Source organism: Rhinolophus sinicus, chromosome 3, assembly GCF_057876585.1.
Source record: "Rhinolophus sinicus isolate RSI-liver-muscle chromosome 3, RSI-T2T, whole genome shotgun sequence".
Lineage (NCBI taxonomy): Eukaryota > Metazoa > Chordata > Mammalia > Chiroptera > Rhinolophidae > Rhinolophus > Rhinolophus sinicus.
This window is the reverse complement of record NC_142503.1, coordinates 27,764,478-28,052,835: the sequence shown is the minus strand read 5'-3', so window position 1 is coordinate 28,052,835 and position 288,358 is coordinate 27,764,478. Positions and strand designations below refer to the sequence as shown.

Sequence of the window (288,358 nt, the reverse complement as noted above, 5' to 3'; positions counted from 1 at the left end):
CAGATAAAGTTCAATACTGTCATACCTTTTTATGCTTTTTTAAAAATTCAGTTGTTAGTTGGTTTAAATGTAAGAGCTATTTTATTTTACATACTGCCACATTATTTTTATTTCAAATTGAAGTAAATTGAAATAGTAAGAAGTATTGCAAGTAGTACAAATAGCAAATTTAGAAACACTGTGATGGAAATGCTTTCAAATTTATAGTTAAAAACAACTCAACAGGAAAAAGAAGCAAGGTCTTTTAAAACATATATTTGAATTCTACAATGTTTGTTTTTTGCACATGTCTAAAACCAAAATACTGGAGTAACAAAACCAACACTTTTGTTTGTTGTTGTCAACTAGGACTACGGAATCCTTGGATCTGTTTCTTGCACAATAGTACTTTCGTTATTTTTTATTATGGAAATTTTCAAACATACAGAAAGTCAACACAATAGTATAATGAATACTCATGTACACAACCCAACTTCAATGATTTGTCACTGTTCTACCATTCTTATTTCATCTATTCCTCCGGAGTAATTTTGCTCAAGTATTTTAAAGTAAAACCCAAACAAAAATTCTTCAGTATGGATATTCAACTGACAATGATTTCTTTTTAAACAAAGACACAAAATCATTATCAGAACCTTTAAAATTCAACAATTCCTTGATATTTTATGGTGTTCAGTCTGTGTAATTTTCCTCTACTCTCTCAAATAGAGATTTGCTGGCTTATTCAAGTCAGGATCCAAATGAGGCCCATACATTGTATTTGGTTGTGATATCTCTTTAATTCTCTTTTAATCTCTAACATTTCACCTTCCTCTTTTTATGCCATACATTTGTTGAATAATCTGAGTCTTCTTCTGCACAGAATTTCCACATTCTAAACTTGACTAATAGCATCCTTTGTTTTTTTTTTTTTTTAATGACTTAGAATCTTTATTAGATTCATATTCAAGTTTTTCAGCAGGAATACTTATCCATTTTTTTGTTCAAAATAAATCTTATTAGGATTGTCAATATATTAAATACATTTCTTTAGACGGATTAAAGTTCCTGAAGCACAGGTGCACCTATTGGTACCTCCCCTATCTGGTCTCTCTATTTTTCACCATTCAAAATGATCCCTAAGGAACAATGCTGAAATTCTAGGTCTCTCTCCATACAATTCATATGAAAACCCATGGGACTAGATGATCTTTAAAGTAACTTCCTTAACTTGACACGAAGGGGTCTAAACAGAGATAGATACTCAAAGCCATTAGAAATGGTTTCCACACTCACTTCTAGAGTGCTGCCTTGGGGTAAAAGCAAACTTTCTTCCTCCAGATAATCTTCAAGCCTCATCCCCATTTCAATTATTGACATGTAAATCATTAGTAATTCACTATTTCCCATGAACAATTTTACTCTTCTCAAATGTAGGCTCTCTTAGGTTTACTCTTTAACCTTGGATCCAAAAATCACTTCTAAATTCCAGATATTATCAGGTTTTGAATAAATGTACATCTCAATGAAAGTAAAGCAATACTTCTGGTTGTGGTGAGAGCATATTAGGAGGTCTCCAGGACAGACCTTCTCCTTGAAGTAAGTTGCAGAAGGCAAGAATCAGAAGGAAGGAGGAATGCAAACACAAATTATAAGTCCTTTATAGTTTAGCCAAAGGTTGGCCATGTCTGTTTCAACTTAATTTGTCCAGAACATCAAACAAGCACTCTATCCTTTTTCTGGGATTCGCAAATTACATCTGAGAAAAAATGGGAACAGATATAATATTTTAATTTATCACCTGTTCAGGTCTCTTCCCTTAGCATAGCACTTTATCTTCTGAATGGTTTTTATTCCGTTTCTGTGTTTGTGTATCAATTTGGATGATACTGGCATGACTTTTCATACTAGCAGGGTCATTATCAGTTCCTGGTTATGTTTGTTTGTTTTTTGTATTTTATCCATTTCCCACAGAAAGACTATCACATCTAAATCATTCATTAGTTTTGGTAGCAAACTAAATCTTTGCTTTTTATGTAATTTCTCTGAGTTGCAGATTCTGACCGACTTTATTCATTAAGATAAATAGAGCATGGTAGGGGATGCTTTTTGCTAATACCTAATAAAGCTAAATTTTATTTGTGCAAAATGAACTCAGGGCCAGGGTGGATCTTACGGTTAGAATCATTATTATTTGTCCTGAGTTTTAAACAGGGAACATTGCTGTTTAACTTAGCAGGAAACAGAACAAAGAGCTAGTCAACATCACCCTGATTTTGAACATTTAATGGTTTATACATCTTGTTTGTTGAACTGAACTGGTTCACTTAACTCTGATGGCTATTTTCAAGGTTAAATTTATTTTAAACTTTTAGTCACAGAAATGCAGGAAGTAAATGCTAACGGAATAGTGGGCTCTGAATATAAACATGGTGAAAAATGAAGTGTTTTACTTACTACACAAGGGGACCATATTGTTAAATCCAATCTGAAGATTACCTGACTTACTGATTGAGCAACAAGTATGGAGAATCTTTGCCTCTATTTGACCAAATCTACATAAGCAATAGATTTCAATGTGATAGCCACCAATAATCTTACTGTAGTGAACTAGCTTGTTTAACAATCAATTCAATGAAAATCAGCATTCCAATTATAATGTTAAAATACCCAACTTTTTCAGAATTATTTCTACCCATTGGGAGAGTGGAAATGGCAGCATTCAAACATAAGAAACAAATTTACTTTGTTTTGGAGAGGGCATTTTAGTATAATATTTTTTAAAAGCGAAGGTATTCTTATCTTTAAAGTGAAAATTAAATGTATAAGCGAGGTTTTAAAGGGAGTTGAGGTCTTATGCTATACCCTAATATTGAAATATTTTGTGTGAATATATTATAATTCATATTTTTAATAAAATGTTATTGAGATATAATATACATGTCATACAATACATCCATTTAAAGTGTATAATTCATTGTATTTCAATATATACATAGGGTTGAACACCACAATGTAAACTGCACATTTTGTGCTCCTCCCAAAAGAAACCCCGTACTCATTCGCAATAACTCACCCTACCCCTTTCACTCTATAGATTTGCCTATTCTGGATAATTCTTATAAATTAAATCACATAACTTGTGGTCTTTTCTGACTGACTTCTTTCACTTAGCATAATGTTTTCAAGGTCCATTCCTATTGTAGCATGAATCAATACTTCACCCCTTTTTATTGCTAAATAATATTCCATAGTAAAGATCTGATACATTCTGCTTATTCATTTATCAGTTGATGGGAATTTGGGATTTTTAAACATTTTGCCAGCAAGAATAAAGCTGCTATGAACAGCTATGAAAAGCGGTGTACGTGTTTTTGCTTTATTTTGTTTACCAGACTTATTGAGGTATACCTGGCAGATAAAAACAAAGTATCTTGAAAGTGTACAATGTGATGATTTGATATACATATACTTGTGAAATGATGACCACAATCAAGCTAATTAACACTTCCATCACCTTCCATAGTTACCAATTTATGTGTGGTGAGAACATTTAAGATCTACTTTCCTAGCAAATTCCAAGTATACAAGACAGTATTATTAAGTATAGTCACCTGTACATCAGACCCCCAGAACCTACTCATCTTCTAAGGGGAAGTTTGTTTAGTGACACGGCTAAACTCTTTCTGTGAAGTCTGTTTTCTCTATTGCGTGAAGCCTCTGCTGTCCCTACTCAGATATTTTCCCCTTGTTTTATCTTTTATCTTGAGTATTCAGGGGTCATCTGTAGCTCAGAGGTTGTGTTCAAGCCCCCTTAGCCCATTAGAATTCTAACCTTTCACCATTGGACATCTTGCAGCATGGAGGCTGCTGTCTCAGCTCAGGGAGCTCACCTTGTTTACTAATGTTCAGCAGGGACCAGGAGGGCAGCTGAGCCCTGTCTGCTTGCTCCTGAGAGAGAACTACACACAGCTTTCCAAACTGCCAGAAATGAGTGTGAATTGAGTTTTGAACCTGGCTTCTTTGGACTTGTCTCTGCTCAGAGCAGCTAATTACTCAGCCAGTGTTTGGTCAGAGCTTGAGTTTATGCCCCTTTTGCCAGTGGGGTTTCTCCTTTGTTAACATGTGTGGTCTCTGTGATGATATACTGAATTAACTTAGATAAAAATAATAGTGTAATGCAAAAGAGGTGTTGCTTCTTACAAGAATATCTATGGGGGTTATCGGCAACCATCAATTCTAATAAAATTCAGAGAAAAATGGCTGTGACTTGTTAGTTCAGAAAGGTCCTAATTATAGGGGTCAATGCTTCGTAGTTGGCAGTCTTATGTTATGTATCATCACTTCTTTCACAGCCATTGTCCTGTCAGTCATCTTTGAACGATTTTGATGGCGGTGCAAGTGTTGTGGTATCAAAGCAAGCATAAGGTGTCCTGTCTCACTCTTAAATTAGCTCACTTGTTTTTTCTTTGAAAAATTCTTTTCAAAACCCCCACCCCATAACCTGTCCTTCTTACTTCATAGAAAAAAATGGATCACTTTGTCAAGAAAAGGTACGAAGTTAGTAAAATCTATCCAATTTTGAATTTCCAAATTTACAAGTCATTTCTTCATAAAGAAAATTAAATTATGTTTACTTTAGAGATATTACAGGTTGCAATCTGGAAAGAAAGGCAACTTAGGATAGTCTGAACTTTACCAGTAGGGTTTACATCCCATTTATGCCAGCGGCAGGCTATGTAACGTTGGGTAAATTCCTTAGCCTTTCTGTACCTCAGTTTTCCCATATACAGTCATGTGCCACTTGACAATGGGGGTATGTTCTGAAAAATGCATCATGAAGCCATTCCATCATTGTGCAAACATTATAGAGTGCACTTACACAAACCTAGTAGGTGGTATAGCCTACTACACACATAGGTTACATGGTATAGCCTGTTGCTCCTAGGCTACAAGCACGTACAATGTTGCTACACAAAATAACACTAGACTAAACCAAGCACAAGAGAAAATAATACAATCAAGAGATGTGGTAAACATTAGCTGCATGAGGTTGCTGCCAGTGTAGCATGGCAAACTGTTTAATAGCAATTTTTTTTAAGTAGAAAGAGTACACTCTACATTACATTCCTGTGATTTATTTTATAACACACACCCGCACAAACACACACCCTTACTACCAACAAAAATGACAACAATTACAATAACAAACAAAAATGATAAACCAGAAAACTTCTTAGCTCAGATTTCCCTTAAACTACTGACCCATTTTTCTTTCCCTTCACAACTGAGCTGGATGTTACTGGATCCACTTTACCTGCCAGTGCACTCTTCCCATAGATTTGATAAGTTTGGCCTTATACCAGCTCACAGCGGCCTCCTTCAGAGAAGAACTGCCCTCAGGCAAACAGGAGCCACATCATTTTCTTACTTCTTGAGCAATTTTCATTCCACTGGAATTTTGATTCTACCCACTGACACCCCCACCCCCACTTCTTTAAAACTACTGGTTCCAAAGTCATCCATCACCTCCTCGTTTTAATTTCCCATATTTATCTCATCAAATCAGTGAGCAGCATTTGACTCTGCAAACCTCTCCTCTCCTTTATTTACCCCTGTATTCCCTGAAATCGTACTCTTCTGGTTTTCCTCCGACTTGTAGCTAGCTTCAATACTGTTTGCAAACTCATGTCTCTTGCCAGGATTCATTCTTGCTGTTCCTCAGAGTTTTGTGCTAGGTGCTCTTGTCTCAGCCTGTGCATTCCACCTGGGCAAGCTCATCCACATCCAGGCTTCAGTTACCAACTAATTGCTGACAGCTCCCAAATTTATACCTCTATTCCAGACTCCTCTCCTAAATTCCAGATCCATACACAAAATTTTGTCAGCATCACCATATGTCCCAGAGTTAACCCCAACTCAGCATGTCCATAACTGGTCTGACATCCTGCCCCTAAGCCTAATTCTCCTCCTGTGTTATTCCTATCTCTTGTCACCCCTCATCCAAATCAATGATTGCTGTCGATTCAATCTCTTTAATAACTCTCCATCCCATCCACTTCTATCTTTTCTTCTACTCCCTTAACTCAGGTTATCAACATCTTCAACAGGAAGAACTACTATGATCTCTGAACAGAATTTATTTTTGTCTCAGGTCTTGAAATCTTTTATCCCCAATTTATTTTCTTCACAACATTAAGAACAATCTTTATAAAGTGCAAAGCTAGTTATACCATGCTCCTCTTAAAAACTTTTATGGCTCCACAATGCCCTCTCAGAATAAAATTGATACAAAGCATTCAAGATCCTTTATATTGCCTCAGATTACCTATTTAGAATAATTGTTTATCATATAATCTCCAACATCCATCTCACCTTTCCTCCCACCATGTTCCCCTCATCACTTATTATAATTCCCTGAATATGAAATATTCATTTTCATCTGTATAATTTTGAATTGCCAAATTATATGGTTTTTTGGCTCACAACACTTTCATCAGTGGGCTAGTTTCTACTTATATTTTAGGTTATAAATTAGCTGTCACTTTCTTTAAGAAGCTTATCCTGACATATTCTTCAACTCTGTCCCCTACTCCAAATATAACAGTTTAGATATTCTCATTACCTGGGATTCTATCAAAGTCCTTATGCTGTTTTATAATTTTCAGTTTACTTCTCTGTCTTCCCCCATTAATCTATATAGCCTTTGGAGAATGTGATCTGCTCACATATCGTATTGTCTTGTAGAACAATGACTTACACAAAGTTTTTGCTTAATTCATATTTGAGAATGAATAAATGAATCTACCATCCCAGCACATAATAAACTCTCAATAAATAGTTACTTCCCTCCAAATAAAGAATAATCTGTGTGCACATTTCTGGATGTATTGCTTAGACCAGGGGTGAATGGATAAGTTTTGGAACAGAGAATTTAATAGAAACCAGCAATGTATGTCCTTAACCTTCTTCCCATTGTTGAGATGACGGAACTGAAATTTATAATGGAAACCTCAATGATGTCCTTCCTTGAACCCAGTATATTAACACAGTGACCTCTGCTATCACCCCATGGCACCGGTAAAGCATTTATTTTTAGCAATACAAAACAAAATAAAAACAGTAGACTCCTGGCCTTAATCTTCCATAAAATCATTTTTAAAAATCTGAATTAAGTCACAACCCCCAATTATTTTTATATAGTTACAATATTAAATGATTTATGTTATTTCTTTTTACTTTTCAACTGGCTGTACGAACACTGCAATGTCAGTCTTTCATGAACTATCTCTTGGGGAATTTTACTGTTTATTAGAAGTATATTCCATTTTAAGCCAAACCAAGATTTATACAAAGCCAAAATAACTAAACTAGAGATTGTGTATTTACTTTAGAAAGGATTTATCAGCATTTATAATTGAACAGTATTCTCCCTTTCTTATTCTGAATATTACTTGATTAATATTAAGTTTGATTTATATGCAACTTTTCAGATATTTATCTACTACATATAATAACAATTATTCATAGGCTTTCAAATTTTTCTTGACAACCATCAAACAGGCTTTACATTTTCAAATTTATGTGGACGCTGATCTCTAAGTTAACTGACAGCAACAAAGCTGGTAATGTGACTGCTCTTAAAAGGTATCTACTTGGAACAAGATCTGATTCTGACTGCGTCAAGTTCTCTCAACCTCTGAAGCAAGGGGAATTTTGTGCCTTATTTAAGATGGAATGACTTATCACAGCTTCGTATCCTACTCTCAGGATCGAATATTGCTAAGGAAATCAGTGAATAAAATGTTAACATTATAAAATAGGGGAAAAGTTTGACGGAGGAGAGTTTGTTTAAAAGTGCCTTTCAAATTCTTAGCTCAGCTTGGAAAATAGCTTCTTTATAAGCTCTGAAGCTTTTCAGTTTTACTTACAGATTGATTTATATCCTTTAATTTCATTGCCAAGGTCTGGTATATACTTCGGTGCTGTGTGATTTGTAATGTGAAAGTGCACATTAAATCAAAGAAGAGATGTGAAATCTGAAAAAAACGAACAGAAGTTTATTTAAAGTCATGAAATACTGGAAGACTAGTACTACCATTTTTAAAGTTCTTTACATTTAAGAGTTCACATTCCATCTTTTAACCAGAAAATAATTAACTAGAGTCTCCAGTAATTAAAGTTCTTTCCCATATTTGACTTAAAGAGAAAATGACTGATCAGAAGAAATTGAGTCTTAGTTAAAATAATGTTTTAGTTTTTGTCCTTAATTCAATTGCCATTTATCCCATTATCTCATATCTCCCCCCACCACATGATTATCTGATTAACCAATAAGAATAATCCTGAAACCCTATAAGATATTTAGATCAGCAAAGAAAAACTACTTTAAAAATTATTTTCTTTACTGAGACTATAAAGTGAAGCAACGTATTTTAGAAGAATTTATAATAAATGTTAAGCACCGAGTCTTATCACACTTACTTTTACAGGTGTAGATCCTATTTACAACATTAATCAGCAAGGCTATTTATAGTTTCTATCTTCAAAATAAATCCTGAGTCTGACTACTTCTCACAATCTCCATTATCTCCACCCAAAACCAGGGCTGAGCCAGCAAGGATGCACATGTACAACTGTGCTGACCCACTCCTGACCAGCCATTAGACAGCCTCTTAGACGTTGCTCTGAGCCCTCCTCTGAACCCTCCTCTGAAACCTCCATGACTGCTTTGGTTATAGAAACTAAAGGGTTAACAACGGGCACAGCAGGGATCCTACCAAATCTTGATCCTTTCACCAGTTGGTACCAGTAACATATGGAACCCAGATGGATGCAGTGCTATCTCTGACCCGCTGCTGTCTGTTCTACAGGAAGGCAAGGTGGTATTTGTTACTACTATGAATGTACATCACATCACATTGCTTTCCTCTTTATATTCTTCAGCTGTTTCCCATTACACTTAGAATAAAATCCATACTCCTACGTGGCCTTCCTCAGCGCGTTGAATAATCTGGATCCTGCCTTCCTCTCTAAACTCATTTTCTGCCGTGCTTCTCCTTCATTGTGGCCCAGCACCAAGGGTCTTCTCGCTTTTCTCATTTCAAAAGCTCTTACACTTGCTGTTCCCTTTGACGGGGAAGTCCAGATCTTCAGTTTTCAATTCCTTCAGGTATTTTCTCATGTGTAACCTCCTCAGAAAGGCTGACGTGATGGCCACCCTACGTCAAACAGCAGCTACCACCTCCACCACAGCCGGGGCTCATCCTCACTCACCATCTTTTTCATCACCCGACTTTATTTGCTTCACAACCCTCAGTTTGGTTATGTATTTTGTCGTCTTGTTGCTTATTTTCTGTTTTTCCTACTGAAAGGTAATCTTCTTGACAGAATTGTTCATGGCTTGTTCATGACTTGATCTGTTCCCAATGTCTAGCGCAATAATTGTCTTACAATTTCCTTCCCTTGTACCTGTCCCTTCTTTCCCTTTGCCAGAAATGCCCTTCCTCCCAATGCTACCTGTCCAAACGAGCTTATCCATTAAGGACAAGCTCAAATGCCACCTCCTTAGGACCTTCTTTGATTATCCCATAGCATGTAATTTGTCCTTCTCAAAGCATCGCTACCAAGATTCCTCTATTTTCTCTTAAGTTTTTAACTGCTATATTTTTGTTATTTGTGAATTACCTTCTCTTCTCAGTGAATCACAAACACTTTGAAAGTGAATTTTTTGAGATACGAGCCTTCATTCAGTCATCAGTGAGTTCTCATCTAGAATGAACTTGCCTTTCTATTTATTAGCTGACTTCTTCTTTAGGATAAACCTTAGTTTTAGGTCGTGGGACAAAGAGAGTCTTCATAAATTTGCAGTTCATGGTGAGTTAACTTTGGCTGATGGGGAAGGGAGCTGTGACAATTCCCCTCAGGACACATTGCTGCTTGCTTAAGAAAACTTAAATATAGTTTATAAACTTGAAGGAAAATAAGGTAGAACAACTCCCTGAAGAGATTCTTTCCAGATGTTTTTTAAAGTAAAGTTAAATCCTTATAATCACTCAATGTTCACTGGTTTCCTTGCTCAAGAGTTCATCCAACTACACAAGTCATATTTCTTTTCTAATAAAAACACTTTTAAGCCAATGAAAGTATTTACTGGCACTGGTTCATCTCTATGAAAAGTGAACATTTTAATATTTTTTAAAGCAGAATATGATCTAACTGCAAACCTAATTATTTGTAGTTCTTATAAATCCTATCCTTTATCATCAAATAAGTATTTATGGAACTATACATTTTAGTGCCAAAGAGTTCCTTAGAGTACAGATAACAATAGCTAACATGTAGCAGCACGTGACAGGTACAGTTTTAAGTACTTTCTATGCAATAATTCATTTAATCCTGACAATAAGCCTCTGAAGTAGGTACTATTAATATCATCATCCTTATTTTAGAGATGGAGAAACTGAGACACAGAGAGGTTAAGTAACTTGCCCAACATCACAAAGCTAGTAAATGGCAGAGCTGGAGTTTGATCCCACCCAAGTCTTGTTTGGATGTGCATGGCAGACAGCCACTTGTTTTAACTCTCTTCTCCCTCACCTTTCGTTAGAATTGAGATTTGAAGTACAGTATTTGGCTTCTCAGTTTCCCTTACACATAGAAGTGGAAATGTGACCCTTCTCTGGCCAAAAAGAGTAGACAGGAGTTGTTGGGAAAGGTTTCCTTTCCCTGAATTAAAAGGAAAACTTTATAAAGAAAAATGTTTGGCTCTTTGCCCTGTATACAGTATTGATTTCGTATCCCAGTTAATCTCTGATTATTACTTATTTTTGAATGGGAGCTATTCTTGTTTGGTTAGTTAATATGTGAAAAATAGTGTTAGGAAGAAAGGGAGAGTGAGACAGGATAGCAGGCAGCTTAAATTCAGGTATATTGCTTCAAAGTATTCTCCTTTATTGTATGGTCCTGCCCTGGGCCGTCTCACCACTCTGTTCTCAGCAGTCAATGTGGTATAAACATATACACACACTCTACTTCAGGATGAGCAGGAGGTTCGTGGCTTACTGTGGAGACTCATGTTATAGAATTTTGTTTTTCTTTCTTTGGAAGAGGACGGCAGTAGCAGTGATTTAACTTATTTCGCTTCAATTGACCATTGTCAGGTAGATTGCGATCACCGTTTTTTCCTCTTTGTGAACCTATTGGCATCCTGCTTCCTTTAAAGTTGAGTTATTTGCATAGTTTCTCTGTCCTGTCATTTGTGTTACTCTGCAATATGGAAATTGTCCCAAGGTCTCTCATATAACTCATGTACAGCCTCAGACTTTGGCATTCCAAACAGGGGACTTGGGGTTATGCTCTTTAGAAACAAATAACACATTTTCTCCATGAATATGCTAAAAGATCTAAAAAGAAATTATCTGCAATCAGTGTCCTCTTTCCTTTGGTTTTGGCACATGCTTCAACTGTTTGGACTGTCGTCGAAAAACCATCCAGCCTAAGAGGAAGCTTGTAAGAGTTTATTTGAGCCAAACTGATGACAATTGCTGGGAAGCAAAGTCTCAACGGATGGAAAAAATGCTCCGGAAAATGACAGTTTTGCAACTTATTTTATACATTAGAATCAAAGGAAGAGGATTATATAAAATCCACTGGTTATAGAGTAAGGGAGTGGGAGAAAGCAAAGCGGGGGAAATCTCTGGGATTGGAATAAAAAGTAAAACGCAGAGACACACACTTCTTTTACATTGGTGGGTACAGGATAGTTAATAGCATTTTACAGCACATAGAGATGGTATTTGGGGAACAAGATAACAGTGAGGGAGTCTGTAGTTTCCTGTTCTGGTGTGGTGGGTTGTGCCCCCTGTGGGGTCAGGAAAGGGATCACTGACATTCCAAGAGCATGTTATCTTAGATGCAAAAAAAGACAATGGACAGGCTCCTGTAAGATAAAGATTGACCTTTGTCAAGGAAACTACAGGCCAATGACATTTCTACCTGCCACAACTGGCTTTCAGTTAGGAATTTTTATGTTCAGACATGTTATGTGGTTCATTTCAGTCTCCTGAGCTTGTCAGGACTAAGGAGTTATTTTAGTTGCTGGTTTCACTGAACCATTGAAAATCTTTTGCCCCCAATTTGTCCTTCTTTATGTAAGTTTGCTACATTTAAGGGATAAAAGGTGTTTAAAACACCCCCTCCCCAATTCTTAGAAGAATTTGTTCTCTTAAGGTTTCAAAGTCATATATGTACTCAGGGCCGTGAAGTGTATCATTATGTTTTGATTGATTCTTTTTCTGGTTTATTTTGGCTAGTTCCTAGGAAGTCCCAACATGTACTATCATAGTAAATTTCTTTCTTACCAGCCAGAGATGCTTAGAACACGTGACACCCGTGATACCATAAACAAAAACACGAACTAGGGCACTGGAATTGCCTCACAGTTCTCAGATAAAAGTTGGCTTGTATTTGACTCTAAAATTCTGAGACTTTGATTGTGCAAGGGGTTTATCAAGGAAGGCTAGCAGAAACACCTGTGGATTTAAGCCAGGGTTTCTCAACTTCAGCACTGTTGATTTTGGGACCAAATAATGCTTTGATGTGGGGAACAGCCTGTGTATTGTAGGGAATCTAGCAGTATGACTGGCCTTCTCACACTCAGATGAGGAGACTCGGTTAAGAAAGAAGTGGAACTGTAATGCAGTCAGAATAGAGGTCTCGTTGGATCCTGTGGGGTGTTCTGTAGCTGGAATGGCTCTGCAGAATTGCTCCAGTTGAGGCCTTTGTAAATCTGCTTCAATGAATAATTGGATATAGGCTGCTACCAGGAAGGGGATGTAACTTTGGGCAAGGCGTGTCACTTCAGCAAGCCTGAGAGGGACTCAGCAATGGGCTGTCAGCAACCAATAGCTCCAGCACATGAGGAAATGAGTGCCTCGTATCCAAAGGGGAACATGGTGACACACTATAGCATCCTCTGCAATGGTCAGCCAGGATTCCTAAGCCTTGTTAAATACTTTCAAACATAAAAGAGCTGGTAAGATGTTGATCTGGGATTTGACCCTCATAATAAAGTAAGGGTTCAATAAAATAATGTATGTAAAGTTTCTGGCATATGCGATGTGCTAATTAAATTGTAACCAGAATTATTCTGTTCACATATGTAATTTCCTAGGCATAATTAAAATAAAGCAAAGTCAAACAGGTTTATACCATATTTTTCAGGTTACCTAGCCACTTTCTTTGGTTGCTTAGTAATAAAGGACAAAGGGACAAAGCTACCAGTGTTACCAAATACCTAATTTACATTATTAGAATTTTAGCCCTAAGAAGTCTTTTAATAGTAGACATTGTCCTAACATGAAAAGGACAATAAACACTTTATATCTGACCTTGCACTCATATTAAAATATATTCCCAGATATAAAAGCTACACTTCTCTTTTGCAGTGATAATTTACATTTGGTAGATTACATTTGGTTTTCATTGAGTAAGAGTTTTGCTTATTATTTAATAAACTTAGACTTTGATTTGCCATGATGAAACAACAAATGCAACAGAATAACATGTTATCTTAATTATCTTAATTATCTCAGCTTAGTGGGTAAAGAACAGAAGCAAACTTCATGTGTTAACTAGTATTTAACAAATGAAATGACAAATACGAAAAAAAATGTTTTCAGAGTATTTCAAATAGAGCTGAGTAGAATTCAATAAAGAGAATTAAGTAATGAGAGGACACAGAGTAGCATAAGCAAGCTCTGCTCAAAGGGATTAATAGATTACTAGACTATTAAACCTGTTCAATATTATAATTTGGAGCACAACCATTGAATTGATTCCTTCATTAAAATAATCTAAGAGTAGTTTAAAAGCAGTTCACTGTTTTAAAAAAACAAACAATATGAGTAATAATGACTCAGAAGATGGTCCATCATAAGCAAAATTTAAAGAATCATGTTAATCATAAAAATAAAAATAAAAAACATCCAAGCATATTTTTATATCATTAAACTCAACTTTAGTAATTAATTAAAACATCACTTGTCACATCAAATTAATTTGGGTATTTTGGAATTTTCTATGGTAAATTTGAGTGTCCCAGTAAAGACTTTTAGTAAAATAATTTTAAACTTAATCAGAACATGGAATATGATTATTTCTTGCATCTTAATGAAGTCATTTAGAACTCCCCAAATTTGTCTAAAATTTTTAAAAACTTTTTTTAAAGTATGACATGCCATAAACTTGCTTTGATTTTAAGCAGCAAAAGGACTATAGCCATAAGTAATTTAGTATGAATTCTAGTGCATAGTTTTATCATTATTACAATAAAAGTAATTCAAGTCAAAACTAGAGGTTCTCAAGAATGTTTTCCTTAAAAAAACAGTCTATTGCTTACTCAATTTTGAGAATTTTGAGAAATTGAGTTGTGTTGTATTGCCAGTATTGATGCATGTGTTAAACTTAATGTTTATTTTCCTAACAAACTGTTCACAACGTCAAGATTTAGCTAAAAACTGCTACCTCTGTGAAACTTTTCTTAGCCTCCGTACCACCACAATTAACAACAATTGGAGTTAATCACTTCCTCTGCAAATGCCGTTAGAGCCCTTATCACATTCCACTGTCCTTTTATCATTTCCTGATCTTCCTTCCCAGAAGGTGAGGTCCTTTAGGACAGTCTGTAATTTATTCATCAGTGAAACCACAATTCTGGGCTCAATCCCTGGCACATAGAAAGCATTCAATAAATGTCTAGTGCACAAATGAATAAATTAATTATTTAATTAATTGATGCAAAGGCAGAAGCAATTACTGTCATTAATCATACAACTCAAAAATCTGTAACATGCAATCCCTTTAAAAACATCAGTGCGACACAGCTAGAGAGTAACGTGCTGGCTATGGCATACTGAAGAAAAGTGATGACAGCTCATGGAGGGAACTTAGAGAATGAGAATCAGTCCACTGTAAGTGTTCCCCAAATGGTCTTCTCAACCTTTCATCTTGGGGGATGATTTTTTAGGACAAGCGAGAAGAGAGCATCACAGAGCTGTGCTGAAGAACCAGGACTGTCCTGAGCCTTGAATAAAGTGGTTGCTGATGAGAAGTCTGCTGTCTGCTTAGGTACTATACAAACAGCAACAGAAGAGACACCACTCTCTTCTTCTTCATGGGTTGTCTGTAAGTCCCAAGATCACTTCTGAAACTTTATCAGCCAGGAATACAAGTGGTGTTCCTACCCAGTTTTTCCTTCTCACCCTTGGAATCCATTGGCATAGACTGTTATGTTTTAGTAACAAAGATCCAAATCCCAGCAGCTTTCCACAACAAAGGTTTCTTTCTTTCTCACATGAATGTCCACCCGCTGCTGGTTCTGCCCTGCATCATCCTCACTCAAGACCCAGGTTAATGACGCATCCCATCTGGAACACGCTGCTCACTCTGACAGTCAGAGTGACACAGCGCTGTGGAATAGGCAGCAGCAACTAAATGCTCCCACTCGAAAATGACCTGTGTTCAAGGAAGCAGCTCCTAACGGCTTGTCCCAAGCTCCCATTCAATTCCCACAGAGACGTGAAAATGAAAACAAAGGTCTATTATCTATTGTTAGAGTGAGGGAAGAATTTTCATAGATAGAGCTAAAAAAAAAAAAAAGAAAAATCAGAGCCTATCAATACTTTACCTCTTGTAAGAGAACATCCCTAGTTACTCATAGGAGGGAAGATCTTTCTATTGACATATCAGTGACCCAGAGACCTTCATCAATTAGAAAACTTTCCCTTCTCCAAGGCAGATGGAGTTTTTTGAGGCCAGCAGAGGACTACATCCCCAATCGCATTTTTCATATGCATTCTGAGGATATATCTCAGAAAATAAACGGAAAAAAATACATGTCATTTTTGCACACGTTTTCCAAGCCTAGTCAGTGTCCTCACCCGACCACAAGGTGGCGCGCAGCACCATCCTACCTTACGCCCAGAATCTGGGGGCGCCCCGCGCAAGCTACCACACCCAAACACTAACTCTTTTGGGAGGTCGGCCTTGACAGATCACCAGTCTAGTCAAGGGGATTATCTTCTTTTCAATTAGGAAAGAGAAAACAACAACAATAACAAAGACCTTCTTTTTCATCGTCTTTCATGTAAATTTATTAGCTTTACGTTTGCCTTTGAAGAGATGAACTATCCTGTGCACAGTCATGATGTGGAGGAAAGAAAACCAGACACAAAGGTGACATACTGAATGACATTTATAAGGTTCAAGAACCAATAAACCTAATCAATGGTGACAGAACGTAGAGAGGTGATTACCTCAGTGTGCAATATTAACTGGAAAGAGCACCTTCAAGCGGCTAAGAAAGTTCTGTCTCTGTATATACATGTACAAAAGTTGGTTAAGCTGTACTCTTATGTTTGGACCTTTACATGTATGCTATACCTAAAATAAACAAAAGTTTAAAAAAATTCTCATGTGTAGAACTTGGGCATTAATAGGAGCTGGGGAGAAATGAAAGATTCATGTGAACCCATCTTTTACCTAACACATTGTTTTAAAAAAACTGCACCTGTAACTCATATAAGAAAACAATTCACCCAGAATTCATGAGAAAGTAAAAATTAGAACAATTGGAATGTTTCCATAAATTTTATAAGTAAGCCTTTTCTTAAATGATTTCAAATCATCCACAATTTCAATATACAGCTATATGTAGCTAATACAGTTAGTCAACTCTAAAAATACTCTAATGAAGTAGAAAAGGATATGCTTCCTGGATCAGACTAATGCAACAAAGCCAGCATGTCAGGAACCCCTGTCAATAGACATGAAGTTTTAAACAAAACTATTGATTCATAGGCAGGACTAAAAAGCACAGGCTTGGGGGAAATAAAATAATATGGTTCTGTTTTTCACTAGTGAGTGGAAATTAGGTTTAATAATTCTTTATTATTACAGAAACCTTTATTTCATACAATACTATTTGATGAGGTCCTTGAAAATCTAGAATTTCATTTTAAGTGGTCTTTGTAATTATTCATGAAAACAAAGATCGTGTTTGGGGATTAATTTCTCCTGGAGAAATTCCATTTATTGTAGAATAATTTTATAAAGAAATGTGTATTGTTTTAAATTAAATTTATTGTGCATATAGACAAAAGTATAAAATAAAACTAGCTGGTTTCTTCAGATTGTTTAATAATTTACAAACAATGATCCATCTTAATAGTTCTCAAATTTGTTCAGATAGGAGCGACCTCATGGGGTTATTTTCAGAATACTATGATTTTTGTACCACTCTTTGAAATCTTGATATTTAACTCCTTTACACAAATCAGAAGCTTTCTTAGTGAAACACACACACACACACACACAATATACAGTCATAGTCATTAGTACACAACCTTGAAAAGAAAAATAATCGAACCAAATATGATGAACTATTTTCAAGTTTTCCTATAAATATTCATTAGCTACTTTTAATTCAATAATAAACAACGTATACAAAATAAATAATATATTTATATTTATTTATAATATAATAAAGAATACTAAGTTAGGCAATTCAATAGCTAAACGTCAATAATAGACAAGATTACCAGCTATCACCAAAGCTTTTAATAAAATTTTAGGAGGACAAAATTAAAAATAGAAGAGTCTATTGATTATCATATTTTTTTCTAAAAGGTGGGGAAATAGATTTATTCAGCTTTAGCCTCAGGACATTTTGTTCCAACCTAGAGAATGCCAGAGTTTTGAGTGCTCATAGTTGTTTGACTTCATTGTCAATGATAAGAAATGGAAATCCTTTGGTTTTATTATAACTGCTGGAGCTTCCTTAGGTTTTGATTTTATTTCAGCTCCTGTACTGCAGTGGAAACAGGGGAAAATTGGAATGTGTTTACATATAAGGGCTATATCAAGAAATACCATAGAACGATGACCGCCAATCTTTATTCACTCCTGTACTACTAGAAAGAATTTTGGAAAACTGTGTACCTCTTTGCATATTTTTCATTTATCCACAAATTTTTTTTATATGGTTATGTAAATTTTTTTTTAATTTTTTTTTATTAAATTTATTGGGGTGACACTTGTTAGTAAAATTACATAGATTTCAGGTGTATGATTCTGTATTACATCATCTATAAATCCCATTGTGTGTTCATCACCCAGAGTCAGTTCTCCTTCCATCACCATATATTCGATCCCCCTTACCCTCATCTCCCACCCCCCACCCCCAAAACAACCAAAATGTCCTTCGATAGATGAATGGATAAAGAAGTTGTGGTATATATACACAATGGAATACTATTCGGCGGTAAGAAAAGATGATATAGGAACATTTGTGACAACATGGATGGATCTTGAGAGAGTAATGCTGAGCGAAATAAGTCAGACAGAAAAAGCAGAGAACCATGTGATTTCACTGATATGTGGTATATAAACCAAAAACAACAAAAGGACAAGACAAACAAATGAGAAACAGATACTCATAGACAGAAATTTTTTATCATAAGCTTAAATAATTGCAAACGATATAATTTCTGGTATATTTAAATATTGCTATGTAAATAAAACTGTCATATCTTTCTTCTAAATATATCCAAAAGGAAAAAACATAATTGCCTATTTTAATTCAATATTTGAATTAGCTGTTCTTGAAAAGTCAGAAACTTGTATTCTGTAGTCACGGGAATATAAAATACAGTATGGGGAATATAATCAATAATGTTGTAAAGACTATGTAGAGCCAGATGGGCACTGGACTTACCAGGGGGATCACGTCATAGACTGTGTACATGCCTGACCAATGTGCTGTACACATGAAGCTGAAGTAGAATAACTCTGAATGTCAACTATAATTTCATATACATACATGGTGGTAAGTTCACAAACTTAATTGTCTGACCTGTGTGTGCGTGTGTGTATGTATAGTCATGCAATATAAAGTACAGCATAGGGAATACAGTCATTGGTATTGTAACAGCTATATACAATGTTAGATGGGTAGTAGATTGGAGGGAGGAGGTTATTGCTTTGTGAGGGGTGTAAATTTCTAACTAGTATGTTGCTTTGTACACCTGAAACTAATAAAAAAAAATCAGAAGCTTTACATTGCAACATTTTCTGCTTGAAACTTGTATATATATTCCATTTTCCCCAAAGATTTTTACCCTAATCCAATCTATTTTTATATTTGAAATACTTTTGTTAATCAACTTGTTTTAGTTCTCTGGCCCAAAAGTTTCAATATAAATTAAAATGTTGTTTTCAAGTTTATTGACACCATAAGGCTGTGTTAAATTATGTCTTCTAAATTCAATTATCATTTCAATTATTAGTAAACAATTAATATAATATAATATAAATATTATGAATATTGATAATTCCGTGTTTCCCCGAAAATAAGACCTAGCTGGACCATCAGCTCTAATGCTAATAAGACCGGGTCTTATATAATATAATACATTACGTGATCTGGCCCCTAATAACTTCTTTCTTTACCCAAAGATAAAGGAAATATTGAAAGGAAGACATTTTGTTGACATTCAGGATATCATGGGTAATATGAAGACAGCTCTGCTGGCCTTTCCAGAAAAAGAGTTCCAAAATTGCTTTGAAGGGTGGACTAGGCAGTGGCCACGGTGCATAGCTTCCTAAGGGGAGTATTTTGAAAGTGACTGTAGTGATATTCAGCAATGAGATATTCTAGGATGAGTTTGTGAACTATGCTCTTACATGTCTTAAAATCAAGCCATTAGTCATCAATGCCTAGAATGAAAAAGCCATTATTTGCTCTTTCAATGATAAGATGAAATAATTAGTATATCTGTATCTTCCTCAGCACCCATATCGTCTCTTTGGTGTTGTTTTGTTTTTTGGTTATAATCTGGAATGTTTTTATTATAATCTAAGATTATTTTTAAGTATTTAATCACTTTTAAAAATTGTTTATTTCATTTTGTAAACACACACAATTGTTTATACTTTATTTAAATGGTTTCAGTGTTCAACATCAGTTCTTTACTACTGTATCACAGATGGCGAGTTTTTATTTTGATGTATCTCTTTGACTGAGTTCATCTTCAAGTGATGCTTAACTGTTAGAAGCTCCTAGAGGAACAATACCTGTCTTGCCCCCGTTCATGATTGCCACAGGATAACACTAACCCTTCCAAGTCTTAAAGGTATCGGCCAACATTTCTGCATTTCCTGCCAAGGCTGTGACACCTCACTACTTTCTTAGGAAGCTTCGGAATCTTTGGTGGCTCCTTTAATTTGGTCTCCCTGTGCTCTATCTCCTGGAAATCCACTGATGTTACATTTACGGCATATCACTGCTACTGTTCCCTACTCTTGTTATTCATTTATCATTTCAATCAGCTTTGGGGAAAGAGCAGGTCTAAAAGAAAGATTTGCTCACATCACTCCTTTGCTTCAGCTGCTTAGCTAACTCCTCACTTACAGAGTAATATTCAAACCCTGAAGAAGAAAGATCCTTCATTCTCTGGCCCAGCCCACTAAATCTTGCACCTGCCTCATTCACCTCACCCTAGTCCTGGCCCTTCTCCTGTGTATAGACAAAAATAGAGCAAGACTTCTTGTCTTTCAGTTGGCTTAGTCAGAGTCCAAAATGAAAATCATCACTTATTTTACTTATTTTGTTTCTGGTATTTTTTCAGTACCAAAAGTCTGAATGAAAAATCATCTCAGAGCAAGTAAACACATCAATAGCAACTGAACATGTAAACATGTAATGTAAATAAACACAGGACAATTATCTATGAAATAGCCGTCTTTGTATTTTGACAAATAACAAGGGAACTAGCATCCTGAGCAAAGCCATCTATATATAGTGCAAGCCAACAAACACCCTGGAAAAAATTCACCAGTGCTTTTGGCTATGAATATTACTTCTCAAATGTTAGTAAACATGAAGAACTACCCAAGTTGACCAAGAATATCATTCATTAGCAGTCATCAGGAATCTCTCAGCAACTCTTCAGTCATTCACGACTATTTGACTACGTTGACTGCCAGGTCAAATATTTTTCTAACTCTAAAACCAAATGAAGAACATCTTTTTATAGTTTATTTTTAATTCTCCTCTGGATATTGCTCATTAAAAATAGTCTTATGAGTCCCTATGACATTTATACATAGAATAGCTGTTAAACCTAAGTTAAATGTCTAATGAGGTCGGCTTCTCTGATCCACTCATATGTTAGGCTTTCTTCCAAACTAACTTCAAATTACACTCAGCCTTCTAGGCACTTCAGATCACAAGCGGCTTCACAGCAAACAGTAGTAGATAAGTTTATTTGGACTAATTAACTTGGATTAAAGGATTGGCCTGTAGTCCATTGAGATATTTGCTGTAGATTTCTAAATATATACTATATATAAATTGTTCTATGCAAAAAGCTGTTTAATTGAAGCAATCTGTGAGCTCTTTAAAATTTGGGCAAATAAATCAAGAAAAATTCAGATAGTATCTTCTCTTTTGGACAATGGTAAATCAAGATATTATATTTAGTTTATGCTAATCATTTGAAATAGCTCTTAGTAGCAGTGAATTGAATGCTTCTATCTGCAATGAATGTAAGCTTTTGATACTTAATGCAATAAAATGATTGGATTTGCATTTATACACACCTCATTCTTTTCCACTTAAAAGGCATGTAGGGGGCAGCCGGATGGCTCAGTTGGTTAGAGAGCGAGCTCTCAACAACAAGGTTGCCAGTTCAATTCCCAATGGGATGGCGGACTGTGCCCACTGCAACTAGAGATTGAAAACGGTGACTGGACTTGGAGCTGAGCTGTACCCTCCACAACTGGATTGAAGGATGACTTGAAACTGATGGGCCCTAGAGTAACACATTGTTCCCCAATAATCCCCAATAAAAAATTTTTAAAAAGGCAAATAAATACAAATCACTAGCCACTTTTACCAACAGATATAATTGAGTTACTACAAATTTTATATGCACGTTTCTATCAAGCATAAAAGTGGTCAGCCTTCATTTCTAGATACTCTAACATAGTCATTGGATGACAAATGCCCTTTTTCATCATCTGAGAATTTGAAGAAAAAAAAAAAAAAAAGTAGCTGCCAGAGCCCTGCTATTACTGAAAGAATTAGAAATTGGGCTACTGCCTTAAAAATAAGAAAAATGGGTTTTTCAGATAAGAAGCTCTGATGACAGTATGCCTACCATTATAATGTTTTTGTTTTTTTTAAATGTCTAGGTATGTTTAAAACATGTCTTTCTCTTTGGTACCTTTTTTGAGAGCCAGATACTTTTCTTTCTTTCTTTTATTTTTTATTTTTTTATTTTTTTTGCCAGAGTCCCATAATTCCTATTGCTCCTATAGGGGAGGAGATGACTTTTATTAGAAAGAGCAAATACTGTTTGAGACTCACCAACATTAGCCAATTTTGGCAGTGGGGAGAAAAAGATAATTTTGCTTCTCCTTCCCTCACTGAACCTCTCCTCAGTGTCCTTTGCTCATTTTTCAAAGGCTACCCAATTTCTTAATTTTTGGAGCATCTCAAGAAGCCATGGTCCTCTTTTTTAGTTCATTCTTGGTGATTTCATTCAGGCTTGAAGTTTGATCCACCCTGCCTAGGCTAATGCTCCCAATTTCTTATCTCTAGTCCAGACTTTGCTTCCAAACTCCAGACTCATATATCCCACTGCTGCCTCGACCTCTCTACTTGGATGTCCCATAACATGCCAAACTCAGCCTGTCCAAAACTGAACTCCTACTTTTCCTTCACTGAATCCTTTGCTCTAGCTGTTCCCTCTGCTGGAACACCCTCCCCTCCCCAGCCTGCCCTACAGATCTGCTTGGCTAACCTCCTTACTTCCTATAGTCTTTGATCAAATATTATAATACCATCTTAATCAGTCCTGCCCTGACTGCCTTATTTAACACTGCAGCCTGATCCTCTCACTGACCCTACACATCCCGACCCTCTTTACCCTGCTCTACCTTTTTGGCCCATAGCATTTTAATCTACTATTTGATTTCTTTATTTATTTTGTGTCCTTGTCACTGAGATATAAGACCCTTGAGGGCACCATCTTTTCTTCCTTGGTTCCTGGCATATCTCAAGCAAACAGAACAGTGCCTGGCACACAGTAGTTGTTCAGTAATTATTTATTGAATAAATGGATGGCAATAAACAAACACATTCCTGAATTCCCAATGCAGAGGGTTAGTAATGTACAAATTTATAACATATTAAAAATCTGTCTCGTTGCCACTCCACACTTCACCATCTTTTCCTCTCTGTATGCTTTATTCTTTCATTTCGCTACTTCTCCTCCCTACTCCTTTCTTCCCTTCCCTTGTGAAGGGCCCACAGCTCTCCTGCTGCCCCTTGCCTTCTACTCAGGAAAGTGATTTTTATGAAAAGAAGAATAACAGAGGTAAAGAGCCCTGTCTGAATCTCTGCTCTTTCAATTATTATTTCTCCTTCGTTTTCATTACTATGTGTGCAAGAAATTCAGATAACATCATCTGGATGTTAAGTAAACAATGTTAAGTAAATGTTAAGTAAAAGATGTCAGTAAAACTATACCCCCAACTTGTCCAGACTTAATTGTATTGTTGAGTGAACACAAAAGAAGCTTTAAAATTAGGGCATTCCGTGTGTGTGTGTGTGTGTGTGTGTTCAATCAGTGTGACAGGTATAGATAGATCCTGTGAGTTAAGGGATAGCAGAATTGACCAATTTTGTCAAATAAGAACATAATTATACCGCATGCTCTAAAGCTCCTCTTAAATACATGAAACCTCAATTTGTGTCCCCTTTTGTATTCCCATCTAACATGTGAATGAAAGTTTCTATGTTGTTGTCTCATATCTTCCTCAGACAGGACTAGGAAGATCTCAAGTTCAAAGGTCATTCTAGACCCATGCTAAATTCAGGTATTTATTAGCTGAAAATACAGAGGGTGCCAAAAAATTGTATACACATTTTAAGAAAGGAAAAAACTGTATTAAAATTGTAATAATATATACTGATAACAAAAGATGAATATAAGTGACGTTTGACTTCTGCAATTACAAGAGTTACTCAAAGTGGTTACCATCAGGGTAATCTTAAAACAGTTTTTTCCTTTCTTAAAATGTGTATACATTGTTTTGGCACCATCTGTATTTCTGAGTGGTCACAGCATTTCTGCCATTTCATAAAATCTAAAGGAGAGCCGATCACCCAGTACCAAGGGGCTCTTTTAGGAGACAACATGAGGCTTTTTTATTTGTTTTCCCTTGTGTACCAGTTTTTGATGGTGCTGAAAAGAACAATGTAACCTCACTGAGGAATACTGAAGCGTGTAACTAATCATATGTGTAGGATATGCTGTCAGGTCCAACTGTAGAAGGGCCTGATGAAAACTTATGAAAAACAGGCCATCGGGGTAATGTCGGTGTAACTGTTGAGGGAAACTGAGTATCTGCTGACTACTTCTCAAAGCGGGATGATGTATTAACAGCCACTCCACGTAAACCGAGCTGAAAACCCACTACATCCCTGTAGCCACTCGCTGGCTGCCTGCACACACCCATGCTATTTGCTTTGTATTTATGAATTGGCATATTCCTTCAGATCTCGAGTTTCTTTTTTTTTCACCAAAGCCTGCATCTATTTACTCAAAAATTCCAGTGGGTTTTGGGGAGTCACTTTAAGAAGGTAAAAGAAGGGCATGTCAGAAGAGGGACCTGAGACAGTCTGAATCACGCTGTGGACCCAGGGCCCCATGAAATTCATTTACACCCTCTGTGTCACAGAGATCATCTAAAAGCTAAACCAAAACTCCTTGTTCACAAAGATGTTGCCACAGTGTTTCCAAAATTAACCCAGACCGTGAAAGAAACCAAATTGCTAATTGTAGGGTACTGAACACTAAAATATCTATGAGTTTTCTTTAGCTTTTGTTAAAACCAAATACTCTAGTTTGCCTTTGCAAAATTGCTGGCTCTCACCGCTGTCATGATTAAGTCAACATAAGGAAATTGTGAAGGAAATATACCAGAGCACACATTTTTATCAGGTTTTTGTGTGTTTTACTCTTTATCAGTGTTCATTCATTCTATTTTTTAAATATATATGAAATTAAAATACATACTTTAAAAAATTACTCCGTACCAAATGAAAAGTTAAAGTCTTCCACCCAATCCCACAAACCCCACTCTTGTTCCCTGCAGAAAAATAACTTTTAATTCATTCTGCTTTTAATCTCCTGGTGGTTATTACCACAATTCTAAATGATAGACATAATCTGTGGCTTGGAAAACTATATGTTGATGACCCCCAATTTTTTAACTCTAACCATTACTTCTTGACTGAGCTCTGGTCTCAGAGAGCTAGCTACCCACTTGCATGTGCAATAAGCATTGCACACTTAAACAGCTCTAAAATAGAATTTTAGATTCCACTCTATTTCTGCCCCAAACCAAGTCGCACCACTTAGTCTTTCCAATTTCTGTAAAGGGCACCATGATCTACTTGGGAGCTCATATTAAAAACTTAGGAGTCATCCCTGATTCTTCCTTTTCCTTCTTCCTCTCTGTTCAATCACGCAGCAAGCTGCAGGTATGCTCTCTCACCGAAATATACCTTGAATCTTTCCCCTTCTATACATCTGTGCTCCTGCTACTCCAAGCCACTGTTGTTTCCTAACTGAACCAATAGAACAGGCATTAACTGGTCTTCTTGCTTCAACCCTTACCCCATTTCAACCCGATTTCTATATAGCAGCCAGGTAGGCCTTTGAAATGTTAAGTCAGATCCTATTACTCTTCTGTTTAAAACCCTTCTACTACACTGCCTGGTATTCTGCCTGGAATGCTACTCTCCTGGTTTCTGTGTAGCTTTCTTCTTCTCATCGTTGAGGTCTCAGTTTAAATGTCACTTCCTAAAGGAGAAATCCTTGGCTAACCCGTTTCAGCTTCCTTTCCCCTTGCTTTCTTGTGTAGCTGTTAGAAAGATAAAGACTTCAATTCCCAGCCTGTGAGCCAGGGGAGGCCAAGCTACTCAGCTCTGGCCAATGAAACATAAGCTTAAACCAGCCTGTGGTCTCTTCTATTTCGTCCTCCCTTCCTGGAATGCAGACAGAAAGCTAGTTGTACAGCAATTCCTGCGAAGGATGGCAGAGCAGGGAGAAAGAAGAAGCCTTGTTCCTTGATGGCAGCATTGAGATACCGTATCAGCTATAAACTGAAAAACCCAAACTTCTTATTTCATGAGAAAAATAACTTCTTTGTTTTTTAAGCCACAATTTATTAAGTTTTCTGGTAATCAGAGATAAACATAATCCTAAGTGATACAACATTCATACTGGTTCCTTTCTAGCACGTCACACTCTTTACTTTATAACTCATATCCTTTACATTTATCTGGATCAGAATTACTTTGTTTACTAATTTTACTAGTTTATTACATATTTATCCTAGTCAACAAATAATTGTTAAATAAACGTTAAATAAAAGGATCTCAAAAAATTGTTACTTAATTGATGTAATTTCTTTTCATTCCTTGCAATAAAGGATAAAAATTTAGCTACCACCCCCCAAATAATTTTGTATTTATATTACATTTGGTTCCTTGTGGTAAATTTTTGAACGTAGTGTTGACATCATAATTTTTTAGACACTACCTATTGTTGCTCCATTATCTGAAATGAGGAAATCAGCAATTCTGTATTCTTCTTTCACTATCTCTGAATTCCATGACGTTTACATTGGCAGGATTTACAATATTCATAATTTTTGCTATACCTAAAATTAAGTCGTCCATACTTTGCCTATTGGTGAATTCTACAAATCAGCAATGTTTTGAAAATTATGATTTTATAGCTATTATCGATTCTAGGACAGTTGCATAGAGCAACATGCAGAAAAGAAATTTTATCCTATGTCACTAGCCTTGCATCAATTACTTTTTAATTATAAGTAATATATGCTTTTTGAAAAATGCAAAGAATATGGAAGACTATAGGAAATAGTGAAAATGTACATATTTTTAATATGGTTTTAATTATTTTAAATGGGATTTCATTATACATATTGTTCTATGACCTTTTTTTTTCATGCAGTATCATGGCCATGTTTCCATCTCTCTGTATATGAGTATTTCATTTCTTTACTCAATGATTAGCATTCCATATATGTTTGAAACAACATTTCTTCAACCCTATTGAAAGCCCACTGAGATTCTTTCCCATCATTTGCAGCAACTTTAGGAAAATGAACACCCAGTATGTTATATTTATAAAGGCACATTAGTGTTTCTATAGGATAAACTTCTCTAGTCAAAAGATAGGTGCATTATACATTTTAAAAGATATGGTAGAAACTCTCCCAGCTAAACTTCTGAATCAGTGCTGTCCGATAATATATAATGTAATGCAAATATATAATTTTAAATTTTCTAGTAGCCACATTAAGAAAGTAAAAGAAACCGGTGAAATTATTGGCACATGTTGTCACGCAGCAGCCTAACCATCTGTCCCCTTGTAACTTCCCCTAAAGAAAGAACAGTCTGTGAGACCGATCCTTTCAGGGACTTTGCTTCACCTTTGTGCTTGCACCTTATGTGTCCCTGTTTGGCCCCAAAAGATGGCTGGATAGTCAATGACGGGTAAGATTCCCTGCGGGGGCTGCGGGGGGAATGATCTAAGCCAGACACAGTCACATGGGGACCACATGGAGAACTCACAGGATCCATCGAGGTGGGCACAGCCCCCCACCTTCCCTGTCTAAGGAGAGCTTCTGCCTTTGTGGCTATATTCTTTCCCACAACCTGCTTGGGAAGTGATTCAATGATGTGATAAAATCAGTTCTCCTTCTATTCTTATCAATGTGTCAGTATAAAGGTTTTGTCCCTGGGGAGGCACATACCACAATTATTAAGACATCATGGGACTTTCAATTCTGGCTGCTTGCAGGCGAGGGTGATTGGTTTGAATCAGTTTTCTGGTATGACGTGTGAGACTCACAGACCGTGGAAAAAACAATGCTACTTCCTGTGTGTACATCAATAAAAGCCACAAGGTGGCCTGATTCGGGGCTCTCAGTCCTTTGAGGCTGTGAGACCCTTGGTCCCTAGTGCATAAATCTCTTGACTTCAGTTTCTTTCTTAACCCCTCGCCACCCCTTCTCGTTCTCTCACTGCCCGTGTCGTGCTGGACACAACAGGCATATATTTAATTTAAAACATGTACTCAAAATACAACCATTTCAGCATGTAACCAATATATAAAAAATTATTGAGATATTTTACATTCTTTTTATCATACTAAACCTTCAAAATTGGGAAAAGTTTTCAATTAGCAATAATTGCGCCTCAGATAAACCTCATTGGCTACGATACTGCCACTGCGCAAAGCTAAACCTTCAAAATTCAACATGTATTTTACACTTACAATACAGTTAAGATGCTAAATTTTTGTTGAAGATACTGGATCTATATTTAAATTTCATAAATTCATAATTGTAAAAGTAGACTCATATATCCAAGTTACTCCGGGTATACTTAAAAGTTTTTCAATGATTGAACTATTAGTCTTTAACGTTAAAATAATTTATATTAAGTTAAATAAGAAATTCAGTTCTTCTGTTACACTAACCTCATTTCAAGCGCTCAAAAGCCATGTGTGGCTAATGGCTACGGGATAAGACAGCACAAATATAAATTAATCAGATTAAAGAAAGCTTTCTCTTTCCTCTGTTCACCATATTGACTGCCAAGAAGCTGAATAGTTACAGTTAGGAAGCTAAACTTTGGTGGCACTAGCAGCATTTTTCCCAGCAGTTGAGTGTTATATTTACAAGGGTGAAGTTGCATTGTTATGAAATTTGTTTGATCTCTTTGTTTTTGTTCTTGTGATTGAGCAATTTGATCAACATTCCAAAATACTGATGAAAACGAATATGGAAATATTCATTGCTCTGGAAAAACTGAATTTTAAAATATTGCTAAAAAAACCTCTATTGATTTAGAGGTGGGCAAGATGATCATAAATGTTTAGGAAAACACTGTAAAAATACAGAAGAATTCTGTACTCCTTTTGCTTGGTAAATTTCTTTGAAATTTTGCTACACTTTAAAAGAACAGAAACTGGAAATAACAGACAATGCTTTGGTTTCAATTGAGATGATCGTATAATTTTCCTCCTTTAATCAATGTGGACCTAGCTAAGAGTTTTACTAATATTTCACTTTTATTCCTTCATGTTATTCTCTTAATACACTGCTGAGTTTAATTTGCTAATGTTTTATCAGTATTTTTGCATTTCTATGTATTTTGAATTTTCTGTGCCATCTGTGCTTGGTTTTTAGCATCTGATGCCTGCCCTGACACCATTTGCAGGCCTTCAACAATTGCATGGCCTGAGTTTCCATGCCAGATGGAAGATGTGGTGACAAATTGTTCTTCTCAGGTGATTGCTTTGATTTCCCTCAGACATACATGGCAAAGCTATTTTCAGTCTCTAGTGGACATAAAGAAATTAGAATAAACTGGTTATTTTGGTGAATGGGAAGATTCTAAATTGCTTTCCTCATGTCTCCCCATATAAACTAAAAATAAAAGACACATTTCCTTTTGTTCTTTCTATTGACTGGAGCATAGAGGAAAAGAGAAGCATTATTTGAAACACTGGTCTGAATATTGCTGGCTAATCAATTTCCTGTTTTGCTATCATAACACTCTCTTTATCAATTAGAATTGATAAAGAGAGCTTTTGGCTGAAAATAACAGATTACCTAACACTACTGAACTATAAAGACCTTTATTTCAATAAAAAGGGTTGGATAAAACAAGAAAAAGTTTGTACCATTGGTAGATAGAATTAATAAATGAGTATCATTTAGTAACCAGAGCTAACCATATATCCAATTGTTATCTTTTTCAACTATAACAGTCATTACAACAAAATATTAAAATAATCTGACTTTACAACTAGATCATTAAATTTTGTACGATGAAATGTTTTAAGATTTTCAAAAAGTTGCATTCAATTTTTATTTCTTAAAATATTATGTGTTGATAACATTTTTAACATATTAGTGAGAACATAAGGTGTTTGTATGCCTAATAACTAAAACAAAATAAAAATACTGTTTATTGCAGGATGGCTGTTGAAGTTTCAAGCATCATGCAATCCTATAACAGCATCCCAGGGAGAAAGGTAAAGATGGGGGGAAATAGAGCTTTCCTCCTAGATCTCTTTTCTTTGATCAGAGAGGATTACCTTCTATAGATATTCTATAGAATCCCCAACAAATTTCTTTTTGTATTTCATTGCTCAGAACTGGGTTATATGCCACATCTGGCTGAAAAAAGGGGTTAAAAAAGTGATGTCTCCGTTTCAGCCTCTGTAGTTGTAGGTGGGCATGGAAAGGGCGGTTGGGAATGGTTAACACAATATATTGGAAACTAACACTTCACCAACTCACTGCCCTATTTTCCTTTTAATTAATTAATATGTTTTCTTTTTTCCATTTTTCCTGTGTGCTTACTCAAATTAATATCAGTTCTCCCTTCACAGGACTTAATACTTCTATCCAAACACACTTTTAATGTTTTTCCTGATTCACTGAGTACATCCTAGCCATTCCCTTTTAACTTGCTTGGCTTCCTTTTGTGCTCTCACTTTGAGGGCAAGTCTCAGCCTCTGTTTCTAATATAAACACTAGGTGGTCACCACATTCCAAATGGTTTATCACACTTGAGACATTTTCAGTCACTTGCTTCAAAACAGAATCTCATGAGATCAGACTCTCCATTTTCCTGTTATTTCCAAAAACACACTTTAGTCCTCATGTTTCCATGGCATACTTTTTCCCCTTGCAATATCAGATTAATCAAATTCCCTCTGACCATTTCCCTGCCAGAGTAGAAAGACAGAGTAGAAAGATTCAAGGACTGAGTCTTCTTTCCAGCCCGACTATAGTAGAATTGACATTTGGAGAGTATCCTATTAACACATTTATGCTTAGACACAAGAGATTCTGATGGAAAGTAAGCTTGGATTTAGACAGAAACGTGTGTATCTGATAAATTGGGAGCATCATTAGCCTGAAGGAATGGGTTGGTCTGAGTATGAGAAAGAAAGCAAAGGTTACTCCATTACAAAATCACTCTCGAAATGAATAATGGTAACATCATCTGCATGTACCAAGGGCCAACTCTTCTCTGAATTAACTTTCTTGTAGAATACAATTTTTTAAAAAGAAAAAGTAATAAAAATATGCCAATTTGAACTCCACACACACACACAATCTCAACAGGATTCTCAACAATTGTTTAGAAACATAGGCCAATAAAAGATTTTTTCAGACAGGAATACTTATTGGTGACTTTGGGACACTGTTTAGTATTGCTGTGTTTGTTGGTAATAGAAATAAGAACACACTTAGTCAGTTTTATTCCTATTTCTAAATTCTCTACAGATAACACATACCCCCTTATTGCCTGTGTGAAGCAGATCCTGCCTACTGTTCCATCCATGGAATGCCACTGGGGAAAACTAAGACTTTTTTGTATATTCACATTGTGCCAAGAATTGTCTCAGTGCTGTATATATTTCAGAGGCAGATATTTTTATCCCTGATTTATTGATGAAAAAACTAAGGCTGAGAGACGTTAACAAAGTTTGTGACTTAATGGGAAAAATCCAGAATTAAATTCAGATCCATCAGGTTTCAAAACCCATACTCTTTAATGGATACCAAGTAGCTTACAAAGAGTTGTGAGACTTGGATTCTAGTCCCAAACCTCATGTTCCTGATCTGAAGACGGCAGGCTGGGCCAGGCATTGAGTTAAACATTTTACATACGTTATTTGTTTAAAAACAAAAAAACCTAGTGAAGTAAGGGCAGAAACTGAGATGCAGAAAAGTTAAATAACACACTGTAGAAACTCTAGAGTTGGCAAATGGTGAAACTGGAATTTAAATTCAGACCTGTCTGGCTCATGAGGACAAATACTTAACCTAAAATGATTATATGCTTTAATGAAATTGTTCTGTTAGAAATGCATGGTAGAATACGCAGAGTAAAAGGGTGGAATTTTTAAAAGCATATTCAACATTATAAAATTATTTTATATTCACATTTACAAATATTACTTGTTTTTATAGGAAAAATTGCTGAAAATATCTCAACTGTTATGTCCATAGATAGATAAGGGGAATATCAACATATGTAGGGTAAGAGCTGGAGGGGGGTATAATTTCAATTCCCCCAGAATTAAAAATAATCACAATGAACAAATAAAAAGTTGCAGGCCCAACCATGAAAAAGTGAGGGTACAGAAAAAGGGTGAGGGTAATGTGGGGAAACCTCTTCACTGAAGGTCTTTCCTTAGGTTAGAAGCCACACTCACTCCAGCCAAGTCAAATCTCTGTCTTTCTAAAGACACTGGCAGTCTTGATATTTTGGTCTTTCTTGCTGTTCCAGCTGGTTATCCTATAATATGGTCAGGGTATAGCAATAAAAAGATGGCTATATACCCTACCTTCAGGGAGCATATGGTCTTGTAGGGAAGCTTATAGACCAATATCACATTCTTGCCCTCTTTCTGCAGCTGAGTTGGAAGTCATTAGCTCGTATTGAATTTATGGAGAATTTCGCTGCTGATGTGCAGTGCTGGCCAGAAGCCAGGTCAGTTCTTTTCACCCCCGAGGAAAGGCTGGCGAAGAACAAGGTGCCAAAGCCAAACTTTACCTACTTCAAGTTTTGCCAGGGTACAACCCTGTTTGCTCCGAACTCAACACAAGCTCATAAAACCTATTTCTGTCCTGTGGCACTTGAGCATATGCAGCTTATTGGGAACTTGTCTGGACTAGTTGGACAAATAAAGGTGAGAATGGAGAGGAAAGAACGGATTCAAGAATCATTATGAAGGAAAAATTGAGTGTCTGGTGACTGACTGGATGTAGATGCCAAAAAAAGAAAAAGGACTCAAAGCAGGATCCAGATTTTTTTGCGTGTGTGGTTTGGGAATGGTTATCACTTGACAGAAATATCAGCCAACAAGACAGTTTGAGGAGAAGTATTTTAGATAAACTGATACCTACGTGGAAATATGAAAAGAAATATATTCAACTTCACCAAATTAGGGTACAAAGTGGCATTCACCTTCCTTTTAATATTTGAATCAAATGCCTACAGAGTCCTCTATCTTCTCACAATCTTGAATCCCATAAGAAACCATCAGTCTCAAGTGTGATTCTAGATACTTATGGAAAGTGCAAATTTTAGTCAATTCCCTATAGGGTTTCTGTTCTTTGCTTCTACCTGACATTACTGAGTGCTGCTTTATTACAGGCACCATTGTGAGAGTCACCTATGAGTATGAGCTATCATCGTACCCATTTTGCTTATGAAGACACTACAGCCCAGAGCCAGGAATTACATACAACTCATGTAAATTTGAAGACTTTGTCCTTCCTTGTCCCTTGCACCCTGATGCCTCTGTCCTCATAGACAGCTCTGGCACCTGGTGATGCTGCTGGAACAAGCAACACTATAGCCGGACACAATCTTGTTTCCTGCTGGAAGTTCAGTCATGACCTAAGATTTGCCTGACCCCCAACACAGCACTGGAAACCCAACAGAGCCCTGGTTTGCTGCCTAAACTCATAATGACAGGGGCATTCAATGCCACCAAAATCTGGGCACATAAAGCCTGTGTGAGTCCCAACTCACTGAAGACAGTGCCTAATAAAAGATTCCCACTCACAAAATAGTCATGGGGATATGAAATACAGTATGGGGATTATAATCAATAATGTAAAGATTATGTAGGGTGCCAGATGGGTACTAGACTTATCAGGGGAATCACTTCATAGACTGTGCAGATGCCTGACCACTGCACTGTACACCTGAAGTTGAAGTAAAATAATACTGAACGCCAACTATAATAAAATATACAGAGGATGCCAAAATAATGTATACACATTTTAAGAAAGAAAAAAAATCTATTAAAATTTTAATACTCAATATATACCAATAACACAAGATTAATACAAGTCATGTGTGTATGTTTTTTTGGCATCCCCAGTGTGTGTGCGTGCGTGTGTGTGTATATATATATATATATATATATATATATATACACACACACACGCACGCGCACATATATATATATATATATGTATATATGATGTAAAGTACAGCATAGGGAATATAGTCAGTGATATTGTAACAGCTACATACGAAGCCAGAGGGGTAGCAGATTGGGGTAGGGGGTCTTATCATTTTGTGAGGGGTTTAAATGTCTAACTATTATGTTGCTTTGTACACCTGAAACTAAAAAAAAAAAAAAAAAAAAAAAAAGATTTCCCTCACCACTCTCACTCTGAAAACAGATTTCCCAGAGTATGTCTCTGCATCAAGACTGGGCATCCAATGTCATAGCTCTTTAGTAACATAGATCTTTCAGTACACACACACATACACGTACACACACACACACACACACACACACACACACACACACATTTTACTCAAGAGGCATCTATAGATTCAGGGTTTTCAGCCTTCTCCCAGAATAACCTAGGCCCTGGAATTGTGCCAAGACCATCTGTTAAAGACACCACCATGGGGATCTCCTTGGGGATCCTGGTACCTAATTCTTAACATTTGCTCTAAGTTAGTGTTCCTGAACCCATCAGAAGTTCTAATAATGTTAAACTCCAAGGACAAAGCAACCCCATGTCTCCATATCTTTCCTTACAAGGCCTACTTGACTCCTATGTACAATTTATTCACTTTCCTGAATTTCCCCTGAACTTATGTTGAGCTTAGCATATTAAGTAATTTGAAGAAGGATTGTATTTGTTCCCCAGAACAAAGGTGCCTAATTGTTTCACATCCACAAATGTAAACGAAACCATTCAAGTGATTTTTTTCCCCAAAACAAAGACTTCTGTCACCCACAGGTGAAAGAAACCACTGGCAAGTTTGACATGGTCATATTTTTAATTAACAAATAAATTGTAAAATCTTTCCTTATTATACACACCAACCTAGGAATGGAACTTAAGAAGTGAGAATATGCCAGCATAGTTTATTAGAAAATTATTCCTTAGCGCTAACTTAAGTCCATGAATAACATAGTTTTTTTATAATGAAGCATCTAATTATGGCTCAATAAATATTTATTAAATACCTACATGAGCCAGGCACATGTGCCAGATGATGGGATTTTGAAGATGAAGACATTATTCCAGCCCTCATGGATTCCTTCTGGATTTTTCAGCAGAGGAAAGAGGGCAAGATGACAGAGCTTGCCTCCCATAACCACATTAAAATTACAACTAAATTACAGAACAATCAACCTGGAGAACCATCTGAAGACTAGCTAAACAGAAGTCCTATAACTAAGAATATAAAGAAGAAACCATGTGGAAACTGGTAGGAGAAACAGATACACAGAATGGGCTGGCCCCACCCCCGTGTGTGGCAGTTGAGAATAGTGGGGGACTTTAACACCCCATTGACACAAATGGACAGATCTTCCAGACAGAAAACCAAAAAGGAAACAGCAGTCTTAAATGACACACTAGACCAGATGGATTTAATTGATATCTTTAGAGCATTTCACACCAAAGCAGCAGAATATACTTTTCAAGTACACATGAAACATTTCAAAGATAGACAACGTGTTAAGCCACAAAGTAAGTCTCAATAAATTTAAGAAGATTGAAATCACATCAAGTATCTTCTCTGACCACAATAGCAAGAAACTAGAAATCAATTACAAGCAAAAAACTGAAAAACACATGAATGCATGAAGGCTAAATACCATACTACTAAATAATGAATGGGTCAACAAGGAAGAAATCAAAAGATACCTTGAGACAAATGAAAATGATAACACAATGACCCCAAATCTATAAGACACAGTGAAAGCAGTCCTAAGAGGGACATTCATAGCAATACAGGCCTACCTCAAGAAACAAGACAAATCTCAAATAAACAACCTAACCTTGTACTTAAAGGAACTAGAAAAAGAACAGCAAACATATCCCAAAGTGAGTAGAAGAAAGAAAATAATAAGCATCAGAGCAGAAATAAACAAAACAGAGACTAAAAAACAATTTAAAATGTCAATGAAACCAAGAGCTGGTTATTTGAAAAACTAAACAAAATTGATAAACCTTTAACCAGATTCATCGAGAAAAAAAGAGAGAGGACCCAAATAAATAAAATAAATGAAAGAAAAGAAGTGTCAACTGATACCACAGAAATACAAAGGATTATAAAAAAAATATGAATAATTATATGCCAACAAATTGGACAATCTGGACAAAATGGATAAATTCCTAGAAACATACAATCTTCCAAGGCTAAATCAGGAAGAAACAGAACATCTGAACAGACTGATTACTACAAATGAAATAGGATAAGTAATAAAAAAAAAACCCAACAAACAAAAGTCCTGAAATGGATGGCTTCACAGGTGAATTTTACCAAACATTCAAAGAATTAACACTTATTGTTCTCAAACTATCCCAAAATATTCAAGAGGAGGGAAAGCTCCGAGGCTCATTTTACAAGGCCACCATTACCCTAATTCCAAAACCAGACAAAGACATTACAACAAAAAATCATAGGCCAATATCCCTGATAAAGATGTAAAAATCAACAAAATATTAGAATTCAGCAATATATTAAAAAGATCATACACCATGATCAAGCGGGATTCATTCCTGGGATACAAGGTTAGTTCAATATCTGCAAATCAATTAATGTGATACACCACGTTAACAAAATGAAGGATAAAAATCATATGATCATATCTATAGATGCAGAAAAAGCATGTAACAAAATCCAGTATCCATTTATGATAAAAACTGTCAGCAAAGTAGGAATAGAAGGAACATACCTCAACATAATAAAGCCCATATATGACAAAACCACAGCTAACATCAAAGTCAATGGGGAAAAGCTAAAAGTATTCTCCTTAAGATAAGGAATAAGACAACAATGCCCACTTTCACCACTTTTTTCAACATATAATTGGAAGACCTTAGCCACAGCAATCAGACAAGAAAAAATAAAATAAAAAGAATCCAAATTGGAAAGGAAAAAGTAAAACTGTCATTAGTTGCAGATGACATGATACTATATATAAAGTAGTAGGATACAAAATTAATATTCAGAAATCAGTTGCATTTTTATACACCAATAATGAACTATCGGAAAGAGAAATTAAGAAAACTATCCCATTCATAATTGCATGAATCAATAAATAAATACCTAGGAATAAAATTAACCATAGAGGTAAAAGACCTGTACTCAGAAAACTGTAAGACACTGAAGGAAGAAATTGGAAGAAGATACAAATAAATGGAAGCATACACCGTGCTCATGGATAGGAAGAATTAACATTGTTAAAATGTCCATACTAACCAAAGCAATCTACAGATTTAATGCAATCCATATCAAAATACCAATGGCAATAGATAGATAGATAGATAGATAGATAGATAGATAGATAGATAGATAGATAGAGATAGAGATATCAATGGCATTTTCCACAGAACTAAAACAAAAAATCTTAAAATTTATATGGAACCACAAAGACCCCAAATAGCCACAGCAATCTTGAGAAAGAGGAACAAAGTTAGAGATATCACTCTACCTGATACACTATACTACAAGGCTATAGTGATTAAAACAGCATGGTATTGGCATAAAATCACATAGGTCAATAGAATAGAATAGAAAGTCCAGAAATAAACCCATGCCTATATGGTCATTTACTCTATGACAAAGGAGGTATACAATGGAGGTAAAGACAGTCTCTACAATAGATGGTGTTGGAAAAACTGGACAGATACATGCAAAATATGTAACTGGACCTCCTTTTTATACCATACACAAAAATAAACTCAAAATGGATTAAAGGATTAAATATAAGACCCAAAACTATGCAACTCTTCTAGAAAACACAGATAGTGAACTCTCTGACATTCTCTTAGTAATATTTTTTTCTGATATATCTCCTCAGGCAAGGGAAGCAAAAGAAAAAAGAAAAAGTTTTTGCATAGTAAAGAAAATCACCAACAAAATAAAAAGACAGCCTACTGAAGGGAGGAAGCCATTTGCTAATGGCACAACTAACAAGGGGTTAATATCCAAATGTATAAAGAACTCATACAACTCAACACCAAAAAAAACAATCCAATTCAAAAATGGACAGAGGATCTGAATAGACATATGAAAAGATGCTCAACATCACCAACCATCAAAGTAATGCAAATTAAAACCAAAATGAGATACCATCTTACACCTCTCAGATGGCTATCATCAATAGATCAACAAACAACAAGTGCTGATGAGAATGCAGAGAAAAGGGAACCCTCATGTGCTGTAAGGTGGATTGCAAATCGGTGTAGCCACTATGGAAAACAGTTTGGAAGATCCTCAAAAAATTAAAAATAGAACTACCTTATGACCCAGGAATTCCACTTCTGGTATTCATCTGAAGAAATCCAAAACACTAATAAAAAAATACATCCACCCCTGTGTTCACTGCAGCACTATTTACAATAGCCAAGATACTGAAGCAACAACCTAGGTGTCCATTGATAGACAATTCGATAAAGAAGATGTGGTACATATACACAACGGAATATTACTAGGCCATAAAAAGAATGAAATCTTACCATTTGCAACAATATGGATGCACCTAGAGGGTATTATACTAAGTGAAATAAGTCTGGCTAAGAAAGACAAATACCATATTATCTCACTTATATGTGGAATCTAAAGAACAAAATAAACAGAAACAAACTCAGATACAGAGAACAAACTGATGGCAGAGGGACAAGGGGTTGGGGACCTCAGTGAAAAAGGTGAAGAGATTAAGAAATACAAATGGGTAGTTATAAAATAGTCACAGGGATGTAAAGTACAGCATAGAGAATATAGCCAATAATATTGCAACAACTATGTATGACAATTAAGTTCACAAACTTATTGCAATGATGTTGCTAAGCTTTTTTGTGATCAGAGGGATTATTCATTATGAATTTGTACCAACTGGACAGTTAACCAAGTTAACTGAAGTGCTGAAAAGGCTGCATGAAAAAGTTAGATGAAAACGACCTGAACTTTTCGCCAACAATTCATGGCTCTTTCATCATGACAATGCACCAGTGCTCACGACACTGTCTGTGAGGGAGTTTTTAGCCAGTAAACAAATAACTGTATTGGAACACCCTCCCTACTCACATGATCTGGCCCCCAATGACTTCTTTCTTTATGCAAAGATAAAGGAAATATTGAAAAGAAGACATTTTGATGACATTCAGGACATCAAGGGTAACACAATGACAGCTCTTATGGCCATTCCAGAAAAAGAGTTCCAAAATTGCTTTGAAGGGTGGACTAGGCACTGACATTGGTGCATAGCTTCCCAAGGGGAGTACTGCAGAGGTGACTGTAGTGATATTCAGCAATGAGGTATGTAGCACTTTTTCTAGGATGAGTTCGCGAACGTAATTGTCAGGCCTCATGTAGTGCCAGGTAAGTACTAGACTAATCACTTCATAAATTATATAAATCTCTAACCACTATGCTGTACACCTGAAATTAATATAAAATAATACTGAATGTCAACTATAACTTAAAAAAAATTAGAAAAGAAGAATCATTCTGTCACACCCATTAGAATGGCTATTATTTAAAAATATAAGACAATAACAAATGTTGACAAGAACGTGCAAAAATTGGAACTCTTGTGCATTGCTGGTGGAAATGAATAACAATTCAGCCATGTGGAAAATGGTATGTCAGTTCCACAAAAAATTAAAAATGACTTACCATATGATCCAACAATTCCATTTCTGGGTATATACCTAAACTAATTAAAACAGGTGCTTAAATAGATATTTATACACCCATGTTCATAACAGCATTATTCACAACAGCCAAAGGTGGAAGAAACACAAGTATCCATCAATGGATGAACAGATAACCAAATGTGGTATATACATACAACGAAATATTATTCAGTCTTAAAAAGGAAGAAAATTCTGACATGTAACAACATAGATGTACTTTAGAGACACTATGCTACATGAAATAAGCCAGTTACAAAAGGACAAATATTGTACAATCCCACTTATGGAAAGTACCTAAAAGTAGTCAAATTCATAGAGATAGAAAGTACACTGGTGGTTTCCAGGGGCTGGAAGTAGGGAGTAACGGGCAGTTATTGTTTTATGAGTATGGAGTTTCAGTTTCAAGTGATGAAAAAGTTCTGGACAGGGATGGTGGGGATGGAAGCACAAGAATGTGAATGTACTTAATGCCACTGAATTGCACACTTAAAAATGGTTAAAATGATGAATTCGTTGTTAATGTATATTTTACCACAATTTTAAAAATTAATTAAAGAAAGAGAAATATTTAGTCTGATGAGGGAGAAAGACCAAAAACAAGCAATCATATAACAGTCCGATGAGTGCTGACACCGTGAGGTATCCTGCATTCACCGGGTCCATATGCTAACACATTCCAAAGCAGTCCTTTTACTTAATGTCAGAAAATAAGGAAGGGTGTTGCCATTTTGAAATGTTAACCACTGAGCTCCATTCAGCTCGCTATAATTTAGTCACTTGTATTCCTAGCCCAGGCAGTTCAAAATTGGTGAGCTAAGGTAACAAATTCTTGGCTTTCAATTTCCACAGTACAAAAGAGGAACAGAAAATATTTGAAAGGTTCAAGTCCCATTCCCAACACATACACTCAGATTCCCAAACTACGTAAAGACTCCATAGGATGGAGGACAGAAAGAAGGGAAGAGACTAGAGCATAGCAGTTGAAGTCTAGACAGTGAACAATTGGCCTGGACAATGCTTTGTGGAGCATAGATTGTCACATGGACTAGGGAGAAACAGGGAGTAGCTGGGAACAAAGTCAGTGGCCAGAGCAGGTGGTAGAGCTTGGAGACAGCGTTGTGTGTACTGAGAGCTGCACAACACCTGCCCTGAAGCACAGCCTAAGATGTCCTTCTCAATGATAGCAGACAGTCCGTTACCTATTGGGAGTCCAGCAGGAATGATGTCTGGATGCTTTCAAAGCTTGCTCAACCCCCATTCCACCCACCCTTTATAGAATAATCTCTTTTTCAATGGCTAGGACACTTGCATCTCCCTAGAAGAAAAGGCAGAGCTCTGGGTAACCGACAATGATATGGGAAGGAAAGAAAGTCCCTGCCTGACCTAGGACATGATAAGTGGAACCAGCTCCAGATGTCCCAGCAATCTGGGACAGTGTTGGAACAGAGGTTGGCTTAGCTCTAAAGCCATTTTAACATAATTAGAAATCTGAAGTGCTAAAAGCAAAAAGTTTGTATCACACATTAGAAATTTGAGCAGAAGTTATGTGGAGAATTGTTTAGAAAAAAATATAAACTAATATTTAAATAATGAAATCAATGGACAGAGGTCCATCCCCCAAACCCCCCCACACACACATACACACAACAAAGCAATATCACCGGGACCATACCTGTGGTTCCTTTAAGACTCATACTTACACATGTCTATAGACACAAAGCACAAAGTCCCAGGCCACAGAGGAATAGGGGGTCACAGTCAGAACCATGGAGGGGTTGGGAGAAATTAGACAAATTACTGGGACCCAGAGTTCTGGAAGGGGATCTGACCCTAACCGTACTGCATATCAAAACAAATCCCCTGAAAATATTTTAAATCAGTCTGTCCAAATTTATCTTAGTAGCTCTAGTTACAGACTTGCCTCTTCTTGGATTAGGAGGAAAAACAAAGAAATTAAGCTGGTATGTCTGTTCCCTAAAAACTTCAGACAAGGGTCAGCCATGCATCCTTGAGAGGCCATGTCAATGCTTTGCTCTTCATTAACAGAGGTCAGCTAAACACAAGATAATGGAACTCCCACGACCTATTGACTTTGTTGCATGATTAACTGGAATTATTCCTGAGCCAATACGTGACAAATTTCTTCCTTATTCTTAACACATCACCAAACAGACTCCAGGGTCTTGGAATTCTAAATCTCTTACCAATAATCTAACAGTAACATCACAATGCCTCATTGTTCTCTAGTGAGAGTCATCTCCTTGTAATTCTTCCCAAATCCATTATTCATTCTTTTCCCTTCCTTTGGGCTGTTCTTTCCCTTCTCAATGGCTACTACAAATTAAATTTTTTATGGTATCAAATATGGCAAATGACTACCGTGTTTCCCTGTAAATAAGACCTAGCTGGACAATCAGCTCTAATGCATCTTTTGGAGCAAAAATTAATGTAAGAGCTGCTATTATATTATTATATTATATTATATTATATTATATTATATTATATTATATTATATTATATTATATTATACCAGGTATTATATATTATACTAGACCTGGTCTTATATTAAAATAAGACTGGGTCTTTTATTAATTTTTGCTCCAAAAGACGCACTAGAGCTGATTGTCCGGCTAGGTCTTATTTTTGGGGAAACGCGGTAGAAGTGGGAAACTGTCCTGTGTAGATCTTGTTTTACATGTGAATACTAACCAAAGAACAGCCCCTATTCCCACCCCATTCCAGAAATATTTGAGATTAGTCTACATTGTGTTGAGTCCACTCAACCAGTGCAATGGACTTGATGTTTAAGTATAAAAAGATATAATATTATAAAGTTTTGCAATATTGTTTAAGTAGGACTTTTAAGTATAAGTAAGACTATTCATGCCTAATCAGTTAGACCACCTAAGAATTATGTTCATTAGCTCTAGGTGAAATGAATGTTGCATTACAACTATTTGCATTGTCCACCTAGATAAAGCAAGTGACTGGGGACTCAGTTACTCTAGGACTGTTTCTAATCCAGAAATTTTCTCTCAGGTGTAACACTTATCTATGGATTATATTTAGTTAGTAAAGAGTTATTGAACACTACATCTGAGGAATAGAAAGAATAATATAGATCTCTGTCCCTAAGAAGTTTGCAAATTTTCAATCTTGGGGAGGTGGATAATACTTTTTAAATAACCTTAACACAAGTCGGTTGCAGCTCTTTACAGCTCACAAGATGTTTAGAATCTAAAGTCAATTCCTAGGTAGTAAAAAAAAGAAGTGAAGTTAAAATATACTTTGAAAATCTTTTAAATTATCCATTAAGTACAATATATATAGTTTAAATCACAGTGCTTAAAGAGCATAATGTACATATTAATATATAGAATATAATAAGAACAACCATGCAAAACGCCCTTTTACATTAATTTCCTATAAACATTCTACTGTTAAACTATATCCATTGTTTGATTTGTGTAACTTAAATGATGTAATACTACTCTAGGAAATTAGTGTCATAAATAGGAACAAACTATAAAAATTCAGAGGAAGGAGGACATACCCCTCAAATTATCTCTGTAGTTAACATTTTCCTGGTAGAATGCCTGTTTATTTTTAATACTCAAATATATTAGTCAGGGTTCTCTAGACAAACAGAAGCAATAAAATCTGCAGGGTAGACCAGGAGACTGGAGACCCAAGGAAGTGTTAGAATTCAAGTCCGAAGGAAGTCTGTTGGCAGAATTCCCTCTTCCTCTGTAGAGGTCAGTTGTTTTATCCTTTTGTTTTGTTTTGTTTTGTTTTGTTTTGTTTTGTTTTGTTTTGTTTTGTTTTTCCTATTCAGGCCTTCAATTAATTGGATGAGGCTCATACTATGGAAGATTTAAATGCTAATCTCATCTAAAAAAATACCTTCATAGAAACAGCTTGAATAATGTTTGACCAAATATCTGGGTACCATGGCTTCATCAAGTTGACACATAAAATTAAAAAACACACCAAACTTCACAGAAGATTTTTATAAAACAGGTAGTCAAACTATAATGAACAGGCCAAATTCAGCCTGCCATCCCTTTTTGTATGACTCACAAATTAAAAATGGTTTTTACATTTTTAAACAAATGGGGGTAAAAATCAAAAGAAGAGCACATGGAAATTATATGAAATTCAAATTTCAGAGTCCATAAATAAAGATTTGTGGGAACACAGCCAGGCTCATGTATTTATGTATTGTCTATGGCTGCTTTCATGCGACAGTGGTAGAGTTGTATAGTTGCAATGGAGACCATATGGCCACAAAGCCCAAAATATTTATTATCTAACTCTTTATGAAACAAGCTTGCCAACTTCTATTCTGAAAGTGTTTATATAGGAAAATATTCATATTTATATCTTCAAAACTCAAAACAACATTAAAAAAGGATATGCAGAAAAAAAAATCTCAAGTTACATTCAAATATAGTAACTACAGCATCAGGATCCCATTGACACATGGAGCCTGAGAGATACCACAGAGTCACATTTGATATGACAAGATAATTAGAACCTGTTCATTTTAAACTGGACTTCAATCTCTTAGAGCACTGTATTAGTTTTCTAGGGAGGCGGTGACAATGTACTAAGAACTGGGCTATGGAGGCTAGAAGTCCAAACTCGAGTTCTGGTTGTTGTTTTTATTCTGAGGGCTCTGAGGCAAGACTCTGTTCCAGTCCTGTCTCCTGGGCTTATAGGTGGCAGTCCTTCCCCCTGTCTCTTCACATTATCTTGCCTTTATGCAGATCTCTCTATGTGTGCTAATTTCCCCTCTTTATAATGGCATCAGTCATATAGGGTTAGGGCCCATCCTAATGACCTCACTTTACCTTGATTATGTCCGTAAATACCCTACCTCCAAATGAGACCTTCTGAGACATTGAGGGTGTATATTTCAGCATATGAATTGGAAAGGAAAGCATTCAACTGATAACAAGCAACACAGAAATAAAAATTATCGACACGAATGAATTAAGCATCCTTTAGCTCCTAAGGAGGCAATCCAATATACTGGCTAAGAGCAACGGTGCTGGAGCCTAGGTTACTCTGTGTAGTGACGATGATAGGGTTATGGTGTGTCTTAAATGACTTAATATAGTACAGGGCTTAGAGCAGTACCTGCCACATAATGAGATACAACAGAAAGGAAGGATAAGGATAGAAATTCATGAATATGGCCAGACAGTTGAGCTCCACATAAAAAGATGTACAGTTAAAATTGTTGTGTGACTGATGGGCTTTTAAAAAAAAAATAAATAGCTTTATTGAGATTTACTTCACATACCATTCAGTTCATCCATTGATAGTGTGCAATTCAGTGCTTTATATTGTTACTCATAGAGTTGCATGATGAGCACCACAACACAGTGTAGGACAGTTTCATGCCTCAAAAAAGACATTTCAAAAATATTTTTGAAGATTGGTATTTTCTGACAGCTTTTAGTCCCTTCAAGAGTAAAGGGAACTGTTTTATTTTGCCTAAAGAGTTCATGTATATATATTTTTATATACACTTATGTTTTTTTGTAACTATAATATGTAAATGATTTTCGATTAATCATTTTATCTGTGTCCTTATGAAAATCAAAAATCAAAAATAGCATATGTAAGTGATTATTACTATGGCACAAGTATTGCTTTACTGTGTAAAACTTTTCTTTAAAAGTATTGAACTCTCCATCTGTAGTTATCCATTATTTCAACCCATTTATTCATCAAATATAACCCGAATACCTATTATGTAGCAGACATAGTCTACTCAGGACCCTTTCAATCTATCTCTCAGGCCCTTTTCACCCTTGAAATGTTCAGAAGTCCAGAAGAGCAAACAAATAATGTATTTTGGGAAGGACAATCAGGCCTAAGCTTTTGCTAGGAAAGCCCAGAAGACTGTCAAACAGGGAAAGACTAGGAAGTTCTCGGGGCTTCCTAGTCAACCTAATCCTAGGCTCGGAGTAGATTTAAGCTTTAAAAGAAGGCAGTCAGGTAGTTAGGAGAACATAAAGGGATAGTAATTAAACTGCCACTTCTGTAGGAGTAAGACAATTGGTGGACAAAGTAGGTTATTGTCAGAGTTACACAGTTTATAACTGAAGCTATTGGAGAAGAGTTTTAGTGATGCTAAGCCCCTGGGCATCATCATGGGAGACTATTCTGCAAAGCTGAAGGTCAGTGGTTTAGGAGGGACTGAGGAACTATCAGGGTACATAGACTAGTTTTCAAAAGGGACATTAATGTGAAACTTGGCTCAGCCAGGATGGTAATGAGTCAGAGACGACATTCTGAGCAATCTATTTAGTGCATCTAGAATCTGGGTTTTCTGCTGGAGATGTGGTGGGCTAGAGTTCATGGTTATGAAGATGAGAAAAGGCAATATATAGACTTATAGACTTCAAAAGGGGAGGATATTCATTGGGGACAGAAAGATATGTTCCTTGGGAGTGAGGAACAAGGAGACCCTGATCCCTACTCCTTCCAGAAAAGGTTAAAGAAATTGCCTGGCCTGATATTAAAATTAATGGGTCCGAAAGGCAAAAAAAAGAAGAGTAGCTATAACAAAATTTCTTTATTTTTCCCCTCTGCTTATCTATCCATGGTCTAAAAAATATTATTAAAATGATTTATTTCTCAATGTAGAATAAGCACAAAAGAGAAAATTATCTACAATGCCTATTCAAAATAATAACGAAAAGTACAATCACAAAAGCATTTTAAGGAATTGGTACTATTTCTGGAGAATTAATAAGATATTGAGGGGGTTCCCTGGTTAGCTCCTACTTTACAGATCTCAGCTCAAACATCATTTTGTCAGAGACGCCTTTCTACACCTCCCACCACCAAGATTTCTTCGTAGCAGTCATCAGCATTGTTCTTTCACACTTGTTTGAGCTTTGATGACTAACCCCCACACCACACTGTAAGTTCCATTAAGCAGAAGTTTTTGAATTCTTTATTTTATATATTCCCAATGTCTGTCAGATTGCCCACAACACTGAAATATTTTTTAAGTGAATCAATGAATGGTATGTGTGTAGATTCCCTTAGGAGCCTAAAACAGGCACTCCAATTCCAAGATTTTAACATTCAGATTTGGTACAGGGGACATACAGAATCTAAACTAATGCAGTCATAGTAAGAGTGGGAAGATCAAGGGAGCATCATTCAAATCAGCCACTTAACAGTTTGGTATTTAAAACTATTGAGTAATATCTTAAAATTATACATGCATTTTTATGATGATGGCACTATTGCACCAAGTAAAGGACGCAATTAAGATGCTAACCCAGATCTAAATCCCACTTTCGACATAACTCTTATATCCTCCTAGGTCCCTTTGGAGCCGGTGTGCACCTGCCTGGCAGACACTTTCTGTCCCTGCCATATTGTCCCCTCCCAATCTTGGAGAAATTGATGTTAAAGCCTAGATTGCCAAGACTGAGGAGTCACATAGCTAATAGGTATGTTCCTGGGTATGAGCATGTTAACAGCAATCTTCGGTCTGAATCCAAAGTGGAAAGTTAAAGCTAGGATGAATGAAGAGTAGGTGATGAGACAGGAGAAATTTTGGAGAGATACTTCCTGGATTAGTGTATCATCACTGAGTGGGCATCTCTGACTCAAGCAATTCAACAAATACAATAAAGAAATAACACAGGGCACATAGAACACCTGATTCCTGCTATGGCTTTAACTGGGTGTAAACTCTAATCTTCAAATTGTTTAATTGGGTCAGGCTGTAATAAGACTCCCAAGCTAAATATATGTTAATGTATGCAAAGGAAGCTTTAAAGAAAATTATCTAAATTATAATACCACTTAACAACATAATGTCTTCCCACTTGTCTCTACTACAACTTGCTAAGGTCTTAAAGGAATTTTGACAGCTAAATTTTGAATTAATAGTCATTTTGGCTTTAAAATACCACTCCAAATTTAATTACATCAAACATATCTAATGTGTTTATTTATACAGAACTCAGTCAGCCTCTTCAGCTGTTGCTTAACTGCTGATATTTGAATCTACTTTTCCATAAGCATTTCTTATTAAGGATAGTCACTGATAACATCTAATTAAGTTACAAGGTGCCCCGCAAATGAAAACTGAAAATTCTTTAGCATGAATGAAATTTGTCCAGTTCACTGGTGTTGGCATCGTAGGTAGCTTCATTTTTTTCTTTCTTAAATCATTTAACTTAATTCCACTGTGATCAGAGAACACACTCTGAACAATTTCAATCCTTTGAAATTTGTTCAACTTATTTTATGACTCATCATATGGTCCACTGTATTAAACATTCATGCACATTAGAATAAAGATAAATTCTGTCATTAGTGGTTCAGTGTTCTACATAGCTCGGTTAAGTTGTTAATTTTGTTGTTCAGTTGTTCTATACAATTTTTTTTTTTGTCTATTGGATAAATATATTTTAAAACTAGAGCCAACTGATTTCTAATAAATCAGTAGTCAGGTGACATAAAGAGAGTATTCCAGGTTGTCTCCAAGATTTTTGGCCTGATCAATGGGAAGGATAAGTGTTAATTAAATGAGATGGAAAAGGAGTTACTTCACATAACTTACATCCTCTTGCACATCTGCTATCACGTCTCTTCCTGTATCCCCCTCGCACTTCCTCACACTCTGAAGGACTTGATACTAAGTGAACATGGAGAAGTAGTATTCAGCTGTATTATATGATAAGCTAACACACAAGAAGTTCCCTAACCTCCCTTCTCCCCTTCTCGCTGTGTTCTCCTATGGTGTGGCCTATGAAAGAAGCTGGTCTTCTATCAGACCAGGAAAAATGAGAGGCCACTGAATGGAGACTCATGAAAATCCTGATAGAAACGTGATCCATTTTATTAGACGGCGATGGTAAAATTGCACATAAGCAAATATTTCATTAATTTATGTGAACATTGCAATTCTTAGCATACACCATAGCTTTAATCCATGCATGCATTATAATAAATGTTACTCAGGCTTGTATAAATGTCAGAAAGGTTCAAAGTCATTTCTCTAAAATAATAGCCCTCACAAGGAACTTCTTCACACCCTGTATAGTTTTTCATTTCTGTAGTATTACAGTGTCTAAACTGAACTCAGAAATTTGAGGACCATCTAACAAAAAATGAATATATGCAAGGATGAATAGACAGATATTTGATAAAATCCTCTGAAAAGATTATTCAACTCCCCAGGTCAAGAGAGGTCAGGTCAACACTGGTAATTCAAGGACTTGGTGATGTGCCACAAACAGGCAAGTGAAAGTGACAGCAGGGATGGTTGCTTTGTTTTAAAATGGAGCTGATATTTAGGATTTACATTTTATTTTTTTAAAAAGCTTTCTACATTAACATTATATACTAATCTCTAATAAAAACAAGCCTAATTGCCTCCCATTTGGATACCAATCGTAAAGGTCTGGTTTTTCTATAAAACCACTGCTCATTCTTAGATTGCAGTGTATTCATAAACAAACTCCTTGATGTTATTTGTTCCATTTTTTCTAGTTATAGAGAATGTAGCATTTACTTGCATAAAACTGAACTCAAGCATTAAAGCTAAGTAGAATTAAACTGGAGAACATTTTGTTCTCCATACACAGCAGGAAGAGTGTAGCATGTCCATATTACGGCAAAGAGCAATGAAAATAAAAAATAAAATCACAACAATCTACATAAATATTAGAATTGTATTATTTTGTCTACCCAAAAGCTGTATTATTTTCTGACATAACAAAATCAATAACAAAATTCACAAACCTCTGCCTTGTGTTTAGAACATGTTTATATTTTTGTGGTGGTATGCCTTTTGAGAGCTAATAAAAACATCATGATTTGGGGGCCTGGACTGTCTTGCCTAGGGCTAACACTTGAATAAAAGAGGAAAGTTCAAAAGTTCACACAAACACAGTTCTGAGAAAGGGATCATTCCATTGTAGCGTTGAGTACATGAATACAAATGGTGCCATCACAACTTGTTCCTTGGACGTAAGCTCATCAAAGTTCAATTTTGTTTCAAATGAAAGAAAATTAATAGTAGGCTGCATTTGTCCTTAAATAACTCAAGTAAATTCCCTGAAAATGACTCAGCTCTTCCTTATTTTTATATCTTCCTCCCCCATTTCCCCACCCACACATGCCCCCCCACAAATGAAAGCAATCTTATTGTTCAATAGCTTTTTTTTGCCTTTAGTCAAAAACATACTAAACCTTGCTTTGAGTGGTAATGCCAAATAACGGAGCCAAGGAGTAAGAGAAATAGAGACTAGGACAAAAAAAAAAAAAAAATTTCAAGTTAAAGGAGGGCTTCTATATCACCACTGAATCTGAACGTGCTCTAAAATCCTCTCCAAAATATCTCAAGGATTGGGGACTGCTGTCAAACAACCTTATGCAATGCTTTCTAAATTTAAAAAAAAAAAAAAAAAAGTTACAGTTGCAAGGATTATTACTATCATAACTGAATGCTGAGTTTGAAGAGTCAAATGTGTAGAGCCTTTTACTCTTAGAGGAAAAAAAGACAAGAGTCAGAAAATTTAAATAGAATATATGAAATAATTGAATGTGGAATAGAGGGAACAAAAAATTTTCCACCTTTTAAACTAAGAAATAGGTGGCAACATACTTATTTTTCTCATTCATATTTTAACAGTTGAACTTTTCCCCAAAACTGGGGAGCAGCTGATGGCTTATGTCATCTAACTCTCTTATATGAAGTTAGCAAAAGGTTATTTTCTCTTCTGGAGAAATGAGGTTAATAATAATAACAATAACAGCTAAGTTTTATTGAAAGCTTACTGTCAGTCTCTTTACCTGAATCAATTAATGAGTTCTCTCAATGAGCTTATAAGGAATACTAGAATACTATATTCATTTGGCCAAAGAAACCAAATCTCAGAGAAGTCAGGTAACTTCTCCCAAGTTATAAAATTCAGAATCATAACCCAGGCTGACTTCCTTCCTCCAGAGCCCTCTTCTCCTTTCTCCTGCACAGCTCTTATCATTAAGCCTATGACCTTCCTTTGTACCATCCACCAAACCTGGAATTTTTCTCTTGTCCTTCTTTAAACTTTATTTTAAATGTGCATCACTCCTTAGTAATTATAAAAATTCCAGTAAATAAATTGAAGAACAGTTTCTGACGTTGCGTCTTTTCTATTACTAGGTTTGTTTGCCTTTGCTTCCTATTTCTTAGAATTGACAGAAATAGTACTATTTCTTTCAATGTTGCACCAACCGTCATCATAGGCAACATCCACAAAGATTTACTCCTACTGTTTGAAAACATTGATTTAGCAAATATAATGTTCTAAGCACTGTTGAATAAATTAATAGGTAAATAAAGAGATAGGCTAACACTAGAGTGTGAGGGAAATACGTGTCTTATTAAATTATGTCCTTGAAAGCAACAGCAATATTTTAAAAATTTAGTAGAGGAAAAGCATATTCTGATTTGATGATTGAAAAAAAAAATCACAAGAGTAGAAGAGTGAGACTGGATGCAGGGAAATCAATTAGGATTTTGCTGTCCAGTCTAGGCAAGAAATAATAAAGGTTGGATCTATATCACGGTAAGAGGACTTGAAAAGTAGGGTAGATACAAAATCTATTTAAGAGAACCCAAGTTGGAGAGAATCAGACTGAAGCCACATATTGATAATGAAGAGGAAAGATGCAAAATACATCTCAAGAACAGACATTAGTTCAACCAGCTCAGGGTCTCAAAACAATTAGCAACGTGGGTTTTCATGCCTGGGAAGAGAGCTAGACAAGAAAGATGAAAGGAATACAATCACCCAGAGCTATTTTTTCTTACCATAAACAGAGATTTAGCAGATTAGAAGATAAAAGTGAAAATAAGAGCCTCTTATCCTCCTACCTGCATTTCACCATAGTAACTCAAGTTTCACTTATCTTCATACTCCCCCTGGGCCAAAAGAGGACTGGGAATTTCTACTCTGTAGCCCAGGAAACACAGGAAGAAAAACGTGGGGCTAATTGTTTCTGCCTTAAAAGAAGTTTCCATGGCCTCCCCTCAGAAAAGACAATCCAAAGGCCAAGAGTAAGTTAGCCTTAGATGTTAAGTAAGCCCTGATGTTCTTGTAATGCAAGACGGAACACCTATCCAACTATCTACCACAAATGAGCACAATTCTAGCTGAGCTACCCCCCAAACTCTTGCCACATTTAACATTATTCTTTGAGCTCTAGAGAGTTAATTTTAAAAAGCTGAGATGAGGCCGGCCCGGTGGCTCAGGTGGTTAGAGCTCCATGCTCCTAACTCCGACGGCTGCCGGTTTGATTCCCACATGGGCCAGTGGGCTCTCAACCACAAGGTTGCCGGTTCAACTCCTCGAGTCCCGCAAGGGATGGTGGGCTTTGCCCCCTGCAACTAAGATTGAAAACAGCACCTTGAGCTGAGCTGTCTCCCAGATGGCTCAGTTGGTTGGAGAGCGGGCTCTCAAACACAAGGTTGCCAGTTCGATTGCTCAAGTCCGCAAGGGATGGTGGGCAATGCCCCCTGCAACTAGCAATGGCAACTGGACCTGGAGCTGAGCTGCGCCCTCCACAACTAAGACTGAAAGGACAACAACTTGAAGCTGAATGGCACCCTCCACAACGAAGATTGAAAGGACAACTCGACTTGGAAAAAAGTCCTGGAAATACACACTGTTCCCCAATAAAGTCCTGTTCCCCTTCCCCAATTAAAAAAAAACTTAAAAAAAAAAAGCTGAGATGACTTATTTAGTTTGCATAAAAGTTAATTTAAAAGGTTTCACTTCGTGTCTAGATAACATTATCAGATTAACTAAATCATTTTTAATTATAAATTGTTTCTTCCATTTTCCAATTGAACTACCTATATAAAACACAAAAATATAAAATCATAACAACACTAAAAGCTAAAATTGATGGACATTTTATTGTTAGAATCGATTACAAATCCCATGGATGAGATTTGAGAATCACAATGGTGGCAATCCCAGATTATCTAATTTTTTTGTTTGTTACTATCTCTTTTCTGTTAGGCTACATTATCAAAATAATATATTAAATTATATTAACAATAATGGAGAGAGGCACAATAGAGCGAAGGAAAAGAAAGTGAGATAAGTTATGGAATTTAAACCATGGGTTCTCAAATGACAATATTTAATTATTGAGTCTGACAATTAGATACAGACTAAAAAATTTTAATTTGAATATAACACTAGTGAAATTCTAAAATAAGGCATTTGCCATTACAAATACTGGAGAAACACATGACATTTAAAAAGACATACAAAAAGGAATATCAAAGAATTAACAAAAGAATTGCAGAAATACAACAGAACAGATATACCAATTGCACAGTAAACCTAAATGGCTGAAATTCTGCATTATAAAATCAGTTTAGCTAAAAAAATTAAACAAAATCGCACAAGTAATTTAAAAGAAAAATTACAGGCCAAATATATAGAAAAGGGCAAATAAAAAGAAAGAAAGGTGTCAATAGGAAAATTGGACAAAGGAAAAATAAAGGTAAATACCTGTAGTTAAATTACATAAGGAGGATCATTTTATATTGATAAACATTTCAATTCATAATAAAATGATGGCTATCATTAAGATTTCTGTACTGGATAATGTTCTTCTATAATGTCAAACATGAAAATTAGAATACACTAAAGAAATTGACAGAAATGATAGTATTATAAGTCTATAATCCCCACTTCTTTGGATTTGGGCAAATTTAGCAGGCAAAAATCAAGCTACAGAGGATATTAACTATGTATTCATTTCAGTTAATGCGTGTTATACAGACAATACATAGTATGTAGTATACCAGAAGTATCACTCTTTTAGTAATAAAATACATAATTCCAAAATCAATGAGTTTGACTAAATTAAATATCACAAACAAAAATAGGAATATTAGAATAATATTCGAATGAATAATATAGAAATGGAATAAATTAATTTTTGTAAAAAACTGAATTAAGAAAAACACTAGCAATCTAATAGAAAAATGAGCAAAGGACTGATTATACACAAAAGTAAAACAATTTATCTTTAAAAATACTGAATAAATGTAATTTTTAATTACTAAGCCAACTGAGGATGCCATAGGCTGAGCAGTCTCAAAAATTGCTGGTGGTAAAGCTTTCAGGGAAAAAATTGAAAATATTTGAGACTTAATGTTCACACGTTTCTTTTTTATTTAGTAGGTACCCCATGGAAAATGATACAAAGTACACAGAAGATGTAAGCACATGAATACTCATTGCAATGTTATTAACAAAAACAAAAAATATCTAAAACAAATCTATAATCTCTGATCTGAAGCCCTTGGAGAGGAATTTTTTTGAATACATCATTTTTTGGGTTTTAGAACACATAGACTAAACCTCTGAGGGTTTGGGGGAACACTCCATAATCCATTAATATTTCTGCTGTAAAATATATAACGTTAAGTGTGATCAACACAGATAATAAACATCTTCACATCAGTTTAGGTGAATCTTGCCACCAAATTAGATCAGGCCAGTTCAGGTGCTTTCAGGTGAGTTACAAAAACACTTTTATTTTTGCAGCTGTTTGGATTTTGAAATTATAGATAAAGGATTATAGATAAGGGATTTTGAAGTTATAGAAAAGGGAAGTGTATTAATGAAATATTTGAAGAATTCATGGGATAGAATATGAGTAGGCAAATAATAATTACATAGTCAAAATGTTTTATAGGACAGAAAAAGGCTCTTTTATATATATTTGGTGGAAATGTTAGTATTTGAAACTGTATATACAGTATAATTCCAATTTTTAAAAATATATATATGCATAAAAAGATGCAGATAAAATACTAAGTTAATGTTAACAGTAGTTCTCTCTGATTGTTAGGGTTATGATTGATTTTTTACTTATAAGTCTTATCTACATTTTCTAATTTTTTAAATAATATTTAATTCCTCTTATCTCTAAAAAAATACATGGTTAAAAGAAACAAAAAAATTGTGGAAGTAGCTATAGTGTAACTTAAAATGGTTCTCATGTATTTAAAGTGTTATTATTAGGATAAATCTAAGTAAGTATTCTTGAACTCATAAAAAAAGAGAAGCATGTATTTTGCAAAAAAGTCTTAATTTCTTGGCTATAAAGGTGATTAATAGCAATAGTAGTTCAGTAAGGAGTGTTTTGGAATCACTGTCCCTAGCCCTAAGGAAATTGAAATGTTTTACAACTCCTGCCTATATGCTTTTATTTATCATAAAGATGTGTTTTATGTTCCAACTTCCCCCTTTAGAAGAATGTTGATAAATTGGTGATGGTGTGCTATATAGAGTTTAAAGAAAAAAGAGTAAGGAATGAGAAATTAGCTTCAAGAGTCTTTCAACCCCTTTTTACTATTTTCATCCTGGAATGTGGAGAAATGATAACATAAGAAAGTACTAACCTGTGTGTTTGCTCAGTAAAGTTCTCCATTATTCAAAATGCTATCTTGAATATATACCACAACCTCTTTATGACCCTTCCTAGTTTCTTAGCATTTGAGTTCTCAGTCAAAAGCATTAAGCATTCATTTGCTTCTGTAATTTTCCTGTTCAACACATACCTCCCAAAAAGCTTTTTCTTTGAAGTGACAGAAAAGTTACCATGAATGACTCAGGCTCTCTGTTCTATAGAGACATTTGAATTGAAATACTCTTAAGACTGTCTCAAAGCAGTATCTCCCAGAGGGTACTAAATGTTCAATATTTGTTCCATTTCCCCAATCCTGTTGTAAATAACAGCTTATGATCTCATCTTGTTAGGCCATCATCACCACTTGACTCACACAGGGAGAGTTAGTAACTGGTTAGGAGTGAGCACCAACGCAGCTATTTTTAGATATTTAAAACACAGACCTCTAGCTAACCTGTATCAATCCAATGAATCACATTCACTTGGAAAGAAAACATGCAAAAGCTGCTCTCTAACCCTCCCAGATTCTTTTCACAAATTAAGTCTGCTCTAAGCCCCATGTTTAGGGCAGGTGACTCCTGGCTAGTTGTCACAACTTAATTGCAGAATGGCTTGAGGCATCTCCTTGTTTTGTTTTGTCTGTAGATTAATTCAGATACAGTTAATACAAATTGGTAAATGGGAGCCTCTCTGATGGTATATTTGAAGGTAGAAAGTAATCCTATGAAGGGGATATGATCATTTTTAATAAACTTTAACAATAAGAGTCTTTAGCAATAAGAGAAGATAAACTTGCAAAAGGGTGAAACATGTAGTTGCAGACTCCTTGGATTTTGGAAAGCCTGAGAATTTAAAGCTGTAGGTCCTAGAACTATAAATAGCTACCAAGAACCAAAGACACGTCTTAATACCAGGGGATGTTCTAGGCTAAGCAATGCATGCTGGAACCAGCTTGCACTGGCTCAGCACAATGACTGTGCTCATTTTTTTTTTGTAATTCCACATTCAGTGATGACACAGTGACAGCCTGAAATTGGCCATGGTTGGAGTGGTTAAACACAGAAATCATCAAACACTACAAATCAGGGCTCCCCCCGACCCCCCGCCGATGCCATAGTTAAGCATTTGCTAAACATAGTCCAAGGTTTATAGTTTTCAGAATTTTTAATAAAGTAATTAGTGGTAGGTATGATTGTACACTCTTTCAAAGTCAGTACTGTACAATGAAAAACAAGCTCTACACATGAAGCAGAATATAAACTCCACACATGAAGCAGAGGATGAAGGCATACTCTGATTAATTGAAGATATACATTGTAAACTCTAGGGCAACTACTAAAAAAATTTTTAAGAAGTACAAATAAAAAGTCAATAGTGAAGACAAAAATGGAATCATAAGAAAAATCCTCATTTAACTGAAGAGAAAACAGAAAAAGAGCATACGAGAAATGAAGAACCGATGGAACAAATAGAAAGCAAGATCGTAGGTTTTAATCTAACCATACCAATAATGACAAAATGTAAATAATCTAAACATGCCAATTAAAAATAGAGATTGCCAGATTGGATTTTTTAAAAAGTATATTCTATTTGTAATAAACCCCATGAATATAAAACCACAGCTAGGTTAAAAATGAAAATGATGGGAAAAGATACACCATGAAAATGCCAATGAAAGAAAGCTGGAGTGCCTATAATATTATCACACAGTTACTTCAGAAACACTACCAATGTTTAAGAGGAATATTACATAATAATAAATTGGTCAAATTCTTCAAGAAGGTCGAGCAATTCTAAATGTGTACTCCCCAAACAACATAGCCTCAAAATACATTAAACAGAAACTGATAGTGCTGAAAAGAGAAATGGATAAATCCACAATTATAGTGTGACACTTCAACACTCTTCACTCAATAATTACTGGAACAAGCAGACAGGAAATCAGTAAAGATATAGGAAACATAAGCAACCCTATCAACCAATCTGTCAATATAATGTCATATTATTGAATTTATAGAACACTCTATCCAACATCTAAATAAGCATTTCTTTCAAGTGCAAATGTAACATTCAACAAGATAGATATATTGTGGTCCATAAGACAAATTTTGGAAAATTTAAAAAAACAGAAATCATACAAAATATGTCTTCAGACCATAATAGAATTAGACAAATCAATAAGAGAAATATATCTAGAAAATTCCCAAATATTTAGAAATTAAAGCTGCAATGAATATCCTCATATATTCATCATTGCAACTGAGTGCTATGATTTTCTTAAACATGTGATTTTAAAAAGTATGATGACCCCTATAATGCAAACAAATTACTATTGGCATACGAAGTCTTTGTTACTGTTGTTATTTTATGGGACTAATTATACCACTTCTCAAAATGATTTTTGGCAGAGTTACCTCATTTTGAAACTAAAATTCAAGAACTTTTCTGACACCATCCCAACACATACCTTTTTCTACATGAGAACCTCGTAGTCATCCTTTTAGACATGACTCAAACATCCCTGAGATGGTCTATGCATGCCCACTCCTCATTATCCCCCCCAAATTAGACTTTCCTTCCTCCATGTTCCCATAGCTCTCTGCACATACCTCTGGTAACACATCTGGTGTCCTCTGCCTGGTGAACGCCACTTGTCCGTCAAACTTCAGCTCCAGGTTCCATGCAAGCATTCCATGACTCCGCTCCCTTACTCACCTTTACTGGGTTGGGCACCCCTCTTACATAAACCCAAAACACTCAATGATTAGTGTAAGGTTTCTCAACAGAAGCACCATTGAACAGTCTAAGATGGACTAATAAACAGATAAATAAACTAATCACAGTCAGTATGATTAGTGGCACTAATTCAGTGGTTCTCCAGTGGGGAATATTTTGCTCCCCAGAGGACATTTGGCAATGTCTGGAGATAACTTTGATTGTCACAACTGGGGTATGTGGCATCTAGTGGGTAGAGACCAAGAATACTGCTAAACATCCTACAACGCACAGGACAGCCCTGAACAACAAAGAATTATCTAATCCCAAATGTCAATAGTGTAAATGTCCACTTGTTCATTTGACCTATGCACCGAAATTGTCTAATCCTTGCTTTTATGGTTAGATCAATCAACAAAAGAATTTCTAATGTAAAGATGCTATAAAACTGACAGTTTATAATCCAGGATTTCAAGATACAATATGAGAAAGAAGAGGTGCCTATTTGGGGGGGGGGGAATATATATGTGTATATATATATATACATATATATGTGTATATATATACACATATATACACATACATATGTAAATGGAGTATAGAATATTACAATTATAGATAGCCATCTACATATAAACTTTTCATAATTTATTTTAATGAATTTGTTTCTGCTTTAATAAACTGAATATAACAGAAATAAAAATGGTGGAACCAAAACTATAAAATGCTAGAAGAATAGAGAAAAACACATTCTACCTATTTTAAGATCCAGATTAAAATGCACATGATCAAGAGGGAAGAAAAAGATAGTAGATGAATTGTGATCCTATGGAGTGGTCTTTTTAATAATAATTATTTCCAGGAAGATTGTCTAGTATATAAGATGCTAGTCATGCATAGAATTATTATTAGGCAGAAAACACTTGTCTTTTATATCTTAATTTTACCAGGAAACATGCTCCATTAAAATTAATCAATTATAAAAACTAACCCATTAGATTAGGAAACTTTTTATCTAGTTTGTGCTCTTCAAAAATTATTACAAAAGCAGCACATGTGCATTGTAGAAAATTAGAAAAATGTAATTAAATCAATCGTTCACCCCCAGAGCCACCACTACTCATTACCCTAATGTCTGTATTTCTAGGTCTTAAAACTATATTCAAAATTCCCTACTTAATCAAAAAATATTACATACAGTTGGTTGGTTCTTTTAAATACCAAATGTAGGATCAAACTTACATCCGGATTTTATGTCTCTTAAATTTCAATCACAATCTCTTTTTCACAATAATGACTTTCCAAAAAGCTCCATCCACTTATCTCCTACAGAATACCCCTAGGTTAGTCTGGTTTCTTTACTGTGCTATCATTTAACTTGTTAGTCTATATCCTGCATTTCTTATAAATGGCACATTATATTAGAGGCTTAATAACTCCAATTTAAATATTTTTGCCTATAATAATACATAGGCAATGATGTGTACTTCATGTGGCATTATATCAAAAGGCACATGGTATCTGATTAACAGCCATTGGTGATGCTATAATTGATTGATTCTTATACTGAGTTATTTTGTTTTTCCCTCCAGTATGCAGATAAGTTTTTCCCCTTGTGATTAAAAAACAATGTGTGAGGTTTACTTTTAGCAATTACCTAATGGCCAGTTTCTAATCAACCATTTACTTAGTGGTTTTGACAGCAATTACTAATCTTTCCCTTAATCTAGTAATATCATTCGGGTCTGTGAAATTATTTTTTTCTAATGCTACAATCCTCCTATGCTTTATAACTGGAATTTTTCTGTAAAATGGCATGTTTCCTCAAAATTTGGGATATTTGGTTACCCTGTCAGTGAGGATGTAAGCAACAGAATTCCAACAGACACCTGGTGGGAATATTTATACCACACCTTTGGAAAATAATCTGGCATTATCTAGGCTAGTTTAAGACTCACACACATAAGCTAGGACCCAGCATTTCCATTTTAGGTATAGCATTTTCCACTTAGGTATTCCCCACTTAAAATAAGAAATCTATTTTTGTAAATTAGACATTTTAAAAATAAATCATTTATAGTATATTTCTCAATATTTTAAATAAGAAAATTATAACCTTTTATATATCAATTCAAAGCCACTGTCCTAAAACATAACTAACTCACAGTAAAATGCCTATATATAAATAACAAGCTGTTATGTTCAGATGTAAAATAACTGAAATGTTCATAAAATAATTAATAAGGTTATTTCAAACAGTTATTTTGTACGCAGCAACATGCTGTATTAGTTTGGTTCTCCACAGAAACAGAACCAAGTGGATATATGTAAAATGTCCAATTGATATATCTTATGATATATGATTTATTATATGGAACTGACTCACGTGATCATGGAGACAGAAATCGGAAGATCTATAGTTGAGACCCAGGAATCTGCTGAAGACCTAGGAAGCCAATGGTATAGTTCCAGTCCAAGTCCAAGTCTGAAGGCTGGAGAAAACCAATGTTCCAATTAGAAGATAGAGCAAATTCTCCTTTACTCAGCGTTTTGTTCTATTCAGGCCTTCAATGAATTGCATGAGGCTCACCCACATTGCAGAGGGCAATGTGTTTTAACTCAGTCTATCCATTCAAATGCTAATCTCATCTAGAATCACCCACACAGCTATACCCAGAATAATGTTTAGTCAAATATCTGGATATGCCCTCAGTCAAATTGACACATATAATTAACTATCATACATGCCCTTTGTTGATTCTGGCTGCACCTTTTGAAACATTAACACTCAATAATTCTATTTGGATATAATTCAAGACTTCCCCTCAGCTCGCCCCCAATATACATTGTTTCGTTTAAAATGTAGTTTTGAGTTGAGGGACATAAATACGAATTGTTCATATTTTTATGAACAAGTGTATTGCAAAGACACCGACCTACATTCTAAAATTTGGATATCAAAATCCAAGAGATGTTTCACTAGGGAAATGTTAAAGTATGCCAGTACCTACCCTAAAAACATGTAAACATATGCACCAGAATACACATGTAAGAATATTTGTAGTAGCATTATTTATAGTAACCAAAAACTGCAAACAACCCAAATGTCCACTTATAGCAACATGAGTTGTGAAATACAATGGAATAGTATATCACTAATAAAATGGCATAGCCAAATCCTGTATAGTATGGATGACATTGCAAATACAATATTAAACAAAAGAAGATGGATACAAATAATTCCAACAGTATGATTCCATGTATACTAAGTTGAAAGCACCAAAGCAGACCACTGTTTAGGGATGCATATATAGGTTATAAAAGCATCAAGAAAAAGGTATGATTAGTATTTTGACAAAAGCATTTGCAAAGGCGCTTGCACTTAGAAAGTGCTCAAAATTGTCACAGAGCCAGAACAATGGATACTTCCAGGGTGAAGGGATAGGGTTATAATTAGCCACGAACTAGGTGAGTGTTCTTGGATGCTGCCAAAGTTCTATTTTTTTAACTGGTTTACACAAGTATTTGTTTTATAAGTATTCATTAAACAATACAGATATATTTTATGAATGCTTCAGTAAGTATATATATGTTGTATAATAAGAAAAGAAAAAGAAACGGAAAAAGTTAGGTTAGGCCTTGATATAGGAGATATGATTGCAGGATGCTGCTGGAGGACACCAATCTCTGCTTGCTGTATCTGACCATGTGTCAACACATATACAATTGAACTGAAGAAGATAAAAAAAAAAAAAAAAAGGCAGTTAAAATAAGCCAGGGACAAAAGCATTTGCAAAGGAGCTTGCACTTGGAAAACGCTCAAAAATAACATTTTTTGGATTGGAACTTGACAGATGAAAAATCTTTCATATGAATGAAAAGCTTAGAAAACTTGTCTAGAAAGATAAAAACCGAACGCCTTCGTGGGAACATAATAGGCGCTCATAAAATCATAAAATGGAAGAATACTGTAAACATGGCTTTGTACAATAAATTCTGCAGTTTTCAAAATACGAGAATGCCAATGACATTCAAAAGAAGTTATTTTCAACAATTAAAGGAATTGTATTACACAGAAGGCCATAAATTTACAGTTAATTATTACTACATATCCTTAAATTTTTGTACGTGACAGAAAAAAATGAAATAGTCAAAATATTCAGCATCAAAGAAAGTGTTCCATCACTTCATAACTGTTTTAAAATTGAGTTAAAATAAATGTTTCTCAACATTTGAACCAGGCTCTGGCACGTGAGGCAGAAGTTGAGAAACATTCTCCTAGAGACTTTTGATTTCCCATAGAGTGCTGCCCTCTGCTGGGAGAGCTATGTCACATCCGGTTCCATAAAGACCATTTTTCTGTGGTACTTGATTTTTGAAAAAATTTCCACGTTCATTTTCATGAATGAAACATATCTATTTTCCTCCTCAAACACTTCATTTGAAATTACTGTCAGTTGTAAACAAGGTGGAAATGACTATGATGTTTTCAAGTATACTAAGAAAATCAATCTGTTTTTACATTTACAAAAAAACCCCATAAAATGGTAAACTATATTATCTATTGTACTGCATTACTCCGAGTACAAGAACTAAAATCTAAAATATTTTAAAGTAATTTTAAAAACCGGTGGTCAAGGCTAGATATCTGAGGAATTAAAATGGATTTTAAAATAACATGTTCTTAAATATATGGTTTAAATTACTATTTTATAATTCAGCAGCCATCACAAGAAACACTTTTCTTATTTCAATGATGCTACCATTACTCAAAACCAGTTTTGAACAGTTTGTATAAAACTGCCTTTAAAAGATATTTAGAATAAGCATAAGAATTTTATAATTACTTTTTTTTTTTTTTGCTAAAAACATTACTAAATTTTATTGTCAGCATTATTTACAAACTTAATTTTAAATGTAATTCTTATTTTAAACCAGATATGATTTTTGGAACTAAAGATTTCCTGTCACTGAGGGTATTCAAAAGAATATGATGAATGATTTTAAGAAATTCTGAAAGAGGGATTTCAAATAAGCTTTTCTTGTCAGTAACTATAATTTTTATCAATAACTACAGCATACATATGTGTATATATGTATGCTGAAAGGGAAAATAATCATTTATATGTAAACTGTCAGGTGTCAGTGTGAATGTAGATATATATAAGAGAATGTCATTCCTACTGTAACAATAACAAGCCAGATAACCTATAAAATCATAGTTTATTAAAAATTCATCAGAATGCTAAGGATAGGGGGAAATATCTAATGAAGTAAAATCTAGAAAGTAAAATCCAGAAAGTGAAGAGATCCAATAGGTCCTTTCATGCTTAGTGAAGTAGTAAGAAAGGAGAAAGCTGTCAGATACACGGTAAGAAGAAAACTGCTGAACTTTCAAGGAATGTTGGAAGACTAAGTGTGGGCTGGCATGATGGTTTAAAACCCTTAGGACATAGAGTGTGCCATTTATCAACACTTTTTCATAGGCCTTCACAGATTGGTCATAGTGGGGGCAGGGTCAGAATGCTGCGAGAAACTTTTAAGCACCTGGGCTTCACACTGATACCAGGCAACAGGCCCCTAACTTCAGTGGAAGAGGGGCAGGAATGCTGAGAGAATCCTGCTCCACCAAGGGACAGTGTGCAGGACCGTATGAACTTTGAGGGCAAGAAAGGAAAACTAGGACAAGCTCTGTAAGTTCTCTAGGTCTTACATGAGTGAGAGGCAGTGATAACCTATGGCTGGGAGAAGGGCAGGAAAGCTGAGAGAGACTCTTCTCTGCGGCGTAAGCATGGGGTTGCAGGCTGAAAGCAGCATAGGAAAACTAAACTGAACTCTTTAGGTACTTGGGGACTCAGTGGGTACAAAACAATGACTGATTTTCGCTGGGGCAGAGGCAAGAGAACTGAGAGATATCTCTCTGAGATGCAGACAAGCAGGGTCTAAGAAAGGTTAACGTAAAGCAAGAGAATGGAAAGAAGTCCTCCAGAGACTTAGGTCCCAAGTATGGCTAAAAAGAAAATTCTGGCCCTTTGTACAAATTATTTGAAGGCTGTGATGAAATAAATAGGTAAAAAAAAAAAAAAAAAAAATAGCCAAGTCCAGACTTGGCTATTTTGAACTAGATTGATTCATCTCTTAACATTAGTGGCCTGCCAGAAGGGATGTGCCCTTTTCTGAGTATAAATCTTATTTGCCTCAGTTTCTATTGTTCTATTATCAATATCAAACCACCAATCAAAAATATGAGACATGGAAAAATGAAAAATCATGTGACTTACTCTCAAGGGAGGAAACAGTCAATTAAAACCTGATTCAAAGATGAATTAAGTGTTAGAATTATCAAAGAGGACTTTAAAATAACAATGATAAATATGTTAAGGAACCTCATGGAAAAAGTGGATAGAATGTGTGAACAGATAGGACATTTTAGCATAAAGATCAAAACTATAAAAAAGAGCCAGATGGTAATCCTAAAAGTGAAAAATAAAAGACAAAGGATTAATTTAACAAACATATCAAATGAAAGACTCAGTGAATTTGAAGACAATAGAAGTAATCCTTATTAAACACAAAGAGAAAAACACTTAAAGAGAAAGGGGATCAAAACATCCAATAACTGAAAAATAATATTAAGTAGGCTTTCATTTGTGTAGTTGGAGTCCCAGAAGAAAAAAGAACAAAGCAGAAGAAATATTTGAAGAGATAATGACTGACAATCTTGCAAAACTGAATAAGAATAAATACAAAGAAAACCACACCCACTAAGCATATCATGGTCATGCTGCTGAAATCTAATGGATAAAGATAAATCTTGAAATCAAAGAAAAAAAGAAATATTGCATACAATGAACAATGATGAGAATAACGGCTGACTTCTTATCAGAAAAAAATGAAGAGGACAAGCAATGGAATGGCATCTTTAAAGTACTTGAAAAACTGCTAATCTCGAGTTCTATATCTAGTAAAACTATCCTTTAAAAATGAAGTCAAAGTAAAGACATTTGGAAGCAGGCAAAGCCTGAAAGGATTCATCTTATGTCCAGTAGACCTGCACTGTAAGAAATAATAAATACTCACCAATGCTTTTTCAGGGGTTTTTTTCAGTCATTTTTCTGTTTCATTTGTATAGTTTTGCTATGTCACCAACTTCAATAATCATTTCTTCTGCAATGTCTAATCTATTGTGTTTCCCTGAAAATAAGACCTAATCAGAAAATAAGCCCTAGCATGATTTTTCAGCATGACATCCCCTGAACATAAGCCCGAATGCGTCTTTTGGAGCAAAAATTAATGTAGACCTAGTCTTATTTTGGGGGAAACATGGTATCATTAATCTCATCCAGTATACTTTTTTTCATTTCACACTGTAGTTTGCATCCCTAGAAGTCCAATTTGAGCCTTTTAAACATCTTCTGTCTTTACCTAACGTGCACAATATTTATTCCAGCTTTTTGAACATTGGGAATGTAGTTACAGGAATTGTTTATTGTCCTGGTTTACTATCTTCTGTATCACGTCTGGATTAATTTTGATTAATTGATGATTTCTTTCCTCCTTATGGATCATAGTATCTTGCTTCTTTGCATGATAATTTTTATTGGATACAAGACATTATGAATTTTATCTTGTTGGCTTCTGTATATTTTTGCATTCCTATAAATATCTTGAGCTTTATTCTGGGATGCTGTTAAGTTACTTAGAACCTCCATTCAGGTCTTGCTTATAAGCCCAAGGCAGCATTTAGTTTAGGGTTGATTTTGCTGAGGCAAAACACTTTTGAGGACTCTACCTGACACTCCATAAATTAGTAGGAGTTTCTCCCTTCGGCTGGTGACTTCTGTAAGCCATGGATATTATTCCCTTTAATCCTTTTTGGTGGTTCTTTCTCCAGTCTCAGTTTCCTCACCCACGTGCACTGATCAGTCAGGTGAAGACTCACAGAGGAATCTGCAGATCTCCAGAGATCTCTCTCCCTCTCTCTGCATGGCTCTCTTCTCCATGATACTCTGCCCTGTGAATTTTGGCTTCTTTGGCTCCCTTGGACTCCCAGCTTTATCTTCTCAACTCAGGGAGACCACCAGGCTTTGTCTGGGTTCTCTCCCCCTGGTGGCCTAGGAAATCTGCAGACAATCAGCTGGAGTGGTTGGTTATAGGTCTCATCTCATTTCTTCATATAGTGAAGGGAATCACAACCCTTCTTTGCCTAATGTTGTATGTCTTGAAAACTGTTGTTTCATGTATTTTATTCAGTTTTTGTGGTTTAGACAGGAAAGTAAATCTTGTCCCTCTGAATTTACCCTCCATCTTGGCTAAAAACATAAATCTTTGTATCACGGATTTTGTTTAACATTCTAAATCTATGTTGTCTGCACATTATGACTGAAATGCTGATTTTTCCTTTCAGACCCTATCAAGGAGGAATCCTTCTATGTCCTATATGATATAAAATTTAGAAAACAATGTAACTAGTAAGTATGGACTTTTCAGTGAGTGAAACTTCAAAAGTAGAGGCACACACACAGAAAGAAAAGGCTTAATGACAGGACATTGGTCCTACAATATTCACCAGTTTACCTACTTCCTTCTTCTTTGACCTTTAGGATTAGATGCTCATGCATTCCCTGTGATTGCTTTCACTCTGGGGAGGGAGTAGCTTAGGATGTCTAAAAACCCTTTTAGACATCAAACATTTTGCAACTTTGCAAACTCTGTTTTGTGCAGGAAATGTTGCCTTGTACACTTTCTCTAGAATTTCTCTAGAAGTGAAGAAACACAAACATACACAATTCACGCACAATCTATTGATTCCATATTAAGTTAGTGTCTATGTTTTAACTTTAAGAATTTAATTACCTGAAACTAATCACTGATGCCTTTTTTTGTACAGCTCTCCTTCACTTCCGACAAACATATTCATCACAATCAATAATTACGAAGTGATTCAAATAAAAAGTAACATCCTGTCTTCTTAAATACACTGAAAATAAGGCAACATGAGCAGTTTACAAATGCTTCTATTATTTGCAGTAGTGAGAATAGGCTACCAGCTGGTGTTCTACTAACTAAATCATTTTACTGACAGTTCAGAAAAGAAGGATTGGCTAGATGTGGGTTATGCGTTACGATTACATGATTCAGTGCTATGCTTAGGGTTTGTTGCTTTGAAGAGAGTGGTTATACAACTCCAATGACTAAGCATCTTAATTTGAAATTTATGTGTTGCATGCCAATGAAATAGAAAAAATAAGGGGACTGTAGAACATCCATAGTATTTTTTCTATTGCTTCCATCTCCCATTTTAAACAATATTTTAACAGCCTCTCATGAAGTTTTTACTCTTCAAAATATTTCTAAATTTACCATTTTAAAGTAAGAATAGCATATATTAAATTGTTCTTTTAAACATTTTTTAGAAGTCAAGCAGTTTAATTTTGCCTCTCTCAACTATGTTTGGATCTATTAAAGCAAAATGAAGTTTAAAAATGAGAAGACTATTTGGATAAATTCAGGAAACACTTTCTTCTGTGGCATTTGAAGAAAAAAAATGTAGAAACTAAATAATCTTTGGCTTCTATATTAAAGAACTTTATTGAATGCTGTGACTCTGGATTTCTCCACATCATTCCCTTTTTAGCCATATTCTATAATTGACCTCTGCATTTGGAGGACAGTCAGGCCTATTGGTCAAGTATCAAATTAAAATTTAGGATCCTTGGAGCTGGAATGCTAGTTTTCTATTTCAGAGCTTTTCAACTTTTGTTCATCTTCGACAAACGAAGGATGATGCTCCCAAGGATAACACAAGGCATTCGCATTATCTAGACTTGCCTGCTGTAAAGTCCAATTCTCTGTCTTTCTAGAAAATATTGGGAGGCAAGTGAACTAAATGACTTTATTACAGGATTAAACTTGAATCTTATAATTTCTTATAGAGTACATCATCGGGTAGAAAATAATTGATGTGTGGTAGTTTCCAAGTACTCTACGAGGCAGGCTCTCCCAGAGGTAACAGAAGGGCCCATAGACCATATTAAGATCATTGAATCACTTGGTTAGTTGAATCAATTGAAAATATACAGCAAGGATCCAGGGGAAAGAAATGAGGTAGGTTAATATACCTAGGATAGGGTTCAAGCAGGATAAAGATACCATGCTACCTGGATCCTACGTCACGCAATGTTCATATGTCCTCTCTTTCTCTCCCTCTCCCTCTTCCTGTCTCTCCCACTCTTCTTTCTCTCTCTCCCTCCCCAACACTCTCTCCCTCTCTCCTCCTTCCCCACTTCTCTCTCTTTTCTCTCTGCTACATCAGCCTTCTCTGGTCCTTACAGTAAGGACCAGAGTGAAAGGTGAGAAAGGGGATTCAGCAAATGGAAGGTGCCTGAAACCAACACACACTGCTCTGTTAGATGCAGAAGGAAGTATTCCTGGTCAGTAACCTGCCTCAGCAGGCCAATAACCTGCTGAGGTGCCCAAGTAAAAAACACTTGTGGCCAGAATGGTGTCGATAGTGGGTAACCAATTTAAGGATATCATAACTGTCTTGAATATTTCATGCTTTATGAATGTTAGATGCCTACTTTTTCCTTCTATCCCTCCCTATATTTGTTCACCACACATATGAAGTCTGACAATTAAGTTCGTGAAATCATCCTACAGATAGTGCTACATACCTCATTGCTGAATATCACTATGGTCACCTTTGAAGTACTCCCCTTGGGAAGCTATGCACCAATGCCAGCACCTTGTCCACCCTTCAAAGCAATTTTGGAACTCTTTTTCTGGGAATGGCTACCAGAGCTGTCATCGTATTACCCTTGATGTCCTGAATGTCATCCAAATGTCTTCCTTTCACTATTTCCTATATCTTGGGGTAAAGAAAGATGTCATTGGGGACCAGATCAGGTGAGTAGGGAAGGTGTTCCAATACAGTTATTTGTTTACTGGCTAAAAACTCCCTCACAGACAGTATAGTGGGAGCTGGTACATTGTCATGATGCAAGAGCCATGAATTGTTGGCAAAAAGTTCAGGTTGTCTAACTTTTTTCATGCAGCCTTTTCAGCACTTGCAAATAGTAAACTTGGTTAATTGTTTGTCCAGTTGGTACAAATTCATAATGAATAATCCCTCTGATCACAAAAAAAGGTTAGCAACATCATTGCAACAAGTTCACGAACTTAATTGTCAGACATCGTATGCACTAATTTATCTATGCCTATTGTATTCCACAGGATACATGTTTAGTTTTATCTAAGAAAAAAATATTCTTAAATGATGCAGCAAATATGCATAAACATCATTTGCAAAATAACTATAACACACCAGTATATTATTCTTCTATTTTAAGAAAACGTTACTTGATCACGTCAGTACCAGTGACTTGTCTGTGTTAAAGATTTGATAACGAAAGACACAAAAATGCTTACCCTTTCAGAGCTTACATTTTAGTGAGAGCAGCATGGTGCAGGAACACTTCTCCAGTTTGTATGTGCGTGGCTCTGGATGTCTGCATATGCATTCACATATGTGTACATTTGGGTGGCTGTACCTGTGTGTGTGTTTGTATGTCTGTGTGTATTGAACACTTAAACTTTTGATTAGCCAAGTTCTACTACTATGTATAAAGCCACAAGACCAAGCTCTAGAAGTATTTGAGTACTGAGGCTAATAATGAATTAAATTGCACTTTCCTAACATACTGTGTTTCCATGACTATAGAATACATGGGTTTGAGTACTGGCTCTGCCACTTACTATTTGGGTGTCTACGGAAAGTCACTTAATCTTGATGAGTCTCATATTATACATAGAGTTTCTATAAGGATTTAATGAGATACTATGAGGAATTTGGTGGGTAAACTAGAAAATTACATACAAGTACAAGGGAATTTCCATATTATTACGCCAATATGTGAAATAAGCAGTAGTGATATATAGAGATATATCTACACATAGATATATATTTATCTATATATAGATATACATATGTATCTAGATACATATATAAATTTTTGTCACTATTTTGTTCCTAGTCCCAAACTAGTAAGTTAATAGATTTTTTTTTTGCTTATATTGTATCCTCTAAGTTTAAGTTTATATTTCCTTGTGTACCCAAATCTTCAGGTTTATTTCTTTGCTCTTTAATAAAGATATGAGATCACCTGGAAGTGGGGTTAGGAAAGTCACATAATAAAAATGCATCATTTAGCTTCATTCAGTCCCATTTTTGGTTTTCATCAATAGTCACCAAAGTCAGTAAGAAAATTCTTACCAATCTTAGGCTCACTCTATTATTTCAACTTCCTCTGCCCCATCCAATTGCCCCACATTCTTCTAGCGTCATCCTATTTGAACCCTCTAAGTAGACTGTGCTCCATGTTGAACATTTTTCGCTTTTGCAACCCTACGATTTGCCTGCATCATTACATAAAAAGGCGTAACCTCAGAGAACAATCAAAGCAGTACTCTTATTTCATTAGCATTCCCTTTGCAGCACTAGACTACTAATTAAGAAAGTCGTAAGTATTCATATTTATTCAGGCTATTCTACATTTTATTTGCTACATTTGGTTAGAAACATTTAGACACATTAAACCTGTTCTTCCAGTCAGAACAGATATTTGCTGTATTTGTGGATAAGCCAATTGATCCACAAATACAGCAAATGATTTGTTCCCATTTTCAGTTTTCGTTTATTTCTTTACATAAGTCATTGTATTTGGACGAAGAAAGTAATTGTTCTAAGAATGAATTTTTGAATTGTTACCGTTAGCTTCTTTCGATGGTAATATCCTCAAGCTATACTGGGAAATACAGTACAGAAATCTATGAACCTGTGAAGTTAGCATCTTTGATAAAGAGATGAGATGAGATGGAGGGAGGGGTGACGTGAAGCTCCACCACCTGAGAATGGTTGAAGAACTGATGGATGATTATTCCAGAGAAAAGAAAATTGTATGGGCTAGGAAACAGCTTTTGTTAGAACATAAAAGAGGAATTTGATTTACTCTATGTTGTCTCAGGAGGCACACCTAGAATTGACACGTGGAAATTATAAGGAAGGAAATTGCAGCTCAAAAAAAGGAAGACTTGCTTAACAATTACATTTTTTTCAAAATTATCTGATTTTGGAATCCTACCAATGGGTCTACTTAAATTACAATCCATACATGTTCTGCATACCATACAGATCACAGAGAATGAATAAAACCAGCAGTGACCAATGCCTGCAGCATGACTAAAACAGAATAAGACTTCAGTTTTCACGTAACCAGGAAAATAAATATGTAGAAACCAGGAGAGCCACTCCCGGAGCCCTCTATAGAGCAGCAAGTGGACACTTGAGGTGTGGAATACAAATATAATCATTTTCCAAAAGACAGGGTCCCACCCTGAAGGCAGAAATGCTGAGAATAAATCTTATATCTGGATGTTCAGAGTTCTGGCTATGGGGAACTGAGACAGAGGGCCTTGAAAGTGCATACAAAGTTGGAAATTGTACCCCTTCTCTGAAAAAGTATTAAAGACGTGGAAGCGGGAATGGCTGTGAAGAAGAAGGATTCCCAGGGATTTGGGGGGTAAAAGGGACAAAGGAAAAAAGTAGTAGAAATCAAAGGTTCTACAGTAACAAATGACTAGCGCAATTTCAGAAGACATTAGCCTCTCCTGCAGCCCCAACTAATGAAGGAATCTGCACTTCACCATACCAGCAGAAGAGGGCACTCCTGAGCTAAGAAATAAAACAAGCCACCAAACATCTTTTTTTACATACAACTGTTAATTGCTGGCCTAGGAAAATATAAGATGTTCCAAAATTAACAGAAAATAAAAGACAACACACATACTAAAACTATTTTAATATAAAACAAAAAAGCAAAACATTTCAGTGATGAAAAGTATTCCTAAAAATACCACAAAGACTGAAAAATTATAACAAAAAAATGCCAATCTAAATGAAATATCCATAAACAATCATTTGCAGGTGCGAAAAAACATCTCAAAGAATATATTTAAAACTTCAAAATAAAAATGAACATAAAAACAGGAAGATGTGAAATGAGAGTTGACTGTACTCAGGAACAAAATTGAAGAAAAATAAAAAAATCACCTCTGAAATAAACAAATTAGATGACATCCAAGGAAGAACAGCTTAGGCTGAGAATACAATAAGGAATACATGCAAAAGTTAAAAGTGACAAAACAATGAAAATGAAACAGAGAAGTAAAAAGGATCTGCAAGAAAGTGACCGGGAAGACAGGAAAAAAGTGTAAGTAAAACGATGAGCATTAATGAAAGTATTAGTACAAAGATAACAAAAAGAACAAAACTGTAAACACAACATCTAAAATATGTACTTTATTTATATTTAACATGTGATATTAAATATTAAGATAGATAACATATAAAAACATACAGAAAACATAAAAAAGAAATACAATATATAATACACAGTAAATATTACTTAAAATAATATGTAATAATATCAATAAATAAAAATGGACTTAACTGATCTATTAAATAAAAAACAATTTCAGACTGGCTCATGTAGCAAAACCCAATTGCTGCTAAACAAACACAACTGTTAAATAAACAGACCCATTTAAAACAAACTAATTCATAAAAGCTAGACCAGGTAAATGCAAGTAAATTTTTAAAATCCAGATATTCCATAAGGGAGACTTTAAGCTTAAAAATATTAAATAAGACAGAGAGTTTACTTCATAATGGTAAAGGATCCAATTCACAGTGAAGAAATAATGGCTATGAATACATATTCACCAAATAATGCAGTAACTTCCTTAATAAAGCATAAATTACAGAAAATACAAGGAGAAACAGACAGAAATACTGTAATAATAGGGGACTTTAATACTTCACTTTCACTCAAAACCAAATCAAAAGAACAAAAAAAAATAAGTACATATATACAACCTAAATAATATAATCAATAAGGTAAACATTACTGACACATACCAAAAAGAAAATATCTTCCTCTCAAGTGTACATAAAATATTCAATGAATTTGACCATCTATAAGAGCACCACAAAACCTCTATAAGTTCCGTAAAGTAAAATAAATACCACATTCACTGATCACAAATCAACACCAAAAAATTAATTAAAAACAAAAAACAAAATATCCTTTAATGGAAAAGTTAAAACCTTCTATTAAACAATTCTCTGGAAAAGAGGATAAACATTTCAGAATTTCTAAAGAATTATCATAAAAACACTACATTAAAGAAACTATGGAATACAATATAAGCAGTGATCAGAAGAAAATTCATACCCTTAAATACTTACACGAATAAAATGAAAATAAATTCCCAACAAAGAAAGTTAGAAAAAAACACAATAAATAAACCTAAGGAAAGTAGAAAACCAAAAATAACAGCAGACATTAATGAGGTGCAAAAGAGAAGATAAATATACTAAAAACTCAAAACACTGGTTCTTGAAAAAGTAAGCAGTAATATAGACAAAGCAATAGCCAACTTAGTTAAGAAGGGAAAAAGGAGGAAGCATACAAATACAAAATAAGAAATGATAAATTTATCATTGAAGATTTATTTAAAAATTGCAAGATAGTAGCTTACAAATATCTATGCAAGTAAACTAGAAAACCTAGATGAAATAAATTTCTTAGGATTATATATAATCTTTAAATATATTCTGTGAAAAAGGGATTAAGTATGAGAAATGCTCCACAGTAAATAAGCTTCTTTGATTCACATTATATCTGCATATTAAAGGTTCTAAGATGTCCTGTGACCCTGCTTAACTTTATATTTAACCCACTAAGATCTAGTGTTATGTTGACTCAGTTATAAAGGAAATTACTATACTTTAGAATACACTTTAGAAAATGCTACTGAAAATCCAATCTGGTCAAAATTGTAAAAATTGAAATAGCTTTTTTGTTGGTCACAAATTGTCTTTCTATATGTAGCAATAGTACCACCTTCTGGAAATCTAGGGATAGCACTGTCATATTTTTCAGAATTTAAGAGCAGTCATCTGTTACAGCATCATTTGACAAATAAGCTAAGACTTTGTACTTTTACATTCCCTTATATTAAAACAAGACAACACACAAAACAAATAAAAAGTCTTGTCCTTATGCCATCATTGATATGTAGTTCTTAGAACCGTACAGGAACTAAACCATTAACAGACGTGTTGGTATGGTATATTTTTCTATTAAAAATATATCGGAAAATAAAATTATGGGACTGACCTCAATAAGTGTGTAAAATGAGGGACAAACTATTTTACCTGTAACTCTTGAATTTTCCTTAAATAAGATGCAGAAAAGCAGTAAAAGAAAGCAGAAAATAAAACATGACTTCCAATCCATTCTGGTATAAAACGGATAGTGCTATTCATGACAAACAGAAAAATTAAACATTCCTTTGCCAAATTTTTATTTTAACTAAAATTTCTACATTTTTGTGAAAAAATAAAGAGCCTTATAGTCCCCTCAATTATGTTATCATATCTATTTACGGATAGATTTCTATGTGCCTCCCTAAATATATGGGGCTTTTTACATTAAGTTTTTCTTGTGAGACCAAAAATAAGAATTAATTTTGGTAATGGTGTTGTTCCGTGCATCAAAACTTATTTATTGAACAAACTCTTTTAGAGCACTTTTTTGTATCAGTCATTCTCCTAAGTGTGTTAAAATATGAATTTATTTAAAGCTTTTAAGAAACCTGTGAGGTAGGTATTATTAGTTATCTTCATTTTATAATTAGAGAAATTCAGGCACATAGAAAATGAGAAACATGCCCAAGATCACACAGTAATTAAGATCTGAACCTAGACTAATCTGGTTTAAGGGTCCATGTACTTAATGACTTAGCTATGCTGCCTCTAACAATTTATTATACAGATGTGTAGGAAGAAAAAGCAGCTAGAAAATTTTAAATATAGGAAGTGTAATTTGTTGAGACTGTAACAAGGGCCAGTCCTCATGTTACGCAAACTTGCTTAGGACTTATACCAAGAGTCACAGAATACGAAGGCACACATAATCCATCAAAAAAAAAAAAAAAGTAAAAAACTGTCACACTATATAGTAAAAATGAAATCATGATGAAAGTCATGAGGAAAATGAGACTACATGAAAACTTTTCATAATATATAACAATACTCAATAATTAAATAAATATGATTCAGCTACTGTGTGCACATACAATGCTACAAATTATTTTCCTTGTAAACAACAGAAATTTGTTTCTCACAGTTCTGGAGGTTGGAAAGTACAAGAACAAGGTGTCAGCAAATTCGGTGTCTGACGAGGGCCCACTTTCTGGTTCCTAGTTCATTTCTCGCTGTGTCTTCACATGGAGGAAGGGACAAGGGAGCTCTCTGGGGTCTATTTTATAAGGACACTAATCCCATTCCTGACGGCTATATCCTCCTGACAACCTCCCAGTACTATCACATTAGGGATCAGGTTTCAATACATAAATTTTGGGGGTCATAAACATTCAGTCTATAGCGTTCTGCCCGTCCCCCAGAAATTGATTCTTTTTGCTTACAAAATGCCTTCATTTAATCACAATAGCCCCCAGAGTCTTAACTCATTCCAGCAGCAATTCAAAAATGTAAAGTCCTGAAGCTAAAGTTAAATAATATTGTATGTCAACTATAATTTAATATATAGTCACAGGATATGGAGTACAGAACAGAATAGTCAATGGAATTATAATAGATTTACACAATGTCAGAGGGGCAATAGATTGGGGGATGGGAATTATCACTTTGTGAGGGGTGAAATATGTATTACATTGTTTTGTACACCTGAAACTAAAAAAAATTAAAAAAATAAAAACAATTCTGGAAATCTGTTGCACAGCAATGTGAATATGTTACTGAACTGTACACTTAAAAATGGCTAAGATGGCAAATTTTATGAGTTTTTAACACAATTAAAATATATATTTTTAAAAGTGTCAAGTCCAAAATCTCATCTAAATCTCATCTAAATCAGATGTAGGTAAGACTCAAGGTATGATTCATCCTGAGGCCAATTTCTTTCCAGTTGTGAATCTGAGAAGTTCTGTTTCTTTTCTGCTTACCACTTCCATCTTTAAGTTTTTCTCTCTTCTTGAATTTTACTATAAGCAGTCAGGAAGAGCCAAGCGGCACCTTCAACACTTTGCTTAGAAATATCTTCAGCTAAAGATCCAATTTCATCACTCACCAGTACTACCTTCCACAAAACCTTAGAACACAAAACAATTCAGCCAAGCCCTTTGCAAGTTCATAACAAGGACGGCCGTTCTTCCAGTTTCCAGTAACATGTTCCTCATTTCTACCTGGAACCTCTTCATAATGGCTTTTACGGGCCGTATTTCTTCCATCATTCTCCTCAAGATTACCTTGGTATTTTCTAAGAAGTTTGTGGCTTTCTCTACAATTCTCCTTTCTGAGCTCTCATCAGAATTAAGGAGGCATTCCTGGCAATTTAGGCTTTTTCTATCATGTACCTCAAAACTCTTCTAGTCTCAACCCATTACCTGGTTCCAACGGCTCCACATTTTCAGCTGTTTGTTATAGCAACATCCCACGTTAGCAATTTTATCTTAGTCCGTTCTGGTTGCTATAACAAAAATACCAGAGACTGGGTGTCTTATAATCAACAAACATTTCTCACTGTCCTGGAGGCTGGAGGGAAGTCCAAGATCAAGGCATCAGCAAATTTGGTGTCTCTCTTCCTGGTTCACAGACATTTCACTGTGTGCTCACATGGCCTAAGGCGCTACAAATGTTTTAATAAACGAACATTGTGATTTAGGAGATCATAAGGTGTTTAAAATACAATGTAAAATCCACTAGAGTTTTGCTTTCAGATAGTACATAGAAAGTCACAAAAGATTGTTAACTGCAACAAGAAAACACAGGATAAAATGAAAATTATACTTTAAGCCATTGAAGAATAGTAGGTACAAAGACTAAATAAACTAAATTCCCAAGAGAAACAGGTGTTTTTTGGTGATCAAAGAGCTATGCTGCTGTATGGGACAAATTGCCTGTTCTGGGTATCTACGGGTGGAAGAGCAGGCCTATCATAGGAAGAGGTTTTGCTGGGATGAGAAAAATACCACTGACGTTTTCAATGACAATATGACTGGTATAATAGATTGTAAACAAAAGAACTCCAAATGTGAAAATGAATTGTTGAGCCCAACAATTCTCCCCCACAGGAATTTTGGCAAGAGACAAAGAGGACAGATCTGAAAATCAGAAAATTGTCTCATTGTTTATTAGGTGCTTCAGTTTCAGGGCCATGCTGGAGTCACACTTAGAGATGAAAGGAAACTGAGTACATAGGCAACTCAAACCCTTTCCAGATTATAATATCAATAAAATCAGCTCCTTGGTGGTGGCACAGATTATAGTATCAATAAAATCATTCCCTTGGTGGGAATTAGTATAAAGGAAATGAGAGATATAATCTGATTTGAAAAAGAGGTAAATTAAATAAAGATATGGCTCAGCTCTAACTCACCCTGGCTGACTGATAAAAAAGGATGGATTAACCTGCATGAAAAACAAAAGATACACAAAAAAGTATTATCTAGTTTACAGTCTACTATTCTCTTAAAGAAAAATTCCCTGCATATGTATTTTTTAATTGAGACTTATGAATAGGAAAAATGTAGCCCCAAATCAAGAGAAAAATAGTCAACAGAGGTGTGCTCACAGATAACCTAGAAGTAGAAAATGATTTTTAAAATAATTATTTAATATGTTAAAGAATGTAGTGGAAAAGATAGAATGACTGAAGAGACAATTTAAGCAGAAAAGGAAAGTGCTAAAAGAGATCGAAATGAAATTTTAGAACAAAAAGATGACTAAAATTTTCATGGATGGATATAAGAGACTAGATAGAATAGGAAAAAAAGAACACTAAATTCAAAGACAGGTCAAAAAAATAATTAAACTGAAAAATGAAGAGAAAAAAATAAAATTAAAAATAACATCATCAGAGACCTGTGGGACAATATCAAATGATCTAATATATACGCAACTGCAGTTCCAGAAGCTATGGAGAGAAATAATGGGGCAGAGGAAATATTTAAAGACACTGGCTAAACTTTTTCCAAAACTGATGAAAGACAGTCAACGAAAGATCCATGAGGTTTAGTTCTTTACTTTAGTTCAAAACTAAAAAAAAAAAAGCAAAACACAATAACAACAAAAATCACACCTAGACACATCAAAGTCAAACTGATGGAAATTAAAAATAAAGAAAAAAATTTAAAGCAGCCAGGGAAGCATGACACACTCAATTTAGGGAACAAAAATAGCAATGATGGCTGACACTGTCAGCAATAATGCAAGCCAAAGGTAATGGAATTATATCTTCAAAGTGCTGAAAAGAAAAAAAAAGTCAACCTAAGATTCTATTTCCATATGTATATTATAATCCCTAGAGCCACCACTGAAACAATAATGCAAAGAGATAGACAAAATGCCAGAATGTTCTTGGTTTTGGGAAAGGCTCAACAATTTCCTACTGGACTAACTCTTCAAAGGACGTAATTCAAAAAGGCAGCTACCTTACACCACTGAATAGTGAAGAGAAGCAGGCAAATTCTGGTGGGAAGCATGCATTCAAAGGAGGGAAGTTCTACAGAATAATTTCCCACTATTTTTTAACTTGTAGTTTGGGGGTAGGCATTGTGGGTACACATCGTAGCATGGGGATCTGATAAAATAATCACAGCTTTTCTGGCCTTGGGAATGAGAAGTACTGACACAAGGCAATTGCAGCCACTAGGGAGAAAAAGGGAATCTTAGAAAAGAAAAAGCCAGGAAGGGAATCCCCAAATTCTGTCTGCATCTTTGGCTGAACCTTTTGTGCAAAAACAACTCAAGCCACTCACTTAAAGAAAAAAGATACGAACTGAGATTAGACCTGTTGCCCAAGGAACAGAGTTTGCAATTTATGTTTAACCATGTTAATTGTTTAAACAAAAGAAGTAACACTCACTGGGGAAAAAAAGCAGAATTCAGAGTTTCTATAATTTAGCATTCATATTTTCCAGGATACAAAATTCTGCTACAAAGAAAAATGAGAATGATACTCATTCCCTTAGTAAAAGAAAACCAACTAAAACCCTTCCAGATTTTGGAATTAGCAAACAAGGATTTTTTTTTTAGAGCAGGAATTACAATCATTCTCAGTGATATAAAGGAACATATGCTCTCAGTGATAAAAGGAAATCTAAGAAGAAACATAGAACAAAAAGAACCAGAAGGAAACTGTAGAACCAATACAATATCTAAACTGAAAATTCATGGGATTGGTTTAACAGGAAAAGAGAGATGAAATAGAAAACAGTTTAGGAACTTGAAGACTTATCAACTGAAATAGTCCCAACTAAAGAATAGAAAGAAACACGATTGAAAAAAATGAACAAAGCCCCAGGGACAGGTTAAATAATAACAAATGGTGTAACACTTGTATTATACAATAGAGACTCAAGGGGAAAAAAGAGAAGAGAATAGGAAGAAAATATATTTGACAAAATTATGAGCCAAAATTTCCCAAACTTGGTGAATGACATAAATTTCTGAATAACCCCAGGCTGGACGAATATAAAGGTGGCCTGACTAGGGACACTGTAGTGAAACTATTAAAAACCAAGACAAAGGGTAAACTTGAAAACAGGAAAAAAATAGACAAATTACATACAAGGAAATAAAGATGCAATTAGTGAATGATTTAGAAATTAGAGGCTAAAAGAGAACAAAAGAACATCTTGAAAGAACTGAAAGAATAAAACTGTCAACCCAGGATTTTATATATCTACTGTCATTTTTTTCTTTTAATTTCTTTATAATATACATGACTGTATCAGCAAAAACAGGAATATTGTCTTCTGGAATTTATAACATATATAGTTGTAACACATTTAACAGCGGTAACAAAAAAAGTGGTGAAAAGAATAATTGGACCTACATAATTGAAACATTTCTACATATTACAAAAATTGGTACGATATTAAGAAAATTTTGAAAAGTTAAGAATATGTTGCAATCACTACAGCAACCTCTAAAAATGCAAAAAAAAAACTAATAGAAAAATTTACACGGATTTTAAAAAATATTAAAATAATCCAAAATAGACAGGAAAGAAGGAATGGAGAAACAACATGGTGAAGAAGGGAAAAATAAAAAAACAACAACAATAAAATGGTAGATCTTAACCCAATCATATCAATAATCACATTAAGTGGTCTAAACATTCTAATTAAAATGTAGGTATTGCCAGAAGAGAAAAAAACAAGATTTATTATACTCTACTTACAAAAGATACACTTACAATACAGATTCAAGTTGACTATGAATAGAAAAGATGTACCAATATAGCTATATATATATATATATAGCTGAAGTGGTTATATTAATATTAGAGAATGGATTTCAAGACAATGAGTATAATCAGCAAAAAGAAGGACATTTCACAATTATAAGAGGGCCAATTCATTGGGAAAATAAAACAATCATATTTATGTGGTACTAAGAGCATACTGCAAATGAAGAAACATTAAAAAAAAAAAATCCACTAACACGCAATTAACAGCAAGGCTCTCTGGGATTTTAACTAAGACTCACTCTAGTTTCCCTCCTTCAACTCAGCAAGATGGAAACTCCAATCTAGACTACAGCAACCCAGGAAACAGGATTGCTTCGCCATGACTTCCTGGGAGGAGCAAGATGTCAGTGCTTCTCATCCTGCCCCCAACTACAAGTTGCTGAAGCTACATTCTGGGTAAGTGTACCTGGGATGTGGGGGCTCCCTTCTTTGGAACAGCACCCACTCATGGGATGAAGGCTATTATCTTGGGGGCAGCACCATAAAACATACTATTTTTATTATAATCTTAAAATTCCACATTTCCAATGAGATAGGAGGGCTGTAATGTTTCCTCTGCCAAGTGCAAGCACTTTGTGAGGGGGAGGTCATAGGACCTTGTGAATCTCTGGAATGTTTTCTCTGTGAGTATGAAATAAAATTTGGTTTTAGTACCTTATGAGCTTTCAAAATTACTTGAAAATATCAAGAACTTCCAGGAAAATTTATTTTCACTGAATTAGTATTAAATATGATATAAAGTTAATTTCTACTGTTTCAGAAAAAAACAGAAATTGTATGGCCATAATATTAAATGCCATTCCAGAATATTCTAGTCTTTAAGCAATATATTTATTAAAAATAGATAAAAATTTCTTGTCTGATAACCATTTAAGGACCCTTGAAAAGAACCTATAGAAAGCTTAGCAAATTTGTTATTCCCCACTAGGGCTATCTTTGAACTGAAAAGAACAGAAGCCACAAAGAATGAGAGCCACAAACTTGTTTTGTATAGACTTTAATATTTTAAAAAAAAAGACAGAAAATATAAAAATTATCAAAAAAATCTTAAAGGGTTCATTTTGGGGCTAAATGCTAGCACTGCAACTTTTTTTCTTGTATTGATTTAAGGTAAAAAGCAAAAATCATGTTAAAAACACAGCAGCTACAGCTATCCAATATAAAGCCTACCTGCAAAAAGGCAGGACAAAATGAGCTGATTGAGCAAATATCCACATCATCACGACCTTTGTAACAAGTGTCATATGGTTTCAGTTCCCAAGGTCTAAAATGATCATCTTGCATGCTTGGATTGTACTTCTTCAAGAATCCACTGAATGCCATTCAAAAAACCAGTTAGAGTTTCAGCCTCTGTATCCTGGACCTATGAGCAGATAAGAGAGACCATTATCGGTAGGAAACTAAGTCCAAACTCTTATGAGGGACATTTCTGTAGACACTAAAAAAGCAAAAACAAAAACAAACAAACAAACAAAAACACTAAAAAAATCCCAGTAAACTTTGGATGAGTCACTCAAGTTTTGTCTTGTAGAGAACTTAAATAAAAAATACGATCTCTTATGTCATAATTATTACCAATATGAAGCTTATTACTTATCTTGGAACATGGGAAGATCACCATTTCCATAACTTGTTTGTATGTATAAGGCAAAAAAAATTCCTCCAAAAAGATCAACTTTGAAAAGGAAAACAGTTTTGAATGAATCCAGGTAGTCAGCGGATAAATATGATGCCTTATAAATATAAATATGATGATAAAAATGTGTCTTTAAGTCTGCCCCTCCTCCTAGGGTAAGCTAAAACTCCCACCACTCAGGAAGGCACACCTTTATTAGTAGCTTTCAAGCTGTGTTCCAAAGAGTCTCCAGGGCTTCATGGAATGGAGAGGGGAAAGAAGGAAGAAAATTCTCTAATTTTTTCAGCAAAAGTATTTCCAACATTAATTTTTCTTTATTATACCTAGGGACTTTCGTGTAAGGTTTCATTTGATGAAAAGATTCCATGTTAAAAGAAAATTTGGAGAGCAAGAAACTATAAGGTGGAATCCGTATTTTTGATGGCCCTTAACGCATAATACATAAATGCTGGAAAAAACCATGACAGTGGCATCTAAAATAAACAATCCCCGATTACTATCTCACTATATCCATGACAGGAGAGGCAAATGATCCGCTGTGACGTAAAAGATCAGAGAGGGAGCAAATGATCAGCTGAGACTTACTGACACCAATCAAATATCTCACACCAATTAAGCTATGAAAACTGACTTCAGAATGCTATTTCATTAAAGAGGGTAAGGAGGAAAGAATAAAATCAAATAAAAAGTAGAGTGAAATATAAAATAAGATTTTTCTCACTAGAGATGAAAGGATCTTACCATCCATGGTTGGTTTAGATGATTCAGATGCAGCTCATGGGCCAAATAAAAACAAGGCATTCTTTTTACACTTGCTTGAGAAATACAGGATAAAACCAGCATTGGTCTTTCTGAAGATCCAAAAGCTGGATCTGTCATTGCCATAATACGAGAAATTTCATCTTGCCATTGATGTCCTAAGGAATATAGTCAAAACTCTCAATTTGCATTACTTGCAATGATTTTTAAAATAATAAAATTAAAAATTAGCAAAATAAGGAAACCAAAAAATTACGTAACAAACTATCTCTATTGCTTTGTTCATTTGCTGATCTGTTATAAAATTACATTATGTAGCCTTACGAGGGTAGAAATTTAGGTGAAATCAGAGGGGGAAAAAAATCACGGTACCATTCAGATGTCTCTATAGTTTAAAAGCAAAAATACTTCAATGTATTTTCCTCTCAAATTCTGTAGCTATCACTACCCTTTACTTCAAAGATTTTAATTTCAAAAATTTAAACATATAATTGGGTGTAGCTTTTTTTTCTGCAAACTGACAATCTTCGCCTTTCATGGGAGTGTGTAAATCACTGACATTCTGTGGTATGCAGAATTCTAAAATGATCCCCAATGACTTACACTCTTAAATAATCTCTTCCCCTTGAGTGTGGGGGGAGTCTGCAAATAGGATGGAATATCATTGCCGTGATTAGGCTGTATTAAAAGACACAGTTGACTTTAAGAAATGGATATTGTCTTAGTGAACCTGACCTAATCAAGTGAGCCCTTAAAAGGAATGAGGTTCTTCCTCCCTTGTGAGAGATTCTCCACTGGATTTGAAGACAGACGGAGTCACATGACAAGGAATGAAGATGGCCTCTAGAAGCTGAGAGCAGCCCCCAGCTAATAACCAGCAAGGAAACAGGGACCTCCGTCCTACAACATTAAGGAACTGAATTCAGCCAAAAAATAACTGAGAGAGCTAGGAAGCATATTTCCACCAGAGCCTCCAGAAAGGGATGCAACCATCGGATACTGTAAGTTCAGCCTGTAAGATCCTAAGCTGAGAACCAGGCCATGCCATGATTAGACTTCTGACACAAAGAACTGTGAGCTAATAAATAGGTGGTTTAAGTCACTAGGTTGGCGATGATCTGTTATATGCTAACAGAAAAACAAACATTTAATGTAATTATCAACACAGTACATTTAAATCTACCATAGACCTCTTGGATTTTGACTTGTTCGTCTGTTCTTTATTCTTTTTTCTCTTTTCTCCTGCCTTCTTACAGACTAAAGTTTTTAATGATTCCATTTTATCTTCACTACTGGCTTACTTAGTTATACCTCTGTTACACTTTTTTTTAGTGGTTGCTCAAGGATTTACATTTTAAACTTATACCAGCCTATCTTTAAGTAGTATTACATAACATCATATATAGAAGAAGCTTGTAATAGTATATTTCCATTTCTTCCCTTTCATGCTGTGTATTGTTATCATGTTTTACTTAAAAATATCATCTGCCCACAATACATTGGTAGGTACTATTTTCCTTCATATAATTATATTATTAAACTAAAATTAGAGAAAAAAGCTTTGATATATAGCTATTTGTTTCCATCCCAGAGTTCATTTCTTTTTGTAGATGCAATTTTCCAACTCGTATTGCATTGTCCTGCCTGAAGAGCTTACTTTTAATACTTCTTCCAGCACACATCTGCTGATAATGAATTTTCTCAGGTTTTATTTGCCTTCATTTTTAGTAGATTTCCTTAATGGATATAAGATTTTCACCTCTTTGCAATATTACAAAGATTTCCCTTCATTGCCTTCTAGCTTACAGCAATTCTGTCAAGTCTCTGTCCTTATCTTTGTCCCTCTATATGGATATTTCCTTTCACTTCGGCTATCTTTTAGATATTCTCTTTGTCTTTGGTTTTCATCAGTTTCGCTATGATATATCTAGATGTGTTTTTTATTTATCAGGTTTGGCATTCTCTGAGCATCTTGGATCTGTGGCTTATTGTCTTTTAGTAATTTCAAAATAATTTTGGCCATTATGTGTTCAAATTTTCTTTTTCCCTATTCTTACTCCCTTAGTTTGGGACTCCAATTATATACAAAAGTTAGACCAGGGGTTGGCATACTACATTCTGTAGATCTGTTTCTATAAATAAAAGTTTTTGGAAAACACCCATGCTCATTAATTTACAAATGGTCTATGGCTACTCTTGTGCTATATAACAGCAGAACTGAGTAACTCTGAGAGATCACATGGCTCATATGTCTAAAATATTTACTACCTGGCCCTTCAAGAAAAAGTTTGCTGATCCGAGTTAGATCACTTGATAGGTTCTCCCAGCTCTTTGAGACTCTGTTCCCCACTCCTACTCTTTTTCTTCTTTGTGTTTTAATTTGTATAATTTCAACTTATCTATCTTCAAGTACACTGAAGGTTTCCTTTGTTGATAAGTCCACTGAAGGAACTGTTCACCTGCTATTATATTTTTCATATTGAGCATTTCCCTTTTACTCTTTCATAGCTTCTCTCTGCTGAAAATCCCTATCTGTTCACACATATTGTCCACCTTTTTCACTAGATTCTTTAATATTATTCATAGTTATTTTAATGTTCCTTTCTGAGAGTGCCAACATCCAGGTGATCTCTGGGTCTGGTTCCATTGATGGCTTTATCTCTTGACAATGGTCATTTCATTTTGATTTTTTTGTCTCTACTATCTGGATAATTAAAACAATGGTAAAATTTTTCAGTTATCTGCATGAATTATTTGAATACGGCTAGAAGCAGTCAAAACAGCAATAAAAAGTGCAGAAGCATACAACAAAAAAAATTCTATGTAGTTATAGTATCTATTTTTGGTATGCATCAGAATTCTGCAGGTGCTTGTTTAAAAAAAACAGATGCCCAAGAAACAATCCAAATCTATGAGTCATAATCCACGAGGGTAGGAATCAGGCAGCTGTGTGTTTAACAAGCTCCGCAGGTGATCATAATGCACATCAAGGTTTAAGAACCCACTATTAACAGGAATGGTCATAGAATCACATTGATAAAATTAACCAGTATATTCTTAAGAAGCCACAGTAAAGCCTAAAAACACATTCTCATTTGCTTTGCAAAGAAAGTACTTTTAAAAAGAAAATAAGATAATGCTTACTTTTATGAGCTTCAGCATTTGCAACATAGATGAACCCATCAACAACTTCGCACACCTTCCGGATTTGTGGAATTACACTGTACTGGGTTCCTAGTTGATCATCCCCTTCATTCTGTAGACTGAACATCTTGTTAACTGCACTTGTTTGCTCTTCTCTTGCTCTATCTCTTTCCTTTCTACAAGAAAAATATAAATGTAAAAGATAAGCAGACACCTAACAGGCTACATCCTTCAAAAATATTCCAGTGCTGATGTCTCAGGTAAGCCACCAAGTAGGTAGCCTTACCTGGTAGTTGAATATAATATAAGGATGTTGAATTTATGTTGATTGCTCAATTGAAAATTGACTCCTGATCCAATACCTAAAGGAGAAAATTACAGTTATCAAAACAAGTCATTAATAAAGACAGCAAAAAATCAAACTGAAAAAAAAAAGTACCCAGTGTAAGCAAGAAGAGCAAACAAAAAATTCTAACAAGTTACATATAGTTTTAGAATGAAATGTTCATGTTGGAAAAAAGATGCTGTTTGCAATTTCCATTCACATTAGTAATAAAAATATCAAGAACAAAAAACTGCTAAGCTTATAACATTCATTTTCCTATCGTCATCACTATCATCATTAACTTTATTATCATATCCATAGCAGCTGTGTCATAACAGCTATTACTATTTATCCTCAGGACTAAGACTCATTTTCATGTTTCTCATTAGTTTTACACTACATGTATACAATCAATGAAATGACTTTTTCACCCCTCTGAAAAAGTGGTTTTAAATTAGTGGGGAGTCACCAAATGGCAATTTAGAAAATTGAGGAAATATGGCCAATTTTTGGAATTAGACTTGGGTTAGAATCTTGAATTTGTCACATATAGCGATGGTTTTTTTTTTTTTTCCTTAGGTTTTCTTGGGGAAGAGGAACAGGATTTTATTGGGGAACAGTGTGTACTTCCAGGACTTTTTTCCAAGTCAAGTTGTCCTTTCAATCTTAGTTGTGGAGGGTGCCGTTCAGCTTCAAGATGTTGTCCTTTCAGTCTTAGTTGTGAACGGTGCAGCTCAGCTCCAGGTCCAGTTGCCGGGGGCGCTGCCCACCATCCCTTGCGGGAGTCGAACCGGCAACCTTGTGGGAGTTGAACTGGCAACCTTGTGGTTGAGAGGATGCGCTCCAACCAACTGAGCCATCCGGGAGCTCAGCGGCAGCTCAGGTCAAGGAGCCGTGTTCAATTTTAGTTGCAGGGGCACTGCCCACCATCTCTTGCAGGACTCAAGGAATCGAACTGGCAACCTTGTGCTTGAGAGCCCACTGGCCCATATGGGAATCGAACCGGCAGCCTTCGGAGTTAGGAGCACAGAGCTCTAACCGCCTGAGACACCGAGCCGGCCCCTAGCCATGTTTTTGTAAGCCTCAGTTTTGTCATCAAAATATAGAAATAATACAAACTTCTTAGAATTTTTGTAAGCATTAAAAGAGATTACATATGTAAAAGTCCTATTAGAGTGACGGGTAAATAACAAGTGCTAAATAGTACGAGTTTCTTATTACTTTGTATCAGAATCATTCGACATTGTTAGTTGTCCTTCTTCCTAAACCTCTTCCTTCGTTTGGATGTGTTAACATTCAGGGGCTAATTCTCCTCTTGCCTCTCAGGAAGATCCTTCTCTTCTTCCATGGCTCTACTTCTCTTGGATACATAAATGTCCTCTTAGATCGCTCCATTTCTCTCCATCCTCACTCCCATCTTTTAGTCATTACCTCTCACCTAGACTCCTGCAATCACTTCAAACCAGTTTCTACATCCACTTTTGCCCCCTGCTACCATTCTTCTGACAGCAGTTGGAGAGTCATTAAAAATGCCTATCTAATTATGTCTCTTCCTCTCAAAGCCACTGCTCTTCAGATAAACAAAACGTTAATATAATCCGCCCCTACTTGCCTCATTAGGACAACTCTATCTTTCATATCCTAGTCCCTGCATTATCATCAATACAGTTATCCAAGTAAGCCATGCCATCTTATGTCACCATTCCAGGCAACAATATACCGAGATTTTGGTGGCTGGTACTGCAAGCAGATCAGACCAAGTGACTGACTCCTCTAACCACAAGGTCTGGTGTACAACTCCCCCCCCACACACACACACACTTCCCCCAAAGAGATCACAGAAACAAATTCTACCATGATCTTTGTTTTCATTGGTTTGATTTCCAGAGATTACCCTCTCAACACATCTAACCTCAGCCCAGTATGCTCGTCATGCTGTTCTGTACCATCTTGCCAATGACCCATCCCTCTGTTCCTCCCTGATCTTGCAGGGTTTGAGGCATAATTAGATTGACATTTTCAAACAATTACTGCAGCTACTGTTTGGAGAATGAAATTGCCATTTCATAATCAGCAAATTTCCCCATATCCCGAATCTCGTCTTGAAGCGTTCCTTCCATCTCATGGCCTTACCTGAAATCGGCCTGCCCCTGAGTACTGCTTCTCTTGCAGTTGACTTTCAAGTAGCAAGGTTGCTCATTCTCTCACATCTCAAGGCTCTCTTTACTCCCCAGTAGTATGTCTTAACCATTATTCACCAATTCCATCTCTTTGAGACAAACACACCATTCAGCTATAGTACCATCTCCACTTCCTTGACCTTGTGATTTATAAATCTCTCTTTGATACTCTCTTCCTCCCAACAGTCACCAAAGATTTCAGTCCCTGGTTCACAATCTTCCTCTCCATTCTCAGAAACTTCCAAGTCCATAAGGACTCAATGATTCCTAAATCTTGATTTCTAGCCCAGATCTTGCTCTTGAAATCTGGATGCACAAAGTAATCCAAAGTCATTTGTTCATTCATATTTTCAAATATATATGGAGTGCCTACTGTGTGCATGGCACCTCAGATACAGCTAAGAATAAAGCTGACAAGATTCCTGCCCTAAGAGACTTTCCATTCAAATGGATTACTTACAGCAGGCAGCTGTACTTATATCTCTCGGCATTAACAAAGTCAACATATTCCAAAGAATGGCTGTCATTCTCCCTATACAGATTCCTCAAAAGCTTCTCTTTCTCTTCCTGTGTTTCCTTATCCTAGGGAATGGCACTATTATCCAATATGAAAACCACACCACAAACCTGGAATTACCCTCATTACTGCTAATTCTATATCCCTCATATTTTTGTCACAATATCATAGTGGTTTCTTAATGGCTCTACATGTCTTTACAAACCCTTCTAATCAATTTCCTACTAAAGCACCAGAGTGATCTTTCTAAAATGCAATCTGACCATCTCACTCCTCAGCTTAAAATCTTTCAACAGCTTCCAAAGGCATAAGCATGGTATACAAGTGCCTTCTCACCTGGCCCCACTATAGACACACAAAGCTACTTCTCACCTAGCCCCACTATAGACACACAAAGCTACTTCAAATGTGTCATGCACACTGAACTTTGTGCTTTTAGAAATGTATTAGGTTGGTGCAAAAGTTACTACAGTTTTTGCAATTATTTTTAACCTTTTAAACTGCAATTACTTTTGCACCAACCTAATAGTTCTGTGCCTAGAATACTTTTACCCTTTTTGTTTCATTGCCTACTCCTTCTCATCCTAATGACTCATGTGAGGCATCTTCTTCAATGTGGAGTCTTCTCTGACGCTTATCTTTTTACCCAGTAGCTGATTATGTTATATTCGAATCACCTATACACTTGTCTCTGCCCTCACCTAGAGCAAGTATCTTCAGGGCAGACAAAGACTTTTGATGTGGCTTGTTTTAAATCCCTGCATCTTAGCATCTAATAGGTGCTGTAAATAAATTAATAAGTGTAAGCCAGATTATACTGTTATTTATATTTATTATACATCCTGCTTAGCAACTAACTACATGGTTGCTACTGGTTTCTTTCCATAGAAAGAAGGGGAAGGTAATAATTTAAGCTTTTTTGAAATTTCAATGTATAGTATATGAAAGTACTTTGCACGTAATTGATACTGAATGGTTTTCGCTGTTAACATTCTTTTAAAATATGGTACATACTGTACATATACAACATTTTGGCAACATACAATTTACTTTCACAAAATCTTATATTCTGGATTACACAGACTTGAGGAAATAAGAGGAAGCTTACCTCTTATAAAAAGTAAATTAATTATTTCAGTCCATTGGGAACTGGGGGGGGCTCCCACTCACCAAATCATTGAATTTCATAACATGAAAAAGTTAATTAAAATGACTTACTTTCTATTTAACATTAGTGTCAAACTCCAAGTGTTGAATTATTATGTACTGTAGATTAATATAAAAATTACCATCAATCTGCCTCTGAGGCAAGCCAGCTGTTGGGCAAAGTTCCTCAGAAGACATCAAACTCAACACCAAAGATGTATTCAGTTCTTCCAAACCTGGTCCAAACATAGCAAATCGTGGTTCATTCTGAATGATCAACGAGTGTAAAAATGAGGTGACAGCTCCATACATAGGACGGCTAGATTTCGACGATCTTCTGGTATATGGACAGCACATTTTATAGCTGTATAAAATTGTCGCAATTAGAAAATTAACACAGAAAAAACTTACTAAGCCAGTTATTCACTCAACTATAATTTATTGAGAATTTGCTAGACACACCGGCTACAATAACTATACAGTTCTAATCCTCATGGAAGGCAGTGGAGGACAGACCCCATTATAACATGTATGCCAAGTGCCGTGACAGGAAAAACTTTCCTTTAGATTCTCTCATGGAACACTGGGTCTAGCACTTGTTTTAATGGTTGAAATCCACTACAAGAGCAGTGATTCTCAATCTGGGGAGATTTTGCTTCCCCTATCTGCCCCACCCAGGAAATTTTTGGCAATGTCTGGAGACATCACAACAGGGGGGTTGTGGGGCGGTACTATGGGTATCTAGCAGGGAGAGGCCGGGAATGATGCATCCTACATTGCACATGACAGTTCCCATAACATCTGGTCCAAAATGTCAATAGCGCCAAGATTGAGGAACATTGCACTAAAGATAAACTACACAGGTAATTGGCACAAATGTCCCTAACAGTTAAAAAAAAGAAATAACTAAGGGGACCGATACAACCAAATTTCTTAGGTACTTCCTATTAACAGCCTCAAATGTAACACTTCAGTAAGTGTTAAGTATGCAGGGAGGCTCAAATAGTCCTTACAGATAACCTAGCAAATTAAGAATCATGTAAAAGAAACAACTCAGTTCTTTTCAATAGCTACAAATTTCTAAACTAGCAATTCCACATGTTACTAAAAATTACAACAAAATTACCCAAGTCAAAATAAAACCTGAAGTCCTTTAACTAAATCAACAAGGTTAAGACAATTACTAACTTAACAATATAATCATCTTTATTTAGGAATCCTGTAACTCAAAAATTAAGTAAAAAAAAAAAACAATTTTGAAGCTAGGTAGATCTGCCCAAGCCTCACCACTTTAATTATATAAGCCACTTATAGTCTGAACTTCAGTTTTTTTCAATTGCATTATATAGGCAATAACAATCAACCCAGCGTTGTAAGGATGAGAAATAATTTTTAAGCTCACAAAGGTAGTTACTACAATTATTACTATCCCCGGGGAAAATGTGGTTCCACAGCATCTGATACACTTGATGCTATGGTTGGTTGTGGGAGAATAAAGAGGTAATGACCACCAAGTGAGAGTACCATAGCACTTGTTGAAATTATATGTAACAATACATAATGTGCTTTTTAATCAAGCAGTCTCACAAGACTTGATATAATGCCTTCTGGAGTAGAATAAGGAAATATCCTGAATAACTTAAATATGTAGAAAAATCCTGTATGTAGCTACTAAATCTAGCACAGCAAAACAATTCTTAACTAACGCATAAATATTCTTTTCATTGTATTTACAATGCCTTAAATGTGGGGCTTTCAATAAAGCAGGTTATATCCAGATCCAAAGACGTTAGATTTTTAAGATAGCATGATGAGGTTCCGATCTGAATAGCCCCTATGAGCTATATGACCTTAGGCAAACCCATAACCACTCTGAACCTCAATTCCGTATCCACAACACATGGATAATACCTCCGTATTAGGCAAGGATTAAATAAATGTACATAAAGCAACCCTCATAGAATCTAGTTGCTCAATAACATTAATTATCTCACCTACATGATATCTGAAGATGTTAGTGCTTTGGGTAGTAACAAAAATCTTATTTCCCAGAAGCTTGAGAATGATTTTCTTTCCTGCCAAAGAACTGCTCTCTGATCTCTGGCCATTCCTTTTCTGGATATGGAAAAGTATTTACTATTTAACAAAATGACAAGTGTTCTAAGGATAATGAAATTTTTAAGAAGAGTTTCACTTCTTGCCATATGAACTATCTATATTATTCAAATACTCTAGTCAGGCATCACAGAGAAATAACAAAATGTGAAAGTTGAAAGGGTTCCATGAAGGAAGTAATTTAACTTAACCCCCAATTTTTACAAAAGGACACTTAAACCCAAAATCTATGAAACAAATTAGTACCCTGTTTCCCCGAAAATAAGACCTAGCTGGGCAATCAGCTCTAATGCGTCTTTTGGAACAAAAATTAATGTAAGACCTGGTATTATATTATATTATATAAAGCCCGGTCTTATTTTACTATTTTACTATACTATATTTTATTATTTTACTGTAAAATAGTAAAATAAGACCTGGTCTTATATCAATTTTTGCTCCAAAAGATGCATTAGAGCTGATTGTCTGGCTAGGTCTTATTTTTGGGGAAACACAGTAGCAGTACTACTGCCTTGCAATACAGCCAAATTATATATCTTCTCTTTAAATTCACTAAACTATATACTTACGCTGCCATGTAGTCAAACAATGTACCGTCAGTGACCTCAGATACAGGCTTTTTTAAGATTTCTAGATCAGGAAGAGACTTCCAGTCAACAGAAGACCAAGAAGGAAGATCCCGCAACAGAAAATATCTCCACAGAATTGGATCTCGTACAGTTTCATTCCAATAATGACTTGTACTTCCCAACTGACACAGATCATGAGGTGAAAGAAATGACAAAATATGCAGCTGTACATCAATCTGAAACAGAGGAAAGCAAGTAGATAAAAGGGATGACTAATTTGGAAATTAATCTTTGCACATTTTTTGACAATTACAAAAAATTATATTATACTAGGGAAATCAAAGGTCAACTGAACAGTCTGTCTTGTTATTCAAATCTATCATGACAAATTACAAAATTAAAGAATTATTAGATAACCAAAAACCAACTTAACAGTATTTTTAATAATTAAATATATCATTCTGAAGTTATTTTCCTACCATCAAGAGAGAGTCATAACTGAACACTTAATTTCTGAAACACTGAAAAACATTCCTGAAAAACCAACCAATGTTCTGGTGTTTTTCAAGCAAAATAATGAGCTCATTTTCTTCTCATGGATGTTTTTCCACACCATTTGAGTAAATTACTTAAGGAAATAATTTATTCTTTAACATAAAACCTTTATCCAGCAGATAAACTTGTGATTTTATCATTAAAGAATAAATCTGTCATCTGAGTTCCTCTATAAAATCTATTAATCTCCAAAGAGTTCTGCAAAGGGGAGAACCTTGGAGGTATTCCAAGCCTGCAGTTTTCAATTTCTGAAGGACGTCAGAGGGAGGTATCAATAGTCCAGGTGAGATACATAATTTTAATAATTTCTAAGAATTTCTCCTCTCCATTTTCCGATCTACCTGAGAAGTTTCACAATAAAGGATGTGTATGATTCTTGTGGCCTGTTGTAACTTGAGGCATTTGTAACTTAGTCATTTATTTTCAAATGAGTGGAAATTCTGTTACTTGAAGTACATGCTAAGGTAACAGCTGCAATATCCTCTGAGTGTTTTTCGTTACTGCCCTGTGTTTCGGTACACTGAGCTTTGGATAAAGGATGCTGAGAACACGGGATGCTTTCCCCAAGCTAACCAGAAAGTCTGGAATGGTCTCCGTATCTTCTTAACCTGACGTTCAGGGTGTCCTAGTCCCAACACCTGTTTTGGGGGTTGAAAACCTGAGGGCTCGATACCAGGGAGCCCCCTAAAGGTGAGTTTCGCTGCCACCTTCGGCCCGGCTGCGGAGCTCCGGACACAACGCCAGGGCGTTTCTGGTCAACTGTTGCTCCCAGGTAACGACACTGCCCGGAAGGGCTGCAGGGAAGAGGTCGGACACAGACCGGGGCGCTGGGAGGTCCCCAGGCCCCTAGAGGTCGCCCGAGCGAGAACCCCACCCAGCCCGGCCGCTTGGTTCTCCGCGGCGGGCGGCCAACGCTTACCGGCAACCGCGTCAGGGTACTGGCCTCCACATCCACTTCCTCATCCGCCTCCTCACGGGGGACGCTCGGCGCCGTCCGCTCCTTGCCCACCGACTGCCAGAAACTCCTCCAGCCGCTGAGGATCGCCGCCTCCAAGCGACCCCAGTCGCTGTGATGGGGCTGAGGGGAGACGCCTCCGCTGCGCGGCTCGCTTCCCGCCATGGCTGCCGGCGCCGCGCGTGAATCACCGCAGGTTCACACCGACGTGTCCGCCTCCGGGGCCCGCCCGCCGCCCGCCGCCCGCCGCCCGCCGCCCGCCGCCCGCCGCCCGCCGCCCGCCGCCCGCCGCCCGCCGCCCGCCGCCCGCCGCCCGCCGCCCGCTTCTCCAGCTGGTCAGCTTCTTCCAGCGGGTCCGCCTCCAGAGCCCGGAAAGGAACGAAGGAGCCGTGGCGCAGCTGGGCGTGGCTGCGATCCACGCTGGAAGCTCTCGCCGGCGATCACTGCCCCTTCACTTCAGACTTTAACCTCTGCCACCCTAACTTCACCCCTCGCTATAAAAGTCTCTTGCTCCTTTATAACGTCGTTTCTTCACCCAAGATTTCCCCCGTCTGGGTCCCATTTCCACTTTGCCTGGACCTAGGCAACTCAACTCCTATGTGTTTAATAGATGGGCCTTTTATTATCATTGGTATAATAACCAATTACTTCTCAGCACAGCCATACTAGAATAGGTATGGGGTTTTGCTTTGTTTTTTTGAATGGTTGTTTTCCAATTTACCATTTGTTTTCTTGAGGATTAACAAAAATTGAGACCAAAAAGGCGATCGGAAGCTCCACCGTAAAGGACCTTATGCCAAAATGAGTCTAGTTCCACTATATTTATAAAAATAATAAGTACGTTTTAAAAATTGCTGAACATATGTATTGTAAGTGTGAAATTCAGGGAATCTATAACGCAGTTAGACTTAGCTAGTTTGCAGTGACTCACCGCATAGCTTGCTATCTAGCCACCTGTAATTAGACTTAGTTTGTTTGCAGTTTGATTCATCCTGATAATCGTGTTTTCTTTGTTTCTCCCCTCACCGATTAAGTGAAGAACTCTGTTTGTTCCCTTTCTCAAGTAAACCCGTACCTCGTTAATTAACAACATCCTAACCTGGGAAAAAGCAATTTCTTAATCCTCAGGCACCTAGACACTGGAATCAAATTTACAACTTCTTGCAGTTTTTACTTGTGATGCATTAAAGTCCCAGGCCTCCATGGCCGAGTCCAAGTCCAGAGTCCGGAGATAACATCATCTTCAAACAAACCAGACCCCAAGAAGGATGTCAGTCCTCAACTTGCCTAACCAACTCCGCCCTTCCTATACAAGAAAAAGCTAACCTGAAGTTAGATGCAGCTGTCCACTCTCAGACTCTGGGCTCTGCCCAGGCAACCCCACACCCCTCCAGTGTTTCTCTCCTTACTACCTGAGGCAGCCGTCATCTTTGGACACTGCCATGGGCATTTCTCTCTGCCCTAACTTTAATAAAACCTTTCTTTACTCTCCCACTTTATAGTCAGTGAATGCTTGCACCTTTTGCGAATGACCAGGGGTTAATTCCATGCCAGGACATTTTGGTGATCTCATAAAAGGGTACCAAAATATGCTATGGTGTTTCCCCAAAAATAAGACCTAGCTGGACAATGAGCTCTACTGCGTCTTTTGGAGCAAAAATTAATATAAGACCCGGTCTTATTTTTGTATAAGACCGGGTCTTATATAAGACTGGGTATAATATAATGTAATACCGGGTCTTACGTTAATTTTTGCTCCAAAAGACGCATTATAGCTGATTGTCCGGCTAGGTCTTATTTTCGGGGAAACACGGTATGTAGCATAAGAAACTAGATACGGTATTGTTGAAATCCCACTAGTGAGATTTTATCTCTTAAAACTTGTCCATTTTACTCCCTCTATCTAGCCTTACTTTAAAAGGGCTTTAAGAAACTATACCATACCCCACATTATCTATTATATTGAAACGGTATGGTCTCTATTGGTAGGAAGGACACAAATACTTATGTGTCAGTCATTTTCAAATAGATTACCTCATTTACTCTAATCCCAGAACACTGTTCAAAAACCAGATCTCTGCTCCTTAAAGGAACACTTCAATCTGATGTTATAAATAGCATATAATTTAAAGTCTTTAGGATTATTCAATAAAGAACAAGACAGCATTATCTGTTATACCATCCGATAAGAAAAATAACACAGTGTTTTTAAAAGTTCCAGTCCTAAAAATGGACATAGTAATAGTTACATAGAATCTCTGCAACATCATCTGGTTTCAGCTCATTGTCAATCAGTAACTGCTTACAATATCCAGGACATGTAAGTTTCCATTCTTTGTGAAGATAATTCAAATATGGAAATTCTAAATTTTCCAATCAACTGCTGTCCACCATTGTTTTATCATCTCAATTGTCAAAATATTCTCTCACATGTAACCCAAATCACTGGTTAAAAATTAATTCCATTTTTTATAGTCTTCATAATATAAGACTGGATCAGCGACTCCATAAACTTAACATCCTTAAGGATCATGATAGGCTATAGGGAACATATACATAAATTGTGTGTATATATACAAATATTTAAATACATACATAACCTATTTAACATAATATATATTCACCTCTACTTCTCTCCATATCTGTTATATCTGGGGATCTAAATGCGAAATAACAAAATCCAGTAAAGCCCAATAACTGAAGTTCTGTGAGATCTGAATTTGAAGTTTCATTATTTGTCTCGCATGCTACTGCCAGAAACCAATAACCAATGCAATTGCACGCTTAGTTCTGAGAGGCTATCCAGAGAAGAAAAAGAACCATGAAATGATTTAACCATTTGGCATTTCTCCTCCCTCTGTAAGAGCAAAAAAGAACTAGCACAAGAAAAAAATACCAGTTCAAGTATGAAGTAGTGAAATGATTCTTGGGTCTCCTACAAAGAAATGCATTTGTAAATGAATGGGTTAGAATTCTCATTATGGCAAATTTTGATTATACATAGGAAAGTGCATAATAAAACCCCAAGTAACCACTAGAAAAGAGTCAACAGTTAGCAACTTGGTCAATCTTGCTCCATCACTATCTCCACCTAATACACACATCCCCAAATCTGGATTATTATTTTTAAGCAAATCCCACACATATCTTTTCGTCCCAGTATGTCTTTAAAAAATAAGGTAACTTTTAAGAAACATAAGCACTGTGTCATTTATCAAACCTAAACAACTTTCTTTAAAATCACCAAATATCAGGTCAGTGATTAACTTCCCCATCAGCCTTGAATTTTGTTTTTCACATTTGGTTTGTTTGAATCATGACCCAGAGAAGATCCACGTTGCATTTGGTTGACATATTCCTAAAACTTTTTCATTCTATTGGCTCCCCCTCCTTTATTTTTCCCTTGCAATTTGTCAAGTCTTTTCCAGACTTTCTTCGTGATTCCAATGGTGTCTTTAACACATTCCTCTATCCCAGGCTTGATCAAATTTAGGTTGGTTTTGTAAAATATCTTGGATTGGGAGCTGCTCGTCATTCTTAATATTCAGACTGATCAGTGGTTTCAAAAGCCTCATCCATTCATTATCTAATTTCCCGTAAGCTTTTCCCCTCAAGGATTTAACAATTAACAATGACTATTTGTTTACAAGTTGCAAAATGTTACTATTCTAATTTTATAATTCCCCTTATTAGCTAAATTAAAGAAAAATGGTCCCTTATCTACCATTTGATTGCCTTGCCCAAGATCCAGAATCAGCTTTATCTCTGGGGAACCCTGGTTCATTTTAATAGGAAATTATATTTGGACATTATTTAGTGGTCTTTATATGAGAAAATATGAGTTCATACTATTATTTCCCAAGTTTAGAATTACAGAACATTTACTTATCTTGATTTCTTATCAGTGTCCCTTTTCCCTCACACTGAAAATTCTCATTTCTAAGTACATTAGCATCGTTATTAACAATATAATTATTGAGGAGTTTTCTTTCCAGCTCTTTTTGCCCTTGGGGATATTCCCTAGGGGTGCCCAGAAAAATTACCGTGCTTTAAAGATAACTGAAACATTCCTATGTATTTAAGCCACCAACTTGATACACAAAGCACCTCATTAGTTTCATTTTGCTTTGGATTTTTAGGTGTTGCTTTTCTTTAATTTTGATTAATTTCGCTTTATAAAAATATACTACATGGTTCCAAAGTAAAATGTACAAAATTCAAGGTATATTCAGAGAAGTCTAGCTTTCATCCTGGTCCCCTCCAACTGGTTCCTCTCCCACCTCCCATTCCACCATAGGTAACTTTTTAAAAGTCTGGGGGTGTTTTTTAAAAAATAAGCAACAACAAAAAAATATAAGCAACAATGTTATACATACACATTCATTCTCTTTTTTTAAACAGTACTACACACCATCTCCACCTTGTTTTTCACTTAATAAGACCACCCCACAGAATTATACAGGAATACTCCTCTTTGCTTTTTACACCTACATACTACTCAATCGTGTGGATTTACTATGGCTTAATCTATTTTAAAATAAGGTATATATTATATTTAGATGAGTAATATTTCAATAAATACATCTGACTTGCGAGTTAAGAGTGAGACCAAAAGGTACCAGAAGCAAAGTCAATCCAGCTGATTGGTAAATGTAGAAGTTGGCATGCAGAGGGTATATACATTGGAGACTAGACCTGAAAATTTTCTGGAAAATGTAGGTTTTCTTCTGGCCATACGTATAACAAAACATTTGAGAATCCTATCTAGCCCATGATTTCTTCTCTGAAACCTGCTTCCTTTTAGAATGGCCAGCACCACTTGAACTGGGGACAGGGCAGTGAGGGACTGCTCACCGGCCAGAGCAAGAGTTTGTCAATATTATTCTGGCTCGCATTATAGTTTTCGGCATGATGAACAAATTATGCTGATACACTGAACTATACATTAAGGAAAATACAGTAATAACTCTTTTGATCTCTTACCACGTGCTAGACATTGAACTAAGTACTTTGAACATTAATGCACTCTTCAATGACCTGTTAGGTAGGCACTAGTATTATTACTCCTTTGTTAAAATATTAATGCACAAAAAGGCTAAGTATTTTATGTACAGCCACACAGCTAGGAAATGACAGGGCTGGGATTTAGCCTCAGGCCTCAGGGTCCAGAGCTCATATTCCTAACCACCATGCTACCCTGTCAGAAAGTTATTAGGACCAGAAGAAATAATATGCAGATATCAATAGTAAACTGAGATGATAAAAGTTTTCTTTCTGACACAACATCCAGATATAAAACAAAGAACAAGATATAAATAGGGGGACATGGTATTTGTTTTTTTTTAATTTATATGCTCCATAAAATTTTGACTAGAATTAGGAAAACAAACAACAAACACCAGCATGAATACATAATGTACACTTTAATTGTGGATACATTAAATGTATTTTAATGTAATACTTTCGTAACATGATATCTCATATTGTGTTAAAAATACAAGAAAGTGATACTAAAGAACTACAGAATCCTGGATTCTGTGGCAGATGGGGTATCCTTATGGGAGCCAGAAAAGGAACCCTGAAAGCTGGAGAGAGAGAAGTGATAAGCAATCTAAAACTAACATGTCAACCAGCTGTGGGGTTTTAAAAATGCCATTAAAATGAATCTGAGAATACCTTTAGACACAGCTCCCACTTTAATGCGCTTCAGAGAATTCAGTGGGGTTGTAAAGGTAGGGATGTAACTTTATTGTGGGATTTAGCCAGGACTTCCCACCCCCTCTTCTGTATGCAAAGGAATAAGGGAAAGTCTTTAGTCATGATTTGCATCTTAATCAGCATCAAATAACTCACAGTAGCTAGAAACCCTATAAATGAAGCAAAGGGGACAGGCCAGTTAAACCTCAGAGCCTAGTTGACATCTGAAAATTCATACTGGGAAAGAACAATACAAATTTAAGGATTATGAAAAATCCATTAACAGATTTTAACTTTTAGTAAATACTAGAGAACTGAAAAGGGAAAGAAACCCCGAGTGTAACGTAATAAATCCATCAAGGCCTTTAGGTTCTCACTCACCTATTAGTAAATCCCATACTGGAGAGAAACCCCTTAATGTAATAAAAATGACAAGGTCTTACGTGATGCCTCACTCCTTAATTCAGTATCAGAACTTCCATAAGAAAGAGAAACTTTATAAATGTACTGAATGTGCAAGGCATTTAACCAAATGGGGGGAATTTAAAAAGGCAAGTGCTAAAGTAGGTGCTTTCCCAACCATCCTAAATAGCACTCCTCTCCAGGGTCACACTAGTCCCTTCCCCTACTTTATCTTTCATAGCACTCATCACTTAACATTGCTATATACATTTATTCTAAAAATGTGTTAACCTCCTCTACTAGAATACAAGTTCTGAAAGAGGGTGTTTTACAAAGCTATGTATCCTCAGTGCCTAGGACAAAACCCGGCATGCAGTAGGCACATAATAATTGTTGTTGAGTGAATTATAGTACTTTTCTTATGTGGAGTATTTAGTATCTTGAAGTTACTTCATTCTAAATGAAACAGAATTTACTTAATAGGCTTTAAACATACAAAAACGTGTTGTTCATTATTTTGTAATACACCAGAGTAAAAAGCATTATAACTATTATGGCCTACAAAGTGTTCTCCAATTGTGTAGAGAATGGGGAAGTTGTACAAAAAGCACCCAGTAGTACCCTCACAGCTGTGGTACAGCTGTGAGACCCAAGTGAGAGACCCAAGTGATTCACAACGGTCATAAAGGCAAAATGGAAGTTCCCAACTTTCTAAGAGAAAGTCCTCGTCTTCTCAGGTTCCAAATCTAAATACTCCTCTGAGGAGTAATTTCCCTATCTGCCTTGTCTACCACTAGTGTAGAGGGCATGGCAGTTTGGAATCTAGTAGCAGCCACCTTTTTATGCAGAGTTCGGCATTTAGAGTCATGTCTCTTATTAATTAAAAAAAACCTTTACTAATGTCCTCCCATTCATTAAGCATTATGTATAAAGAAAAAAATTTAAAATATGGAATTCACCAACTTATAAGGAAAATAACTATAAAGCAATGTGATCGCTGTGATAACGTGGGAGGGCAAGACTAAGGGAGCAGAAGCAAAGGAGCATCTACTTTTGACTGGAAAGGGCTGAAAAAAGCTGTGTGGAGCTGAGCTGAGTCCTACAGGATAAGTAGTTATTCTCTTGGCCACACAGAAGGGCAAAGCATTCCAGGTGGAAGGAATGCAGTCTCTAAGGATATTGAGGAAAAAAAACACACAGCACATTGGAGAAGATTCGAAGTACTTGATCATGATGCTCCAAATTAGGGGGTGCGGGGGAGGGGGGGAAAGGCAGTCTATGGTTCTAAAAACCATATTAAAAATGATTCAAATCTTTATACTTAGAAAGCATAAGATATTTTCATAGTAAAACTTGCTAAAAATCTAAGTTAAATAAAAATCTTCTTAGCTGTATAAGGATAAGCAAGGAGATGGGGGAGAGATTCTACTTGTCCCAAAAGGCTCTATCAGAATATTTATGCTTATCAAAAAGGAGCCTAGGTTTTAAATGTTTGAGGAACAATAGACTAGAACACGGTCACACAGGATGAATTGCAGCGATGAGGCTGGGAAGGTAGGCAGAAGCTAGGTTACAGCATTCTGCCTAGTCCTGCTCTGTGGAAGATCGAAGAAAGAGAAAACGTGAAAGGGAAAAAATTTTAGATGAAAGAAGGGGACTAGTGGTTTGGACATACTGAATTTAAAATTACTATGGGATGTCGAGGTGAAGATAATTTAATAGGCAGTTAGGAATTAGGTTTAGAGAACAGGAGAGAAGCTGGGATTCAAGTTACAGGTTTGGGAGTCAGCCTAACGTTATAGGTGGTAGAAGCAGCCATGTCTATGAATGGCATCACATAAGAAGAGTACTTAAAGTAAAAAGAAAAGGAGAAAGAAGGAAGGAAAAAGGGGAGGAAGAGAAAAAGAAACTCTAGGGAAGATCGATACCTAAAGGGTCGGTAGGAAGAGAGAAGCCCCTGGGGAAATGAGTAAGACGGCAGAGAGGAAAGGTGGAGGAGATTGGTCTTCAAGAGTAAGCAGGCTACCTCTTTTCCTCTAAAAAAAGGAGAAAATGCGTAGGGCAAAGCGGGTAAATAGGAATTGAACTCCTCAGTCTTGATTTTCTGTAAGACGGGACCAAAGGCCATATGTTAGGGGAGGGGACAGAGGGCCTGAAGAAAGTCATGAGGAAAGTTAGTGGTTTGGATTAGCCATAGTGGAAAAGAGAAAGGGGCAACACTGGTACGAAACAAAAGGTTTATATTGAGGGCTCCTCTAAAGTTAAAGACGAAATACTTATAGCAATTCCACTTTGAAGGACTGCATGTACTTCACATGGGACTTAGCATCCAGAAAAGGTGGATGATAGAATTAATTCAATTTGAGGGCTTGCAGAATAATTAGGCTGAAGACGAATTTGAAGGGAGTGTAGAGAACACTTCATTCGGTGCCTCATAAAGCTGAGGCTGGATAAGGAAGAAAGAACATCTTAAAGGGGCTGATAGTTTAGGAGAAAAAGTAGCAGTCAAGCAGAGAAGGCTGTGAAGAAGCAAAAGAGAGCAGAATAAAGGAGAGAAAAATCAATAAAAATGAGGAAGGGAAAAAGCTAAGAAGATGAGAATTATCAGTTATTAAAATTTAAGATTTCAGAAAGAGAAACTGAGGATGGTGATATTTAAGATGTGGTCACGGGAGTAAGTTCCGGGAATGTGACGAAGTCACTGGCATAAAAGTCAAGAATATCAGCAAGGTATCAGACAGATCTTTCCAAGATCACAATAGGAGCTGAGGTAGATAGTAAGACTGTAAGCAAGATAGCCAGTTAGGGTCTCTGGCCTTTATCACTCATCCCTACTATTAAAGACAAAAAAAAATACATACGTGTGTGTGTGTGTGTGTACACACACATATACTATATAAGTATATATGTATATACATATATATATATGTATTAAAATTTTGATACATATGAAAAGGTATGCCTTAAAGACATATGAGCTAACAGTGGACTAATGGTGGACTAACCTAACTTGGTTTTTGTCTTCATTAAGCATTTGATAGGTCATGATATTCTTTAAAACAAGATAGGAAAATCATTTTTAAAATTTTATAAAATGCCTAATAAACATTTTAAATGCCATTTGTAGTACATGGTAAAATAATTAAACAATTCTTTTGTGAAGTCTTTTATTATCTTATTCTGGAAATGGAATCTGAATATTACTTATAATTTTGCCATAGCATATATCCAAAGCAGTGAGATGACTCGATTTTAACCTTTGAAGCATAGCAAACTTCAAGACAGGGAGATTGAAAAATAATCTAAAAATAGTTAAAATGGTCAACTTTAAGTATATTTTACCACAATGAAAAAAAAAATAATCTGAAGTAATAGGAAAAAAAAACCTTTGGAAAGCTAAATTGGAATCCTCAGTATTAGTTACGGGTTATCTGTAGTTCAGGCTGAGTTAGAATAACATACATGCTATTTTAGAAATTATTGTTCCTTCACAGGTTTAAGAATATAGTGAAAGATGGTGAGGGCATTTAAAAACGGTTAACCATGCTGGACATCTTTATGTAGTGTGACGCTCTTAAATTCAGTGTCAACATGTCTTCTTTTCTAGGACTCTTCCATTTCATGGGTCTTTTGTTTTTCTGTTCAATAAGGACTAGATGAACTTACTAGTTAGAGCGATGCTGAAAGAAGTTTAAAATTTGTTTTGCATTTGTTGTATTCCATTCTTGTTCTTTCAGGGGTCCTTCGCACACAGATACATACTTTTTCAAAATTTTTTCTCCTACTTCTCGGAAATCCAAGGGTTCTTTGTGTGTAGTGTAGCTTGCTCCAGAAACACCAGTATCCACTTCATGATTTTCTGGCTGTTGATCTGCACAATGCTTCAATCCCCAGTAACACATTTCTCCACTGTACATCATAGCCAGCAAATGAATGTCACTAAATATTCCTGGGAAAGTCATTTAGGTTGAGAGATTAGAATTTAAAACTCTAATAAATTCCTTTTATATCATTAATCATTTTCCCAACTCATTTAACAGCTACACTTAAAAGGCCAAATATCACTAAGATAATCCTCATGTAATGGGCACTTCTATTTTTATTTTACCTATAAGGAAGCTCACTGCCCTTCACCCCCCAACCACCACCACCACCACCACCACCCCAAAAAACCAAAACAAAACAGAGTATTATCAGATAATTTTTTTAAAAGATCACTTAGGTCAGTGTACCCTTAACCTTTTGGGGATAGCTTCAGGACCTGCTGAAGAATCTAATCAATGGAAGCTCGCCTAGAACACAGACCTCAAATTCTGCATACAATTTCAGAGTACTCAGAGTCTCCCTGAAGGCCATCAGGATCACAACTTTTAATTTAGGGTGTGCTCTAGGATCAATGTTATAGTTCCAGTCAAGTATCCAAGAACTCCTACATTTCTACAAGAGTCTACAGAAATTATCATGTTAAAAAACATGACCCTAAGAGGCCATGTATTTCTAAATTGTCAAAGATGTTAAATTATATCTAAGTAGTTTTATGTTCCCAGGAAAAGGGAATACATGCAGGATTTTTATCAGAAATTTAATGTATTCTTATTATGGAATAGACAATTATATAATTAAACATCGGAGGCACACAAAATATATATATTAATTTGGTAGAAAGACAAGCAGACCAAGAATCAAAAAGATCTGGACATAAATTATTGACTATTATGTAAATACCAAAAAGTTAACTTCTTACAGCCACATTAAAATACACTAAAATGATTTATTCTAATATACAGATACTTGTGTGATTAGAAAAGTTTACCTCAAATAAATAAGCATCATAATCTCAGTTGCTTACCTAATATGGCTCATCAGAAATGACTGATGATACTAGAGACACAAAAATAGAAGAAAAATTCACCTTCCCAAACTGTTGCAGTTTCTATCATCTTGAATCTATTGTAAGCTTTTTATTGCCTCAGATTTTGTTCCCACAGCTATCCTCTTTACGTCACCTCAAGTTCAGCTGATAAATACAGAGGGGGCCAAAAATATGTATATACATTTTTAAGAAAGGAAAAAAAACTGTATTAAAATTATGCTAATGGTAACCACTTGGAGCACCTCTTGTAATTTGAGAAATCAAATATGACTTGTATTTATCTTTTGTTATCGGTATATATTGAGTATTACAATTTTAATACAGCTTTTTTCCTTTCTTAAAATATGTACACATTTTTTTGGCATCCTCTGCAGTAGTAAGAGAAGAAACAGGTTTAGCAAAAGAGCTGACTCATTAAACTGTTATACTGATAAAAGAAATAATCATTTAAGAGCAGAATCTGAGGCTTGCATTCATGAAAATGAGATGGGCTACACTATATTAATTATGCTTCCTATGTATAAGAGAACATTCACTTAATAAGTAAAATGCATATTACGTACAATCATTTCTTTTTGTTTTATTCCTTTATAGTTAAAAGATCATAGACCTCAGAGCAAAAGCTGAATGCAGCATTAGATGTTATACAGAATTATATTTTGTATTAGATGCATTTCACTGAATGCATATCCTTTTTATTTTTTGTGATCCTACATCCTGTCTAGTTATTCCTAAAAAGATTGGTGGAGGGGAGTAGAAAGAAAGATATAGAGGGAAGGTTGAACTTTTAAGCAGACTAGACCCTTGGGAGGAGGAGCTGAAGTATGTCCTGAAAAGTGAAGCTACTTGGGAAGGGTAAGAATGTTGCCTAAGGGAGAGCTGAGATCCAATTTATGCCCAACTCCAAATTAGCCTCATTATTTTAACAAGGAGTGACTGCTGAATAAAGGACCCAAATATCCTATGGGAAGATGTAACCAGAGAAAGAATGAATGGCTATATGATAAAATGTGGTTCTCATATGTTAGCCTGCATTAGAATTACCTGAAGGATCTGCTAAAATGCTAATTGCTGGGACCCCACCTCCAGAATTTCAGATTTAGGTATGAACTTGAATTTTTACCAAAGTCCTGGGACCTAGGGTGATGCTGATGCTGCTGGTCCATAGCCTACACTAAGCTACTGCATTAAAATATCCTGCATTAAAAGGATGAACAACATGAAAATTAGGCACTTTCTCGCTCTCTATCCCTCAAGGAATCTACTACTCTGTAGCTATAGTCTTTGCCAATTTTCCTGGCTGCAAATTTTCCTTGCTATTTTATTTTTTCTGTTAATGCTCAGCATGGTTTTCGATAAAATACTTCACTTTACATTGTGCATGTCCTTGGTGAATACACATGTCATAGTGGGGGATGCAGGGAGAGTGAGGGAGAGTAACCCAAGAAGGGAGTGAGGGCAGAAAGATAACTTGCACAGAAAAAAAGTGGCCACCACACTGGCATCCCCTAGAAATTCTGAGGTCTATATCTGGCTGCATAATTATGAGCTTATTAAAAATAGATTCCTATATTCCATATATTGAATCAGAACCTGCAGCTTGTACACAGAAATCTGCATTTTTAATCAGCTACGCAGGCAATCAGTGCTGCCACTTTAGAGCTAGCTGTTCCTTTACAGGATCTGAATTCCAGTTTCTGGGTTAAGCAATCGGCCGAAGGGCAGCTGGAAAGGGGTGGTCCTCAGTGGTATAAAAAGGGCATAAACCAAGGGTGTGCAAAGCTCAATAGTATTTTGATTTAACCTATTTAACTCCAGAGTTATTCTGACACGGCTATTTTTATAAAAGCCCACAGAGGAATGAGGCTTAGAGAGAGGTAAAGAGGTTTACTGAACACATTGCTTGGTAATTTTTAAAAGCTGAAAATTTAATGACATACAGGCAGTGTTCAAGGGACAATATGATTATCTTACCATGGAAAACGAAAAAAAAAAATCTCACCAAGTATACACTGTTTGGAGTTTTATGTAAAATTAGATAAACTATCATTAAGAGCTGGCCCCAAAAATACTTTGATGACTCCTACAGAATTTTCTTCCCTAATGAGTACTGAGGATTCTTCAGAATTATGTTTTATATTGGCTAACAAAAGAAATGAAAACATAATTAGACATCTCCGACAGGGTCTTAGAGGTAATTCAGCCTATCAAAAGTAGGCTTCTTGGCTGCTAATTGTCTTGACAGAGATGAATTACAGAAGAGAAAACTGTTTTAGATGTGACCAAGACGACAACAGCAAAAGCGGGCTAAGTACTATGGTAAAGCTGCTGTGGAACCAATATTGTTTTCTTTTTTCTGGAAAAAAGGGACCTCATTTATCCCTTTTGGTTCCCTTGTAGAAGCAATAGAAGCTAGGGGCTAGTGCAATCAAATTACGATCTAAGAGAACACACCAGTATCCCATGCATTTTGAAGAAAAAGTCTCAGGGCTTGAGAGCATCTTACTTTATGACTAGAGATGGGAAAGGGAAATTGGTGATCTGTGCCACTTCCTTTGGTTCTAAGTAGGCTTTAATGCCCACTCCTGCTTTTTCTTTTAAATCAATCCATGTGGGTGGGTAAAGAGATTTTAGAAAGGCCATTTTCAATGCAGTTAATCAGTTTACTAGTTATACGGAATACTTCCATCAATAAATCAAAACACCCCATGTTTGTCAAAATGTCATGCCTACTGAAGGAGCACTTTGCATTCACAATAAGCTTTTTTATTAGGACACACTATTTGCCTGAATTAACTGAAAGTAACAATTTTTAGACACCACGTATATGACTATATGTTAATAACACTTAAATCATGCTTTTTTTTCTATGCGATATTTTTGAATAGAAAAGCCTACAGGAGCTAACAGAGGAAGAATAATTAAAACATACTTAGCATATTATTAAAATAGAGAATTTTCTGTAAAAAAACTTTCTTCTTTTCCCGATATTTTATTTTTATCCATCAACATTTCAGATGAAGTATAAAAGAGATTACACACATGATCACGTACATCATTTGTCAGCTATGTTACCTTGAACAGTTCATCTGGTTTATCAAGACCTCAGTTCCTCCATTTGTAAAAAGAGATGGTAAAAACAAGCGGTTCTTCCTTCCTGCACTTCAGTCTAAAACCCAGATGATGCTCTATATCCAGTTCTTAACATTTTTAAGCGCACATTGTTTGTGGCAGAAACTAACAGTTGCCACCCAATATTCATTCTCATCCCCCCCCCACCTTTTTTTCTTTCTTCTTTTTTTTAGTAAAGAGACTATTTATTTGGGATGACAATGTATCATGTAAAAGACTATACACTCCAGGTTCCCTTGTAGCTACATGAATCCATGTGATTAAATTCTGGCCAGTGAAATGTAGGTGGAAGTGCTATATGTATTATAAGAAACTTCTGAGGAAGTTGCTCCAAAGGAGCAGACTTGGGTGAAAGAAACATCCTTTGCCATTCCTACAGACTGAAACATAGGTGAGATGGAAGGAGTGGGAGCATCAAGGGATACTGAGAATGGTAGCAATGTCCCCATAGGGATGGCTGTTGCACAACTCTGGGAAGTACTGTTCACATGGTATTCCATATAAAGAACCTCCCTCGGAAGCTGAAGGGCTCTTGTTCTAAAGACGATGGAAGAAAACGATAGGCACCTGATGACACCATGGAGCCAAAATAACCAGCTTTGGACCTTTTTAATGTGAAAGAGCAATAAAGTTCTATCTTGTTCAAAACTTACTTCCAGTTTCTGTTACAAGTAGTAGTGGAACCTAGTACCTGATTGGGGTTATGTGGGGATGCAAAATAAGTAAAAGTAACATGATATATAACTCTCCCAAAATTACAAAACAGAGTTTAGCAGTATTTTTCTATATTACACGAGAAGATCTTTGAATCTTTAAAAGCTGTTTTAGTAGTTTTGTGTACAATGTAACTTGAAATTAAATCAGAGTGAAATATAATAAACTTCTGAAAATTTTAAAAAGCTTTAAAAACAAAAATATTACCTTCACTCAGTAACTTAGCTGTGTCTAGGTCTTGGAAAGAAACTCCTTCATTTAATTGGATAGGACACCGATAATTTAGCATCTGTAGCAAGTAACTGATTCCATCAACAAGGTACTAAATGAAAGTCAAAGCCAAAGAATTCAAAGCATTATACACAGAGCTATAGAAACTTCAAATGTTAATTTTCCCCCCATCGTTTATTACTCAAGAGAAAATGGGATAATATATAGATGTATCTTATGGCTATTACATTTCGATTAATATTTAAGAATCCACCACCCCAAAACTTTTACAATATATATTATAAAGTGTAACCCTCTAAATGCTCTAATTACTAACAGTATGAAAGAAAAACAAAACAACCAAGAACACATGATTCAGTAATATCCTTGTCAAAAATTTTATCAGAGGGAAAGGATAAGGATAATCAAGGTATATTCAAAAACAATTTATTAAAAATATGCATGTACTTATAATTTAGAAGTAATATGATCAAAGTTTTACATCTAAAAGTGTGATATATCACTTCCTGGCCCAGATAAACCACATGTAAAATAAACCTAAGAATCCTTAGTGATAAAATACTAGACAGGGTCTTGAGATTTACTGATTTGATCTGAGGAGTCAGACTAAATTAGAGAGCCACAATTTTCTAGGAACAGTGTCATGTGAGTTCTTTAGGAGTAATCTGCTAAAAGAAACAGGCTCACAACCAAGTTTATTTTATTTAGGCCAAAAAATATGCTTAAAAATTAATATACGCTGATATTTTAAAAAATAAAAATCCTGAACTTATAAAAAGCATGGAGAACTTCCCAATTTACAAAGGGCTTTCACATGTTATCTTATTTAAGCTTCACAATTCCAATTTGTTTAATTACACAGCTAGTAAGTAAAAAACATGGAATACAAACCCAGGCCCTTTGATTCCATTACTCTTAATATTAACCAAAGACAGCTTATTGAAACCTATAACTATCAACAATCAAAAATATATGAGGAATGCCTTTTTACCTCTTTAAGCAAACCAGATTTTCTTGTAAGCCACTCTCTCCTTTTGGTCAGAGAATGACAATACATATAAAGTAGGGCTCCTCGTCGCCAAGAAAGACATTCCAGGAGTTCATCCCCAAGCAATTCGCAGTGCTAAAATACAACAAAGACACAGCTAAGAAGAGAAACTTGATGTTTATAAAAATCAAAGTTAAATTTCAAAATACTGAGCAATCAAAAACACTCACACAAAATTTGCCCTTCGTTTAGCTATTTACACAGGAATGCCTTACTTTGAAACAATTAGAAATACAGAAATCTATTGCTACATGGAAATTAAAATAACTACTCCCATTTACAAATACTTTTTAGAAAACATTGTTTAAGTGTTTAGTAGCAAATTCTAACATATCTGAAATATAAGTATTCCATAATCTGATTAAAAAGATAACTTTTCAGAAATACTGTTATTTAAAACAAGATCTTACCTATTTCTATTATTGCTAGAATAAGTAAAAAGATATACACAAAAGCAGTTTTAATAAATTAAACTTTTATTGCTGAGTCATTTAAAATTTGGGATTATTTGTTTCCACAGTTAGCATCCCCTCATAAATGCAAAGAGCACAAAAGATATCTAGTAGAAGATAAGCAGCAGGCAGTTAGAGATGAGAAATTATTTGCTTGAAAGCATAGCCACAGCTTGAGACAAAAATCTTGGAATCATCTAAATAGCGATGGCAGTAAAAAGCATGTGAACAGATTGTAAAGCAAAGACAGAAACAACCATCAGAAGACTAAGGAAACATCCATAGGCGTGTCTATATTTCCAGAATGGGAGAAATGGGAGCTGTTACAGAAAGAGTAAGAGCAAGGCTTCTCAAGATGAAGAGGAGGAGCATGCAATGCCTTGGAGGGATAGGTTGATCAATGGGGAGAAAGGCAGCAAAAGTCCAGGAGGATGAGGACTGTAAAAAGAACAAGGTATGTGGTAATTAGGCTACTGGGGACCTTCAAGAAAATATCACATCTGCAAAAGTAAAGGGAACAGAAATAGAAAATATCTGTGTTTAGAAAATTGTCAGGCACTGTAATTACAATACAATTCCATCGTGCAAATGTTCTGACACATATTTAGTAAAATACAATACTTTAGTTATGACGTTGGTCTGAAGTGTTAAACTCTCATATATCCCTCCTTCCATCTTAATTTAAAACAGAGACAAAGACACATTCAAGAAAAAATACAGACTCTACAGAGCAGGACATATAGCAAGAATTAGCAGCATTCCATCATAATTCATGAGTGTAAAACTTACTTTTGGATGTATATTATTTTCTTTAACTAAAATTTCTGGTTCAGAAAGAAAACCGATCAGCTCTTTTACTTTCTCTGAAGAATCTTCAGGAAAATCTTCATCTACTAGTTTGTTCTCCTCAAAATATGTCATGTCCAAAATAGCCTGATTACAAAAGAAAACAATTATCTTTAAATGACTTAAACCTGAATGAATAACTCTTATAGTTTAACCTTACATATATAGATGCTTTAGTAGACATTTAAGTTTTCTAGCACAGTATTTAAATTTGAAAAGTAACCAAAATGTCTAGCTGTAAACAATCTTAGATGGACTCTGTGGAAAACTTCATAGCTATTTTACTAAAATACTAAATTAGACTCTTCCTTCCCTCAATAAATAAAATGGTGATTTATGTTTTAATTAAGATAAGGTAAACATATACAATATTAATTATGAAAAGTATATTATGTTATACACACACGGTACACACACGCACACACACTGAACATTTTCTAAATGGCTGATGTATATAAAGTTAAGGTCACTACCACTAGTTTTGTAAGTTGAATCTTTAAAGGAATTGTTTTCCTAAATATAGATTCAGCATTTGGGGGATATGTATCCTACCACTCAATAAAGGCAGCAAGCATATTACTAACATTATGCAATTCAAACACTAAGTCCTCAGCATTTTTAAATACGAGACACTCTGTTTAAGCACCTTAAAACTCCCCAAACCTTTTTAAAATCTATTGGAGTAAGTCCAACGAAACTATGTTCTAGTATTAGTACTACCACTAACCACCTTACTAATCAAAGGAGAAGTCGATTTTACGTTTTTGAGCCTCAATTTCTTCATGGTAGAATAAAGAAATTGGACTAAATGACTTTCAAAGTTCCTTGCTCTGAGGATAAACTGAATTAACATATGTAAAGCACTTGGAATGTTACCTAGCACACACACTGCTGAAGTGATAAGTGTTTTTGTGTGTAAGCAAAGCTTAAGCCAGGAAGGGCGTCCCACAGAGAATGACCTGTTGACCAGAATCATAAGTAGGTTCCAAAGGGGTCTGGGGAATGTAAATTTGCATCTCTAGGTCTTTTGCCTTATTCCTGGCAATAGAGTGTTTAGAACTCTCCTATGTGGAAGAAAAGAGACAAGCAGGGAGCTTTTTAAAAGAAAAGAAAGCCAGCAAAGTTCTGCCAAATTATAACAGCTCTTTGGAGTTTGTGAGTAGTTCTTATAGACTCATTCAACCATGACGTTTGAAGGCAGAAACCATCTTTATGTACCTCCTAACAGAAAGCACAGTGCCAGGCATTGAAGTGCTATAAATGTGCACTCTGGAAGCTTAACTGAGTTTACTTTACTTTCTATAACCATGTCATCTTTAGTATTCCTTAGTGATCAAGTAAAGGCATATGAAGCACTCTATCAGCTATAAACTGCTATATGATTGTTAATTACTATAATGAAATTATGTTTAATGTCAACTTGCCTCAGCAGTATTTGAGAAAACCAAGAAAACAGGTCTTGTCCATACAGAGGCCTGATTTGAGAGCAAAGTAAAAGAAAAAAAGGGAACAGAACAATATTATAGATGTTCATGACAATAACAGGGGGAGTCATGTTGAGAATCCTAAGGAAAGGTGAGTTTCAGGGGGAAAAAAAATAACTGGGGCCCTTATAAAGTCCTCCATTCCCTGTGAATACCTTGTAAGAACTTGGAAATTCCATACATTCCTGTTTTGCTTCAGTATCTATAAAGGGAAGCAAGTTTGTTATGTGCAAGATTTTTTTCCTGACTCTTCTTATCAACACATCTCAAAAACCTTTTTTTTTTTTTTTTTTTTTGTTAACAGTACTTTATTGGGGGAACAGTGTGTGCTTCCAGGACTTTTTTCCAAGTCAAGTTGTTGTCCTTTCAATCTTAGTTGTGGAGGGTGCTGTTCAGCTTCAAGTTGTCCTTTCAATCTTAGTTGTGGAGGGCGCAGCTCACCTCCAGGTCCAGTTGCCGTTGCTAGTTGCAGGGGGTGCAGCCCACCATCCCTTGCGGGAGTCGAACTGGCAACCTTGTGGTTGAGAGGACACGCTCCAACCAACTGAGCCATCTGGGAGCTCAGCGGCAGCTCAGCTCAACATGCCTGTGTTCAATCTTAGTTGCAGGGGGCGGAGCCCACCATCCCTTGCGGGACTCAAGGAATCGAACTGGCAACCTTGTGGTTCAGAGCCCACTGGCCCATATGGGAATCGAACCGGCAGCCTTCGGAATTAGGAGCATGGAGCTCTAACCACCTGAGCCACCGCCCGGCCCACATCTCATAAATCTTGTTTGCATATTGGATCAATGTTTCAAGTCTATATGTTTTATACATACAGTTTTTTGAACAAAATTAAACACTTTAAATAGAGAATAAACTAATTTCATTACACCTAAATTTTGGAATCAATCGTTTAAATAAGCAATCTGCACCCATAACATGTCTGAAACCACATCTGTTTCAATACCTGTGTGTACAGTTCTAGTAGATTTGATGGTCTTGAACATTCTTTGTCTTCTCCACACAAGAGTTTCAATTTTTCTAGAGCTGCAGAGGCCCGAATTAAAAAGTGATCTGGAAGAGATAAAAACATGATTACTTCACATAGTTTCGGAGTGTTATCCAAACAAAAAAAGTTATGGATCTCAAATGATTAAGTGAAATTATGTTGTGGTATTGGACAGGAAGCATGATCATAATATCTTATGTAAAACAAAGGGATATCATCATGCTTAATCCCTATTAAGCTAATTTACCATGGAAATTTATCCTGGAAAGATAGACTAAAAACTTTCACTGTTGCCATTTCTTAAATGCAGTCTGTATTTTCATATTGCTTCTTTTATGATGTTGATACACTCAAAATGTTTAAATATTAAATTTAAAACTTTTACTGCAATAGTACAAATGATATACATAAACCTACAGAAAGTGCTTCCATTAAAAACTTACCATTTCATAAATGTATTTTCCAAAAAAATATTATTGATTTAATTCAAATGTCTCATAAAACATCAGCACTCTGAGCAACTAAAACTTTAACATAGTTGTTTATGTATTTATGTATGTAATAGCAATTACAATTAAAATTACATAACACATGTGTATATTATTTAAAAAACCCAGATATGGAACAAATCCCTTCAAATCCTGGAAGAACTAGAATTAAATACTTCTGATATGGCCCCCCCAACATTGTCCCGATTTCTTCCCTTTCTTCTACATCATGTTCCCCTTGCTTCTATGATTGTACCTTTTCTTACGAATTTTCCCTCCCTAAGGGACTACAAAGTGTCCACACCAAGGTGCTATCCACCCTTCTGCATTACCTCGTGTAATCCAATTTAGATATGCCCATCATAAAGACACAAACGTCCCTGCGTTTGCCCCTCTAAGCTTCCCTCCTGAAATATATATCCTTTCCTCCTCACTGGCCAATGGACAGAAAACGTAGCACTTGGTGCGGGCTCATCTGGTCCAGCCTCAGCATGTACACAGATAAGCTCTTCAGTGCTGGAGTGAAAGCACATGACAACTTAAGTTATGTCTGTTGGCAATCATATGACCTTAAGTTTTCCCAAGTGAGGCGTAAGCCCTATCTAGACCAGATTTTGATTACTATAAGGTCCACTATTTACCTGAATTGATACTTCTTTAGCACTGCCCTCCCATCTCTCCCCAGCCTGCAAGTGTCATCTATACAACCCAGAAAAAAAAGATTCTACTGTAAACTGAAATTGTGTAGAACATGGCACGCCTTATTTGCTTCTTTAGAGACTGCATTGACATTTTCTACTTAATTTGCAGGATTATTTTAAATGTAAAGATTTGCACTGAATTCAGTAAACCATTGCTGAAGGAGTATCTCACGTGAATTCATGACATAATTCCTGTGGGTGAGGGGGTAATAATAGCTCACATTTTAGAAAATTTTTATGAAATGCAGTATTTTTACTAGAACCATTCAGCCAAAGTAATGACTGGCAAGACAAAAGTGGTTCTTACATAATGAGAGGAAAAAGTTCCTCTCATGGCATACTTCCATATAATAAACATATTGTGCTTGTACATTGAGAACTCAATGAACAATGAAATGTTGTGAGAAATGAAAAGGAGAGCAATTCTTAGATGGAATAATGTCTGGCTGTATCTGATCTAATTTGAAGAAGACAGCAGGAACTATCAAACCCTATAACCTAATATATATAGTTGTTACATTACTGGACAGATTTTAAATGCATATTATTTTTGTTGTGTGAGGAAAGAAGGCCAAGTTCAATTCAAATACATACAACCACATCTTAAACTTTATATAATTTAGAAAGTTATACAAATAATACTAATAACTCATAATATAGACGAGTATTATTTTTAGTAAATTTTCAGAATTATAAAGCTTTCAAACATGTATATATACCACATGACTTTTATGTCCAGTCTTCATTTTAGACTAGATTAAATAACTCTTCCATTGAAAAATGAGAATGACTTTTGGGTTCAATAAGTGAATAAAAACCATTCTTTGATCTCTTTAGACTGGTTCAAATGGAGTGGGTGAGGGGGAGGTCACTAAATAGCTTATTTAGAAGTATCTTAGATACACTTTCAGGTAATAGCTACTACTGCCTATGAAGTATTCATGTGAATCCTGGGATTCACTTACCACAAACCAAAAAAGACAGCTTCTGAGTGTTCTGTGGGTTCTAGCAAATAATCTTCACTAGAACTAGAGGCATTTCATAATAGACCTTGTTCGATAAATTCAGCAACCATTCAGTCGCTGGGGTAAACGTCCCGCTACTATTTTCCTACGAGTCCGATGACAATGAGTCAGTCCACAAAAATTTTACAACCGATCGGTAGTAAACTCAAAAAGAAATCATGTAAAACCTACAGGCAGCTGGGAAATAATGAAAGAGAATTAAAATCAGAAGTCGAGGTAATTATCTGAGCCAGTTTTTTGTAAGGAAACATCTTGGACACTTTCAAAGAGCCGTTCTATCCTGACAGAGCCCTTGTGAGAACTAAGGTGATGTATGTGAAAGAATCGTCTAAATTATACCAATGTAGATCTTTTCCGTAGAATACTGTTTACAGTTGAGTTTAGAATCCAAAACGTAAAGAGAGAAATTTACAAAATAGAAATAAAAAAGTGAAACTGTTACACTCTCCTAGCTATCTTTATTGCACATCAAACAACCATTACTTATTTGCGTGCTATCACTCAGCTTTCACCACTCATTTAAGCTTTCCTGTGTACTCTTATCAGGATTTTGCCCTTTTCTCAATCGCTACCGGCAAGCAGCACCGATTTGACTTGAGATATATGCGGTTTTCATCGGTTATGAAAAACGAGGTTTCAGCGCAAACGCCTTGGTTTAAGGCAATGTGAGTTCTTCGGGGTGGACAACTGACCGTGCAGCTAGTCAGAAGCGCAGCACCTTCGGTAGTTCTGGCACGGGATACACACGACCCGCAGGCCGCAGCCTCAAGTCCCCTCGGCTGTAGAGCACCAGCTCTGAGCCACTGTCCGCCCTCCCGCCTCCCTCTCCCCGGCTCCCTCACCGTCTTCACCGGCGGCTTCGCTAAGTTGCTGTATGTGGGCCTGAGCTAGGTCCCCGAGTTCCTCCACTCGGCTCACAACACTAGAGCCTGAGGCCGCCATAGCCACAATAAGCGGGCGCGCCCCAACCACGTGACCGCGCGGGTCCGTGGTCACCTGATGCCCGGTGAGGGCGGGGTGTGGGGCGGAGCTCGTTTGGTTGGTGGACAAGGACCCCAGCTTCGGAGAAGGGCAGGCCCTGGCTCGCAAAGGTCGTTCCGGGTTATTTTCTTCTTCTGGAACTTCCCCTCCCTCCCATAATCCTGAGCAACAAGGATACTTTAGGGATGGGTGTGACGTCAGGGCACGCCTTTCTCCCGCCCCTGCTTTCAACCAATCGGGAGCCATCCATGTCCTCATGCTGATCCAATGGGAAGTCAGCACTCTCCGCGGTGTGCTGGGAAGAGAAAAGTTGGCCGCAGCTGCGTGGTGGACGGGTGGTACGCAGTACCTTGCTCGTGCTCTATCCTGCGCTGCAGCGGTAGTCTTTAGAGCCGTCAGACAGGCCCGGAAAAAGGACTGTTGGTTTTGGTCTTGTAGTGAGGACGTTGCCTAATTATAATTTCCTGGTCAGAAATGGAAAGTCTGGCGGGCCCCATGTAGCTGACCCAAGTCGCCGAGAGGTAATTGGGCATATGAGTGGGGACCTCCAAACACTAGTAGGCGTTCCCAGTCCACGTGGTCGAGTGTCGCCTTACTAAATCTTAATTTTAGCAGCTGCGTATATTTTATTTCTGATCTACTTTGGCTGGCTCACATTTGACGTACTTGAACCATCTCGTGTCCAATAATACCAAAATATTGCATTTACAAAATTTTTTGTAATACATCTCAAGACCCTTCCTTAAAGCGCTCATTGTGTGTAAACTTCATCCTCTCAACTGTGTGAGTTTCAAAGCACTTAGTCAAGGAGTCCAACTTCCATTTTGCATTCCCTGTTTTCTTTCCTCTGGCCAAACACATTTTTAACTCAGTGTTTTCGTTTTTCAGTTTGACACAGTGCATTTTGAATAATCTCCATTCTAGCTTATCTCTTATGGAAGATAGTTTTTTATTTAATAGGAACTACTAAAAATAAGGAATTGGTGTATTGTGATTTATAAGTGATTGACCACAATGGCTTTCTAACACCTTTGTAACACTTGTTTCTTCCTCCTTCAATTCACCCTAAACATATGGGGCAGGATTCATGTATTCTGTGTCCTCAGTGCCTCCTACAGTGCCTGGCACATAACAAGTACTGAAAAACTGTTTATTAATTGAACAAAACTCCATGTTATCTTGTCAATACCGGGGGTGCCAAAAAAATGTATACTCGTGACTTGCATTCATCTTTTGTTATCAGTATATATTGAGTATTACAATTTAAATACAGTTTTTTTCCTTTCTTAAAATGTGTATACATTTTTTTGGCACCCTCTGTATATTATTTTCTAATCAAGAAGCTGAAGGCCAAGAAAGTTGCATTATATGATCAATGTGGGCTAAAGAATCAAAACTAATAATCACTTGACATCTCAAAATGCCAAACCTCACTGTGTACATTTTAAATAAAATTTACAATTCCAGTGATTCATTAAACAACCATGGACTTGCAGCAGGAAACATACTTGATGCTTGGAATTAATGCTCAGGTGATGGCTCAAGTGTATGCATTGTGCATGTCTTCAGAGTTGGAAGGGATCTGAGAGAGCCTGTAGTACAGCCCTCATTTCCAAATGAACAAACTTGACAGTGCAATTGTTAACGGCACCAAACCCTAGAATACATGATTCTGTGATTTTTCCAAGATCATGCTAAAGTAACCACATGTAGAAGATTGTCTCACCATAGATATAAACAGCCAGCCCTCACCAATGCACACTAAAGAAAACACTTCAAGCCAGAGAATCCCTGTCCTAGAAAAGAAGAAATATGAGTAATTTTCTCCAATTTTACAGTTAACTATTTTTACTTCTGGAAACCTACATGAATAGAAAAAATCATGTTACATTTTGAAAACTCAGAAATTAATAACTGATTATGAATCTACCAAAAATTATCTTCTAAAATAAATAATTGATTTCATTTGCACCATTTTCCTCCTCACTGGTATATTAATGGATAAAATCCAGTTAGCTAAGAAATTCATTTCTCAGGATATTTATAAAAAACATAGTCTTTTTGAAAATAAAATTATTGATTACCTTTGAATTACTAGTACTTACAACTTGTCCATTTTGGGGAAACTTCCCTGTATAGCTTTATATATTTTGTGTGGGTATTATTTTCTCATATAAATTTGCGAATCTCCTGTGAACAGGAATTGAGTTTGATTTTTTTTTTCAGTTGCATATCACAGGACCTCGTTAAAGATTTACTCCCCTTTTCATTTAATGACCCATTGTTGGGTCATGAACTATGATAGGCACTGGGATTATAGCAGTAAATAAACATGATCACTACCCTCTTGGAGCCTATTATCTAGTGGGGGGAAGACAGAAACATAATCTCACAAATGAATGCGTAATTTTAAAATTGTGGAAGATCATATGAATGAAAAGGAAACGGATGAATGAAAAGGAAACGGATATAATGAAAAGGAAACGGATATAATTTGAAAAGGAAACGGATATAATTTGAGATATCAGAGAACACTTCACTGAGGAAATGACGTCAACACCTAAAGAACAAATAAAATTAGCCAGGTAAGAGTAGGGGTGTGTATCAGTCTGGGATTCCAATCAGGAGAGAGAAACCACGTGGTAATTTGAACAGGGAAAGAATTTGATATAAAGAATTATTAACTAAAACGGGACTGGAGTTGCAATGGATTAACTAAGAAGAAGTAGGAATAGAGGAATAGCAGAGATAAGAAATACCCCTGCGACAGACATCCAGACAGAGCTCATGGTTATGGGTAGCTGGATGGCAGGGAAGTCACTATAGTGCACACCAGTGGAACTTGCTGGAACTCCACCTCCTGGAACTTGCAAGAAATCTGCCCTCCAGGGTGCTGGGGGAAGCTGCACATAGCAACATATCTCACGGGAGGCACTCTGCTACAAAACTCCCAGGTGTGCCAGGGAAGCTGCATGTGTGGCAGGAGCGCGATGCCAAAGAAGCTGCCCATGCTGCAGGAGCCTGCCAACAAAGGAAACCATTAAGTAGGAAGGAAGGCCTTTCGCCTCCTGCAATATCTCTCTAGCTCCCTCTACTGACAAAGTTTAACACTGTGTCTACTGACAAAGGAAAAAAAAGACCCCGACATATTTTCAGAAAACTGGCAAAAAAGATAAATTTGGAGCTGAGCGGCAATCAATCTACAACCAGCACAGTGGAGAACATATCATGCACTGTGAATAGCATATGCAAAGAGTCTGAGTTTGGGAAGAGGTTGACAGTTTGGAGGACGAAAGAAGGCCAAAGACGGCTGAGATGAGGGGAAAGTAGACCAAAGTGAGGCTGGCTGAGCATGTGTAGAGATTATCTCCTGAGGTGGATGCCTCATTCACAACCATTGGAAATGGATCACAAACCCTGAAGTGAGCACCCATTGGCCATGTCTGTATTAACTGACCCTGTCTTCTGACCATAGCCAATTCATTTATTCAATTAGGTGGCCATTGGTTCTATATTTAGTGAGCACTTACTCTATGCCAGGCACAGGTTATATGGTAATAAACAAGATAGATCCAAGGGTAGATACTAGATAGATTCGGGGTAAAAATCTGACAGATGCCAAGCCAATCAGATTCTTTCTCCTGGTAATTTTAAACATTGAAGAAGAGAGAAGCACAGAGACAAAACTACTCACATTAAATGTCATCAATCCAGAGAGACAAATCCATTAGGTGTTGCTGAGGTTCCTGGGGAGAACTCAACTCTCTAAGTCTTGGTTGCTCAACCTTGCCTTGATACTTGATAGTCTCCTGTATCTATTCTGAAACTACTTAGAATCAGTTTCTGTTGCTTGCAACCAAAAGAACACAATACAGCTTATAGGTATAGCTTAGTAGGGGCAGATCAAGCAGGGTCTCTGGTACCACATTAAACATTGTGGTCTTTATCTTAAGTGGAAAATAAGTTATTGATGTATTTTAAGCATGAGAGTGGTATGATCAAACTGTATTTTAATGACATTACTATGGCTGCTATGAGAATGGAATGGAAGAAGTGTGAAAGAGAAGTGGGTAGTTCAGTTGGGAGACTATTCAATTCTCTGGATGGGAAATAAAGTAATTCATACTAGAATGGGGAGAGTGGAAATGGAGAGAAGTGAATCAATTTGATACATACAGTTAGAACCAAGAGGACTTGTTGACAGGATTGGATATGAGAGCTGAAGGAGAAAGTTATCAAGGATGACTTCCAGGTTTCCATCAAGAGCTACTTGGCTAATGGCAGTGGCATTTACTGCTTCAGATGAATCCAGAGGAGAAGCAGATTGGTTAAAGAGACAAGAATTCAGTCTTACTGATTTCCAGAGGTCTTCATGTAAACCTAAGCTGAACAAAACTTTTATCGCATGTAACTTTTTAAATTCATCTGAAAAAGTAATTGGCAATTCAATTTTTAAAATTTTACATTTGGGAAGAGGGAGAGAGGGTGGTAGAGAGACAGGGGAGAGAAGGAGAGAGAGACTCTTCCCCTATAGTCAGGATGGTAAATAAGAGCTGCTCTGTGTGAAAAGGACTTGAAAAATTAAAGGCATAAAAATTAGAGGGGTCTTGAATAAAAACTTTGCTACATAATTTAAGCTCTAGAATAAATTCATTTAGGAACAGAACAGAAAGTTGTGTTATGTAGGTTTTTATGTTTCATTTTATCTTACAAGAAACTATTTATCCTACTCCACTCCCAAGGTAATTCATCATTCTCCCTATTCTGTGAGCAGCCCTGTTTCCTTTAGCATTTTAAACGATACCATATTACCTGCAAGATGTATCTGCCAAATAAACTAATTCTAATAAGCGTGCACTATTGCTGCAATATCAGCTAATTTCCGAGTTCTGTGCTTTGTTGGGGACAGACGTTTAAAGACACAGTACATTATCAGAAGTTCACTGGAACCGTATAAATCTTAATTTTAATACAAATTAACAGGATACATTGGAAACATTACAAATAATTGCTACTTAACGTGCAAAAATTCTATTAAAAGCTACACTTTGATTTATATTACCAGTTTTTTAATCCTTAATAAGCAAACATTTTTAAACCGTATCAACACAAAACACGTATTTTAACGTGACAGATCAGCTACACTATCTTCTTAATATTCTAAAGAACTTATCTTAAGGAAAAGCTTTGTGTTAGGTCAAATATTTCTGGCTATAAGTCTCAGAAAATCCAACTATTAGGTTGGTGCAAAACTAATTGTTGTTTAAAAGGTTAAAAATAATTGCAAAAACCGCAATTACTTTTGCACCAACCTAAGACAACCTAAACAACAAAGAAAACCATGCTTTGGAAAATGAATCCCATAAGTAGGACAGACTCCAGGGCTGACTGAAACCAGCAGCTCCATTTCTCTGCAAGTCTCTTGGCTCTGCATTCTTAATGGGTTGGTTTCATCCGCAGCCTGACAGAGGAAGGACTGCAGCCATTCCAGGCCTCATATCTAAGGAAACTACTGTCAGAAGAGAAAGGCAGGTACTACTCAAAGCTCTCACAGAATTACAATGAAGAACTTCTCTAGAATTTCAGATCAAACATTGGTTTAATTTGGGTCATATAATTGGTTCAGAACCAATTACTGACACAGGGTTAAAATTATTTATATACTGATCAGGTCTGCATCAGTCAGGATTCTCCAGAGAAATGGAACAAAAAGAAGTGAGAAACGGAACCAATAGTACATTTATATATATTTGATTAGATAACTGAATACTATAGTCTGTCCAAATTGACACATAAAACCATAACAAGTTCTATTTCTCAACCTGTGAGGAGTGTGTTGAAGAAAGGTGGAAGTGTAAACCTTTACAAAATTGGGGTTCTGTTAGGAGGAGTGAATACCAAGTAGGTAAGCAAAAGCATCCACTATTAACATGGATCATAATAAATAAATGCCATTACCTCTGTTATGTCTATGGGTACCCCAAAAAATGATGACATATTTATAATGATAAACATTTTCTCATGTTGAAATTGTGGTCACATCAGAGAGGAGAGTTTGGACAGTGAACTCACAGCAGTTGTAATGTTTTGAGAGGCAAGCACACATTTAAAAAGGTTCTTTTCAATTAAACATTGTATCAGTGAATTTGGATTAAACTGTGAATTATAGAGGGGGAAAAAGAGGCTTAAACAAATAGATGCTCATTTCTCTCTCAGGTTCACGAAATCTGGAGGTGGTCAGTCCAGAGTAGGATAGCATGCCATGAGTCAGCATGCCAGACTCCTTGCATCTTGTTGCTTAGCCACAAGTGGGTCTGTTCCTGAGATTGCCTCTTGATCTGAGATGGCAGGTGGAAGCCTATCACATTCATATCCCAGCCAATAGAAAGGAAGAAAGGGAGATCATGTTCTCTCCTGTTGTGGAGGTTTCCTGGAAGTTGCACTCACCATTTCCACTTACATTCCACTAGTTAGAACTCAATCACATGGCCATACCAGGCTATATTGGGCTGGAAAATGTAGGCTTTATTCCAGGCAGCTGATGTGCCTCCGAGGCTGACCAACTGTCCTGGTTTGCCCGGAACTAACAGCTTTCATAAAATACAGGATTTCAGTGCTAAACAATTGGTTACCATAGTTTTGTTATGCTGGAAGGAAAGAAGAATGGAGATTAGCCAGCTCTGCTGCAATCAACTGGGTCTCTTCTTGTAACCAAAAGGAAATTAGACCTAAAATAGCTTAAGCTAAAAAAAATAATAACTTGTTTGCTGATGTAATTGAAAAACAGAGGCCCAAATAAAACCTCATGAACTGCCTGTTCCCCTGCCTCTCTGTTGGCTCCATTCTCAAACAGGCTGACCCAGTGACAGTAAAAGGTGGCTAGCAGCATTGGGCTCCCAACCTCACAATTAGAAATCTGTCAGATAAAAAGAGCCTTCTCTACTCTAACAACCAGAACCAAATCAAAGAGCCTGACCCTCATTCACTTGAATTTGATCATAGACTTATCCCTGAGCCCATCACTGTCCCCAAGGTAAAGCTGAGGTCACTCACAACACCTGGAGGAGGTGGGTTTATCCCACCTAAACCATTAGATTTGCAAGAAGGCAAAGACAGGTTTCATTTAAGAATCTGTAGATGCTATTGTCAGGAAACGGGCGATTGGAGGCTGCTTAGTAGTAAAACCACAAATGTCCACTAAAGGTGGTATTTATATAGTCCCTAATCCCTTCACCATGCCTACAGTGTCTGAAAAACAGAAGTACTGTTCACTGCCAAAAAGAAAATTGTGCCTTTATACAGCTAACACATGCACAGGAAGTCTAGATGATGGATGGAATAAAAGAGTTGTAAACAGCTCTCCCTCTCTGGCTTTCCTTCCACATTTCCCTCCCATCCAGTCTTCATGGTTTTTATTAACCCTCTACCCTTATTCCCAGTCAATTTCAAACAGTGCTTCTATGTGGATACAAAAGATGGGAACTTAAGATTCTTCAAGTTCCTCAGAAAAAAATTATCCAGAAGGCCAACTCACCCTTGTCTAGTTAATCTGACCATATTTTATAATGTAACACCAGTGATATGCAGATAGTCTCTGTTGCTTTTCTCAGTCTTACTCAAACCCCTCTTCCACACTCACACATATATCCATGCATACATACGATATATCTTCTCTGTGTCTGTCTATATGTTAATATAGTATGTACTCTACTTTTTTGTAATTCAAATTTTCTAAGGCAAAAATTTTGGTCCATAGAGCATGACTCATAGCTCACAGTGTAATTCAGAGTGGTACTGGTATCAGAAAAGAATTATTTTACTATTCAAGTACATTATATTTCTGTAGCGCTTTTTACTTCCCAGATAATTCCTGCATTTTATTTCTAAATCCTCTCAACAACTTAGTGAAGTAGATAGTTAATAATATTATTATCCACATTTTACAGGTAAAAATCATATTTAAAAAGATTTATGTGACTTGCTTAAGTTAGCACAACTAGCTAGTGGCAGAGTAGATTAGAACCTCCCATTATCTCAGCCCCTAGATCTCCATAATTCCACAAGTGTGTTGCCACCCTTACCTTCTTCTCCACCCCTCCACTTTCCAAAAACTCAACTCCTCTGCCACTGGCTCTCTGAGGAGGCTCTATATCATAATAATTACCAATAGGGGCTTCAGACTGAGAGACCTGGGTGCAAATACTTTTTCTGTTCTTTTACATTTGCCATATGATAATGAGAAAATTGATTTAAATTTCTAGGCCTCAATTTCTTCATTTGTCAAATGAGGATAATGATGACTATTTACTCTTTAGGCTGTGTTGAAAGTTAAATGATCTATGTAGACTGTCAGTGTATTCTCCAACATACAGTAAATAGTAAATACGAATGAATGGTAAACTGCTGGTCAAAACCCCAACCTTAATGCATCCAATCATCTGCTTTCTAATCACACATCAAGGCTGATGTATAAAAAGTATACAGGTGCTCCTTCGGTGCGGACCTGGTACCTCTTTTGTGAAGAGGCAGCTGAGGAGACTCCGGCGCTCGCCATGGCCGACGAAAAGCCCAAGGAAGGAGTCAAGACTGAAAACAACGATCATATTAATTTGAAGGTGGCGGGGCAGGATGGTTCTGTGGTGCAATTTAAGATTAAGAGGCATACACCACTTAGTAAACTAATGAAAGCGTATTGTGAACGACAGGGTTTGTCAATGAGGCAGATCAGATTCCGATTTGACGGGCAGCCAATCAATGAAACAGACACACCTGCACAGTTGGAAATGGAGGATGAAGATACAATTGATGTGTTTCAGCAGCAGATAGGAGGTGTCTACTAAAAAGGGAACTTGCTACTTTACTCCAGAACTCTGTTCCTCCTGACCAAGACAGTCTCAATTAGAAAACCACAGTTTGGTTCCACCACATCCTGACTACTACAGTATAGTTTTCTCTATTCTTTCATTTTCCCCTTCCCCATTCCTTTATTGTACATAAAGTAACGGATGTATGTGCACAGCATTTGCTTTTTTTTTTTTCTTTCTTTTTTTTTTTTTTAACTAAATGGCCAATGGTATGTTTTTATCGACATCAAATGGAGATGGGATGGGGAAAAATACTGGCTCTGTGAAAATACCCCCTTTCTCCATTAGTGGCATGCTCATTCAGCTCTTATCTTTATATTCCAGTAAGTTATTTTGCTCTCATTGTTTAACAAAAAGAGAACACCATAAAAATCCTTGCATACCTTGTTCGATTGGAGAATTTTAATGTTTTTCATTTATCATTGTAAAACCAAGGACAATTTTATAACTTTTTTGTACGTAGCTGTTACATGTAGGGCAATCTGTCTTTAAGTAGGGATAAATTACTCTAAAAGAAATGAATCCTAGATAGTTTTCCCTTTAAGTCAAGCGTCTTGTTGTTTAAATAAACTTCTTGTTTAAAATGAAAAAAATAAAAATAAAAAAAATAAAAAATAAAAAGTATACAACAGAGCAGATGGATTTGGTGTCAATTAGTGCCCCCACCCTCAGCTGAGTCAGCAATCTTTCCTCATATCTGTATTCAGTTCCTTCTTCCATTTCCTGCAACAGCATTTTAAAACTTTACCACTTATGTCCGTACCATGGACTCAGCAATAAGAAGAGCTGACTCAACACATGTGACAGTACAGATGACTCTCAAGGAACTGCGGTGAATGTAAAATAACAAACCCCAAAAGTTATATAGTGTATGATTCTATTTATATGACATATTTAAAGTGGCAAAATTATAGAGATGGAGAACAGATTAGTGGTTTAGTGGTTACCAGGGTTAGGGATGAGGATATGTGCGTAGAGGGAGGTAGGTGGCTCTGGTTACAAAAGAGAAACACGTGGTGAAACTTCTATATATTTATGTGGTGGTGGACACAAGAATATACATGGTAAAATTACATAGACCTAAATACACACACACACACACACACACACACACACACACAGTACATGTAAAACTGGTGAAATCTGAAAAATGTCCATGGGTTTTATTTATGTCAACTTCCTCGTTGCAATTTCATACCATAGCTTTGTAAGATGTTCCACTGGGAAAAGTGGGGAAGGGTGCAATGGGATCTCTCTGCACTATTTCTCACAACTACATACGAATCTACAATCACCTAAAAACAAAGTTTAATGTAAAAAAGTAACTTCACCAAATTCCTATGACTGATGCATCACTTGATGTGCATTTTCACAGATAGAGATAGGGGTACAGGATTGGGGTGAAAGTTGAATAAGTAAAACAATGGAGAGAGGAAAGGGAAGAGTATATTTAAGGAAAAACAAATGATTGAGTTCCATGGGAACCCAGAGTACAGCTAATTAAATACTATAAAAGCTTAAAAAACATACCTTAGAGTTCCTGGAATTGAGGAGTCTGGACTAGTTTTGGACTCATTAGTATAGACTGAAGAAGCAGACAGTGATGTAGACGGAGAACCAGAAGCACATACTACTGGAAGAAGAGAACTAAGGATAGACCAGTGGGTTATTCTGAACTCTTAGGACATCCTTAGTGACTATCCTTTCAGCAGTTTCAGTAGAATGTCTGAAAAGCCAACGGTTCATTCTACTGCCAGACAGAACATTTTGCTGTTAAACAGCCAAGGAGCTGGAAGGCAAGGAGACGTGCTGTGGTTATATGGAAGTCGACACTGTTCAGCAGTTTGGGCACTGAAGGCGAGGAAAAAATCAGCCTGAGCTTAAACAAGAAGTAGAATTGAGGAAAGGCTTATTGATAAGGAGCAGAGTGACAGAGTGGGGCGTGGAGTGGGGAAGGGATCATATCTGTAAATAAAGAATAAAAAATAAAAATTATTAGGGAGAAATTTAAAATGAAGGTAGGGGACTAATAATAGAGAAAAGAGCAGAAAGTTATGTTTGATACCTTCCAAGTCTTCTATATGATGTAGAACTAAATAAAACCATAAGTAGTTTATATTAAACTTTTCAGAAAATAATCAAACCTTTAAGAATTTTCCAAAAGAAAAAAAAAGAATTTTTAGTTCCATTCCCTCAAAAACTTACTTAAGCAGTTTGTAAACTACTTAAAAAAAATTACTTATCCATGCAGCTAATAGAAAAGGGCACAACTGAAATATTTGTTGTGGGCCCATATATTCTCTCTACATGAATGTTTTGCCCTCAGTTCCACTACTCTTCTCAGTTTTTTTAGCCTTATAAAAGATACCTGAAGGTCTACGTAATCAGGGGATCCATTTTCTAGCCATAAGGGTTTAGTTTGAGAGATCCTGTGCATGACTGGAAGTCATCTAGGTTTATCATTTGAGTCAGGGAAGATTTCCTTGTTAAAAATAAACACTTAGAGTCAAACATTCAAGAGATTCTTCAGTGCAACCACTGATTTTTTTTTTTTCTGTTCGCTTTCCATAAATGTTCACCTTAGTTCAGTGTGTTTCTAACACTTCTGTCTTTTTCTTGTTTTCCTTTGTTTCTTTTACCTACAAGAGAATACTCAGTGCTATGGTTGAGTATAGAAATTTCATGAGTTAATTAGTGCATTTTATACTCATGAGTGCAGTTTACATAAACTTTAAAATACCAAAATATACCAAAATCACTCTTACCTGTTACTTTTCCTTGATCATCCTTTCTCAATCTCTCCTGCTGTATTTCCTTTGATTCTGTCAGGCTCAGCCAGTCTTGTCTGGTTAAACTGAAATTAGCTAATGAGTATCTAGTCCTGATATATGAATTCTTTCAAATTGGCTGAACACCAGACTTTCCCAAACTCCTCATAAAGCCTTTTGCTCAAGCCATGTGTGTGCTACAATTTTCACACTTCTGTATAAGCACCAACCTTTGTACAAAGTGGTACAATCAGGGCACTTAGGGATGCCAAGAGAACAGGGCTTGAAATTCAAATTATGTTTCTCCAGAATTAGTAACAAATTCTTGAATAAAATTGAGTTCCTTGTAGTGTGTTGTAAAACTGGCTCCAAAAATTACTGAGAAAGTTTTATGTACTAATGTTTGCATCTTCTTAAAAAACTGTAAGCTTTGTGGTGTTTTAACTTGTTCTATTCCTGTTTCCCTCTCTCCAGCTATGCAGTAGCCTTAAAACCAACAGCTTGATAATCATGGTAGCTGTGAAAACCTCCAGCCACTGGAGGGCGTGGAATGGATTTAAAGCTCCTCAAATCCCCATCCCTAGACATCTATCATTATCTGACCTGTCTGGAAGTTCCCTGGGAATACCAACCTGCAGGGCTTCTCTTTATCTGACTTTACTCAGAATCTCATTCACTACAAATAGCCTTCCCCCCCAGAGTATCTGTTGAAAATAATTATCACTAATTGTCTTACTTTGGAGCTGCCTGAGGTGGTGATAACAGTTGGGCAAACAAGAAGCTGACCAAAAACATCAAAGGAAAAGCTGGGAATGAAATGTCCCTAGGGGACTATGAAAAATTACAACATATTCTGGGAGTCAAGAAGGCCATGCACACATGTAGGACTCTGCCCATGCTCAGGAAAGATGCGAGGAGACCCTAATTTCTCACCTCTGGCTGACCTTGAAGTTCTGTGTGAGCAGGAAGTGAAGGCTAAGACAGAGGTGTAAATGACATACTGAAGCATTGAAGGTGTGCTCGGCACACACAGTTTCTAGGCAAATTCTTGGAGATCTATTTGTTCAAAGCATTTAAGGACATTGCTTTCCAGTCATTACCTAAGCACTAGCTGAACAAGCAGAGACTTCAGTGGTCAACAATGATGAAAAATACAGACTTTACAGAATTAGTTCAGTGATACCAGTAAACAAACAAACAAACAAACAATAGTAAACAACAACAAACCCTGAAGAAAGAGGCTTCTGATTTCCAGAGTTACTACATTGTATTACTTAGAATGTCTAGTTTCCAACAAAGGATTATGAAACATACAATGAAAAAGGAAAGTATGGTCCACAAAAAGGGGGAAAAAAAAGTGGTTGAATCTAAATTGTCCCTAAGGAAGGCTAGGCATCACACTTATTAGACAAAGGCTTTAAATCAGTTATTTGAAAAATGTTTAAAGAACAAAAGGAATTAGTCTCTGAAGAGCTAAAGGAAAATATAAGAATAACATCTCACCAAATAAATAATCTCAGTAAAAGGACAGAAATTATTTAACAAAAGAGCCAAACAGAAACTCTGGAGCTGAAAAATACAACTAAAATGAAAAATTCACTAGAGGAGCACAACAGAAAAATTGAGCCAGAAAAAGCAGCAGCAGAAAATTTGAAGATAGGTAAAATAATATTATCCAGCATACAGAACAGAAGAAAATAGTGAAGGAAAAAATGGACAGAGCCTCAGGCATCTAATGAGACACCATCAAGCATACTAACATAAGCATAGTGGGATCCCAGAAGGCGAGGGGAGAGAGAAGGGACAGAAAGAATATCTGAAGAAATAATAGCCAAAATGGTTTCTTAGATATGACACCAAAAAACAAAAAAGCAACAAAAGAAAAAAAATAGATAAATTGGACTTCATCAAAATTAAAATCTTTAGTGCTTCAGTGTACACTATCAAGAAAGTGAAAAGGCAAATCACAGAATGGCAGAAAAGATTTGCAAAATATATATCTGATAAAAGACTAGTATCCAAAATATATAAGGAATTCTTACAACTAAATAATTAAAAGATACATAATCCAATTTTTAAAATAGGCAAAGAATTTGAATAAGCATTTCTTCATAGAAGAAATAAAGATCGTCAAATACACATGAAATGATGCTCAACATCATTAGTCATTAGAGAAATGCAAATCAAAAACACTTCACACCCACTAGGATGTGTGTGTGTGTCACACCCAGTAGGAGATATATATACACACACACACACATTTGGCCAAAAAAAGGTATACAAGTGAACACTGTGGTCAACATTGCTCAAGCAGTAGTTCTCCGTAATCAGAAATATCTGGACGCTGATGGTAACTACTTTGAGCACCTCTTATAACTGTAGAAGTCAAACATGACTTGTATTCATCTTTTGTTATCGGTATATATTATTACAATTTTAATAGTTTTCCTTTCCTAAAATGTGTATACATTTTTTGGCATCGTGTGTGTGTGTGTGTGTGTGTGTGTGTGTGTGTGTGTACACAGATTATACAAAGTGTTAGTAAAGATGTGGAGCAATTGGAACTCTAGTCCATTGCTGGTGTGAATGTAAAATGATGCAATCATTTTGAAAAACAGTTTGGTAATTCCTCAAAAAGTTAAACATAGAGTAACCACATGAGCCAGCAATTCCATTCTTAGCTATATACCCAAGAGATATCCAAATATATGTCCATACAAAATTTTTTGCACAAATGTTCATAACAGCATTACTTATAATACCAAAAGGTAGAAACAACCTAAATGTCTACCAACTGATAAACGCAATATGGGATAACCACACAATGGAAACTTATTCAGCCATAAAAAGAAATGAAGTATTGACACATGCTAGAACATAAATAAACCTTAAAACATTATGCTATGTGAAATAAACCAGATACAAAAGACCACATATTACATTATTCCATTTTATTAAATGCTCAAGATACCCATACCAATACAGACAGAAAGCAGATTAATGGGTGCTACGGGTTGGAATGGATAAGGGACTTGGGGGTGACAGCTCTTTTTGAGATGATGAAAATGTTCTAAAATTGACTGTTGTGATGGTTGCCTGAATATCCTGAAAATGCACAGTTTAAATGAATAAATTACATGGCATGTGAATTATATTTCAATAAAGCTGCTTTAAAAATGCCAAGCACCTAAATCTCAGTCCATAGAAAAATCTACCCACCAATTCAAAGGCTGAGGCACTAACATAATCTTATAGAATTCCAAAAATAACACAGTGGTTAACAGTGGAAGAGCCATGCCTAAATCTCGACTCCTCTTCCTTTAAGATTCATTACTCTGAGACTAGACCTGAATTTTTTCAAGCACAGAACAGGCATGTATTTTATATGGATATCTAGTAATTTTTAGAAAATGGTGGGTTCCTCTTTTAAAAACCAGAATATGCTGTGTGCTGGATTTGATTAGACGGTAACCTACTAGCCGCACTGAACAAAACAATGAAACTGGACAAGTTGGCAGACACAGTATGGAGCCCTTGAGATGCCCTGATAAGGATTCTGAACTGTCTGCTTTAGAGAATGGAGAGACTCAGAATGGTTTTCAGCAGGGTAATGACATGGTTAGATTTCCAAAGGATGTCCTGGTGATAAAGAGGATGAATTTGGGAGGTTTAAGTCTGGAGGGAGCAAGACTGGTTTGGAGGCTGTGACAGTAATCCAGGAGAGAGAGTGATTGCCTAAACAAGGGTATGAGAATGGGTGGGGGGCCGGGGGAGGGGCAGGCATGATAAGATATTTAAAAGGTAAAATCAGCAAGAATTGGTCATTACTTTAGCACAAAGTTAAAGCCCAAGAAAATTACTTTGTGCCTGTTAATAAGAAAAATCCATCATTTAATTTCTAAATACTTAATCTGTTAAAATTTCTCTCTACCCCATTGTATAATGTTGTTTAAATTAACTTTAGAGATTAAAATTATTTTCATGTACTTTGGCCAGGCACAAGGTTTATCAGCTTTAGTTTTTTTTCAGTTTATCATAAAAACTAACAGACAATAAAATTCAATATCAAAGAGCTGCCAAAATTTATTACACTTTCATTTCTTGTACTCAATCCAGAAAGTCCTCTCCCTTTGACTTTATTGGCTAGAATTCTCAACTGGCTCTGATAAAGACAGTTTACTTTTCCTGGTTCAGAGCAATTTTTTAAGTCATTTGGGGTTAAGTCATTTGAGGTTAGTCACTTGTAACCATATTTCTTAGCCCTACGGTTTTTAGGGAAGGAAAGTCTTAAAATCTCTTAGTCTGCTTTCATGCCCTCATCTCAATATCCTGAAATTTGTCTCCCAAGATTCTTTGGAACAATCACCTCCTTCCCACTTGTTCACTGTTCACCCTGAAACTCTTGGCCCAATGTTAATAAATATCCCCATCTCTTCAAAATTTCCATATTTTTATTTCAGTGGACACTTGACTATTTAATACTCATCTGCTTCAAGTCAAGCTCCCTAACCGTACCTCTCTTCCCCTCTCCCTCTGGATCCCTCTCTCACATTCAGTAAAGACACTGAATCTTGATTTTACATCATTTACCTTCACCCTAAACCCTGCCATAACTCCTAAAATAGCAGAACATCCTGGCAGACCAGCAATCAGGGCTGTGGATCTCAGAAGATTTAAACTCCAAAACTGTATCTCACAAATCCTTTCCAGTTTTCTCGTGCTCTCACACCATAACAGATCTTTGAGCTAGAACAACCCTTGGTGAAATTTTCTCTCAATCCTTTGGTTTCCTTCTGGCCTCTTTCCTCTTGATAGCCTGCGTCACAGGATTGATGACCTGAATGAGTAGTTCCCTATCCTTTCACTCTACAAAACCCAACCAATCTTTAATGAATGTTCCTCTGCCCTAGTTGTATTTTATATATACCCTGAGATATAGAGATCTATTATTTTTTCTGAATTTACCAGAAATTGTCCTAACCCCAATTTATGGACTAATTCATCTTTTTCTACTGATTAAAAAGACCATGTTTGTCATTGTTAAATTTATATGCCTATGAATTGCAGATTTTGAACTCTATTCTACTCCATTAGAATAGTTTATATAATAACCCCATGCCAAATCCATGTTGTTTATGTAGAGTCTGTTCATTCTTCATATTTATTTAGGAAGTGTTAATTCTTCCTATTTCTTTTACATCCCTATGTACAAACTGCCTTTAAAGCATATTTACAGAAATTACATTTAGTTTGCTAAGCCTCTAATGACATTGGATCTATATGGAAAATTCTGTTCCTTTAGTGCCAATGTCAAAGAAAAACAAAGGTGGACATTAGTTAAAGTATTGAAAACAGATTTTCTTCAGTAGCTACTGACAGTAGGCGAAAGAGCTGAGCTCCTTTCCAGTGTGTACAGAGGTGACTGGGTGTTTCGATGGAAGAACGAAGGAGTAGGGAGGAGTGAGTGGGGACTAAAGTACCGTCAGGCAAGTGAAACATTACGGAGGGTTGTGTACACATGATTAGGCCAGCTGTGTCTGGTGGCTGGCAAGTAACTAAGTTAGGATTTCTTCCTCCCACTGAAACTGGGAGACAGTAAGTGGCCCCATCCTTCCTGACAAATTACATTTCAAAAGAGTAGCTTTCAGGTCCTGTGGAAAGACACCCCCAAAGTTCATATCTGATCAATTTACCCTCTGGTTCAAATCTTCAATGGCCTCTTTTTGCTTCTAGAAAAAGGACCAATTCTTAGCACCCTTTTCAAGGTCCCACACAGTGTGTCTCCTGTCCATCTTTACTCATGCTGGATCTTCTCATACCTACCAGGGCTTTGTACACACTGCGTTCTCTATGGCACTTCAACTAGCTAACTTCTGCTGCTCCTTGAGGTTCTAATTTAGAGACAATTCCCAGTCTCCCTTGACACCCTTCTCCCCCTTATGCCAGTCGATTACAGTCTCACAACAGTGTAGTTTTCACTGACAATACCCTGCACAAGCACGGATGCATTCTTGTTGAAATCTTAATCTCTTGATAAAAGGTAAACTCCATGAAGTCTGGGACCATGTCTGTCTGTCTTATTCACAACCGAATCCCTACCCCTTAACAGTGCCACATGGAATGAAGCACTTAATGATTAGTCCATAGACTAATTAGTACGTAGACTAATGATGTAGAATACTTCTATAGAACAATCCTCTATTGACACATTAAACTATATTTTTGTGTTATAAAAATCACTTTAATTTATAAATAAACACACACTCATGAATATGCATGTATGCATATGTAGAGTACAATTTTAAAATTTATTCAGGTAGATTACAAATAAACAAAAAAGTCCGTAGACCACTACTTACCTGCAGGGCAAGCCTGAGGTAAGTAGAAACCCACAAGCGGAGAAATGGCTGGAGAGTAGCAGTGTTTCTAGTCACAGTGCAAGAGCACTAGCTGCCGTCCATAAGTGATTTACAAATGGGGAGATATTACATTTATCTATAGAAAAGTGCCATATATATTAGGAAATTATTAATGTTATACCATTCTGAGCAGCCAAAGGAAATATTAGTGTGTGATGTCAAACACAACATCTAGTTTCCTGAAACCTTCCCCTGGATTCCCAGGTTGAGAATGGAGGAAAACTATTTTATATTTCTATAAAATATGTAAATGCATTTTTATATATAAAATATGTATTTGTATATATTTTGTGGTAAGACCATTTAACATGAGGGCTACACTCTTAATACATTTTTAACTGTACAATACACTATTATTAACTATAGGTACAGTGTTGTATAGCAGATCTCTAGAACTTACTCATCGTGTGTAACTGAAACTTTCTACCTGCTGAACAGCAACTCTCCATTTTCCCCCTCCCCTGAGTCCCTGGCAACCACCATTCTTCTCTCTGCTTCTTTTGACTATTTTAGATACCTCATATAAGTGGAATCATACAGTATTTATCCTTCTGTGACTAGTTTATTGCACTTGGCATAATACTCTCAAGGTTCATTCAAGTTAACATATGGCAGGATTTCCTTCTTTTGTAAGGCATGACAATACCACATTTTACTAATCCATTCATCCATGGATAGACATTTAGGTTGCTTCCACATGTTGGCTATTGTGAATAATGCTACAGTGAACACAAGTGGAAATATTTCTGAGATCCTGAAATGTGTATTTTAAAGTCTCACACTAAAACTGTATGTATAGTGCTTTTAAAAGTTAATTAAAAGTTGTACAATATTTTAAACACTGAGAGAAAATTCCCAAAGTACTACCCTCATCATATTTTTTTTCTCATTGTTTGGGTGGTCCTTTTCAGTTTTTAACCTTATGTAAAAATGTATACCACACATCTGTGGTCATTATATAATACAATTTAAATTCTGCATTTTACAATTATCCTAAACATTTCCACACACACTTAAACTTATTTTTTAGTGGTGGCATAATAGATTTTTAAAATATATGTAGTAATTCAATCAACCTGGGTTGTATTTTATATATATATGTATATCCTCAGATATAAAGATCTATTATTTTTTTTCTAAATTTACAGCAAATTGTAATAACTGCAACCTAGGAACTAGTTCATCTTTTCCTACTGATTAAAAAGGCTACATTTGTCATATATTATTCTGAGGTCTTCTTACTAATTGTATAATCTGGTCATCTTTAATATGTTAAAATCAGAGATACACCACAATTATGTGTACATGCTACTGCTTTGTTAGAGTTGACAGCTAAACTATAATTTAAAATTTGATTTCAAAATGTAATATTTGTGGAATTGCCGAAGTAGAGCCCCTTACGGTTAGATGGTTTGCTGAGCCTGGATGAGAAAGATCTTGGCTATAATCAGATGAGGGATTTTAACTTGTAGCCCATCAGGATTTCTTGAAGAGTTTTAAGGAAGCATGTGAGAAGACCTGATCTGTATTTGAAATAATTTAAAAAGCGGTTAACTTTGATGGAGAAAGTTCATTTAGGAAGCAACTGTAGTAATCCAGGTGAAAGAAACTGAAACTGAAGTCTTGCACTAGGGCAGAATGAGTGAAACTGGGGATTCCAAATATAGATTGGAATATAAAGGTGATGTGCAGGGAAGAGGAAAACCAGAAAAGATGACCCCCTTCTATGCCAAGTTAAGTTAAGATCTTAAAGGCAGTGGGGAAAACCATTGAGAGTTTTTAAGCATAAGTATAAGATCAGACTTGAATACATACAAGATCACTCTGGTGTGTTTTGCTCCTTTAAGTTTCTTTAGAACATTAACATAATTTTCATTTTCATTCCAGGAGTTGAGTCATCTCTGACTATCTCATGCATTTATTTTACTTTTTTTTTCTGACAAAACTACATTTACAATTCATTTTTTATCTACTGAACAAAAATTAAGAACAGATTAGTTAATACAAGGCACTGCTTCAAATAACTTATGAAAATAATGTTACCGCAGAATGAGAGGAATCTGCTTGCCTGCGCACATCCAGGCCAAACAAAACAGAAGCAGGAGTTTGCAGCAAAGAAAGCAAAGGTTTATTTAAGGAGTTGGCGCCAAGTCCAGAGACACAGATGAGCCAGTGCTGTCAAATACTTGGCTTCCCGATGGCTTCTAGTGGCTAGGTTATATACGGGGAAATATCATTCATCATGGCTGCTACAGGAGCTGAGGACCGAGGAGCTACTGATCCGTCCCCGTTAAGGCAGGGAGCAATTGATCATGGCTTCAGGTCCTGGTATCGGTCATAGCACAGTTGGGTCAGGTTTCCAGGGGATGCGGTCTGTGAGATTGTTCTGCCCTCATGAGTCTGGAGCCGAAATGTAACTGAGGCCGAGGTGTTAGCTTTGTTGTATTAAACCCTTACTCATTGTTTGAGGTCTAGTTATTCTATCCTAGTTACGGTTGATAGACCTGCAGCTTTATTCTTAAGTGACTGTGATGTTGACCAGAACCCAATGTCCTAACAGCTGAATGATTAAAAGCAGGGGACATACAACATAAGTACAGATAGGAGGGTGTGGGGAAAGAATGCAAGTGAATTATAGTTCTATCAGCATAAACAAAGCAAGCTTGGATTAAAGCAGAATGCATGCTAAAGAAACGAAGTTCAGGTGGGTTATGGTAACAAGCTTACAAAAAACATAAATTAAGGGATGATGACTTGCATTATAAACAATCCTTAAATTTACCGCTTTATGTAAAATTTCAAATTTATGTCTTTCAAATCCACTAGAGAAAAATTGTTTGTGTGAAGGAATTTGTTTTTCATAGATTAAAGGACCATTGTATGAAATGAAGAATGCATACTTTTTCTTATTGACGCAAATGACCTACTTAAAAACTCCTATTACGAGTTAAACCGGTCAAACGACATTTGAAGAGCAAAGCTTCAAATACCCTTATCATCAACCTGCAGGAATACTCCACCAACTATGAAGTTGGGATGTTCTGTATTTCCATAAAGAGAGATGATGCTATTGCATCATATTTTAGGAGAATTTACAATCTTACTATGATACATTGTCTGCATTCATTTGATAGAAAGGGATAGCTCTATATTATATATATTTACATACACGTTATATATATTATACATATTATTATGTATATCATATATAATATACATAATAGTACAACATAAACTGGAATCAGACCTTTTGTTTAAACCTTTGAATTCAAGTCAATGCTCCCAATTTTTAAGAGTGTGGAAGTTAAGCTCTATAAGATTACACAAAGAAAAGTTTCCAGAACATGTACATTGCCACAAATTGCCCTTCAAAGCAAGGAGGAGCTATTCTTACCAGTTCACAAAAATTCGGTGTTTTTTTTGAAGTAGGCTTTTACACAGATTGAAATTAAAACGGCTTTGTGGAACCAGACAGGAAATCTGTATGGAAGAACTTCTCTGTAATTTAAGTTAAAGATATTCATATTTTACTTTTAAAGTACAAAATTAAGTCATAGAGCCATCAAAAAACTGTACAGTATGTTTTGAAGTTGATTAGTACAGACTAATGAGGCTAATTTTTTACCCCCTGAGATTTAGAGTCACACAGAAGCGTGACTTAAAATGTATGTTTTTTCCCAACCTGGAGCAGCAGCATGAGATCACTCAAGAAAAGTGAGTCATATGACCAGTTAGACAAAGTTGCCAATGCTGTTTTCCATTTCATGAGTCCTCTGGAAGGGCAGAAGTGGAAAAGCAGATCCAATTGTGAATGTCAGCTTTTGCACATTATGAAAGCTACACAACAGCTGTTACATGCTGCATTAGGACTAGTAATGGAACTTCAGTTCTAATACCTGAATTTCCCTTCTACCCAACTTCTTAAAATGTGTTGAAAATACAGAACATTACTATTATTTTTTCTTTTTTGCAATTGGATAGTCTACCTAGGTCATCTGTTCTCTTACTGATTTTGATTAAAATTATAATATTTATACGGGGAAAAGTGTTCCGAGTTAAAAGAATACCATGGAAGTGCTTTTATAGACCGACTTTAAATTGGACTGTGATTGATCACTGCTTTTGTGCGCAATAAGGAAGCGAAGTCTCATTTAATTATCTTGTTTGCTTAGCTTTGGCTCAAAACTAAGCCATATTCTCAAAACTTGGTCAGCGGTTAAATAAAACGTTTATTGAGTTTCCATTCTAAGTACATAGATGGTCCTGAAGAAATCAAACTTGGCTCACGTCAAGGAGTTGGTCAAAAGGCTTTGCGAGAATGTACGTGCCTTGCCAATCTGCCACTGCAACTTGAATATACTTAGAATAATGCCTAAATTTATTTGTTTATAATGGAGCCAGAAGCTTTGCATGAATTATCTCATGTAAAGCTTATGACACCCGTGCCAGGCACTGCGTTGGAAAAGCACAAGCCCTGCAAGAGACCCTCTTGAGCCTCCCGAACGCTTAGGCCAATACTTATCCCGGACCTTGGGGAAAGCAGACACCCGAGCCCCCTGAAAGATAAAGGGCTGACCAAGAGACTAGGATGGCAAGCGCTCTCCAACAAAGCTCCCTGGAACTCGCCAGACCCGGAAAAAGACCCAGTCGGTTGCCCTTCCAGTCTCAGGGTGCCGCGGGCGCGCAGCGACGGAGGCCCCAAGGACGTCACTGGTCGAGCCTCCACCCCGCCCCCCGCGCGCTTTTCTTTCCCTCCCTTTACAGTGACGCGGCAGCAGCGCTCACTGACACACTCACGCGCGCTTCAGTCCGGCCGCAGGGTCCCCAACATGGCGGCTGTCAAACTCCTTTCGTCCTGGCAGAGGTTCTGCGCCCCCGCCCGCGGCTCTGGGGGCCCGTGGTCAAAGGTAAAAGTGCGGGTGAGGAGGACGCCGGAGGAATGCAGACGAAACCCCTTGTGCTGCCTGCGTTTTCTCCTCTGCGGGCACCGCCCTCCCCAGCCTGGGAGTTGGCATCTGTGGCGCCGTAAGCCGGGCACTGAGATGCTCTGACGCCTTCCTTGCCTCGCGCCTCCTTCGGGTCACCGCCGTCGCTTGGTTCTGCACCTGCTTCCAGGATGGCGCGAGCCGAGGCAACGGAGCGCGCGCGAGGCTGAGAAGGGGCGACAGCCCGGCGCCCTTCTGAGCTCGCGCGTCCTGCGGGCGTGCATCTCCGCTCCGCGGGCAGCCTCCGGGATGGGGCTCTGGCGGCCGGAATGGGGCGTGAGAGACGCACCAGTTTAAGGAGGGGCAGAGGTGACGGCAGCAGGGGTTTGCGCCCGGCTCTGGGGATCTCGAGGCAGGGGCGCCTCTAGAGGCCCAGAACCCACCGTCGAGTTAGCTAGGTCTCTGCGCGGCTTCATCACCAAGGGGGCGGATGCTTGGCGTGACGGCGGTGGAAGGCCATGCCCCACTTTCTTCTCCCTATATGGCTGTGCCGCCCGCGGCTGTGGGAAAGGGAACCGGGACTGGGACGCTTGCACGGGCGTCGTTCCTGCCAAGCGGAGAAGTCGGTCAAGGTCTGGCCGCTGCCCGTGCGCCGTCTTTGGACGTCACCGTCCCTTCTCCCGAGCCCCCCCAGGAAATCCGGGTTATAGGATTTCCGTTTTCAAAGCCGTTTGAAAACCTTGTCCCGCCTTTACTGCCAACTTTCCCGAGTGGTATCCCGAGGAGCTCTCGTCGCGATTGTTGGTTGATGTGGATTTTTCCCCCCCGTGCTCCTTCTTTGCCTGGAGCCCACGCTCAGGTGGCGTTCCAGTCCGTAGTCCTCGGAGGCGAGTACTGCACCAGAGTGCTAGGGCCAGGACGGTGGCTTACCTCCGCTACCTTGCAATCCCTGGAGCCTCTTTCTTGGAAGGGTAACCGAAAAGTGATGTCTTTACTTAGTAGCATATTGAATAATAAATCTGAGTTTGAAAGCATGCCTTGCACACCTTGCCTACTGACAGAGAACTGTCCTGTCCCGTTGCTCTTCTATTTTTCCCACATCCAATATCTGAGAGCAGTAAGTGCGGAGAGGCCACTAAAAGCCCCGTAGGTAAGTGCTAGGGGATGATTTAGAACTGGAACAGTTTACTCCTAAATGATTCTTAGGAAGCATTTTGATCATTGTAGATAGCTTGGGATGTATAAAGCATTAAAAGGGAACTTGACCTTCAGTTAGGTTGCTGCGGGTACTGAAACGAAGGCAAACCAGGACAGGGAGATACCCTTGGGCCAAGGTCAATAACATTCCCTCTTTTGGTAGTTAGTTATTTACCTCAGTGTAATTTACTCATTTTCCCACCTTTAAGTATATCATTAAACCATTCCCAAGCCCAGCAAATCTCTTCTTAGATAGGGCAGGTACAAATTAATGGGTTTTGCTGTATTTCTTTGAACGTTTCTATCAAGCTTCAAACTCTTACTTTTCAGGTTTGATTATCATGGCTCCAGGGCGTTCTTTCCAGTGTTCCCGCAGGGTTTGGCATTTAGTGCTTTTACTGCTTATCTAGCCCCTAAATTCTCACCTCCTACTTCAGTTAAACTGTAGCACTTGTGTACTTGTTTAACTTTTCAAATGTGTACATTGTCTTCTTCACCAGATGAAAGTTTCTTGTTAGGGACCATACTGTATGCCTATTCTCTATGTTTCGCAACATTTCACCCTACCCTGCCTAGAAGAGACACTCAACACTTGTTTAATACATGGATGAGCCAACCTTGTAAGCAAACTTAAGTAGTAACCTTGAGAATTTTTCTGCTAAACATAACCAACAGGTAAAATGGATAGGTTTTTTGTTTGTTTGTTTGCTTTTTATGATAGTCAAGTTTCTCAAACTTGAGTGTGCATCAGAATTACCTGCTGCTTTATCAAAGTGATTACTGGGTCCACCCTCAGGGTTTCTGATTTAGTAGGTTCTGGGTGAGGCCCCCAATTTGCATTAAGAAAGTTCCTAGGTGATGTTAATACTATTGGTCTGAGGACTGCACTTTCAGAACCATTGGCATAAATTTAGATTAGAATAGGCTCTCTGAAGGTATCTTCCTTCCTCCATGCTATTTTGGAGGAAACATTTAGTACTATTTTCCATTCACTATAGAAAGTTATTACTGGGGAAAAAAATAAAACTACCATTAACACTTTATCTACCGCTCTTCCTTGAAACTGTCTTTTCCAGATCTTTCTCAAACCCCAGATTCTCCTGAGCTGCAGTCCTAGTATAACTTACTAGTCGACTCCACTTGGAGTTCAGGCTCTTTCTGACCCCAAATGAACCAGCCATAAAGTGGCTTTTCCCTCCCTTGTTTTGCATTTTTTCATTATGGTTAACCAGCACCAGTATCCATCCAGTGTGTAAGTTTGGAACCATTCTCTCCTGTCCTCCTTTCTCTCCCTCCAGTTGATCACTCGTGTCATGTGTAATAATTTTGTAATTATTTAGTCATTATTATCCTTGCTACTTTGGGAGTTTCATCAGAGCAGGAACTCTGCCCCTGTGGTTTTCTTTGATTTAACCCAGCTTCCTCATTATTTACTACATTTATACAAAATAGATATTTTGGAACAAATGGATTGATTCAGGCTTTTAAATGAGAGTTGTGACATCTCTGTTTCAAAAGCTTTGCTGTTCCTTTGTCATTGAAGGATGAAGTTGAAACTCTTTAATGTGGTCTTTAACGCCTCGTCCAACCTGCCTCAGTCTCCATCTCCAGCCTGTTCTTCATGAGCCCCTCTCCATGGGACCTGGTCACGCATGTCCTGAACACACTGAGCCTCTCAGCTCTTTGTACCTTTACTCAGGCAGCTCTCTCTTTCTGGATTCCCCATCCTCATTAGTAATTTAACTCTTGGAGAACCCCTCAAGCTTTCTGAGGTGCCAGGCAGATGCATCAGTCCTTCATTTGTGCTCCTTTAGCGTGCTGGGCCTCGCACCAACGTCGGGAGAGAACATGTACACGTATGTCCCCTCAAAAACAAAGTATGCCACTGCTATAGACAATTGTCATTAACTCCCTGCGAGCACCTCATGATTTACTCATGTCACAAGTGTGTAACTGGTAGTGTTTAGTTTAAGATGAACTTTCCACCTTTGGTAGATTCTGATCCAGTGCGGGATAGCTGAGGGGAAGCAGAGTTTGCCACCCCAAAATATACTTTTTTTAGGATATTGATTATTTTAAACTGGTTATTTTCAAGAAAGGACTCAGGAAAAAACTTTGACCTCCTCCCACCCCAACTGCCTGAAAGAATTTAGATAGAGGAACTGTTTCAAGAAGGGAGCTATTGTCGTAGATAAGTATATTTCAGTATGAACTAGTTTGTGATAGACAGGGAATTAGCAAGGCCAGTTTGATCAAAATCTTCTCTGTGTCTCATCATTAAAGAAGGCTTAGCAAACATTTATTTACCAAACATTTGCTTTTCCATCAACATGTCAATTGCCTTGACTTCCCAAACCACAATCACTACCCTCCCCCTTCTCTTTAGCTCAAGGTGGCATGTAAGCCTCAACTGTCCAATTTTTCCTGGGTTCCCATATTCTTATGGAACCCTCAAATGTACATAATAAATTTGGTCATTTCTTCCTGTTATTCTGTCTCAGGTTAACTTGATTAATAGACCAGCCAGAAGAACTTAGAAGAATAGAAATAAAATTATTTTTCCTCTCCTACGCAGCTAACGCATTTCAACACGTCACTACCTCCTCTTGGCAGTGATGCCATGCTCTTCCTTGCAAAGCTGTAAGTGTGTGTATCTACCCACATATTGCTGACTTTTCCTTCTAATATGGTTCTCTTTACCTTTCTCCACGCCTCTCCTCCCATACCGAAGGGGGCACTATCAATCTTCTGGTGTCCTGATTTATTTATCTCTAAGGTGACAAGGTAAATGTCACCTGGGGGTATAGTTCCATATCATTAAGATAAAATTTATTTTAAAATGAAAAAGCAGTGTGCTTTGTGGTTTTCCCTGAGAGATCTTCAAAATGAAGTGCATTTTCATTAAGTTTTGGAGTGTTGAATGACAAGAGAAAGAAATTTAAGTGAAAGAAGTAATGGTAGAAGTGGTTAGAAGGGAAGGAGACTCTGGACTAGAAAGTCATGACATAAAATTTAGGCTCAACAGTGGAATCATGTCTCAATGGTTAAGTGCAAGAGTTTGAAGTAGAAGACAAAGGGTATTTGTAGACAAAGTTTAACTTAATCTTACGGAGAGGACTTTAAAAGGAGAAATAGGTTACATAGAAAACATTTTACACTAAGAATTTTGATTTTTTTTTTACATGTTACTACTGAAACATTATTTTTCTTTTCCAGTAGTAATAGAAACTAGTGGCAACAATAAAATGAAATTTGCAGAAGGTAGGAGAGTGGAAAAACAAAACAAGATACATTAAGTGAAAGTAAAAGATGACCTCGGTGAAAAAAAGATATATTCCCAGAATAAACAGATGTCAAAATTGTACAATTCATTGCTTTTTGTTGTTTTAGGTAACTTCTGCAAACTTGAAAGTTATTTGTTTGTTTGGGTCTTTTCATATCCTTGTTTTAGGATTTAAAATATATTAGAAGTTAGAGGCCAATTTATGAGCAGATTAGAGCTGTGCTTTGAAACCAGTTATCTAAGGGGAAAAGGTAGATATTTTTAGGGACACAATCCCCCGCCTCCCTGCCTAATCTTAGAAGGTGATGGCAGTGCATATCCCTGGATTCCCAGAAGCAGGGAGTGTGGCCCCTTATGCCACACTTGGTTTCTTAACCAATAGATAGCAAATGTTAATATAATAAATAGATAATAAATGAACGCAAATATTGTTAACTGAATGTATGGAAAATGAAAAACAAAAGTTGAGTGCCTGTAAATTTTTCATTATCTTAAGCTCTTCTCACATTCCCTGGAAACATGGGTCACTTTTCTTGCTTTTAACCTTTTGGTTATCTGGGCAAATGTGGAACACTTGGGTCTTTTCTAAAACGCTTCTGAGGTACTTTTGCGGGGGTGGGGTGGGGTGTGAGGGGCAAGTGTCTCAGTAATTTTTGTTTGTAATGGAGACACCAATTATTAGCTTAAGCAAAGCAATGGAATTCCTGCCAAGTCTGTGCTATGTGCTTTTGTTCCTCTTGAATTGGAAAAGCCTTTCTGGGTCTGTAGAAGAAATGAGTTTTCTTCTCACTCCCTCTCTGTGGGACGTGTGTTTCTCAGTCTATGGATAAATCGTTCAGGGCAACCTCACCCCCAGACTACTTAGGTGTAGATGAATTCTTTCATTTTCTTCCCCCTCCTGCTAAGGCCCTGACTCTTCATCTTTAACTCCAGATAATGGCAGCAGACCTCTTCCTGAAAAAAATAGGGCACTCGTAAAGATTTGTTGTATATAAGTCATGAAATAGAAGTAGAATAAGATTGAGGGCTTTTAAAGAACATGGAGAGGAATATATGTGGTAGAAGGATCCTGTGATAGAAAGCCAAAACCTGGGATCTCATCTCGTTTTAACTCGATGTTGGGTAAATTACAAGATCTTTCTAAGCTCCAGAAACTTGATCTGTAAAATGAGTTGGTTGAATCAGATATCTGTGGATTTTTCTTTTTTCTAGGAGGTATCTTCAACTTTATTTTGAGATCTGTCTGGTGGTCTATTTATTCAGGCTCTCAAACTTTTAACTACCAGGATTAAAAATATATTCATGTGTGTATGTGTGTGTTTAAAACAGAATCAAATAAATCCTTGATACCGGAAGATAAGAAAGAGAAGAAAGCCCTTTGCTTTCTGTCTCTGCCTCCACTATTTTCCTTGTTTGGGCAGTGTGCCAGGATATATATATACTGCCCTCCTTGTCTGACTTTGACCAAGGTTGAAATTTAAAGGGACAAAAGTCATCTGTGTAACCTCTACCTCTGCAAATCTCATTTGACTTTCAGTATAGTTCTCTTAAATAGGCTTTTGTACCACTTGGCACTTTTTATAAAAGGAGTTTTTAGAGGACAAAAAGTGATAGAAACTCATTCATGCCATTACCTTGACACTATCAATGTCTCTCTTGGGAGACTGATAGGTAATGGGTGTAAACGTACAACATTATGGACTTGTTAAGGTGGCAGCATATCAGGAGTCATGTGTCATTCTCTCTACTCCCTCTTTTTAGCTTGAATATATGGTGAGAATCAAAGAGAGATTATACGTATTACATGTAATTTATATAATAATAAAGAGATGTTGGGAATCGTGATTAATTGCGTTACAATAGACTCTAATTTTTTCTTGCCCATATTGTGGATGAAGTTTAAAGAGGGAAACAGTTTAAAACTGATTGTGAAAGCTCACTAGATAACAGTAATTCTAGCCATGCCTCCTTTGCAGATAATAGTTTGCTACTTTTCAACAGCATTCATGAGTTCTAAGCCTCATAGGGAGAATGAGGCTTTTTATGCTGTTCTTGTCCCTTTAGGAGGCATTTCTCTGTCACCCAAGATTGGATCGGGGCCTAACTATTTGTAGAATTTGTAGTATTGGTCATGCTGTCCTAAGTTTCCTCAAGAGCCGTGATCATGTCTTAATACTTACTAGATTGGAATAAATAGCAAAGTAGCTGGCACATAGTAGGTTCTCAATAAGTAGTTGATTGATTGAGTGGAAGGTTAGGTTACTGTCAGAAATTGATGCTTGATGACACCATTATTGGGAATTTGAGTCCTCACATATGGTCTGCCTACTTTTGGGTGGCCACAAATGTTACAGAATTTCCCTTACATAATAGAAGACCTAGTTCACCGGGGGATTCTGGTGATAATCTGTGGCTAGAGTGTGTCCATTCCACTCTTAAGATGAACTAGTTAGTTCCAGTCCCACTCTTTCAAAGAGGACATAGTAAAATTATCCTTGTATATGTAAAAATTGAATAAATCGCTATACATGTAAAGTAAAGATGTATCTCCAAATGATTATTCACTTAAAATGTTTTTTAATGTTTTAGGGATGTGTTTGCTACTTTTCAACCAGCCTGCATCGCCATACCAAATTTTATACGGATCCAGTGGAAGCTGTGAAAGACATCCCTGATGGTGCAAAGCTCCTGGTTGGTGGTAAGTAATCGTATTGTTTTCCTTTTTATGGTAACACCATTATGTTTTTAGCAAAGCAGAAAAATCACAGTAGCAAAGCTACATAGATTGGAAATGCCAATTATTTTATTGCTTGGTTAGTATTTATTTTATTTCATTTATTACGTATTATATTCTTTTTTATTTTAGTGTCCCCTTCCTGAAAGTTTAGCAAGGTTTAGCATTTTATATTTTTACCTTTTCATTCGTTTTGTGGTGTGTTTTTTTTATTATTTTGAAAAGCTGAACCTTCAAATGGTGATTTCTTATTAGTACAGTAGCTTAAAAAAAATTCCCCAATTTTTTTCTGGGAATTCCATTTAATTTTAAACATTTGCATTGATCTCATCCACCCACACCGAGTATCTCCTTTTGTTATGCCTCCTTTTCTGAGATAGCACATGAGTATCTATCTGTTACTGAGCTTCCCAAGTTCTATTGTTTCTTTTTGCTTGAAATATCTTTTAGAACCACTGTCTCACACTGATTAAATTTGCTGCCTAATTCTTATAAATTTCTTTGGGTCTCTAGGCCTTGGTCACAGGAATAAAGGCTTATTTTTAAGCTGCCCTCTCTTCCTTCCTTCCTTCCCCTTCTTTCCTTCCTTCCATTTTTTTTTCCTTCCTTCCTTCCTACAACTGATCAGTCATTGAGTGTCCATTTTAAAACAATACTGTTTGAGGAATTGTGGAAAATGTAAAGAAATGAAAGTCATTGGCCTAGGCTTCCAATTCTGCAGAATATACTCAGGCATATAACACAAACATGCTTGAAAAGGTGACTTTATAAGAGTCAAATCATAAAGTAGGGCAGTATGTAGTTGAGTGCAAGAAGAACAGTGGGTAGCCATAGTAACACATTGCACTTGGCCTTATACTTATGAATCAAGGATGTGACAGTGATGTCTGGTATTATATATTGGTGTAAAACGTTTGGATACAGCTACTTGTATATGACCATTTATTGAGTTGTTGAGAAATAGCTGTGCATTTTGCTTAGTAGGTCTAATAATGTGCTTTGTATATTTTCTTTTTTATTAAAAAGAATAACATGCAGTTCCCTGGAAAAACATTACTCTCTTCACCATTTGTTTATCTTTTTGACTTATTATAGGTTTTGGGTTATGTGGCATTCCAGAGAATCTTATAGGAGCTTTACTAAAGACTGGAGTAAAAGGGCTCACTGCAGTTAGTAACAATGCAGGGTAAGTGCATTTTTAACACAAGTGTTTAATAATACTTTTCCATAATATGTATTTAGTCAAAGTCTATCAATGAAATGAACAACATCTCCATTTACATGAGTAATACTGTACATCAAAAGATAGTGTTTAACAAGTTCAAGAGTGGAGTTACATTTATTCAAATATTTTCAGTCCCATCCTTCATAATCATAAGTAAAGGAAACTTGCATACCTTTATATCTTAATCTAATGTGCTCTTATTTTTCTAAACTTCAAATATATTATTAAAGTTAAATATATATATATATATATATATATATATATATATATATATATATATATATTTCCCCCCCCTTTCTTTGCCTCCCCCCCACTCCATTTCAAGACGTTGTTTCTCAGTCTAGTTGTGTAGGACGCAGCTCCCTGGCCCATGCTGGTGTTATGAGCCTTGCGCTCCCCCTGGCTGAGGCAGTCGGTTGCCAGTCTCGTTGGTCGGCCACTCACAGCAGCTCATGGCAGCTCTCGCCGGCTGCCGGCCACTCACGCTCGCCACCAGCCGCTCATGGCAGCACACGGTAGCCCACGGCAGCACACAGTAGCCCGTGGCAGCTTACGCCAACCTCCGGCTGCTCACGGCAGCCCAGCTCCAGGGAGAGCTGTTGTTCACAATCTTAGCTGTAGAGCGCGCAGCTCACTGGCCCATGTGGGAATCGAACGTGAGACCTCGGCATTAGGAGCATGGCGCTTCAACCGCCTGAGCCACCGGGCCGGCCCAAAATATATATTTTTAAATTGAGTCCTGCATTTTAAAATTTAGAGATGTTCCTTTATGTTGTATATTGTAGATCATTATTTATAAAGAAAGGTGGATATCAGTTTGAAATATATCTCAGGTCCTTCCTTTTGGTTATGCCACTACTCTAGATGCTATATAAGGTATACCATTAATCATTAAAAATGTTGCTAGTCTTGATAGAAGGAGGAGGCTATGCAGCCAGCACTTAAGACAGTAGGATCGCATATCACAATGGTCGACAATGAGCCATAACATTTTAATAATGAATGGCGTGCGCATTAAGATATATTTAGTTATAAAGGAAAAATCTATTTTTACACTAAGTGGTAAATCATCAGCTTTCTTTCAATAATAAAAGACTTTAAAGGTCTTAAAAAAATTCTTAAAATTAACTAAATTGGCAGTTTAGCCTATTATAAATGCAACTTAGAATAAATAGCACAGATTATTTAGGAAACAAAGCTGAGCCTACATTTGTGCTCATTTTTCCTTTGCTGAGTTTATTTATGCTATTATTTTCATCTGGAAGGTTCTCCCACCTCTTCTCTGCATATTTACATCTTTCCCATCTTTCTGAATTCGACTCAGGTTACATATCCTCAAACAAGCCTTATCCAAATACAGAACTTCCTAGCCTTTGTTGATCTTGCCCCTTCCTGAATTCCTTTCTACACTTTTATTTTATTTTATTTTGTGTACTGAATTGTATTTATTCTCTTTGATATGTATTACAGGCCACTGGTTACTTACAGTAGTTTTCTGCTTCCTGCTGTGCTCAGCCTGAGTCTCAGAGTCACTGAATGCTAGAGTAGGAGGGGATTGTAGAGATCATCTGTGCCAGTTCCCTTATTTAAGAGAGGGAACACATCTGTAAATAGAGAAGTTTATTCACGGTCCCTTGATATTTCTTAAACACATCCAGTGCCCTTTGAGCTGACTTTATATTTATCTAAAATGCTGTTGATTATCAGTATGTGTTAGTCTTGCACATGGAAGTGGGCTGCCCTTGGAGTTGTCTAAATCCCCACCTTCAAGAACCGCAGTCTAAAATAATCTTGTCTTGTTGAGATGGCTGCATCTCTGAAGGGCTCAATGGAGAGATCTAGGTCTCCTTGGCTAATTGTAAGCATTCTCCCAAGTTTGGTTATTTTGTCTGGCAAGGGCTAACCACTTCCTGGGGTGTGCACTTGAACGTCTCTGCTCAACTTATGGAAGATTTCACTTGTCGTAGAACTATGTCATAAATTAACCTTATATCTAAATGCAACATTTTCTTTTCAATATTCTTGATGTAATCAGAGTAAATATGAGGTATGATCAAAAAATATGGTGAATGTTTACATTACAAAATGTTTATTACAGTAAAAGACACATTCCCATTAATCCCTCTCAAAATACTCCCCCTCACTTCGAACACACTTATCCCATTGTTCTTGCCACTTTCTGAAGCAGTCCTCTTTTGTGAGTGTATTTAGTTGCTCTGTCATGGCTGGCTCCATGTGTTGAATAGATTCAAAATGTTTGCCTTTCATGGTCATTTTTACTGTGGGCAAGAGCCAGAAGACTCTTGGTGCCAGATCCGGGGAATATGGTGGATGAAGACATACCTTATTCAAATAAATAATGTTTTTATTGGACAGAAATTGCTGTACCAAAAGCAATATGTGACACGGAGCCTTTACCCGTTATGATCACAAAATATGGTAAATACTGCTGCCGCATGCCATCCAACGGAAAGGCAGGGATCTTCAATATGGGAAGCGGTGCGTGGGACCTTAGTAACATTGTGACAGATTTAAGCTTGTTTGGTGCAATCAGTTGGGTATGAGCTACGATTGAGAGAAGGTGTGTGTTAAAGTGTGCCGTAAATCATCCTCTGTCATGACAACACTCTATGTCACACATCACTTCTGGTATAAGGCAATTTTTGTCAAATAAAAACATTACAGTGTGTCCTTGTCGGGCGGGAGACCTTGCTCGCTCCGCCATTTGTCGTGCGGGGCGGCCTGCGGGGTCTCTGGTCCCGCTCCCCACATAAGAACGCAGGATATGGTGAGGCCAACAAGGAACACCCACGGAGCCATAGGTAGGGGAGCCATACCACCACGGTCTCACTGGAGGCTGGGCCCACCAGACGCCGACCTGCCGTCCGCTTTTCCGCCAACAGACCGACCAACGACTCTTCTCCACTCTCTCTTCTGTTCCTCTCTCTCTCGGCTCTCCTCTTCCGCTCTCTTCGGCTCTGCTTGGCTCTGCTCGGCTCCTCCGCCATCCTCCGTAGTCGCAGCAGTTATACCAGCGGCCAATTGGCTAACTGGCCACAGCGACGGCCAATCAGCCACAGCCGACGGCCATTCACCACCTGAGCCAGTACCCCTTCACGTGAGGCCAAGAGCCTGTAAACTACTCTCTGGGGCTCTGTCCCCACAGTCCTTATCTACCTTATTCACTGGATCTGGCACCATGTGACTTTGGCTCTTCCCCAAAGTAAAAATGATTCAGGACATTGAGGCAGCCATGAGACCAACCAAAGACACTCACAAAAGAGGACTTCCAGAACTGCTTGAGAAAGTGGCAAGAATGATGAGATAAGTGTGTTCGAAGCGAGGGGGAGTATTTTGAGGGGGATTAATGCCAATGTATCTTTTACTGTAATACATTTTTAAAATTTAAACATTCATCATATTGTTTGATCACACCTCATATAAATTGCATAATTGAGATTTAAGTATGTTTCAAAAGAGAGTAAATAAGAAATACAGTTTGTAAATGGTTGCAGCTTCATTTTTGTTAGAGTTTCATTTTGACAAGAATAGCCAATTAATGATATTTCAGAAAATGAAAAATCAGATTCAGAAAATGAAAAATATTTGCAGAACATTGATATCTTCCATGAAACAATGTTTTGCTTTATATTAATGTATCTCTTTAATGAATTTTTGGATTTAGACTTATTTAACCACTAAAATGTTTGAAACCTAGTTTGTTGTGCTGCATGAAAAATATTAAATCTCTCTTTTATTATGTATGCTAGAAAAATGTTGACTACTAATGGCAAGCAAGATAATCAATTTGAAAGGTCATCAGAATGATCTTTACTATCAAAGAGCTGCAAGAAGCTTTAATATGTTTTTCTATTACAATTGGTATGTTCCTCATTTGCAGAAGATCACATATGTCTTTCTTTTCTCTTTATATTGTAAGGGCCTTACCTTTTTCATGTTTGTATCATCGGTGTCTCATACGCAGGAAAGACCCCCTTATTATTAGCTACCTAACAAGATTTTTTTGAGGCATAAACACTGTACTCGGTCAGGAAGTAGCCTGGGGTGAGCATCTTATGCACTGTTTGGTTGCCATGCCAGGTTCTAGTCCAAAAACAAAGTAAAGAAAAAAGAAAAAAAATACACATGATTTCCAGAGCCAAGATCAACAAATACAGAGAGGTTATCTCCAAACAGAGCCAAGTTCACTTGTATAATGGGTTGAAAAACTAAACAGAGGTCCATGAAAAAGTGGTTAGAAAAATTCCCAAGTCAATGAATGACCAAGTATATTCTGGTTTATGGTAGGGAGCTGTGTGCTTGGAGCGAGTTTCAGGTGTTAAATACTACAGATAGCAAATGGTCTATTTCCACCTTCATGGATTATTTTATTATTATGACTTAATTTAGATAGGGCTCCAGAGCATATCAATGGTACTCTCATGTTGGGTAGTGGAGGAGAGTTTACCAAAGCGACTCTTTTGAAAAGAATGGTGGTGACTGAGAGAGAGCAATCTGAGTACTGAAGAGCCCTGGAGTTAGTAACAAAGGATCGCCAGCCCTAGGGCAGATGGAATGAGGGGAGGGAACTGTTAAGACCAAGAAGGAAGCTTGATGAGGAAGGCTATGCAATGTGCTGCAGCTTGCCAGGGAGAGAGCCAGCAGAATATACATCCTGACGTTGTTCTCTCACCTCTGATCCTCCTGATGGTGCCTTCCATTGATTGAACCCAATCAGAAGCCACAGGGCAAGGGAGCCCCACGATTTAGTCCTCGCAGGTCAGCCATCCCAGTGCAGGCTGGAGGTTGGAGAATGGATCCGGAAGGGCAAATAGAAAATACCCAGCATAAGAACTTGATGATTTTCATTTTTATTAGAGAAGAGCTAGTGAGGAGAAAAGTGACAGTGAGCAATAAATTCATTTGATAGATTTGTTCAGCAAATGTTTTTTTAGTGCCCGCTGTATGTTGCATACGCTTCCAGGTGCTTGGGCTACAACAGTGAACAAGAAGCCAACTGCCCTGCCTTTGGGGACCTTATCTTCCAGCGGGAAGAGGCAGACAAAAAGTATTAAACGTAACAAATAAGTAAGATTTCCAATATGCTAGAAGGTTATAGTGCTATGACAAAAAGAAAAAGAGCAACGAGGACTGGGAATATGAAAGTGGAGAGGCAGGTTTCAGGATAAAATGGGGTGGTCAGGGCCAGACTCATTGAGGTGACAGTTGACCAGAGACTTGGAAGGAAGTGAGGGGGTTGAGCCACACGGATGTCTGGGGGAAGAATTTCCAAGACAGGGAAAGGCAGTGGAAAGGCCCCCAGCAGGATGGTATGCCTGGTGTGTTGGAGTGGCAGTGAGGACGCCGGCAGAAGTAGAGCAAAAAGGAAGTGGGAGCAGTGAGGGCAGAGACATGAAAGGGCTTCCCACTGCAAGGGGACTTAAAAACCACTCCTGAGACCTTTGCTTTTTCTCTGAATAAGTGAATACCTTTGCAGGGGTTTGAGCAGAGCAGGGACATGATCTGACGCTTTCTTTTATACCAACGAGTATATTTTTGGCTGTCATTTTATGAGTAGATCATAAAACAGGAGTAGAAACAGTTAAGGTTACTTCAGTGTCCATGCAACAGATGGTGTAGGTCACAGGGGAAGTAGAGAGAAATGCTCAGATTCTGGGTAGATTTTGTAGGGAGAGTCAGGGTTTCCCGATAGAGTTGGTGTGGAGTGTGAGAAAGAAGTCGAGGATCACCCGGTTAGTTTTGTACTGAAGATCTGTAAGGATGGGGCTGCCATCAGGTGAGATGAGAAGGCTGCAAGTGGAGCTGAGTTTAAGGGAATAGAATTGTTAACCTGAAGCGCTGAGGGCCTAGTTAGGTGTTAATTAGGAGCAGGTGAAAAACCCAAATCGGGATTGTGTATAGCAGTGTGTGGAAGAACTGATTTTCCTGCGCGAGAGAGAATCTGTAGTGATTTGGAGCCCTCTAGTGGACAAATGTATTATTAATCTTCAGGGAGTTCTCCCCCTATGGCAAAAATATACTCTTGAAAATATTTGCTGTTTAGGCTCTAGCTTTCTTTTGAAACAAGTGCAGAGAAATCATGTATTATTTTTTATACTCACGGGCAGTGGGAAATGTTATTAGATTCGGTATTGGAAGGCTTGAACTCAAACAAGTTTTGTAGAAAGTTGGCAGTTACCTGTTACTTGGATTACTTTGAGATATTTACTGTATCATGACTACCTGGGGGAGATAGAGGCTTGGAAATGATACATCCTGAGAACAGGAAAGTCAGTTGAGCAGGAATAGCCACTCCTGGGCGTGAGGAGTATGAAGATGGAGGGTGGAGTGAAGGTGGGAGAAAATTAGGTTGTCAGGAAAAATGTCCTACGAAGTACCACACATACCACCTTTCCAGGTCAGACAAGTGGATGTCACTTGTGGTCATTAGACTTAACCCCTCTAACCCATTCTCCCACTATATTTCATTGCGAAAGCCAGAATCCTGGAGTGGGTCTGCATCTACATCAGGATGTGCAACGAGTCTTATGAATTCTTTTCCCCAAATATTCCTTGATATATCCTTTCCTCTCCATTCTCATTGCTTCTGCCATAGTTCAGACCCTTATCACTGTTTGTTAGGACTGTTTCAAGCCTCTTAACTGATCTCCCTGCCTTTCCTCTCCAATAAATTGTATACCCTGTTATTTTCTGCTTAAAATTATTCACAGGGTCTCCCATATCCTTCAGGATGAAGTCCTAATTTCTTGGTATGGCTTACAGGCTAGATCACAGCCTGGCCTGCCTTCTGCCTTTCCGGCCTGACTTCTGCTTTCAGTCCGTATTGCGGTCACACTCAACATGTAGTTTCCTGACCCCATCAGACCATTTTATACCTTTGCAAAGCTGCCCATCTGTCTGTTTTTCTCATCACTTCCACACATCTACTCTCAAAGACTTTTTTTTCCTTACAAGTCTGTTGAAGTGTCACCTTCTGTAAGCTTTTTTCTGCCCTCTTTCTCCTCTCTGACTATTGCGTTCTCAATCTTCATTGTTCTCATTGCACTTCACGCAGATTCATCGCAGCACACCTCTTCCTCTATTGTAATTAAAGGTTACATATTTTTTTCCTGGAGAATCTCAGAGCTACCAATGGCCCAGGACCTGACATACCAGCCCTAGGGTACAGTAATAACTCAGTAAATGATTGTTAGATCAATGAACCATGCAGATGACACAAGCTCCATGGGGGAAGAACCATCAAGCACTAAAGGAATTAGGAGGGGAGATCATAAGTGAAGACTTCTGTTTCTAGGAGGTACTCAGGCCTTTACCACTGCATTTCTATCTTTCAGAAAACTTTATTGAAGCATAATATAGAGTAACACAGAAAGTGAACATGTCATAGATATATAGTTTGATGGATACCCATGTAACCAACACCCAGATAAAGAAACAGAATATGCCCAGTAACCCAGTAAGGCCTTCCTCGTGCTTCTTCCAGTCAATACTCTCTCACTACCAAGGTTAACCATTGTCCTCACTTCTGATCTTATCTATTAGTTTTGTTTGACTTTGACCTTAACATAAAGGTCAAAGTATGTATTCTTTTTTGTTTTTTTGCTCAACATTTTGTCTGTGAGAGTCATCCATTGTTGCTAGTGGTTGTAGAGCATTCCTTCTCATTGCTGTACATTATTCCATTTTGTGGATACACCACAATTTACGCATATTTTGCTTAGCATGATAATCTCAAAATATATCCATGTTGTTGCAAATGGCAGTATTTCATCTTTTCTTATGGCTGAGTAATATTCCATTGTATATATGTACCATATCTTCTTTATCCAATCATCTATCGAAGGACACTTTAGTTCTTTCCATGTCTTGGCCACTGTGAATAATGCTGCAATGAAAATAGGGGTACATATTCTTTATGGATAAATTTTCTCAAATTTTTGGAGTAGAAACCCAGAAGAGGGATAGCTGGGTCATATGGTAATTCTATTCTTAATTTTTTGAGGAAACTCCATACTGTTTTTTATAGTAGCTGGACCAATTTACATTCCCACCAGCAGTTGTATCAGGGTTCCTTTTTTCCCATAGCCTCTCCAACACTTGTTATTACCTGTCTTATTGATAACAGCCATTCTAACAGATGTGAGGTGGTATCTCATTGTGGTTTTGATTTGAATTTCCCTAATAGCTCGTGAAGTTGAGCATTTTTTCATGTATTTGTTGGCCGTTTGTGTGTCTTCTTGGGAGAAGTGTCTGTTCAGGTCCTCTGCCCATTTTTTAATTGGATTGTTGTTGAGTTGTATGAATTCTTTATATATTTTATGTATCAGCCCCTTATCGGAGGTGTTGTTTGCAAATATCTTCTCCCATTTGGTTGGTTGTCTCTTTGTTTTATTGACGATTTTTTTTGCTGTGCAGAAGCTTTTTAGTTTGATATAGTCCCATTCATTTACTTTTGCTTTTACTTCCCTTGCCTTTAAGGTCAAATTCATAAAATCCTCTGTGAACCCAAGGTCCACTAGTACCTATGCTTTTTTCTATGCAGTTTATTGTTTCAGGTCGCATATTTAGGTCTTTAATCCATTTTGAGTTAATTTTTTGTATGTGGTAACAGATAACGATTTAGTTTCATTCTTCTGCACATGGCTTTCCAATTTTCCCAGCACCATTTATTGAAGAGGCTTTATTTTCTCCATTGTATGTTTTTGGCTTCTTTGTCAAAAGTTATTTGCCCATATATACGAGGTCAGACAATTAAGTTCGCGAACTCATCCTAGAAAAAGTGCTACGGTACATACCTCATTGCTGAATATCACTATAGTCACCTTCAAAGTACTCACCTTGGGAAGCTATGCACTGATGCCAGTGCCTAGTCCACCCTTCAAAGCAATTTTGGAACTCCTTTTCTGAATGGCCATCAGAACTGTCATCGTATTACCCTTGATGTCCTGAATGTCCTCAAAATGTCTTCCTTTCAATATTTCCTTTATTTTTGGATAAAGAAAGAAGTCATTGGGGGCCAGATCAAGTAAGAAGGGAGGGTGTGCCAATACAGTTATTTGTTTACTGGCTAAAATCTCCCTCACAGACAGTGCCGTGTGAGCTGGTGCATTGTCGTGATACAAGAACCATGAATTATTCGTGAAAAGTTCAGGTCGTCTAACTTTTTCATGCAGCCTTTTCAGCACTTGCAAATAGTAAACTTGGTTAACTGTTTGTCCACTTACAAATTCATAATGAACAATCCCTGTGATATCAAAGGTTAGCAACGTTGTTGCAACAAGTTTGCGAAAATTGTCTTACCTTGTATGTGGGTTTATTTCCAGGTTCTCAATCTTTTCCACTGGTATATGTGTCTGTTTTTCTGTCAATGCCATGTTGTTTTGATTATTGTTGCTTTGTAGTTTAAACTGAAGTCAAGGAGTGTGATACCTCTGGCTTTGTTCTTTTTTCTCAGGATTGCTTTAGCTATTTGGGGCCTTTTGTGATTACATACAAATTTGATGACTTTTTATTCTATTTCTTTAAAAAATGCCATAGGGATTTTGATGGAGATTGCATTAAATCTGTATATTGTGTTGGGTAATATGGCCATTTTAACTCTGTTGATTCTTCCAATCTGTTAACACGGAATATCTTTCCATTTCTTTGTGTTTTCTTCAATTTCTTTTAATAATGTCTTGTAGTTTTCAGTGTATAGGTCCTTCACATCCTTTGTTCAGTTTATTCCTAGGTATTTTATTCTTTTTGTTGCAATTGCAAAAGGAATTTTTTTTCCTGAAATTTCATTGTTAATATACAGGAGTGCAATGGATTTTTGTACATCGAGATTTGTATCCTGCAACTTTACTGTACCTGTTTATTGTTTCTAATAGTTTTTAGATGGAATCTTTAAGGTTTTCTATATAAAGAATCATGTCATCTGCAAAAAGTGACAATTTAACTTCTTCATTCCCAATTCAGATGCCTGTTATTTCTTTCTCTTGCCTGATTGCTCTGGCGAGGACTTCCAATACTATGTTGCATAACCGTGGTGAGAGAGGACATCCTGTCTTGTTCCTGATCTTAGAGGAAAAGCTTTCAGTGTTTCAACATTGAGTATGATATTAGCTGAGGGTTTGTCATATATGGCCTTTATTATATTGAGGTACTTCCCTTCTATACCCATTTTATTAAGTATTTTAATCATAAATGAATGTTATATCTTGCCAGATGCTTTTTCTGTATCTATTGATATAATCCTATGATTTTTATCCTTTGTTTTGTTTATATGGTGTATCACATTGATTAATTTGCTTATGTTGAACCATTCTGATGCCCTGGAATGAAGCGCTCTTGATCATGATATATAATCTTTTTGTTGTTGTATTCAGCTTGCTAATATTTTGTTTAGGACTTTTGTGTTTATATTCATCAGAGATATTGGTCTGTATTTTGTGTGTGTGTGTGTGTGTTATCCTTACCAGGTTTTGGTATCAGGGTAATGTTGGCCTCGTAAAATGAGTTAGGAAGTATCACCTCTTCTTCATTTTTTTGGAAGAGTTTGAGAAAGACGTATTAATTAAGTCCTCTTTGAATGTTTGGAAGAATTCACTGGAGAAGTCATCTGGTTCTGGAGTTTTGCATTTGGGGAGGTTTTGGATGATTGTTTCAATTTCCTTACTGTTGATCGGTCTATTTAGATTTTCCATTCTTCACGATTCAGTCTCAGAAGGTTGTATATTTCCAGGAACTTGTCCATTTCTTCTAAGTTTTTTAATTTGGTTGAATATAGTCTTTCATAGTATTCTTCTGTGATTTTTTGTATTTCTGTGGTATCTGTTGTAATTTCTCCTCTTTAATTTCTGATTTTGTTTGTGTCTTTTCTCTTTTTTGCTCAATGAGTCTAGCCAGGGGTTTGTCAATTTTATTAATCTTGTCAGAACTGCATTTTGTTGCATTGATTTTTTCCCTATTGTCTTTTTGTTCTCTATTTTATTTAATTCTGCTCTAATTTTTATTATTTCCTTCTTTCTGCTGACTTTGGGTTTCATTTGTACTTTTTTTTCTAGTTCTTTAAGATGTAATGTGAGGTGATTTATTTGGGATTTTTCTTGTTTCTTGAGATAGGCCAGTAATGATATAAACTCCCCTCTTATTACCACTTTTGTTGTATCCCAAAAGTTTTCGTATGCTTACTGTCATTCTTATTTGTTTCTAGTATCTTTTGATCTCTCCTTTTAGTTCTTCTTTGACCAAGTTGTTCTTTAGTAGCATGTTGCTTAATTTCCACATATTTTTTTTCCCTGCTTTCTTTTTGCAGTTGATTTCCAATTGCAAAGCATTGTGGTTGGACAGGATGGTTGGTATGATTTCAGTTTCCTTAAATTTGCTGAGGCTAGTTTTGTATACCAACATATGGTTTATCCTTGAGAATGTTCCATGTGCACTGGAGAAGAATGTATAATCTGGTGTTCTGGGATGAAAAGTTCTGTAAATTGACACATTTGGTCTAATGTGTCATTTAAGGCCAATATTTCCTTATTGATTTTCTGTTTGGAAGATCTATCCATAGTTGTCAATGGTCTATTTAGGTCCCCTACTAAAATTCTGGTTTGTCAGTTTATACCCTTAGTTCTGTTAGTAGTGACTTTATATATTTTTGGTGCTCCCTAAGTGGGAGCATATTTATTGATTAGTGTTATGTCTTTTTGATGTACTATGTCGTATTATCCCATCAATATGAAATGTCCGTCTTTGTCTCTTGTTACCTTTTTTATCTTGAAATCTGTTTTGTTAGATATAAGTATGGTTTCTTCCGCTATTCTCTGTACACCATTTGCTTGAAGTATCGTTTTACACCCTTTGAGTCTATATCTGTCCTTGCAGCTGAGATGTGTCTCTTGAAGGCAGCATATGATTGGGTTTTGTTTTATATGCTGATCACTCAGGCTGGGGCACAAAGAGTGCCCCTGTAGCCTGAATTCTCCCCTCTCCCGGGACCAGCACTGAGCTCCGTGCTGCATCGGCAGCACTTGTCTCTACTTTTCTTCGTTTCCTCCTCCCCTGTTTGCCCTGATTCTTCCACCTTCAAAGATGTTTTGATGTGTGGATATCTCAGACATGTTTGTGTGTTGAGCATGAAATCCTATGTTGAATTATAGCTATTCGACTTGTTGTAACTTCAAGGGGAGAGATCGGGGCCCTCTCACACTGCCATGCTTCTGACATCACTCTACCATTTCTTTTAAAAATAGTTCTGTACCTTAAGTTCAAATATTCTTTGTTATCTAGTTTTTTTGTTGTTGTTGTTGTTTTTTAACGTATTTTTGAAACTCTTGAGTGGAAGAGAGGGATAAGGTGACTAAAAATGGAAAAGTATTTATTCAGTTATTAATCTGTCTTGTCATGTTATCTTTGCTTGAAATTTTAGGTGTATGGTGTATTTTGCTTTGAAAAGAATAGAAATAAATGAGAAGCACAAGCTTAGAGACCTTCACCTAATGAAAAAAGCCAACACTACATACACTATTTCTAAGAATAAATCGAACTCCAACATTAACAGAGATACTAAACCATATTATATGTAACTTAACAGATACAACATTATTCTTGCTACCTATAATCATCACTGGTTTGTGATTAATTTCTTGATTTTTTTGTTGTTGTTAAACTGTGTAAGTATTTAAGTCTTCTTGAGCAAAATATCTGTGGCATAAGGAAAACGTTTACAATTATTTATAATTTGGGTCTATATTTTAAGAGTCTGTTGTTCTTCCTTTTCTAAATATGAAATTGCCCCCTTTTTAGGACAGAAAGAGTTTCTCCATCCAAACCTTCCTTTGGGGTCAGTGCCGGTTAGAACAGTGGCATTGCCATTGCATTTATGTACGCCTCTAAAGCATTGGCCAAGGACAAATCCGTCTCTTTGCTCAGCTTCTAACCCAGTATCACTTTGTAGCAGTGGAAAGAATAAAAGGGGTGGGGTAGAATTCTAGGATTGATGTGGGTTTGAGTACTGGCTGTGTCACTTATTACCCAAGATCTTACAATAAAAATCACTTAAACATTTTCAGCTTTAATTTTCTCAACTGTAAAATAAGAAAAGGATATCCACCTTATAAAGAGCTCTTTGGGTGGTGAGGGACTGAGAGAGAATGTGGGTTAAATGCCTAGTAGAGATGATTCCTTTAATTTAATAAAATTGTATGTTTTTGAATATAAGTGATATCAGCGTTCTACCAGATGTTCCTTTGATTGTAAGCTTCTTGCATTTTCCTTCTAGGACTGACAACTTTGGCTTGGGCCTTTTACTTCAATCCAAGCAGATAAAACGCATGGTTTCTTCGTACGTGGGAGAAAATGCAGAATTTGAACGACAGTACTTAGCTGGTGAATTAGAAGTAGAGTTGACACCTCAGGTAAGAACATTTCTCTGCTTTTCTTTTACAATAGTAACTTATTTTTAAAATTTTATCTTTTTCTCCCTAGAAATTTCTTTGAATAAGAGAGGTAAGGCAGAGAGGGAATTATTTTGTCAAACCAAGGAAATTTGTCTGTAGGTTACAGCTACACAGATCTAATATATTCTGCTGCTATGCACTGAAAAATGAGGTATTTCTAAGAAAAATATCTAGGCTACAGGATAAATTTTTAACTTTGGCATTGTAATGTATATTATACTGGAAGCCTGCAAAAGGACTTGCTGAAATGTTTGAGGATTGTCTTAAAAGTCAATTCCTCTGAATCATAAAATTAGAAATCTGTGAGGAATCTGGTCTTGCTAAGACATTATCAGGAGAGTGAAGCTCTTGGAGAGTAAAAGTAGCTACATCACAGAGTAAGTGCTGGAATCAAAGCCCAGATCTCCAGGGAAATGATGTCATTACAAAGCAAGCAGTTACTGAAATTAATCTAGCAAGTTTCCCACCCATTTTCTATACCATCTTCTAAGTGATGAGTTTTTCATAGAGATATGCAAACTTTATGAAGGCATTTGTGTAAAACAGTGGTCTATGGGTTGGATGTGTTGGTCTTCCATTTTGTCATGGGTGCTGAAACCAAGCCCACTAGTCTGCTTTATTTTTGTCAACAGAAAGTTTTTGTCGCCACTGACTTCACCAAATTGATAATAATGTAATGCAGCAGAATTTTATGAAAAATTTTCAGTAATTAAATTACAGTATGTTTGTCTAGAGTGAACATGCATGGGGGAACTGTTCTTTCTACATGAGGCTTCTCAGTCACATCTTGATTATTCTACAGCGTTGGCACCCAGCCTTATCTAGCATTGCTGTATGCGTGGTATTTAATCTTCATTTAAAGATTTTTTTTTGAAATTAACAAAAGGCATACTGTCTTAGTCTGCTTGTGATATTATTATACCACACACTAGCTGGCTTAAACAAGAGAACTTTGTTTCATATTGTTCTGGTGGCTGGGAAGAGCAAGCTCAATGTGTCAGGCTGATTTGATTCTTGATGGTGTAGGGTAGGGGAGAGGAAAGGGAGGGCCTCGGGAAGGGGAGGGGAAGGGCAGGGGGAGAAGGAGAGAATGCACATGCAGGAGAGCACTCAGGGATCTCTTTTTATAAGAACACCAATCCTATTGGACCTCATTTAACCTTAATAACTTCCATAAAGGCCCTATCTCCGAATACAGTCACACTGGGGTTTGGGCGCCAACATACGAGCTTCGAGGGGACATAATTCAGTCCATAACATATACTTTTCTTCTTCACATTATAGGTTGAGGCACATTATCCTTCAGTTTCGGAGCTATTAAAAATTAACCTTTCTAGCTTTGCATTACTCCTTATTTTGTCAGAGGGCATATACATGGGGGAGGAACTTCCTTACTGTTTCCTTTATATTCTGTCTTTAAGTTGAAAGAGGTCATTGTCTCCCTCCCCAGTTTAGTGGCACATAAACAAACACTGGCTCTGATAACTTGTTTTGCAGCCTGAGCGCCAGGAAGAAGTGTTGATGCAGTGCTAGGGATGAGGACTCCCCTTGGGGGTGCCCGCGGAGGGCCTGTCTGCAGAAGTACTTGTTCTAGTTTCAGGTCCTTGCTTAATTGAACATAGAGAAGGACTAAAGCATTCAGGGTGGGTGGACATAAAAAGCAGTTTAAACTAGGGGAATTATTATGGATCGTTGATGATTAAATTTTTATGAATGTTGTTAACTTAAAATACCCACAAAACAAGCAGTCATCTATGTCCATTGGATAGAGAAGAAAAGTAGTTATCCGGAAGATTTTCAGTTATGCCACATGTCCCTCCTTCCCCAGAAAATCCCACCTACTTGAATGACTCAGTGTTTGAAACCCCAAGGATTACTCTCTTCTTCGAGTTTAGTATTTAAAGGCCCCAGTTAAAGTAGGAAATTGTTTTCAGGTTGGGATAATTTTAACACACTGTCATGACTACCTTACTACTGATTAGCCAGTCAGTTATCTAGTACAACCAAGATGTGGCCCAACCTTAACCATAGGTTTCAGTGCTAGGGAGGGTGTCAGGGAATGTTCAGGGCCAGAGTTATTCCCCTGTGGGCAAATTGGGTGAAGAGGCAGTTGGGGGTGAGAGAGAGCTAGGGAAATTGGGTCTGAAATCCCTGGCACCTAGGAGGGGATGGAGATGATCAATGGAAGATAAAAAGGAACTGCTTACTGCTGTTTCTACTCTGAAACAAAATTTGAAGTATTCTTGGCTTTTGAAAACCAATTTACTTGTATGTTGTATGCTTTGTCTAACTTTGGATTTTTCCTTAGTTAGATAACATAACACATGAAAAACTTACAAGAATAGTTTAGAATAAATTCTAAATAAGTTTGAACATTTTACATTATTATTATATAATAATCACTTATTGTTACTAAAGATAAGATTCAGGCCATACCTACATATAGCACACAGTAAAACACAAAATTTAATGCTTTTTAATGTATAGTTAAAGTTACACAGTTCAAATTTGAAAACTGATTGAAAAATATTACAAATAGACGGATGTAGAATATGATGTCAAGAAACCAATCGGAGACATGGAAGCTAAAAGCATAATTACACAAAAAAGCAGTTACGTTTTCGAATATCGATTAAGAATAGAGAGGTTGTTTTCCAGAGAGACAGCAATTGTTTTAAATTAATCATAGCATACAGTGTTAGTGAAATACACACACATATATATATATACATATATATACATATATATGTATATATATATGTATATATATGTATATATATGCTAGGTACTGTTAAGAATGATAAACCTCTAGAAAGTCTATAAATGTTTCTGTGTCCACATACAAAAGTGTGCTTACTGACCTTTTTATGGCGTGTTGCTTGCTCACTTGTAGGGGACACTTGCAGAGAGGATTCGTGCAGGTGGGGCTGGAGTTCCTGCGTTTTACACCAGAACAGGGTATGGGACCCTGGTGCAAGAGGGAGGGGCACCGATCAAATACAACAAAGACGGCAGCGTTGCCATTGCCAGTAAGCCTAAAGAGGTAAGAAGCACTCTTGTCCAGGTAATACCGGGACACTTCTTTTAGCCTAGGACTCCGGGTGGGCTCACTGGGTAAAGAGGTATAAAATCACCTCTGTGTAGGAACAAACATTGTCATTCATTACCATAAATATGTCAGGTAAAATTTTCAAGCTAAAACTGAGCATCTGCTAGTAATTAAAATCGCATACAGAAGCCAGAATCAATAAATGAAAATAAACTGTAACTCATATAAGATGTGCAAGTCAGGCTTAGTTATCAAACTAATTTTATGGGTAGATGGATATGACTGAAGGATGAAAGTAAGCGAAGGAAATCACAAGTTTGTTTACAATCTTAAAAAGGAGGGGATAGTTATATTTGTATAGTGGAATAAATAGAGAATTCATATGATTTCCTTTAACCTTCATTTTGTATACTGGACACACTTGAGTTTTAGACTCAGTAACTTAGTTTAATGTAAACTTCTAGAAAGAATGGGGCACCTTTATACTGGTTAATTTCATTCACGTATTAGAAAAGAATAGAACTCTAGGTATCGGTATTTGAAATGCTGAGATCTGAATCACCTGTTAAAATTACACAGGGCCAATATTTCATTACTGTGTTTTCAGACTCTGCATTCTCCCTGCCCACATGGCTTAGGCAGGTTAACCTAGGTTGTAGAAATGCTGAGTTGATCTCTATGGAATTAAAAACTTCAAATCAAGGGCTGATGTCTTACTTGCCGTTCTGCTTATAGAGGTGTGAGATGTTAGCTGTGCACCTCCATGTTTTGAGGGAAGATAAAGGGTCACTGAACATGTCTCCTGCTGTTCAGTGTCATCTCCAGCAGCATCCTCCATCTGGAGCTTTGCCTTTCTGCTTAAGGTGACCTATATTAACTCCAAGCTTTTATTAACATTTTAAAAATATTCTCTCTTGCTTCTTCTTTTACTGCCTGATTATGTTTAAAAAGTCCTTGACAAAGTAAATGACAGGAGTCTAAGTATTAAAGTGGGTCTTAGTAATATACATAAATATGCCCAGAAAAATTGCGTTAATACTTTGAGAGTTTGCTAGAACTTAAAGGATTAACTCTCTGAGGAAAACATCGGGTACACTGGAATCGGTCCTGAATATCTCTCCTGAATATTTTTGCCTAGAGTCAGGTGTGTGAATCTACCATGTTTTCCCAAAAATAAGACCAGGTCTTATATTAATTTTTGCTCCAAAAGATGCATTAGGGCTTATGTTCAGGAGATGTCATCCTGAAAAATCATGCTAAGGCTTATTTTCTGGTTAGGTCTTATTTTCGAGGAAAAACAGTTGTAGTTTTGTAATTTTGTCTGAATCCCCTAGGAATATGACAAATAATTTCTTGAGACAACTCTTGTTAGTTCTTTATGTTCCTTGCTTATCGTAGGAAGAGGAGGTGAGTGAGTGATATTTGTTGAGGTCCTGCTCTTTCCCAGGCAGTGGTCTATGTATGGTGGAAAAAGGATAATGTAGACCAAGTGCCCCTGTAGTGGAGGAACCGACAAGGGGATGAATAAGCAAACACACATATCAATACTGAAAGTGCTGTGAAGAAAAGTCAAGTAGGGTAAGGGCAGAGAGAGTGATCAGTGGCCAGAGAGGTAGTGTTCCAGACTGGGTCAGGGAAAACCTTTCTGTGGAGGTGACATTTGGTAGAGATCTGAATAAAATAGAATGAGCAGGGCAAAGATCATAGGGTTGTGTTCTAGTCAGACGGAAGAAGGGGACAAGGTCCTGAGGCCAGTTTGCCCTGTGTGTGGAACAGCATGGCAATGAGACTGGAACAGAGTATGTGAGGCAGAGAGTGGTAGGATTGGAGGTTGAAGAGAGGCAGGAGCCACATCACATGAGCTTGGATTTTACTGAGTATGATAGAGGCCAGCAGAAAGTTGGTGGGAATGATATGATCTGATTTCTATTTTGGCAAGTTGTCGCTGTTGGGAGGTGAGTGTTTTTGTACAGGGCCAAGAGCAGAAGCTGCAAGAGAAATTACGAGGCTGTTGTATTTATCCATGTGGGAATGTAAGGTGGCTTAGACTAAGGTGGTAACAGTAGAATTTATGGAAAGAAGTGGTTGAAATCGAGATTATGTTGATGGTAAAGCCAACGGGATTTACTAATGAATTGGTTGTAGGGTTTAAGAAAAGACAAGAATCAAGTATGCTACTTATTGAGAGGGGCCATGCATGGGGGTAATCAGAGAGAGGCTTGGTGCATTTAAGATGCCCATTAGTCTCCAAGAGGAGGTGCTCAGTAGGCTCCAGCTCAGGGAGGGTTAAGAGCTGGGATAAGAACGTTGGAGGCATCAGCATATCGTAGCTAAATCTATGGGACTGGATGAGTGGATAGGGCTGGAGAGCAGATAGAAAATACCTATTTTGCATTTGAAGGTTGAGAAGAGGTCTCTGACATTTAAAGGTTGGGAAGAGGAAAGGGAGCAGGAAAAAAGAATTGGAAAGAGTGTCTAGTGAGTGAAGCAGAAACCTGGGGGAGTCTGGTGATTTGAAAGACAACGGGACATTTTACAAAGGTGGGTGTGATCAAATGTGTCAAAAGTGGTTACACTAAAGAGGTAGTGTAATAGAGTACTGGGACTTGATCATTGGATTTGGAAACATGGATTTGGTCATTGGAGACCTTAAAGAGCAATTTTTCCGAGGTAGAGGATTTTTCTGGAGTGGTAAAAATTTAATGGGAGTGGATTGAAAAAAGAACTGAAAGATGAGAAAGTGTAAACTGTGAAATGCACAACTCTTTTAAGGGAGTATAATAGCTATGGTAGTTTGACAAAACCAATTCCTTCCCTTTTAAAATTTTAGAATAGCTAACATTCAGCAACTGCTACTGTGTAGATCCATCAGGAAATTACATAATTGGAATAGAAAAAGAAGCCTTTTTTTTTCTTTTTCTTACTTTGCCCTGGCTTAGCATATATTCAGATCTATATGTAGTTTTCTAGATCTGTATGTAAAATACTGTCATGCGGGAGACCCTGCGTGGAGGCCTTCTCGCCGCGTCATCTTTCAGGCGGGGCGGCCTGCGGGGTCTCTGCTCCCGCTCCCCACACAAGAACGCAGGATATGGTGAGGCCGAAAAGGAACACCCACGGAGCCATAGGTAGGGGAGTCATACCACTATGGTCTCACTGGAGGCTGGGCCCACCGGACGCGTGACCTGCCGTCCGCCTTTCCGCCAACCGACCAACCGACGACTCTCCTCCACTCTCTCGACTCTGTTCCTCTCTCTCAGCTCTCCTCTTCCGCTCTCTTCAGCTCTGCTCGGCTCTGCTTGGCTCCTCGGCAATCCTCGGCAGTCCTCCGTAGTCGCAGCAGTTATACCAGCGGCCAATTGGCTAACCGGCCACAGCCGAGGGCCAATCAGCCACAGCCGACAGCCATTCACCACCCGAGCCAGCACCCCTTCACGTGAGGCCGAGAGCCTGTAAACTACTCTCTGGGGCTCTGTCCCCACAAATACTCAGTTATCATCATTGGCGTTTACTGTAATGACTTTGAAATACATAAGATTCTTTAAGAAACTATATATTGACGTGCAGCTTATAAATATCTTTTATCAACTTTGTCTAAGTTCATATTAATAAGATCCTCATTCATCAAGGATTCTGTAAATTCATTAATCTTTTCTAGCAGGAGAGTGGGATAATGTATTTAAGCAAGCTGTTCTTTAAGAAAGGATTTCTGTTTTAAACCATAGTTAAAGAAAAGTAAATACATCTAACCTTTCTGCTGAAGCTTTCCAAACGCACGCAGATTGTCCACTAGGGGGAGGAGTAGGAATGGGAATGGGGTTCTGCCCTCCAATGGCTGCCATCCTGTGTAGTGCAGGATGGATGGAGCATAGCTTTGATGTTGTGTCCAATGCTGAGGCATAGATTACATTACGTTTCTTCTGTTCTTCACCCCCCGCCCCCTTATTCGTAGTAGAATTAAAAGCAATAACATACGAATATCTGTAGCATTCCATTAGACCAGTAATGACTGACGAGAAGCTGTAATAGAATAAAATGTAACATTCATAGTAACATCAGAAACCATGAAGTACCTATGATTAAACCTAAAAAATATATACAAAGCTTTTGGGGGGGGGAATCATAAAAGTATTGAAGGAGGTAAAAGAAGACTTAAAAAAATGTAGGCATGTATTATGCTCTTGGGTTGGAAGATATGGCATGTCCGTTCTCTCTAAATTAATCTGCAAATTCTAGGAATCCCAATTCAAATCTCAACAGGTGATTATAGATTTATTAAAAGAGATGGATTTTTATAACTATTTTGTATATAAAAGGAATACATTGGCCACTTCATGCAACTTTGTAGTTTTTTCTGGGGTACAGGATCAGAGGGGACTGTTTTTCATGTTCAATATGTAGCCTATGCACACAAGTGATAAAGTGAATACTAACATACACAGTCTATGCCTCAGGCATAAGGAACTTGCAGTTCCTCAGATTTGCCAAGCTCTTTCCTGTTGCTGAGCCTTTGCACATGCTGTTCCCTCAGTTCTCCCTTCCACCACTTTGACTGACTCCTAGTTGCCTACCACTATTCATCCTTCAGGTCTCAGTTTTGGTTCTTCTCCCTCTGAGAAACCTTCCCTGACTGAGCTTGTATCCCTTTTATCTGCCCTTATCAGAGCACATATCACAACCAAATAAGAGCTGTGCAAATACCTGACAGTGCAGACCTTTTTATCTCTTGCAGGTGAAAGAGTTTAATGGTCAACATTTTATTTTGGAGGAAGCAATTACAGGGGATTTTGCCTTGGTGAAAGCCTGGAAGGCAGACCAAGCAGGAAACGTAATTTTCAGGTAGTGTGATTATTTTAAATATGAATACAATGTACTTCAGCAACTTTATATTTCCTAAATTATGATTGAAAAATAGATATCTTGATGTGTCTGGTATTTAAAAATTCATTTAAGAAATGGCTGAAAATCAAACACACCCACGTGCATCTACCGTGCTTCCCCGAAAATAAGACCTAATCGGAAAATAAGCCCTAGCATAATTTTTCAGGATGACATCCCCTGATCATAAGCCCTAATGCTTCTTTTGGAGCAAAAATTAATATAAGACCCGGTCTTATTTTCGGGGAAACACGGTATATATACAGGTGTGTGCAGTGCTGCTGTTATGCAGTCTTGCTGGGATGAGGTACTTGTGGGAGTCTATTCTTGTTGGTTGGCATCCCTGTTGCACTGTGGATGCAACAGGGATGCAACATGCCTGTGGTTCAAACAAACATGGAGCTTGTTAAATATTTGAATCTATGTGTGCTTCTGTATGGTCACATACAAATTATTCTTCCCCTGTGTGTTTTAGTTGCCAAGACTAGTTACGATGTTGACATGCTTAGAAAACATGACAAAAGCACACAATTATATTTAATTTTGATACTGTTATTTATATGCATTGTCTTAAAATACTTGTTACTTCTATATTCTAGAAAAATATTGCTAATAATTATTTAGATCAGTTCTTTGCCAGTCCTATTGGCATCTACTAGGAAATGCTTATAAAAAGGTTTCGTCTGAAAAATTGATTATAATAATGCTGAAGTTTCATTCTCATTATCTGGATAGTCGCAGATATTAAGCCATAGGCTTAATAGAGTTTAAGGTCTTTTTATTACCCTAAGCAGACTAAATACCAAGTATTTAGTATCTTGGATTTATAGATTATATAGTTTTTTTTTTTAAGTATGGCACCTTTTAATATACACATAAAAATTAAAAAATTTTTTCACAAAATGTTTGGTATTAAAGGCTTTATCTGATAGGTTACAGAAATCACTTTCTTTCTCATAATATTGTCATTTAGTGCTTTTAGTTAGCAATTTTTTATCTTTAGCAAATGCAGCTTTGATGTAATAACAATTAAATCCTCAGTGACCAGACTCATGTTGTTTTTGTTCATTTCTGAAGAACGTATAATATTAATATTATGTTTGATTTCTTGACTTCAATTAGTTTTTGGAATTACAACTAATTTTGGCAATTACAAAAGACATTTTGCATCATGTCTACCATATTTGACACTTTGATATAATGTTTACAAGGTGTAGTTGCTTTTTAAAAAAAACAAACAGTAGTGAAATTATATAGGAGCAAAAGGAAATGAATTATTTAAAATATTTCCATGAGTTTATCCTGTACTCCATTGCCTGGCTCTGGTATCGAAAGACTGTACAAGGGCTGTTCTGAGCACAGACTTCATGCCTGTGGTTCAAACAAACATGGAGCTTTGATGTGAAATGAGAGGCCTCCTCACCAGTGGTCAGGTGACCTCGGCTCTTAAGATACTGACTTCTGGGACAACCTTGACGTTTAGTGGGACAACTGGTACAGAGTAGGGCCATTGTTAAAGTGGGAGAGCCCTGCACACCTTGACCTCTGGCCACTCTGTCCTTGGAGCTTTTGATGCTGGACCTCTGGTGGAATCCAACAGAAAAACTTGTGGAAGTACACAAGGGCTCCTCTCTCAAGGACATGCCTATTCTTGAATCTAAGTGAAATAAGCATTGGTGGCTTAAAAGCACTAGTAAAACATAGCTCTGACTTATTTCCCTTTACTAAAGAAATTTTTCTATCAACTCATGCTCTCAGAAACAAAAATGTATTTAAATTTTTTTGGTTAGAGGAAGTGCATTAATTTAGGGACTTGGAAATGGAAAACGTTCAGAAAAATTGGCACTTTCTTGAGATTTTTATACCTCAAGGTCTGATGGTGGGTGTTGTACTTTCAAAAATGTTATTAGAAATCAGTTCCCCACAATGATCTTTATAGGTGACTCACAGATTACCAATGAATGTTTCATTTAATTTCAGCAATAGCCTTCTCTTGAGTAAAGAACATAATTACTATGTGTTCTCATACGAAGCACTTGCTGCTTTTCCTTAATATTTTAATAAGAGCAAGTTTGATGAAATATTTAACTATAGGAAAGAAGCAGCATCACAGTTAAAAGATTTAGGGAAATTCGTTTTAAGTAGATTTGTTAATATCCATTTTATTTTTCTGTGTATAATTTATATGTTGAACATAAAAAATAGTCTCTCTCTCAACCTCATAAAAAAACTATGTAATCGAAGTAGGTATCATGCTGTTTTTATTTATGAAATAATCATAAAACTTTATAACAGAAAATATGATATACTCTTTTTGAAAAGATTCACAAATTCTTAGTTCATAGAAATCCTTTTAATCTATAATTAAAGCTGAAAGAGACATTCCTTATTTTTGTTCTTCTTTCCCCATTTCCTTATTTCCCCCAACCCCTAATGTAGGAAGAGTGCACGAAATTTCAACTTGCCGATGTGCAAAGCTGCAGAAACTTCAGTGGTAGAGGTAAGAGGAGAGGTTATCTCTGATTTCCTGATGTTAAATTTTTAACTTGATGTTGTGTATTAGTTCAAGAAAAAGTACAGCTCATTTGTTTTTTTGGAGGACAAGCAATGACAGCTGTTCTATTTTGGGTATGGAAGGATTCGACTTAAAAATATAATAGTTGAAATTTTGCTGTAACATTAGTTTTCTGGTTGCTAGGGTCTCACCAGAATACTTTCTTTGGGAATCAAGCTGTGATGGGACCAGTTTATGAAAGTCCTTTGATACTTGAGTAAAATAGATCTTCTTGAATGAGATCCCAAGATGAATTTTTGTATACAGAATCCCAGGAAAATAGTAAGTTATATCAGGAGAAATTCATTATCTTACTGTATAAAATACTATGAATTCTCTAAGGAAGAAGGAGGATGGTACACATAATTGTTTGATGTGGTTCTATTCAGAGCAGTTGAATTAAGATACTAACAGACTCTCCTTTGGACAGCTCAGAATTTGGGAGAGAGTTGAGTAATTCTAGAACTTTCCCAGGGTTAAAGCTCTGGGGCAGAAAAGGTGCTTGTACTAAACCCCTGCCATTTTGGTTATACACCGTTGAACCCTAAAGGAGACTTTAAAATGAATGATTCCTAACTCAAGGCTTTGAGGATCACCTTGGAACTAAATTTTTCTGGTAGTTTGAGATAATTTTCCCTTGAGAGGGATTTATAAGAACCCATCTTCGGATCTGGAAATAAGAATGTATATTCTTGACTTTTCTCATAATGGGAGTGTTGTATGTGACATTCTTTGATTCCTCCATATGCTTGGCCAAGATGGTATTTCACGGTGGCAGTACAGTGGTATTTTTGAGACAATTGAATGTTATAGTTCTATTTTTCTTTGAAAGTGAAGTGTATTGTTTTTAAAGTGCTGGGGGATGGGGATGTGGTACTTTCAACCTAGGCATGGTGGTTTCTTTTGCAAGGGCTTTAGTGTATTTTCTTAATTTAAAATGGATAATGTGGTTTACTCTCTCTGTGTAATTTTTTTTAATTGAATCAGCTTAATGACCTGTCCATGGCACACATCTTTCACATTACTGAAGCAAGGCCTATAACATAGCTTAAAATAATTGATAGTTTAGCACTCTATTGATTTTACATACTTCCGTAAACTACCAGAAGTCACTATTTCTTCTCTGAGTACCAAAGAGCATTATGTATTTTTCTGGGTGAAGTGTTCTTTTTTTCCCTTCTTTTATAGTCTGGTTCTTTTCAGCCAATCTTATTTCTTTCAAGAGCAGAAATGCTCAAGTACCTGAGAATCACTGTAGATATTAGAAAGAGAGGTTCTCTTTTGGTGTAAGAAAAGGGGAGATAAAATCCTTTACTGAGCCTGCAAATAAAATGAAGGCTTATTCCTTGTCCTATAACACACATCTCTGACGTATCACAGCACACACTTTCCTGTTAAGGCCCGGCTTCATTAGGATCCTTTTTTAATCCAGGCCTGCAGACAGCTATTCCCAATTGACTAAACCTGCACTGTCCAACATGGTAGTCACCAGCCACGTGTGACTTAAAGTTTAAATTAATGAAAATTAAAGTAAAAATTTGGTTTCTCTTCAGTAGCCACGTATGGCTACTAACTACTATGTTGATCACCATAGATACAGAAAGTTTTAGTGGACAGAGCTTAATTAGAAGGATCAAGATAAAATCTAATTTTTTATTCTACTTTAGGAATCTTAGCAAAACAGCTACCTCGACGATAGATTATTGTAAGCCAAGCCCCTGTGCATTGTTATAGAAGAGGGCCAGATGCCCGTAGGTTGACTTGTAAGTACTGTGTGCTGGAAAGTAGAAAATAATTTGGAATTAGGGATAAAGAGTAGATTGGGTGTTTTCTGATATGAAAAGTCTATTTTGACCTTATGACTTTGGAGTATTTTGAGTACAGTGAATACCCTGGACCTCTCACTCCTCTTCTGTGTTATATTCTGTGCAGGCCATTACCGACCGGTATGGGCCTCTAGGATTCTATAATCCTTGGCCTCTAGCCCGGTCCTGCTTTATTTTATGGTAATCCTAGGAGGATGGATGATAATGAGCTGGTTTCTGAAGGGTAGTATTTCAGAGGATTCTTCAGAGATCGTGAATTACCTGCGGAGTCTCCTGCCGGCTAGATCTAAACAATAATAGTAGCTACCATTCATCAAGTACTTATTATATATTCGTCATTGCAGTATTCCTTGTGTACATTATGATTTTAATCTTCACAATAGTTCTATGAAGTAGGAACCATTATTATCCTCAGTTTACAGATGAGGACTTTAAAACATACCTGATGTCACATAGCTGGGTGTAACTAGGATAGAACCATAGAAAGACTGATCCCAAAGCGTCTCCTTTTTTCCATTATTTTATGAAGTACTCTGAAATCATCATAAATGGATGCTGTTTCAAACTCATGAAAGATATTGAAAATCTGCAGTAGGCCATTTCAGGACTATTAGAATCAAGCAGATACGGAGGGTTTTGGCCAGTGTCTTCCTCTATCCCTGACCTTCCTTGCCAGTTATTCCAGTTGTGGTCTTTTTTCCTCCCGTCCCCTCTACCTTGGAGGTGGCTTTGAGAAAAACGTCATCCTATGGTCAATAGCCCTACGGGTTCATTCAGCCTTCTCTTGGATTCTGTTCATTCTGTTGTGTAGCCTCTTTGAACTTGGCAGTTTTTCATAAATTTTCCTAACCATGGTGATTGAATGTCTATTCTAGTACTGCGCTATCTTTAACAGTGGGAACTATAACAGTGACTATACCCTACATCTCAACAACTTTTTTTTTCCTTTTTTTTTTTTTAAGCACTCTCAGCTTATCTTCTTTCCCTTATAGAAGAGGACGTGGAAGACTTTTCAGTAGCAGAATCTGGGTTACAGCCTGTCTCCTGCAGCTCCATGCCATTGCATAGTGCTGTATCTTTTCAACCTTTCTCCCTGTTTCTATCCTGTAATTCGAGTTTTAAGGAGGTTAGAATTATACTCGTAAATACCTAAAATATTAATGATGATTCCCTTAGACATCTTAACATTTTTGGACTTAGAAGTAGGGTGGTAAGGGAACATAGAAGCTGCCTCTTGCTTTTTTATGTCAACAAGTAAACCAATATGTTTATCTTGAATTAAAGAAAATACCAAATTTGCCATTGATGTGAATTATTTCAGCTTCTGTAAAAGGAGAACCTTACTCTTTTTTGGAAAAGTTTCCCTTTGCAGATGTGTCCTAAACAAACTTATGAGTTGTACAGAACCAAAGAGATGATCAGTTATGTCTGTTTTCCTCTTTAACAAAACCAATATAAATATTGCATATGTATTTCTTAAAACCTGAAGCCATTTGCATGCTTCACCACAAAGTTGTGACCTAGTAAATGCTGGCTATATTTTTCTTTCCCTTTTAAGAAACTGGGTAGTTACTTGGGAAAAGTAAGTACAAGTGGGTGCACATATTGGCACACATGCCAGAAAAATGCGTCTCTTTTTAACCTAGACAGTGTTATTTCTGGACCTCCCTCTCTTTGAGTGGGTGAAGTCTTTCCTGATAAACTTCACAAGTTTAGGTGCAAAGCAGCCAGGGAATGACTCTCGGCAGGGTGTTCTGGGTGTATAATAAGGAGCAGCGGGATGTCCAGTCTTCCAAGGGGAATTCTTTTGGCTTCAGGAGGGATCTTATTAACCCTCAACTTCCCGTGAGTCCCTCTGCCAGTCTCCTGGGTGCATATTCCACCATCCTGGGTTTCTTAGAGAAGTGATCTGTTTCTACATTTTTTAAAGAGCAACTTATAATAGAAAACCTAGGGGGAGGGGCGGGAGTGCTTCACACAGGAGGCTGTTGACACTGTCTCTTTGGAAGCAGTCTGGCACGCCTGCACTGTCACAAAAGGTCCTCTGACTCAGCTACTGAAGGCTGTGGAGGCTGCCTGTGACCGAAATAACCCAGCTGGTTTTCTCAGGCCTGTACCTTGGCTGGTGTTCGAAGACAGCAAGGGTTACACAAAGCTTTTTCAACTAGTTAGCTAATTTCAGCTTTTAGTTAAAATAAGATATTCATTATGACAACTTCAATAAAGTTATTTACATTATGGTATATTTATATATGTGCTTATGACAGAATGGTTTATATTATATGAAGGAAGGAGTAGCGGGGTGAAAATACCTGAGGTGGAAGCATTCCTGGTGGGTCTGAAGAGTAAGGATGACATAACCTCCTTTCTTTAGTGCAAGGTGGTAGGCTGGGGAGTCCTATCTTACCTGAGGGTACCTTTTTTGAGTGTAATGGTAGTATCTTCTTCCGAGGCTATGTGAAATATAGTTTACGTTTTTAGTTCATTTTGCAGTGGTTCCCAAGAGATGATGAGGCCTAATTTTGACTTTAAAACTCTGAGGTGAATGGAAAATATAATTTTGAGATTGGCGCCTCCTGGCTTTTGTGACTCTCTGGCCCTCTGTGGAAAACTTTGTGTTGATAGCTCCTCATAAATAATGATAACAGAAGTGATCAAACGGGTTCTTATTTCACATTACAATAGAAGGTAGGAACACAGTGGATTTTAATCACAGGATTTAATCACGTCAATGGATCCTGTGAATATTTAATCTCCACCAAGCAGTCCAATTAATGTATCAGTGTTTTAGAGACTTTGATTATCTTTCTTCCTGCTTTAGAGAAAATGAAAATGCTTAAAGGATAAGCATAATTCCTTTCCTCTTAAGTTTCTTTTATTCTTAATCTTTAGATTGCTAATGCCTCATGATATTACAGTTGTAAAAGCAGTGAAACTCATAATTTTTCCATGAGACAGTAAAAGGAAAACAAAATAGGTAAAAACAGGAGAAAAATTAAAGCTTCTTTCCACTTAAGACAAATACGTCTAACCATGCAGAGAAACTTCATTAAACAGATTTAGTTTCAAACACACACATCCATACACAGGCAACTACTTCTCATGCCTGTGTGGAATTTATTCACACACACAAATCTCTGATTGACATTTGGAGACATGATATTTATGAGAATTTAGCTAAAATGTCAGATTTGGTATTCACTGTTGTGAACCATAATATGTTAAATGTCCTTCACTGCCCTTTAGTATTTACCTGGTAAAGCTCTCTACTTCAGTTCGAGTAATGAAGACAACAAGCAAGAAACTGTTTATCCCAATCCTCCCTGTTTCATCCACATGGGCCCTTTGAGTTGAATACCCAACACAAGTTCTTCAAAACAAAATAAAAATAAAAAAAAAAAAGAGGAGGGAGTTAAGAATGTTGTTTGATACAATGCAAAGAAGAAAGAACACCATCTTCCTTACCAACGCCCATGAAACGTGGGAATCCTTGATCCAAAAGCAGAGTGCAGTTACCTAAGTGTTCACTTTTGGGATGGATGTGGTGAGCGATGGCTATCATTTATGTTGATTAATTTTTAGACTTACTAAATTATATAATATCTTTAATTTACATTCATTTCTCTTAGTTTTTCAGTTATAAGGTCTTACTTCTGCTTTGGATTTTATTTTTTTAAATTAATTACTAAACCACTCTGAAAGGGCTATCTGTATAGTCTTACTCGTACGCTACAAATTTAGCCAGATACAGAGTGCTTTGACTTATAAGATGGTAATATCCTTATACACTAAACTAAATGAACTGATTGATTCTACTTATTTCAAAGTATTGAAATATTTAAAGATCATTCATTTCTTTGAATTCCTGTGAAATGCAATATTGGTTTGAAAAAATTTGAATGGTAAGGGAGATGTATTTTATGAAGACATATTGTAGTTGAGTATTTTGGCAAAATGACCGTATCAGTCATAGAATTACTGCAGTGTAAATATTTACTGTTTCTACCAAGGAAGCAGTAAATATAAAAAAAACATGGACTTGGTGAAATGCAGTGTAAACGTTACTGCATTTTTTGGTATACTTTTGTAGATTGCCAAATTTAATTGTTAGTCTAATGACCATTTACATCCAGAAGAATAGCAGAATAGAAATATGGTTTATTGATGATAAAAATATATTAAATGAAGTACTAATCCTGACATTTTATTTCTTGTTGCTTGGTAACAATGCAGTAACTGAGAGAATTCCATTATCTCAGGTACAATGGACTTCATTGCACTGTGGGATAGAAATATCAATTACAGCAGGTAATTTGTATGCCATTATTCTTACAAAATTTTGGTGCTGTTTTTCATTGTTAGTGCAGAGATCCTAAAAGAAAGTCATTTTAATAATGTAGCCCTCTTTTTTTTTAATGGATTGGTGAATTGTATTCTAGCTGTTTTTGGCTTTTTAACTTTGTATCTATTTATAATTTTTGAGGCTTCACAAATTTGTGTTTTATCAACCTGCACTGTATAAACCTAGGCTTTTAAATTTTAATACAAATATGCACATTATAAGTGATGCTTCATTAATTCTTAGCGAACATCTTTTATCCTTGACCACCTAGGGAGGGGAAAAAAATATCTGAGGAGAATTTTTTGCCTCATGGAAAACAGTCAGGCATATTCTTCAGCCTTCTCCACTATAGGGCATTCTTAGTTTCAGTACCTGCTTCAGGAAAAGGAAGCCTGTTGAACCTGTGTGATTTGTTTTGGCTCTTTACAGAAAAAGTTTGCAGATCCTTAATTTACAGCTCAATTTCCATTTCTGTAGTCTGAATATATTAAATGTCACTCAGTATTATTTTTTAAAGGACCAATGAACTTAAGTAGAACTAAAATAAAATAATGATAATTAATGAAAAATTAAATTGAATGATATGAATTTGTGTAAAAGTAAAATGACTATGCAATTTGGTAGGCCTATTTTGGGGGGCAACCATGAAGAAAGGAAGATTATATATGGCAACTTGTTTATCCAACCACAGTTATTACAATTTCTTTAAAATCTCCGGGTCTTTGTCAATCCAATTTTAATACAATTGCCTATTGATGGACTCATTGTATTAGAAGCATATTGAATTCTCTTGCCTGTTTGATGTCACACGGAGGGCCAGTCTTTTGTGTACACAAATGCCCATGCAGGTGGTTGTTGGTACCCTGGGTTGATGGCGTGAGGACCTCTCCAACCTGACCTGTATCCGGCGTGTGGTTGCAGCTACTGCCGGCTGGCAGAGTTTTCAGAAGCTATGGAAATAGTCCAGAGTTGGAGTCATCCTGTGTCCCTGGGGTTTGGAAGGGCCCTGCGGTGCTGGGTTTTCATTTCCTCTGGAGCTGTACCCTCCATATTCTGGAGAGAGAGAGAAAGAAGATTAGAGAGACTTTGGGCATGGTGAGGCTGATTTCTCTGCCTTCCAACGTGTGGCTTTTAGATTCCTATTTTCTTTTTAGTCAGAAACATAGTTGTAAGATTTATCTGGTTATTTTTTATTTGTTGGTAAGGGAAAGCCTGAAATCAGGAAGTTAACCAGGGTGGCCACATACTTTCTTGTCTAGCATTAGTCCTCTTAAGCAATACAAAAGGCTTGAACCAGCCAAATGTCACGAGAGACAAAAGTTGGTTATTTTAGCTAGATTCATTTAACTCCTCCTGTAAACAAAGGCTCAGGAAACTCCATACTTGAGCACCATTTCTGCAGTAGAATGTATTTTATTTTGTATAATGCTTTATGTTTTTCAAAGCATTTTCACATTATATTGTCTCACTTGATTCTCTTAATTGTAAGGTAAGATAGGTGGAGAAGCAGTTTTATTGCAATATTACAAATGAGAAAACTGAGACATGGATAAGTTTCTGGGACTAGAGCACTAGGAAGTTGACTGGCTTAATGAAAAGGACACCCGGAAGACTTGGTTTACGTCCTAACTCCATCTGCCATTGACATGCCATGGTAGGAACCAAAGCTTTATTTATGAGACAATCACCAATAAGAAGACTGTAAAATTCTGAAAATGTGGGTAGGTAGCTATGTGGGTTTTTATAGGAGCTTGGACTTTATTTTAAGGGCAAATAAAAGGCTCATGATTTTAGTTTAGGTGTTTTGTGTGGGTTGGATTTTATGGAGGGATGAGGGAGGTGAGGTGGCCAGTGAGGAGGCTATTGCAGTGGTTCAAGGAGGAGGTGATGGTGGCTTGAACTTGAGTGGTGGAGTGGAGACTGGGAATGGTGATGGAATTGAGGTACACGGTATTTTGGAAGAGGAATCTATCAGACTTGCCAATGCCTTGGATGTGGAGTGTAGAGGTAGAGGAAAGGCAGAGATGCAAATGACTCCTGCGCCTCACTTGACCAATGGTGTGTCACTTACTGAGGTGAGGAATCTTGGGAGGAACAGCTTTTCTAGGAGGAGAGGAAATAAGAGCTCTGCTAGGATTGATTGGCTTTTTCAGGCATGCGAGTGGTGGTGTTGCCGGGGCAGATGGACGTATATGTGTAATGCTCAGAGAAGAGGTCTGGAAGGGAGTTATATAATTGGGAACAATCCACATGTATTTGATAAGTTAGCCATGGAATGGAAAAGACCACTTAGGGAAAGAAGTCCTGGGACTAAGCCCTGAGGAGTCTCAGTATATTTTTTGTAAACATAATATGAGATTAATAATCACGTTTTTGCCTCTCACTAGTATTGTGACCTTGGACAAATTACTTTACTTTAGAATCTTCCATCTTCTTCAGGACATCTCCTATTTGCCTATTTAACTGATTTATTTTGAGCACCAGTGAGATAGGGCATTGGAATGTGTTCTCTAAAGCTCTGAAGTGCTAAGTTTCTCCCCTTGATCCCTCCTGCTGCTTTGGTTAATAAACCTAAGATGAGGTTTTGTTCTCACCCAGTGATGATGACGATAGAACAAGGCAATGGATGAATGGCAGCTGGTAAGGCTCATCCTCCCTGTCCTTTCCCTGTCTTCTAAGGTTCTTGATATCCAAGGGAATGAAAATTCCACAATATCCCCAATTTCTAAAATCTTCATCTGTTATGAAAAGAATAACCTAGATTGTGCTTTAAATATATTGTTAGCTTTAATTGTCAGTAAATTACCTAATTTTTTTATAGGTTTCAGGTGTACAAAACAATGTAATCGTTAGACATTTACACCCCTCACAAAGTGATAACTCCCTTCCCCCAATCTACTAGCCCTCTGACATTGTGTATAGCTGTTACAATACCATTGACTCCATTCCCTATGCTGTACTCCATGTCCTGTGAATATATATAATTATAGTTAACATTCGATATTATTCAGCTTCAGCTTCAGGTGTACAGCACAGTGGTCAGGCATCTACACAGCCCATGAAGTGGTCTCCCTAATAAGACAAGTGCCCGTCTGACAGCCTACAAAATCTTTGCAACGTTATTGATTGTATTCTCCAAACTGTCTTTCATATCCCTGTGGCAATATTGTGACTACTAATTTGTATTTTCTAGTCCCTTTACCTAATTACCTAATATTTAAAGCCCACCAAAATCAACCTAATATGTTGATCCCTTACGTCATGCAAAAACTATGATTGATGTCTTTTAAGGGGGAGCATTATGAACATATTGAAGAAAGGAACATTCTTATAAATCTGTCATTTCATTAGTTTAAGTTGCATAGAGTAGTCTCCTCTTATCTGTGGGGGATGTTTTCTAAGACCCAAGACCCTCAGTGGATGTCTGAAACCACAGATAGTACCAAATTCTATATATACTATGTATTTTCCTATGCCACATATATGTACTTATGATAAAGTTTAATTGATAAATGAGGCACTATTCAGGCAGGACAGAAAAGGACGATGTGAGTTGCATCATGCTGATCAGAAGGGCGCACAATTTCAAACTTATGAGTTGTTTATTTCTGGAATTTTTTATTTAATATTTTCAGCCCATGGTTGACTGCAGGTCATTGAAACCACAGAAAGCAAAACAGAGCCTAAAGGGGGGACTACAGTACACTCAAAAGTTGATGACCTCTCTCTGATGTCACATTTTAAATGGAGCATTAGTTAATGACCTGTTTATCTTTTTTTGTACTTTAGTTCGAAAGATTCAGATATTCTGGTTTGCTATGAAAACTAAAATTTGTCCTCTGATGAAACTTGCTCCTGCTGAATATCTTGACTTCTTTTGAGTGAAAGTAACATTTGTTATTTTTTGAGGAATAGGGAAACAAAATGAATAAAGATGGCCTCAGATATTCATTGATGATTTATGTTCAACCATGGGCACACAACAGCAGAAGGATTAAAGGGTCCAAACATAGATATTTTACGTATGAAAGTTTTGCCCTATTGAATTTTCAGGCTCCTGAAAAAGTATGTTTTGTTTTGTTTGTTTTTAGATGAAATGGTTTGAAACAGTTGGTTAATTTGGGAGAAACAATGAAAGATTAGAAACCAAGAACAACTTAACTATTAGAAAGTAATGATTTTCTATTCTGTTGTTTTGTTCCTTGAAGAAACCAAGACTACGCATGTCCAAGAATATAGGTCACCTCTCTGATTCTGCTTCTGAAATTTACTGTTCATAAACAGTGTTTCTGTCACTGAATAACTAAGTCTACATTCAATTACTTTGAAGAGCATTTTAAGTCCAAATGCTATAAAAGGGAAGTTAAACAGGACTGGGAAGAACCCTAGTACCTACCTTTTTTGTGCTTTCTGTGAAGAGGAGCTGGGTTATTTACTTAAAGAAGCTATTTTAGTTTCCTTAATAATCGGGGAAAAGGATACAAGTTTTGCTTTGCATTGTGAAAAAGTTCTTTTCAGTTTAGAATTTCATTTTATTTTGGAAAAGCTTTACTGGCACAGACAAAACTCAGGGAAGAAAAATTCATCATTACCAAACTCAGATGTGTACAGGTTGACAATAAAAATTACAGGATTAAGGCTACTGAGTTCGGAAGTTTTGGTATAATTTGAATTTCTTTTAGTACGAGGAATTTACAAAGCTAATTCAGTTTGAGAATTGGTAAAACGAAGTATTTTAGCTGCCGTTTTCTTTATAGATTTTTTTACTCCAATACTTTTGGCAATATATTTGCACCTAAAATGTTTTCATTTACATTTCCTCTTCACTGGTTCATATTTTAATGTACAAAGTAGCATTTTATATGTGGATTGATGAGGACTAGGTTTTATAAGGAGATAGGAAAATATAATGGAAAACTTTTCATAAAATTCCCAGGAAATAGGAGGGGCAGTAAAAATGCTCCAAGTATATAATGGATATAACCAAAGTATACCCTACACAGAGTGCAGTAGATTTTTTAATTGAAATATTTTCAACAGTGGCAATAGCAAGTGAAAGAATTACAGCCTAATAATAATGAAAGTAACAACAGGTACTGTTTATACCATACAGTCACATGCAGAGCACTTTGAGTCAGCAATCATAGTAAGTCAGTGAGATAGGTTTTATTGTCTTTATAGTGTGAGGAAATGAGGATAAGGAAAGACTTTATGTTAACAAAGCTGGTAAGAGGGAGAGTTACAACCTAAACACATTTCTTTCTGCCTCCAAAGCCTGTGTTCTTAAGCACGAGTGAAGGATGGTGGGTATATTTTAAAGTGTCTTTTGCTTTACAGTTTTCAGTATTAACACTTTCAATATAATTTACTACCTCCTTACTGGCAGGGTCATGGACGTTTAGCTAATTGAATTTTTCAGTCAACTAAGTGTAGCTCCAGGACAATGTTACTACTTCCATAAACACAAAATTAAAAACCACTCAGTAATGTTAACCTCTTATAAAATAGTATACTCTCCTAAAAGCTATAAAATGAGAGTCTTCCGGACGAAATGATGTAAATGATGTTGGATCTGCCGGCAGTTTCTGGGTGTGGGCCGGGATCATGTCTCCTAAATCCAAAGAATGCACACACGGACCAGGGAGAGGCAAAGAGCTTTAAAAAGAGGATAGTTTATTAGAGGCAGAAGAGGTTGCAGCTCCTGAGCTGGAGGGGGTCCCGAATGGGGGTGCCCACTATTCAAGGCAAAAGGCTTTTACTTTTATACTTTCCCTTGCCTGCTTGGGAAAGGGGGCTGGAACCTTCTAATAGAATTCATCTGTTAGGTTTGTCCTGTTTGCCTATCCTGAAAGGATTAACGAAGCAACCCTTTCCTATTTTATCAGATCTGCTCCTTTGTCTGGCCAGAAGGGATTTGAGATTATCTGTTAAACCTTAAGGCGTATTCTCATGTCTGTCCTGGAGTGAAGGAGACATTCCAGGACCTGGAGTTTCAGGATATGGCTGCTTTTTTGTTTATTCCACCAGGGACTCCCTGTCTACCTAGCAACCATACTAACTACCCTGTCTCATTCCTGCATGGAACCAAGGGTGTTGAAGGAAAAAAATGGAATTGGATGTTGATTTCCTTAATTCCTGTCCATGTATACGTTTGTTTTTTATAAAATTAGGGCCATATTGTATATGTATTTTTTCATTACACAAAACATTAAGAATGTTTTTGCAGGTCACTAAATACTCCCCACTAAAGGATATTTCAGTAGTTATACTCAAATTTATATTAATAGCTCCCTGTTGTTGGACTTTTAGGTTGTTTTCCATCTTTCACTATTATTAATGCGTTAGTAAGTACCTTTATTTCTGTGCATGTCTACTTTTCTTTGACAAAATTTCCACAAGTGGATTTTTTTGGGTGTGTACTTGTTCATCAACATTTTACAAAGTTTTGATAACTACTGCTAAATAGTTTTCTAGGAAAGTAATTTCAGTTATATCCCCACCGTGATATATAAAAGTATCATTTTGAACCATTTTTGATAAGATGAATATCATACTTAAATTTTTTTGATAATTTGCTAAAAATGCTGTCCTATGGTTTAATTTGCATATCTTTGCTGAGAGTGGATGTTGAAATATTTATTGGCTGTTTGTATTTCTTTTGTGATTATATGTGTTATAAGTATTACTATAGGTATTTTAATGGGAATGTCTCTACTATTTCATTCCCAGGTGTTTTTAGATCTCCCACTTAGATGAGGAGCTGTATAAGAGGGAAGAAGTGCAGGGTTGTGGCTGATGTATGCTGTGGAGCTAAGCTCTCTGGGTTTGAACCCAGCTTCCTGGGGCATCTTCCACTGTGGGCAAGAACTTGATTGGCTATAGCTAGTAGACTAGAAAAGGAAGAGCATCTTGAGCCTGCAGCAGTAACCCAGTTATGGAAGTAAAGATAGGTAAGACTCTCAAAGAGAAGGTAACCATGACTGACAGCTATACCTGCAGAATCCATTCCTAAAATAAGGTGTGAGTCAAGCGCTCTGTTGATTCACTGTTTTGAGACAGCTTTCTAAAACTTATGGTTATGATTTTCTACAATATCATCTCCTTGCAAATAGGGACATAGATTCTGTTGAAAAGAGAAGGGAGGAAAGGGCCAGAGGGCATTTCTAACATAATATAATGGTTTTGGATTCCTTACCTATGATATTCTCTCCTGAAAGGTTATTGAATAATAAGGCACAGTATGACTGACATCAACAGTGGGGATGCTCTTTTACAAAATTGTCTTATTGCAAAAAAGGAGAAAGATGCCATTTACTAATTTTGCTTTCTCCTTTCGTTTAACTAATAACTTTTGCCTACGTATCGATTTATTCCATGCTGGTGTTAATAATTTGGGATTTTAAAGTCACTCCTATTAAAATAATAGTGGCTTTCCTCACTCCTTTCAGAGACCTTGTCAAAAAGTGTTATTTTTTCCATCTCAAATATAGATCTAGTCTACAAATACTGAAGTGATAATTAGGGCTTGTGCAAGATTGTTTCATTTTAAAAATCAGCTGGCTTTTTTTTTTTTGGAGTTACTCTAAATCTTGTTCAAAGATATACCTTAAAAAAGGAAAGCATTTTAAAGTCATGGCTTACATAAATGATTTAAGGAAGAAATGTGTGAGAGGAAAAATGATAAACGTTACTCATTGACCTCTTTTGTGTTACCATTTAGTTATATTTCTTATAAACACATTTCTGCATGTATAGTTATTGTAGTTCGAGCCCATAGCATATGACAGCCTCCTAAAATTAGAATATATTCAAATGTCCCAGTGGCCTTTTTACTAGGCCCCTAGAAAATCCAGGTACACAACCAACAATTAATAAAAGTGAGAGACTGTAATTGCCTAGCTGTTAAAAATTTCTTTCTGGAGGGAAGCCACAGTAATCAAAAGAAACTGCCCTAGCAGCATTAGTTAAGGTGAACTCTCTTGTGAGTTTTTTGAAGTATGAAGGAAATCACATTTCTTTTTTGTTCATGGTAGCTGTTGCTATTTCTGATAGCTTTTCCAAAATTAGGTTCCTCGTTCCGCAAAATAAAAATTTCAAACTTCCTTCTGCCTCTCTGCTTCCTGTGTGCCCTGAATCCTTTCACAGGTACCATCTCTTCACATTCTCCAATTGATCACATCCTTCCCTGACTCGAGGGCCTTGACCTTGTCATTCCTGCTTCCTGGAATGCCCTCCCTGCCCTTCTTGCATGGGTCATTTTCTGCTTCTCAGTGGAGCTTTCCCTCCATTATAGCATTTATTACCAGGTTGTATTGTGATTGGCTGTTTACCTATCTCCTCCATTAGACCGAGCACCTCGTGGGACCTTGTTCTTCTTATCTTTGTATCCCCAGGACCTGGCACAATGCCTGGCACATAATAGATGCTCAATAAATGATGTGGGAATCACAGAACCAGCAGTTTTAAAATATAAGCATCATTTTGCAGGCTTAGAAATGTTCTGACCATTCTAGTTGATTGACATCATTATCCTGCCATAGTGTAAGGAAGCAAGAAATGCTTTATGCTCAGTGGTTGCTCCTGACAGCCGTGTATTTGAGGCCTTAGTCAGGCCCTGCCTTGAAAGACTAGATAATCTGCCACCAGCTGTTCTGTAATTCCCTTCCTTATTACTGTGACTACCATCCTCTGACTTCTGTAGGATCATTTTATCTTAAGGTGTGCCTTTTAATGCTGTCTGGAATAGATAGTGTGTCTCATTCAATAGACTTCTATTATTCAGCTAAAGCAGAGCAAGCCATACGGCCCGTTAGCTAGTTACGCAAAGAGTTATAATAAACTGGCCGTGTATATGCAGCCTGGTTAGTCAGGAGAGATTTGGCATAGCAAATACACAAATGCAGAGGGGTATTGAAGATATACTAAGTGGCGTGGAATTAAAATCATGTGTTGCGTTTACCAAAGTACATTCAGTAAGAGGGTATTGATCTCGTGTTCAACAACCAAAAATAATTAGAAAGATACGTTAATGTGCGTAGTTTAAAGTCTTGTTATAAAACATTCAGGAACTAATGTAGACTTACAACATGTGAAGGGTGGAAAGAATATTAGGCGTCATTTAACATTAAACTTCCACATTTTAGAGATGAAACGGTTCACAAAAAACACAGTACTAGATGCTATTAGAGCTAAAACCAGAATCTACATCTTCTGACCCCAAGTCTAGTTCTTTGTATCATGCTCTGTTGTCTCCTTATTTTTCAGTGTGGGAGAAATCAGTGAAATACATGGCATTAGAATCATATGGACAAAAGTCACTCTCTTAGAAAGTTTTGGCATCAATAAATTGCTGTTTTCTATTAACCGTAGCCACTTTTCTTTAATGGGTAAATAATGTCTAAAAGATCAGGGTGTTTCTTTTAATTGTCGTTCGGTGGGTTTCAGTTGCTCTGAATGATGGCCTCAGAGTTAGGACTGGCCCTGCTTTCCTAATGATGACAGGAGGCTGAAATTCAGCCTGTTGGAGAAAACCGGAACCAAGTGATTTTAGCCTTAAAACTGATTGCGTGTCTGCTGTTTACACGAAGGAAAGAGCCATTTGATCTCAATGTTAAAACCACAGCTGAGAATATGATGATTATGTTTGAATTTCTTTAGGACTTAAAGGACTAGTTTGGGAAATTGGAGGACAGAGAGTGGAAAGAAGAGATTTTTTTTGAAGTTTATTTATTTTTGCATTTTATGCCTACCTTATACTAAAGCAGGGAAAACAAACAGCATTTAAAATTTTTAATGAAATAAATAGGGTTAGGATTCTGCTTTGCTTACTACTTTTTAAAGATGAAATGAAAAAGAAAACTCTTGTTCTATTGCACATGCAAAATGATTTTAAATTTAGGAATTATTGACTCATTCATAAACTGGAATTCGAGTCACAATCACTGTTAGATTAAGCAGCCATTATCTGTGTCCTGGGAATGTTAGTTTAACCCAGTTCTCCTTTGCGGTTTACGTGTTAAAATACTGTAAAATACTGTTATAAAAGTTCCAAGGATAATTAAAAGTTCCAAGGATGATTAAAAGCCCCAAATTGAAGGAAACAGTCTTAAAGAGTAACCCTTTAAAGTTTTAGTTGGCATTACTAATAAGCAGTTTTTCCGTGTCTGTAAAACCCAGCACATACTTTCTTTTTCTCCCTGTTTCTTCATAACTTTCTTCATTGAAAAATGTTCCAGTTTAATTCTGTTAGTTATCTCATGTCTCCCTGTTTTTCTCAGGGTATGTGATAATAGCATAATTTTTCTCTTGCTATTATAGATAAGACTGGGGTTTTGAATGAACATGTTAGAATTATTTTAATTCATTTTAATTATGTCTCTGGATTTGCTGCAGCTCAAATAAAATTTCCTTTTAGGAAAAAGAGATGACACATAAAATTGTATATTTATAATACTGCCTAAATGTTATTAAATTACATACTTAATGAAGATTGGCATTTTTGGTCAAATAAAAAGTGTTAGCAAAATACCAGCATGGACTGACTGTTTGGACATGGTATTAGGGTCAGTGGAAATGAAAATACTACTTATCATAAGCTGCTTTTTAAATTTGTTAAAAAAACCCAGTTCTCCCACGTTACAAATCTATTGGGTCCATGAAGTGAGTAATATTTCTACTTTTTTTAAAATAATATGTCCTACTGATTTTGCTGCTAGTCATAGTTTTAATAAATGGAGTTATTTTATGTAAAGCTTTTCTTCTAAAGAATTCAAACTGATTCCTCCATTTTCCTTCTCATTTCATGTTTTTAAGGGAGGAAGGACTGTTTTTGTTTTGTAAGGAGGAATATTTAGTTGAAGATGATTGTCATCAACTCTGAGGTTAGATAGCAAGTAGAGAAAGGAAGATTCTTTCGTCCTTTTTTGAGGTATCTATTGCATTATAGTCTTTGTTGCTGGTGGTTAGCTAAACCCTTTGATTTCCTTTTTCAAAAAAGTTATTAAACAAAGCATTATTTTACAATATTAACTTTGATCCCTGGTGTATTTCATTCAGTTAATATGGGCCTGTTTTATCTTCCTAACCAGTAGAGACCATTTTATATCTTCATTGCATCAGCTGTTCTCTTTGGCCTTGTATCATTCTCCAATTTGACAAATGAGCAGTTTAATTTTTACCCATTTTGTTCCAGGGATGATATTTATAAGGTACAGACAATATACAAGACAACATAATTAAAAGCAGGGCTATAAAAAGAAAGACAAGCAATGGTAAGGCTGTAAAATAGACCTAGGATTGGACTAAAAAATTATACTGTAATGACAGACATGAGTGAGCCACTAGATGCCAAATGAACATTAAAGTACTCATTTATAGATTTGATAATACGTATAATTTTTTTAATTAAAAATGTTTTTTAATTAAAAAAAAATTATATTGGGGGACAGTGTGTTTCTCCAGGGTCCATCAGCTCCAAGTCGTTTTCCTTCAATCTAGTTGTGGAGGGTGCAGCTCAGCTCCAAGTCCAGTCGCCATTTTCAATCTTTAGTTGCAGGGGGCACAGCCCACCATCCCATGTGAGAATTGAACAGGCAACCTTGTTGTTGAGAGCTTGCACTCTAACCAGCTGAGCCATCCAGCCGCCCCTTCCGCAGCTCAGTGGCAGCTCATTGTCTTCAATCCAGTTGTGGAGGGCACAGCTCACTGGTCCACGTGGGAATTGAACCGGCAACACTGTTGTTCAGAGCTCGCGCTCTACCCAACTGAGCCATCGGTCACCCTGACAGTACATATAATTTAAAGGAAACTAATGAGCAGGTGAAGCATAACTATTCTCTCTATTAAAACTAGACAGAATTTTATCTTAGGCACCCTGTTTTAACTGCAAGAGAGAACTCACTTGATGGCAAGAAAGAGAAACTGACTTTGTAACTGTGATATAAAGACACTGGTTTGCTCCAGCGTCATACTGTTCTTGGAGCATTAAAAGAGCAGGTGGAATCCTTGAATACTGTCTTTCTCACCTAAACTTTTGGTAAATACTTGGGGGTCAGGAGCCTGAGATTGTCTTCTCTCATAGAAATGGGACTGCATCAGTTCACAATTGTCCAGTTGCACCCAGACCCCTGCCCTTAACCATAGCAAGTCTGATGTGTTCCCTGTCCTCATTTAAGGTCTTGGTAATCATGTCGAGCAGGGTAGAACCAAAGACGTGAAACCATTAGAACAGGGGTCTAGCTGAGGCTGGCGATGGGAGTGGGAGGATGTGTATGGACCAATCCCCTGAAATCTCATGAAGGATTTTACAGATAAAGCAGTTTTTTGTGTGTGAATAGTCTATAGCTTTCATTAGATTCTTAAAGAAGTAGGTGTTCCTTCAAAGCTAAAAAACACAGCATTAGAGACTTCTAAGGCTTTGTCAAACATCAGATACTTTGGTGGTTTTTCAAGGAATTATTAACTATCTGTACATCACCGGAGGCTCCCTGTCTGTATTCTTCATTGCTGTATCTATGGTAGTAAGTGCTTCATTCATATTTGTTGATTGGAATCCAAGTCACATTTTCCCCCTATGTCTATAAAACTCTTGTGTGAGGGTGTTGGTCAGGTGCTTTGTGAAATCACTGCTTTTTTCCTGGCCTGCTGGTGTGCTAGCCTGATCTGCAAAGTAATGAAGTTCATTTGGTATGGCTTGTACCAGTGTCTAACAATATTCTTTTCTCTGTTTATGACATTACAATCTGTTTAAGAACCATTTAAAAATACTGTTGTGAATGAAGCCCCATTTTGAAAAGGAGTATATCTGCCTCTCTCCTCTGTTGCCATCTCTGCCCTTTTTCACTTGACTGTAATTCTGTGACTGTATATCTTTAGGCTCTTTGAGAATCCTGGGCTATAATTTTCATGGGTCTACAGCCTGCAATTAGTTCAGTGAATCTGGGTATCTCTTCTTGGAATTCAATTCCTCCTTAGCCATATCAGGTCTGCCCATTCCTTCTCCCTGATGGGAAAGTCAGGAGCAAAATGAAATCAAATTGCTCTGCTTTTTTCTGTCATCTCTCTCAAGCAGTGGTGATCATTTCTGGATTCTCCATCAGCAAAAACAACAAAATCACCCCCAAACCCCTCTTTCATCATCTTTAGCATTTTGGAACCAACTCATCTCATTCCAATATTGTGCCTTTAACGTACCTCTTAAGGTTTCATGTGACTCCCATTTGTCTTAGGTCATTCGTGTCTCTCTTTTTACGGGCCTTTTTAAAATACAGGGAAACACATACTGTGTTTCCCCGAAAATAAGACCTAGCCGGACAATCAGCTCTAATGCGTCTTTTGGAGCAAAAATTAATATAAGACCCGGTATTAATATAATATAAGTCTGGATCTAATCTAATCTAATAATACCTGGTCTTATTTTAATATAAGGCTGGGTAATATTATGTAATACAATACCAGGTCTTATATTAATTTTTGCTCCAAAAGATGCATTAGAGCTGATTGTCTGGCTAGGTCTTATTTTTGGGGAAGCACGGTAGCTATCCATGTTATTCTTTTCATCATCAAGATGATCTGTCTTCATTTTGTTGCAATGGGGGTTTGAGAACCTGATAAGCCCATTTGTCATTTAGAGTTTCTGACCAATTGATTCTGCTTATTTTTTCCTCTCAGCTTTTTGAAATCTGCTTTTCTTCAAAGACCAAGATACATTTCTATGTATGTCCAGGATTCAGTTCCTGATCTGTTGCAAATTCTAATTTTACAGTCACTTTCACTCAGGGTTTCCATCATTTCTACTTTACCAAGCAGTTTATCCTCATTGGTTAGAAGTCCAGAATCATGGTTTCTCACTGTCTCATTCTGAAAGATAGAACTTGTCAGCAGGCAATATAGAATTTATTAGCAGAATATGTTGAACAGAAGATGTTCAAATAATTGGCATCTCCTGATATCACTATCTTATTTCTGAGCCAATTTTGTCATTTCTATACAAATATGTCATCTATATCTTTAATTTGGTGAGCACTCTGATTATATGGCCATTACTGTGATAGTCTTTCTTCTTTTAAACTCACTTTAAATATACTTCACCGTATTTTATCGCTAAGTCTGTGGCTACCCAGGCATGTGCATATTTTCTTGACATAACATGTTCTTTTGTCAGCTTATTTTCACTGGATATAGCAGACTGTTGGCAGGCGATCCAATCAACCAGGTTTCAATAATGATTGCGATCATAATTACTGCCGTTTTTAAGGTTGCAGATTCTTTAATAGCCACTCATCTTTTCAGTGTTTGCACAGTTCTATGTACAGTTCTATGGAGACATCTAAGACCATATGTGTCTGTTCCAAGCCCTTAGAGCTTTCATGCCGTTTTATCCTATATTTTTGTACTAGTCATGTCATGCCTTAGGATGAAGCTTAAGAGAGGGAGGGAGACCAGTTAGGAAGCTGCTCTTGCTCCTTTGGGTTAATTAACAAACTTTTTTTCCTCTTTTGGATTTTGGGGAACGATGCCCCCTTCGTGCTGACCTCCCTTTTTCTCAATATTTTCTCTTCATCTCACCCATTCTCTGGGTTAAATTAACATCCACAGCACCTCTGCGTCTAACTTGTAACCTTTTCTGTTATTACTCATTGCCCGGCCTCTTCCATTTTTCCAGTCTTCCGCTTTTGCTAATTTGGGGTTACGATTCCAGACAATATTGCTTGCGGTTGCCTGCTTTCTTACTTCTTGGCAAAAGAAGAATGTTCATCCTAAAGCTTTTTGAAAGTTAAAATGACTCGCGGAAAAACATACGAACGTGATCCCTCCTTCCTTCCCTACCTTCCATCACAGCCCTCACTTTGCATCACGCAGTGAGGTTTGCAGGTGTACAGCTTTTCCACTAACAATCTTCAGGGTTGGGCCCATTTTTGTGAACAGATTGAAGTTGTCATCAAACATAAAAAATAAAGTTAAGGCCTGGCAGCTCCTCTGATCCCTTACCTGAGATATAAATAATGTTTGCCAAGTAAAAACAAAAACATTGTCCCCCAAGGATGAATTCTTATCCTTCTGCAAGCTTTAAAATAAAACTTTTCAGAATTATAAAGTTGGAAGAGTGCAGGGCAGAGACAGCAACGTTTAAAAACCAAGTTCAAATCAACAATAATTAACATTTCCTAGCTTTTATTTTCCCGTTAATGACTGAAGACAAGTACTTATTAGAGAAGCTTCAAGTGTCTGGATTTTTAGACGTAGCAGATGGTGCTACATAAGAACTTTGCAAAATGCCAGGGAGAAGTCTGGGGAGGGAGGATTCTTAGCTACCTTTCCTCCATCGTGATCTTGTCTGAGGACACTTGACATACCCATTGCTTGGCACTGAGGTTTGTTCTGTGTTCTTTATTCTCTAACCACTTGTGATTTTAGGAGGTGCATCTCTGCCATCATTATTGAGTGCTTTTATGAGCTTTTATTTTTACTTTTTCCATAACAAGCTCATTTTATTCATCTTTTTCTTTTCAAATTTCTTTGATCTCATGTTATTGCCTGATCTCACTAAACTTTCCCCCTCACACTGGTTCTTTCTCAACGTCACACAAAACCAGCATGGAAGACTTCAATCCTTTCAGAAGCTAGCATTAAGATAGTCGCTGTGCGAGGGATATAAATGATAAATGTCTAACCATTACATTGTTTTGTGCACCTGAAACTAAAAAAAAGAAAAAAAAAGAAGATAGTCCTGCCTCTTCAGTTTCTTTAAAACTCTTTTCACAAATTGTCTGAAAACGTGTTTTCTTCTTTTGGTTTGTACTTCAACTATTTTCTTCCTTTGGTATTAACTCTGTTAACCAACTCTGAGAAAGCTTTGATTTTTGTATAGAAATTTTCAGTATTGTTAAGTGTTGATATTGTTTTGACAATTGCTACACATGCATTTTCTGTATTATGGAAATCATCATATTAGGATGACAAAGCATGGGACTAATTATGTTTAACCAGATTCTTGCTTTTCATCAGAGTTGTTTACCAGGACATGTTCTTTCACTCTATTTGTTATGAAAGTCATGATGTAATTGCCCTTAGTGAAGTATTTAGTCTTAATTTGGTGTTTTTTTGGTAGCAACTTTGTTTGGTAGAACCAGAAGAAAATAGTGATTGGTTACCATTGGCATTTCAGGTTTAAAGTGAGAAGTATTTCTTTTTTTTTTTTTTCTTTTCCTTTCCATTATAGTTCTTGCCCCTGCTGACGAGTAAAGGCAGGGAGACCAATTAGGAAGCTGCTGCAATAATTCAAGCAAGAGAAATGAGGGCCTGAACTTATGGAACAGCATTAGACATGGAGAATAATTCACATTGTTATCTTGAAAAATGTAGACAAAAGGGTTTTCTTAGTTTATTTCATAATGTTGTAAGTACTTACAGTGTTAAGAAACTACAGTTTTTCTTAGAGTCTGTATTTTCTTTCTGACATATTCTCTTTGGTACGCGTCTAACTAATTAAGGAATTTATCACATCCTCCACTTCTGTATTTTCTAGTTTTGTTAACTACTTACGTGGTGTCTATTGCATCTTTAAAAAAAAATAACATTGTGGGTTTCCTTGATTATAAAAATAGAAGGGAAACAAAAATAACTTGTACTGTCACCCAGAGATAATAATTATGAGCATTTCAGTGTATTTTCTTTCAGTTTTTGGTAGGTATAGAAATAATGGTTTAAGCCAAAGAGCTTATCTGTAAATATATATTTATACAAAATCTTGCATTTTTATGAAACATTAAACTATGAGATATCATTAAATATTATGAGGCCATAATATTGATTCATTATGTGGATGCACTATAAATATTTTACCATTATCCTATTATTAACCATTTGGGTTGTTTCCAACCTATTAATATTTTAACAAATGCTGTGGTTAATATTTTCATGAATAATAAGTCTCTATTAATAAGTCTCTATATTTATCCTCAGGATAATGGATTGATATATGAACAAATATTTAAAGTCAAAGACTTCTTTGGAGGGTTGAATTGAATAAGCGTAAAGATGTGAATGAGCCGTAGTGACTGAAAGTTCCATCCCGTTGAAGAGGTAGCAATAGTGCTTAGGTGCTCTGCACACCTTACGTCCACCTCCTCTTTACCTGGTCACCAACTTGGGTAGGAAATACCAGAGCGTAGAGAGGTTTGGAGGGGAAAATACAGAGTACAGTGATGGGAAGTCCCCTTGTCTCCCCCCACCCCGACTCATTCTCATTCTCAGGTATTTACCTGAGTATACAACTCTACCCACTATCTCTGCTTAGATACCCACATGTTTTCTAACTTTTCCTTGGCGTTTTTGTTAGATTTGGTCAAGATCCTTCTTTTTGTCAAAGAAGACAGCTTTTGTCTACCTTGTCATATTCCTTTTCAACTATTTGGGAGCAGTGCACAGTAACTAAAATGACTTTTGTAATCCCTGGTATTCTTTGATTGTAGGATGACCGTGGTGTGGGTATGCACAGTAGAATAGCATAAGGAGAACTATGTCACCTCAAAAACTTCTGGAGAGTTCAGTTATTAGTTTAGGAGACCAGTGTAATACAACTCTCCTTATACACTTAGTACATTTAAGCAAATAGCTATTTGCTTCAGATATGGCATTTATTAAATTAAGCACTCTAATCTTCAAGATAACATTTTTTTTTCATGGCACCAGAAAGATAATTCTTTGATAAGAACAACATTGTCCTTAGTTTTTCTTGATCCGTTTTATTCTGATTTTTTTTTATGTTGATGTATGTAAAAAAAAAAAAATGACTTTTTTCTTTTTTGTATAAATTCTAAAACAGCTGACTAACTCCAGACATTTCACATTGCTATAAAATATCCTTTTACTCTGTGAATGACTTGAATTCTAATTACATTGAGTATTTCTAGTTATGAGTTAATATTTCCTTTTTGAAATTTTCATATTGAAATTAATAATTTATCTTTAAGTAAAATTGTTTCAGTGGTTGCAGTTCTATCACGATCCTAGGATGCTAACAACAGGAATAATGAAAAACTTACAAATATCTATATTTAAAAAGCTCTTCAATTGACCAAGCAGATGTTGTTACAGATTATTATCTTTGATATGATAAATTTCCCATTAATTTTTAAAATCTGGTCTTAAGGGATGTGCTTTCAAGTATGCATAGTTGAACTGCAATTTGTGAAAGTTCAAGCAGCTGTACTGAGAAACGATTTGACAAATTTGTAACTGAGGCTGTTTTAGGCAAACACTAAGTTCTGGAGATTTTGTTCTGCATTTCATGTTCAGACACATGCATTTGAATTTCTTCCTTTTTGTGGGTCCAGAACATATAATACACATTACACCCCCACACACACATAAACGTATTCTCTCTTTTATATATGTATATGTGTATTTTTTTTTACATTATGTATCCAACCTAAGTTGGAGGTGAAGGTGTATATACTTCACTTTTTAAATAAAAATTTTCAGTTTAAGCTTTCACTATTTAATTTTTAATTTTTTTCTCTTTGTCTAGGTTGAAGAAATTGTGGATATTGGATCTTTTGCCCCAGAAGACATCCATATTCCTAAGATTTATGTACATCGTCTTATAAAGGGAGAAAAATACGAGAAAAGAATTGAGGTAATTGACTTAGCTTCTTTGTCAGTATTTGTGGATCTGATTCTCAGAGATATGTGTCCCTGAGACCATTCCAGATGATAGGTAATTAGAGCTGAACAGGAAGTCTTGCTTTGGATCTTAGGAGCTTCTCATGTGTCTGTCGTGAAGGGGCATGAGCATCTGTGCATCGTCCAACCCCAAAGTGCCTTGTGTTTACAAGGTGTATATCACCAAGTTATGTGATTCTGTAGGTATTGTTTCCAAGATTTTGTAATTGTCCTAATTTATGAGGCATAGTTTTGCATCCACCCTGTTCAATAGGGTAGAGAAGGCTAATTGGGTCTATGGTGGCTTTATCCCTGCTGGACTCTTAATGTTTGATTGTTCAGAAATGTTTACCTGTCTTGAAGTTGCTTTGCACTTTATAGATTCCAGAAAGAACATCGTTTCCCATTAGCATTAGGCATTAGGCTCTAGGCAGCTGGTGGGAATGAAATTGTGTTAAGGAGTGGCTTCTAGGAGCATTGTAGGTATTTCAGGTATACTCAGAGCGTGAAGAACGATCAGCTGGGCCAGAATTGATAGCAATATTCATAAGTGTCTAGAGATCAATCACAAATAGGAATAGCAGGAAATCAGAGATACCCTGTACCCTGCAGACATCACACAGAAAGACATTGTGTAATCTAAAACTAATGTCAGCGGCTAGGGAAAAAGGATGGGACATTTAAAAACAGGAACCAAATTCTGTCAAGGAGATTTCGCAATGGAAATACTTTCTTGGCTGGTTTCTGTATATTTCTGTGATCCCTGTGATGCACTTGTAGCAAAATCAGTCTAGACTCTCCAGGTGAAAACAGGCAATGGAGAGCAACACCACCTGGTAAACACATTCTGACATCCCTGCAAAAACTGAGTCCCAAGGTCTATTTCTTTTTTCTAAGTTCCTGCTCAGTCCCTGAGCATCTGAGGAGAATTTAGTTGCAGGAGTCTTAAGAGGTAGCAGTGGTAGCAGTCAGCGTGACAGTAGCAGAGGGGTTATTTGCTTCAAAGAGACAGAACTGGTATATCTTCCTCTTCAAATAAAATATGACCTCTTTCATTTACTTTCTAAAGAGTTATTTTTGTTATGTCAAATGTCTTCCATGTTTTTATTTTTTTTTTAAACTCTGTTATATTGCAGATTCGCCTCATAGTAGTAACAGGAAAGAGTTACATTTTTCCAAAGTAAAATTTTATGCTTTAACAGTGATAACATCCAAAGCATACCTCAACCATGAGTAATTTATTTCTATTTATTTTAAAGCGTTTATCAATCCGGAAAGAGGGAGATGTAAAAACCAAATCTGGTAAACCTGGAGATAATGTGAGGGAACGTATCATCAGACGGGCAGCTCTTGAATTTGAGGATGGCATGTATGGTAGGTATCCTTTATCTTTGTGGAACTGGGAGACGACATAGCCCTCACTGTTTCCGTATTCATCAGGCTACTAGGCCTCCTGCATAGTGATTCTTGTCTAGTCCATTGTAACTTTTGAAGCAGTTGATCAATTTTTACAAAATAGGCATATAACCTAAAGATATCAAAATGTATAGAATTGGAATTATAATCAGTTACCCTCCTTGAAACAAAATGGTGACCAAAAATTTGCTGAGCTATTTTCTAATATGCAATGGATTTCAGTAGAATTTGCATTTGGCTAACGGTTATTGGGAAAAGAGATTATGAGGGTTTCAAATCTCAGAAGTATTAGTTTTAACCAGTGTTATTTACTTTCTCTATGTTTTCACATTTGCATACTCACTGAAACATAAGGTCCAACTTCTTAACAACACCTTGGTTCACCTGACAAAGATCCCTTGAGTGAACCCTTTTATGTCTAATGTTTTGTAAGGGTATTCAATAAATGATTTAAATTCTGCTTTAAATACTTTGTCAAAAAAGAGGTAGGTAGAAATAATCGAGTTCAATGAGTATTTGAATTTAAATAACGGTGAGTGTTTGCCATTTTGCTCTAGCAGTGGACAGCCCAGGCAGCAGTTCCAGGCAGCCTCTCTGATCTGTCAGCCTGCTTGTGTTGAGACAAGATTAAACCCCCACCATTTGCATACAAGTCAGGATTGACCCTATTTTGATCATCAAAGGAAGAAGCATCAACACCCTCAGTTAGTTCTTTGATGCCTTAACATAGCTACAATGTTTCACCAAAAATAAGACCTAACTGGAAAATAAGCCCTAGCATGATTTTTCAGGATGACGTCCCCTGAACATAAGCCCTAATGCATCTTTTGGAACAAAACTTAATATAAGACCTGGTCTTATTTTTGGGGAAACACGGTAGCTACTTTTTTATTTCTCTTCCTCCTTTTTCTCCTCCTCTTCCTCCTCCTCATTTTCTTCCTCCTCCACCTCCTCCTTCTTCTTCATCAGTTTCAGGTATACAAAACAATGTAATAGTTAGACATTTACACCCCTCACAAAGTGATAACCCCCTCCCCCAAGCTACTACCCCACTGACATCGTATATAGCTGTTACAGTTCCACTGACTCTATTCCCTATGCTGTACTCCACATATCGTGACTAGCTTTTTATATGGTCTCACTTGTACTCACTGAAACTTACCCCCACTCCTCCTTAACTCTTAGGGAGGACTCAGTTACCAGTGAATGTTATCATAGTGACCCAAAGGAGCTGATCTACTTTTAGGCAGACATTTTAGTATTGTCAGAAAACTTTTTTATATTTAGAAATGGTAGGTAGCCCTTTTTAAGAGTATTAAATCATCTATTTTTAGTTGGAGTTTTGAATAGTGAAAATTGCTTTTAAACAAAGGTCAGGCCATCTTTAATAATACATCAGTCCCAATTTGCTGAGCACATTAATGAAAATAAAATATATCTCGCAACAATAATGACGTTGGCCAGTCTTCTGAAGCTACTACTTTGCGATAGTTATGGGAAGGCATATTAGTATTATTGCAAAAGCTGTAATCAATGAGAGATTTCCTTTTTTAAAAAATTACAAAATAGTACCTATACGGTGATTGGAGAATGCATTCAGTGATTATATTCAGAGCAAGTGCCTTTAAAGAAGGCTTCTCTTCAGATTTATATATGTAGAAGATTTGTGGCATAATCTAACTTGTCTGTGTTGTACCTTAATATCTTTTTTTTTTTTTCCCAGCTAATTTGGGCATAGGAATCCCACTTCTGGCCAGCAATTTCATCAGTCCAAATATAACTGTTCACCTGCAAAGTGAAAATGGAGTGCTGGGTTTGGTAAGATATAAATTTAAGTTTCATTCATATCTGGATGGAGAATGAGATATTCCACATAGTGAAATCTTACAACTGAGAGTTGTTAGCTTAGAGTTCCCAACCTTATTTTTCTGTTTATCATCATTAGAAAATGCTTAACTTTCCCAGAAAATGGTGGTAATTGTACGTAGTATTGTATTTTATGTAGTACATGGTAGTTTCCTGACTACGTGAGCTTTCTGACTGCTCTTCTTTTGTCAGTTTATTGGCTTCCATCTCCCCTAGAGTACCTGCTTTGGAGACCTCACAGTTTTCTGTTTAGTTAACTGTTTCTAACTGTTGTGTAGTTGGACAAGAGTGAAGGTCATTAGCAATTAAATAAAAATCAGTAAGGCTCTGAATGAAAACTGAAGAGTAAGATGTCTACTTAGGGCAGGGATATTTTTTGACTGTTGATTAATTCAAAAAATCTTGGAAGTTCTTTTCATCTAACGATTGTTTTAAGGTCGTGTTGTCCAAAAGAGTAGAATTTTCTTTTCCTCAAGATTAACTTTCCAGATGAGCTCAATATTCTCATAGAATTCGGCCACAGTTTTTATTCAATATTATGATAAAAGTAAGAAATATTTTTACTTCCTGGATGACATTTTTAAATTTAATTTTTAACTGTGGCAGAGATTATTTATAGCTTGCCAATTTATATTCCTAATCTTTATTGTTCCTCAGTAGATCTTAACTGGTAATAAAAATTGTACATATAGAAAAATGTATATCTATTATTTAAGATATAAATAATGATCATGGGCATATAGTCAATACTGATTTATTGAGGCAATAATCATAACTATTTTCAAAGACACAAAAATGTATTGAAGTCAAAGACATTGTTAAGGTATCTTAGAGATTATCTAGAGTGATCAATTCCCTCATTTTGAAGATAAAGGAAATAAGTTTATGTGAATTACCCATGGTCAATGTTTAAAGGAAAATTTATATATGTCTAAACGTTACTTACTACCTCAGTTTATTTAAAGAATCAATTTTTCGTCCCTTAGAAAATCTGTTAAAATTTCACAGCCAAAACATATTCATTCTTGGCTTTATCTTATGCCTTTTTCTTTTCTCTTTTCCTCTCTTTTTGTTTAATATATGTTATGTTACGAGACTACTTGCCCCATTCAAGGAATTAGAGATGCCTTGTAAAAATACATACACAATTAAAAAAAAAAAACTTACTGAGAATAAGTGGGCAAAAGGAAAATAAAGTTAGCCAAAGTTAGATGTTGTGAGAGATAAGATTAGAACCCTAAATTCTGGCCCTTAGCTGCTACATATAAAAAATGTGAAATTTGCCTCTCCAGGTCCCTCTAGCCAAATAATGCAGCCATTTAGTTTATATTCATTGATACTAAGAGGAAGGTTTATGAATAACATTGGCTGCATAGTAGGTAGTAAACAGTTACTTTTTGTTTTACTGACCTATAGTTCTAATAGCTTAACATTTATTTCAAACTTTGATAATTTTTTTTCAAACTTTGATAATTTTTAGAAAATAATTTTCATTTTCAATCACAATTATTAGTGTAGAAAAAGCTGATCAGTATGAGCAACAGAGCCATGAAAACATCAGAATTATTTTTTAAATTTCACTTCAAGTGTTTTGATGATAATTTCCTAGAGTTTTTAGAGAAGTTATTTATATTACAGCTTTAGTGTGTGATTTAGTGAGAAACTTCTTTTTCTAACTGACTAAACTTCCTCTATTTGACAGGGTCCATATCCATCACAAAATGAAGTTGATGCAGATCTAATCAATGCAGGTAAACTCACTCATTGCATGTTTTTCCAGCGTGTTCTATTGCTATTAATTTAGTTCTATGCAAATAATAGTAGGGTCCTGGGCTTGATTCTTTGTCTCTTCCTAGAGGGTGTTCCACTGTACTTTTTATTGAGGAGGGGGGCGATAAGCCTTCCTAGTCCCATCTTTGCCTGGCTTCTTGTCAGTAATCTCTTATTTAGGGTAGATTAAGATAAAGGAGAAATTGCAGATGGGGCCACATAAAATTGGCAAGAGTTTTGGTGAGTCAGTTAGTCAGGGTCCTGGCTCTAAATAGAGAGCACTCTCACAGGGGGTATGAAGAGAATGAACAGAAGGGACAATTTACAAGGGTGTGGACAAGATTAAGGGAAACCAGGAAAGGATGGTAAAGTACCACAGGGAGTCATTATCACCCGAGGGCCTTAAGGGGCAGCTGTAGGATCAGACCACCTAAAAGGAACTATGGCCTCTGGTAGAAAAACACAGCCATCTTGCCATGACTTGGGTAAGGATCTCCTCTTCTGGCTCTCCTGCCTGTGCCTCCCATTGGACAACCCCAGGTTGAAATAGGTCTGCGTTCTCATGATGAGAAGGGTGGGGGAGTGATCCATAGTGGCAAAGAGAAAAAGAACTGGTACACTGGGGGTTTTGTTGTAGGAGATACTTACTGTCCTCTAGTTGTCATCAGACTGGCAGAGCATCCTCCACAGGTTCTTCATGGCTGTTTAAGGGTGTGTCCTGCCACGAAGTATGACCCGGTGATTGGAGTTAATAGAGTTTCTTTGAAGTGGGGGCTCTTGCCTTGCCACATCTTTATTCCCACACTCAAGTGCTTTACCTTGTGTCATTAGCTTTTTATTTGACTAGAACGGAGAGTCGCATATATTAGCAGCCTAGAGGAGGAAAGACAGGTCAGATATTTTGGTCATATTCCTTGCCCATGCTTGAGGCAACACTGCACTGTGCTGGGGCTAAAGAGTATCCTTAGGTGGGGCTGCCCATGAGAAGCTAATTTTTATATTGTAGCCTGATTTTCTTTACCCTTCTTTTACTGCTGTTCACTCTACCCCCACAGAAGTATTATTCTTCCTTCACATTCAAAAATAGTATGTGGCAATCTCAGAGGAGAAGGAACATAAGCTGAACATAAAGGCCAACTGCCAAGTAGAACTGACGTTTGATACTTAGAGTTTTTTGAAGTAAAACAGCTTCTGGTTGAATAGTCGAATTAGTTAACACGACTCAACTCTGAAAATCCCACTGTGATAAAGCAATGACATTTAACCAAGTCTGTAATTTAATTGTACTGTACCCTTTAGCAATAGCTCATTGATCTGTGAAAATATTTGCTGCTTGGTTTAATTAATGATGTTAGTGAGTTATTTGTGAAATGAAGAACTCCATTTTTCAAATTTCAGGCTTGAGTTCACAATAAAACCCACTTTCCTTGGAAAAATAGTTACTTTTCAATGATTTTGTTGGATGTTAGGCATTTCTGATTCCGTTTAAAAGTAACTCAATCCTAATGAAACCACCAGCTTTATATTTAAACTTCAGAAATAACACGTAATCTTAAACTACTTTGTAAAACAGTAATTCATTGCTTTTGGAAAGCCAGCTGCAAATCAGTTTAATGATATACTAACTCATCAAAGTCCTCTTTAGGATTTATGATGGTTTCGATTTTGGAGCTGTCCAAATTAGGGACCAAATAAACCCAGAATATACATTGGTGGTTTCCTCAGCTCCTCAAATTTGGAAATTACCTGGACGATCAGCCCATTGTTTGGGTTAATTTGAAAAGATTTTCATAGAAGTTCCTTGAAATGAATACAAAGAGTTATGTTTCTAGGTATAATCAGTGCGTTAAAATATTAAAATAATAATGGAACTATTTTGAAGGATCCTTTTTTGCTAAATAATAATCTAGTAGGATTATATAAAAAGGAATTACCACTTGTATAGCACCATATGGTATACAGCATACTTTTTCACTTGTATTATACCATTTGAGCCTTTCCATTTTACAGATTGGGAAACTGAGGCCGAGAAAATTGAAGTGATGTGCTCAAGATAACATTGCTAGGGACTAGACACACACAGTCTTCTACTCTTGGCCCCTGTCCCTTTGTTCTGTACATTGAGCTGCACCCTCTGGTAAGCTGAGTTTTACAAAGGTGCAAAAGGCAGTGCTTAGGGCGTTGCGGAGGTCCTGTGAAGATCTGCAACGCCCCAATGCAATTGGGAAATTTTTAATAAGTCTCGTATGTTTTAGCTTTCATATTACTATGCATTTTGTGTTCTCTATTTCTTAATATTGTTTTCTTATTTTAATATGTAAATACTGTTTTAAATGACTTACCTTTGATTAAAACTGCTTTAGAAAGAACTACCATGTTAATCTCGTGGCTTATAAATATCCCTAGCCTCTGCCACATGCCTCTAGAGCAGTGGTTCTCAATAGGCAAAAAGAGGTGACACTGGGGACATTTGACAATGCCTGGAGACAGTTTTTCATTTTCATGCCTTGGAGAGTGTTATTGGCATCTAATGAGTAGAGGCCAGGGATGCTGCTAAATATCCTACAATAACCAGAATAGCCCCCTATGATGAGTTATCCAACCCAAAATATCAGTAGTGCCAAGGAGGAGAAACCCTGTTCTATGGGTATATGTGCCACAACTGAGGTGTCACAGGCATACAGACTAAAGTACCAAAAGTTCAGCATTCAAGGTCTAGCTAATGGTTGCACCTGACCTTTCCAGCTTTATCTTTTACTGTACTCTCCAAGGATGCTGAGTCCACTCTGATCATGACTGTCATGACTCATGCTTTCCTTCCCCCATGCCTGGCTCTTCCTGTGCCCATCACCAGTTTCTTACACTGTCTCCTTCCTTCCACCCCCCCATCTCCTTATTTGGCAATTTCCTGTTGAAATGCAGTATACTGGTCCTCAGGTCCCAGTTCATTTGTCCTCTCCAAATCCTCCTACAACTTATTTGGGTACATTCATCTCTCTTGCTGGATAGTATATTTCTTTTGCTTAGGGCAGTGGTTCTTGAAATGTGGCCCCCAAATCCACAGCATCAGCATCACCATTACCTGGACTTGTTAGAAATGGAAATTAGGAGGCCCCACCACATGCCTCCAGAATTACAAACTCTAGGAGTTGAGCTCAGCAGTCTGCATTTTTATTAGCCCTCCATGTGACTTTGGTGGGTGTTAAAGTTAAGAACCACAAGGTTAGGGCATCTGTTTTGTTTATAAGGCATAGCGTAGACATTTACTTGATGTCGCGTGAATGACATGTTAAATCACGAGCCAAAGGACTCAGTAACTTTGAAATTGAGAAACACCACTGCCGAAATATCATGAAAGGATCTAGACTTTTTATACACACAAAATTTGGAGGAGACAGGAATGAATCAGAAATAGCCAAATAAGAAAGCCCTTTTTCTTTAAGATAGTAATTGTATCATTAATTATAGTTATTTCTTGACCTTATTTGGACATTGTATTTGAAAAGCATGGTTTCAACTTCAGGATTCCTATTTTTGTTTAGATAGTGAATGTTTTAAAATGCTGCAAATTAACTTTGCTTCTGAAGAGTGTAACTTATAAGATACCAGAATGTATTACTAGCAAGGGCATGACAACTTTTTTCATGAGGTTGTTTTCTGGGCTCTTTTAATCAAACTATGCTTCAGAAATCATATGGGGAGAGCTAAGACTCTCCACATTGATCTGGAAGTTTCCTATAAAGTGGTGAATCATGCCTTCTATGGGCTATCAGCCTATGGAAATTGACATTTGGAAGACTTTGTGATTTAACACAGGGAGAATAAAGGAATCGAGATTTTTAATGTTTCTCTGCTTTATTGTCCTACAAATTATTTCTCCTTGCCTGTCCACTTCACAGGATTAGTGAGGAACTGAATTTGCTGGACATGGAAACTGTGTTAGGATAAGTTTTAGTTGTATTATGCCTGTCCTAAAATTTAGAGTGCACAGGCTGGCTGTATATCCCCACCATAAAAGCCAATCTCTTGGTTTTGTAGCATTTATGTCTTAAGGAGTGACAGCACAATCTCTTATAAGCAGATTTGGTGCAAACAATAATAACCAGGACACTAGTCAAAGCCAATGTCTATGGAGTTCCAGGCACCAGAGTACGGCCTTTACACGCATTATTTCATTTCATCCTTCAAATCTTAGGTGCCGTCTAAAAGCTCCTACTTACCACACCAGAAAGTATTTTCCAAAGATTTTTAGCTTTATGGTACTTTGACAGATGAGAAAACATCTCCTTTGTTTAGAATCAAACTCCTTTGGGGAATAAATATTTCAGCATGATCTAAATAGTCTCACTCTTTCTCCACAGTCGAGTTTGAATAGAGGGGATGTTGCTGGAGAAGTTAGCTTTCAAGCAAGACTTGAGAAGCTGAAGGTACAGCTGTGCTGCACAGCTGGGTGTGGCCAGAGCACTCTGGTCCTGTTGTGTCCACAAGTCTTCCTCTAGTCCAGTCTTGGAATCACAGCTTTTCTGCCCTTTCTTTTTGTCTGCCGTATTACAGCGGGGTGATGTATGGGGTGTTCTCACACAGTTGACTTTTGGCAAAGGGGCAGGTGAGCACTTCCTGGTTGAGACCAGAAGCTTTTCCTGTGCACCTGATCCTCCTGGACAGACAGGAAATAGATGACAAGAAGAAAGCAGCTTAGGTATGAGTCAGGTGACATTATTAGTTGTGTGAGGACTGGATGACCTTCAAGATCTTTCCCAGTTCTGAACTTTTATTATGAGATGTAAGATTTGAGGGAAGTCCTCTCAAGGAAGTTAACATTAAATACGTTGGCCAGGATTAAGGTGTTACTCCCCAGTTTCATCAAAATCCTATGGTTTTAATAGAAACTTCTAGGGGCAAGAGAGGGAAGATGAGGGGGAGAGAGAGCGAGAGTGAGAGAGAGAGATTGAGATTGAAAGAGGAGACTCAGACCTAATGATGTTAAGGAATTAGGTGGCACCTGTCTTTCTAGGTTATTCTTTGGTTCTTAAGAAATACCTGAGAAATACCTGAGAAATGACATCTCCTGTGTCATTCCCTTCAAAATTCCATTTCTTCATAGTCATTCCACAGTCTCTTTGCTCCAGTGACCACAGTAGCATCGGATTCTGAAAAGTGCATCCCAGGAACTCTGTTCTTCCTCACTCCAATTAGCATTGAGCAGGGTCTTGTGAAGGGAGTGGGGCTGCTGGGAGGCCTGGAAGGGTATAGGCAATAGGGGGTCGCATTGTCTGTAGATAATTTCAAAACAATAATAAAATTAAAAGTTGGTTTGCTTTTTATTATCGCCGTGCAAAGGCAAATCGTAACAATGTCAGTGACAAAATACTGCTCTTCACAGGGCAGACAGTTCCCACTGTGTCCTCCATACCCCCTTTGCCACTGCATTTGGTAAAGGGAGCCTTAGCTCTTTCGGAAACAGAAGGTATAGATCCCTCTCTCCACCATGATACTCTCAGAAATCTAATAGCCTTTTCTTTCTTGTGTGTGTGTGTGTGTGTGTGTGTGTGTGTGTGTGTGTGTGTGTGTGTTTAGGCAAGGAAACAGTTACTGTTCTTCCAGGAGCCTCTTACTTCTCCAGCGATGAATCATTTGCGATGATTAGAGGGTATGTAATAACGGAGCCCCTCGGGTTTCTCACCGTGTGGAATGAGCTGAGTCATCCACTTGTGTTAGCACGGTTCTGAAACAGAGCCGTGTCTTCCAGCTGGAAAATGCTCTCGGGCTAGTTCGGCTGCACGAAGATGTGAAATTACTCACATCAGATGTTGGGAACTGGAACATCCAGCTTGCTAGTATTAAAAGAGCCCCCAAAATGGAATATATATCTGTGTGCTAACTATACTGAAGTAAACATTTTTAAAAGATTCTTTCTGAGGATCCCAACATTTTTTACAAACTGTGTGTTCATTTTCTAGCCAGTGTTTGTCTTGAAGTCAAGCCACATTCTCCCTCACCGAAGGAAACAAACTCACTGTGTACACCTGTTTTTAATTTGTTTTGGGAGAAAATATAGGCTATATATTTTTTTAAAACAGCTCTTAACGATTATTTCCCTACATCAGCGTGAGCTGACATATTTGGAAATCAGGTGTTGGGTGGGAGAAAGTAAATGTATTTTGGGGAATATAGAATTATTTATTTTAATTGCTGGCAATTTCAAGCAAGCAGGACATAAAGCTAGTGAAGTTTGATTTATATTTCCTCTTTTCCTTTGTCAGGGGCCATGTCAATCTGACAATGCTAGGAGCGATGCAGGTTTCCAAATATGGTGACCTGGCCAACTGGATGATACCTGTAAGTAGACATTTTCTTCTTTTGAATTATGCTTGGGTCAGAATAATTATTTCTGACACATTAAGAAAAATCTTGTAAAATTGCTATGGGAGTACAATGTAATTATTTTAAAAAATAAATATTTTAATTTGTTTTTCTTATTTGAATCAAATTTTAATTAAGCAAACACTGGGAAATATTTAGCTTTTCCAGTTTACTGTGTAGTTGGAACTAAAAATAGGCAAGATCAGGGCCAAAGCAGAATTTTCTGTGAAGAAACAGAGGTAGGGAAGATTAAAAAAAAAAAAAGGTTTAATTATAGTCTGATAAAAGAAAGAAATACAAATACTTATCATAATAACTAAGTTTTTATCACTAGAAAGAATAGTGAACAAGTTTATTCATTTTATGTTAATTCTATTATTTTCTCATTCACAGTGACTAAAACCTTCTCATGATCAATCATGTGACCCTATAAATAATCAATCACATTGTTTTCTATTATGGAAAACAAAACCGGTGATGTTTAAACATGCTTGTAAAACACAGTTTTCATTTACTAATGATCTAACTCAAGGAAGAAACCTCTGAGAATTAGCTTTGGAAAAAAGGACTGTAATCAGTTAACTTATGAGTATGGTTCCTTATTTCCTGGTTGTTGCTTGCTAATATGTGTGTGGAAACAACAGTGAATGCATGTCCATAATTATGGGCTCATTTTGGCTGGTAGCTCAGGTTACTTTTATGTGTATGTTTAAGGATGCCTGTGTGTTTCTCTGTAGCAACAGCTAAAAAATATTGGTTTAGTAACTGAGACTCGTGTTCTATGACTTGAGAGGGTTTTTAAAAATCTCTTAGATTTTTCTCTAATAAGTTTTTGAGGAAAGTGGACTAATATAGTTGATAACAATGTTAGAGATTTTGTTAGTTTAGCTCTTTTGATTTAATACTTCCTGAAACACTATTTTGAAGTTTCAATAATTATTAAAGCCCTGGTTCTCAAACTTGGTTGCGTATTGGAATCACATGGAAGTTTTAAAATATACTGATGTCTGGGTCCCACCCCCAGAGTTTCCAATTTAATTAATGTGGGATGTAGCCTGGGCACTGGACATTTTAAACGCAACTGTGGTGATTGCAATGTATAGTCAGGTTTGAGAACCAATGCATTAAATAATGATCATAATTCATATTTTAAAATGTAAGGGAAAATATGTTTGACCCATTAATAGTAAGAACCCTTAGCAAATTATTGATTATATTCTTATTTTCATTTAAAAATGTTCATCTTTCTGTAGCAGCCATAGTCGTAGAGTTGGAACCTTTTGGAGGCTTTAGAGAATCATAGAGGGTTTCCTAAATATCATACAGTGAGTCAGGTTGACAGTTTATGGAAATACTTATTTTTGTGGGAAATCAGAATGTATTTCTGTTTTTAAATTTTAGAAAAATTCTACTACCCACGTGGGTAATAGAAGGAGCATAGAAAAGTAAACCTTAGGTTTTAGCCTTGACTCTACCAGTAATCAAGGTTTGTCCTTGAACATGTCACTTAAGCTTTTTGAGTTAAAGAATCCTCATCTATAAACTGAGGATTTGAGACTAGATAATTTCAGGGGTCACGTCTGACTCTCATAGCTTAGTGGTTAAGAGTAAAGGACCATTTAGTGAGATAGATCTGCATTAAAATTCTATGTTTGTCACTTGCTAGCAATGTAACTTGAAGCAGTTGCCTATGTTTCCTCATCTATAAAATGTGAATGATATACTAGTATCTTACTTTATATGACTATATAAAGGAATAAATGATATAATGCATACAAAGTACATACCACAGAGCTTGAACATAATACATGCTAAATAAGTGGGTTATTATTGTTTGATAAGTTTAGAGGGAGTAGTTGGGGATACCTAGCAGAGAAGGGAATAGTATTGGTCACCATAGAGTTTTAAATATATCTAGTTTGTTGGACTGTTAATGAGTTTTGAAATACATTTGCACAGTGTTCCTGGGTATGGAGCAGAAACATATTTAATACATTTTTGCCTTCAGGGAACTTGGACATCTTGGAAAAGTCGGTATACGATTTGTTTATGGTTTAGCACCCAGTGAGGCTGGAAGCTCTCATAGTGGCAATATGCTTTATGTAGTTGTCACTTGTAGGAAAGATTTTCCAATGTGTATCACATTTTTACATATCCTGTTGAGATTCCTGTGAATGATTAAAGAATCAGTGTTTATTACTTTATAATTTTCTTGTTTCAATTTGGCGCTCATGAGTTTCCAAAGAACTAGAACTAGTTGGGCAGCAATGGGAAACTCTGGAGTTCTGAGGAAACATGGAGAAAAATTAAGCATAAAAAATGTTCTTGTGTCTTGTTCTACTCTTTTGGCAAAGGAAGTTGGTAGTATCATTTTTGATGAGCGTCTCTTTTGTCCTTTTAGTAACTGTTAATAAGTTCTTGGCTTCTTTGTCTGTGATGTACAGTGTATATATTTAATTCTTTTGGACACAAGTTAGCTGAAGAGTCAAGCCCATGATCTTTAATCTGGAAGAAATCTGATGAGAATTTCAGCTCTCGTCCTTACAAATTATACAATCTGGAATACATGTTTTTGTTAGGGTTAAGTGAGAAGAAAATGAAAAGTGAACACTAAAAGTATTCCGTAAATAATGGCTGTTATTTTTATCTTCAATGCTCTATTGCTTAACATTAAAGAGGGGATATTTACCTTAAAATACATTGATATAAACAAAGACTATATTTTACAGTAACTAGTACAACATACTTATTCTACGTTCATGTTCAAGTACAAAAATTAAACTCTTTGAGGATAGATTTCTTGCTCTTATTGGTTATGAATAAGGTGCAGTCTCGCCTCCTTATATAGTTTCAGTGATCAGTCTCTTTCTATTTGTCCCAAAGATTTATGTTGACTTATAAAATTTAGATATTTTTTTATTGCAAGATCTGGCAGTCAAGAAGCTGAAAAGTTCAGATTTATTGTATCATTTTTCATTTACTTTTATCTTTTTACTGAGTTTAATAATCTTTCAATGGTTGTAAAGCCTTGAGTTTCTCTGCATCATGGCATCCCCATTAATCATTACAGTGTCAGATTACAATAAACATTAAGTTTTAAGGCAAGCAAATGGTGTGGATACTATTTGTCTTATTCTTTAATTGCATCTTAGTATACAACATTGGTCCCACGTATACAGATTTTTAAAAATTCTGCCCTGAGCATCTGAAGAGAGAAAATGTAACAAAACAGTACTTGACTCCTTTGCATTCCCTGATTATCATGATGATGGTAAAACCCCAGGCAAGCTACAGAAATGTGGCAAAATCTGCAAAATCTACATTCAAAACGGCGCTGGCTTTCCTAATGCCTATTTTTGAAAAACAGCTGCCGTGGATGATTGACTTGTGAAGGAAAGCAGATGTGTCTGGTCAGCTACGGGAGCTGGTTATGGAAAGCATGTGACAGCAGCATGCGGGACAGGGCTGCTGTGTGCGAGCCACACAGCCAAGGACCTGCTCTTTCTCGAACTGAAATGAAGGGTTCTTAAAGCAGAATGGGATTTTTGGTGTTTGTTTTTCCCCTCACGTTTTTCATTTCTTAGTGCATTTTAAAAGAATAAATACGAATTCATGCCATACTCATGTATGCTATATGCATGAAAATTGGCTTGGTCTTCTAGACATCTGTTTTAAAGAAGCTTCCTGCTTGTACACCTGACGGGGTTTATGTCCAAGATTCAATCTAGTAACCACTAGATTGTTTCATCAATTGTAGTCTAAATATTAAATCCATAGATACAGATATATAAATATGAAGATTTTGGTATGGATAAAGATACAAGCATACAGATATGTAGATATGATTTTAATGTATTGGCTTGTTCATTTGGTCCTAATTCTCAGGAAACTACAAACCATGAGTAAGGAAAAAAGACAGGTAAAAAGTACGTATTTGATAGTATGATACTTTTACAGTAATTCAGTTATGTTTTTGCCATATCAGTGTAATGTAGGGGAAAGTGCACAGAACTTTGGAATTAAATAAAACTGTGCTTAAGTGCTGGTTCTGTCACTTATTGGTGATGTGGCAAATTATTTCATCTTGGTATACGTATTTGTAAAATGATACTACTTAACTCATATGCTTGTTCTGAGGATTAAATTAGTTCATTTATTCAACAAATATTTATTAGGCATGTACTAAGGGCCATGCACTGTTTTAACCTTTTGAAGATGCAGCAGTTAACAAAACAAACGAAATTCTCCACATTGATAGAGCTGATATTGTAGCAAATATGTCCCACTTGTCGAATCTGGCCCACTGCCTGTTTTTGTAAATAAAGTTTTGTTGGAACAGAGCCACAGTTACATGTTACCTAGAACTGCTTTTGTGCTGCAACAGCAGAATTGAGAAGTTGCAACAGGCACTGTATAGCCTGCAAAACCTTTTACCTTTTAGAAAAATCTGCCAATTCCTGCTTTTAGATCATTGATTTGAAACCTTTCTTCTTTCCTACCATAAGCTTGTAATGCTATAAATTTCTCTGTAAGCACTCTGTTAGTGACATCCCTCAAATTTTTATGTTGTGTTATTTTCATTCTCTTCAAAAATTTTATCTCACTTGTGATATTTTTATGATAATATTTGTTATTTAGAAGTATGTCATTTAATTTCTAAATATTTGGTGATTTTCAATAAAACGTTGTATTAATTTCTAGTTTAATTCTCTTAAGGTCAGAGAACATATTTTATTATGGTTTTGCATTTTCTTAAATTTGAGATTTAATTATGACTCAGAATATAGTCTTAGTGACTGTTCCAATTGCACTGGAAAGGAATGTGTTCTGCTCTTGTTGGGTAGAGTGTTCTATGTCTGTTAATTAGGTCAAGTAGGTAGAGAGTGTTATTCAAGTCTTCTATATCCTATCTATTACTAAGAGAGGAGTATTGAAATCTTCAGCTATAATTGTGCATTTGTCTATTTCTCCTTTCAATTGTATCACTTGTTGCTACGCATATTTTTGAGTTCCATTATTAGTTGCATTAGTACACATTTAAGATCGTTAGTTCTCCTAACAAACTGACCTTTTCTCATTATATCCCTCTTCATCTCTGGTAATATTTCTTGTTCTGAAATCTACTGTCTGATAGTAATATAGTCACTCTGCATGGTGTATCTTTTTCTTTTCTTCTGCCTACAGCCTATCAGCATCTTTGTATTTAAATGAGATTTTATAATTAATATAGAGCTATGCCTTGCTCTTGTATCCAGTCTTATAATAGCTGACCTTTAAGTGCAGGCTTAGACCATTTACATTTAAAGCAATTATTGACATAGTTGGTTTTAAAACTATCAGCATATGATTCCCCACCCTCCCTATTTGCCCATATGTTTTTTTTTTCTTCTTTCTCTACCTTCTTTTGGATTAATCAAGTATTTTTTTATGATTCCATATTATCTTCACTGTTGACTTATTTTTTTTATTATTTTTAGTGGTTCCTCCAGGGTTTACAATACTCATTTTTTTATTTATCACAGTCTACTTCAAGTAACATTGTATCATTTTACATATAATGTAAGAACCATGCATTGTAAACTTCAATTCTCTGTCCTTATCCTGTTTGCTGTTGTTGGTCATACATTTTATTTTGTATGTGTTATAAACCCCAGGATAATATTTTTGCTCTAAACAGTCAACTCTCTTTTAAATATATTAAAAATGGGGGAAATTGTGCATTTTATATATTTTATTATATACTATTTTATGTGTGTGTGTGTGTGTATGTGTATTTTCCCAACGTATTTGCTCTTTCCCACACTTTTCCCTTACATTGATCTAAATTTCCATCGGATATTATTTTCCTTGTGCTTGAAGGACATTCTTTGATGTTTCTTGTAGTTTTATAGATGTCATCTTATAGATGTCATTCGTTCAGTCTTTTCTTTTAAGTTTTGTTAAGGTTAGTTGATGGCAGCCTTTGGTTTCAGTCTAATTAACCTCACTACCAAAGCAATTTTCTTCTGAGGACTCTACCTGATGTCCCATGTATTATAAAGCCTTTTCCCTCTAGTTAGTGGGAATGTGAATTGTTCCCAGACTTGTGTGAGTTCTGGATATTTTTTGCCTAATACTTCCTACTGGTTCTTTCCCAGGCCTTGGGTGATTTCTTCTCATATATTCACACTCTGCCAAAGACTTGAGGTGAACCTTTTGCAAATCTTCTGATCTCTCTCTCTCTCTCTCTCTCTCTCTGTCTCTCTCTCTCTCTCTCTCTCTCTCTCTGTAGCAACCTCCTTGCTGATATTTTGAGATCTCAAGTTAAATTCTAGTTGCCTTCATTTCTCTGAACCCAAGACTGCTGGGTTCCACCGAGGTTCCCTCCCTGCACTGTAGCTTGCAAACTCTCTCCAGGCCGTAGCTGGGGCAGTTGTGGGCCCACCTTGTTGGCGTCCCTGCTATCAGAAATCACAGTCCTGTACTCTCTGTTGTCTAATGTCTGAAAGCTACCTTTTCTTGTGTTTTGTCTGATTTTCTATTTGTTTTATACCATTAATAATATTTTTGAATTTATGTCATATATTTCTTGGATGATTTTCTTAGTGTATATAAATCCCTAGAAGTAGAATATCTTGGTCAATTTTTTAAAGTTTTTTGATATATATTGAATTACTGTCCAGAAAAATTATCCCAATTCACACTCACACTGTCTCTACTCTATTACCAACACTTTTTTTCCTATTCTGTTAGAGCAGATCCTTGAATAATGTTGTTTTGTTATAATGTTGATGAGATGCTTCAGGAACTTAACTTTGTTTATATCAAGTAGCCTGTGGTAAAATTGGTTTCATTAAATGTTGTTTTGCTTAAAGTTGCAAAACCTATTAACAATGTTAGACGAGGACTTATTATATTTTATTCTGTTATTTAGTATTTCTTGAAAACCTGTCATCTGGACTGTTTAAAGAGCAGGCAGTGCCTTACTCTTCTCGAGGGGCACTAATCCTCTCCCCTTTGTTCTGAAGGCCTTCCATTTGGGCTTTTATCAGTATCTTGTATCAAATACTGTTCCAGTGCTGCTGTCTTTGACTACTTTAAAAGACAGCATTGATAGTGCTAGTGAACGTGTCTTACAAGACCAGCTGTAATGAGCATGTGTATGTGAGTGTGTGTTTTGTATCCAACATGTGGTACAAGCTCTATGTGTGGGATGAAATCAAAACACCGCTATTTTTATCTCATGTGGTCTTTTTAAAGTTACTCAATTAGGGAAGCTTTTCCTCTGCATGACATGTCAGCTCATTCTCAGATAATACACTGTCATTGGGTCACTTTAATTCACAAGCTCAGTCTTGATTCAAGAATTAAAGGGTCCAGTCTGAAACAGTGAACAATGCTTCAATATGCATTCAAAAGCAGTGCATCTCCTCCCATTACTGCCGCCCAGCTGTGGGTAGGGTAGGCTGCCCACATTAGGAGAAGGTTGTGTGGTGTTCTTTTGGTTTTTCTCTTCACTCACTGCCTTGCTTAACTCACTGTTTGGCACTCACCGGGGACAAAATTCAGGAAGGTAAGGAAATAGGGCAGGAAAATTCTTACATGGCTGATGACTAGTAATGCTATGAGCTGGCTCCATGTTCCCTGGTCCTTTCAGATGTTTAAAGCTGATATCTCTCTCTCTCTCTCTCTCTCTCTCTCTCTCTCTCTCTCTCTCTCTCTCTCTCTCTGTGTGTTTGGGGGGGGGGTATCTTTGGAGACTCCCCTGGACCCCTCTGCAGTGTCTGCCCTGATAGATGATGGCTGGATGTTTCCCTAGCAGCTCCTGGGTTTCCTGTCGTCCACTTCACACATAGATTCTCACTGATAACGGCCCTCCCTTCCTTTTTGGACGTCCTGTTGAGAAAATGATTAAATCATCTTTAGGCTGGCCTTCTCCCTCATAGCCCACATCTGGGAAGCACTCTCACATTTCTTATTCCACCTTCAGATGTAGTGTAGTAACTTCCCCAAAACAGTCACATCAGTTTTCTCAGGTAAAAGTCAGGCATGCCATCCCCTACTTACATCCTCGTTCCTCTCCTGAGAGCAAGGTGCTCTGGAGCTGTCATTCAGGCTCTGTGAGTTGTCGGTTGAGTGAGAAACAGTCATATACTTGTTTGCTGCACAGAGATCACTTTTCTTCAGATTTCTTCGTATAAAATCCTCTGCTATGGCCCATACTATATTCCTTGACCTTGCCAAGGGTCTCAGGAATTCTGGAAACTTGTTTTCAAGTACTTTCTCTGTAAATTCTGTTTCTGAGCATCTCTCTCACATGCTGGTATCTCATAGCTGTCATATCTGAACATCAGTCAAAATCAAGAAAAAAAATTCCAATTCAGCATCTGGTTGCTGCCACTTTGACCCGTGGGCCTGCTGTTTCTTTGCTGACATTATTTCTCCTCCGTAAGCTCATACTCAGCCAAACCTCCCTCTCTAGATATGGGCGTGTCTTCCATCTATGGCTCCTATACATCAGGGTGATCCCCTCAGCCTATTCTGTTTCCCAGGTGCTTTAGAAGTGGGGTCCATGGAGGAACCTATCCAAGCCCTGCTCATTCTATCAGGAAATAAAAACTGCACTGATTGAATGTATGGGCCTTTTTTTACTTCCTATACCAATTAGAGACACATTTAATACTTGCAGAATTTCCAAGAGCAAAGAATGATTTCTTCTTTTACAGAGATTTAAGAAATGGGAATACATTTAAAAAGAATGACAACTAAGTATTAGTGAAATTTGTGAATTTAGGCTGTTATTAGAAACATAAGCTCTTTATTATTGTTCTTTATTTGGATACTATATTTGGTTATCCCAAAATAATTTTATCTTTGAAAACTAATTGGTTTTATTATTTATATCCAATATTTTTCAGACTAAAAGTATATTTATAGAATAACATATTTGATGTATTAATTTCATAAGGAAAATTTCTCTTACTTGGGGGATCCTTTGGTGACTAATAGCTATGATTAAGGTTTAAAAGCCACAGCTAAGTAGTAAATTTAGTATTTTTACAAGGAGGGAACTAACAGCTATTAAGCACATGCCACTGGCCAGGCGCTATTCTATTTATTTGTGTATTCATTGTCATTTAATCCTTATAGAACATTATGACTTAAATATAACCATCCCTGTTTTTATAGACGAAGAGACTCAGGCAAAGAGATTTAACCATTCAAGTTTACATATGTAGCAAGTTATGAAATGGGGATTTGATCAGTCTCTTTTGCTCTTATGTACTTCGTGTTCTGACACAAGGTTCTTTTGGGGGGGTTATTTAACAAATGCCTTTCATGATGGAAGCAAAAAATACATGTGAAATAAATAAATATCCTTACAGCATTTCTGTAAACTTGATAAATAAATTACTGTTTTCTTGTATGGGATAAAGTCTATTGTAATTGTAAGGATACATGCTGTATATATGATGCTAGATCAAGCTGGGGGTTTTGAAAGGCATTGGATTGAACAATTGTATGTTCTTTCTTCTGCATCTTATCATTTTTAAAGTTCTCACTCAAATTCTAAAGTCTCCACTGCCTAATCACATATAGTTAATATAATCTTGTGTATGAAGTATTTTATCCATTTTATTTATCCATTCTGTTTCTTATAATTTACCAATCAAAGAGTTCTTTGGAAGAGTTCAAGTCCTCTATTGGGTGTTTATAAAATTAGTTTTCAGTACTTCTTAAAGTGGAAATATTAAAACATAACTGTAGAAATATGGGAGTCATTGCAAGGGGAGTGCTAAATAGGAACATTAGCCAATTCATTAGCAAATCAGCTCACTCAGCTTAGGTTCCTCCAGATATTAATATTAATCATTTACGTAAGCAAAGGGATATGAGAATGTGAAATAGACTTTTCTTTTTGGACTATCTCAGTGTCGTGCGGGAGACCCTGCTCGCTGCGCCGTTTGTCGTGCGGGGCAGCCTGCGGAGTCTCTGGTCCCGCTCCCCACATAAGAACGCAGGATACGGTGAGGCCAAAAAGGAACACCCACGGAGCCATAGGTAGGGGAGTCATACCACTATGGTCTCACTGGAGGCTGGGCCCACAGGGCGCGACCTGCTGTCCGCTCCTCCGCCAACCGACCGACGACTCTCCTCCGTAGTCGCAGCAGTTATACCAGCGGCCAATCAGCTAACCGGCCACAGCCGACGGCCAATCAGCCACAGCCGATGGCCATTCACCACCCGAACCAGCACCCTTCCACGTGAGGCCGAGAGCCTGTAAACTATTCTCTGGGTCTCTGTCCCCACACTCAGTGATCTTCAATTTTCAGTGATCTTAGAGACTGTTGTCTTTTGATTGCTGTCTGAATCAGTTCTTGCTCTGAAGACAGGAAATATTGTTTGTTTCATATGACGTGTTTGTGAACAACTGCTTAGCTCTAAGAACTTTAACAATTCCCTGGAACTCAGATGTACCAAAACCAGACTGAAAGAAAGGTGAGCGAGACGCCTGATTGATTCCAAGCCATGGCCCCCTAGCAGCTCTGGTGTTAGAACAGACTTCTGTACATAGAACAGGAGTTTGATCATGTTTTATTTTGTTTTTTCCTAATCAGTCAGTCAATCCCTCTCTTTACTTTCTCTTCTCGTTCCTTGTCTTCCCTTCCCTTTCCTTCTTTTCTCCTTCCACTTTCCTCCCCTCCCCTTCCCCTTTACAGAGAGAATGAGCACTGAGTTTGATGTTTTCAATAAATATCCCTTTGGCTAATGATGTGTTTGTATGACTGCAGCAGCCCCTTCTCATTAAACAGCCCCCTTAGACGGAGGGGAGGAAATATTAAAATGATAGATGAGGTCTCCTAGAAAGCCATTATTAGTAATTTCATAAATAATGGTGCTGCTGATAAGACTTAGCAGGGAATGAAGCCAAAGGGCTGAAGACAATGTGACCCTGCAGCTACAGGCTAATGAATCTTGAAGACCAAATATTATTAAATGACTGAATTTGGCATTTCCAGTTGATGAAATCTTTACTTCTTTATTTTTTGGGTTTAGAGATAATCTTTGATCAGCACTTTTATTTACAAAAAAAGTTTTATTAGGGAAAATATCAAATATATATAAAAATAGAATATTAAAATGTATATATTCAGCTTAGATTGTTATCCATTCATGGCCAATCTTGTGTTAAATAATCGAGCCTCTGTTAATCCAAAGGTTTTAAAATGCATTTATTTTACTGAGTGTAAGCTTCTAAAAGTCAACCTTAAGGTGAAAGTCACATTATTCAAACTACACTTAAAAGTGTGTTTTATTTCTTTGTTTAAGGCTGGGAAATTTGTAAAAGCTGTCCCATATTCTTTCCTCATAGGACACTGAATCAAAAAGGAAATCAAAACCGAAATTACAGATTACCTAAGAATAAATGAAAACAAGAACTTTATGTCAAAACTTGTGGATTACAATTAAAAATTAAATTCAGAAAAAATGGAGAGCCTTAAATGCTTTTATTTGCAGAAACCCTGCATTAATACTTGTGGCTTGCTTGCGTTCCTTCCCAGTGTAATGCATGTGGTGTGGCAGTGTTGAAGGACTTCCAGCACTTGATCAGATTAGCACTGAGACGTGTATTGGTAAGACCCTCAGAACACTGCCCAATTAGATCCCAGTTATCATTGTTAAGAACCCAGTAGATCATATGTCTTCCATTTGGGGGTCATATGATACAGCAACGTATGTCTTTAAACCTGGAGTCATCTTGGTAAATTCACATTATGAAAGGCGTATGGGATTGAGCTAAGTGAACATTGGTTTCCTATCTCCCATCTTATCCTCTTTCCAGACCTTCGCTGTCTAAATAGAATGCCAGGAAAAAATCGTCAGTATTTTACATTTAACCTTTTTTCTCCTTTCTTTTCCCTCCTCAGCTAGTATAGTAGAGTTTTTCTAAGTAAAAGGCAGATAGAATTTTTGACCTTTATTGTACCCAATAAATTCATCATTGCTCATTTCATCATTTGGTAACTCAAGTAGATCATTGAAATATTTGTAATAATTCTTCACTTATAGAGAATTATTAGAGAATAAGATATGCATTATATATAATTTTTTCAGGTTACCCAAATTTAGTAAGTATCAATTTCTAAATATAATTTTGGATAGAAAACCAGATCACCCATCTTGTTACAATTGCAAATAAAAACAGTAAATATGTTTTGCGTGAAGGTTTGATACCAATTCCTTTGAGGGAGTCTCATAAGCTTTAATTTAAGTACATGAGATTTGACATGTTTTAGCCATTCATGGGTTTTGCATATTTCTGAATATAGTTGTAGCCTAAAACTTTAACAGTACTGGATAATGGCATTTCTGATTGGGCAGTTGTTACTATGATTTGGGTCTTACCTCCTGTTTTTAGAACCACCACCTTCTTCTGGTAGAGATCATGAACTTATTATAAAATAATTAAGATTCCCAAAAATGTACATTAGAATGAAGAAGACTAATAAACCAATCATCTAAATAATTGGATCTTGAAAACTTAATCCACAAATTACATAGAAATAGTTCTCCTAAAAAATATAACATTTTTCTTACTGTCAGAACTTTATGAAAAATTAACTTATTACTCCACATTTAGAAGCTTTGTCAGCTAACATATTTCCATCCTGAATGTAACTTCTGCTCATAATCATGTAGTTTTTAGGAAATTTAATTTTCGTAAATCATGGATTTCAGGTTCGTAAAAGATACATGGTTTGTTTATAAGCACATTTGGAAAGTTTTGTAATTTTAGTCCTAAAGGATCTTTAGAAGTTGGCTAAACTGAAGCTACATAAGGCATCTGTTGGCTTGCTGTCTGCCTCCTAACTAAATTAACACCATCCAACAGAACTGGAACAATGAGAAAGAAAAATGGTGCAATAAGTTCAACATAATGGACACTTTAAAATAGGAAGCATCTTCGATGGGGATTCAATTACCTCATTCTGGATGCTATGGAGAGACTTTATCCAGTTCTTTTTCTGACTTGTTTTATAACTTCAGGTAATTTTTTAAATTTTTCCTTGCAGTATTTTCATTTTTTATAAAGGAAAGCTTATTATATCTGCTTACTTTCTGCAAGAACAGTTAGGTAATGAGAAATTGTCTTCCTAAAATTGAGTTTATTAAAAGGTGCTCAATATGAAAAAAATAAACTTTAATAAGAAGAATGAAAAAATAATAGTTAAAAAAATAGAAATGGGACATATGTCATAGAACAAAGGTCCAGTCTGTATTCCTAATCTTTTCAAACTTATAATAATACAATTGTAGAACAATGTTTTAAAAGGCCCTCATTATCATGGTATTTTTTTTTAACAGATAGTTAGATAAAGTTATTAAAAGCACCAAGCTTAGAAACTTAACAGGTCATTTACAAAGTTTAGGGAGTTAAAACACTGGCATAACGAGAAATGAATTTAAAGTTAATATTTTTCTATATAGTTCTACCTCTTTTGATCTCTCTTGTATTTTCCTTCAAAAGAATATCTTTCAGTTTTTTTCATTCTATTCTCAGTATTTTGATTTCTCCTTTACTAAGAACTTCACTAAAAAGTGAGGTTTTTGTTTGTTTGTTTGTTTGTTTGTTTGTTTTTGCCATCCAAGAGCTTACTGTGGCACAGTTGACTTGAAAAGATAAGAAGATAGAAATTAATGCTTTCTCAATTTTCCTTATATATCTTTCAAAAATATTAACTTTGTGACAAATTCCTCAAAATAATTTTTTAACCTGTTTCAATGTATGAAAATGTCCGTTGCTTCCACCTCATTCTCCGCAGTTTGAGCAGGAGCCGTTTTACCTTATATGCACTTTCAGTTTCAGGGTCTTCGAAGGAGAAATTGTGTTTTTGGTTTCTAAAGCCACCCAATACTGTGACGTTAGGACCCTCCCACAGTGACATGGCTCCTTAGCATTCTCAGTTGCTCCCAGACTGGGTCATTCTCACAAAGATGATGTGCTTCTCCTTCTTGGGGCTCAGACCTCCCAGGATCTGAATCGCTATGGAATGATGTTGTTTATATGGTCCAGAGGTAAGACCTGTCTTCGCATGTGAGAGGCCCTGGCTCCCCATTTCACAGATTAGGATTGCACAGGAAGAAAAAAGATTGAGACTTTCAAACAATGACCAAAAGGTTATCAGTTCGACATTAATGTTTATAGCTGTTAACTCCCAGTAGGTACTTAGCAGTCATTAAACTAGGTCGTCAGCTAAATCTAGAGGACATCTTGGGAATAAATAGAGTACTTATTAATTTAATATAGAATCAAAATTGTTTTGTAGTCTTCCACCTAACCCTCCAATACTTGCTTAATAGGACACGTGTGTTTGTTATACCTAGGATACTCTTAAGTGGGTTTTGGAATTCTTTGGTGTTCTTGTTTTTTTTTCCACATTCAAATTATTTACTAAGTTATTTTTTGATCTGTGGATAAAAACACTGCTAAGTGATTTCAGTGTATTCCTTAATGATGTTCTTTCAATCACCGTGTCGCTCTGTGAAAATTCTACCCAGCTGTCAGAGATAGCAGTGTAATTACAATAATTCTGTAATTTGCTTTTTAGAGCCTTGCAGACAGTGGGAGGAGATTATGGAGCAAGTGTACTTTTTCTGCCCATGGTTCTAGTTCTCACATCCTCCCGCTTCCTTCCAGCCAACCCACACACTCTTTGAGGAATCAGCAAATAAAATTTCTGACAACAACTGTTTCCTGTTTCCAAAAGAAGCAGTGATAATTTCATGTTCTATGGGAATGAGTTGTTGAGGGGACTGATATATTTTAGTACATGGAGACACATAAAAGTGATTAATACTTTTCCTTTTGTATTTTAGCTGTCACTTTTGTTGTGATTATCTAGGGATCTACTAAAAATAATATAAACCTTAAGAAAATTCTTTGTGATAGTAAATGAGATATATTTTCCCACCATTAGAACATTAGTTTGAACCAACCATATGAAATTTCTGTGTTTGTAGGTCACACATGGGCAATTTCATGTGATTCTAATACTTTTGTCTCAGTGACCCAATGGCAGAGAGAGGTTGTTCATGCAGAAAATAACTTAACCTTGCATTTTAAAATATTGTACTTATTCTGTTTCTGGATAATATACAGGACCAGAACTCCAGTGCTTAGTTGTATTTAATAAATTCAATTAAATAACTTACTTACAGTATAATAATAATTAATCATTTTAAATTTTTACAAAAAGTTTTCTTATGTCTGTCCTGGAGTACGTCTTCAATCTCTTTATACTGATATTCTGTAGGAGACCCTGATAAAAAAGAGTGAACTCAGCCAAGATTTTTGATGCTTGTTTTCATCTCTGCAGAATTACAAATAGACTCTATGAAAACTGAAATATAGCTTCAAAACAGAGCTAAGAATAGCAGCTTTTCTCCTGCTGTCCATTTTATTAATGCAGCAAATAGAAAGATCAGAGTGTCAGTCTATCTGACCTTGTACAAAGAAGTTAACCTATCCCAAAGTGCCTCATTTATAACCAAAAAGAAACTTAGTCACATATTGATTGTACTTTAGGAAAAGAAAGCATGAAAATTTCATACTTCTAACTATTCACTTAATAAATGCTTATTAATTTCCTGTGCAAAGTTAGAGTTAATGACCTATAATCAATTTTACGTACATCAGGATTTATTTTTTACTTGAAGCGATGAGGTTTCATAAGAACTAGGAAGACACTATTGAATGCAATTTATACTTTTACAAATGAGAGAATCAGTGTTAATAGCTAGGAACAGAGTTCATTTTTCCTATTTGAAATTAATTGATTTCTTTTAGTGCACAGGTACTGATTAATCAGAATAGATGTGATCAGTCAGAACAGAGGGTATTGTAGCTGGATAGGGCCTTGGCGATCCGCTGTTGTGTTTTAAGTTGCTAGAGGATGATGGTGGATGGGGTGGGGGAGGGTTAGAGAGGGGATAGGGTGCTTCTCATGAGGAAGAATTAAGTTATAACTACCTGTATAGCCTTGCCACTACCTGCCAGTGGACCATCAACCCTGATCTTAATGCAGATCATGTGATAAATTTAAAGTGGTGAAAAATTAAGATGCTGCGAGAGCACCCAAAAGAGGTCCCTAATATAATGTTGTTGATAGGATGGGGCAGAGGCATGTGAACTTTTGGTGAAAGTCATCACGATTTGATACATAAAAGGTGAGCAGGAGTACACTTGATAGAATGAGGGTGGGTGGGACCTTATGATACAGTAGGAAGCCATATGCTGTGTACAAGCAGCTCACTGTTCCTGGCATAGAAATGGAAACTGGAGTGTAAGGAAATGAGGCTGAGGCCAGGTTGTCCCAGGCTTATATGCTAGACTGAGGTGCTTGGACTTTACCCGGAAGCACTGGGGAACCAGTGAAAGGTTTTAAGCAGAGGAATGATGTAAGATGCTTATTAAACAGAGATTTTCATGGCTGTGGGTTGGAAGGATTCGAGAAGGACAGGCTGGACACAGGTTCACTAGTAGCGCTGTTGTTAGAACACTAGGGAGAAACCATTAGGATCTTAGGTGGCATGAGAAAAGGTCAAGTTCAAGAAATATAGGGAAAATCGGAGTTCTTTGTGTTTGAATGACTGATTGATTGTACATAGATAATAAAGGAGAGGCAAGAGACAAAGACGTTTCTGATTTGGACCTTGAGGTAGATGGTTGGCTACTAACTGAGATAGGAAATCACTAGGTAGGTGAGAGATGCCTTGATAAAGATGCTAACTTGGTTTGGACCACACTGAGCTGAGCCATGTAATAGTTAACATAATATAAGTTTTTATTTCTCACACACATAGAACCAAAACGAGTATCCCTGACTGACTGGCAGTTCTCTGTGCGGTAATTTTGTGATTGAGATTCCTTCCGTCTAGAAAGAGGAAGAACATGGAGCATTGTTCTTGGAAAGTGTTATGGTCCAGCTCTGTTATATCACTTTTACCCACTTTCCATTGGCCAGAAATTATTCATTTGGAAGGTTGGAAAATGTGGCCTAATGATGTGCCCAGGAACAAGAGGATGCAGTGTTGGGAACCAGCTAAGAGAAGCTTTGGGATATTGACATGTAGAACTCAGAGCAAAGATCTGAGCTGGAAATGTGGTTTTAGGAATGATCAGAGACAGGGTAAGTTTGTATCCTGAGAGTGCATGAAGTTGCTCTTTGAGAAAAGAGCAGGAGGCCAAGGACAGAGCTTTTAAGTTGATGAGGACGCAAAGGTGACGTGGAAACAGGATGCTAGGGAGGAGCCTGAAAGCCCTGAAGTCTGAGGTGTTTTGCCATGGAAGCCCAAGAGTAGAGTTTCAGGGAGTTAGTGGAAAACAGCATAAAGTGTAGTTAAAAGGTCCAAAAATGTACTAACATAAACACACATTTGTCTACTGAATCAAATGATTTAATATTAGAGACCTGATTGAGTACTCACTTCAAGGGCATGGTCAATGCAGAAACCAATTTCAGTGCATTGAGAAATCAACAGAAAAGAGCTATAGAGAGGGGGAGGATAGAGAACCTGGAGGGAGAGGATAACTAATAAAACAAGGTCCCCGAGAGAATAGGAACAAAAGAGAACTTAAAAATAAAATTTTGAGTTTATCCAACTACTGCTTTTTTGACATGCTCTTTTTAGCCCACATGATGATTGATAGCCAATATTTGTTATAAGCAATTTTGTTAACTTACCTAGCAATAGAGACTAAAATTATATTTTCAGTTCCATATTAGTTAATTTATATGATCATTTCACATGTCCTGGGAAATATAGTTACTCTTTGAAAAGAAAATCCCATTTTTCTTGGTTTTGAATACAAAGAATAACACAGAAAAAATAAATATTCTGCTGTAACTTTGCTATAACTTTACTAAACTGAGGCAAATTGTACACATTTTATTTTCTCTATAAAGGGGAGTTATACTACCTGTCTCTGTAGTTAAATGAATGTTATCATGCTTCTTAGTGTCCCTTTCTCTTTCTCTTTATATAGGAGCACGTTTAGAAGCCCTTTCTTTTTCCTAGGGCATTTTCAATAATGGGGAAGTGAGACAGAAATCAAGAGGTTTACATTTGGATTGAGATAGGTACTGAATGTTCTCCTGTTCAATATTGAGCAACAAACCCTAGTTTTATTAATAAATCACTCTACAGCTATCTTTCTCTTTTACTTCCAGGCGATTCACATTTTCCGGGGGGGGGGGGGGGCACATAGCATTCGTTTAAAATGCTTTAAAAATTATTTCTATATATTATAAGTTATTTCTTTTTTAAGACCAGAATATTTAGAGGTAACATATCTGCAAATAAGCCATTATTTTTTATACACCAATGATACAGGAGACGGCAAGAATGATTTTCAGTATGTTTTATATTTTATTTTAAATAGAACTTCACAGAACTGTTCAAAGATATTCATTTTACCTTTTTGTAAAACCCTTAAAATATCACTAAAGGTCATGTTTCGAACTTAAATTGCTGTTTCTTTGGGAATGCAATTTACTATTTGTACTTTGATGCATGGAGGTTTTTTAATGTTATTGCATCGTCAGCAGACTTACTTTCTTCAAAATTATGATAATTAAGAAATGGATCAAAGTACATAGAATATATTTAAAATAATGATTTTAGTTTCAATCTATTTTCTAGAAAAAAGCTAGATAATTATGTTCATCTTTTATTTCTGATTCCTATCTTGGTACCTGGTTTATAATAAACCCTGAATAAATATTTATGAACTCAAGACAATACTTGAGGTAGTATTTTTTTTTCCCTTTGAAAAGACATGTAACTGTCATGACAGAGCATACAGTATTTCTAGCTCACTTTTTTTTTTTTCAATATTCTTTCCATACTTGATGTCAGGGTCAGTCCTTAACTGCAAAAAAATGAGTTAGCTATGAAATGAGTATCCAGCAATCATCTCTCCATTATGCTAGCCAGAGTACATTACTAAAGTTGCACCATTCAAGAAATGTATATTTGTTGATGAGGTTTTAAAGAAAGCCGCACTTTCTGTCACCCTGACCCAGTGCTTCAATCATATCCAGTGCTTCAATCATGCCCAGAATCCTTTCTTCATTTTAGGCCTATTTTTTTCCAAGTATCACTTTCCCTCTTGTGATTTAAAGATATATTTTTAACTCCTTAACTCTCTGTTTTATCAACTTGTTGTTTTGTATGTTGACTAGGATGTTGGATTTAGAGGAGGGAGGTGAAGATGGAGGTGAGGTCAGTATCTCATCTCTGTAAAATGTCAAGCAGTGTGTTGGACATTTGGATAGAGGTGAATGACAGTGCCTAGCTCAGTATCTGGCATATAGCCACCTCCACATATCCCCTTCCCTCAAGGAATAGTAGTTAAACATCCCCTTAAGAGGCCTGCTGTGTTGTTCTGTAGCTGGACCAGTTGGTTTTAATTCTACACTGAATTCTGACACTTCTGTTGAACTCATTATATTAGTCATGCTGGCTGCTGTAACAAATAAGCCTCCCAATTTCAGTGGCTTAGCATCCTATATGTTTTCTCCCCCCACTCTTGTTGAACAATGCAATGTAGTTCCAAGTTAAGTGGGTTCTGTTACACACAGTCATTTTAAGATCCAGGCTGAAGGAAGCTCAGTTATTTTCCAAGGTCACCTTCGATGTCAGTGTCCAGTTTACAGAAAGCAAAAAAAGTCGAAGAATTGTATGTGAGAGGTTTTTATGGGCTAGAGCCTGGAAATCACAGATATCACCTTGTTCTTTTCCGTTGTCTGGCAGTTGGGCACGTGGCCACACCCAACTGCAGCAGAGAACTGGGAAATTACAAGTAGTTGGGTCCCCAAAGAGTGCCTGCTCAGCTGAGTTGAAGGACGGTGATGAATTTTTCACTTGTATTGGAGAATATGTCTTATGTAAGCCTGTTTTTTTCCTGCCAGTATAGATAGAATGAATCGTTTTCCTGTAGTCATTGATTCAGTTTCAGAAATCATTTGGGAATTGAAATGGAGGGAAACAATTTTTATTTTTCCAATACAATTAACATATCGAAAATAATAGAAAAACCAAATATTGGAAGGTTTTCAAGTTAACTTGCTAGAAATGCTTTCTATTAGGAGATACTGCTGTTCTTTCCCGTCTGGCAGACTACTTCTGTGAAACACCTCCTCTGTGAAATGCCCCTGTCTCTTTGTTCTTTGCTGCCCCAGACACAGTTAGCAGTTGCATCCTCAGTGTTTGAACATACCGATGTTAGTTTAATCTGTCTACACACTCATCCAAGCAGTTTTCATGCAAAAAAAAAAAAAAAAAGACAAAAGGAAAGAAAAAAGTTGAAATTTATTGTGATAGAATTACTTACTGAATAGCACAAGGACACAGGGAAAAGGCCTTGCCATGGGGTTGAGGGAGAGGTGGGGTATGTTTTCTTTTAGAGGAAGGAAGTTTAGTCTAAGTTTCTAATTACTCGTGGATGCGTTCCCTCCCTCAGACAATAAGGTGTATGAGAAAAACAAGCCTGTTTTGATAATCTCTAACTCCAGCAGCGAGTACAGTGCCAGGCTCATACTAGACACTCAGTGAACTGAATTGACTGAATGAAGATGTAAGTCAACAAATTTATAAACTTTGTTTACTACACAATTTTCTATACACTATTTCATGTACTCCTCGCACCAGCTCTAAGATAGGGCAGATACTCTTATTCCTGGTTGATAGATAGTGAACCCAAATTGAGAGAGATTTGTTGTTTTTCCAGTGTCACACAGTGGGTTAGTATAATAGATCTCAGGTATTCTGCACCTAATCTTGTGTATTTTTCCCTCTTGGAAACAAATATTTAAGTATGATAATAGTGCTTTGAAATTTGTAGAGTGTGCTTTGAAGAGGAGACATCAGACCACTTGAATCTCTTTGAGTGATGAAGGCTGCTGATTTACCCTGAGTCAAACAAGAATGTTCTTTTTAACAGAAACAAAGAAATTGTTCTTGCACCGTATTTTATAGCTCTTTATACTCCTGCCAGCACAGTATTTTGTACCCAGTAGGTGCTCTATAAATATTTCTTAAATAATTGACAATGGTTTAAAATGTGTAATTCAGTGTCACTTAAATTGAACAACCTTCCTCTTAGAGGCTGTCATAAGCTCTAACCTATAATCATTGTGTCACAGGGGACAAAATTTGTCTGTGGTATATTCTAATTCAAGGAATGCTTTTTTTAATTCATGACATTTTTAATAGATTAGCTTGGTTTCTGGTTTTCTTTGGCTTCGTCATTCTTCTAGCGCTTACACCCTTTGAGTCTGCCCAACGACACTCTCTGAGAGCTGAGACTGGCTGGGTATTCTCCTCACAGAAGATTGACACATTGTAAAATGGATTTGCTTTAGTGTCTTGATGCTGTAAAAATCTCAAACTTCCTTAGTATTGGAGTTTATGATGGACATTTATTGCTTCCATCTTTGTCTTATCCATATTTCATAACATAAGGTATCAATGTTGTCTACAGAAATATTATGACCCTGGTAACTAACTTAGTAAAATTGCAGCTGACTAGGCATGGCTTAGAGAAGTATAAAATTATACACTTCCACACAGATACTCCGATTCACTTCAAATTTACACGCCTAAAGACACTCATTTTGTACCTCCCACTCATTTCCTGTTCCCCGCCCTCTCACTCATTGCCAGCTGCTGCCCATCTTACGTAGTGGCCGGCTCCAACCCATGAAAGCATCCTGACTACTTGTTCCTTTCGTTTATACTATACATCTAATTCATATTCATGCTGTGTTGCATTGACCTCTAAAATCGAGGGATTCTAAACTGTTTTACTCCTAAAGCCAGGTGTGAGTGCATTGCCTAATCTCCTTAGTTATGAAATTATGGGAAAGGAGCCAGGAGTCCTGTATGAGTTTACTGTCAAATCAGCAAGAAGACTTAGATTAAAAAATAAATACAATTTTAAGGAGCTTTTCAATGTTAGAAGATATTTTTCTTTAAGATGCTTGAATAAAAATTTATTTCATCATCTCTGGAAACACTTTTTACAAAACTCTGTACCAAGAGACCGAATAGACAGTGGGAATTATTCAGAGTGTGGCACGTAGAAGCTGGTTGGTAAATGTTTAATAAATGAGGACATGGACAGCTGGCCAAAAATAGAATGGTGAAAGGATCCTGAACACTGCTCCTGTTTTCTTTTTTTATTTAACAGGAATATATCTTTCATTTTGTTTTGGCTTGTTTCTCTAAGAGCAAGATAAATGTCAAGTTTCAGAAAGACAGACCCACTTTTAATATTAATCATTACTAAGGAAACACCATTCGTGTCTCAGCCTACTACCTAGTGGCATTTAATTTGCAGGAAGTCCAGGAATACTTTGGAAAGGGTCTGTAATTGAAGACTCAGTGGTACTGATTATATGTTTAAAAAGGAAGAAATGAATGTCAGGGGCATGTGGATTTCAATCTCATCTTACTACACTAATGTGCCAGAATTCTGGAAAGGTTCTTAAGATTTTTCTCATCTACCTGTTGTCATATCATTAAGGTATCATCAACGAAATAATGTGAGCCACACTTAATAAAAGTGACATCACAGTATTTAGCCTGAACTTATCCTTTAACCATAGAATAATAGAAGAGCAGAATATTAAGGTTGTAAACCTTCATTTACTAAGCAATGAAGGTCAGTGATTTTTTTTTCTCTCACTAATCATTCCAGTGGCTTATTCTTACAAGTTAATTTTATTCTACTTCATACTAAAGAAGTGAAAGACAGAGAATTACTTATTTTCTGTTTCTGTTTTGCAGGGGAAGATGGTGAAAGGAATGGGAGGTGCGATGGATCTAGTATCCAGTGCCAAAACCAAGGTGGTGGTCACCATGGAGCATTCTGCAAAGGTAACATGTGCTGCTTTTAGGAAGTCACAGTATGCCAAAGTCCTGTGCACCAGGTCACACGGCCATGGCCTTCATTGTTTTCTCTGGCTTCTTCAAGTTGAGAGCATTTACGTTTTGAGAGAAAGGTTACATAAAGGCAGTTATTTATTATCATTTAGCTAAATGGTTGTTTACTTTGAGTGAAGCCAACCTCAGGGCATTCTTTGATTATTTGCCTTGAGCACACATTAAAAGTAAAAGCTATAATGTCTTCAAAGGCAGTGACAAGGTATCCAGGCACACGTGTCGATTCAGGTTTAAAGATGATTGGAGTCATTGCTAGCAGTGTGAAAATGAAAGACACAACAGAATATTGGTGTTTAACAACAGTTATTTTCAAATGGACAATATGGCCTCTTACCAACGCTGTGAGGAGCCATTTTGAGAAGGTGTTGGAAAATTGTGGGCTGGGTGATAGTAAGCACCCTTATTCTGAAAAGTATCATACTTTGACTTGAATAAATCCTCAAATATTATTGAGTGCCTGTTATGTGCCAGGCACTACTGGGATTTGGCAGTGACCAAAACGGAGCTTACATTTGATGATGACGATGATGATGACAGCTCCCACTTACTGAGCTTACCGAGTGCCAAAATCACACGAAACACTTGTGTTGGTGTGTACAAGCATACGAACTTGATCGTAAGTATCTTTCGTGGTTCCAGAGACAGTTTCAGACAGGCTAAGTAACTTGCCTGAGGTCACATAACTGGAGGAACTGAGATTAGATCTGGGGGTCTCTGACTCTGAAGCCCAGGCTGTAACTACAAAGCTATCTCTATTACTTTCTTCCTTGTTGCCGACTCGGGGTCTTTGAACCAGCTGAGCTTAATTGCCGTCCTGACCTGAATCCACAGGCTTCTGATGATTGAAAAGTTGATCTTGGGTGGTACCCTTTTCATTTTCTATGTCCTTTGTTCATTCTCCTTTAGTCTTTGTAATTCTTAGTTTTAAAATAAAATCTATCTGTTCATACCTTGGGACCAGTGATTTTGAGTGGAAGTGGTAGTTCATTGGCTCTGTTTTTATTTAGTGATGCAGCATCGTGGGAGAGCTAGAAGGTTTGCATCTGACTTGCTTCCCATGGGGGAGTGTACAGTGATGTGTGCCATGAAACGGTTTTGTTGTAAAAACTATAATAAATATGAAATTACCATAAATTGTTTAGTAAACAGTGGAAAGTGAGAAGTAGAGCATAAATATGGAACACTGGAAATGAGACCAACACAGGTGACTTCTGAGAGATGCCTTGCAAAAGCATTTAAAATACTTCATTTCAGAGGCAAAAGGATGCCAAGCATACAAATCAAATCCAAATCTTTTCTGGAACATAATGTCTATTTGGGGAAAACTCTTTCCGACTTTCCTTTTGTTGTAACTTTAATGTTTATGCATAGGCACTGAAGTCCTACTCATTTCAGATTATTTTTGTGCATTCGTTTTCAAAACATTCGGCCTGTATTTGGCAAATTCTCTCTCTCTGTCTTTTTTCCCCCAAATGTTTTCTTTCTTCTCAGCTGGAATTTTTGATAGCGGAAAAGAACCGGTGCTTCAAATTCTGATCAGAAATCCCTTATTAAAGCTTTTCACAGAAGCAAGCTATTTTCACCATTTCTTTTTTTCTTCTTCTCTAAGTGGGGAAATGGCATTGAGTTTTAGACCAGAGTTGAAGTTAGATATTTTTCCCTAAATTCTTTCATTTGAATAAACTAACAAAAATACAGTTGTGATTAAAATAATAATAGGGATTTGTTCATACTTAATAGTGAGTAACCTTGGAAACTAACCACAAGCGTTTTGTCGTCTTGCCACCATCACTTGTTACCTGTGATACCAATGTGTGGTTGCTATTATATATTGTTCACCTGGACTCAAGGTTATTGGCCCAGCTCAAGGCAACATGGGGACCTCACCACTTCTTTTCTGCGTCTGTTACTCTGGCTAGAGGTTGGTAGGGGCTGAAAAGGAGATAGGAGAGAGAGATTTTTCACTCCTGGTAACCTCTCTAGTTAATGATCTGTTCTTCCAGACATGCCAAGTAACTTCTGCTGCCTAACGATGAAGTGAACAGCCTAGGGGACAAATCCCTAGAGTTTCGTAAGACACAAGAGTGAAAAGTTTGCAAATACAACCTGAGAAAAGAAATATAATCTTGTATTCTGATGCTGCCATTCCCTCTCCCCCCACCCCCTTTGGTAAGTGGGTGGAGCTCTCAAGTGGTTTTCGGTGCAGCTTTCTTTTTAGTCCTTTTCTTCATCATAGGGTAATGGATGCAGGTTGCTTGTAAATATAACGTTATCTGACCGTTAAAAGCATGCTTTTTTTGTTGTTTTCATCAGACAAAGGAAACTCGTTCCTTGCAAGTCTTTGCAACCAGCAGCTTCTGGAATCTGAAACCTGTCTGCCTGCTAGTGCTGTCCTAGAGTAACCATAATAATGTTCCCCTGCCTTAAAACTACCTCTGGAGGTGAATGGCAGACACTGGTGTCAAATTGGCACCGTAGCATGATTTTCATGTAAGCTTAGACAGCAAGTGCAGGCACAGTTGCAAAGTAGCCAGTTTTCTGGTGTCCAGCCACCTTTTTTCTTGAGCTTCTTTTTATCTCTTGGCATGTCTTTCTGTCCTCTAAAAATGGGAATAAAACGAACGAAACGAGCAACAGTTTGAATCCTTAGTAGGTAGGTGCAAGGCGTTGTGCCTGGCATCACATATACTGGCTCTCATTACCCTCTCGGGGATCCTCTGAAGTAAGACTAGGATGCAGGTAGGCAAGAGACTTGTGTGGGTAAGTGGCAAGCTAGGAGTCTCACTCAGTTTGGTCCAGCTTGTGTTCACCATACCAAAGCTACTTCTGCACCAGCATCCCGCCCACATCTCCTGAAGCTTGAGTTTTCAGAATTAGATATTTTTTTCTTTTTCCTTCATTTTCCCTGGTCAAAGGTGTCCTTGCTTTGGAGAGATAGATACCAGCAAAGTACTTAAAAGAAAACAATCTGAGAAGCTAATTGTGCCCCTTAGAATCCATCTCCCTTTTTTTCCAAGTTTTACCTGGGCGCATACTGGCCCAGTGACGGACTATATTTCTCAGACTCTCTTGCATATAGATGCATCCATGTGCCCAAGCTTGGATTGATGGGATTTGAGCATTTGAGACATGTAATTTCTGAGTCATGTCCTTAAAGATAAAGCCAATTTCATTGGATTTTCTTTGTTCCCCTTCCGACCATCTGAGAAAGGGCTTAGCTGAAGCAGTAACCTTGGACCCAAAGTTGTAACCCACATGCCAAGGCTTACAGAGCTGCCCCACCACCCTGGATCCCTCCGTGCCCTTCCCCTTTGCTATGGGTTCCTGCCGGGACTCCTCATGAATCCGTCTTTGCCATTCTGCTCGTCTCACCCTCTGCACCTTTCTTGGGCGCTGTCCACATTTTTGGCACCGACTATTATTTTTTCACTCAGTGGCTCCCTGATCCTTATTTTCACACTGGAATTCCACACTGGACTTCCCTGATGAGCTCTAGAACTATATTTCTTCCATATTAGACAACTCCACAACCCTACCTGGTTGTTCCATACCCACCTCAACTGCAACACATACATAAGTGAAATCATTATCATTTCTCTTGAAAGTCTTTTTCCTTCTGCTTAGCCCAACAAGAGAAATGATGCTCTCCCAGCCCCCACCCTGGAAAGACACCCATGGTGCTTTCTGCCCCTCCCCCTACACCAAGCACTATAGAAATTGCGTCCACAATACCCCTGTAATCTGCTCCCTCCTGTGTATTATTTCTACTCTCCGTGTTTAGGTTCTTGTCACATCTTCCTGGATCAGTTACAACATTCCCAAAGTCCTCTTGCTGCCAGACTGACCCACCTTCCTGGTAATCAGGTACACCACTGCCAGAGTAACTAGTCTGTACCAAAGCTTGACTGAGTTAAGTCCACACTACTTAGTTCGCTTTAGCCCACTGACCTTTTGTGATCGGCTCCCGGCAGCCTACCTCCTCTGTGATTCCCAGGCTTCAGTTCTTCTAGGATCTCCACAGATGCACCATGTTGTTTCCTGTTCTTCAGTGTTAACACAGTCTTTTCCTTTCCCTTTTTATCTGGCTCACTCCTACCTTTACACAATCATTTGTAAGTGAGCCGGCATTTTATGAATTTGCTAGCTTAGTGCCTTCTATCTCTAGATATTATGGATGCCTAAATGAATATTCTTTGATGCTTTGTCTTGAAATTTGGTAGAATTACCTTATCTACTTTGCTTGTTTTTGCAGTCATAAAATATTTGTTCAGGACCAGGCACCATATGCTAGGCACCATGATGAGATCTGAGAAAATGACAAATGGAAAGATGTGGTCCTTCCTTTGAGCAGCTTGGAGTCTCCTTGGGAGAGTTTCATAGAAATCAAAACTTAAAATAAAAAAGTGTACAAGGTAGAGTACACAGAGTCGAACACCCAATTCCTTTGTAAGGGAGCTTCCCATGTAGCATTTGCATGGAGACCTGAAGGATGGGCCAGAGTTTGACAGGAACTGGAATGTTGCAGGTCGAGGGAATGGGCACTGGGGTGTAGGAAGGCAGTGTGTGTGAGGGATTTACAATTAGGTCTCTGTTGTCAAAAAGCAAGGGGAGAAGGGAAGCAGAGTTGGTTGGAAACACACACACACACACACACACACACACACACACACAGTGGCCAGAGTGATTTTTTTTTGTTTAAATATAAATCAATCACATCACTTCTTCCTCATCTTAGAAACCCTCCATAGCTTTCCATCGCACTTAAATTCAAGTTTAAAGTTCTTACCATTGTCTCTAAGTCCCTCCGTGGCTGTTGACTCCAGTCCCACTATGTGTCTTTTTCCATCCACTACATTCTCCCTTTTGTCCTCTGATCTCCAGCCATACTCTCTTCCTGTAAGTTTCTGGAGCATTCTGAGCATCCTCCTGCCTCAAGGCCTTTGCACTTGTTACTCTCTGTGCCTGGACTGCTCCTCCTCAGACACCTGCATGGCTGTCTCCCTCAGTTCACTTAGGTTTCTGCTCATCATAACAGAAAAGCTTTCCGTGACTTCTCTATTATATAAAATAGAAGTCTCCCCACTTCTGATGATCCTTCATCCCCCTTTTTCACTAGAATGTAAGTTCCATGAGGACAGGCGCCTCTATTGATCATAACAACTAAAGAGAATCATTCCGGATGCACGTTAGGACTCAATAAATACTTGTTGAACTCATTAATTCTTCAAATAATAATGATACTTTGAACATCTAGGGCACTTTTAACTTTTTCCATGCAGTTACATGTTTGCTGCCTCCATTTTATCATAACAGTACCTTGTGAGGTAGGTCTTATTTTTTCCCTTTGAAAGAGAAGCAATCTGAATTCAATAGAGATTAAATATTTTGATAAAAGTCAAGTGGAAAATTAAAAGCAAAAGAAAGCTGAACATCTAAGTATCCTGCCTCTGGGCCTCCATTTTCTTTTACTAAACTTTTCTATCCTGGCAAGTATCATCACCACTAACAATATAAAGTGTTTTGTTCTCAGTATTGTCTACTGAAAATGTATTCCTAAGGGTATAACTTTCAGAGCACAAAAGCAAAGAAATTCAGTCATTTGTTGGAAATAAGCAAAGCTTGGGTACATGAGAGCTCTATTTCTAAAAGAGGTTTAGATTTTATTTGTATTACAGTAGAAGGTCTGGATTCTGAAGGGATAAGAAGAATCATAATTATACTGTTAGGAAAAGTTGAGAATAAATCTTTGTGAGTAATATTTTTATTGAGTCCAATCTGTATCTGATAATAAATGTGTCCTATAGAAATCTTGAATGATGCTTTAGCTTGTCTTCGTTCTTTGTGGACAGGAATTATAAAAAGTAAAAGAGGTTTATTAATTCTAGTTATTTTGAACCAATTGTATTACCAAATGATTTATTAAAAAATCATTTTCTGGGAAACATTTTTGAGACAATTTTCAGAAACATTGAAAAGTATCGCCAGATAAAAAAGTACTCCTTTGTTAGGATAATTCATAATTAACATAGTTTCAGCTGGTTTAATATTTTTCCATTCATAAAAACTTGGCAATATTTTATAATTTTTTAATGAGACTATTTTGTGGCTTAATCTGGAAAAAAAGATTCACCTCTACAAAATAAAAATCCTTACATGGTTTTGCCTTTTTATTTCTCCCTTGATGATAGAAATGCCTGCAAAACGTGTTCTAATGGAAAACAAAAGAAAAAGCAGAACATAGTCCAACAACCAATAAAACTCTTTAAGATGTCTTACAGAATTAATTAAACTAATAACTTTAAATTCTATGACTGAGTATCTACAGTTGTTAAAAGGAAAACTAATGCTAAGAGAAGCTTTCTAAGGTACCACAATAATTCATGAATGGAAAGAAAAAAGAATTCCTGCCAATTCCTGGGCTCTGCCATCCTTAGGCTAGAGATCATAAGATACAATCTTTAGAGAGAAAATAAAAAGCTATGGTAAAGATTTTTATATTATATTGAAGAAAAATGGCCTTCTATTCTAAGATCTCGAAGCCCTGAAGACTGTTTTCAGGGAAATGGTTTGCTGTATGTATCATCTCATTTGGCGAGTCTTCCCCTTTGAGAATGTGCCTGTAACCACAAACTGTTATTACATCCACATTATAAAAACCATTTGTAATAGCAACTGTTCTCCACTTTAGAGCTAGCCGAGTCTTTCCAATGAAATTCTATGTGGATTGTTGGAATCCCTATTGAATAGGTGCTGTGTAAAGGCCATAAATATCCCATGAAGATAAACTTAGTGTGAGTAATGTTATCATCTTGTTCTTTTATTCTGTGTACCTTGATTTTCCTTATTTAGCAAGTCCCATTTTTCTTGTCTGTACCACATCAATCATCATAGTGATTTGACAGTTATGTGTTTTTTAATACAGCATTCCCCCAAATTTTATATCTGGGGTGTGTGTGTGGTGTGTGTGTGTGTGTGTGTGTGTGTGTGTGTGTGTGTGTGTGTGAAGCTGTTTCATGTGGTTTAAGCATTGAGACCAGTAGGAAGAAGGAAGGCTCAAGGGACAGTGACATTCAGACCTCTTTTATGGCATTTTGGGAAGCCCAAAAAGAGAGCTATAGTAGGTTTATTTGTGCCACCAGACAAAGTACTGAACATTTTCTTGCCAAGTCAGCCTTTGGAGCCTTTCCACAGATGAATGCAAGCCTTGAAGCTGTAGGAGGGAGCAGGAAGAGGTAGAATAATCACAATTTAGTGTTTCTCTCTTTACTTGTAAATCCGTATGTTTTATAGTGCAGCCTTGAGATGTCTTTGCTTCCTTTGATCACGCCTTTATCTCTATCTCCAAAGTCTTGTAAACCCCTCATACATTCCTGCTAGCTGTGCTTCTCCTAGTGAGCTCAGAGAGGCTAGGAATGTAGAAATACATATCTTAGGACCTGCCTAGTGCTCAATTCATTGCTGTAGACAGAAAGATAAATTGTCTGAGCATTCAGTGAGCTCAGAGGCTAGTGGAGGGGTGGTGGTGAAGGGAGGTCAACGATTATGACCTGTGTGGTGAGTGAAGGAAACACAGGAGCACCTAAGAGGTGCGTCAGACTGGGTACGTTCCTGGGCCACTGGAATGCAGGCGTTGGGTAGGGGGTGTTGGTGGTAGTTTCTCCAGGGAAGATGACACCTGAGCCAAACTCTGAAAAATAGGCAGGTGTTGCCATTTGAATGTGAGGTGATGGAGCACATGGTGATGTATGTTTCAAGTAGCATGAACAAAGGCTTAAAGACTTGGTCCCTTAAGGAGTAACCACCTTCTACAATATTCCTTCTCTGTAGTTGATCATTTAGAGCATTCCCAAAGAAGGTGGCTGAAAGAAGAAATATATTACAGCCACATTTAAGAAGCAGTTAACAGAAAAGATGGGCATAAAGTGGGGTTTTATGTGAAGCAAAATCTTACATGGATGCTCTGTTGACTCAGGCAAATCAAATGTTGACATCAAATGCAGAAATCATCATGTTATGAAAAAAAGAGCTTGTTATTTGGGGTTAAGTTTATCCTGAGAACATGAAACTTACTGTAATGATAACAAGGGGATTTATTATCATTCAACCAGAGTTGTCTTGTACTAAAGAATTTAGGCCCAGGGTTTCACACAGATATCTAAAGAATTAAATTGAGATCACCATGAAGCAATAACAGAAAGTTCGAAGGCCCTGAGTCACTTAAAAGTGGAATGATGAATTCCTAGGTCTTGCATGAGGCCTGTAAGCGATGAAAAGGAAAAAAGCAAAAAGCTGGAGAAACACGTGGAAGAAAGAGATTTAGCTAATTCACTAAGGTTATGATGAAGTTAGCAAATGAGAGCAAACAGGAACCCTCAGGACTAGTCAAAGCATTTTTAGTACTACACTTCATATTCATTCCTCTGCCTCTTCTGACATTTCTTTGTGGAGAAAGAAAGAAAGAGAGAGAGGGGGAGGAAGGAAAGAAAAGAGGGGGGAGAGAGAGAGAGAGAAACAGAATGATAAGGATGAACGAGACCCCACTAACTCTAGATATTTGCATGTAGACTCGACCCCTCCTACTTCACTGCTCGGTCACATTTCATTTGATTCCTACAGTGTTCAAGTAAGGAAGACCAGGCAGTCGAGGAGAAAACGACAGCACAGAGAATTTAAGGGACCAAATGACTATTAGATGGAAGAGTTAAGAGAAAAACCTGGGTCTTTGAACTTGTAATATATTATTTTTTTGCTACCACACTACACAGCATCTCTTTTCTAGGATTTCTTTTTAAATGCAAAAAACTCAGCAATTGTTCCTCCTTTGTGAATCATTAATCCATGCAGCTGCCATAGCACATTGTAAGGCTCAGCCCTGCCTGGTTAGAATAGAAAACTAAAGTGGGAGTTAGTCATATTTTGGCTTCATAGCTAACCTATTGTTGAATTTGAAATTGTGACATTCTTAATCCTTCTGCATTTCATTTCTCTTTTTCTGTGGTCTGTGTTATGTCTTGGAGCTAAACGTGAATGGAATCATCTAGCTACATTGTTCTCACTGCAAGAATACATTTGGTGCCAGTTTTCCAGGCCAGCCACATGGTTTGCCCCCAAATATGAGTTGTGGTGTCATTCGTTTTGTGGGTCTCAGGAATTGTGTTGAGGACATTTTTCTGTGTCATTATATGTCCAAGTTTATATAGGAACTTAAGAACTCCTAAAGAATCCCCTGGCAGAGTGTAGAAATGTTAAATATAAGATGTAGAAACAGTGCGAGTTAGCTGTATCGAGTACTTGCTAAGGGCTGGATGCTTGCGTCTGTCTCCTCAAAGCCTTGCAGTGAATAACCCTGTGAGATGAGGCAGCCGGGGATGCTGCACAGCTAGTGTGGAGCAGAGTCAGACTTCACGTGGAGGTGCTTTGGCTCCAGCCCATACTCTGAACCGCTTACACTATACTGGTTGTAGAAAATGGTCTGTATATTTGATCCCTGTTACCCTCATCTACCAACCGCCCTGCCCCTTACTCTCTGGTAACCACTAAACTATTGTCTGTGTCTATGAGTTTTCTTTTAATTAAAGTTTATTGGGGTGACAATTGTTAGTAAAGTTACATAGATTTCAGGTGTACAATTCTGTATTACATCATCTATAAATCCCATTGTGTGTTCACCACTCAGAGTGAGTTCCTTTTCCTTCACCATATATTAAACCCCGTTTACCCTCTTCTACCACTCCCTTCCTCCCCCTTACCCTCTGGTAACCACTCAACTATTGTCTGTGTCTATGAGTTTTTGTTTCTTCATTTGTTTGTCTTGTTCTTTTGTTGTTTTCAGTTTCATATACCACATATCAGTGAAATCATATGGTTCTCGACTTTTTCTGTCTGATTTATTTCACTCAGCATAATAATGTCAAGATCCATCCGTGTTGTCGCAGGTGGTACTATTTCATATTTTCTTACTGCAGAGCAGTATTCCGTTGTGTATATGTACCACAACTTCTTTATCCATTCATCTATTCGAAGGACACTTTGGTTGTCTCCATATCTTGGCCACAGTAAATAAAGCAGCAATGAACATTGGAGCACATATATCTTTATGGATAAATGTTTTCAGATTTTTTTGGATGATGGAAGGAGAACTGGCTCTGGGTGGTGAATACACAATGTGATATATAGATGATGTATTACAGAATTGTACACCTGAAACCTATGTAACTTTACTAACAATTGTCATCCCAATAAACTTTAATTAAAAACAAAAGAAAATAGTCTATAAAAGGTCTCTATTGGTAGGACATAGTTAATTTTGTCAATTGAAATTCATGATTGATCCTAAAATAAGTTGGTTGTTCATTAAAATCCACGTGGCTGCTTTCATGTTAGATGGAATAATGAGAACAAAGGAAGCGCTCCCTGCAGAAAATGTTCTTCAGAGGCCCACAGATTGTTCACTTTGTTCACGGGCAGACCCGGAATTCGTTGTGACATGCCTTGTTTCAGTTCTATCAAATGTAAGGAGACCTGACAAATGTACAAGTTTGAATATTCATCATTCATTTCACCTCTTTAAGCTTCTATGGCACATACAAACTTCTTTTGAAATTTGGAAAGGAAAACAGATCATTAAAATTGAAGAGAAAATAAGGTTTTATTTCTACAGCTATACATTTTCTTATACAGTAAAATCCAGAAGCATATAACTTGTTATTAAAGGTATAATGTCTATCTACTTTATATGTATTTAACACTAATTTTGACAAAGTAAGAGAGTTTGTCTTTTTTTCAAATCCATCCAAAATTGCCAGTAGACTTTCTTTTTCTATCCCATTCATTCATGAATACCTTGTGAGCCATGCCCTGGGTTAAGTACAGTAAAACCTTCTAATTATTGGTGCGTTGGGGAGTTGGCAGGTTGTCACAAGGAGTAGCATCTTCTTAATTAAGCCCAGTTATCTGAAATTCCTTGCCTCTGATCATATACTTGGTCTGACTGCAGTTTTGAGACAGGTGTAAACCAGGTAGCAGGTGCATATTCTAGTAGGTAAACGTTGAAATGGCAAAAGATGATCATGATATCATGTGTGGTGCTTACAGATCCAAAAAGGAAACCGTGACAGCATTTTGCCATTTTTAACGGAAGATCTAAAATGTGGTAGGTTAGCCTTCAGCCTCAAGGGAAATGTTAATGTGGGTTCCTGGTGCTTGGTACTTAGCAAGTAGCTTGATCATAATCAGAAGATAATGATTTAAAGATCAGATTATCAGAGCTAATGTTTCAACTGTGCTCCATAGATGTGCCTCCGAGGCCATCCAGGTTGGGGGCAGGGGGTTAATGGGGCATGCTTTCTCCACTTAATCCCTTTTTATTTTATGTTTGAAGAAAGGGTACTGTGGCCAAAGGAAATTTTGAAAAGTAAAATGTGGATTTAGGACAGGTCACACATTTTACCAATGAGCAAACTGAGGCTCGGACAAATTCCCAGAAAAGCAAATAGCTGTATAAGAAAGTGAATATAATCATGGTGCACGACACTGCATGGCTCAGCAATGAACAGTTTTACATGGTCATTTCATCAGTATGATAAGTAAATTATGACTAGAGAATTACCTACAAGTTATGACATAATTATACTGGGAGAACTGAACGTGATGGATGATGGAGGTTTGTAAGAGAGTTAAGTCTTCATATACCCAATAAGAAATTAGTAGGTAATGTCTAAAATTGATTAATCAAGGGAAAAAAGCATGGCAAAATAGTATTTTTAAATACAAAACTAAGGAGAAAATGTATAGAAATCTAAAAGAAAATACTGAAAAAAAATTGAGATTGATTTCTGTTGAGTGCAGGTTTAAGGTGCAGAAAGGAGGTAAGTACTGTTTTCTGTGTATATATTATTGTTTTAGCAAATAAAATGTCATTTTTAAAAGGGGATATTATGCATTTGCATTCCATGTGTGCTTCCTACCCTTGGTAAATAGTAGCTCATGTTTGTCAAGGAGTCCGTTCCCTGGAAAGAAACAAGCAGAATACTAGAATCGAAATTTCTCATTCCACGATATAAGGACCGAGGCTTGAGAGGTCAAATCTGTGGCAGGGATTTCCCAACTAAATCATTTATGCCTTTGGCTATTCATTTGGCGTTCTCTCTAAATTATTTTAGGGACAGATGCTGACTCAAGAAAGGAGGTAAAAGCGTGACTGTGCAAAGCTTTTGAAACAGCCTGTACTTAGCAGACAATTTCTCTGATAGTTTCTGTTTGTCCTATAGTTATATCAATTCTAAATAAAACTTGGTCCCTAACTACTCTTCTTGATGTTTCTTTTTTTGAAACAGGGAAATGCACATAAAATCATGGAGAAATGTACATTACCATTAACTGGAAAGCAATGTGTCAGCCGCATCATTACCGAAAAGGTAAAGTGCTTTCTCTTTTTATTTCCTCTAATGTCTACCACCACTTTTTTATTTATAACCATCTGTAGATTTTTCTTTTTTTACCTTCTGAAAGTGTGTTACGTTGGTAGTCAGAAGATTAATTTAATCCGTGGGTAGACTGAATAGGAAAATTCATCAACTTACTGTCCCAAAATATAGAATTCTTAATATGCAACTCTGGAAATATACACATGCACACAAAATAGAACGACTGTCCTTGGTAATTTTGACCATGTGATATAGTCAAAGAAAAGTTTTATTGATTTTTATGCTTGGACTATTAAGATGGATGATACATGCAAAGTTAAGATTATACATATTATTTCTACCTTCTTTGCTTTTGCAAATCACAAGTACAAATTGTTGGATTTCATTTTAGGAAACTGAGTGATAATTGGGTTTTAATCATTTTGGTGCAAATTTCAGTGCAGGCCTCACAGTGAACCAAGAAATCTATTTTTTCTGGTTCTTGCATGCTTCCAGCTCTCTTTTATAAAGTGTACTTCAGAACACACCAGCCACTTTCGTGCTTCTCTAGATTATTTCTTCTTAGACAGAAAATGTTGACCAATGGTACAACTGAAAACTGTTCAGATCAGAGAGGGCTGTCACTGCTAGTTGCCTAGTTTCCTTTCTGATCCAGATTTGAACCCAGGGTTGTTGGAATGACAATTCTCATAAGTGAGCTAGGAGGGTATCATTTTCTTCATTCAGTATCTTGATGAAACCACAAAACAGAATTATCGATGTCAGAGCATTTTTTTTTTTTTTTTTTCTGTTACGGATGCCATTCCTTTTGCCAAGAGCTGTGGTAGTGGTGTCTTAGCATTAATCTGGTTGTCTAATCCTCACTAAGGTGGTAACAAGCACCCTAAAGCAGCCCTTTGAAACAGGTCAGGAGGTTCATAATACTTTGCAGAAGCCACATTTTAAGGAGTGTTCTGTTCTAAATAGTGCCTTTCCCTAGGACTATTTATATGAAATTCCATAAAGATGACTTGTAGAGAGAACAACTAGATAAAAGGGCAGAATATTTTATCCCACCATTTATTTACTGAGTCTTACCATTTCTGGAACTTCTCCAAAACTATGGACAGGACTTGTTGAAAGGAATCCATTACAGTTGACCCTTGAACAACACAGGTTTGAACTACACGGGTCCACTTATATGCATAAGTTTTTTTAATAATTACTGTATTTTCTCTTCCTTATGATTTTCTCAATAACATTTGCTTTTCTCTAGCTTGCTTTATTGTAAGAATATCATACATGTAACATACAAAATGTGTGTTAATTGACTGTTTATGTTATCAGTAAGCTTCTGGTCAACAGCAGACTATAAGAAGGCTTTCAATGATTTTTAGTAGCTGGGGACACAATTGATGAGATTTGCATTTTAGAAAGAGCAGGGGGAGAAGCTTTTCTATAGAGTAGGGGGAGAAAAGATGAGACAGAGTCTAGTTGGTAGTCCCCTTCAGTGATCTGGACCAGAAATGTCAAGATCCTAAACCACAGGACAGAAAGGGAGATTGGAAGAAATTTAGGCAATGGACTCAACCTCACTCAATGGTGAATTGGACATGGATGCTAAAGCAGAGGTGATTTTAAGTTTTCTGGCTAGAGGGGATGATCGACCAGTTGTATGTATCTTCAATGAAGCCAGGACTGTTGGAAGAGAAAGGGCAGAGCAATGGGAGGCAGGGAAAGAATAGGTTCACTTTGGACGTTCTCAATCTGATATTCCCAATTGGAATAACTTAACATACTGAACATCCAGTCAAATATTTGTGATAAGCAATTGGAGATGTGGATCGAGAGCTCAGAAGAGACATCAGTATTGGGACAAACTTGTGGAAGTCATTAGCATGTGAGGATAATTGGAACCTTAACAGTGAATTACATTGTGTAGCAAAAATGAGTTGAGTGAAAGGCATCTAAATATGGAACTTTGGGTACCTCATGGAAAGGAGTGGTGCACGTTTACCCCTCTGCTCCATTCTAGTGGGCGCTCACCAGATGTCTATTGAATAAGTACATGAGAATGCAGTGCCCCTGAGGACAATGAATGCGCACAGCCCTGCCGTAGCAGATATGGGACTAGAATTCCATTTTCAACTCTTAATGGAAAATTCCATTGGCCATTTGAAAGAGGCTTTGGAGATGTTCTGACCCCAATTTCCTAGTTTTGTGTTACTAGAATGAGGTTATGAAAGATGCCTACCTCACCAGTACATGGGCTATGATTGATAGAATAATTGACTTATTCATCTGTAAAACAAATAGAGTAGTTGAAATATTATTCTTGGTAGTTGAACAATTTATTGTAGCCTCCATTTTTACCAAGTTTTTGTTTATACTTTATACCACCAAATGGGAACTTTCCTAAACGTTTCAAAAGTAAATTTTCCCCTTTTTAATAATAGATGCTTGGATTTCCGATACATGATGTTGAAAGCTAATTAAGGTTTGATAAAAGTATTAATAAACATTTTTTAAAAGCAGTAAGTCAATTTGCCATAAATTTTATCTCCCTGATCACTGAAGCCTTATATTCATGATACCACAACTATCTTCTTCCCTGCCTATTCTTAATAACACAATCCAGAGGCTTTATTTCTCTGATTTGTTCCATTTTGATAAATTTACAGCTGTTCATAATGCAGAAAAGAGCAAATCAGTGTGAATAGTGCTCCAGACACATTTTCTGGAAAGTATCCATTTAAAATTTTTAATTTGTCCTTTTGGAATTAAAAGACCCAATGCAGCATACAGACATTTCTAAATGACCATTGTTTTCCTTTTCAAAACACACATATCTACTAAAAGAAAAGGTTTTCTTAGAAACCTAAAAATATGTAAACATAGAAAAAGTTTGCTGAAATATTTCCTTCTAAATTTAACCATCTTTTCCAGTAAAACCAACTAGGTTGTCTGTGAATTCATCACACAAATGGATCACTGGTTCTCTTGATGTTTTGCTCTTGGTGAAAAATATCAATTAACTGGAGACAAATAAACATTTTGGCGCTTTGGTTTGGGTTCACACACAAGTGACAATGAATTAAGCTATTAAGGAGAAAGAATGTTCCCTTCGGTGCCCCTGCTATATCCCATGACTGATGCCATGTGCTCAGAATATGTCTGTTATTATTTTTGTCCTGTATAACAATCTTGGGAAGCAGGGGTTTTTGATATTCATCTGTAGATGTGAAGCTAGGTTCAGCAAAGATTGCATTGCTACTGCATTGCAGCAGAGCTGGCATTCCTGTCCCGCTGGAAAGCCTGGATTCTTTCCTCTGCATGTGATGTCTTCCCTTTAATCTCCTAACCAGGAGAGTGTTTAAAATGACAATTTAGGGTTTGACTTCCAAGCCAGCTGAAAATAAAGACTCTAAGCCTGCAAATAATAGTTGAATTTAAGGTAAATCTACAGGAGAGGAGAGATCTGGGCAGCATAATATTTAAGTCTGAGGAAGAGGAAATCAACCATGAAAACCGAAAGAGGAAACAGTGCCTGTTACCTGTACCAGTGCCTGTTACTGGAGGACAGCTTGCAGCACCAGCAAGTTAAAGTCATAAGAAAGCAGCTCGGGCCCTTACAGTTAGCGCTTCCCATCTATAGCCCATCTTCCTTAGGACAAGTAGCCTCCTGCCACTGGGAGTTTCTAAGCAGAGTCCCAGTGACCATTTCAGAAGAACGTTTTGAAGAATTCTTGGGTGGGAAGTTATATTAAGTGACTTTATGGGTCTCTTCTACTCACGTTGTCATATAACTGTGACAGCCTGTGTTTTAAATCAGATACAACAGGTTGAGTCTACCTACAGAGGTCAAACTATACCAGTTGGCCCTGCCGTCACCTGTGTTACTGACCAGAAAGTTGTAATGGGATGTTTAGGGTGAGGTTAGTCTTCTATGCTTGTCCTAAACATAAATTTGATTTGCATTCCAGAGGGAGGTTCTCATGCTATCCTCTTGGACCTATGTATTTTCACGGGACTTACAGGGGAAGTTTTATTATTTACCTGTGGGGGTTCTTTCAGGGCCAGGACAGCTATTCCGTTGTAATTATTTCTAGCCGCTTCAGAGTACCTTCTTTGGTTTCCTGTAACTCCTTACCCAGCAGCATCAATCAGCTTTTCCCCCATCATCCCTGTGCTTTCACCTTCCAAATATCTCCTCCCTCCCTGCTTTTCTTCATTCTTTTCTTTCTTCAAATCATTATTAATCACCTAATTGAACTTTTGACCTAACAAAAGTAAAGTAGTTAAAAAAAACAACTGGTTAAAATAATAGCAAATGCCATCAGTAGTCAACATTCCTTTGTTTCTGGCATTGGTAGTGCTCCATAACTCATTGCCACTTAGGGAGTTGGCATTTATTCTCACCAAAATACATTAGCTATTGGTTTACATTTTTTCATTGCTGATGTTCAAAGTCTTTTGCCCTGGGTCTTTTCTCTCCTTTAAAAATTTGAGAGCTTGCTTCTGTTTTGTGCTAGAAAATAATTACTGTGATAGCAATTGTCATTGTCACTTTCTTGACTCCGACAGGCTGTGTTTGACGTGGACAGCAAGAAAGGGCTGACTCTGATTGAACTCTGGGAAGGCCTGACAGTGGATGACATAAAAAAGAGCACTGGATGTGATTTTGAAGTAAGTGTTTCCGTGAACAAATCCAGCCACTTATCCTATATCGAGAGCTTGATTAATGGGCCTTTGTAAGACATGAACCATTAATTTAGGATCATTTTTGGAGTTGACCTTTGCAGGGAGCAGGAGTGGAAGGAAGGGGGCCTCCAGACGAAAGCAGGTAGGAATGGGAGCAGGAGCAGGCTCTGGCTTGTGGGCCAGGATTTGGCTCAGGGGTCAGAAACAGGGAGGAGAGGAACCACCAGGAGATGCTGGAAACAGAAGGTCGAGTTTGAACTCTAAGCTACTCTCTGTGAAGTTCCTTGCACTCCTCTGTTCTTGGGTTACATATCAGCTGAAACTAAACTTGATTAACTGAATAATGTGAGCTACACAGAGCATTGATACTTCTTTATTTTTAAACTCATCTATGGTTTATAAATTTCTCTTTGATGAGCTTCCATGCCTGATTATTCCATCTGTTGAAGATAATAGAATGTTGGGCTTCTGACACCACCAGATTATAGTCACTAAATAGATGTATCCTCCACTTAAAGAAAAGCTTAGTGCATGAAAACTCTGACTTACAAAATAGATAAGTACATGAGGGGAGTATCCATTTAAGAAATCTTCAAATCCCTTTTTAAAACAAAGAGAATAATACTGTAATAATTAATTGCCTTTTAATGTAAATGCTTGTTTATAAGTCACCAATCACCTATGTAGTGGGTCTTGAGAGAATGGCTCAGTCCATTTGAAGTCAACAGAAGTAAAGGCGAAATGTCTCTGAAAAAATGAAGGAAAAGAATTTGCTTCTCGCATACATTTTAAAAACAGATCTACTAGTTAAAATGAAATGTATTTATGAGAAGAAACAGTGCAGCTACCTGTCCTAGAGAAAGTAATTTAACAAAACTTATTTGATGAGTCATTCATACATTTCTTCCTTAGGTACTACATGTTTGGCTGGTTCCTATCCGTGCATAACAAATTTCCGTAAAAACAATTTTGCTGCATAATTAATTATCCACATGTAACTATTTCTGGCATTGTATGAAGGTCTTTGTCTATTAACCTTTTCTGAATTTCCCTTTGGAGAAAAGAAGTCTGCCAGCAATATGTTACACAAATAGCACATCTTTAATTACCTTTTCAATAACTTCAGGGCGTAAAAATGGGATTTGTCTATACTTGAACTATTTAGAATTTCTTACTCCAGTGATAAAAGCAAACAATTCTTCTTACTTAATCAACTTTTCTTCGTATTTTTTCCCCATGTGGATGAATTAACCTCTTCTTCAGCAGGTAGCCTATTTGAAATCCATAAAATATTCAACTCTCTGCTTCAAAAGAGAATAAATAAAGGAATCCCCTCATTGTTACTTGTTTCTTTTTTAGTCATGTAGGTAAATCAGGAATGAAAAAGATGGACTTAACTGTTTTGCTTTCTTATTTTTTTTAAGTGATAGTTTCCATGTCTTGATACACTGAAAAATAGCTCTTTGGTCCCTCCTTTGCTACAATACCACCCTCCTCTTTTGACACTGACATGTAATCGTGTGTCCTTCGAATTAGGCTGTTGAGATGAAGTGTTAACTTGTATGTCACTGTTGTCCTGCAAATGAAAAGGTGTAGTATCAGCTGAACCACCTTGACAAAGAACTAGCTTGTGACGATCTCATCATCAATGGCATCTCTTTAGATCCTGACAGATGAAATCACATAGAGCAGATTGTTTCTCTGTACAGCTAGGCACTGGAGTGTTCTGATTAATAAAACGTTCTGCTTAATAGCTGGGTTACTTATTTAAGAGTAAAAGTACATTGAGGATAACATTTCTTTATTTGATAATTCAGAAGGTATTCTATGTTAGAATTCCCAAGCTACCCCAGGTGATTATTACTACATAGGTTCGTTTTACTGTACATGTAACTACATAAAAGTTACTCAAGATTTTCTGTTTGAGAAAAAGCCCACTCAGCCTTCATTATATAATTGGAAGTGAACATTCTTGAAGAGAATAGTCAGGTTGTTGCACAATAAAGAAAAATAGGTAAAAACCTAGGTCAAAGTAATTGTGAAACTGTGTTGGTAAAAGTCTCATATACTTAAGAATATGGGCAAGTGAATGCACAGATATACAGACTGTGGCTATAAGCTGATTGAGAAAATACTGAGAATTTCAAAGAAAAAGGCAAAATATGACAGCATCAGATAACAGGACATGACAAAATTGTGGTTTCAGGTTATTAAAAAATAATGGTTATAATGAAATATTTGGCCATTAAAAAAAAAAGAATTACTAAGAGTTTCTTGTATACTACATTGCAGTTAGCAACAACAAAAAATGTGGAAATTGTGTCTTTTAAGTATCACCTGAAATAGCGTCTTAAAAAAAATTGTAATGACCAAAAAAATGAGTAATGAGTTATACTCATGATTTTGTGTCAGTTGAAAGGAGGAGTTTTCTATTCAATTGGTGAAAAAGTCTCTTAAGGGTCTTTTATATGTCTGGAACTCCAAAGGAGGCTGTGGAAATTTTGTCATAGAAATGCAAATATTGACTATATTTCTGGAACCTTCACCACACTCCCAAAATAAGATTCTGGTCAGGAGTAGTTCATAGCAAGAGATGCCAACCCATAATGGACAGAGATCTTGTTCCATATGATCACTATCCTTCAAAATGTAATTGTTATAAAGAAAGGGACTTCCGTCTGTGTTTCTTGGGGATTGAGTTGTGAATCTATTGAGGGAGATAAAGGGTCTGGGCAGGTTGAGGTAATAATATCACTGTTATTATAAAGGCTAGCATGGAGGGTGTGGCTTAGTTGCAGCCACAACAGGCTTTTCAGATATGAACTCCAGAGGTGGGAGAGACTTCAGCTCCCAGTTAGAGACAACCTTGGAAAACTGTAGGCCTCGTACACAGAGGCGAGCCTTTATTTGTGAGCTTCTTTCACGGGGCTGAGAGCAAAACACAGTACGTGCTCCCTACAGAGAGCTATGAAATGTGAATAAAATAGAACAAATTGGTACATTTCCTCCTCCCAAGGATCTTGGTCTTATTCTCCAGGCAGAAATACACCTAAACCACCAGTGGCAAAAAGTTAAATAAGAATGCTGCTTATTTATATGTTGGCAAAGGAATCTGAAAGAAGCCAGCAGCAGACATTATTTGCCAAGTTGAATAAATTCTCAATATCTGTTATGAACTGGCATTAAACCAGAATTAAACAGTACACTCTTGGGACATCAGTGAACTGGGAAGACAAATCATTGGCTTGTCTTCTACACTTAAATCATCTAGTCTTGTGCTTAGCTGGTAGATCACCTTGGCAGGAAAATCCGTTCCCGCTCGCCTGGGTGTTTGAAGTTGATGAGACTATAAGAGAACAGAATGAGAAATGGTGGTTTGATAGATGTTTTTCATTACAAAAATTAGAGAGGCCAAGTCAGTCTATATAAAGCTCCATCTTCTGATAAAAGTCAGTTTCCACATTGAGGATATAAATTATATAAAGAACTCAAAATAGGGCCAACCTGACAAGGAAAAGGATCGGATGTTTAGTTTAAGAAAATAAGGTGTCCAGTTTCCTTTAATAGGAAATTCTATAAAGAATCTATTAGAAATTATGTTTTCAAAAAAAAAAGTTTTATTTCATTATTTGCACAGATGCTCTGTTGTTTAAAAATAGAAAATGGATTATGAGACAAACTTTCTAAATGCTCAGAGACCATATATCTTTTATTCTTATTCTTTTCAGTAGAGTTGAAGTTCTATGCAAATGTGAGCCGTGACTTTTGTCCATTTATTATATGTCTACTGTTTGTCTTTATATGTCTGTTCTTGGAACTGGCAAGTCTGAATGAGCTCTCATTTATTCTAAGCTCTATACCAAGACACACCAATCCTTTTTATTTTGGTGATGTCATTCTTTTAATACAGAAATAGAAAAGGGGGCATTAACTCTTGACATTGTGAAGAGTTAATACAGAAAGAATGTGTAAATGAACTAAAAATATTTAACCTCATCAAACCCAAATAATTGCCTACTCCTATTTTTAATACTGACTTAACTTCTGTTAGAAACCTTTATTCTAGTTCTTTGAAGCTTATCTAATCTACTCACTCATTTGTTCATTCATTAATTTAACAAAATATTAACTGTTTAAGGCAAAATGCTAGTAAGGCCATTCAATTGCCACATCCCTGAGGGGCTTAAAAAATCACCTAAATTTTAGTATTCTCTGCTGTGCATTCCATGGGGACTATTACTTATTAGGACTTGAGAAATGTTTGCTGGATTGATGGAAGAAATACCTACGTGGCATTACACCTCGAAAGACCCATGAAAATGAAGCCAGACCACTTACATTTAGGTTTCTTCTTCCACCAGCTCTACCATTAAATGTAAATCTGTCCACATTTTTCTCTGCTTCAAGACTCCTAGGAATGCATTTGCTGTTCTTTACATTGGACATAAATATAGTCAACATTTATTATAATATTTTTAATGCTGTTACCTCCTTTTTGTAATAACTTGGAATCTTTTTACTGCCTTTGTATCATTTCCATTCTGATTATAAAATCTGTGATAAAACTTTGTCATTGACCATGCATCTCTTCATAGTATGTATCCTGTTAATCCAAAGACCATATTAAATGTCTCTTTGCAAAACTGTAAATTGGACCTGTTTTGAGGAGTTTGAGACATGCCTTATTCTATGTCTCAGTTTTGAGTGAAGTCTCAGAGGCATTAACCTCAGAACTCAGTGATCCATTCAGTAGAGAGCTTGGTTATCTGGACCCTGTATTTGTCTCCCTCTGCTCCCTGTTCCAGTCTTAATGGTCCTTAATTTCGAATCTATAATGCAAGAAGGTTGAGGACTACTACGTACACAAAATGTGAGCAGAAAGGGAGTTCTCTGTCTTGATGATTCAGAATGGAAAATAATGAGGACATTCCAGGTGATGTTCATGGAAAGGCTGCGTGTTGCTTGTATCATTCAAGTTCAGAAATTGAAAGGAAAGACGTTTATACCATGAGGTTTTTCATAATTTGGTTATTTTTTTCTTTTTCTTTTACCAGGTTTCACCAAAACTCATGCCAATGCAGCAGATCACAACTTGAAATGTGGAATAGATGTTTATCCCAGGCTGTGTGTTTTTCATTTTAAATCACATAGGATTTCATCAAAAGGACATCAATAATAATAATTGTATATTTAACAAGCAGTTTTTTACTAGTTTTTTCTAGCATTGTATGCTTTATGCACCCATATAGGCTGTTCTCTGGCAAGCTGTGCCATTTGAGTGAAAAACAAAAAGAAAAAAATATATATGGTTATCTTATTTGTGTTATAAGGGTTGAGAAGGCTGTCTTTATAATTGGTGTTCACATGGGACTTCTCTCCATCTTCTGTGTACGTACACAAACCTGTGTGCAGTTTGTATCAAGATGGGCCTATAGGAAGACTTTCATTGATGTGCTTTCCCTCCTGACTAAATCTTGACATGTAGAAAAAAGAACGAGGGAGAAAAATAACTGCCCTCCCCCCCTGCCGGAGTATACCCACAGCAGCCTTGTACGATTCCTGAGAGATAAAAAAAGAAAATTGTGAATTTTGATTAAGAGAAATTCTATCTTAATGATTGTTTTTCCTTTTACCTCCTCTGACTTTTCTTTTGGAGCCTTAGATGTTGTGATTATATCTCTCTTACCCCCATACTTCTTATGACTAAATAGATGCCCAAGAAGAAAAACAGGAGCATCTCTGTGTTGGAGAAGTAACTAGCTTGTGGGAAAGACTAAAGGGTGTAGGGTTTGTTGGTGCTGACACTCTACCAGAAGGTTGCCTTTGTAAACCATCCAACCAACCATTCGTGCTTTGCCAAAGAGGGAGGTTTATTATGGAAGGGGGCTGTAAGCCTAACTGATCTAATCAGTTTTCTCATTTTGAAACTGCGGTATTCGTATGTATCCAGTGGGTCCTTAAGAGTCTTTCTCTAGGTTATTGAGGACCAGTGAGCTATTTGAAAAATACCTCCTCTTAAACCAAGAAGGACTGTGGAATTATTTATCATGAATCCATAGTCACAATGACAGCAGATAATTTATTTTTTTTAAAGTCTTTCTTTTCAGGTTCTCTTTTCTACTCAGAAAACTTTCTAAATATTGAATGCCTTTTTCTACAGAACAGTTCTTTCTTCTGTTCAAGCGACTTCCTTGAACAAAGTACTTTAAGTTTGACCCTCCAAGTTGGGGAAATAATGATGAGCAAATCCAGGAGTTGAAGAGCAATGAGTGAATTTTCACTGTTAGAAAATAAACATGAAGGGTTAGGTTTTGTAAGGAACTTCTCCTCAGAAGTATCCTCTTACCAGTTACCCAGCAGGTGACCAGGCATCCTGGGTCTCAAACGGGGCAGAAAGTCTAGGCACCCTGAAGACAGGCCAGACAGCTGTTCTCTGTACAGAGGTAGGCATAGGAGTACAGTGCAGTGTGCCATTCTTCTGGAACCAGGACTAGGAATCTATACATGTTTTTAGGCAATGGTTGTCATTGGAACTCACTTTCTCTTCAAATATAGCTACAGTTGTAGCATGCGTGGTATTAGAGGGACGAGAGAGACTTTTTTTGTCTCTCTTTTGTCTGACTTTTTTTATGTTATATATGGAGAAGCACACTCCATATATAACATAGTCTTTCTGGCTGGCTATGTGGTTGAAAAGCGTACTCTCCCAGTACTCGTAAAATGGACTCTTAGAATTTGCGAGGTCTAGAGACTAATATATATCTATGTTAGCGTTATGATGTGGAAACATGTATGTTATTGATGATAGCTATATTGGCAAATTTACTTGCTTATCATTCCAGTCTGTTCTTTTAAGATAATGGGATTCTAAGAATGTTCCCGACTTTGAATGGAAGAGGCTAAGTAGATGACTTTATATTCTTGATTAAAGAATGCTATGGATATTAAATGCATTATGAAATACAATAAATATTCCAGATGTATGTAGATTGGTGTGATTGTCCTTTTTCTCATTTGGGAATCGTGTGACTGCACATGGGAATAAGACAACAGAAACTGGTAGAATGGCTAACAATAAAAATCAGCACACTTTTCTGCTTCTAAACAAGTTGTTGCTACTCTTTTTTATCTTTTCAAAGAAAAGATAGTGTCCTTCATAAAAGTACAAATGAAATGTTTACCCAAATGAATTCTGCTCTTTGGTCTGTCAGAGCTAATCATTTGTCTATAAATATATATTATCCCAGGCTTCCTGTGTTAATTTTTTTTGCATTTATCTAAAATTCCTTTAGGATACACATACTGTTTATTAGTGTCCTAGTGGTGTGCTGAGTTTGCTACAATCCACTGTGCACACATTTTGAAATACCTGTCTGAGAACTAGTAAAGCACTCAATGTGAATAAGAATTTAAAAGTTGTCTTACTAGTTCTCAGCCAGATGTTTCAAAATGTGTGCACAGTGGCCTCACTTTGGAATGTGGCATACTGTGCGTGTGTGTGCATCTTGTATGTTAGTATAACACCTCCATGACGTGCCCGTGGTAGGTTTCCAAATACCTATTCATATGTTTTAAAACATACTCGTATGTTTATTAAATCAGTTTGCTAGATGAAAATACAAAATGATAGTAGGCCAGGACTGAGGATTTCCCTCCGCTAAATAATTAGGTAAGACCTCTAGAGAAGAGGTAGGAAAAGACATAAGAGGGAAAGACATAAAAGGAGGAATCTGGAGGCTGTAACAAAGGAATAAAGAGACATGTCATAATCACCTACATTCGTTCAGCATTTTATAATTTACAAAACCTCTGAAATATGCTAGCTAGCTTATTGCATTCGCACAATAATCTGCCAGGGAGACATTATCTCCATTAAAATTAACTTCATTTTTCTGAGAGGAGTAATGTCCATCAATTCTTTAATCAAATTAGCCTTTCAGGGCTAATGTTGGATTTTGCCAAGGTAGTTAATGACATGTGAATTAAACCCCCCAATAGAACTAGATTTGTTACTATCTGATAAGCTATAAAACAGAGAGTCCAAAACCTTTAAACCTAATGGGACAAGTCTTGAAGTTTTATTCTCCCTGTCCACACAGCTCTTGTGTACAACCCAGTTTGTAAGGAAATGGGTAGTTGTCAAAAAAAAAAAAAAAGGTAATGACACTCACCAGGCAAATGGCCCTGTGGAAGACTTGCAATTACTGGGTTTGCTCAGATGAAAGGCTCTGTGTAAGCAACCGTAAATAAGCAAGAATGCCCAGCTAACACCAGCAGGAGGGGCTGGCTGAGGGACACTGTCATCTTTGTGTATGAACACCTTTCTGAAATTTGGTTTCCATGGCGTTAACCTTCACCTATGTGCAAAGTCAGGGTTGTGGCTCAGACTCATTCAGTTGAACCCTGGAGATAAGGTTGATAGCGGCAGTCTGAAAATAAATGTTCTTGGTGACATGGAGAGAGTATGACTCAGTGAGATCGAGTGCCATTCTCTTTGCCAGGGAAGATGGGGTCCATGAAAACAAGAAAACTGGTCACAGCATTGGAGCCTGTGGAGCTATTGGGGGTGGGTGTCAAGGTGGGAAGGTTGTAAGGCCATCGAGACCATATGAGAACATTTAATTGTTGCTATTGTATTTCTTTGAATATGAGGCCATTTATTATCGTTAAGAACATTTAACATGAGATACACCTTAACAAATACAGTATTGTTAACTATAGGTGCAATGGAATACAGTAGATTTCTAGAACTTATTCCTCTTGTGTAATTGAATCTTTTTACCCATTGAACAGCAGCTCCTCATTTCCCCCTCACCCCAGTCCCTCGCAACCACCATTCTACTCTGTTTCTATGAGTGTGACTGTTTTAGATGTGAACAGAATCATGCTGTATGAGTCCTTCTGTGACGGACTTAAGATAATATCCTCTAGGTTCATCCTTGCTGTCATATGGCAGGATTTCCTTCTTTTTTATGGCTGAAAAGTATTCCATTGTATGTATATGCCACATTTTCTTTATCTATTTATGTTCTGATGGACACTTGGGTTGTTTCTATATCTTGGCTGTTGTGAATAATGCTGCAATGGACAAAGGAGTGCCATGTATCTCTGAGATTCTGATTTCAATTCTTTTGGATAAATACCCAAGTGTGAGATTGCTGGATTACATGGTCATTCTATTTTTTCTTTTCTTTTTTCTTTTTTTCTTTTTTTTTGGACGAACCTTCATGCTGCTTTCCATAACAGCTGCACCATTTTATATTCCCACCAACAATACACAAGTGTCCCAGTTTATTCACATCCTTGTCAGCACTTGTTATCTTTGTTGTTTTAATGATAGCTATCCTAATAGGTATGAGGTGATATCTCACTGTGGTTTTGATTTGCATTTCCTTGATGGTTAATGATGATGAACATCTTTTCATGTACCTGATGGCCATTTGTATGTTTTCTTTGGAGAAATGTCTATTCAAGTCCTCTGCCCATTTTTAAATTGGGTTATTTAAATTTTTGCTATTGAGTTGTAGGAGTTCCATATCTCTGAGTACACACACACACACAGACACACACACACGCACGCACACACACCATGGCTCCACTTGTCTATTTTTGTTTTTGTTGCCTGTGCTCTTGGTGCCATATCCAAAAAGTTATTTCCAAGACCCATGTTCAGAAGCTTTTTTCCTATGTTTTCTTCTAGATTTATAGATTCACGTCTTATGTTTAAATTATTAATCCATTTTGAGTTGATTTTTATGTATGGTGTAAGATTGTAAGACAAAGGTCTAATTTCATTCTTTTGCATGTGGATAACCAGTTTTCCCATCATTTGTTGAAGAGGTTTTCCTTTCTCCACTGTGTAGGCAGCCTTGTTGAAAATCAGTTGACCATGTATATGTGGGTTTATTTCTGGGCTCTGTGTTCTATTTCATTGGTCTGTATGTCTGAAGACACCATCAATTTTTAAATGCACTATGATTTGCTTGCTTTTTCTTTTATCACTTACAGATTTTATTGTATACATACTAAGATTGTTTTTAGACTTTCCCTCAGTCTCAGATGAGTTTGCCTCATTTTTTTGTATTTAAAATACAAAAGGATTAATAATAGGTGCTTTATTTAGCTGATAGACATCAAAAGCAGTTAATGGCCCAAGGAAATCTACTTGTCTTGAAGTTTGTGTGTTTACAATCCAGAGGCTTCTCACTGACAAGAGGATTCAGGTTGTCCAAGGGGCAGGTTGGGGGGTGGGGATCAGCCAGGAGAAGAGTGGGAGGGAGCTGAGGTGTCCGCCTCTGCTACTCACAGAGCAGTAGGGCTTCCAGAAGCAGAAGGAGCCATGGCAATCATATGTGAAATGTATCTCAATTTCAGAGATGATAAAATGTGGGAAATTATTCATCTTAGAATCAATAAATTGAAGGTGGGTCCTCTAGCTTTTCTGAATTAGTATAATGTCTGCTTGAAGAATATTTTAAATAAACATGTTGTTGTAATTTTCAAGTACATACAGAACTGATTGCATAGGAAAAGACCCTTAGGGAACTGCTTTATGGATACGATAGAGTTGATAATTATATTAGTGTGTATGTAATTAGTGCTTTAAAACAGTTCTTACAAGAAGTCCAAGTACTTCTTATCTTTCCATCGTGATTTGCCTTCTAGGTATGTCTCTGTGTCCACCTATCTTTCCCCCCTAACTGCCATCTTTTTCATATACTCAATTTCTATCCTAAGTATACACAAGTTTACTTTAAAGGTGAAAATTTTTAAATATTGTAATTAAGGGTGTTGACATATCACCGATAGCCAAATACATAAACAAACGTGTAGAAGACTGAAACATTTGAGAAGGCACTTCCATTATATCAGTAGTATCAGACTCAATATGAGATTGTCGAGGAGAGAACAATGCCATTTAGGATGAATGTTGCTATGGAATAAATGTTGGTGTCTACCCACGCTCCCAACTCATATGTTGAAACTCTAATTTCTATTGTGATGACATTTAGAGGTAGAGCCTCTGGGAGGTAATCCGGTTTAGATGAGGTCACGAGCATGGAACCTCTATGGTGGGATTGGTGCCCTTATAAGAAGAGAACTAGGCCAAAGCCCTCTCTCTCTCTGCCACGTGAGGATATAGCAAGAAGCCAGCCATCTGCAAACCAAGAGAAGAGCGCTCACCAGTCACCAAATCTGCCAGCACCTTGATGTTGGACTTCCCAGCCTCCAGAACTTCCCAGCCTCCAGACTGTGAGAAATAAATGTTTAAGCCGCCCAGTGTACGTATGTGTTGCAGCAGCCTGAACTAAGACAAATGTAACTAACTTAGCGAAAGCTCAAGAAGACAAAAAAATATTAAAAAGAATAAAACTATGAGGAAAGAATAAAATACATGGACTATTTAACTTGCAGAAGACAAGGTAAAGGAGTGATTTAATAAGAATTTAAAGAACTGCTATGTATATCTAATGAAGAATACCCTAGGTCTAAAAGGAAAGAAGGAAAGGGGTGAAAAATTATAATTTAGACAGTAAATAGCATTTCCCGCTGGTGAGATTCAAAGTACAAGAATTAACCTACCTATTTATTTGTTTACTCATTCATTCATTTATTGGTAGGAGTTGAGGGAGGGGAGGGACAGGAGAAGTATTATGTAGTTGATCTAAAGGCTGTCTTGAAACCTAGTGTTCCTGAAAGCTGATACTTAGAGTCTGAATTTTCTTTGCAGATTTATCAACTCTCTCATTATCCCAAAAAATCTATTAGCATATGCTTGGCAAACTAGTTACTCAATACATTTTTAGTAAAGGAGTGATTAAATTAAAGAGTGGGTAAACTAATGAAATAGTCAGTGACACAGGATCATATTCATACAAAATTCAGTTCTTTCTTTTCAATTTCAAACTCCAAATAACAGGAAATAAACACACAACTGGTTTGGTGATAGCTACTAATAATTTAGGTTCTCTCTCTCCCCCTTACTTCCCTCTCTTTCCTTTTTCCTCTCGTTCTTTTTTTATTTTTCAACAGATACTTATTGAGCACTTCATAAATCAGAGTCCAAACAGGAGACAGAAACTTCATGGTAAGTCAAACAAAGTTTAATATAAAGAATTATTAGTTATAACCCGGGATTAGAGTGATGAGGAATTAGAAAGTTAAAAAATAAGATAGAACTTGAAATAACATGGATAATAGTCAAAAGGATGAGCCATACCCTTAGTGTTAAGACAGAGCATGTGAGGAAGAGGCCCCCAGGATGGAGATCCAGACCTTGTAGGAGAGCACGCAGCTGTGGTTTGCTGGATGGCAGAGAAGTCACTGTGGTACCTACCATGCCACAGAACTTGCTGGAAATCTGCCTCGGAGGTGCCAGAAGAAGCTGTCCCTAGGTGGAGAGCTACACTTCAGAAGTTTCCACAAAGCCACCTGAAGAGATGCCAGGAAAGCTGTTCACAGGGAGGTGTGTCACTTGTGACAGTCCACTGCAAAGCCACCAAAAGGAATGCTGGGGAAGCCGATAGCACGGGGCCGCCTTAGCCACCACACCCTGCAAGAGCCAGGAACTGGAGAATCCGACTGTGCTGTAGTTTCTGGATGCTGGAGAAGCTGTGTGTGCTGAGGGGCTGGACAGTGGAGAAATTGTGAGCTGCAGCATTTTTAGAAGTGAAGTGCATCATATCAGGAGGAGAAACTTCTTCCTCTCGTGTCTCTCCAGCACCTGCTGACAAAACTTAGCATAGTGCCAGGTGGCAAAGGCCCATTTACAGGGTCCGTCTCCATTATAATGGAGCAGACAATGAAGGCTGGATTTGGAGCTGAAAGGCAATAAATTGATAGCTGGCATAAACACCTACTGTAGGCCAGGACCGTGCTAGGTGCTGAGGATATAGCAATAAGAGTGGAGAGTTCTTAATGCAATAATTATACTTAAGAGTAAACTCATAATTGTGTTGAATTTTCCTTGTATATAAAGGAAAAGTATGTGTACCATGAGAGTGTTTAGAGGGATCTTGAGATTGGATTTCACACTTGCCTTTGTTCAGCACATTCTTAAAAATATCACAGAATGTTCAATAAAATATGTAACCATGTTTGCAAAGAAGCAGCTCCAGTGACTCCTAACAATCAAAAACAAACAAAAAAAGCAAAGCACAAAACAGTGGGGAGAATAAGCAATTTATGAATTACAATGATCTACATAAAAACAAAAGGAATTCTGCCATAAACAGTGCCACACTCCTGGTAAGGACAAAAGTAAGCCATCTCTTAGCTTGGTTTGAGACCATCTGAACTTCAAAGTTTCAGTGCAGATGGAGTTACTGAAAGGATATGAAATAAAACAACCCTAGTGCAGAGTAAGGGCATACCACTCAATGGCTATTGTAGTCCTTTGATTATAGCCATTTTATTGTGGAAGAATATTACATACACACAATCTGTTCTGAAGAGTTCAATTGAAATACTGTGGTGACTCAGGCAATGTTCCTGACCAAACTGAGCCAGCTGTGCTTTTCCAAAAAGAAGCAATTGTGAAATGACCTGGTTGACATCTATAGTATCATAGAGAAGAACTGTTTCCAGGACATCTGAGCTTGTGGCAGAACTGGACATGTTTACGAAAGTTAACTTGGGCATAAACTTAAAAGTCATTTCTTATGGTAGAAGGGAAACAAATTGAGGGTTTAAAAGAAAAACGACTGACCTTACATAGAATAGATCCATATGTTTATCTCATATGGCTTTCTTTTTAATAGTGAAACATCTTTCTCATTTTATCCAGACCATTATACAAGAGGTCATTCTGTCTATATGTATAGAACAGTGGTGTCTAGGCCAGAAAAAGAGTAATTGTGTTAAAAACAATTCAATGAAACATTTCAAGAAGTACACCTGCCTAAGAGATTGTGTTCTGCAAACACTGTCTTTTTTCATTAATACAAAAAACAAAGCATGTTTGAACCTTTGCTCCACAATCAAGCTACCAGTATGTCCTCTAGCTTGGCCAATTTCATGACTTGCCTTCGTCAGGAAAAGCACTAATTCATGGGTGAAGTTATATGACATAGGGATTTGCTTAAAAATACTCTGGCAAATAATAATAATTGGGAAAGAAAGTGAAATAATATTGGCAAATTTTTTGATACTTATTGAAGCTGGTCAATGGGTACATGGAGTTCATTATACTATTCACTTTAGTGTATATTTGAAAATTTTCATGTTGAAAAGGTTTTCAGAGGAAATATATAAATGCAGCACCCATTTCAGCATCTTTATAATAACCACAGTTCTGAATATGGAGTTTAGTAATGGTCTATTGGATTTTGGATAAGAGCTTCAATCAAGAGGAACTGGAGTCTCGACAGGAGAGACTATGAGGATGGATTTTTAAAAATCAAGTTTTCTTTTATTCTTCCAATTACTAATAATGCAAATCTTGGTGCTAAATAGGAGAATTAAAACAAGGGCAAAAAGTATGAAAAGACCGTCAACATCATTAGCCATCAGGGAAATTCAAATGAAAACAACAAGGAGATGTCACTACACACCTATAATTAACTACAATTAAAAAAAGGGATGACACTAAATGCCGATGAGGATGTGGAGACACTAAATAAGCCTCACATTGCTCTGGGGAATATAAAATAGTATAGCCACTCTGAAAAATAGTTGGGCAGTGTTTTTTAAAAATTACATATGCAATTGCCATATGGCCTAGCAAATACACTCTTGGGCATTTATTCCAGAAAATTAAAACTGATGTTCATACAAAAACCTATACACAAATATCTATAGTAGTTTTGTTCATAAAAGCCAAAAGCTGGAAGCAGCCCAGATGTCCTTCAATGGGTAAACCCAACTGTGGTCCATCCAAAACAGGGCATACATACTACCCAGCATTGAAAAGGAATAAACTGTTGATATACATAACAACTAAGATGACTCTCCAGGTAATGATGCTGACGAAAAGAAGCAAATACCGAAAGATTATATACTACATTATTTCACTTGTGTCACTTTTGAAATGACAAAATTTAAGGAGAACCAATTAGTGATTACCAGGGATTAGGGTCCTGGGAGGGAGAGTGGAAGGGAGCTGGGTGTGGTTATAACAGGATCACATGAGGGATTCTTGTGGTCGTGGAGCTGTTCTGTATCCATCACTGTGGTGATGGATATAGGTACCTACACATGTGATAAAATTGTATAGAACTAAATATATACACACAAATACGTACAAGTAAAACCGGAGAAATATGAATAAGATCGGTGGATTGTATCAATGTCATTAACCCGGTTGATATATTGTAATACAGTTTTGCAAGATAACACCACCGTAGGAAAACAGGTAATGGGAAATTGGACATCTCAGTGGTAAATATATATTTCTTCCAACTGAATGAGAAATTTGAAATTATCTCAGTAAAAATTTCAGTGAAAAATAAGTGCAAAAATAACAATAAGTTCAAAGATTGACTTTTTAATCTTCTCAAAACCTTGGTGAGTATTCTTCCTGACTTTTAACTGTAGAATTAAAAAATAAAGGTATCTCTATTAATAATAGGAAGTAGTTATTTGCTTTGTTTTATCTAGGAATGCCACCCACTAGTTGGATGTCTCTGGACAAGTTTCTTACCCCACAGGGTCTTTTTTCTAATATGTAAATGGATATAATATCTTCATAGGACTGTTGTTAGTATTAAAAAATATATCTTAAGTGCCTGATACATAGTACTACTTAAAAAAATTCCCCTCTACATTGGAGATAGTTTTTCATTTAGGAACCCTGCTTTTCCATGTTTGCTCTCTTGTTTTTGGGAATTTTCGTATGTGTTTCTTTGTCCCCTGGAGCTTGAAAAATATTTACTTAAAGTAAGATCTCTGGTTAAGAAAAAAAAAGTTCGGAGAGAAAGCTTAAAACTAACAGCTAAAAAGAGATATTGGATTATCTGTGATTTTCAGTTGCCTATCATCTTCGTAGACAAGTGGAGTATATGAAATCAAGAATTACTGGCATTTAAATTAATGGCAGTTTTAAAATATTGAAGCATCAGGCCATTAAAGATGAATATAAATTCTCATGGTGGTCTCTCATTAGTTCTCATTTATCACCAAGGACACCTGATGATTTAAAAATGTAGAAATACTCAGTGAAAGCTTATTCTGGCCTTGTAATGAGAAGTTATGAAAAACCAGCCTTGCACCATCAATAATTATATGCATTTACAGATCTATCTACTTCTATGAAGCAGACAATGAGCATTTTTTCTAAGGTAAAATGAAAAAGATTACTCTTTTAAAAAGCAAGCAGGAAATTTTCTACTTCCAGTAATGGTGGGGTAGATTGCTGTAGATAAAACTGACCACAGAAAGCAACTGGGAATTAGATAGACCACCCTCTCCTCCCCACCTCCACCACCATCACACGCGAAAAAAATGTTTGCGGTATCAAAGACCATACAATGCACCTGAAACTTTCTGAAGCAAAAAAAAAAGAAGCACGATGAGCTTAGTCTTATATTCTTAAGCTTGACAGTCCATAGCATTTTTCCCCTTGAGGTATCTGCTAATTTATAGTATTTGTGGAGGCAAAACACTGAGAGAGTAAGTATAAAGTGACAGCTAAGAATCTGAAAAGCTTAGAAGAGCTTAAACTCTCATGAATTAGGAGAGACAAAAATTAAACACCAGCACCAGCTGAAGAGAAGAGTCCTAGTAAACATCCTAGAAATCCAATTAGTTCCCAAGAAGGGCTATACCTAAGAAGTAAGGCTAGACCAGAAATAGAAAAGCCTTTGTAAAGACGAAAACCCATCTCTAAAACATCTCAGTCTCTGAGTGGAATAAGATGATCTGTCCATAATCTGACTACTTGACTGAAAGAAAAAGATAACTCCTCTCAAGGGGACCCCAGAAAGGGCCTTGAATTATTAGCACAATAACAAACAGGTGATTCAGATGTTGGAATCATCAGACACGACTTAGAAAAAGATTAATATTAATATATTCAAGAAAATAGATAATGAGACAGAGAATTTAACCAGAGAAATCCTAACATATGATATATTGAAGTTAAGAACTTAATAGATGGGTATAAGAGCAGAAGAGACAGTGAAAGAGAAGATTAGTAAACTGGAAGATAGGACAACATAAAATATCCAGGCTGAAGCACAAAAAGAATAAAAGGGTAAAAAAATACTGAAAAGTGTGTTAGAGGCCCTATAGAACATAGTAAAAACATCTAATATCTGTGTAAAAGTGTTAGAGAAGAAGAGGCAGGAAAGAATGGGGGTAACTCTAATAGGCACAACATTGGCCAAGAATTTTCCTGGACTGTCAAAATAACTTAAGCCACAGATTTAAATGAGCTCCAACAAACCTAAGCAGGATTAAAAACCAAAACCAAAACCTAGGCATGTCAGTAGCCAATAGCTAAAATTCAAATATAAAGAGAAATCTTAAAAGCAACCAGAGGAACAAATGACATTACTTTTAAAGGAGGAAAAATAAACTGGAGAGTGATTTAAAAAAAAAAAAAATGCTATAGCCAAGGGAGGACAGAGATGCTTAAGGGCAGTGGCTGCTATGGCCCTCCTAGTGGAAGAAGCCACCAAGTTAACCCTGGGAATGACACTAGAGGTTTGGACTCCCCTAGGTACAAGGAGTCCTAGAGAGTAAAGGCCATCATTGGCTCATGGGAAGATGCCTTACCAAATATCAGGCACTCCTACTATCACCCTTAGGACATGCCAAACTCTTAACCCACCTACCCTGACACCTACAGGGGCTCACAGTGACTTGACACCCCATTTCTGTGTTGAAACTATAGAAGAGGTCTACTCTAGCAAGCCTGATCTAAGAGACACTCCTTTAGACAACACAGATGAGGGGTGGTATACAGATGGCAGTAGCTACATGCACAATGGCATTCACAGGGCAGGATACACCATAGTAAGCCTCAACTCCCTTATAGACTCTGGTCCTTGACCTTCTAATACCTCGGCTTGGAAGGCAGAACTTATTGCCCTCACCAGAGTCCTGAAACTGGGTAAAGGAAAAAGATGAATACACTGACTCAAAGTACACATTTTTAATCCTCCATGTTCACATGGCTATCTGGAAAAAACGGGTCTCTTAACCTACAAAATACTCCCCCATTAAACATCACCACGAAATTTTGCGTCTACTTCAGCCAGTCCTGGAGCCCGCTGAAGTTGCAATAATCAACTGCCGAGGAAACTTAAAAGGAGATTTCAGCCAGATTAGAGGTACTAGACTGGCTGATCCGGCAGCCAAGAGAGCAGCCCTCCTAGAGCTTCCTGGACAATTCAGCCCGTGTCCTGGAGGAGAGGTGCCCCCACCTACTCCTTCTTACTCTCCCTCAGAGGAATCAAGAGCCTTGTCAGAAGGGCTATCAAAAACGGCAGAGGGATGGTGATACGCAGATTTTGTTACCTGCCCAGTGTCAGTGGGCCATGTTTAGATCCCTACATGACTCTACTCAGCTAGGAAGGGATGCCATGCTCTGTCTCACGCATCGCTTCTTCATTGGGGCCGGGTTCCCTACAGTCATTAAAAAGGTGACCAAGGCTTGTACCCTCGGCACCGTAAACAACTCAGCTGGAGGTTTCAGGCCACCTCCACCATTAAAACCGGTCCTGCATAAAGGTACCTACCCCAGGGAAGATTGGCAGCTTGATTTCACCCAGATGCCCCAGGATATCAGTACCTACCATGTTACCCCGAAAATAAGACCTGGCTGGACCATCAGCTCTAATGCATCTTTGGGAGCAAAAATTAATAGAAGACCTGGTGCTATTTTACTATAAGACTAGGTCAATATAATAAATATAATTAATATAATATAATATAATATAATATAATATAATATAATATAATATAATATAATATAATATAATATAATAATAATGTAATATAATACATAATGTAATGTAATATAATTTAATACTGGACCTTATATTAATTTTTGCTCCAAAAGATGCATTAGAGCTGATTGTCCGGCTAGATCTTATTTTCGGGGAAACAGGGTACTTGTTTTCATAGACATCATCACCAAGTGGATAGAGGATTTCCTACTAGGACTGAAAAGGCTACAGAGGCTTCTAAGGCCTTTTTAGGGGAGATAATCCTGAGATTTGGTTCCCCAGGTCACTCAAGAGTGACAGCAGACCTTCCTTTGTCAGTAAGGTCACCCAAAGCCTGACATTTGTTCTAGGGATAACTTACAAACTCCATTCTTCCTGGAGACCTCAGTCCAGGAAGAATGAGCCAACCAAACTTTAAAAAGGACTCTGGGAAAGCTTTGTCAGGAGACCTCTGAGCTCTGGCTCCGATTACTACTCATTGCTTTCCTTCATTGTCACCCTGCTCCCAAAGCGTCCTTACAATTTAGTCCTTATGAAATGCTCTATGGGAGGCCACTACTTACCTTTGATCTACTTCTAGACTCCGACCTCAATTCTGTATTTCCTGTATCATTAACTTGGGAGAGGTTCAATGGGCACTAAGGGAATATGGGGATCAGCACCTTCCCCAGACCAACCCCTCTCCCCATTGTAACCTCATAGAACCGGGTGACCAAGTATTGTTAGAGACCTGGAAAGAGGGGTCCCCAGGGGACCAGTTAACTCTAAATGAAAGGAGTTCTTTCATACAGTTCATATAGTTCTCCAGCACTCCAACCACTGTCCAGCTGCAAGGAGTCAGCAGCTGCATACACCTCTCTGGAATCAAACCTGTTCATTTAAGTCTCCCTAGGACTCCCCCAGAGAGGAAGGCTGTCACTCAGAAAACACTGAGACACCTTCCTATTCCTGTGAACTGATTGAAGATCTCAAGCTCCTCTTCAAATAGACAAAGCAAGTCAATCTCCTAAGACTGGTAAGTACTGATGACTAACACCAGACTTCTGGATTTGCTAATTATTGCCTTTCTCTTGAGCCTTATTTTAGCTCTAGTCTTCCTCTGTGCTTGTGCTCCCCTGGGACTCATATAAAACACTGTTTCTTTCATAACCGTACTCAGTTACTGCCATGATTTTAGTCTTTTTAATTCTTCTACAGGGGCTCCTCTGGGGAGAATGGGAAACTAATATCTTTGTAAATTTTTCTAATGTAATTGCTAGGGTCAGTGGCCTCTCTGACTGCTGGATATGCTATAAACAGCCCCAACCAAACCACAATCCCCCCTACATTTCAGCCTGCATGCCGTGACGTCAACCTCACTTTTCCTTCAAGCCCCTTGAAGGGATACCAAAAAACACCCCGTCATTGTCAGACTAGACCCCTCAGCTACAAACCTGAGCTGCATACACCTCAGCCCACTATTTAATCAGTCTCATAAGGCCGGAGCTAGAGTCCTCAACAGCACTTCCACGTCTACTCCATGTAGAAACTATGTTTTGGAGAAACACATGTCTTTGAGCAGCTCCTCTTTCTACCCCATAATATTTGACACCTTCAAAGAGTACACTCCAAATACTGCCTTTTGGTACCCGGCCAGCCATTTAATCAAAGATGGGAACAACAATAAAAGCCCCCCAAACCGGTGTTCATATTGGCAGGGATGTGAAAGGAAATTCTGGCGACTATACTACTACCTACCCCCTAAGGCAGAAAGGACACCAACCAGGCCCAGAGATGCTGTGCAATGGGGGAGCCCCTCATCTTCCCAATGTTACACAGACCCTACTTGGGGTCCAAGCCTAACCACATGGTATAATTCCTCCATGTCAAATTTGTGCTCCCCTGGATTCCTGTTCCTCTGTGGCCCTCGTGAAAATGAACTACCCAGCAAAAAGTCACCCAATGGGGTCTACCACCAACCTCCTATGACCCTAGCCTATCCTTTCATACATTTACAACTCTCAGTTTGAAGGTCAATGCACCCTAGGATTTCTAGGTCCTCAGCGTATGTCACAGTTCATAACATCACCTGCCTCTGAGCCAGTCAGCTCATAGGACTCATTCTTGTAGGTACTGGGGCTGCCATCAGTCTAGCAGCCCCCTGGGGAGGATTTGCCTGTCAGAAAGCTACCTTAGCCAACCTAGCAAGGTCTATAGCTGCCTTAGCCCAAGACACTGGAGACGCCCTCCAGAATTTACAACAATCCGTTGATTTACTTGCAATTGTTGCCCTTGACAACTGACTAGCCCTTAATTACCTGTTGGCTGAACAAGGAGGTATTTGTGCAGTAATTAATAAGACTTGCTGCACCTATATTAATACTACCAGCCAGGTAGAAGAAAGATGTCAAAAGCATCTATGACTAAGCTAGATGGCTTTATGAAGTTATAAATAAAAATCCCTCAGCTGATATAATCTGGCTGTAAAAAGTGCTTTGCTTTCCTAATCTGGTTTCTACCTTCACTAGGACCCTTGGTCTCTATAATACTACTGTTGGTGTTCAGACCATGTCTCTTCAAGCTCTTGTCAAATTTGTATCTTCTAGCAGTTTCATCTCCACATGGTCGTCCATCGAGGATTCTAACCCATCCTTCTGAGGATGACAAACCATGCCAGTGGCTGCTCAACTAAGTGGAATTTTACTCTCATGGCTACCCCTTACCCCACTCCCTAGATCCTCCATAGCCCCCTCCATGCACTAATAGAATAGCAAGAAATTCTGGCACCCACAGGCAGGGACAACACCCCTGTTCAGCAGGAAGCAGCTCCGGAAGACGGACCTCTGTCCCAAATCCCTTGTAAGATTACAAGGGCCCAGATTCCTTGAGGGGGGAATGTTACCATAGGCAGATCCAGGATGCCATCTTGTCAGTTTAGGTGAACTTTAGCTAATTATAATGGATTATAATATTATTAGCATGGCAGCCAAGAAAAATCTCCACCCCTTGTGTCACCATGACAGTTCCAACAAGAGCAAATAAGACCAAAAATCCCTCCTCCTGATGAGAAGGAGTGGTCAGTGTGGACCCGCATAGGAAATACCTATCACGCCACCCCTAAATCTTGAATATTTCTCACCCTCTTTTTAGGAGTAATAAATTCCTAAGCCTCTTGTTCTTTGGGGCAGCTGCTCTTCTCCAGGCCTGACCATCTTCACTATCTTGAGAGTGTAGTGTCCTTTTAATAAATCTACTGCTTGCTTGGCTTAAAAATGGAGAGAATAGAGTATTTTTAAGTGCTGAAAGAAAGCAACCACCAACCTAGAATTCTTCAACCAATAAAACTACGCTTTATAAAAAGGCAAGAAAAGATATCTTCAGGAAGATAAAAATATTAGAGAATTCATCACCATCAGATCCATATTAGAAGACTACTAAAGAGTTTTTAAGGCAGAAAGAAAATACAGAAATACTGGTAGAAATGAAAAGTAATGGAAAGGGTAAATATAATTTAAATGGATAATAATGTTTTGTGGAATTTAAAATGTACATGGGAATATAATACATGATAAAAATAGCATAAGTCATGGGACAGTGGTAATTGAAACTAATGTATTGAAAATTCTTGTGTTGTTTGGGAAATTTATATGATACTCTAATAAGTCAAGGATGCATGTTGCAAGGGCACAAAAGAAGACTAAAACAAACAATAACAAACAAAGGAAGGGAAAATAGAATATGAAAAAATTTTGATTAAGCAAATGAAAATATTGAAAGGAAAAAGTTACATAAAACATTAGAACAAATAAAAATTAAATCATAAATTGGCATATTTAAACCCAAATACATCAGTAACTACAGGAAACGTGACTATATTTCTATCATTAAACTCAAGTAAATTAAAGATTCATGAGTGTAAACCATAAAAATAGTGAAAGAATGTAAAACTAACAACAAAAATACTAGAAGGAAACAAAAAAAAAAAACAAAAAACTAGAAAAAAAAAAAAAAACTAAAAAAAGAAGGAAACAAAAAGGAACTAAAAGTAAAAAGAATGCAGAACATATGGAACGTATGGAAAAAAATTTAAGTGGTACACTTGAACACAATGTGCCAAAGATAATATTAAATACTGAATAAATATTCCAGTTCAAAGACAGATTGACTGGTTATGAATATATAAAACCCATTTATGAGGCTTATAAGAAACCTACCCTAAATAGAAGGATATGGAAAGTTTAAAAGTAAAATGATGGTGTTTCAGGTAGGGTTTATTCAAAGCAGAACCTGCAGAAACTGCAGGAGCTACCGTCTTGGCTATTGATCCACACCAACAAGCGAGCCAGCAGATCGGTAATAATGTACATCCCCAACTTCATTTACCTACAATCTACTTCCACTGTAAGACTCAGACAGAGTCCTATCTCTTCCAAGCAGCCTGTTCAATTGAATCCGGATTGCTCTATCAGTTTCTTCAATAAATTCCTACTGTATTTTCAACTGGTCTCACTCAGACTGGAAAATAATTGTTCCCTAGGCTTTGTTTTTGTTTTAAAGATTCTATAATACCCCTCCATGTCCACTCACAATGAGGAATCTATAATTGGGTGATTAATCTGAATTGGTTAGTAGATTGATAACAGAATTATTCATTTCTCAGATTTGACCATTTTCCAAATACAGACTAAAATTTAGCCACGGCCAACATTAAAGCAGTGGAATTTTCCAGTGAAATTCCTTTTTTTAACAAGCGTTGTTTTCAAGGAGTGACAGTTCAATTTTTAGATAGGAAGGATTCTAGAGAAATTAGCAAAACACCAAGCAAACTGTCAAATTCCACAAATTTGTTGGCATCGCTATGCTTGGCGGACTGGGCCCTGATTAAGCTTATTACCACTATTGTTCTGCAGCATTAAAAGGGAAAGGGTGGTCAGCATGATTTAATGGAAAATGAGTTCAAATAGAGGTTAGAGATACAGGTTCTTTTTCCAGTTCTTCCACTTTATTCTGTGACCATGAGTAAGTGCTCAAATTTTGTGTGCCTGTTTTCCTCTTCTGTCAATGAAAATATGGACGTCCACTATCCTCCAAAAGCAGCCTCTCTGTAGACAATAGAAAATGGTTTTGACAATGGACTAGAGTAGAAGACCTCTTCCAACCCTTGACAGTGGTAATTCCAAACAATGCAAGAAACAATATTCTCTAGGGTCGTGGAGAGGGAAATTATCTAATAGCACGAGTTAACTATAGCTAAAGTTTCATGGAAAATTAATCTTTTCAAAATCATGGATTCAAAATTATAAAATACAGATGCTGCTACAGTTTCTACTGAAACTACTTTATAATTGTATGGAGTTGAACATTTCTTTCTTTTCCAAATGAGCCCAGAGAAGGCTTTTACATGAGAGACAGCTAAGCTTTGGCAGTGAGAAAAAAATTCAAAGCTAGAAGTACATAGTGGCTTGGATGTGATGTTTCAGTAGATTTGACTTCTGTTTTTAGGTTTTGATATTTAATGGGGACCCAAATATAATCACAGAGAAGTTTTTTGTGTCTATGTTCCCATGTATTAAACGGGAAAGGTATTATGTTTTATAAAAGAGAGGTCACAAAGTCAAATGTCTACAGGGACCAAAGAGTTAAAGGGAAATGAATGAAAGAGCATGGTGAGTAATAGGGAATGGGGGGGAATGCAGCATACTGGAGAGACCAGACCTCATTTAAATCAGTTGACTGGTGCCAGGAAAGCAAACTGTACACTAGAGAAGTCAGATCCATTTTAACCAACTGGCATCAGGCAAGCAAATTGCTTGGCACAATATTGTCATGTCTTTTGATTTTTCAAGTACATTTTGTATGTGAATCTCCAGATTTGGGGCATTTAATTTAAAATTTTTAGGTGACTCTGCAGATCAAACAAAGCATGTCTATGGGTCACAGTGTGAACTCTACCTTAGAGTGTACCATCAAAAGAACATTAAGAGACGATCATATCTGATTCTGTCTCCAGGTCCTCATAGTACAGGCACAGATACCAAAACTATAAAAGACCACCTGACTGGCTGGTAAGCATTTTATGTCTTCAATAAGTATACCAGACATTATGCCAGAAACTGGGGATACATTTAGGGAATGAGACAGACACAATCTCTAATATCATTGACATGTCCAGCTGGTCTAAGGAAATTGCATCCCAGGTATCTGGGACTCTCAACAACCAACTTGGATTCCTTCTGAGAGCATTCACACCTCTCAGAGTACAGGGAATCTTTTTTTTTTTTTTTTTGAGTACAGGGAATCTGATGTTGTGATAGGCTGGATCAGGAACTCAGTCACTGGAATGTTCATATAATAAAAAATATTCTGCATGAAAAAATGGACTATGTTGCAGCCTCTTTCTTCACTGCTTTGTTAAGATACGAGTAAAGGGTAGTAGAGGAAATGTATGAAAATGATGGAAAAGCCTGTCTTTTAGGATTTAACAGTAGAAAGGGCATTTGTAATTTTAGCTAATAAGGTAATTTTCTAATGTGATATGGCTTAGATATCTTAAGTAAATCTATGGAAATAAAAATTCTTTTGGAAATAAGTGTCGTGTTACCAGCTGGTGAGTAGTGATTGAGATAGCAGAACGATGAACGCCTTGCTGGTACACGTAGTGTGGTCTTGATCTCTTCCCACTTAACAGCCTTGCTTACTGTTCTCTCTCTCTCTCTCTCTCTCTCTCTCTCTCTCTCTCTCTCTCTCTCTCTCTCTCTCTCTCTCTCTCTCTCTCTCTCTCTCTCTCTCTGGAATGTCTTTCTACACTTTTAAATCCTGACCATCCTTTAAAGTCCAGCTCAATGGTGTCTCTTCAATGAAGTGGGATGTTTTCTCTTCCTCTGCTGAATCCTCATTTGTGTTTATTTCTTATTCCAGTTACTGACGGTAAGTTTCTTAAAGGCATAGATAAATGAAGAAGTGATTTTTTTGGTCTCAAATTATGGAGTACATTCTTCTGTTGTGTATAATAATATAGTGTTAAAATGTGTGTTCACTTATAAATCTGTTCTCCTGGAGTTCTACTAGGGAAATTACATAAAGATAGTAAAATTAAGATAAGACCCCTATGGCACTATGAAGGGCATATATAGTGCCCCTCTCATAGGTTGAAAAGTATAAAAATCTGTTTGGAATAAAAAGGGCCAGGAGAGGAAATCACTCTTCCGGATCTGTATGGGAAAATTTTTTTGTATGCAGTAGAATGGAGAAACAAGTACAAATTGGATATTAGTTACTTCAATTTAAGCAACTCCAGAAATAAGTCACTTACTCTGTTTGTTGCAGAAGGAGCGTTATCACAGTGATGACAACTAAAAACAACACAGATTATTATAATGTCTTCTCTGGGAATCAGGTAAAATGTACCTTCCTTCTTGAAAATTTTTGTGAGCATTGAGAATCACCTCTACTAATGACATTATTGCAGTTGGACTCTACCTACTATCTCTCACCTCAACTGCTCAACTTTGCTACCAACCACCAGTGATAGTAACTCTTAATGGAGCTATTACTATTGCTCAATACTGTCGAGGCAATATTAAGCTCTTTACATGAATTATGTCATTGAATCTTCCAAAATCCTGTGAGGTAAGTAGGATCAGCACTTTGTATAGATGAAGAAACCAAGACTTAGACAGATTTAGCATGGCATGAGGTCACATGGCTGGTAGGAACAGAGCCATGCTTCAGGTGTATAACTGCCTGCCTCAGCCCAGAACCTACGTTCATTACCTCCACAATACTTAGTATCATACTATATGATTTTCTTTTCCAAATTGCTTAGCGTGGCATTAAGGGTAGCCAAGGCCTGATCCCTCTTTACCTCAATGTACTTCTGTTCCTCCATAGCTTGAACTCCTCATGCCAGACAAATTGGCCTATTCCTTGTCCACTCAACAGACCATGAGCTTTTGTATCTCACTGCCTATTTTCCTGCCATTTCCTATACCTGTAAGTCTTTTCAAATACTCTCAGCCTGCATGAGTCGATGTTCATTCCAGGCCACGTCCCATGTCGTCTCACCACCTCTGCCATCATTCCTACTTCCAAACTTGTGTAAACCATTATCTGCACCACTCATTTAGTACTAAAACTATACTTTGAATTGTCATTTGTCTTTTGATGCATATATTTTCTTCCACCCCATCCACACTTCTTGAGATCTGAAACCATGTCTTTTACCTCTTGGCGTTCTACCCTATAGGTGCTGGATAGTGTCTGACTTATAGACAAGATTCTATAAATGTGTGTTCATTCATCCATTAATAACAATGGGGTTGAAGAAATGAAGAAATAAAGTGGACTTGGAAACTATGTATAGGAACTATGCGTTGGGTGAGTATGGTTGTTGATACGTGGAAGCAACTAGAAGCGAATTGATCAGAGAGATAATAAGATTTTGAGACAATTTGACAAAGCAGACTGTGTCCTGAAAAAAGCACCAAGTGCTCAAGCCACAAAGCAATCTTTAGGCTCTTAAACTTGTATAAACAAGAATCAACCTAAAAAAAAAAAGAAAAAAGAAAATAAATCACCCCATGCAAACATTCGGGGTGGGCGGTGGCTCAAAGGTAGGGCCAGAGTCGAATGAACAAACTGATCTCACTCTCAGGGCATAGGGTCTCTGACACCTGCCCAATAGGATGACATCGGTCACATGGATCACTTCTCTGTCTCCCATTCTCCCCTTTCTGAAGGGGAATTTCTATTGCAAATAGACTACTTCGGTTTCACCATTTTCTTTGGATTGTGAAGAGAGAAATTAAATTGTCTTTTAGTTCTTCAGTCATGGGACTTCAAAGAATCCAAATTTGAGGGAGAATACTGCATATCACACAGGAATACTTTTTTTTTATGAATAAAAAATAAATTCATTTTATGTTAAACTACTGAAATATTTGGCTTTAAAAAAAAATCACAGCCTAGCCTACCTTAATACAATCCACAAGTGCCCTATACTTCCTTGACTTCACTGAAAGCTGGCTGTCCCACACTTCTGTCTGTTCTCTCAGATGGGAGTATTGATTTGTACACATCCAATGAGCCTTAAGTTAGGTGGTAGGTTCAGGATTCTTTTGCTTCTAGGTGCTTTAAAATCATTATTCCAGCTCCCTTATAAAAGTCTGTTAGGTCCTACACAAACAGAACTAAGTTTGTATTAGGTCCTCCTCTCGATAAGTAGAACATTTGGGTAAAGATAGAGAGCATATCGTCCTACCTTGCCTACCCATATCAATATTCCAGCACCTTAATAGCAGACCAAGCATTGCATGATGAAAGGACAAAACACAGAGCATGGGAGAAAGGGGACTGTTGGAGGAAGCTGTTGGAAGAACACAAAACATGATAGGACATATAATCAGTCAGCTACATGAACTGTGAAACATAATTCATAGTTCTATTTCTCCCAGGAAAATTAAGTTTTTGAAACATGTAGGCAAATCTAAAATCAAGGAACAATTATGGACACAACCTTGCCGAGAGACCGGCTATTACCACGAGTGATCATGCCCCATTCTGTTCATGCCCTTATAAGGTTGAATTCGCTTTGAGGATAAATTGGTGCAAGGGAGGAGAGGGCCAGCACCAATATATAATTTCACAGCTGTGTGAGGGGAAAAGGACTAATGGAAGAGCAAAACAGGAGGAACTTCCAGTAGCTGAGAGAACTGTGGCTTCAGGAACCTCATTTGAGGAGAGCTTCGGGGTTCCGTAGGAAACTAACCATGAAGTGCTATTGGATTCTGAAGAACTAGGCTTAAAGACAGAGCCAGTGAAGACTTCATGGGGGTCACGGGGGATCTGTAAGTTCCCAGGTATCAGATACAGATGCAGGTTGGGACTGAGATAAACAATTCGTTTATTCAAGAGGACTCTAGAATATGGCTAGATTTCCTCAGAGATACTGAGCCTTATTTGAAAGGCTGGTAGCCCCATGGTCCCTTGATGACCCTCACAGTGCTATTTTAGTTCCTGTGTGCCTGTAATCACAGATGAATAACTGTCACCTACAAAAACTGGCTAATCTAAATCCTACCTACGTTTTGGAGAACACATTTGTAGAATGAAATGGATTCTGTTCTTCCTCCCAGACTCTTCCTCTTACCTTCATTCTCATATTCTTCACTTTTGAATCAGCCAAATGTACTTTGATGTAATATTACAATTCTTTCCATTTAGTGACTATCTATTATAAGTATTAAATACTGGTGACAGATGTCTTACCTGTCTTATTTCTTATCTTTTCATTTACCCTACAAGGCTGAAGGAACAGAGGCACAGGGAAGTTAACAAAATTGCTGAAGGCTTATCCAGTTAGTAAATGGTAAATGTAGGATTTCACTGTAGTCATGCTTAGTTCCAAAGCCTGTCATAAGCTTGGGGAAAACATAGGAGTTAAATACAACCTAAACGATTAAAACTTGTCACCAGAGTTGGCTAATCCTCATCTGTACCAATAATATGCCCCAAACAGTGGGCAGACAACTGTCTTCTAAAAATTGCCTGGAAATTTCAAACGAAATACAGTTGTTATGCAGATTGCCTGGTTTAAGAACATAAAGCAAACAGAATCCAAAGCTTTAGCTGGGGCTTTGAAGATAAAAAGCTTTTGAAAAGCAATAAATTGTTTAAAAATGCTATTGAACGAGTTTCCAAGAATAGCTATTGTTATTTTTTAAAAGAAAACCTTTGTGTTCTTTTAAAAGCCTAGGACTGCTGGCAATTTCAAGAGGGATAGTAGGAGTCTGGTTCAATTAACTTTTCCCAAAATGTGAGTAGCAATGTTATATGAAGCCCAAGCTAAGAACTCTCTTGGAAAAGGCAATTACCAATCAACAGCCATTGTTCATTTGTTCGTTCACTCATTCTTTCATTCATTCACTCAACATTCTTTTTCATTTTTAAAGTGTTGGAATACACACAGGTGTGTATATAAACCATATGAGTATATAATGATTTTAAAGAATGGTTATAAATCAAACACCCAAGTAATATAAGGAATATGACATTACCATTCATTAGAAGATGCCCTGCTGAGTACCTTTTCCCAATTAAGTCTCATTGAAAAGGTAACTTGTGAATAATGACTGAACAAGGTGAAGGAGAGAGTTGTGCATCTCCGAGGCAAGAGCTTTCTAGGCAGAGGGAGCAGAACTTTTAAAGGCTGAGGCAGCAATGGCTCTGGTGTGTTCAGGACAGTGTGAGTCCTGTTTGACTGGAATGCAGCTAACGAGGAAGAGTATTATGAAATAAGGCCAGAGACAAAAGAGGGTGCTCACTTATGTGGGGCTCACCTGGGGGTCTTATAGGTCTATAAAGACTTTGTTTTTTATTCTGATCCATATGGGAGCTATTGGTGAATTTCCAACAGAGGAGCTGTGAATTGATTTACATTTTAAAAGGATCAGTCTGTCTGAGGGCAGAAGCAGAAAGACGGTTAGAAAGACCATTGCAGCAATCCAAGCGAAAGTTTAGTTTAGGGTGGTGGTAATGGAAGTAGTGAAAAGAGGTCAAATTATCTATGTAATTTGGACAGGATTTGCCTACATTTCTATTTTAACTTACATATACTTAAATATTATATTCACTAACGTGCTATACGTATCGATGTCTATACTTTCTGATTTTTTCTTGCATCATAGACCTATCTGTGATCACTTTCCTTCTCTGTTTAGAATTTCTTTTTGTGAGGGTCTGCTCCTAGCAAACTTTTTGTCTTCTTTCTGAAAATGACTTATTTCTCCCTTAACGTTGGTTGGCAATTTTTTTCTCTCAGAAAATTAGAGCTATTCTACTCTTCTATAGCTTCCATTTTCCCTGTTAGTCTAAGTGTTGCTCTTTTAATGGTAATCATCTTTTTCTCTGTGATGCCCTTAAATTTTCCAGTGGTCTTTGCTGTTGTGCAGTTTTTCTTTTATACTACTGGATATATGTTGCTTTATATTTATCCTGCTTGGGATTCTTTGACATTCCTAAAACTATGAATCAATGTATTTTATCAGTTGTGGAAAACACTATTGCCTCTTCAAATATTGCCTCAATTTCTTCCTTCTTCTCCTCTTTCTGGAACTCCAGTTATGTATATTTTACACCTTCTTACTTTGTCATCTCTGTCTCTTAGCTGTTCATTTATAGTTTTCATCTCTTCTGTCTATCATGCATTTTGAAATGTTCCCTTTGACTTATTTTGTTTGCAATGTTTTTGTTCAGATATATCCATTTATTGAGTTTTCTGTTGCAGTAGTTACATTTATCATTTCTGAAAGTATTATCTCATTGTCATTCAAATCTCTTACCCTGTATTTTATATTTCATATTTTCTGACAATATTGTCAAGTTTGTATTTGATTTATTTTAAATTGTGAATCTTACTATTTTAACATTTGAAATTTAGAGAGCTCCAATTTCTGCTCAAGTTTACTCATGAAGACTTGTTTCCTTGGATATTTTTTGGTTTTTGACTATGTGCATTTTTCTTACAAAAGTTTCTGGGGAATTCTCAAGGCCTGGAGTGTTGATGCATTGTTCAGAGAGGACTTTCATTGCTTGGAGAGCATGGAGCTTTCTTTAAGAGTCTGGTCTCTTTTAAAAATAAATCCTCAGTTTCAGGTATATGAGGACTCCCCCTAGTTAATTTTTTTCAATTAATAGACTATTTTAGAACATTTTTAGGTTCATAGCAAAATTGAATGAGAAGTAGAATTCCCAACATACCCCTCCACCTTCACATACAGCCTCAATATCAATGTCCCGCACCAGTGTGGTACATTTGTTACAGGTTCCTAGTGAATTTAAATTTAGTTTGCAAATCTGCATAATGACCAGCTATTATTTGTAACTTCTCAGGGACATTTCTCCCTTCTTTGTTCAGCACCAAAGCAACTTTCCTTGAAGTGTCCTCCTGTTGAAAGAAGAGGTGGTTTACATCTGGTTCAGGCTTAAATTGAGAATGGAGCTTTGAGGGCAAGGTCTCCTGTTAAACTCCCCACTTGGCAGCCTCTAAGCATGTTTCTGTTCCTGTACCAGTGAGGCCATGAGAACTGTAGTTCAAGTTTGCTACATTTAGCAAATTCTCTCAGGGCAAAAGTGGTTTCCTCCTATGAGGGAAAAAACAAACAACTTCTATGTGTTTCCTACTACAGATAGAATTTGGCCTGAACATTCCCCACAGTCTTGCGAGGTCTTCCATGCAATTAATAAGGCTTAAAAATATTTTCTTCAGTCTTTTTAGTTGCTTTCAGTCAGATGCCTGACCAAACATTTTATCAGAAACAGAAGTCTATTCATTTAATCAATAAACAATATTTAAACATCTACTGCTGTGCTGGATATTTGGGGGAGGCAATTATGCACTGGATATTGTTCCTGTCCTTGAGGAGCTTACAAGTACAGGAGGAGGTGCATAAAGACTATTCAATGCAAAATTTTGTTGAACTGTTGAGAAGTTCAACATTATTTATAATGCAGTATCCCTGTGTTTTCCCCAAATGCAATTGGAATAATTAAGAACTCAGCGCTAGGCCAGCCCGGTGACTCAGGTGGTTGGAATGCTTGGCTCCTAACTCCGAGGTCGCCAGTTCAATTCCCACATGGGCTAGTGAGTTGCACCCTCTATAGCTAAGATTGTGAACAACAGCTCTCCATGCAGCTGGGCTGCAGTGAGCAGCCCTTGGGGACAGGGGAGGCTGAAGAAAGGGGGAAAAAAATAACTCAGCTCTGTAGCATCAACATTAGTGTGCATCAACACCATAGTTTTTCTTGGCTCCTATGAGATAACAAAGCTCCAATAGAAGGGGACTGAGGAACAGAACTGGGGTAGAGATGGGGGTTCTAAGGATATTGTGACAGCCTAAACCTGTTCTCTTGGGGCCATGCTGATATAGTCTGCTCTCTCTGTCATCTGAACCTGCTTCACTCTTGTGAACCATGAATCATGAGTATGACCTTTCTGAGGAGGCTGCTATCACCAACATTGTGAAGGAGATCTTGAGGGTGTTGCTTCCGGTACTAATCATAACAATGATTGTCACTTTGTTGGGTCAATTATTTTATAGCTTCATATGCTCATAGAGTAGTTCTATAAACTGAAAAATCTGAATAGGCCTGCACCTGCCATAAGATTTAGAGTTCATTTGACACTTTTGGGTATACATTTTCAATCCCAGGGAAATACCTAATACATTTTTCATGTTTGGGACATTTAATTTTATTTATATAGCATAGAAAAAAAAATCCAGCAAATCAGCTTTGCACAGTGAGGTATTTGATACCATATCTTTATTTTCAACCATTCTAGGAACAGCAGATCTGAAAGACAAACCAAGGTTAATGTTCTAGCAATCAGCTAAAGTTAATTGATGGAGACATTTCAGAGTAAAATAAAATTATCTTGACAGCTTTTTCATTAGGATAACAGCCTGACAGTTGCAGGACTACCTAATTTTTTCCCTAATCATGACAAATTATTATTAATTGTAGCTTACACATGCATTACATATCTTGGGAGACTGATCCCTGCAGACTTCAGAGCAGATTGGTGAAGCCTCCCCCACATTAGCTAGATCTTGGCATTCCTAAAATAGTGATACAAGAGTAGTTTATTTCAAATAAAGTTCAAAGGGAGGTTTAACTTCTTAAATTTAGACCATAAAGCAAAGATCTAAAAATATATGGAGTGTTAAAAAGTAATGTTCCAGAAACTTTCACCAAATAATTTTAGCCCACATGAGTAATTTTTTGTGAATGACTCACTAATCAGAAAATTTTGCCTTGCCCACAGAAAATATGTATTACATACTTGGTGTGATTAAAGCTTTTATAGCTTTCGAATGGGTCATAAAGTCATAAGATGAAGGGCAAGAAGAAAACTCTTTTCATTTGGGCACCTACTGTAGGATAGATTTGGAAGAGGTTCCCCAACATTCTGGTGAGAATTTTATAGCTTTCATTTCCCTAAGCCTTGAGATCATATCTTTGTATATTTCTGAAAAGAACGTGGAAGATAAAATTCTGGGTGGAGGCTGGAGACGCTTCATCATTTTCGTCCACTTTTATGCCCTTCTGAGAATCCAAGAAAACTCTAGAAGAGTAGTATGGAGAGAGCAGCCTGGTGAATGAAAGATGTTCTATACTCCTACCCTGAGATTTTACTTCCATATATGATATATGGAAAATTTTGTATAATGCTATTATTTTACAACTATATAGCTTTATAAAATTAATAGTCATAATTATCAATTAAATTTAAAGGCAAAAATAAACTATAACTAATGAATGTCACATTTTAAATAAAAAACAATTTAAATGAAGCTGAAATCTATATATATGTTTAAATGTTATTTGATTTTACTAAATATTCTTACAAAAGTATTTCCAATTATGTCATTCATCTTCCAACTAGTTGTCAATGTAAATAAATGGTATCATGCTTCTTGGTGTTGTGCCTGGATGTACTCATTTAAGGGGAAAATGAATTGTTTAATATTGCAAAATATTCCTCAGCTAAGTCCAAATGTTGTGAATAGTTGAATCCACCCATGAATATCTCCAGAATTATAAATTGGAACACAAAGGAGCAAGAAAAAGACGTTCAGCACTCCCTGTATATGATTTTTTTATTCTACAAGAATCTATTGCACCCATGCTGAGTGGAAAGGTTTGACAAATTAATTTGTCTTAAAAAATTTTTTTGGTACATGGTGACAAATAGCAGTCCAGTTTCATTCTTTTGCACGTGGCTATCCAATTCTCCCAGCACCATTTATTGAAGAGGCTGTCTTTGCTCCATTGTATGTTTTTAGCTTCTTTGTCAAAAATTATCTGTCCATATTTATGTGGTTTTATTTCTGGGTTCTCAATTCTATTCCATTGGTCTATATGTCTGTTTTTCTGCCAATACCATGCTGTTTTGATTATAGTGGCCCTGTAGTACAAGCCAAAGTCAGGAAGTGTGATACCTCCGTTATAGTTCTTTTTTCTTAAGATTGCTTTGGCTATTTGGGGTCTTTTGTGGTTCCAAACAAATCTGATGATTTTTTGTTCTATTTCTTTAAAATATGCCATTGGGATTTTGATGGGGATTGCATTGAATCTGTATATTGCTTTGGGTAATATGGCCATTCAAAATGGATCAAAGACTTAAGCATAAGACCTGACACAATAAACTGCATAGAAGAAAACATAGGTACTAAACTTATGGATCTTGGGTTCAAAGAGCATTTTATGAATTTGACTCCAAAGGCAATGGAAGTAAAAGCTAAAATAAACGAATGGGATTATATGAAACTTAAAAGCTTCTGCACAGCAAAAGAAACCATTGACAAAATAAAGAGGCCACCAACTGAATGGGAGAAGATTTTTGCAAACAGTGCCTCCGATAAGGGGCTAGTATCCAGAATATACAAGGAACTCATGCAACTCAACAACAAAAAAACAAACAACCCAATTGAAAAATGGGCAGAGGACTTGAAGAGACATTTCTCCAAAGAGGACATACAAATGGCAAATAGACATATGAAAAAATGCTCAACATCACTAATCATCAGAGAAATGCAAATCAAAACCACAATGAGATATCACCTCACCCCAGTCAGAATGGCCATCATCAACAAGACAAATAGTAACAAATGTTGGAGAGGCTGTGGAGAAAAAGGAACCCTCATACACTGTTGGTGGGAATGCAGACTGGTGCAGCCGTTATGGAAGGCGGTGTGGAGGTTCCTCAAAAAATTACGAATAGAATTGCCATATGACCCAGCAATCCCTCTCCTGGGTATCTACCCAAAAAATCTGAAAACATTTAGAGATAAAGACACGTGTGCTCCAATGTTCATTGCAGCTTTGTTTACAGTGGCCAAGACATGGAAACAACCAAAATGTCCTTCGATAGATGAATGGATGAAGAAGTTGTGGTATATATACACAATGGAATACTATTCGGCGGTAAGAAAAGATGATATAAGAACATTTGTGACAACATGGATGGATCTTGAGAGTGTAATGCTGAGCGAAATAAGTCAGACAGAAAAAGCAGAGAACCATGTGATTTCACTGATATGTGGTATATAAACCAAAACAACAAAAGAACAAGACAAACAAATGAGAAACAGAAACTCATAGACACAGACAATGGTTTGGTGGTTGCCAGAGGGTAAGGGGGGTGGGGGGTGGGGGATGGGAGATGAGGGTAAGGGGGATCGAATATATGGTGATGGAAGGAGAACTGACTCTGGGTGATGAACACACAATGGGATTTATAGATGATGTAATACAGAATTGTACACCTGAAATCTATGTAATTTTACTAACAATTGTCACCTCAATAAATTTAATAAAAAAAAAAAAAAATTTTTTTAATTTTTTTTAACTTAGTACATCTGCTACCTTAATTCTCCTTTGACTCCATAGCTGTGTCTCTATTCAGTGTCAATAGGGACATAATCCAAACCTTCATGATGTTTGGATATAGTGACTTTTACTTCTAGGATATAGGGAACTAGGGGGGAAAAATCCCCTGGGACATGCATGGTGTTAGTTACAAGCATGGATATTTCAAGCTATGATTTGCACATTACCACAGTTGCACACCAGATTCCAAGTGACAAAAGGCACCCGTGTGTTTCTTACAACTTTTATGTGTTGTGTATGTTTGTGATATGTGAGGTTCTTTTAAGCATGGAGCTCTGGGCAGGAAACCTTCTTGCTCAGGTCTCAGAGGGGTATTGACAAAGGCGGTTTATGAATTCCAGAGTCACTGAATCTTTTTTAGAGGCCTCTGGGAAGCCCACCCATGTTGCACAAAGAGTTTTCACAGATGATCTGTGGAGGCAGGTACAAATGTGACACCCAGGCACCCAGGAAGAAAGGTGCAGGAGGGCTTGCTCCCTGATGGTTTGGGTGGAGGAAAGGGCAGTGGATGTAGGCAAGTGTGGGAGCAAGGATGAGGGAAAAGTTATTTGAAGGTACAACGGCTCATGAGAAGGTTTCCACAAGAACAAACTTTCAACTAGAATTGTAATGGTTCACATGGATATCTCTAGATTCAAAGCATATGGTATGTTTCATGGATTGTTTTTTCTTTATCAGTATCTGTCAAGGATTCTTCAAATAACCTGGTTACTCTCTTAGAATCTACTAAGAAGCAGTTTCAGGAATGGAAAGCTCTCCAGAGCCCCATTTCAGTTGCTACAATAAGGTAAGATAAAAGGATTGAACCTAACTACCTCGATGATAGACTCAGCTTTTAAAGTACTTTTTTTTTTTTTTTTTTGTCTCCTTTCTTTTCTTTTCTTTTTTGGCAAGGATGCAGAGGTTAAAGCTATGAGAAAGAACAGCACAGAGCTACAAATAATAATGAAAAACTGGGCTTTTACTGAACATTCTTTCATTTCTAGAAACATCAGACCATGTTATGCACATTTTTAATCAATTCTATATTTTTTGGTCTGTGATTTATGCAACCAAACAACCAGATACTTTATGTTTTAAAATGATAATACTAGAAAACTAAAGAGAAAGAGGATTGCTATGGAAATTATTGCATGCACTTAACAATAGGTGAGTGTCTAAATTTGAAATGTGAGGTGGTCTCAGAAGAAACGCAAGTTTACACTGCAATAACGATGTAAAAAATGAACACTGATCTAAGGAAGAAAAACATCATTTGTGTTGAGGAAACTTCTTTATTTCCTTTTGTTTATCCAACAATGAGAATAAATCCTTTATATTAGCAGTATGGTCAGAAACTGAGTTGAAAACCTGAAAATTCCCATCCTGTTAAATAAGTTTTATCAGTAGGTATATACACATCAAACTTGGGAGAAAATAAATACATGTCCCCTTTCAGGATAGGAGTGGGACTGGCTTACTGATAAATATTCAAACACGGTAGTGATGGTGTAAGTGCCAAAATGTTAGGGTCTAAAACAAAATGAGCAAATACAAAGTCTCCAAAGGGGTTTTCTAGACAAATTGAAAAGCCATCTGCTATGTTTAAAGGATTAGGCATAATGAAAACACTTTGAACACAAATGTTCCATGATACAAGCTGGGTTTATGTTGAGGTTGGAATTCCCATGGTACTGAGACAAAAATTGGACTATTTAGAAAGGCAAGTGGTCCTGTTGGAAGGACAGGGATATTGTTTTGACTCTCTGTTTAGTAATTTCTCACTGAAGAGAAGCTGTTCCTAGACCCATAATATGATACCTTTCTATAGTCTTTAAATAGTCTCTAAATTCTAGAGAACATACTTCTGGCAGGTTGTGGGAAGGTCTTGGAGTTATTTAAAATGTTTTTGCTGGGGTTACCAGTCAAGAGACTGACTTACCCAACCCAAGACTTTATTATTTAGCAAGAACCATGGAATGAAAGAAAAAAAATCAAAATTATAGTTTGAATATGAATGTGCTGCAAAAACTCTTCAGGAAAAATTAAAATTTTAGATGCTCCCAAGAAGAGGTCCACAAATACCAGGACTGTATTTCACCGTAACTCAATGCACAGGTTAGGATCACCATTTATATCACTATTTTATGTAACAGGGTTACTATGTTGTCACTTGCACTGAACTCATGGTTTGTGACAAGCACTAGAAGAGGTAGATTAATTTTTTTCTGGACAATTAGGTGTCATTTAGAATACTATTGTTACTACGCCCTTAATAACACCCTAGAGACTTGAAAGAGTTTATGTGTCAGGAAGTAACTTAAGGCCCCACAGAAATTTAGATTCTCATGATTATAATTGGAGATAATGAGGATAAATGTGCAGAGATAATTGGTGCACAGTGACTGCAAAAAGACAACACTGTTTGGCAGGACTGCACGTTGATGCGTGGGGAGCAGTTGACAAGCTCTGAATGCTTTAATTCCTAAATCTATCCGGTTTTGGGTATATGCAGTGCCCATCACCTATTCTTTATGACTATCTGCTGATCATGGGCTGAGTCAAAATTGTTTTGTTATGAGCTATTCATATTACCTTAGGGAGGCTCGCTAATATTATGAACCTCAATTTTCCTATAAAGCCACTGAACATAAAAATATATCTCCTAGTAAATTAGTTCCTAAGAGGAGAGTATGAGGCCATGCAACTCTGGTTGTTCAGTCTTCCCTAAGCGCTGAGCTAGGAAGATATTTTTCATTTCTTATTCCTACTCTCTATACTATCCCAAGATAACAGCACTTGCCATGGATCCAGTAGCTGGGAAGGGGATGATGTGATAAGTGTGGGAACTGGCCTGGGCTTGCTGCGAAAAAGACAGTGACTTGAAAAGGCCATTGGCTTGTGAGAATAAAGGAGGTGGCTCTGTGAGCTGGTGCTAAAATAAAGACTTAGAGG

The 288,358-nt window shown here is 36.9% G+C and overlaps 3 protein-coding genes, 1 non-coding gene and 1 pseudogene across 6 annotated transcripts; 2 read left to right on the top strand and 3 right to left on the bottom strand.

Annotated features, from left to right (window-relative positions):
- Positions 1 to 28,242: 28,242 nt before the first annotated feature.
- On the bottom strand, positions 28,243 to 28,386 carry LOC148758468 (U4 spliceosomal RNA). Its single transcript, XR_016020969.1, has one exon. It is a non-coding gene; the product is annotated as a U4 spliceosomal RNA (small nuclear RNA).
- A 53,039-nt stretch (positions 28,387 to 81,425) lies between these two features.
- FBXO4 (F-box protein 4) lies at positions 81,426 to 94,600 on the bottom strand. Its single transcript, XM_019748539.3, has 7 exons — positions 94,310 to 94,600; positions 92,836 to 93,071; positions 90,295 to 90,515; positions 86,270 to 86,345; positions 85,984 to 86,159; positions 82,822 to 82,997; positions 81,426 to 81,807 (listed from the first exon to the last, which is right to left on the bottom strand). Exons 1-7 carry the CDS (start codon positions 94,508 to 94,510, stop codon positions 81,718 to 81,720), a joined length of 1,176 nt encoding a protein of 391 aa, XP_019604098.2. The 5' UTR covers positions 94,511 to 94,600; the 3' UTR covers positions 81,426 to 81,717.
- Positions 94,601 to 103,597: 8,997 nt separating this feature from the next.
- On the bottom strand, positions 103,598 to 117,788 carry RIMOC1 (RAB7A interacting MON1-CCZ1 complex subunit 1). 3 transcript variants are annotated; one of them, XM_019748542.3, is made up of 7 exons: positions 117,273 to 117,585; positions 114,175 to 114,281; positions 113,165 to 113,215; positions 111,684 to 111,827; positions 110,386 to 110,517; positions 109,371 to 109,485; positions 103,598 to 104,393 (listed from the first exon to the last, which is right to left on the bottom strand). In XM_019748542.3, the coding sequence occupies exons 1-7, from the start codon at positions 117,370 to 117,372 to the stop codon at positions 104,110 to 104,112; spliced, it is 933 nt and encodes a 310-aa protein (XP_019604101.2). In that variant the 5' UTR covers positions 117,373 to 117,585; the 3' UTR covers positions 103,598 to 104,109. The 3 variants fall into 3 exon arrangements, with proteins under 3 accessions (XP_019604101.2, XP_019604102.2, XP_074185066.2); XM_019748543.3 differs by lacking the exon at positions 113,165 to 113,215 and having other exon boundaries at positions 117,273 to 117,576; XM_074328965.2 differs by lacking the exons at positions 103,598 to 104,393; positions 109,371 to 109,485; positions 110,386 to 110,517 and adding an exon at positions 111,055 to 111,332 and having other exon boundaries at positions 117,273 to 117,788.
- An 8,090-nt stretch (positions 117,789 to 125,878) lies between these two features.
- LOC148758467 (small ubiquitin-related modifier 2 pseudogene) lies at positions 125,879 to 126,466 on the top strand (annotated as a pseudogene).
- Positions 126,467 to 140,135: 13,669 nt separating this feature from the next.
- Positions 140,136 to 256,094, top strand: OXCT1 (3-oxoacid CoA-transferase 1). The gene is made up of 17 exons (XM_019748541.3): positions 140,136 to 140,369; positions 147,457 to 147,565; positions 148,697 to 148,787; positions 162,109 to 162,244; positions 165,180 to 165,329; positions 170,068 to 170,174; positions 172,653 to 172,713; positions 197,465 to 197,572; positions 198,858 to 198,972; positions 200,738 to 200,832; positions 202,583 to 202,631; positions 208,228 to 208,300; positions 208,914 to 208,989; positions 231,847 to 231,936; positions 244,338 to 244,418; positions 248,991 to 249,092; positions 254,162 to 256,094. The coding sequence occupies exons 1-17, from the start codon at positions 140,292 to 140,294 to the stop codon at positions 254,201 to 254,203; spliced, it is 1,563 nt and encodes a 520-aa protein (XP_019604100.3). The 5' UTR covers positions 140,136 to 140,291; the 3' UTR covers positions 254,204 to 256,094.
- Positions 256,095 to 288,358: the final 32,264 nt, after the last annotated feature.

What these genes read in the sequence shown, in the direction of transcription:
- FBXO4 (XM_019748539.3), bottom strand. Translation starts at nt 94,510, where the DNA reads ATGGCGGGAAGCGAGCCGCGCAGCGGAGGCGTCTCCCCTCAGCCCCAT. An exon ending in GTACCCTGACGCGGTTGCCG is followed by an intron (nt 93,072 to 94,309) that starts GTAAGCGTTGGC and finishes CCTCTGTTTCAG; the next exon opens with ATTGATGTACAGCTGCATAT. An exon ending in ATATTATATTCAACTACCAG is followed by an intron (nt 86,160 to 86,269) that starts GTAAGGCTACCT and finishes TTTTTCTTGTAG; the next exon opens with AAAGGAAAGAGATAGAGCAA.
- OXCT1 (XM_019748541.3), top strand. Translation starts at nt 140,292, where the DNA reads ATGGCGGCTGTCAAACTCCTTTCGTCCTGGCAGAGGTTCTGCGCCCCC. An exon ending in TGCAAAGCTCCTGGTTGGTG is followed by an intron (nt 147,566 to 148,696) that starts GTAAGTAATCGT and finishes GACTTATTATAG; the next exon opens with GTTTTGGGTTATGTGGCATT. An exon ending in TGGCCAACTGGATGATACCT is followed by an intron (nt 208,990 to 231,846) that starts GTAAGTAGACAT and finishes TCTGTTTTGCAG; the next exon opens with GGGAAGATGGTGAAAGGAAT.
- RIMOC1 (XM_019748542.3), bottom strand. Translation starts at nt 117,372, where the DNA reads ATGGCGGCCTCAGGCTCTAGTGTTGTGAGCCGAGTGGAGGAACTCGGG. An exon ending in TTTTCTCAAATACTGCTGAG is followed by an intron (nt 111,828 to 113,164) that starts GCAAGTTGACAT and finishes TTTTGTAATCAG; the next exon opens with GCTATTTTGGACATGACATA. An exon ending in AATCTGGTTTGCTTAAAGAG is followed by an intron (nt 109,486 to 110,385) that starts GTAAAAAGGCAT and finishes ACTTTCATTTAG; the next exon opens with TACCTTGTTGATGGAATCAG.